This window comes from Xiphias gladius, chromosome 24 (genome assembly GCF_016859285.1).
Source record: "Xiphias gladius isolate SHS-SW01 ecotype Sanya breed wild chromosome 24, ASM1685928v1, whole genome shotgun sequence".
Lineage (NCBI taxonomy): Eukaryota > Metazoa > Chordata > Actinopteri > Istiophoriformes > Xiphiidae > Xiphias > Xiphias gladius.
This window is the reverse complement of record NC_053423.1, coordinates 5,985,703-6,274,060: the sequence shown is the minus strand read 5'-3', so window position 1 is coordinate 6,274,060 and position 288,358 is coordinate 5,985,703. Positions and strand designations below refer to the sequence as shown.

Genomic DNA, 288,358 nt, shown 5'->3' with positions numbered 1-288,358 from the left:
AACAGCTGCCTGTGGTGTCACCATAAGGGTATGTTCAGATCGAAGCACATTTTTATTTCACATTATTCTCATGTATTTAACGGCTGATTGATGTCGTGTACAATCTTACTGCCTATAACATTTGCCTGAAAATAAAAGCTTAAGGCTGCACTAATTGATGTTTTCATGTTAACAGCGGATCAAATGTCCATGTGCAATGTGAAAGGTCTTGCTCGGAGTGACAGATCCACCGAGAAATATCATCCAGTTATGCACTTCCCCCTTAGCTCTATGGAGCATTTTAGTGTCTTTCAGCTCTTTGTTTTCGTGTCCCCGAAGGCTTACTGTTTTGGTTCAGTCTAACAGCTCTCATCTGCATTGTTTCTGTACACAGCAGGCAGCTGTTAACATTGAGGAAGACTACCTGCATAGCCCCAAAGAAAGACAGACAGGTCAGCAACTAGCTGGTGAACATGAAGAAGCATTTAGCTGCTCAAGTGCAAAACAGAACTAAAAGGAGAGTTAATACTGGACTGACAATCATCAGGCGGACTGAAACATGAAAGCTAATAAAGGCTAATGTTGCTGTGTCTGCTTGCTGTGTAAATAAGCCACTGTATGCTAGCAAGAATCAACTTTATAAGGTGACATTATGGCAAAGTTGTGTTTACATTTTGATTGTGCTGCAACCGAGTGTCCAAAAAATCTGTTAATGTGGATTTAAATAAATACCCATGTTAGCCAGATTTACTACGAAGAGATAACAAAGGCGAATGGTGTAATCGTGACTCAAACTCACCTCACCTGCAATATTCCTGCGCAGTTATTACCAACATTATGGGAGCACTCAGTTTTGGTTTTACCTCCAAATCCAGTGCTAGCTATTGTGGCTAAACAGTCAGTGTGTTTACAACCCTTCTGATCGTCCAACCATTTGCCCCGTTAAATCTATTTTTACCTATTTCGGTGTGTTCCAAGATCTCTGCAGTTACTTTGGTGAGTGCAATATTTACAATAGACTTGAAGTTTTCCTTTCCGCCTGCTCTTTCTGCTTTTGGCTTTTGAAGACCTCAGTCGTTATTCACAAGGCCACGAGAGTTTGTTACATAAAGTACATTAAGTGCTCGAACAAGCGACCAGTGCTGTTGTTTTACTGGTGCGGTCTGACGAGTCTCAGGACTGAATGGGAAAATTTGAGTGAGGAAAGTCAATGACTAAAACCCTATGGAGCCTCAGAAAAAAAATTTAACCTAGTGTCCTCAAACAAGGTACACGCTGCGGTGGATTAATCCAGTGGCCACCAGTAAGAAACTGAGGTTGTACTGGACAGATCCCACTGTGAATGTGTTTTTTTTTAAAAAGTGTCAAATAAAGTGTTCTTCTCTGGATAAAATGAAGAAGGTTAAAAATATGTGTGTATCTGTCGTTGGTGTCTTACTTGAACATTTGACAGCTGGGGGTTTGGTATTTTAATAACCAGAGGTTGGATTTCTTTCAACAGGAAAGGCTTTTTTTTTTTTTTTTTGCTGTCTGCAACCCAACTGAGGGGGATGATGATGGAAAGTAAAGAGTAGAGAGGAAAAGTTATGGGGGCCAGAGAGAAAGACAGCGGGAGCGAGAGAGAATGAAAAAGAAAACACATCTAGCTCAGAGGAGAAGCCTCTGAGGAGAGACGAGATATGCTCATTTTATTTGAACCTGCTCGTGTTCATTTGCGAAGTTGTGAGGTGCTGCTGAGAGATGCTCTGAATTATGGGAGGAATAAGGCGGGAAGGAAAAAAAAAAAAAAAAGAGCACGTTGAGATTGCGACAAGTCCTTTGTGGAAATTCTTATCTGACTGGAGGAAGGGGGACCAGGGCCCTGACAGATTCAGGGCACAAAGTGTCAGTGTGTGTGTGTGTGAGTGTGTGAGTGTGTGTGTGAGCAAGGCTCTTGTGCACTGCGCTGCCACGGTGTGTGTGCGTCTGTGTGTTTTGGCGTGTATGTTTGTGCCAGAAAGGAACTGAATTCAGGTTTGTGCATATGAGCATGATTTGAATGCAATTTTGTGGTTAATTTGTGTGTGTGTGTGTGTTTGTGTGTGCGCAGATGTGTAACTACAGTACTAAACCAGAGTAATTAAACCCTCTCTGCTGGTATTACACTGTGGTCTCTCTGGGAACTGGACAGAGAAAAGTCATTCAAATATTAAATAGGAATAAAATATTTTCAAAAGTCATATCTTAAAGGTATAATAACGCCTTCTCTCCGAGAGTAAAATGAGTTGGTCCATACAAAGAGGTAGGCTGTAGACCCGAGCTTTTCAAACTGGAAGGGAGGCGTGGGAGAGTTGCAGGGGAGGCACGGGGGGAGAGACACGAGACTCGATGACCGTGTGTGGTCAAAGGGACAGGTGGCGAGCAGGTGCTCTAAAAACAACAGGCAGTTAAGTATTGCAGTTTGGCTGCTCATCAACGCCAAAATCGGACTCAAGTTAAATCTGAACACACAGACCTGATAGCCTTTTTATAGATTCACTGCGACTTATGCTTCCCAAAAATACAATTATGTCCAATGTCGCTCGCAAAGACATGTCCAAAATTGTCCTAGCAATCGTAGAAAAAAGAAGCTCCTTATTATTCCGGCGCATGCCTGGAAATCCACACGTCTTAAAGGTTTATTTCGTATCAAGCTGGTTTTCTTGGCTCCGATTGGGCTACTCTTTGTCACTCGAATCTGGCTACACTATCAGTCACTGTCAGTTGCTCCATTTTGCCTCAAATACTTGGGGACTGAATCAGTGCCCTTCTTACCAAAGGTCAGGACAAGCTAACATCATACGATTTCATAAATAATCCTGATCTTCAGCTTGACTGCATATGTTCACTTTGCCCTGGCACTTTGTCTGGCATAAAGAAAGAAATACAAGCAAAAAAAGAGGGGAGAATTTAGTGTTCCTTTTTTTATTTTTTGCTTGATTTCAGTGTCAATCAATTTGAATCAAATGATTTCTTGAATCAGAACTTTTCATATTAGTCGTTATTGTGGCCTTGTTAAAGCCACAGTTAACCGTCTACGTGGAAAAAGGCCACAGTTTCACACTTTTTTGGCCCAACAACGGTCCAGTTCAGGTCTTATGACTCTAAGACAATAAACCAGTTTGAGTTGGCGAAAACAAATGTGAGGAGTTCTCTGAAAAACCTTAACTGTAGTTATCAAGTCTGAATAAGTCATTTGTGAACATAAAAAATCTCGTAGGTACATATTTTCATCAAGAATTTATTCTAAAAAAGTGAATTAAAAGTAGGTGCATCAGTTCAACTTTGTTAATGAATGTAAACTGTAGGAACGGCTCCATCTGACTCCACGGCTCAAAAAAGTGAACAATGTCTCCCTCGTGTGGTTTAACGAGGGAACACAGGTAAAGAAGAAGCGGTTCACTCAGGATTTTTGCATTCCATTGGGATACAACCTGTAAAGGGCATGATTAAGCCTGCAAGCATGCATACATATGAACACGCAGCCTACCTCTGCACGTGCACACACAAACACAAACCCACACACAAACACACACATACACAAACACACATACACACAAACACACACATGCACACACAAACACGCACGCGCACACACAAACACACACACACACACACACACACACACACACAAACACACACACACACACACACACACACACACACACACACACACACACACACACACACACACACACACACACACAGATAATTTCATTTAATTAATGGATTCAAAACATTTGGAGTCGCTCCAGACTTCAGCCTCAAGGCCAAACTTTCAGCACATAACAGCTTTCTGAGGGATTTGGGGCACATTGTATCACGTTGCCATTACATTACATCAGTCAATGTGTCCGTGGGCAATAAAGCACTAATGTTTTTCCAAATGCCAATTTCCTGAGACATGTTAATTTCGCCCTTTTGCATCCTGCAAACTCCTTTGCTCCACACACACAGCTCCACTGAAAATCAATTAACGAGTTGGAAAACACAAATATGAGACTATATAATGATCTGGCAACATTTGAGGAAATCTTGTCTCTGGAAATGCTTATACTACATATAGTTTGTATAAAGCTTTAGCTAGTCTCATGAAACACAGGCTGTTCCTTTTTGATACTATGGCATCACCTAGATCAGCTATAAGGCTCCCAATGGTCACACTGCATTTATTCATATTACTCAAAGGTAACACTTTATTATACAACCCGCGATTTACAATGTCATTTTGATGTGGCAATCAGGTACCGATAAAACACTTACCCACTTACCCTACTGATACTTAAATGTAGGTGCAAGGAAGAAAATAAGATTATGGGGAACAAGGGAATAACAACTTGACATTTAAGAGGAAAGGAGGACTAGATTATACTCAAAGCGTTTTTGTAAATAACGGATACCAAGAAGGTACAGAACTGGGATACAAAACTGAAGTTTGGGAAAAAGAGTAGGGGAGAACAGTCAACAATTATATCACAGCCTGCATAATTTGTTCTTTACGTGTGGTTAAAAAATAAAAAGTGAGGATTTTTAATTAGTCTACATATACTTACAGTGTACTTCAAAGAATTAAAATAATACTGACTGGATTCCTGTTTAAACGTCAAAGTTTAGCTATGTTTGATCCACCCACACAACTGCATGCTGCCTGGAGCAAAGGTCAAAAACATTTGTTTTTACTCTACTCCTTCCATTACTGTGAGGAACAGCACCTATGCCCTAGTCAGTCCAAAGAACGTAAGCTGGTAGGCCAAATCGCCTTTGCAGTGGCTTAGCGTTAAACCTGTAGTTATGTTGCTGTACTCCATTAATGATTGACAAGTCCCTCATTATTCCAAAATTTGTACCCTTTTACCCCAAGCTTTCTACCCCAAACTACCCCCTGGACTGTCATTTTGGGACCAAATCCATTTGCAATATTTTACATGTTCTTCAAAAAACCCTTCCACCTGAGTTGGCAGAGATTTTCCAAAAGCTCTTTTCATTACCTTACTGTAACCCAGTAGTTTTGGTGGCATATTGTAACTGGGAAATACATTAAACCCATAATTTCATCATAGATTCTGCAGAATATCCACGCTGTTAACAGAATTTTCCCAAAACTTCACTTTTGTTTCCTAGCATTGTGGCCCACAGGTTGCCAGATTGTTTCTCCCTTCACTCCCCATAGTCTGGTTTTCTTCCACTGTACCTACATTTAAGTACCAGTAGGAACCAGTCAGTATTTTATTGGTATCTGATTCTTACAATGAAATTACACTGTAAATTACAGGCTGTATCCCCGTTGGTTGACACTATTGTAACTAAACATGGGGCACATGGTCAGATGCTAGTTCTGAGCTTTGCTGCACAGTCTTTGACATGTTCTGTCTCTATAGGCTGCCAACAATTCTAAAGAAATGTATATCTCCTAATTGACTGCAGGTTTTTTCCTAAAATTAAGTTGAAATGATCTGTTGCCATGTTCCAGGCAGCAGGTGAAATTTGGTTTTGAAGGATCAAAGTGGTCAAAGTGGGTTTATCAGCCAGTGATCACAATTTTTAACGATGCTGCAGTGAAAACTTCCAAAGTGTCAAAAATCCCCGGAATGTTCTGGAAACTTCAGTGCATGCGAAGAAACTTTGCTTGACTGCAACCAACGTTCAGTTACGAAGTCCGTCAATCTACAGTCACCAAGCACGTTATTAGGGACACCTGTACACCTGCTTATTCGTCCAATTATCCAATCAGCCAATCACGCGGCAGCAGTGCAATGCACGGGGCTTCAGTTAATGTTCACATCAATCATCAGAATGGGGATAAAATGTGATCTCAGTGAATTTGACCGTGCCATGATTGTTTTTTTACCAAACAGGCTGGATTCAGTATTTCTGAAACTGCTGATGTCCTGGGGTTTTCTCACACAGCAGTCTCTAGAGTTTACTTAGAATGGTGTGAAAAGCAAAGCACATCCAGTGGGCAGGAGTTCTGCGGACGGATAAACCTTGTTGATGAAAGAAGTCAGAGGAGAGTGGCCAGACCGGTTGGAGCTGACGGAAAGGCGACGGTATCTCAGAGAACCACTCTTTACAACCGTGCTGAGCAGAAAAGCTAAAGAGGCCGAGTCGGGTTCCACTCCTGTCGGCCAGGAACAGAAATCTGAGACTGCAGAGGGCACAGCTTCACCAATATCATAAATAAATGAAGTTGACTGATGAGGGGTGACTACAATGCAACAGTAAATGTATTATTTTGAAAATGAACAATAAGAACAAGTGAACAATCAAATTGAGGATTAGTCTCTATCTGCGTCTTCAGTTTTTCTGAGCCACCACTGGGCTCCTTGTTGTCAGGTGGGCTCGGATTGCTTATTGAAGTCAGTGCTGGCAGGAGGTTCAGCAGGAGATGGTGCCACAGCAGAGTCTGGTTCTCTGATTGGTTCAGTGTCCCTCCTCCAGACCAGGCCTCTCATTCTGATCTTCAGCAGAGTGGTATTAGCCTCTGCACCATCCACCACGTCCTCTGGCTGGGTGCAAGTCCTTTTCAGCGTTCAAATTTCCAGACACTTTTATGTGAGTCTGAGGCTCAAACTGCACACAGATCTCTCTGGCTGCGACATCAGTGAGACTTCGTGAGAGTAACCCAGGTCTAACCTTTCCCTCGATAGACAGTACCGGGTATGTCCCTGATGCAGCGGGAGAAGGTGACCTGAAGGAGCACGGAGGACAGAGCAGACAACAGCCAACAGCCATTTTACCGAGCTGCTGGGAGGGCATCACAACCTCCCGAGGGCCCGGCAGTTTGGAACTGGGGGGCCTCCTGCTGCTGCTGCTGCTCTGTCAGGCTCCTGGCGTACTTCTGAACCTGGCTGATGATCTCGGGATGTCTGTAGGTTACAGTCATTCAAAGTTTGTTTTAAAACCACTTCATAACAACACAGAGACATTGCAGCCACTGCACTGTAACTGATAATAAATGTGTGTCAAATACGACTCACTGAGACTGAGGAGCGATGGTCTCTGGTGAGTCGAGCAGCCTTCCGGCTTCAAACTCAACGTCCCCTCATCTTCATGCTGGTGTTCACCTCCCACACCTGAAACAAGGAATGAGATATGATGAGCAGATTGGACATATGTACAGAAAAAAATCAAGACTCATGTTCACCCCAAACTACTGTGAAGTCTTCTCGGGATTGTGGTCTTACCAGCTTGAGAAGAGGTCTGGCCTCGTCCTCTTCAAAGTCCTCCAGTTCAAACTCCCAGAGCCTTCAAACAGAAAGAAAAAACAAGCTTCATCTTTACTGTTCCTCTCTCCCTCATTTACACACAGCTTGGTGTGACATGAGCAGGGTTAAGGTCAGTTGTGGTGCTGGACTGTGTGTGTGCGTGTCTCAGTAACTCACTGCACTCTCAGTGGTGTATTTTCTCTGCTCCACCAGCAGCTCGGTCATGTCTTCAGCCGTCACCTCAGATGGGAGCTGGTTTTTCTGCTGCTGAAGCCTCAGACGTTTTATGTCGGTGTAGACATGAAAGCTATAGTGACTCATGAGAGCTGATGTGCCAGCAGATCTGCAGAGCCCACTCATATCTGTGTCAAACACCTGTGATGGAAATAAGATACTGTTGCTCATTACTCTCTTTTTCAGAGTTATAACCACACCTTGACATACCCTGATGGATCTGTACATGCCTCTGCTTCCTTCAGTCGACCCCATGGATATGATGTTGCTGTATGTCTCAATACAGAAAAGGTTTCACTGTCAAAGCGCCAACGTAAAGTTTACAGCAGCTGGAAGTTTCAGCCATAGATCTAAGAGATCCTCCACACACCCACACACACACACACACACACACACACACACACACACACACACACACACACACACACACACACACACACACACCCACACACCCACACACCCACCCACCCACCCACCCACCCACCCACACACACACACACACACACACACACACACACAGCACCACAGGGCCTCTAAAAGCATCTCGGAAACCACAACAACCAACTTGGTGCTATAAAAAATAACGTTCACATTTTTGGCAGTCAGGTCTGAAGGGCATGAGCTAGAAGCAAACATCCTTTTTCTCCGGAATCTGGGGAGGATTTCGATTTGGTGTCCACCCATTTTTACCTCATGATTTTTTTTTTTGTCATTTTGAAAATGTCCAGAACATCTCCAAGTTTCACAGCTTTTAAATTTGATTCAATCTTCAGCAAATGTTTTCAAATTGCGTTGTTAAGGTCCATTTTACGTAAACTCTCATAAACTAAAACTGGTTTAAGCTTCTGTCTGCAGGAAGAGATGAAATGTTGTAAAAGTGTTTTGAAATACTTCAAAAGTTGAGGATGCAAAGTCAATAAATTACTTAGCGTAACATGTAGTGTGCAAACAACATATCCTAAGCTGCCAAACGTTTGATCACATCGAATAAAAATATCAGAAACATTTCTGTGTTGATCACAATCAATGATGATTTATTTCAGGGTTCTGTAAATCTGTACATTTTAGTGAAAAAACAAAACAAACTGATGGCCTGTAGTCTAAGGCACCAGTTTGAACCCAGCGCATATATGTGAAAACATACACGTGGTTGGATCCCGCTTACGGCTACAATTGGACTAATAATTGTACCTTTCACAAACTGCTCGTCTTGCAAAAACGTCGCTTGGATCTCATTTTTGCAGGAACGTCCCTGTAATGTCTTTTTCAGTGGATAGATGGGGACAAGCGTAGGACTGGAACTGATCATACAACATAGCCTGGCGGAGAGACAGCTCATAACATGTCCTTACCTAATCTGCAGTTTACATTCCACGGCACAAGGGGAATACCTTAGCGGCTGATGCATGAGCAAGAAAGCCCACAAAAGGTTTCACAGTGGTAAATGTGGAAAAGAGCCAAAGACACATCCATCAACTGTATTTAGGGCATTTTGAGACAATTCTTTACAGTGATGTAGTGGAAGGAGGAACATAGAAAGAGCTTTACATTTTAGTCAAAGTATAAGGCAAAATATTCAGATAATGTTAATAATTTCATTTTCCTACACTTAGAAAATGATGGAGAAAGGTGAGGGAATGACACTGTCTTCAGAAGTGTTTAAACCCCTTGACCATCTCTTTGTTTTGTGATGTTACACCCTGAAGTAACAATTATTTCACACATTTGGAAATTCAGTGTATAAAATTCATTTTTCCACTCTCAATCCAGCTGCAGCTTTAGCTAACTGTAAATTTTGAAGGTAACCTTACTCTTTTTTATAACATTTCACATTTTTCTGTACTTGGCTTTTGATTTTGTACCTGCAGTCCAACCTCTAATGCTGCCTCCTCCTTCCAGGTCGTTTTCTTTTTTAACATTCAGCCCGGACCAATGAGCCGTGTGTGTACACATATCCGACTCAATCCCGATTCAGACGTGCTCATTGTTTCCATAATGACTTCAACCGTTCCTGGCCGCTTCACTTTTATTCTCGACTTAGCAAACACATCTCTTTGTCATTTATAGAGGGACGATGTTGCCATCTTGTGTCGAGAAGTGAACTACCACCACTTTGTAAAAGTGTAGAATAATACTTGCAGTTTAGCCAAATTACAATGGTCCCACATCACCACGAATGGAAATGAGTTCAACTTTGATCTTATATTTCTATTATGACATAGAAAAATTGAAGGGAAAGGGCACATGCTTCCATGTATATCACATCAGGTAGAATTCAATTCCAACATTCCCTGTGAGCCCATGAGACAGTAATTCAGTCCCATCTATGCAGGATTGTAAGTGTTGGTGGAGCACCTGCACAGACTGAACCATACACAGAGGTCACAGAACTGCTCACCCTGTTGTTCAGCTACCTCGCAGTTTATCAGCTGAGCTTCTGCTCTACCAGATATGATCACACAGCGCTGGCCCTTCGCCTGCAATCATTTTAACAAGTCTAGTATTGAATTAAAAAAGTGATTAAAAAAAAAAAAAAAAAAAAAAATCAATAAAAAAATTGGATATGTAACCGATAATTTAATTGAGTAATTCAGTTCTACCTGGCATCTGCTGACAGGGTGAGGCACTAACTTGTTTCAAAGGTTCCAGGAATTTTCTTGAATCACATTTCATCATCTCGCCACCAGCTGAATGCTCCTTAAATCACTCAAAACAAATCAAGACGTATCTCAGTGATTGCTTACAATTTTATTGTTATTGTTTTCTCATTGTCAGATAAAAGCAGATAGAGGAGCATATTAATCAGAAACAGCGTTCAGCTTTGGGGTTCCCGTCCAAAGCCGGACGAGTGAACTTTCTGAGGTGAGTATACATTAACAATACAGGGCAAATCCCACCGTCATAAATGCTACATAACACCATCCACATCATAAACAGTCACAATAATGGCTGCTGTGCTGTCAATGTTCTAGGACAGTCAGCCTGTAACACATTCATGACACAGTTATTCTGAGGTAAGCTAGAGTTGGCTAGTGTTGTACTGAGCAAATAAACATCTATTACGTCCTGTATACCTATAGTGTTTTGACTGTGTCATATCCTGTTCCTGTGGGCACAGGTTACTATAGCTGATCTCTGCCTTGGCATAGCTTTGGCAATAGGAGGTAACATGGTAGCGCCCTGTTGGGGGCCATTTGAGAACAAGCGTCTTTGTCCATTTCATGAACATTTAGGGAGTAACTCCCAAGGCCTTGGGCCAGTGAATATAAGGGACTACATAAAGCAGAGTTTAAGTCAGCTATTCATAGTTCAAGTTTAACAAATAACAGTTTCTATATACTGCTACTGTAATCTGAAAGAAAGCACCCATTTATATTTTCTGGGTTATGTACATGTTTAGGCCCAAATGCAGGTAGACTCTGCATCGCCCCCCTCTTTCAATTATAGTGAGATCCACTTTGAAGTGCTGCTTTGCAGTCATACAAATTTACATGAGCTTAAGCTTTAGCTTATTCCAATAGGAGAGAAGGTGCTTGTAGCATGTAGGCTAACGCATTATGATTTTTGATCACATTTGTTTTAGCGTTCTTTCAAACGTTAAAAAAAGAAAGGAAACAATCTGAGTAGACCTGTGTAACTAGTCTAGCTTCACTGGCTGAGTTGAGGTTAGAGACAGATTTTGAACTGAGGGTAGACTACAAAAATGATCAAAGAGCAGCATTCAGTATAACAAAGACGACAGATGACAAAGAGATACTATGATATATATTGTCCTAGGCTTGTTCTGCTAATATAAAAAGGTATAAATAACACATCCTGTTTTGGTTAAATACAGTTAAGATGAAGAAAACAAAGCATATGTTAAGACACAAAAGAAACCTGGTGCAATTCTTCACTGTCTTTATCCACCATTTTTGGGATTACCTGAGATTCCAGTTGTCCCTCAGGGCCTTACGGATTTGATAGCAACAGCACTCGTTGATTGATCGACTGATTTAATCAATCGACTGATTGAGGTTAGAGTCTTATGAGCCAGATGGGGTCAAAGACATTCAAGCAAGCAGAGGTCATTCCTGTCACCACAAACCAGATCCTTGATATAGCATACTTTATCCCAACCAAGCACAACCTGACCTGCAGGCTCAGCACGTTCATGTCACCACAGTCCATCAAACAACCACTCTGAAAAAGCTAAAAGAAGGCATGTAGCAAAGACAACGGAAAAGGCTTAGCTTAAAATGGGCGAGGTATCCTTTACATAATTATCCCTCTAAGGAATTTAGGCTTTTTAATACCATCTTGGAATGCACTATATATTGATACATATATATACTGTATATTGCCATTAATATAAGCAGGATTACTGTTGATAAATACAGTGGCCTCCTTACCATCAGAGGCACCTCAGTGAGCTTCAGCACCCTTCTCACTTTGATTTTTGGGTGTCATAGGCCCCAACGGCCCTACTTGGGTGGAGGAGGAGACACTAAATGTTTTCCTATTTCATCTGATTAAAATTCAAATATGGTGATCCAAACTACATTGGCTTTGGTCACTCTTCATCCACAGTCTCCCTTTTTGAATCCTCCTCTTTCTGTTCCAGGACCTGAGGGGTGGGGCTTGGCAGGGCTGCAACCTCTGTAGCAGCCAGTGAGGGGGGGTCTTGCTGGTCAACAATCCTCTGGGAAGATGTGTCTTCCTGTGGAACGACATACAGCAGACATATTAGCAAAACACATGGCTTTTGGTATCCTTTCATTAGATATGACCTGTTGGCATCAATTGGGCTCGTTCTTGCCTATATAGCAGCTTGAATTGTTTAAGGTCTCAAAAGGCTCCAAACAGTCTTAAGGTCCCCACTAGCAGTTTTCGGCCCACTCAGCTTGTAAAGTCAGTGAAGCGGCTAGTGAAGCTTCAGAGACTGTGTTTATGTCCTCCTGCCTGCTGTGTCCAGCTAAAGCTGGCCTGAGTGTCTGCTGTGGCCCTCTGTGACCTCTGGCAATTTCTCAATTTGTACTCAGTCTAGTAAACTCTGGCTGTTAGGACCAACAAAAAAAAAAAAAAAATCATGTATGGAGTAATGCCAATAACTTCATTTGCAGAATATTTTAAACACACCCCCAACAGACTTTCAACAGAAATACAATAGATTTCTACGTGTTAAGGCTACGAACAGTGCTCATGGCAGACATTCCCAGTTACAGGTGATTAAAAAAATGGCGCAACTGCTAACATTTATTATGGCCGCATTGTATTTATGTCTCCCACTGATAGGGTCCTTTCTTGTGCGTGCTGTCTCACTAGCATGGCTTATTACCACACCCAAGTGGAACAAAGCCATCATCATTAGTTAAAGTCTCTACACACCAGAGGGGAATTTCTTGTGTGATTTTTTTGCACATCTTTTTTTTTTTTTCGAACCAAATGAACCCCATCATATCAGAGACAGAATTTCACCGTGAAAAAGCAGACCCCATGGTCTATTTTTCCCCACTTTTCACTGGCGCCAAGAATGCATCTGACCAATCACAACACAACTTGCTGGAATGACTGACAAAAACATTCAACATGGCCGATCATCTGATTGTTTCTCTTTCACAAAATGCTGCACTATGTGAAAAAAAGGACAAAAAATTAAATAGACAATGTATTTTCCTTCTTTTATTCAGCAGAATCAGCACCAACTCCGAATCGCTTGATCTTGACTCAATTTTTTTCAGAGAGCATCTTTTTAGAACCTATACTTGTATAACTGCATCGCATGAATGCAAACGTATGTAGTACGTATTGACAAATTCACCTCTGAAAAACTGGCTCTTTGGTTTGGTTTGTCCACGTCATTCCTCATCAGAGTCAAAATATCCATCGTGACAAAGGCCTATGGAGCATTGGCCCCACCACTTTAGCCATAATGTTTCATATTACATGTTTCTGTTCAAATTATAGAAATTGTCTCTCTGTGCCTAAAATTGTTTGAATTAACAGTTTTAAAGTACCATGATCAGGACTTACGGATCTTACTACTAGTTTTCTGTTTTGTTTTTTCTTCAGTCGTGGTTAAGTGGCTCTATGTCTTACCTGCTCTGAGAATCGGTGATTCATCTGATCTGCAAACTCTTGCATCTCTCCCTCCTCACCATTTGAGTGGCAGCTTGGACTTGGCACCTCAATCCCATGACTTTCCAAAATGGCAGCCTCTGGTTGTGTGAGACAAGAAAGTTGAGATAGGAAACACAGGAAGTATTAATAAACGTGCATGTAATTTGTCCAGTGTCTACAGGTGGAGACAAACATGGTCCAAGGCTTCCTCCTATGAATCCATCTACTGTATGTAAAATAAGTTTTCAGGTCCTCACCAATATTCGCTCTTCTCTTCATTTCCTTCCGGCGGTTGGCAAACCAGTTGTACACCTTCAACGCTGTCACACGCTCAAACTCGGACAGCTTACAACCTGAGTCACGAAACAAAAAATCCACTCATCTGTCACGTCAGCAAACAGAGCAAAACACATTAAACAAAAAAAAAAAATTGCTGTCCTCCCAGTGGTAGTGTCTCTTACCACGTATCATCAAAGCTCTACTTGGCTTAACAAAATAATGGTTCAAGAACTGCAGTATAGTATTTTTAAATCTTTTGTATTTCTTCCACACATACATTAAACCCTGCTGTGCTGGGGTCGCAGTTTAATGGTAACACTACTACTGGTCAACTGTGACCCCGGAACAGTCGTATGTATCAAACAATAAATTTTGCATATCAATGTGAAATAAAATAACATATGACCACTTCCCAGAGTCTAATGCGTATTAATGGTCTGAAAGCACAATATTTACAATGATATGAGGCAAAAAAAAGCAGCAAACTTCTCATTTATGAGCTGGAAAGAGGAAATGTCTGGCATCTTTACTTAAAAAAATGATTGAAATGATCAATCATTAAAATAGTCTTTGATTAATTATCTACTGATTGACTAATCGATGAATCGGAAACCATTCAGATCAAGTCCACACAATGCCATTTTAATTTAAAGTGGGAAAGCAGACTGAGCTATTTTTAGCAGTTGGCCTCGGTCATTTCTGACAGAACAGGCCTTGACACAGTGAAAATGCCTCACAGTACCTGGTTTCTGAATGACAGAGTTACAGGCACTGGCAATCTCCTCTCGCTTCGCTTCATCTGGATACTGGTTCTCCATGAAGAAACTGAAAGAGATGAACAGCTACAGTGTTTGATACAGTTAAATCATATTGCATCACAGGCTTCACATTTATTAAAAGATGGCACCAGTCTGAGCAGTGCTAGTTACGCCCTAATTTTACACCTCATCAATTTTTAGTCTTGGTATTGAACCAGAGGAGAGAAAGGACAATATTTATTCAGTGGAGGAGCATCAGGAGAGGGCCTCACTATAAAGGAATAGATTAATGGATGCATTAAGGGGATACACATTTCTGTCATTCAAGCTTTACACGCTTAAATCTCTTTTCAGGACTATTAATATGAAGATTTTTCAGTAAAAACTCTCCAATTGTTCCCTACTCATGTCTACCTTCTTTATATCCCCCCCATGGCTGAAAAAAAAAACAAAAAAAAAAAAACAAAACAAAAAAAAAACCCCAAAACATTATTTCACATTACAAAACACACAGGGATCAATTTCTTCCAGGCTTCTTATCCTCTCATCCTCTAAGTTGCCCTATCCTGTCCACTCTGTCTCACACACAAACACACACACACACACACACACACTCCACATCATCTTCACCTCTACTGTATCGTCCTTGGGGCTAAACTAGCTCATAAGGATCAGCACTGCAGTAGTATTGCGTAATCCAGGGGCACTGCTGGTGAAAGCTGTCTGAGGGCCTGTGTGGTCTTTTTACTGCGAGTGGCCAGTCTGCACCCTACACTTACAGCAACCACGTAATAGAGAAATCAACTACACACAGCAGGTAGGAAAATGCCTACTCCTCCTTCTCTGCATCCTCCCGAGAAGACTGTCTGGGAGAAATATGTTACAGAGAAGGGGGGACATAATACACCTCATAATAAATAAACGGCATCATAAACCAAATGCTTGTGCACTGCACAAAAAGCAGGAGGTCAAAACCGACACTAAAGGACATTCTCCCTGGGAAGCTTAATAATACTGAATTTTATCTCAAGCCATGCTGCATTCCTATTGTATGGGAATGACAATCATGAGGAACTTCCAAGTGCTGACATGTTCAAACTCACCTGAAGTCATCAAACACATGGAGGTTTTCTGTAAAGCTTGGTTGAACTCAATCAGCTTTTTAAAATTTTTATTTATTTATTTTTTTTATACTTGAGGGCAAAAACAGAAACTCAATTTAAATAAGATATATTTTGCCTTTTACAGCAAACCAATCATTGAACTGTAAACAAAAAATCCCATCTTGCCAAATCAATTTGATCACCTACGTACTGTAATGAAAACCGGAGAAAAATAAATACTTTAAGTCATTGTCAAGCAAAAAATGTCAAACTTTTACTGGTTAAAGTGTCTAAATTGTGAGGATTTGATGCTTTTCTTTATCCTATGTGACTGAAAGCTGTATAATAATGGGTTTATGACCATGGGGTTGAACAAAACAAAGGATGGGAAGGCCTGACATTGGCCTGTCAGACTGTGGGACTTTGAAAAATGTTAACACATTGTTAATGTTGCTAAGATGTCAATGTCAATGTAATTAGGGTTCAAACCATTTTCCCACATGACATGATTGCAACACATACAGCACTTGTCTACTCTTTAAAAGTGAGTCCAGTAAGACTCACTCACCTCTCCATGATTGACTGGCACTCCTTCCTCCAGGTGAACCTGCTTCCTCTACGCAGCCTCAGCTGCCCACCCACCATCCCTGCTCTGTCGCCGGACATGATCCCCGTCCTCCAATCAGGTTCCTCCTTCACCAAAGAACGCATTGATAAGGTGGCACCTGAAGAAGGGAACACATTCAACAATTTAACTGTTGAGAGTTTGTGGAAACAAAGAGGAAAACGATCAGGTTTAGAATCAAGCAGCCTTTACACCAGCTGAACAGAATATGGATCTTAAGTTGGAGTGTAAAGTCAGCACTAACTGCTACATTGTAACCAGTGACTGTATATAAAGATGGACAAAGCATCTCCACTTCCTCCACCTGTACAAAGCCAAATGAAGCCAAAATATTCCGGATACAGGTTCTGCCATCTTGTGCTGCTGACATCTTTTGGTGCCAGAGTCTGTGGAGTAGTGATCGGTGGGTCGGGCCGCTGTATCGACGTGCCGACCCTGCCCATACACCCGCCCGACCCAATCGCGATCGCACACACAGCTGTCAATCATGACATCACACGCCCCCTTTTAGAGCATCAAATAACTAATCAAAACAGAAACTTATCAGAAAAATGAACACTTGAACATCCATCAGCTTGATAAGAACTACCTAAAATGACAGAAACAGTCCTTGGGAAGTATGTATTTGACCTGTACTTTTTTTTTTTGTTTGGTCCATGTCTGATCCCCTAACATGGAGGGGGCGGGGTTTATAACCTATACTGCAGCCAGCCACCAGGGGGCGAGCTGACATGTCATTCATCTTTATGTAAAGTCATTGACTGTAACAAGTTAGTTTCATTCTAAACTCACCGCTTTGTCCCAAAATGACAATTCACCTTGTGTATTATGAAGGTAATGTGGGAGAGAAGGGTACTACTAACTAGTCACAAAGTAAGAGACCTACAACTAGCTATCACATGTGGACTAGCTAACATAAGAGACAACTGGTGTTTGTCCATTGCCTCAATAATAATTTAATAATTAATTTATCATTTATCAATCGCTTCAATTGTACTTTGATGTTCTTTACTGAGGCAAGGATGGCGAGGATGGAATACGGTCATTATAATAAAAATCATTAAAAAACATCTCTGAAAAACTTTCATCTCAGCCAAACATTCTGCTTAAATAAACACTAAAACCATTCGATACCAGGTAGTGCCAGCATGAAATCACACTCATATCCTCACAAGACACAGCCTCATTGTCCATTTCAACGTCAATGTTAACAGCTGTAGTCCGTCACAGGAAATGTGGTCCTGGATTGGTCTGTACCAGCTATTCGTATTCCATTTATAAGTTTATCTGTGAAGTCCTACATTCTCAGCTCTTTTCAAACTAGTGATTTACTTAATTGGATTGCATCATTAAAACTTAAATGTCTTTGCTAGTAAAGACTAGTAATGCATTACTCAGTTGCTAGGAAACATCTGTCCAACCAAAACAATCAATAATATAAAGAAGTAGTCACTGTAGCATCACAAACTGTAATATATTTGTCAGTTAAACGTTAGCAATGCAACACTTACACCAGGTAGTTAGTGGGTGTAAATCTTTAGTGACAAAGACTCTCTATACAAGGACTACTTTGTTAGGTGCAACCACTTTTGATTTAGTGATGCGTAAATCTTCACTTAGTAAACACTTAAGTTATAACTAGGCTAACTTTGAACTTAAGAAGAGCTGGTGCAACTGGCTCCTCTAACATCTATTCCTACCATCATTCTAACCTTTTTGCCATTAACAGTTACACCTGAAATGACTTGTGTAGATTTTAAGTTATATCTTAATTCTTCACTGTCACTATAGCCCAACTGATAAAGGATTTCTGAGACAGATACTGATATGGATGAGATTTTTTTTTAAAGAAAAATCTGATTACCGATAAGAATACACAAACGATAATATAAATAAACATTTTTGATAAGAATCCCTTAATTTTTTTTTCTTTTTTACAACTGAGACTAATAATGTCCTGACAGGACACTAAACTACTGAAAAATAAACTTGTCCAAAGGGTCCGATCTTTTAGTTTATCTCTGATGCGAAAAGAAAAGCAATTTTTCAGCCAGGGAAACCTGTCAGCAGTTTCAGTTTGCTACTGGTTTAATGGCATGCAGGCCGGATAATGTGCATGCGTCCCTTGCTGCAAGCTGCTGAGGCCAGGGCAGGGAGGGACTGGTTACCTGGCTGGGCCTGGGCGGCTGCGGCGGCAGCAGTGTACCATGGCAGCAAGTGCATCAGCAGCTCTCTCTGCCTGCTCCACACAGGGTTGGGACTGAGGTTGGTGTTGGGGTTGGGGAGGATGTTGGGGAGGCTGCCACTTGCCCCTGCTACCGTCCCGTCTCTGTCCCCTCCCCTGGCCTTGGGCATGGGACTCACGCTGTGCTGGCTTTCACTCCACCTCAGCCCTTCAGTCGGGACAAAACCAATGGTCAGGCAGGCCACAGCCATGGATTAGATTACAGACAGGTTTGGCTAATGTCATTGGAGATTGAGCGATAACTGGGTTTACTGACACATTCCTGTAGACCTGTCTGGCAATTTTCTGTCACAATTAATTAAAAAACAAAAGTCTGCTTTATCATGTATTTCACTGCATTTGCCAATTACAATTTTGACTGATAAAACTGCTTCTTTCAAGTGTCATGATGGGCACGTCAATAGGAGCCTGCGTCAGAAGCAAAGCACCGTGACTGCTTTGGTTTTGAAACATTGCAGAGAAACGTAGATAATGTTAGTATCGTTGTTAATAGCCTGTTTGTTAGCCATGTAGGAATGAAAACCAGCACCAGAGTACCTCCAACAGCAGGACTGAGAACTACAGATGAGCTAAGGAAAAGCTTTGGTGGGTGGGGAAAAAAATAAAGGATTACAATGAAGGGAGACAGCAGGGACAGCAGATGGTCCATTGGTGGCTTTGTTTATTTTACAGAAATGGTAACGTAAAATTGTGACTTTTTGACATGATTTATTGTGAATGCACATTGTCTGAACACAAACTAATAAAAGCTGTGAGCATTTTAGTGGCTACTCATTTGGCATTGTACAGCTGTTTAAACCCATACCAGATTTTTTTTTAGGTAGTTGTATCCCTGTATCCTAGGACATGGAAAGGTCAACACCAACCCAAGCTGTTACTCTAGCCTGTACAGACAAACCGCATTCACCCACTAAAGTTTCATCTCCAAACCAGAAGCATTAATAGTATTGATTAGCAACTCCTGTGACAGGACTACCTTTATCATTTGTCTTTCCTCTGAAACTATAGATTTGCCTCATGTCCTTCCTTGACCTCACGGCCCTCAAGAACCAGGACGGAGTTAGCATGAGGAATTAGAGGTGTGTGGGTTTACCATGCAAAAGGATGGCGGTAGAGAGGAGGACAGATGGAAGGGGAAGGTTAGCAAGCAGTGGTTCATTTTCATGAAACACAAGAAATATCTTTTTACATACAATTTTCTTTCCTATATTGTCACTTCTATAATCTATTAACATTAACCTGACATTCAACCTCGAGGCCGTGATCGGCCCTCCCATGATTAGTCTTCCTGTACCTAACACCCATCCTCCCTGTAAAGATCTGTTTTCCACTCATCTGCTCTATAATGATCATATTCTGCAACTCTACAACCCTCATCCTTCGTCTCACCTGGATTATTCCTCTCCAGCAGGTACCAGCGGTAGAAAGCTCTGCGTTTGGAGTCACTCATCTCCAGGCCTTGCTGCAGCAACCACTGGGAGATGTAGCTTTGGCTGATGCCTGCGTGAATGAGGCAATACTCGTTACTTTGGCATATTAAAGACATGGATTTATTTAATGGTGCAACAACAGCACCTGTATTATTGAGATTGGCGAAGTGAAGCACCAAACTACAGCATGGGAATGAAAAGCCGGCAAAACAACACGGACTGCACCACTTCACTGAACTTTTAGCCAACTCAGATCAGGCAAATAACTACGTCCTGTCTGATTTCAAAACAAAGGCCTGTTCAGCGTTGGGCATAACGATGGGTTCCCCTCGTACCAGCATTGCAGCAGAGGGTATTCTCTAGAGCTCAAACAATTAGTCAATTAATCAATTAGCTGATTGACAGAAAAATAATCAGCAACTATTTCCATATTTAATTAATCATTTTAGCCATGTTTAAGCAAAAAGGCTTAACAGTCTCTAGTTTAAGCTTCTCATTTTTCAAGGACTTGCTCCTTCTCTTTCTCTCATGCTATTGGTAGAGGAATATCTGGATGGACAAAACAGGACATTTGTAGTCGTCACTTTGGGCTGTGGGAAACTGTGATGAGTATTTTTCATGACATTTGGACATTTTAAAGGCCATGTGATTAATCAGTTAATAGTAAAAAATAATCTGCAGGTTAATCTTTAATGAAAATAATCATTAGTTGCAGCCCTAGTACTCTCTACTGTAAAGTTACTTAGAGGCCTCTCACACCAGAACATATAGACTTTTGTTTCTACAAAAGAACCTAAATACACAACCGGTATTGGTGGTCAGTAAATTGCACTTCATTTCATTATTTTCATACATGCAGTGGACTGTAACATTTCCAACATGAGATCTGGTGACTGTGAAGACCATAGCATATGATTCAGATAATTTTCATACTGATCAAACAATTTAGTGACCCCTCGTGCTCTATGGATGGGGGGCAGTGTCATCCCGGTTCTCCACGCATTTTTCAGGTTTTTCCTTTAATTTGTCACTCGTCTGTTCATTTTGTCAGGAAAACACACATGAGGTGACTTGGGAAATGACATTATACCATCCACGAGAAAGTTCCAGATATTTGGCGTGCTAGATATCTTTTGAGCATCTGCAATGCATCGACGAGTCTGTCGGATCACATCTTTGAACAGTTCACTAATAGCAATCAAGTGTTGATTTGCCTATGATCTGGGTCTTTTCTCGTCAAACTCCAAAAACTGTCAACAAAGGGGAAATCAGGGCTAAGATCGTGTAGTGTGAACTGAGCATTACTGGCCAGTTGTGTTTCATATTGCTATTCAGTGGACGGTTTGGTGGTTTGGCACACAGTGAACTGGGGTAAGAACCTGGAAATAGTGCCCCCTTTTCTATTTAATGAATCAAGAATCCATTATCTATTTTGTTTGAATCAAAATCAAACTAAAGTACAAGATTCCCACCCTACCATTTCTGCCCACGAGTGACCTTATACATGTACCATCTACTATTGTAGCACTCCAATAAGCTGTAATGACTTTGTAAAAACAACAGAGAAGGCAGAGTACCTGTAACTTGGCCTACAATTGCCTGAGAGATCCTGCGATTGTTGAGGAAGGTTTTGATCTCTTCTTTCACCAGGTTGCTATCTCTCCTGTAAAAGCAACAAAACCCCATCATGGCATAAGAACCATTACACTGTGGTTAAAACACAAGCCTTTGCTCTGACTAACCTTATTCACTGATGCTTCTCTTTTTTCAGCCATCCCTAAACACCTGACCTGAATTAACTCCACTAAAATTCTGGAGAACAAGTCTGCACCTCTGGGGACAGTAGCTGTCATTATCTGATGTTATAATAGTCTCTCTTTGTCTCTACTATTCTTTTGGTCTTTCTTTTCAAATCATCCTCACCCAGCACTAATTCATCTCATGTTCTCTCATAACAATTAACATCACCATCCTCCTCTTTCCCTTCTCACCTCATGTACTCCTCCACCTTCTCCTCCAGGTCCCACTCCTCCTCTCCCATCATGTCATAACTGAACGACCGCTGAACTGCCACACTGGGAGGGTACAGGGGAGGAGGCGAGGCCTCATAGCTATGGCTCGGGGACAGTGCGGCGCCGTCCAGGCCGGAGGTCTGCGTGGTAGCAGAGGCCAGGGAGAGCGAGGAGGAGGAAGAGGATGACGATGAGGATGGGGCTGGAGCGGCTGTGGTGGGGGTGTTGTTGGACGGGGCCGGGTGAGAGTCACAGTGCGACGGGCGGTGGTCTGGGTCGAGCCTATCCAGGGACTCCAAAGCGTGGATGATCTGAGGTTTGGTCATGCCGGACAGACGCAGGCGCTGTAGGAGGTCGATTTGTTCGATGGTGTAGCGTGGCTCCACCTCACAGCACTCCATTCTGGCATCTGCAAACATAATGGGGGGGTGTAAATTTTGCCAAAGTGAACTTGAGACTGGCTCTTTGAATGAAATACAAAACCAGTTTTGTAAGCGAATATGAACCAACTGTGGCTCTATTAATATACCAAAGCTCTGCATGGCTGGGTTGATTTTTCACTAGATAAACAGCACCCAAAGACTTCACAAAGTGTTACCAAGACATATACTGCTATATTTATCTCTACTCAGCATCTTTGATAGACCTTAAATTTAGAGAATATGTTGCAGACTTTTTCAGAACCTGCAGACAAACTGATAAATGATAAAAAGGATTATTAATAGATGAAAAAACAAATAAAAAAAATTAAAAAAAGATATGCAAAGCTGAATTCAAACACTACACTTCCTTTGTTAGGGTTCATTTATCTTGAATACAACTTAAAATAACTAAATTATTTTATCTATGTTTATATCAAATAACTTTGAGTTGACTCAAAACTGGTTTACAAAACTCAACTTATGAAAAGAAACAGACTGCATTCTCCTCCTAAGAACCCTGGGGTCATTCAAAAATTTGGCACCCTATCAAAACATTTGGCACAGACACTTGGTGCTAACCTTGCTCCATTTGTCCAGGGTGGAATTAAAGTAAGATCACCCTGGCATTCATAGCCTAATATCAGGTCCCTTCAGCCTAGTCATATCCATCGATTCTTTTACTTTCTACTTTTTCCCTGCCTATCCTGTGCAGGGCTGTGGGGAGGGTAGCCCTAACATTCTCAGTGCATTGTACAGACTACAGAGTAAATATTGCATTAAACTTACTTTAAAAAAATTTAGCAATTTGACATGACCTTGCTTATTTGAAACGGGAGACACCTGGGACAACATAATTTGATACGTTTTACAAATCTATTAAAACACACTCTTGAATTCGGCATAGGTATACGTGTATTTTCATGATTTTGCACAGCCATGCTTCCACCATAATACACAGCGGTGAGCTACAACAGGCAGAGCCATCTACCTATAAAAAGTTGATCTTGTTAAATGGGATGTGTGCCGAACTTACCAGAAGGACAAGGATTTCTGGCATGCTTCAAGTCCAAAACTGTCCCACATGCAACTTTGCTGATAAGCAGAACAGAGTGAACTTGCCAGATTTTTGCAAAGATTTCTCCTTCAAATTCCGTGTTGACGGGACAGACCCATTCAAGCTAAAGTAATTGAAATCAGCCAATTCTCACATTTATATTCTGGGCTCTTTCTGTGCAAAACCAAAAGAGGCAGAACAAAGCACTAAGTAAGACCGTGTCCCGTCACTGGGGTTATCTTACCTGATGGAGGGGGTGACACAGACAGGCGACCCGGGAGTGGTTCAGTGCGTGGGGTCGCAGCGGGGACACACCACTGTCGCATGGCTCAGCGGAGTTCAGCTCGGCTGGACCTCTACAGAGTGAGACAAGAGACTTGCTGCAGAGTGCTGCGGTTAAGCTCCCCCTGTTAGCATGCTGGCAAACATACAGCGGTGGATAACTCGCTAGCATGCTACGTTGACTAAGCTAACACCATCAACTCTGCTTGTTTCCCTTGAGCACCAGCCGACCATCCACATTTGCTTGCTAGTTTGTTGTGTTAAGTTCACCAATGCGAGACAAATACAACGCGGAAATACTGCAATATAATATTCACAATAAAAGCATCTTGTGGTGTTCCTACAAAACAATGGTTTTGTTTCTCTACATAAATAAATAAATACTCTCTGCGGCGAATGAGGCTCTCAGGAGAGCAGACAGAATGAGTCTTACGACCACAACTTCACTTTAAACAATGAATGAGCATTTACTTGCTACTGTTTTTGGGAAAGAAACCTATGGAAATTTTCCCTTCCATGGCACATTTTTGTAGGTTCCTGACTTAAAATCACTGAAAAGCCCTTTATTTATAGTAGGCGGTACTTCACTGTATACTGTACACATTCGACACAAAAAACAAACACACATATACTGAGCATATACAATACATAGTAGTAAGTTATTAAGATTCTTAGACTCCTTTGTTAGTTGACCATAGATTTAGAAGCATACTAACTAGGGCCTCAACTAACAATTATTTTCATTTATTTTAATCTACTAATTGTTTCATCCAATTTAACTGGGTAACCATTTTCTCTGTAAAATGCTCGGAAGTAGTGAAAAATCCTATTCACAAGTCCAGAAAGCCCTCACATTGCTTGATATGGCCAACACTCAGAAATCCACAGATATTTAATTTACAGTGATATGGAATAGAGCAAGGGAGAAAAGATTGACAATTTTTTACAGGCTGGGACGAGAGCATACGTGGCATATTCGTTTAAATAAATGATCAACTTCACAATTAAGTGTCTCATTGTTTCACCTGTAATTGAACCCTTTGGCAAGGTTAGTAAAAACTATATGTAAAACATTCAGAGACACTTTTCACAACAATTTAACAGTAATTTTAATTTTATCTCAGGATGCTGCTGATTCTATTAGTTTCACTTCTATTGCTTACTCTTAATGAGAAAGAATTGTCCATATAAATAGAGTGCGCTTTTATTTTGAAGGCTATAGGAAACAACTATTGAGTCTGGGCAACTTGACCCTACAGTCTGTCGCGTCTCCGTTATCAACTTACCTAAAACTTGAACCTTGGAGGTTACATTGACAGTATGGCAGTATGACAGTATTTCAGATGGGCTGCTCTGTACGAAACCTTTACGGTTAAACGTGACTGCAAGCAAACACTTGGTGTATTAGGTCGGGGGGCTGGGACTCAGCCAGCTGCTAACGAGTTAGCTCGCTAGCTAGCAAAGTTAGCTGATAGCTAGCACCGGATTGTCCCACCGCGGAGCACCTCTCTTACCTCCCGTTGCTGCGGAGAGATAGCTGCAGCCGGCTGGACGGAGAGGGAAGATAGTGAAAACTGTAGAGGAAGTGGCGGTCCGACCGTCCCCACTAAAGAAAGTAACTCCTCGGTCCGGAGCTGACGCTAAACTAACGACCAGAGGGTGAACGGTCTGGGGTCATATTGTCTTTCAGCTATGCAGTGGGGAAATAGTGTATGCAAATGAGGGGAGTCTGTCTCAATTTATGACCCCTCACACGACACCAGTCAAGCACGCAAGAATTATAATTATGATTTCCGGTTATACTGTACGTACTATAAAATACCATAGCTCAATTTAAACACCCCAGTGTTCCGAAATGAAGGTAAAGTTAACATTTTAACGGAAGGATTTGGAAATTAAAATACCAACAATACTCATACATATATCTAGTTCACGTAGCTTTACTAGCTTTACTATATTTTTAATAGTTCAGTGGTTTATTTTATTTTGCCTGCTAAAGGAAAATATGTCACTAAATCTGTCTGCCTTGACGCAGCACCACCCAACACATAAGTGGGTCTGTCTGATCATATACACTCTATGCCACAGACTGTATATAATGCCCATACCTTATATTGTATGGTCTGTATGCAGATACTAGGTGCCTGTCTCATTTGCACGCATTTATTGAAGAAGTTGCAAAAATAGGAAGTAACACCAATTATCAAAATGAGTGAATAATTATACTATTGATGATGATGATGATGATGCAGCTGTTTGTAGCTTTGGATTCCTTAAAGCGATTTAGGCCCCAGCTAAATTCTGACATGAAGCTAGATGATATAATAGTAGATACCCAAGAAGACCAGCCCTTAAAGTTAAAATTTACTGAATTTGGTGTGTCCCCCTGAGACGCTGAAGTCTACAATGGGATGTGCATTCAGCCTCTTTCTAACAGGTGGATTCAACCTGCAGAACTCACCTGTGTTTGCAGATTTGTGTTTCTGTTGGAAGTGATGTGGTAGTTCTCCACTGTTTGGATAGAATCATGTCAGATGTTTTCTCAATCCTCAAAGCTTGGCAACATTTCTCACATTTGGCTTTCAGGGACCTGGAGGATACCTTGGGCCTCCCCCTCTCCGAGGCTGTTGACATGGATGCCTTAGTTGCGTCCTCATATTTCTGTCCATCACAGACAGCCTGTTCACTGGAGAGAGTGAATATCCATTGCTGAGTAATATAATATACTTTGATTTGATTGTCCAGCTTCATACAGACAACTTAAGACAATTTCCAAACCATGTTATACAATCTATTGTCCAAACCCAAAGGAATACTGGATTCTGGCTGGTGGGGGCTGTATATATTCTCTTACTAGACGTCGTCCAGGACTCCCTCCTCAGTGCTGGACGATGACAAAGAATTTCAGCACTGAGAACCAGCACTTTGAGGGTGCAAAATGGAAGCTGAAGGTATTACAATATTGATCCCCTTTGCCCTATATGGAAATTCTGTTTTCTGATTGGAGAATATTGGTCACAGCCGGCAACAAGCTGGAAGAGCGGCTGTGTTACTTGGGGCTTTTATCGATGACATGGTAAAGGTACATGTTGTTGACTGTACTGTAGAATTCCCCCATTCACGGAGATACTCACACGCTAATGGCAGCAAGCTACCATGCAAGGAGGCTGCTAGCTTTGCTTAGAATAAAAACTGGAAACACCAGGGGAAAAGTCGCCTGGCTCTGTCCAAAGAAAAAAAAAAATCCGCCTAGAAGCACCTCTAAAGCCTGCAGGAAGTCCGATTTTTTAATCTTTGGTTAGGACCACTCTCTTCTCAACTAATCCTCATTAAGAAATGGGGGTATTTACCAAAATGTCAAATTATATCTTTAAATATCTTACATTTAACTTGTAGTACCCTGAACAGCACTGAGCTCCTGTGTGAATTACTGTCTAGCAATCTCTTTGCCTCTCTCTATATCTCTCCTACCTGTTAGTCAAGGTGTTTGCTATTACTTGTTCCACTAGTGACTGTAGCTAAAGAATGAGTCTATGTTTGCTTTGCTTAATATTCCTCCCTCCCGTTCAACCTGTGCCAGGAAGGCAGCACTAATACTAAGTACTATATTAAAGAGCCTTTGTGTCTGACATGCTTAGTTCAGTTTGAGCCCAAGCACTGGCAGAGTGTGTGCCAAAATCTGAGGGATTTCTGAGGGGTTTTTTTTCTTCGTGGGGGTCCAGCCTAATATCTAAGACACCACCATGAACTGGGCCTTCCTCGAGGGCCTCCTTAGCGGAGTGAACAAGTATTCAACGGCTTTCGGTCGCATCTGGCTTGCTATCGTTTTCATTTTCAGGCTTTTGGTTTTCCTGGTGGCTTGTGAGAAGGTATGGGGCGATGAGCAGAAGGACTTTGACTGCAACACCCGCCAGCCCGGTTGCCAGAATGTCTGCTACGACCACTACTTCCCAATCTCCTACACCCGACTCTGGGCTCTCCAGCTGATCTTTGTCACCTGCCCGTCCCTTCTTGTGACTCTCCATGTGGCCTACAGAGAAGACCGGGAGCGCAAGCACCGGCTGAAGTATGGAGAAGACTGCACCCCTCTTTATGATAACACAGGGAAGAAACGAGGGGGTCTCTGGTGGACCTACTTCTTCAGCCTGCTGTTCAAGATAGCAGTGGATTCCGTGTTTGTCTTCCTGCTGTTCTACATCTATGAAGCCACCTTCTTCCCTCCATTGGTCAAATGCACTGAAGAGCCATGTCCAAACGTGGTGGACTGCTACATTGCCAGGTAAGGGCACCTCTGAAGTTCTAAATGATAAAGATCCTGGAATCCCAATGGCTGAACTTGGCCTCTACTAAAAAAGCTAATTACTTTAAAAGAATCTATAAATTTTGGTGCTATACTATCTCTCATCTTTCACCATGTGTTCCCCAGGCCCACAGAGAAGAAAATATTCACCATCTTCATGGTGGTGACCAGTTTTGTGTGCATTTTCCTCACTCTCTGCGAGATCTTCTACCTGTGCGGGAAGAGGTTCTGGGAGTGTTGCAGAAGAGGACCTCGCTCTGTGAGAGAAAACTCCTTCATGATGACCAAAACTCCTCTGAATGGGAAGGAAAACTCAACGTACAAAGAGCTTGTCATGGAGAAGGCAAAGATGGTCGACATGGGCAACACAGACGTGGCCAAAGAGAGTTCAGCCCCAGCATACAGCATAGCAGTCTCCTGAGAGACATCATGAGTTTGAATTAAGAGAATAAAGTATAAATCTTAGATTTGTAAAATTGTAAATTTTGTGCTGTTGGCCGGAATTAAAGGCAGAAAATGACCATGTTTAAAGAATTGTTGTTTACAAAGGTCATATCATTTTTTAAACAATCTTTCATCAAACATATGTAATGTTTTTGTCCTTTAATACTATTGAGCTGAACATATATGTATTACTTTTTTAGACCTCGTGATCAGAAATTACTGATTTATATAGTAGAGGTGATTTATTTTGTCATTTTATACGATGATATCCCATTATTTTGTTATCTGTTTCTAGAATGTCATGGCCACAAAATAAATGTGCTGGACTTGCAGTGTGTACATTAACATTAACTGGAACAGAGGAAAATATCTATGCAAGAGCATTTACACATACCATGTACTTACCCCACAAATAAGAACAGATGCCAATTATATTTTCAAAAATAAATGAACATTCTGTGAAATTTGCTGTTGCCCTTTTTTTTATGCCTGTATAAAAAAGTTTAGGAAATCCTAGATATTAAATTGATGACCTGTGTATCATCCGGGTAATCTTTTGAAAGACACTTTGTCCAATGTGTTTTCAGTAGAAACATCCGTCATTTCGAGACAATATGCAAGGTAGATAAGATGGGTGCAGAAGTATTGAGTTAATTGAACTATCAGAGATTCAGAGTCTGGAGTAAAACCTTTTCAAAAGTAATCAGAAATGAAAAAAGCGAAGTGACGTAACAAAATGACTTGGTTACAAAATGACTGATGTGGTTAGTGATGGGAGTAGCATTATTGACAAAAGTTGATAAAATCACCACTCCTACAGTAAGTTTCAGACCACCTTGATTACACACATCCCGCAGTTCTTCTAGAGCCAAATAACAGACCAAGAGTAGATTTGTAAGGGACAGTATCATAAAATTGTGTGTACCAATAAGGCCGTGACTGCTGTACAATGTTACCTGAGAAAAAGAACAAGCAAAGGCTTGTTGTATCTGATTTTGCGAGATTTGCTCTCCCTATCTCAGGTGTATCTTAAAAGTCCCAGCGTGCCTGCTCAAACAAATGTTAGGTGGTGGCCTTGTTTAATACTGATTAATCAAAGGCAAAAAAGGGGCATATCTCCACATCTCAGTTGCCTAATGGTACGGATATGAAGTCACCTGTCACGAAACGTGGTGACCAGAGTAGACAAAAACACCTAAATAAGGTCTGATAAGGGCTACTTGTTATGTATTATACCATACCACCTTTATTATTTTGCACAAAGTCACACTGTTAAGAAATTCCCTGTGCAGTCAAACCGCTGATGTCTATTTTGGCATTTAGGTGAAATTTATTTTTACTCTTCAACTGCCGTAGTTAAATGCGAGTTTCACATGAGTTGTTCCTGGAGCTCTTGGCTTAGCTGAGTGTCAGTTCTAAGAAAAAGTTGATGCTGACAAGAAGCTTAAAAAGTTTGTCATCAGTAGCTGGAGTTTTAAGGGGAAACTCAGGGTGGATGCCAAAAGTAGGCCACACCTCCAGATTATGGCCAAGAGTTGATCCTCTAACTGCGTCAATATTGGAGACCCACTGTAGGAGAGCAGTTGCCCAAAGCTAGCTGTAGAATCTATTCCCATTGTACGTCTATTTCCAAGACGGGACATGATGGACTGAGTGGAAAAAATTCTTAAGGTAAGCTAAGAAAATTTTGCCAGGTTTTGGGAATGAACATTTTAGGTCAGTCATGCAATTTTAAGACTTTCTGTACAGCAAAGAACGTGAGATTTAAGAGAAGGACGTGATTACGCTAGTCGGAGGCACTGTGAAAGGCAATAAAAGAACTCTACATTCAGACCTCAGCCTAAACTTTCCTAATGGGGTACGAGGCTGAAACCAAACATTCCTGATCACTGTGAAAGTGTTTTATCAATTATTGAAGGCATCTCTCTTCAAAATACTAAACTTTGTAAGTAAGTGAGAACATATAACTGGTGAGTAGTAGGACAGATTTTTGAGGTTTCAGAGTATCAGTGGAAAGTCTTATCAGAAAAGAGAATATCTATGAAAAATGTACAGTGAAATATTTGTAACAGATAACAGAATATTATGCTAAATCAAAGCTTATTTGTATATTTTTCGTATTATTTCACTAACTTAGACTTTGTCTCTTTATTGTGTTGTAGCTCCACAGTTTATAAAGTTTCCCTCCTGCAACATTTAAAGACAGACCTCCAAAGAGTCACAGCTCAAAAGAAGTGAATCAAAGCTGAACTCATGGATTGGAAGTTTCTCCAGGGTCTTCTTAGTGGAGTCAACAAGTACTCCACTGCCTTCGGACGCATCTGGCTATCAGTGGTCTTCGTCTTCCGGGTGATGGTCTTCGTGGTGGCTGCCGAGCGTGTCTGGAGCGACGACCAGGGACAATTTGATTGCAACACCCGCCAACCGGGTTGCACCAACTTGTGCTATGATTACTTCTTCCCCATCTCCCACATTCGCCTGTGGGCCCTCCAGCTCATCTTCGTCACCTGCCCTTCATTCATGGTGGTGTTACACGTGGCCTACCGAGAGGAGCGGGAACGCAAGTACCAAGCCAAGCACGGTGAGAACTCACGGCTGTATGACAACACGGGCCAAAAGCATGGCGGCCTCTGGTGGACTTATCTGATAAGCCTGTTTATCAAAACCACCTTCGAAATCCTGTTCCTCTACTTCCTCCACTACATCTATGACAGCTTCAAGCTGCCCAGGAAGGTCCAGTGTGATATCAGTCCCTGTCCCAATTTGGTGGACTGCTACATTGCCCGGCCCACCGAGAAGACCGTTTTCACCTACTTCATGGTGGGGGCTTCTGTCGTGTGTGTGGTGCTCAACGTCTGTGAGATTTTCTATCTTATTGCGTCCCGGGTGGTGAATCTCAAACATCAAGGGAGCACCCACACTTCATCTAGGAGGATCCATCCTGGCATGAACTGTGGTGGCTGCAAGTCCTCTCTGACATCCTAGCTGGAGACCACGTGTAGAGAATCAAGATGCCTTCTTATGATTCTGTTTGATTAACTATAGGGTGATCTTTTTTTTTTTTCTCCATTATTAAAGTTCACCTTTTTTCAACTTTGACTTAACACAATAGTCCAATGCCTTTATGTACATTGAAAGAGTTGTTTGTCGCAGTATTTGTTCCTCCTGCCCATACTGGCCGTGTAGAGATCCCTCCCTAATGTGATTCAAATGTAAGAGATGGAGGACATCCACTTGCTTTGTCTAACTCAGACTGCTGAAGCCTCAGATGAAATGCAGAATGCATTTTTGCACAGAACAGGGATTGTGGATTTGTCCCACATGTCTTCACTTTAGGAAATAATCTGTTAATGGCCGTCATGGACAGGAGGAATAATTCTAGCAACCAGTAACTCTTGCATTGTACATAAGGGAATGTGTGTATTGTTTTGGGATGTGGAAATGATGAACCTATCCCTTAAGGGAATTTTAATTTTCTATGCCTTTTTCTATATAAAAGTATCTATTTTGACACCAACATTCTATGCTCATTAATGTTATTAGTTATTTTCCACATGTGTAACAAATATTTCTGTACCAGAAGAGAGTTGAATGATACATGATGGACTGAGTGATCATTAAATTAAAAGAGGATGCTCATAGATTTGTGGCCGTTGTCAGCATAACTATGACCAAAACTGACATTATAGGTTGTTTTTTTTTTTTAATTCCGTGAGAAAGATGGTCAAAGCCCTGAGAATAAAGGCTTTTTTTAACCTTGGATTGAATCACAGAAAATGCACGTTCATGGGAAAGATCTGCTTTCTCCTCCTTTAATGGCGCTGTTTCTCCACCTGGTGGCATTGACGGCATACTACATTATCACGGGAAGGTGGTGTAGCTTTCACAAAGCAAGGCAATGGTCCCTTTCACGTAACTGATTGCGCATTATATGTTAGACTAAAGGTCGAGTTTGAATTCCTACAATGTTCATGACCCATAGCTTCTGTGCTACTCATGAATAACTTTATAGTAAGGTTCGCGCACATTAGGATTTTAAAAGTACCTCTTAAATCATATAAACTTTTTTTTTTTTTTTTTTGTACTAACATAACATTTCAATAACATGATCTTAATATTCTAAATTGTATGATCGGCACAGACTGTCATTTTTTCTCCCAGGCTTTGATCCAGGTGTTCACACCGGAACTAGCATAAATGATTAATGTCCTTAACGCGCCACATGCAGCAAAAACAACCTTTAAATGCTAAAAAAAAAAAAAACCCATGTGTGAATAACCTCGATTGACTGTAGCGCAGCACATACTAATTTCAGACGTTTTTTTTTTTTTCTCCATTATTAAAGTTCACCTTTTTCAACTTTGACTTAACACAATAGTCCAATGCCTTTATGTACATTGAAAGAGTTGTTTGTCGCAGTATTTGTTCCTCCTGCCCATACTGGCCGTGTAGAGATCCCTCCTAATGTGATTCAAATGTAAGAGATGGAGGACATCCACTTGCTTTGTCTAACTCAGACTGCTGAAGCCTCAGATGAAATGCAGAATGCATTTTGCACAGAACAGGGATTGTGGATTTGTCCCACATGTCTTCACTTTAGGAAATAATCTGTTAATGGCCGTCATGGACAGGAGGAATAATTCTAGCAACCAGTAACTCTTGCATTGTACATAAGGGAATGTGTGTATTGTTTTGGGATGTGGAAATGATGAACCTATCCCTTAAGGGAATTTTAATTTTCTATGCCTTTTTCTATATAAAAGTATCTATTTTGACACCAACATTCTATGCTCATTAATGTTATTAGTTATTTTCCACATGTGTAACAAATATTTCTGTACCAGAAGAGAGTTGAATGATACATGATGGACTGATTGATCATTAAATTAAAAGAGGATGCTCATAGATTTGTGGCCGTTGTCAGCATAACTATGACCAAAACTGACATTATAGGTTGTTTTTTTTTTAATTCCGTGAGAAAGATGGTCAAAGCCCTGAGAATAAAGGCTTTTTTTAACCTTGGATTGAATCACAGAAAATGCACGTTCATGGGAAAGATCTGCTCTCTCCTCCTTTAATGGCGCTGTTTCTCCACCTGGTGGCATTGACGGCATACTACATTATCACGGGAAGGTGGTGTAGCTTTCACAAAGCAAGGCAATGGTCCCTTTCACGTAACTGAGTTATTTTATGATTGCGCATTATATGTTAGACTAAAGGTCGAGTTTGAATTCCTACAATGTTCATGACCCATAGCTTCTGTGCTACTCATGAATAACTTTATAGTAAGGTTCGCGCACATTAGGATTTTAAAAGTACCTCTTAAATCATATAAACTTTTTTTTTTTTTTTTTACTAACATAACATTTCAATAACATGATCTTAATATTCTAAATTGTATGATCGGCACAGACTGTCATTTTTTCTCCCAGGCTTGGATCCAGGTGTTCACACCGGAACTAGCATAAATGATCAATGTCCTTAACGCGCCACATGCAGCAAAAACAACCTTTAAATGCTAAAAAAAAAAAACCCATGTGTGAATAACCTCGGTTGACTGTAGCGCAGCACATACTAATTTCCAGACTTTTTTTTTTCTGCCACAATAAACACAAGCTGGCCACCAAACGCGCACCTGCGCTCGTCTGCGTCAAAGTTGCCCAAAATTCAACAGGCAACTTGCAATTAGTAACGGTGGTTTCAAAATAAAGGCACAACACGCCCCACCCTGTAAAGAGGAATTGTCTGCTGGAGTCTATGTAACGGAAATTTCCTATTTTTTATAGTATTGATTTACTCCGCACAATTATTTCTTAAACATGTCATTTATTTTGGTATTTTTTATTCAGTTGTTTAAATAAGCGCAATTCTGCTTTTGCTCAGTTCGTGCAGCTTATCCAACGTTCATTTAAGAAAAAAAACAAAAACTAAACGACACGAGTAGTAGTTGGCGAAGTCATCAAACTCTGCTAAACTGACATTGTAACCGCACCGCGACAGGCTCCGAGACCAGGTGAGATTTTATTTTGAAATGTTTGAGCAGAAGCGTCGTTATCTGTGCGTCCTGCTGACTGACTGGGGGGGGGGGGGCGTCATGCTGTGTGGAGAGGAGGCGATACGCCGATGAAGTCAAGACGGAAGACTCCATCGATTTAAACGAGTGGCGACCGGACAGAGATGGCCGGCGCAGGTAATAAATACGCCCGGGAGGTTCACTGGAATGGATGGATGGATGTGTGTGTGTGTGTGTGTGTGTGTCTGTGTCTGTGTGTTTGCAGACAGTGTTTGTTTCAAAGTTTCGGACTGTTTGAACAGGTGCGGTGGTGGCTTGGCGCACCACTCTGGGGGCGATGAACCCGGGTATCCTGTGAGGACAGCTTTGAAATTGCGTTATCATACTAATATTTTTTTTTTTTAACTATTTTGGCCAGGGTCGTTTTAAAGGGGTCACATGGTTTCCTTGCAGCGTGAAAAAGTTTGAACAACACTTGTATCAAAGTGGTGGTGGTGGTGTTGAATAATGTTTTTTTTTGGGTCCTGATATTTTACTACTAATTTGTCCTGTGGCTGTGGCGGATCTGTTTAGCGCCCACACGGGTAGAGTATCAGAGGCTGAGCAGCGTTAATGCTAATGTGAAATGCAAATTGTCCCCTTTTACATGCGGGCTCGTCTCAAAGAATGCAGAGCAGTGTGACAACCGGGGCAGTGGCCAGGTTAAAATGTGTCCTACCTGTGTCACACTCACACACAAATATAAAGACTTTCATTCCAAAACGCCACTTACTTCTAGTTTTCATGATTTTCATGATGTAAGGAAAGTTAATCCTGTGTAGCATTATGTGCATGAACTGAGTTCAAACGACCAGATCAAGTAACCAATGACCACATTTAACAAACTGTTCAAATGTAGATACGCAGCGTTACATGCACTTGTTGTGACAGGGGTTGATTACAGTTAAGCCCAGGCACAAGTTTTCTTCAGTTTGTTACTCTCCACGTAGCATTTTCTTTGCTAGGTTTCAGGGTTTTGTAAAAATTGGGATTTAGTTTAAATTTGATATTTTAGCTGTCATGGACCAGCACAATATCAGTCTTATCTGAATGTTGCTATCCATGTGGTCAGTGTATATAAAAAAAAAAAGAAATGAAAAAAAGTACATTTTACATAATTATCCCCCTATGCTCATACTTTTATAGAAACTGAAAATGTTGCTTAAATATTTGTTACCATTTTATTTCAGTTACTTTTAGAGGCAACAGTTATCGATTTAGCGTATTTATCCTCTTGACTCCAATTGTATTTATGTAAAATGTAGTTGGTTTTTTTTTCTTATTCTTCGGTCAACTCTATACACATGTTTGGGACAGTTCCAGTGTGCGCAGCCTGCACTGTAGTTATGTGCTTAGCAGCTAATCATTAATGCAGGTGACATCTCTGTGGAGATTTTGACCGGGCTCTTGTGTGTCTCTGACCAACACCACATGGACAACGTGGATGATGAAACGCTATCTGAAATCACTGCAACACTCTCTGCCCTCTATTGAGGTTCTTGATGTTTCACTGCCTGGAGCATTAACTTGTTTCTTCTCTTCCCTCCACTCTCCAGGAGGGTGTTGTTCAAGCCTGGAGGAACCCAAGGCCCTGATGAAGATGGGTCTGAGCATGGTTCTCATTGGTCACATTAACTTCCTGTTGGGGGCACTGGTGCATGGTGTGGTGCTCAGACACATCAACCTCCACAAGCAGGCCCGGGCCATGGAGTACGCCATCTCTAACGTAGTGGCTCTCACCTCTGGCCTGGTGGTGAGTGTCTAAAGATCTGGGCCTTGTACTGATCTTATAGCATTTCTGCTATATCAAAAGGGAGTTTCAGAGAAGCAAGAACACATTCTTTCCATTAGATAAGAGAAAAGACTGAAAATGTTCCTAGAATTGATCATTAAGTGCTGTAGAAACGTTCTTGATTTTTTTAAAAAACAATCCATATTACAGCAAATTATCTTTCGGCTTAATGCCACGGAAGCTTCTCTTTAGCTGTATGAAAATACATTTTGTAAAAGTTACATACAGTACATAAAAGTGTGTGTGTGTGTGTGTGTGTGTTAAAATAGCTCCATGTAGTCCCTTAAAAATCACGTAGGACAATGTTCAATCCTGCAAATGGTTTAGAATCTGTCAAACAAATCACTGGATCCTTCTAGTCATTAGGGTTACTTGTAATATTATATATAAATAATCTTGAAAACCCCTCTTTTTATGTATGTAGCAATTTAAAATATAGGTGATTGTACCTTATTTCAAACTGATTAATCAAATTGACAATCTGAATTGAATGTAAAGTTAAAGGGCTCTTGAGTGATGATTTTGTCGGGCCTGACAAAAACAACTTTCAGAACACACAGAAAGGCACTTAAACACACATTTGAAATGCTCGTAATGACAGACTTTGCCTGCGTTGCTAACTTGAGTGTCTTGAGACTGGGTGAGAAATATATGATGTGATTGGAACAATAACTGTCTTGGCTCTGCAGGGAATTGCTGTTGGCGTTCTGGCTATTGTCCTGTCTAAAAACAAGAGGAGTAGAGGCCTGGTTAGTATCACTTGTGTTTTTCCTACAAATTGTTCCTTTTTTCATTTGAAAGTTCTCAGGAAGTGATGACAAAAAGATAAAAAATACACACAGGCAACTATGTACAGTATGTTCTGATGTTTTAACTTTCTCTCTTCCACTTTTAACTGATCCCTCTCTACTTTGCCAGATCAGCATTCTCATGGCACTAGTTTTCATCTTTCTAAATGCACTGCACATACACTTGCACTCTCTCTCTTTTTCACACTTAAATCCCGGCTTTTCTCTCTCTTTGTCTGGTCGGGAGGACATAAAGAAAAGCCCTCTGAGCTCCTGCGTGTTGCTCCAGGTGTCTGAATCCAGCCCTGCAGAGCTGGAGGAGTCTGTTTTGTTTTTTGGGTTTTTTTTTTGTTTTGTTTGTCCTCTCTCCCTCCGGTCGTGCAGCGCAGCTTTTCCTCTCTGTTTATTCAGTCAGCTGCCGGGCTGCTCAGACGGGAACAAGGAGGGAGCGATCTGAACAGGAATGAGTAAGCTCGGACAAACCTGCCATGATAAACCACTCCCAGTTTCCTTTGTTAGTGAGAGCAACTGTGTGCTGGGCAGGGCAGAGCTGACAAGATGCAGGTTACCCCTGCATCCGTCTCATTATCTTAACATGTAATCTCAACACTCCCTTTTTTTGACATTAACATAGGTCTTTATCACATGCGCTGGCCACTACAATTTCTAATCTCCCAGACAGATTGCGTTATTTCTCATTGTTCTTATCAGGTTTTGATTTAACTACTCGGTAATCTTCTGATAGCAATTAGTCTACAGACTTTCTGTACCTATGTCTCACCTTCTGTGAACTTTTTACAGAATGAGTTTCTCTTCCCAGAACATTTTATCATTTCTTATCGTGCGTAGGCAAGAGCGGTGGTTTCCAATGCTGACGCTTTTTACCGAGAGTTTGGGTAAGGCTGGCATTGTGCCATGTTTTTCTTACTATCAACAAATCCCATAAAAGACCAAAACCACCAGCATGTTAGTTGGTCTTTCAGTATCGGAATAATGCCTGAAAACATTAATGGATTATCAGACTAGTTGCTGAATATTTGTATGTAAATCAACTAATTGATTAATCGACCAATCATATCAGCTCATGCGATTTGTTGACAATACGAAAAATATATCGCCAGACTTATTCTTTAAACCCTGTTTAATCATATAGGACATCAACAAGAATCAGAAATCCTTAAGGAAATGAGAAGTTCACAGTAAATTCAATTTTTTAAATGTTCTTTCAGAAAAGGTTATATAGCATGCTTTCTGTCGCACTTCATTGACTTTATTTAGCATAAATTCTTGGATCCTATGTGGATGTTTTCCTAGATAGATTTATCATGGCGTTTGCATGGTGTTCAAAAGGGGGACTCCACTGATTTAGAGTGAAACCGGTCAGAATCGCTGCAGCAGCTGCAAAAAATTCTGACCTAAAGGCCCCGATTAAACCTGGTATTAACATGTGATCCTGGTCTGGTTAGAGTATTCGGATAGTGAGGAACTATTCCACGGGCCTCTGTTAAGTGACCTTTCAACTGGCAGGGCGGATTTTTTTCTGAAGAATGTGGTTACACTGTGCAGACTGTATTGCACATGGTTTCCACATGGTGATATCATCAGGATTATTTTTTTCAAAGTTGACCAAAAGCTCCCTGAAGAGACATGCAGCTGTTTTCACAGGCTGAGTGCTACTCCTTATGACAAGTAAACAGATTTTCATGTATCAAATCAGTGGAGTTGTGTGACACTTGACTATAAAGTATTTGAAACATTTTTAAGTCATATTGCTGTTTTCATTCATTTTCATTCAATTGATCGTCAATTGATTTTTTAAAACTATTTCTTCAGTAACATATTTCAGATTTTTAGTAAACATTCGTTTTCCTACCTTTTTTTTCCATTTGCCTCTGTATGTTATTGCTTATCCTTAAATATTACACTTTCATGTTGCAACAAATGCCTTAAATCTGCTGTATTTGCTCTGGTGGTATTAATATTGTTTATTCTTTGCTGAGCTTTTATCTATTTGCTGCTGCGGACGCCCCAGTTCCCCAACTGGGAGCATTAAAGCTTCATCGTATCTGTCATCGAGTTTTTCTTTCCTAATGATTTTAGTCGTGTGTCTCCCACAGACGTGGTCACTTTTCGCAGTCAGTTTGGCGGCGGCAGCCATGGCGGCAGCTTCAGGCATCGGACTCTTCGTGTCTGTTGTGAGGGCCATCATTCACGGCGGGCGGAGCCTCCTTACTCACTGCCGCTTCCCCGATGCCAGTGGCTACTCCAGCGTTACCAACGAGTGTCCGTTTGACCCCACACGCATCTATGTGAGTGTATTAGTGTGCACTGCAGACGCTGAGATCAAAGCTTGAACCGGGACCTTTTTCTGCTGCAGCTGGCTGTTTGATCAGCTGACTCTTGTCACCGCGGCAGAAACAGAACAGAGGGGTGTTGCTGAGCGTCATGGCGGCTGTGTCCCTTGTGTGTGTGTGCTTTTGTGTTTGTGTGTGAATAGGGTGTGAGCAGGGCCCGCTCTGGCCATTTTGGTGCCCTAGGTGAGATTAGTAGTTGGTGCCCACACACAATGGATTATATAAAAAGCTTTTAAAATACAACATATTGTTAAAGATGAAACCAGTGGTTTCCAACCTTTTTAGCTTCTGACGTCTTACAAAAATTAGCGTGTAGTCGGCGTCTCATTTCAGAAGTCTGAGTTGTTAACAGCTCCACCAAATCGTTACTTTTCCTTCTAAACTTCTCACATGGTTTCATTTCAATAAATGATCAAATGATTCAATATCTCAACAAAAATCAAAGATTAGAGAAAAAGTCCAAAAACTGAAAACAGATTTGTGTATCAGAACTTTGGTTTTTCTTTTTTCTCTCTCATATTAATCATCTCACGACCCCTTGGATTTATCTGGTGACTCGGTGTATAAAACTGTATATAAAGTAGTTCAAACTAGCTCCCCCTCCAACAGCTCCAACAGGAAAATGCTGCTTACACACTGATGCTTCAGTATTCATCATATAATAACCTAGTAATATATTAGTCAGAGGGACCAAACCAGTACTTTTACCTTAGTATTTTAACCACATTTTGCTGCTAATGCTTATTTTCTCACAGGAGTTTTACTTGTAGTGGAGTAATTTTACATTGCTGTCTTGGTACTATTACTGAAGTAAAGGATCTGAATACTTCTTCCACCATTCAGATTCATATCATTCAATCTACCGTAGTATTATTATCTACCTTTAGCTTAATTGCTATTTAGCTAGCTAGCTACTACAAAGGAAACATCTACACACAAAAAAAGCACATTTTAAATTCAACAGAAGATGACACGCCTCTATATTGGGCTTTCTTTCCTCCTCTTCCTTCTGTTTTTATCCTCGTGCACCTGAAGGCTTCGACCTTTCTCCTGTGAAATAATTTGAGCTCATAATAATTGAAAAGTCCCTCCGGATGATCCACTCTAGCATTTGCCGTCAGTCAGTCAGTGTTACGTCACAGACTTGGTGGAGTGATGCACAATTGCGCATCAAATGGTTCCCATCATCCCCCGCTGTCGGTGCGCACTGTACAAGTGCAGTGCAAGGCAGATGAAAAACTGTGAGGAGCAGCAGTGTTCATTCCATCATGTTGTCAACCTGTGACTGGCAGTTCAGGGGGCGCAGTATGTTTAATATGGGAATTAAAAGGCCGTTTTTGATAATGTTGTTACTGTAACCATGAATAATACAATTATGTTAGTGCCTCCCCCGACATTCAGCGCCCTAGACAAATGCCTATGTTGCCTATTCGATGAGCCGGCCCTGGGTCTGAGAGTAGGAGAGAGTGAGACACTGTGTGCCTGTCTTTTCTGTCACTCAGTCAGTCACACTCTGCAGCCCATAAGCTGGTGACAGATATGCTGACCTGACCCTGTTGGTCCACTTCAGGCTCTGTCCTGCTCCAGTGTGCTACAGATGGACTGTCAGGCCGGCTCAGCCTCACAGCTGCATCCACACATCAGCACCACTTTGGCATTTTAGCACGGCTTGTAGTCCACAATTTGTCAGTTAGGTGACCTTTGTCTTAAGCGGGGTTTATACTTGACACTAGAGGTTAATTGCAGCCCTGCCATATATACATACAGCGTAGGTTTAGAGTTATCGTTCCGTGCCGGATTTCACCCAGTAAAAGCACAAACGCAGCAGCAGACAGTCATATAGTCCCCACAGCAGCAGTGTTTTTACATTCTTTCATTTGATTTTGTGACAGAACGAGAGTGGGAAGGCTTGACTTCTGTCATGCCTGTTTACAGAAACAGTGTCACGGAAAGCAGTGATCACGCAGAGCTGAGGGTTGTCTAGCCGGACTGTCAAACACACAGATAAGTAGGAAACACTTTATTGTCTTTCGTAGGGGACTTGATAAATACTCTACATTAATACACACTAAAAATGTCTTTATACCTGCTTACAACTACATTAGAGTGTGTTGTAAACCATCTATTAAATACATGTACACTGCTTATAAATGCTAAATAGGGGGACTTAAAGTAAAGTGTTATGATAAATGCTTTATGTATTTATAGTTACTACAAGCACCTTTTGGCTCACTGGAGGTTTGTTTGCTGTCCTGGACAATTTGTGCAACTTGTTGATCGAGTGAAATTAAAGCCGTGCCTCTGTGTAAGTACACATAGGAGCTATGACAGCGACAGTGATACCAAACACTGTGAGTGTTTTAGCATGGGCTGCTTGCAGCTGAGCCTTTCTACCACCTGCTCAATATTGTCGTCACTATCAACAGTCTCCACCAACGGAAACTTGTAGAAAACACAAGCAGCCCATGCTGATCAGTCACTATCAGACAGGTTTTTTAACAAACCCCCAGGTTAGTTGTACCTATTTGGAAGAGAAAATAAAGGCAAATAGTAAAATTTACACCCAAACTGTTCATTTTGGTGTTACATCATTGGAAAGTGTGTCTTAGGCTTCTGGTTCTGATAGTTGCTTAGAGGCAGTAATGATGGCTATGCAAGGTTTATTTTTGTGTGCTTCCTGCATATTTCATCTTGAATCCCAAAGAAAGTTCCAAACTTCAAACTATAAACTTCCATTCTCTTGGTAGTCTGCAATTCAGCATGCCTAACAAAAGACAGCTTCTTTTCTTTAAATTCCCTCTGTACACTTTTACTTAGAAACATTCTGCTCTGCATATTTTATTCACAGTGCTGACTCTCTTTGTGCAAACTGGAATTCCCAAACAGCAAACACTGCTGCTTTGTTGTTTGCGGTGCTCCACAGCCATCTGATAAAAATATGGTTTTGTATCCGTCATAACCCACACTGTACCTCCATTTATGTTTAGCTGCTGAGCACTCTTGCCTCAAATTGTTCTCTGTATGGTCCGGCTGGTGGTTGCCACTAACTCCACTCCTCCATCCCTTCCCAGAGTACCACTCTGATCCTTTGGGTGCCTCTGATCGTGACTTGTGTCATCCAGATGGTGTTTTCTGCCCAGTGCTTTGCTGTCTGCGTGTCATTCCTGGGTCTTCCTTGCTGCCCTAATAGGAAGACACCCAGAGACTATGGCAGATCGGTGAGACTTGACTCAAATACACATTGTGCTGTTTTTAAGAATTGAATTCTTTAGACATTGCAGAAGTTTTAAATAGGGCAATATATAAAAACTGGATTAAAAAACTGTCATAAAATAATTTCTCTGTGTTTTTGTAGATCAATGTGGTGAGGCCGATGGAGGAAGCTGGTCCATCTCGATATACTGAACCACCAAGAACCTACAATGAACCTCTACCGCGCTATACTGAACCTCCAAGAAGCTCTCAAGAACCTCCAAGACGGAGCAGTGCACCTCCAAGACAGCAGCACCGACTTCTTCCTCCTCCTCCTCCTCCACAGCATCCTCCCCGTCAGCACCAGAGTCTTCCTCCCTCGGAGAGGCGGCCTCTTCGCCAGCCGTACAGGGAAAGGTCAGGCAGAGAGAGGCCAGAAACAAGTGCTGGCAGTCAGCAAAGGGCACCGGAGCAATACCCACTGCTAGAGAGGGGTACGCTGGAAAGGTCCAGCTTCTGGATTTAGCCATATTTGACAGGCTCAACCTCCCCTAAGAACTATGTAATGTAGCTGTAGCTTCAAACATCATACTCACAACCCTGTTTTCCTGTCAGTACTTCTCAACTATGGACTGAGGACGTTTTATTTAGCAGAACAGTGGACTTGACCTCGAACCTGATGCATAGAATTTCTGAAGCTCGAAAGGATCTTTGTACTGCGCGTGGAATCACAGGTGTGTGTGTGTGTGTGTGTGTGTGTGTGTGTGTGTGTGTGTGTGTGTGTGTGTGTGTGTGTGTGTGTGTGTGTGTGTGTGTGTGTGTGTGTGTGAGTGAGAGCTGTGCCAGCTGTTGTTGTTGCTTGTAGAAGGAGTTAGTTAATTCAGAGAAGAGTTCGACACTTTGGGAAATACCCTTATTCTCTGGAGTTAGGACATGGTTAGCTTGACTCAGTCTTCAAGACTTTAAGTTGAACTATTACTTTAATGTTCAGGTTTACCAATACAATGGAGGCAGGAGATGAGGAAATGTCCCCACAAATGAAACCACACGGAATACACAACGTGTTTGGGAGTGCCTTCAGTGTTTTACCTGTTTTTGCCAAGGATGGAACCTCTGGTTTGCATGTCTGAGTAATTGAGAGTACAGTGTGTGTGTCCATTTTTCCTGCAGTTAGGTCAAGAAAAGTTAGTTTCATGAGAAACTTGTACTGCAAGATTTTGTATTTATTGCATAAGTAAATAAAGTTTTTATTCAAAATAATGCAACTGTTCTGTTTGTTTTGTAAGCGAATTCAGTAACCGGAAACATTTCATTTTAAAATGTGGCAATGGCAGCAGCTAAAGTGACCTGACAGGTTTGACTGGTTACACTCAGACACACATGTAGACATGCTGACAGGTACGTGAAAACACATTCACCCATATCCTGTCAGGTGTAAGCTAATAAGGGCCTGCCTTGACATGATAGTAACGTTCAGTTGTGAAACCAGACATTAGCCCTGTCCACGATGAAATACTCTTCTCCTTAATGCATGCCGTACATATCCTAAATGACCAGAAATGAGGAAGCAGTCCACACGTGAAGCTTTGAAACACTTAGGTATATTTCGATTTCAGGTCCAACGGAACAAACGTGACATCCTCACGTGAGGTTTTCATGCAACAGAAAAATAGGGAGGAAGGAAAGAGAGCTTAGGAAGGAAGAAAGAGGCGGGACTATTCATCCAACACAAGGTACCAGTTTATCAGAGGCAGTGAGAATAGAAAAGGGTTGAACTGTAATATATCATGGGGTAGCAATTGTTGTTCCTTATCCTACCAGCAGAAGGCAGTGACACTATAGGATCCCCAAAGCAGAGGTGTGGCTGGTCAGGAAGCTTCTGTGCAAATGTTTGGTACATGTTAACCTTAGCTGGACCAGCACAGCTCTCAGGCTCTGATTGCTAGCTCACTATGCCACCGTTGCACACAATTCACTCGGTGGGGTAGTAAGATGTCGGGCAACGCAATATATAAATCCCCAATTAGACCGACGTTTCAGGCTGATTATGGGCATTTTGAAAAATAAGATGTTTGTCACTTAAGTTTGGTATGAGTGGTGGATGGACGGCAGTCGGAGAAATCATACAAGTGGGATGAAGTTTTTTTTGGTTTTATTCCTCACCTTTCCCACAATGTGTAAACTGAGGCCTATCTAGTCCCCGCTTTATGGCGCTGCTGACCCACCTGAAATATTTGAATTAGTCTGGGTTTTAATGGAGCATAGAGGCAATACCAAACTATAAAATGACCCCATTACATGTAAAAGTCCTGCATTCAAACTGTTTACTTTATTAAAATGTACAGAATTATCAGCAATAAAATCTACTTAAAGTATCAAAAGTAAAAGTACCCATTATGCAGAGTGGTCCTAGTCAGTGTTATGTTATTACATTACTGGATCATTATTCAATCTAAACAAATTAACATGTAAGCAGTACCCTAAAGTTGTAGTTAGTTAAAGTGGAGCTAATTTCAACCGCTTAATTACTTTTACTACTTTTGAGTGCTTCAATCTATAACAACACATATTTCAAAAACTACTCTTACATTTTGTTTGTAAAATCTAAATCTAAAAAAAGTAACTATATAGCTGTCAGATAAATGCAGTAAAGTAAAAAGTACAATATTTGGCTCTGAAATGCAAGGGACTAGAAGTATATAGTAGTATAAATGAAAATATTCAAGTAATGTACTTGAATACTTAATGTACTATTATTGTCCAATACTTGAGAAAATGTACTTTGTTACATTCCACCACTGCTAAATACACATAGTACTGGTTTCAGCCTATGAAAAGAAATATATGCCAGTATAACAATATGTTTTTTGATAAAAGTACCCAATCGTTCTTTTGGAGGGATCTTCAGTTAACAGCCTTGAGTTTGTTGTGCATCATATCAAGAAAAAGTATTTTTTCCCCCCAAACCGTGTCTTCAGTGATAACATCAAGGCAATTTTTCAAGTAGGGCTTACCTCAAATATGCAACTTCACTTCAACTTTAAATATTTTCAGTCTGCCCAGTAGTTAGCTACGTCACAGACCGAATTTGTAGTGTGTGTTTAACCTCCAAAACAGAAGATGGCAACAGTGATCTGGCAATGGGGGCCTTGAACGTGTGATATAGGAGAGTGGTGCTGGCATCGCTGCAACCAGTGGCTCTGTTTACATATGCGCAGTATTTCAGACGGAGGTTTTTATTCTGAAATGTGTTTTATTCATTCAAGACAGTGTTTTAAAACTGTAATATCATATAGTGTAAAGTATTATATTTCATTTCAATCGGAGAGACTGATGTGACGTCATGTCTCAAAGTGTTTCACTTTCTCTGTGCTCCAAATATCAATTAAATATGTTAGAATAGGTATCCCAAATATGAAGGATTTCTATACGTGCTAATATAAACACCGCCACTGGTTTCTGTCGGATTACTATATAAGTCTGGAAAACCCTACAAATCCAAATCAGTATCTGAACTTGCTCCTGTCTCGTGAACAATGTCCCTTCATCTAACTGCTCTGTAAGCAGACTAATCCAGGAGGTTATAAAAGCATTCAGCTAGAGAGTGATGAACGAGCCCTTAGTGAGAATTCCTGTCTGTCAGAGGAAAAGAGAGTGGGGTCAGGGTTTGTCTCAAAGCAAGACAAATATTCAGTCATTTCTGCCTGGTACGGTGCTGAGGAGCCTGCAGAGCTACGAAAAGATACCGCTGTGCGTTAACTGTTTTTAGTGGATTTTGTCGTCATCTGGTTCGTAGGATCATGCAGTATAGTCACAGGTCACGACTACCTTAAGTTTACTGCTCATTGATAAAGAACTTTAAAATACTTACAAATTAAGAAACAACACAACATGGTAACACTGTAAAAGTTAGCCTCAAGCATACAGTGTATATTCACATGCACACACACATTCAGACCAAATGCACAGCCATACTTTATAAACACATGGCGGCTCAAACGATATGTGCTACTGGTGTCATTGATCAAATGCAGTATGGGAACTCCTTATTTCAGCAGAATTTCATATTCTTCCACTTTAACAAAGCCACAAATCCCAAAGAGAACAATCTGAACTCACATTGTCTCTCTCTCTCTGTCACTGTAAACTGCAATATGGTCATCTTAAACAACATATCAAAGTAAAAGCACAATAATAAGAATAAAAATGAATAAATAAAGAACATGAAGGAGGAAAACAATATGTACAAATGAAAACCAAAACACATTTAAAGTTTAAAAATCAACAAAATGCCAGGAAATTTCAATAAAAACGTAATGGGATCTTAGGCCTTCTTTTTCTCAGCGAAACATCATATAGCAGAAAAATCCCAAAAATTCCCCCCAACCCCCGTCCCCCACCCACCTCCACCCCCCCACCACCCATTCAGATCATACCAGGAAGCTACGCTACATAATACTGCCTTTCAATGCCAGAGAGTGTGCACCATACATGAAGACAAATGGACTTCATCTTATGATATTCATAGACGTACAGTATATACATGATATACATGTGTGTTGGAGGAGAAGCTGAGCAATCCCCACCCTGCAAAAAACCTTGTCAAAAGCTCCCTAGAAATCCAATGTTCCAGAGAGAGAGAGATATATTCGGGAACGTTAGCGGACGCATCAGTCGGCTGATCATTAAACGTATGCATGTCCCTTCTTTTTTCCCAAATATAAAAATTAAAGTAAAATGATAGTGATGACTTTCCTTTTCCTCTTTAAAATTCCTCCTCCATCCTTGCACAAAACAACAAAAAATATGATTATATGAGAGATGAGAACCATCATGCATTGATTTGAGTGACTGGTTCAATAGCAACAGAGAGGGTGAGGAAAAAGGGGTCGTAGCGGCGCAGGTGTTCAGAACTGGGAGGCCGAGCTGGGGTCGCACTGGAGTAGCCGGACGATGGAGGGGTCGCTTTTGGCACCTTTGATAAACTCCTCCAGGGATAATTTGCCTGCAGGACACATGGAGAGAGAAAAAATGAGAAAAAATTGCCATTATTTTGTAGGACTATGGCACTGCATCTTTCCTTTCTTAAATGTAGACAACAAAAATGCTTATTTGAAGTTTTCAAACCTAATCCAAAGCTTTGGTGTTTCCTGTGCTTAAATTTTCAGCTAGGGTTCAGGACCTTAAACATTTTTTAAAGTGTGAATCAGTGCAAAACGGTGCTTTTGTAAATTTTTCGATGTGCACAAACATGCATCTAACATCCAAGCAGGAGAATTGGGATGGGAGCTATGTGAGGTTCACTGGAAGATACAGTATGTATAGCTCAGTTATGGAATTGACTACTTGAGATGGAAGAAAAAGGCTGACCAGGAAGATATTTATTTGGGATAAACAACTTTTTGGATCTTGGTCGAGGGACATGTGCACTTTGTTTTACAAATGTGGGTGTGGTTAGGTGTTCTTAGCTATGCTAGTGGCGTGGCTCTATGGATGGTAACATCGGTCTGTCTGTTGGTCAGTTCCTCCAACACTTTGGTCCAGACTGAAATATCTTAACAACTATTGCATGGAGTGTCATTAAGTTCTGTAAGACATTCATGGTCCCAAGAGGGTGAATCCTACTGACTTTGGTAAACCCAACTTTTCATCTAACACCACTACAAGGTTAAAGTTTTTGCTTTTGGAGATGTCTTTGCAACAATTGGGTGGATTGCAGTGACATTTGGTACAGATATTCGTGGTCCCCGGAGGATGTGGCCTAATGACTTTGGTGATTCTCTGACTTTTCCTTTACCACCCCCTTCCAGATTTCCATAACTTTGGTAAATACATTGATGTTCCCCACAGGATGAATTGGTATACCAATCCCTTAGCGAGTGCCATCATCAGATCAAAATTTTTATTTGTCCAAAACTTTATGTATTATACCAAATACTTGCAAAACCTGTGACATTCCCATCAGGTGAACATGGTATATATTAGAACCGCTAACATCAGCATGTTAGCATTGTTACTGTGAACATGTTGCTGTTCTGACTTCAGCATTTAGCTCAAAGCACTGTTGTGCTGAAGTACAGCCTTACAAGCCTTTAGCATGGCTGTAGACTCTTAGTCTTGTTAAATAATGATCATCATCATTACTTTTGAAAATATGGATGATGCACAAAGACTAAGTTGGCTGATCAGAAAAGAAAGATTTAAATTAGCCAGTCACTTGGAGAAAGCCTGGCAGATGGGCAAGAAAAGCAGTTCCTTTTCTTTCTTCTGCTATTCAGTGTACAATTTATTTGATCTTTTCACATAACTAAGCTATTTGAAAGTACTGTATATAGGAAAAATTTTTTACCGTGGGATTGTATATGCATTACTGGAAGGTGCATGTTATATTTTTAATGTTTGATTTGTATCAGTGTAATCCCATGAGGGATGGGCCAAATATTTGGCATGACATGAAGTAAAAAGTACTAAAATATGCAGTCCTAAATTCTCTCAAAAATCCCTGGTTTCCAGTAAAAATGAGCACATTTCAAAAATGATCTTCAATAAATTCTCACAGTCATCTGCAAGTCCTCACTCCCATCCTGTCCTCTCCCTCTCTGCAACATGTTCATCCCTCCATGTTGCCATTTCCTCCACTCACCATCATTATTGAGGTCCATTTGTCTGAAGATCTTATCTGTCCTCTTCTCTGGCGTGGATTCATCCTCTGGCATCTTCATCACAGATGACACCATCTTGTAGATGGCCTGAGAGACAGAGCAGCAGAGCAAGCAAGAGAGAGAAAGAAGGAGAAAGACATTGGGTGAGAGCGAGAGAAAAGAAAGATAAGTGAATTCAAGCCAGCAGGGACCCATTAAGGACACTAAGCAGGAGAGAACTAAAACACAACTGAACTGAAAAATAAAGTCACTGCAGCTTTCAAGATGCTGATATACAGGCTTTGTAGTCCACATGATTCACTGACATTTGTTACTCCTGATGCTAAGAGCTGCTCCCTGGGCAGCTTTTCCACATATACCCACGCAGGGTCTGTATGGCTGTAGAACCAGCAACAAAGACTGCATGTGCCGACAGGGTGGGTGGGGGTGCTTATGAGCAGAGCTTACTGTATTGATCTGATACATCTTTATCTGTTGACTGATACAAGAAACTCCTGTCTCCCGATAGCCTTCAATTAACCTCTGCAAGTGAGCACAGAGAAGCTCTGAGTATCAGTCGACTTCAGGCACAGATCTACAATCAGCTTAAATCTCTCGCATTGGGAATATACTGTAGGTGGTAAAACTGCCGGTAGATCCTGCTCAGAAAGTAAGGTAGCTTGCATGTAATAAGCCCTCCGTGCATTTCAGTAAGACACATCAGCTTTAAAATGTTATCTCTCAAACTATAATACTGAAGTTCATGTCTTCCTACCAAAAAGGAAAAGTTTAACTTTGAAAACAGGACTCACTTATATGACACAAACAAAGTGATTTGTCCTAAGATGCATCAGCCACACATAACAAACACTGGTTTTACAGTCGTTCTTTGGATGGGGCCAAGACAGAACATCTGCAAATGTGTTTTTTAAATATAATCCATTATTTATCATTTAATATTATATTTGATATTAACATTTATCATTAAATATTATTTAAAAGAACATTAATTGAAATACTTTAGAGGACCACAGTTATAATGGCTATAAAGCACTTTTAATTGATATCTAATGGAACAATAAAAATAGGAATTGGGAAAAAGATTTTATAAATGATGACATTAATCTATCAATGCATATGTCAAATTAAAATCTTGATTATTAAAAAAAAGTAATCATAAGCACATCAATTGAAAATAGAGTAAGTAATACCTAAATAAATTATATTTATTCGTAAATTCATTTTTAAAAGAGAAAAACTTAACTTAATTTACAAATTGAATCGACAGTGGGCTACAGATTCATTTCCTCCTTGCGCAGCTCTTGTAGTGAATTGAGGCAAAGTGCTGGGTGCAAGATGAACAAATCTTCAAGCTGCTGCTGACACAACACAACATTAATTTACGTTGTTAACCAAGTTGTTGTTTCTGGTTTTAAAGAGAGTTTCTAGTTGTTAACCAAGTTGTTGTTTCTGGAGAGTTTCTTGGCCAACGGCAGTGGCTTCTTGTAACTATTGTGGTAACACTGTGCCTGGAGTAATACTGCAACACCTCTGTTTTTTTGGGCAAATATTCTCTATTCATATGGCCAATTTTTACAGAACGATTTTATGAATGATTTTATAGGGTAGGTTGAAGGTATGATCTGTTTTCCGATAATGTTGTGTAAAACTAATTTGACTTCCTCTATTATGACAATCTTTCTGTCTCTCTCGGTGTACATTGAGACAATGGGCCCCTCCTCTCTCATACAGCGGTACGTAACCTCAATGAGTTTGAGGATAATCCCAGTATTCTGCACACTCAGGGATAAACGCTGGTTAAATTTAACTCACTAATCCATGAGAACCCAGAAGCGCACACACCATAAACACACATACACAGACAACATTCAGCGAGATCTTCAGTCCAATATCTCAACATATGAGTCTCTCTATTTATTCTCTTCAACATGGAAGGGTTACATGCAGCACTAATGTAACACTGTACTTAACAGCCCTCACAGAAACTGTTGCCTGTGCCGATATTGCAATCAGTACATTAAGTATGTCTATTAGAGTCTTTGTATTTCAGTACTTGAGCCTCCCCATGCGTACTTAAACAAATTGAAGTAAGCACTTATCATAAGCACTCTGTCTATTTCTGTCTGTGCAAGTCTATATAATTGGCTGGTTCCAATAAAATGTACGCGTAGTGGGCTTTTGGGAAATTTTTCTTTATTTTGGGAAGGCACGATGGCAATGTTGCAGCAAAAAAAAAAACCTTCTAAACCAAAACATATTTAACCTCCTTGTGAGGCCATAAACTCCACCACGTGTTTATGAAAAGCTTAGTTAGGTTTGGTGACTAAGAGATTTAAGACATTACTTTGGCATTTCCTTTTATGCTCAAAAACCTTGTGACTAATATTTGGGATTCTCTTGTTCGTCACTTGTGCTTTTTACCTTGATCTTAAAGGAAATCTAATCTGTCTTTAAAGACGAACTCTACCAATTTTAGACAAAAAAGTAAACTAAAGTGTCATTAGGGGTATGACTCAGCATGTGAAAACATTTTTAATTCCTTCTGTGGCTCTGGAGGTGGCCCCTAAAGCCTGAGAAAATAACCACGATGATGTCATTGAGGCTATCTCAGCTTGGGAAGGAAACAATTGTAACTGCAAGTCTGTGTTCCAAACTCGAGACATGGAGTTTGAGAGACATGGGCCTTGAGCGGACAAAAAGAGTTTAACAAAAAGACGTAATGGTTAAATTTTGGGAAACATAGGATCTAGTTCTTTTGGTGCTTGACACATACTAGGGACTAATAGTCAGGATATTTCAGTACTACTAAATATTCTTAAATTTGGCCATTTTTAGTCATTCTAGTGGTGTAGTCAATCAGTTCACCACTTTGCTCCAAACTACAAATATTTCAATAATTACTGGATGAATTTCTAAAATTCAAAAAAAATGTTAAGACATTCATGGTCCTAAGAGGATGAATCCCTATAACTTGGTTTTCCACTGACTTTTCCTAGTTCCATCATAAAGTAAATACTATTGGTTGTGTTAAGGGTGGTGTAGGATCCAGTCTTTTTGACTTTTGAACAAATACCAGGGACTAAAAGTCAAGATATATCAGCCTCTGCAGCACAGATTTTGACCATTCTTCTTTAAATTCTGTCCCATGTGGGTGCACCAAATGCAATACTAAAGGGGTCCTTTAAAAATGTCCTGCTGAGGCTGTTTCCAAAAAGGTTTCCTCTACACTTGAGGATTAACAGATACCACAAACAAACCTGAACAGAAGCACAGCCTTTTCAAAAATGAAAAATACCCTACATACTTTTCATAGTCCAAATGCCTGAACTCATCCTTTGCCCCAAGCCAGACGACATTACCCAATGTCCTTTGCTCACCTGTACAATCTCCAGCATCTCCTCGCGGCTGATGTACCCGTTTCCATCCAGGTCGTACATGCTGAAGGCCCATTTGAGCTTCTGCTCCAACTTCCCCCGTGACGTCACGCTCAAGGCAATGATGAACTCCCGGAAGTCTATCGTCCCATCACCATTGGTGTCAAAAGTACGGAAGACGTGCTCAGCGAACTTGGAGGCATCACCGTAAGGGAAGAAATTGGCATAAATCTTCTTGAACTCCTCCACATTCAGGGTTCCACTGGGGCAGTCCTTCAAGAAGCCCTGAGGAAAAGAAAAGAGACAACATGAGGCAAGATGAGTCAAATTAAGTCCTTTAACCCTCTCTTTCAGTCACCAGGTCAATACAATTCGTCTTTATGATACAATTTTTACATCAGCAGACATTCCTATTATAACTGATAGAAAAAACCATTACAAGGCAGTCAAAAAATCAGGAATCTAATTTCTGTAACAAAACTTTGACCATTAAATGTTTCATTCATGTAATGATCCTTTCAGAACAGATTGAAGAGGTACTTTCTCAAAAGCTTAATCTTGGGCAGTCGAAAGCAGTTCTATCTTCTTTTCAAGGAATCACATTAGATAAAGCAGCATTGTGCCTGAGGAGAAAAGGGAGGTAAAAGTCATGTCAGTCTTGCTCTTTGTTGGGCAGAAATAAAGCTCTTTTTTACAAAGGCCTTTAAGATATAGGCAGTGAGGTGACAAAGTCATTGTACTGATTTGAAGCTGAATTCACTTTTTGATCATCATATTAAATATTCATGGGAAAACCAACATGGCTCTGCTCCTAATAAAAAAATTTTCATGCCAGTGTCTTTGACATTTTCAGCACGTGAGCGTCACAACTTTTAGCGAGGCTTTCTGACCCGAAGCTCTGATTTATTGGTAATATATCACCAAAAATGACAAGCTGGATAAATTCTCCAAGACCTCAGGCACCATAACATCCTGTGAAATAAACTATGGAGTTTATATCAACCTCCGGCATCCAGGAGCTGTTAATCTGCTGAGAGCAAACACCATGACCACTGTCAGTGTGAAGAGACCCCGGGGTCAGTTAGGCCTAAGTGACATGCCAGGGAGGTGAAAGTTTAACATGTACAGCTCTTATTCAGGACAGCTCACACAGCTGTTCCGTAGGTCTAATCCACGCATAAAGCCATATAGCCATTACACAAACACACATCTGAGCACACAAGATGAAATTTATTCATGCGGTCAGTTCACTGTGGCACTACATCATGCCAAGATCTAATCTGGTCTCCCCAGTGGATTAACAGACTGGGAGCAAACGTCACATTCAAGGCAGCTGTCGGTAGTAATAATTACTGATGAAACCCGACTTTACTGAGGAAGGAAGGCTCTGGCAGATTCATTTTTCATTACAGCAGTATATGCCTTATTACAACTGCCAATTTAAGATTATTTTTTGTACTTGCTTTATTACAGACAATGTTTTCAGTTGTTACTCAGTGTCGATCTGTGTTGAGAAGTGTTGACCAAAGTGATAGTTGTCCTAGCTTGACCATAACTGAAATGTTAAAACTCTGACAGGTGTAAATTTGTAACAACACTAGTATGCAGTTGACTTTCAAACTTAAAGTTAACACAGACACCTTGACATTATCCACCAAAAGTTTCAATAACTTAGTTTCTTGTACTGTGAATGATCACCGCAGCCTAATAGAACTGACTGATATACATTGACACATGAAAAGTGCTCAAACCATAGCAGTATCAGAAGTTAATGACAAATTCTGATTTCAGAGCACTGATGTAATTGAAGTTTCCAAACACCTTCAGTGAAAACTGGACAGATTCAGATCCTCTGCTTAAAGCTGCAATAATCAATATTTTTATATTAACAATGTTTCAAATGACTGTGTAATGTGAATAGTGTCAGTCATTGTGACAAATCCATGGAGAATTATTATGACCAGGCGTCAGCAGCGAAAACACAGAGTCAGTGGTGAAGCTGGTCAGTGATTAGCTGGTGAACATCACATAGCATTTAGCAGCTAAAGCATTTTGCAGCTAAAGAGGTGGAGAGCAAAACTGAGCTAAAAGAAAAGGGAATATAGAACTCACATTGACCAGGTGGCCACAAATATAACTCAAAATGAATGACAATGTTGCCATGTGTCTGCCTGATATATAAACAGGCAACTGTTTTCTAACATGCTCACTACAACAAATTTATGGCCAAAAGCATCTGTTAATGCAGGCTTAAGTAATAGTAATAATTCCACAATGAAAAACACACAGTAATAAGTAAAAGTACTCCAAATTCTAAGTTAAAGCATGTAAGCATGATCAGCACAATGTACTTAGGTATTAAAAGTAAAACTAATCATCATTTTATATATATATATATATATATATATATATTATGCTACACTATATAGTGTAGCATAAAATGGAAATACTCAAGTAAAGTACTTGACAGAATGAGTTACTTGCCACTCCTGATTTTGTAGCAGCAGTAGTAGTACCATTACTATGATTTGATTCTACCCAAAAATGACCACACTCTGCGTACAGCGTGCGTTTACATACCTTGTACCACTCCTGCAGCTCATGGTCAGAGAACTCAGTATTCTCCCGGAGGTCCTGCAGCATCTCTGGCCGCAGCTTGCTGTTCTGTTTCCCCATGGTAACGGGATAGGACTCTCGGTTTCCTTGACAACAACAGCAACTATAGCTCTAGCCAGGCCGCTTTTCACACCTGTCAGTCAGAGATAAAGAAACAGGAGGTCAGCAACAATTAAGCAGAGAGGAAGATGAAGTCTGGCGACGGATGAGGACAGAAAACAGGTTGATCAGCACGCCATACAGCAACAGATATAATAATATCTATCTATCTATCTATCTATCTATCTCTATATATATATATATATATATATATATATATATATATATATATGAGGAATTATCAGGCAAGACTAGACACAGTTGACTGTCAGCTACAGTTGAAAATAAAAAACAAAGATGCTTTATGTATTACTTATTAGACAGAACTTAATAGACAGAACTGAGTTTGTGCGATTTAAGTCACCAAACAAACAATGGAAAAGTAACATAAAACTGTTCCATATAAGAAATTCACAAATTGACGTGACTTTTTTCACTCACACAATGACTTTCTGCCAGTTCTTAATGAAATCACAGTGAATCCTGTGACAGTATTGTTATCCAGTCCCCTTGACACGAGATGTTATGCAACTCAGCAAGTCTTTAAAATGCTGCATTACATTAAATAATCCCAAACACACCCCTGTGACGTCAAGTGCTAGCCCACTGATCACATTTATGGTTTATCTGGCCAGCTGTGTGTTTGTGTGTCAAATCAGTAGTGTGGCATGAGTGTGTGTGTGTCCAGATCTCCTAATCTTCATCTCGGCTCAACCTGCCTGACGAAACACGATTTCAGTGATGTACTGAAGACTATGTACTGAAACCGTTACAAGGAAACCAAATTTTTTTGACCTTAATATATTTTTAATGGGATTGTCAGAAAATAATTCTCTGGTAAAGAATTCAATGAGAAGATCGAAAACACTCCGATATCTGCATGGTAAATTCGAGGCTACAGCCAGCACCCAGTTAGTTTAATTTAACATAAAGACTGGAAACAGAGGGAAAGAGCCAGCCTGTCCAACGGTAAACAAAAGCCGGACAGAGCCAGGCTAGAAGTGAGAGAGGCATTCATCTATTCAATCTAAAACGCCACTAGAAGGCACAGCATATTCTGCAAAAAATGTTCCTTTAATGGATCATATGCACATTTTAAACAATGTTTAAGGCGTCAAATCCCTTAAAACTAACCAAAAACTATAATAATAATAATAAAAAAACACCCTCAATTTATATCTTAATTTTTTCAATTAAGGTGAAAATTCAGGGATGGTTTTCATGGTTTAATGGTTACCTGAAAATTATGTAATTGCGGTATTTTTAATGCGATCTTAAGGTGATAATTAATGAATTGTTATACATTATTTTCAAGGGATTATATGCACTGTTTAAGGGGAAGTAAAAACCACTCAAAATTGAAAATCATGAAAACCATCGTTTAATTTAGACCTTAAAAGGCCTTTATTTTTCAGTTAGGGTAAAAATGCAGACATGGCTTTTATTGGTTTTGGTCTGACAGTAGCGGATGGAAACGTGCATTAAATGGCCTTTCCGTTTGCCGATTTTCTCGAAATTGGGTTAAGATCTGCACTACGCTTGGCTGGAAACCTAATTTATGTACATTTTGCTGAACAGTAGTCACTATCGCCACAGTAGGCAATTAGCCCACAGAGTAATGGCACATGTTTCACCACTGAAATGTTTATCTGTGACATGACAAAGTCTAGTGAGATAATTAACAACTAATCAGAGCACAAGCACAAGTAGAGAACTAGGTTCAAAAAGTCAGCAAACTGGCTCACAGTAATGTTAGTTACACAGCAATATCTAGCTTATGTTGCTAACAACATTGGCCAACATTAGCCACCATAAGTTATAATTATAATTAATTATAATTAAGATGACACGATTACTAATATGACACTGTTAATGTGTATCAGAACAGCTTTGTGTACAAAAGAGGAAAAAAAGTTGTGCTTGTTGACTTTTCTCCCTTGTTTTCTTGGCTACCTTGTACTAGACGGCTAATTAGCCGTCTAGTACAAGGTACGTCTAGTTCAGCCATCAGTGTATGCTTCTGTGTGTGTGTGTGTGTGTGTGTGTGTGTGTGTGTGTGTGTGTGAGTGATTTAAATTACAGTATCCCTGTGGCTTGAACGCCTCCGATGAGACATGTCCGACCTTTTTTGACCTCCAATCTCTCCTCAGTCATGCCGGGTAATTACACCAAGAACTTTGTGTGTATACTGTACATGCATGTGTGAGTGAGAACAAGCAGAGGCCTGTTTGTGTTTATTTGAACTCGAGAAAGTCTATGAGTATGTGTGATGCATATGAGGTGGATGGTGTGGGTGTCGCAGGTGTTTATTAACTCCTGGTGAGAGCTTCACTTACACAGAGACAAAACCCATACCCTGATTGTCTCTACTCGGCTAGTAAAATTAGACTTGAGAATATTAAGTCCCCTCATCCTGAAGGCATTAGAGCAAATGATTGTGCCGTGACAGCAATGCTAGCAGCCAATTCCCAGGCTTCTGGAAGGAGAACTGTAGCCATCAATTGTGATTTCCTCGTCTCTGTTTGGGGACTAGTGAATGCTGAACATGCCGAGGATTAGGAAACAATATTATGGTCCTTTGCCACCTGGCATTAAAAAGCCTACTTCCAAACTGTGCCTAGGTATGATTTGCTAGACCGCATTTCTAAACCTGTTGTTAAAAATCTCAAATTTTCTTTTTCCCAAAAACACAAGAAAATGTTATTTCTTATCATTATATTTGTGTCCTTTTAAATTGACAGTATACATCTCATTTCATTTTCTTGAGTAATTTTATGATCATGGTTGACAAATGTGTGGTCTTTTTTGGGGGAAATGTTTACTTTTTCTCCAGTGTCTTAATGTGAAATTTGGACATATTTGCCTTAATATTTCCTGTTGTTACAGCTAAGAAATGGGTTGAGTGTTCACACTTTCAATGCAAAACTTTTTTCTCTGTTTTTCCTGAATTCTAATACCACTAAGCCACTTTGCTTATTGCGTCAGCCATATACACAATCTAAGGACAAAGACAGACACAAATTAATTTCTCCTCGAGGAGTAATTGAGTGTCGTCTGCAGCACTGAAAGCTATATGTGAAATCCGTAGGTTTCGCTATAGATCAGTAGTTTGTGTGTTTTAGTTGAGCAGGCTGAGAATGGACTGAGTGCACCACTTAGATGAGAGCTTGGAAACACACACCCATCATACATGCACTGGCGCACACACTTTTTAGTACCTGCAGAAATTAATAATAGCCGCCAACGCCGTCCAATTGTTTAGGTGGAGAACACAGCCACAAAACAAACAGTGTGTACCTCTCCGTGTGTGTTAGTGTGTGTTGGCGATGTTGGGGGTGTGTGGGAAGAAAAGCTTGGAAGAGAGGACGAGATTTAATTGGAGGGATAAAGATGCTTTAATTACAGCAACTAATGCTTCCTTATGACACACAGACATACAGAACAGAGCAAACCTTCCCCTTAATTGGCATATAGCACAAGTGAATTAAGTAAGTGAATAAAAGAAAAAAGGATTAAGTATTTCATCCACAAGAAATGATACTGTATGTATAGTACTGCTGACACATTTATAGTTTATGCTGAGGGATGGAGACTTCCTCCCATTATTGGGGATGAGATCACATTAAAACAATCAGACCAAGAAACCATTTGAGTCTGGTACATATCCAAAGGACTTAGAGTGTGCTGGTCCAGCTACTGAATCCTTGTGCCTTATTAGTTAACTATGCTTTGAATTATAGGTGGAAGACGAAATTTTATCCTAAAAAACAGAAACGAATGCCTAGGACGTTGGGACATTGGGATCACACACAGAAAATGGAGTCTTTGTAGTAACATCGTAAAACTATTGCAGCGACACCTAACACCATCATCTCTGATTTTATATGCTAGCCACCTGCCCAACGTTGTTCTGTTGTTAATTATAAAAACTATCAAATAGGCATATCAACAGATTGAGCTACATGACAGCTGACCAAATGCCATCCACTGATGAAGACCATTAGATATGGTTGAAAGCTCTCGAAAAACACAATGTCTAACTACTATTTCCGGTGTCAAGAATGTACTGCTTTTCCAATCCAGATTGTGACAGAGCAAGTTCTCTTTATCTTTCGTGATTATAACTATACAGAAATCAAATAGTTCCAACGCTTTTTGCAAAAGCATATTGTTTTGTTATGGTGATGTTACTAAATTTACAGGTTGTTTATTGGTAACTTGGCGAGTGATGCACAGACTTTTTGCCCTGGATTTTCCCTCTCAGGTTACATACAGGCTGCCTTATCTTAAGGGTGAAGCTTTTCGGGTTATTTGGCCAAGAAACTAATGCTGATTTGAACTAAGAGCCACTGCTACTGCAAATTTAGTATATAGCTGCATAACAACATGAAATGGCTTGTTAGTTAACAAACCAACAAGATTAAGATACAGAATTAAGTTTGACTGGAAACACGATTAGCTTCCGTGGGCTACGGACCTCCAACATGGCTGCCAGAGGAGGTGGTAGATTACCTCTACAGGTTTGACAAAGCCCTTGGGTAAAGGAAGTGACATCACAAACTGACAGACAGGCTGCCAGTAGTCTCTACAACCCCACAACAAATCCTATTCTAACACACTGACCTTTACACTTTACTTGCCGTTCTCTCCCCCCTCTCCCCCTTGTTTTTTTTTCCTGTATTTGACCCAGCTGTGACCTATGCGAGCTCCCTGCATTGCCTCCCTGATGGTCTGAGAATCACAGCATTGTAAAAATATTTCTGTTCTCACCAGCCACAGTTATTTTAATCCCCTGTGGCCCCCGAAACCCAAACCCTAGTTCCAATCCCTTCCTCTCCCTTTATCATTCATCCTTCCATCCTGAGGCATAAAACACTAATCCATCTCTCCAGTCGAAGTGCCCAGTGCTTGTTAGTTGTTGTTGTCCAGCCCCATCGTAAGTCGATGCATACACACACACGCCAAACATGCACACTCTCTGACTCAGCCCACTGAACATCTGTTCCAGAGCTACTAAGCTGGTCACCAACCTCTGGGCTGATGATCCTTGCACAGAGGAGGAGAGAGACAAAGACCTGTAGAGAAATGATGTAACACCACAGCGCGCTGATAGAGAAAAAAAGGAGCTAAGATAAGAAAAAAAAATCAGATCCAAGGACGAGAAGAGCTTCCAGTGAAATATGATTATGTGGTAGAAATTCTTTTGGGAAGGTGCGGCCTGGACTCTTACATGGAGAATATCTGCCTGAGTATCTACTAGCTCCAGTTTGTGCCTCTTATGTATTATCGTCCTATTTGAGTCATTGAGCTACTGTAAGAAACTGTTTTTTCTTAAGGATGAATCACAGACAAACTTTCAAAAACTCAGGCCCTGTTTCAAAGTTGCAACTCTATTTGATCCAAAGAAAGATGATACCAGGAGGCAGTGTTGGGGAGTAATGTATTACATAGTGGTGAGCAGTCTCAGTGATCGCAATTTGAAATTCAGCTGTAACATCACAGTTTGCTAATTGCAATGACACTTTGTTACTCTTTGTTACCCTCTGTTACTTACCGAGAGTTTGATTGTGGGTTGATATCAGTTTCATCTCCTGGGGTTAAATTGACTGTTCCGGTACGTGTTAGCTTGGCGCAGGAACCGGAGGTGTGGGGAGGCTTGCCTCTTCCAAAAGGTGTTTCAAAACACCCCTGTTTTCACAACTTTGAACCCGCCCAACCTAATGGAGACTGCTAGGTCTAACTTGTTTAGTGTTTACTGAATGTTTACAGAAGGTTTACTTGGAGTCAGCTCAAAACTAATTGCCACCATGTCAAACCATGTCGGTCTAGCTGCATTTTGTTAAAAATATGACCAAAAAGTCGAGCGTAAACTTTGCAAACAGCAGTTTGCTTTTGGTAGCTCAACAACCAACATGGCATAATCATTTAAAACGCAACTATAACATATGTATAGTTGCTTTTTATGTGTATTTGTAATTTAGGCTAATAAGGCTACCAGGTAGAGGGTACTCAGTGCACTGTGGCTGATTTAGTTTTCCCCGCGACCAATCGATTGGTTGAAGAGTAGGTATGATTTCAGTCAGCCAAGATTTTCTTTGGTTGACTACAGCCCTAGACACAAGAAATATACATCTCATACATCATCAGTGCCTTGCATCATACAGATTAATGTCACTTCTGGCTGCCATGGTTGGATTAGGAATTTTTTTTTTCACCTTCATAGAGTTTTTTATGACTCTAATAATAATACATTTAACAATGATAACTTATTTGTACAGCACTTTTCAAAATAAAAGTTGGAAGTGCTTCACACAGCAATGGAACACTGAAAGCTCGTATTGAATAAAACAAGATAAAAACATTGAAATGGACATAAGATAAAAACACTAAACTACAGGCACAATAAATATAAATTAAAACCAACATAAGAAATCCAAAGCTTCAGTAAAACTTGTGTGTTGTTAAACTTGAGTTTTTGAAAGATTGCCAGTGTTTATCTTTCAGTAAAGAGATGCTTAAGTCTGGGACTTGAATATAATGATAAGAAGTGAGGGCCAAGAATACATGGTGAAACCTTTAAGATAAAACCCTTGAAGGCTAATTCTGAATTTATTTTTTAATTTAAGCTGCCAGTAGCTGATTTTTTGTGCCAACATTATAATTGGATTTTTTATGAGGCTATTTTATTGACCAGAAGCCTCTAAGAAGCACCTTGAAGCACATCAGTGGACACTAAAAGTAATTTAATTGTTTGAGTTGGGTTAGCTTCTCCTTAAGGAGGATTGAAGCAGGTTTCACTGCAGATTTTACAAACGGTTGAGTAAAATCCTCCCAACACCAGGCTGGAATGACTTTTCTGTGCAGCCATGTGAAATAAAAAAATATTAAAAACATATTGACCTGCTGTGGTCAGGGAGGTACCGCCATCATCACAGAGGTAGATGACACTGGCTGGCCAATATCAGGTTTTTAATAAAAGGAATGTTACAGTGCATCAGCCCAACTTTACCAATAAATTGAAGGAGAAAGAAAGTGGTGGAGAATAGATTGAGATGGAGTGAGGGAAATGGGAAAAGAGGCAGGAGGAATGTGAGAAACAGAAAGTCAGAGAGAGTTAGAGAAGAGGTTAGTCCAAAGTCCAGTTTAAGACTTTAGAGAGCCAGACTTTTTGTCTCCACTGTTTAATGTGCTTATAAGATGAGATAATGCCACCTACATATCGCCTCCCAACAGCTCAGTCATTAGGGAAGAGGACAGATGGAGAGAGAGACAGAAAAGAGGGAGAGAGACCTGGAGAGAAGGGAAGATAGACAACAGAGGGAGGGAGTGTTGAAGTGATATGCGGCACTATAATAAATGAGATAGACCTGGTGCCATGTGACAAAGGTGACATATCAAAAAAACTGACAGGCAACATTGATTTATTTTCCTTCACTCAAGTGTTTTCAGTCTCCCTTCTCCTGTTGCGTCTTCTCAAGCACAGCAATCTGGGAGGCCACCTGAGACGCCAGGCAGCTTATACCTTTCATCCATATTTCTTTTCTTTCTTTTTCTTCCCCTCCTGTTGGTCATGTTTTTACCTTCCTCGTAATTTCCCATAATTTCTGCCTAGCAATCCACTTTTCTTCTCTTGGAACTTCCATCCTGATGACCTATCGCTTCTCTCTGTCACACACTGGAGAGAAGTGATAGCCCTGCATTGTCTACCATCTTCCTCTCAAATTGTGCTCGTTGAAGATTTGTAGTTCTTATCTTTTCCTCTTTCTTGTCACTTATGATGATGATGACTGTAAGGGCTCGTGTTGCAGATGCAGTGTGAGGTGTAATATGTTGGTGACAAGTTACAATATGATAATGTGGTAAATTTGGTACTGAAGTTCTGAGAAGTGATGTTTTTGAAAAACTTTCCGTGCTGGTGTATTCAGGGAATAGCAGAAAGCTTTAACAGTGTTAACCTGGGTGTTGTCTGAAGAACCGGCAATCTTTTTAGGGCTTAGTTTTTGGTCCTCTAAGTAATATCCTTCATTGTCATGGTCTCCACTTCCACTACTACGACGATGAGGTTTACCTCTACACATCGACTAAATCCATCTTCACTGGCCCTCACTCCACCCTGGCCAAGTGGATCAATGAAATTAAATCATGGATGCAAGCCAACTAAGGCTATTATTTTCATTATTTCATTATTAACCTTAGAACCAGAAAATTTTAAGTATTTATGTTTAAAAAGTGACTTTTTATAATAAAAAAAAAAAATCAGCGTCAAAATTGATGCTGATTATTGTCGATCAACTAAACGATTAATTGGCTAATTGTTTCAGCTCAAAAGCCAACTCATCACTGGACACAAAGCTCTCCTCCACCTTAGAGTGATTTTTGACTGTGGCCTCTCATTTGAACACCAAGCAGATCTTATTACCAAAAGTGCCTTTTTCAAATTGAAAGACATAGTTTGTCTTTGTCTTTGGCCATCTCGCCCCTTTTCTGCTGCCAAAACCTTGTAAGTATTAATAACAGGCTAAAACAATGGTCTTTAAACCTGCATTAACTGATTTTTCGGCCAGTTGGGGCAAAAACAACACTAACACACAGTATCATCCAGATGGCGTATGAATAACCAAATGCCGTATGACTAACATGCCATTTTCCTTAAGTCATTTCGCATCGTATTATTTTGCACTTTTTGCTTTTCGCATGTCACTTTACGCCACATAATTTCTCTACTTACTAACCCTCACCCACCCCCTCCCACAACAAAAACGTCGTTATATGACACGTGGGACTAAAGGGAGTTAAATGACACATGTAAAGCTTAAAATGCGTAGACATGACATGCGAAATGTCCTGAGAGTGGCATGCTCTTTAAATGCATTCCCGTGAGATCAGGTCGTATTATCTCCTATATGTAGAGTTGGGTTCTACATTGTTTTAGCTCTAATTTGGTTTCCACCAACACCTGAAAAAGAAAATTCTGGCACTTGAGCTGCCAAATGCTAAATGCTGCTACACTATGATCACCATCTAGTTGCTAACTTTGTCTCTCGTTTGTTGCTGGGCAGTGTACAATAGGTTTATCAGAGCCATTCCAGGAAACAAAACCAAAATAATACTTATCTAATCAATCCTGACCTTTCATACCTCACTTGCTCCATTTCTTGCCCTTACGGCCACTGTTAGTCCGTCTGGTGGTGGCTGGTGATCAATGCAAATCAATTCAAGTCTTAAAATTCATTTGTTTCCATCTTAAGAAGCGATGAAAAAAATAGACACTGGGGATCAGAGGAAGGCGAGGGACAACTGTGGAAGTACTGCTGAAGATACAGAGAGTTATTGAAGGAAAAGACATTAATGGAGTGGTTAAAAATAAGAATGAGGACTGGTCCTCAGTGTGGAGCTCTCTCTCCTGCTGCAGAGTTTTCAGAGCATGTCCAAATTCTGATAATAACTCTTTGTCAAAAAGGGAGTACACGCATATACGTGTGCTCACACATGTATGCACACACACGTTATAGAACCGTGTGATCTAAAATCTTCCTTCTTTCATTTAAAATGACTGATGTATAAAGCGTACAGCTGCCAGACATTTGGGAAGGACTGAAAGTGAGGAGGAAAGAGGAGTATGTGATTAAGTAACATTTAGGGTCACATAAGTGTAGATGGCAAAGGCTTAAAAAGCTTATGTGGTATTCACTTCAAAGAGAGAGGATGAGAGACAGAAAAACAGACAGACAGATAGAAGGGAGAGTTTGGGTAAATCAGTCTTTTTTGATGGAACTTTGGAGAAATCACTGCTAATGGAAAAAAAATCATACTCCAGAGATTATTATAATCAAGTTCAGAGAACTGCAAAAGGATTTATTCTTTCCTATACACGTTAATATGCATTTTCCACTGATGAACACAATGATATACTGGATACCCACTTAATGTATTTTGAATGCACAAAGAACGAACATGCTCAACAAGTTAGTCTCATGTACATTTGGGCTGCAACTAATCATTATTTTTATTATGGATTAATCCAAAGATTATTTTCTTGAACAAACGAGTAATTGTTTTGCCTATAAAACATCAGATAAGAGTGAATAATGCCTCTCACAATAAGCTTGAGCCCAAAGTGATGTCATCAAATGGCTTGGTTTATGGCTTGGTTTATGGCTTGGTTTGGACGAACAGTCCAAAACACAAAGATATTCAGTTTAATTATCATGTAAGACTCCTAAATAGAAGCAAATTATTACATTTCACATTTTTGCTTAAAACAATGACTTAAACGATCAAGTGACTATTAAAATTACTATTAAAATAGTTTTTAATTAATTTTATTTCAAATAATGATGGGACCAATCATTATAGCTTTAATGTATATCATTTGCATATTTCTCAAAATAAGTGACCAGTGTGTGACCACAAGCAGGGAGCTAGGGAGATCGCTTCACTAGTAACACAATATATATATAAAAAAAGATAATTACTCTATATCTTCTAAATATATAATATATATTATATAATAAACGTATTTTTAAAATTACATTAACATACATAATGGGATCAAAACAAAGAAGAGAATCCCATTCCCACCTCTTAACATCGCCCTGTTTGCCCGAATGAAAAATCTGATCTGGAGTCTGATTTATGTTAGGAAATCTTACGGCGTGAAAATAAGGACCAAAATACAATCTGTCTCCCAAGCACTAGTGAGCATTCTGTCTCAAGAAAATTGGCCTAATCAGTGTTGGCTAAATGTCTTCACCACTTCCACCCACCAGCCAGACGTTTAGCTAACCAAATTCACCTTACATGACTGGGTGATGCTGGGGAAGAGTCAACTCACGCCATCTGCTGGTTGCAGTCCCAATAATAAATTTGAAGAGTCTTTTAAATGTCACATAAATTACCAACTGAATTACAATTTTGCAGCATTGTATATATAGCACTCTATAGTACCAGCAGCATGCCAAATTTTCTGATAGAGCTTTAACAAGCACTTCCTTCTGGCCCTGCAAAACAACTGAAGTAGACCTCTTTTCAGGAACTCAGACCTCCATCTAGGAGGAGGCTGACCTCATTTTTAATATGTCCATTGGAGGGCAATGCTATTTCCATCTGGGTCACAAAAACAAAAAAATCATGGCTTCCATCCGGGAGTAACAATCTCGATTACGTGACAAAAAACTTCAAGTCGGCTGCCACCACCTATCCATTACTTGGGTCCCAAGCAAGCAGATTAATTCTCTGCGACAAAATCTGGAACTATTTCAGGGCCATCAAGTCATGCAGGTAAATTTATTTCTACATACACCTCCGTGGAGGAAGAGGTGGTTTGATAATTGCAATAATAGCTTTCCTGGCACCACACAACAATTTTCCCAAACCAGAGATACGTCATTCATGATCCTGTTCAACAAAGAGCCATGTTTCTTTCTTGGCCAAATGGTAGCAACAGAATATAGAGACATCTTAAGACTTGGACTCCGTCTTTGGAAGCACGGTATCACTGCTTTCCAATCATCCAAAGCCCACAGTTTTCTTCTTCTGATGATGTCCTCGACTAAAAAATACGCTTAATCCGTTTAATTTTTAATCAGAAAGAAAAAAAAAATCAAACATACATATGCACATATATGTCTGCATGAATGCACAAATACAATATTCTTTACTCTTTCCTTTCAGGGTAGAAACATAAGCCAGTTGATACCACAAGGAAAGAGAAGATATAAGTTTATGTAATATTTACATAATATTTACATACAATATTTTTCAAGAGGAGGGACTTGTAAAAAGCCTCCTCGCAGCATTTTCTTATGAAATATTTACACTGGGAAGCTCATCTTCACAGTCTGAAACACAAAATTCACTGTGTAGCCAGCACATTTATTAAGCTGTTCAATCTTGTACTGTATCTGCTACACTGTTCCCTCTCATTACATGTATGAGACACTTTTGCATATAAATGCAAAATTATACTGGACATTTGCATGTAATAATAGCATATATGTAGCAATATGCAATGTGCAATATGCAAAATCAATGTGATGTAACTACACAATTTTAACACATTTTTGTTCCCTCTTGGAAGCTGGACAAAAAACAGTCAGTTCAATCTTTGAAGGCAATTCCCTGTGTTATAGTTTTGTTGATTTCTGTTGATGGCTAAGACACAGCAGCTTTAGAAGTTAATGTAAACACGTTGAATGGAGGCGGAAAGTCAAGCATTTGGTTGAGTGCTGAGAATACTCGGATCTGTTGCTTTGAGAAAGACTTGTGTTCACTAGACATACGGCTCAGGTCAGTGCTGCATCTGTCTGTGCATTCACAGCAGGGAAGGGTGCTCTGGCTAGCTTCCCGCCTGTAGCGCACCATGTGTTTGTGTGGGAAAGGCCAAGTTCGAGTAGATGACGAGGCGAGTGTCTGCACAGTTGGTGCATCAAAGGGAATCAAGTTATAACATTTGCTGATTACATCATAGGCGAGACTATGAGAGAATACGGGTGGAAAGTGTTTGTTGGATTGGGTTGGATTTGGTAAAGGTGGAGGAAAAAGAGATGGAGAAGGAAGAGGAAGAAAGAGGGGAACGGGGTTAAAAAAAAGATTAATCAAAACAAGGGGAAGACTGATGATAATTAATACCATTTCTTATCTTCCTCCCTCCATCTCCTCCCTCCGTCTGTTTTCGTCACAGTATCTGCTCCTTTGCAGCACTGTGACCTTTAGCAAGTATGTAATTCTAGCACGGGGCCTGAGCATAATAATGTATGAAAATCCATAGTGTCTGCTGCACACTGAGCAAACTGAGGACCTGAGGCTCTGCTGCTGACAGGCCGAATCATGGCCTTCCACCCGGACAGCCTATTATATCAGCAGCAGCCTCGCTCCCACGGGGGGAGATACAGCCACAAGTTAGCTCGTCTTTCTCTCGGCGACAACTTGACCTCAGCAGCTAAGCTAGTCACAGTTCATGAGCCAGGTTCCAGATCTTCAAGAGCGCACTGATATTTTTAGATGCAATTTAAGACATCTGTACTGTTCTGTCTTCTAACATAATTCAACACATCGTCAGGGAGCTATGACAGATATTCGAGCGCTAATAAAAATGGATTTATGTAAAAATTCTATGCATTTTTTTGCAATTTTGCAAATACCTACCACTATCATAGCTGTCAGGCCCCAAACAAGACCAGAAAGTGCTGTAACCTTTCATAATCATTTTCTTTTCAAATAAAATGTGGTCACCTTGTTTTCTGAAAACTAACACGTAAAAAAAAATTGAATCCTCATTCTAGTTAAGTCTGTTCAATGCTAACATCCATTATAGCAGCTAATTTATAGCAGCCATACAGTACAGCTATCAAGGTAATCCTGTGGATGAGCCAAGGATTATAGGGTGATTATTGGAGCAGCTCTCACCAATGACATGGCATGCACAAGCATATTCTGTACATTAAGTAGTGGTGGAAATTATGATTCGGTTTGCTGGTTTTTACTTTCAGTTCACGGTCACTGTCTATACAGCTTTTTCTGTACACCAAGTGATTGCATTACTGTAACCATTGCTCTGTTCTGTTCATAAGTGTTGATATATTCAGCCTGTTTGTTTTGTTCAGTTCAATACAAAAACTTGGCCCATTTAGAACGTTTCAACTAGCTAACAGCTCAGCAACTGCCTATTTACAACCAAGATATCCCTACAAATTGTGGCTGTTGCTGTCTTTCCATAAGGTTTTTACCAGTTAAGTAACATGCTGTATATTACAGCTATGCTCAAAATGGTGTCCGCAGTCATCCGTAACGGATCTACAACAGCTCGGAGAATTTAAAGGTCCTGAAAACCCTTTCTCAATAAGCTTGTCACTATGAGGAATGGAGTCCTATATAAACAGAAATATTAGAAAAGTTCTGTTGATTTCACATGATAAATTTCTGTATTTGTGAGTGTGTGTGGTTTTTTTTTCCTTCTTGGTTTGAACTGGGCAGGGCTGTGATGGGAATTGGCAATGCCACGTAATACTGTGCACAATCAGATTTTAGCAACATTTCAGTCTGAGGATAGTTGAACGGTTGTTCGCTTATGTTGCCAGACCACTATCAGTCAAATCTGATTAAACCACACTCAAATCGTTCTGATGCTTAGTAGATGAGATTCCGTATATGAACATCTTAAGTATTACAGAGGATAGGATGTTTTTTTTTTTTTCCAAAGTTGTACTTTGATTGTTGCTTGTTTAGTTGTGAATATTTTCAGGGGCTTTAATAAGAGGTCAGAAGTCTCCATTTCAGCTGTACAGTGGTTTCTGTTTTCACAAGAAAGTCAATGGGGACATTTTGCTAGTTTGAGATATGTGTGATATATATGTATTTAGTTTGTTCCTAGACCAAAATAATATTCCAAGATTCACATTGAAGATATAACTGACTTTGTGTCTGTGAAACTGACCGCTAAACAAATCTATAGTGTCCGCAGATCCCCTCAGGGGTCACAAGTGCAGCTATTCCTGCTGCTGAGGTGAAGGAGAATCCTGATATAGTTCTATCCTTAGCTGCAATCGATCTGCTGACATACAACACCCGTCTTCCCTATCCTCTCATTTAGCCTCTCCTTTTTCTTTTCCCCCCTCCTCCATCCATCTTCCTTCCCCTCAAACCATCTCCAATGTCAGTTTGTCGTTTTTCAACAGCCCTTGATCTTTGCTAAATGCCCTGGGCCTAGCTTGCTGCCGTCTGAGCTCCCCTGGTATCGTTGCTCTAGATCTCTCTGTACTACGCCTGCCACCGTAAACTGGCAAGAGGACAGCTCGAACCGCCCCTCTGGCCTTTCTCCTTGTTACTAAACTACCCAAAAATGGGTTCAGATGCATCGTGTTGTGCTGGGATTCAAGAGTACAGTCACAGTGTCCTGGTTTGGCTGCCTCGCTGCTTGGACAAGAGGAGTAATGGAGGCTGAGAGCAGTCAGTTTCTAACACCTGACATATTAGCACTCAGGTTTAATGACGTTTTAGCCATTGTTCCCATCGACTAAAGTGCTATCATTCCAAAAGCAGATGGAAGTACAAACCTATCTACATCAGGAAAGAAATCTTATTCTCTAAATTTCAGCATCTTGGACAGTTTGAAGAGCTTGTGGTTAGATTTAGTTGTAGCTCCATTGTACCTGAAATTGTAAGGGCAAGTTAAACAGGACACTGAAACAAACTTCTTTTCTTTCAACTTGCTAACCGTATCACGTTGCCTGGGAAGTGAATCGTCCCACATGCGCTGAATTCTTAACGGGTTACTGCGCTGTTTTCTAAGCTCTCAAAGGGCTCTAAAAAGGGGACATCCCTTACCGAGCGAGGCCTCCAGGGTGAAGGGCTTTCGAGGCACCAAAGTGTATTTTAGCTCACGTCCCAGAGCAGCACGCTGCACCAGCACGGCGGCAAGAGCCCCAAAGACACACTCACAGCCACGTGCAGGAATTGCATGCACCCATCTGCAAGCAGTCACAAAAACACACTACAGGGAGACACACCGCCTAAAATGAAGATGGTAATTATTCTCCCAGCATCAACTTCCTTCCTTTGTTGCTGGGGGCAATTATTCACTCATTCAGGTCAAGGATTCTTCTATTATGAGAAATGAGCAGTAAAAAAAAAAAAAAGGCAGACAGCTACATGGGAATCAGTTGAGTTTAGCGAGCTGTGATACTTCACAGGGTTTAGCTTAAGGGAATCCAATTTTGATATTTAAAGTGCTCATGACTTAAATTAGTTTTGTTTATTATGATCAAGACCAAAGATACGAGGAGCTTCCAGCAACAGCAGCTTGTTGCATCAGCTGTTTGTTAGTTCAAACTTAGCTTAGTTGTAATGCTGTTACTGTGTCACTCTGTTTACTGATTTATGCCTCACTAAATTAAAATGGGTTGCATACAAAGGAGTTCTTACATGAAGGTTAGTTGTTACTAAATATTAACACTCAGTAACTGCCAGGTGTAACTGTTACGTAGCTAACTGACAAAACTACCATTAGCCTACTGTTTAGATTGAAAGGTAAAATAGAGATTATGTGGATAAAAAAATCTGACCTGACACTTTATCAAAATTATTTTTCATAAAGATGTAACTGAAGATTTTAAATTACATTTTACAAAAATAATACAACATACCTAAAATAAAAAAAAATTACACTAATGATGATTGACTTAATGAGGAAATAATGACATTTAAGTTAGTGATATCTCACATTTCACTCTATTTTAAACTGCAAGAATAGTAATAAATCAGAAGAACAAATGAAACAAAGTCATACCTATTTACAATGTATTAGCACTTCAAGGAAAGATTTAGCCAATTTCAGAAATATGCTTCTTCATTTTCTTTGCGAAGAGTGAAATGAAGAGACAACTTATGTAGCTACAGCCAGCAGCCGGATAGCTTATCTTAGCACAAAGACAAGCCTGGTTCTGTCGGAATGTAATGAATGACATGCAAGACATTAGTGAGTCTTAGAGGTCCTTGTATGTGCATTTTGCTACCTTACCGAGGCTAATTGTTTCCCCATTTACATTTTTCGTGCGAAGCTAGGTGGTTTTTAGTTGTAGCTTCATATTAAGTGTATTTCCCAAAACGTTAAACATATAGTTTGGCCCTTTTGGAAGTTATGTTACAACTTATGATGACTTCCTGTTAACATTGTTGCTTTTGATGTAACACAACTCCAGATGTTTTCTTTGCAAATTACGAAAGACATTCCTTTAGTTAAAAAAAGTTTTAACGGTGCGACCCGATTCCATAAGTAACTAGTCTGAAACTAGCTACTTGTTACTAATTGTTACTAAGAACTTAGACATGACTACACAACGTGAAATTAGTAATAGATTTAGGAATGGCTAGTGCAACCAAGTGTCTCCTCTGAGCTGACACTTCGGTGACGTAGGCCGGATATTTCATTACATAGGCCGAATGATATTTCATCAGTAGTCATTCTTTCCTTCACTTTGTTCCCAGAAATGTGGTCAGCATAAGTGGATTTTGCAGTATTTTATAGTAACTGTTAATACTTGTAGGGACTTTGCCAAAGCTCTGGATTTAATGAACTGACGCAGGACAACTATCAGGGTTTTTTAAGAACAAGCAGGACCCAAGAGAGTGTCAGCAATGAGTAAGATCCAGGTGAAAAACAAGGGTGAAAAATCAAAAATACCACAAAAGAAGAAAAAGTATATAGCGAGGAAGAAAGTGATGCTGTGGTGAGAAAAACAAAAGAGAAAGCTCATGTGGAGCCAGGGAGGGGCGGGATGAGAAAGGCAGATGGGAGAGGCAGGAGCATCAGTCTTTTCCAGAAGCTTGCTGGCACACACACTGATGACAAGGTTACGACTGCTCTGGCTCTCACTTTTTGTCTTCCTCTTTCCGTCTTTCCACTTTGTTTTCCGACACCCTCTCTCTCTCTGTATCTTGCTCTCTCCTTTTTCCACTTATCACATCTCTCCTGCAGGCATCCTATGCACTGTGTGGCATTTTCTAATCAGCCGGTGAAAAACACCAGCACAGGCGGCTGTCGATCCCACCCCCCCCATTTACTCCTTGGCTGAAGTTCCACCTCGCATCCAACACACGTTGATCACACATCCTTCGAAATGTGACTCATATAACAAATGGACTGAATGAATCTGTATAAATAACTACAATTCTGGCAGCGTTTGTGTTTATGGATCGTATATGTGAAGGTGAACTGTGTGTGTGTTTGCTATATTGCTTCATTGTCACGCAGCAGTACATTAAATAATGTTATCTTTACATAATGCAAAGTTGTCCTGAGAAGATCCACAAATCCCTTTTGGTGTGTTACACTTGGCGATTACGTCGATTTGGGCCCTGATGTGTTTCTGTCTAGCAGAAGTAGTGTGTGGTTAGAAAAACAGGAAGAGAGGGGGGAGGCCTGGGAGCTCTTAAAAGTCATCACATTAATATAAGGCAAAGGACATTGCTCTCTAATATACTTACATAAAGGGGATTTAGTCTCCTCTTCTCGTTCTCACCACCATAATCTAACTCTCACTCAGCCTTGCTTATTTCGTGTGACTTCTCTCTGTACTAGGAAGATTTGATCTAACATAGTTGATGACACATCTCCGCCTCTGCAGCAAGTTTCAGCTCAAAAGCAGGCTTTACAATGTTCAATCCCGTTCCTTTTGAAGGGAAATGTCAGACACGGTGATGGTATTTAAGCAGTGGAACTGGAGTAATGTTACGTCAGCGTCTAGAACATATGAGAAAAAGGTCCCTGAATTCCCAAATAAGGCAGAGGCATGCGGTGTATGATGTACAGGGAGGTAAAGAAAGCTTGGGAAACAACCTAAATCTCACGCTTCATTGAGGGGTTACGAGGGGTGACTGGGAAAGTATGCCATACCTTCTCACCATATTAGAGCTGTCTCACTTTCACACTCCCTGCGCTGGTAACAGAAAGAAAGAAAGTATCTACATTTACCAACACACTCCGACTTTTCCCAGGGAGGCAAACAGCCAACTCAGAGAGAATTTCCCCTGCGCAAGTGACCATGTTGCACCGACATTAGCCCCCCGAGCTGGGTGATGGGGATATCCCACAATGCATCGCCGTGACTGGTACAGTGCTGGTGTTCAGGGCGTGCTCTGGGCTCAGATGGAAAAGATCAAATGTTCAGACAACTCCTCGTCTCGCTCGCAGACTCTCTTCCGCTCCCGCTCTACATCCTCCCGCCTCGTCTCCTGCAGACTCGGCTGTGAAGTTCACACATCAGTCAGCTGATACCTGATACCGAGCAAAGAATCACATCCTCGCTGGTTAGCGGCTCCCCCGGTTTCGCATTTTTACCACAGAGCTGTGGGTTACAACTAGAAGCGTGATTCTTTACTACACCTGGGTGATAAGAAATTCTGTCACAGCATGATGAAAATCAACTTTGTTTCTTATTTTAGCACTGTATAATTAATCGGTACAACACTGAAATTCTAGAGGGGATCCTTAGGAAAAAATGTGTATAAAGAACAATTCACAAGACCTTCAGAATATTATCAACTGATGTAATGTTTGATCTTCCATTTCACTCAGGTAAGCGTTACATACCTTGAAATATCTGTTAATTGTGTATCATACGCTTTATATTTAATTGCCTACTACTGTGCACATCCTACACACAATATATAGCAACATTTTCAAAAATTCCAATTATATTTTTGTCATTATAAACTATGTGAATCCTGTATAACTCAAGACAGTCCTATTTCTAAACCATGGCAAAATTCAACCTCTACCTTTAGAACACGGGATAAATGAAATATTCGGCCTATAGTGATTCAGTGTATAAGTGTCTCACTTCAGTGGGTGCGGTCCTAACATGCACTGTCCATCTGAGCAACTGTGCCGTATGCCCTGTTGCCTTTTCAGTAAACTAGGCTATTGTTGTTCTCTTTGCTAAAATAAATCACAGACAACTAGCGGGCCGTGCTAAAAGGACAATTATGTTACCAAACCGTAATGAGGAGTAATCTGAGGAAGCATTTTGGACTGGACAGCAAGCTGTTTGAAATCTTTAAGACATTTAGTTGAACATAAATAAACACATCCTGTATTAACAAACAGTTCAGCAGCGGATGAGCTGTTTGATTCAAAAGGGTGTAGAGCTTATGTACATCCTCTGCAGCTGGACCATATATATACATGCAGGACAATAGTCCAGATGTGACACTACCAGTGTAAAACCTGGATTAATGTGCTTGGAGACAGAAATGAGTAAACGCCACACAGTATATCACAGTATCATAACAGTTAAAAGCCCAGGAGAAAACTTAAGCTTTGGGAATAATACAACATCAACACAGGATAAAAGCACAAATTATCTTACAAAATTTTACTTTTGATAAAATCAAACAGCAGGATAACTGTTTAGAGTTATACATTCAAGTATAGGTATTTGTATATGCAATATTCCTCATATGAGTTTAACAACACATGACCCACTGGCAGATGACGGCTTTAGAACCACAGTTCTGTATGAGAAATCAATAAGCTTAACATTACTGTAACCTCTATAGAGAATATTCTCTTTGATTGATTTGTCTTTTCCCTTTCTTCTTTTGTTTTCTTCGCCCCTCTCTTTTTCTCCAGCTGATTTTTTTCCTGTCTCTGGTTAGCGTGTACGCAGCAACATAGGTACAACTCACATCTCAACCATGGAGAGTCACAGCTCACACATTAGCACAGCACTCTGACCAGTGACAACCTGGTACGCTGCAAGGCCGTCGCTGTCACTGCTTCCATTTAAGCCCACATCTACTGCATTGTGATCCACTAAAAGTATTCTGCTAAGGATCTACGGTATGCAAAGGACAGAGGCTGTTTATAGCTGATGAGCAACCTTCTTATCCGAGGCTGTGGGAACCATGGGAATAAAGGAGCTTGGGTTCTTGAGATGAATGCATGATAAACATTTCATCCTATTGAATATTACGTGGTAACCAACTCTTTTAAGTCAAGGTTCTTATATATATATAAGTTATATATATAATACTCTCATACTTGAAGGATTATGAAACTGAACTGTGTTTAATCATGAAAGACAGCATTATTCTCAGCTTTGTGGTTGATAAAAAAAGGGGGAATATATTTTCTTCTGAATACTTAGCAAATCAGGCCATCGCAGACAGTTCTGTAAAGATCTGAAGCAAAGCATCAAAAATGCACAAATGATGAAGATCCTGCCCCTTTCAGCTGAGTAGCTTACTTCTTGATTACGATGGAGTATTCTTATTCATGTAATCATTATGACATGAAAACAGACTCTTAAAGTTGCATATTAGAAGGTAAATAGAATGAATGCCCCTGAAACAATACTAACCGATGAGGGCTGAACCAGAACATGGTACAACTAACAAAGTAATTTACTTTGGCCCGGTCACACCAGCAATTACCGTATAACCTTGACGTTTTGGACCAAAATCAGTGTATTTCCTTGGAATCACTTTGAGCAGCTGACTTGCTGTAGCGTTCAACTTGAATTCTGATCAGGCTCAGATTCACAACATAGACCAACTTGCAAATTGTTTTGACGATGCTGACCTTTGAGGGAACGGAGACCCGGAGAGGTCTGGAGGAAGCTACCATATTAGCTATGTTGAACCATCCAATTATATATAACTGCTCTGCCAGAGTATAAACTGCTCCACAGAAGAGAAGTGGCATGAGTTGCAATTAACTGTGACATGCAGTGGAAAAACTCCATGTTCCCTTGATTTAAACTGATCAACTCCAGTTGAGAGCACATGTAGGCATGACGCACCATTCTTACAGCATGAGCTATTTTGTGGTGATGCGCAAATGATCTAAGCTTTGTCACTTTCCAGGCACCTTCACAGACAAAAATGGTTCTCTGAATTCCCAGATTCTTTCTTTGATTGTTGTTAATTTTGCTGCTTGGTTTCCAATTTAAAGTAACTTTTACTTAAAGTTATCCAGTAGAGTTTTTGGCCACGAGTAGCATTATGAAGCAATGTTTGCCGGTCCCTTTTTTGTTTGCATGCCATAAACACACACGAGGTGCCACATTCATTCATTCACTAAGCCTTTAATTGTACAGGGTGGTCTATCTTTTGCATGGGTGCCCTGTGTACACAGGAATTAAAAAGCAAAGGCAAAAATAACCAGAAAAACAACAACTACAACAACAGATAAACACAAAATTTACATGACTGCACAGAAAGGAAAAGGATAAAATTGAGGGAAGGTTAAAAAAAAAAAAAAAACAGCGTTAAATGAAATTTCAAACACTACAATATGAGATAAGACCAGCTAGAGATTCAATCATTAATCAAATAGTTGATTGACACTAAATTAATCGAATACAGTTTTGCTGATCGATTAATCGTGTTGAGTAATGTTTTCAGAATAAAAAGCCAAAATTCTCTGCTTTTCTCTGGTTTATGTTAAACTGAATATCTTTGGGTTTTGGACTGCTGGTCGGACAAAACAAGACATCGGAAGACGTCACCTTGGACTCTCAGACACTGGGATGATTTCTGATGTTTTATCGACTAAACAATTAATCAGTTAAGGGAGGTGGAAATCCACAGATTAATCAATAATAAAAAAAAGTTGTTAGTTGCAGCCCAAAAACTAGCAAATACAAGTGTATGATGCAACACACATTCACGTTTCACACTATTAGTGCTGGCGGCTGGCAGCGGTAAAAGACGCTTACACACAAAATATAAGGAAGAAGAGGACTGCTAGCGAGAAAACATGGACATAATCAGTGCAGTTAAAAATAGTCTTTAAAAATGGCTTTACAAATGCTTGATGAGGAAGGAAATGCATTAAATATGTTTGTTAGACCACAGATACACACGATGCATCTTGGTCAGAAACTCTGAATGTCAGCGTAACTTTGTTGGTTAACAAGAAAAACTCCACAGAGCACCTTTAAGTACCATTTTTAAGGCAGAACTTTTAATGGAGTTATTTTGTCATCATGTTACTGCTACCCGAATGAGTGCAGCTACAGCACACGTCTGCTGCACAATATCTGGCACGTTCCACAGCACCTGTTCAGCCGGGTTGATCAGTCAGATATGACACCCTTGATGACCCCTCGTTCAAATCAACAGCCAAGAAACAGCAGCTTTAACAATACCTCATCAACACAAGCGCTAATTAGTTTGACTGTCATCTAATCGGTCAGTATCAATGAGACTTCAGACTGAATCAGAGCACATGGGCAAAGTCATATTCACTGTTCACTAGAAAGGTGCTCCCCACAATCAAAAAACGGTCCGTGTCAAATAAGAGAAAAGGTAAAAAAGAAAATATGTAATCATATGAGCATCAGTCTGTGTCCTGTTAACTGAACAGAATCTACAGAATAGTGCTCCTCTTGTGCTCAGAGCTCGACAGAAACAAGGTTGCTATGTGATTGCACCAGCAGCCGGAGAAATGAGTCTGCAGTCATTACAGCTGCTTGTAAATGCATCCGAGCCAGCCGGCGCCAGATCGATTTTTCTACTTCTGATTGGCCCTCCGTTATTGCCCAGAGAACCCGGAGAGAGGCTGGCCAAGGAAAACGCTGAACTTAATTGATGCTGTCATAGTAAAAAAACAGGTTATAATTTTTCACCCGGAACATTTTCTCTTACTCCTCTCACTGTGGCAATACAGTTCAGATCTGAAATTTAAAAAAAAAAATTACAGACACAATATCCCCTTCTCTGTTTATATTTATGCGGCTGACGTAGAGACACAGCTAGTGGCTATTTTTCTATAAAATTCCTCACATTCGGCCCAAGGGTGAGCGGGGTATCTAAATCGAGACAGAAACCCTTAAGGAGTCGAGAGTTAAGGGAGAGCCACAAGAACAGAATTTTTTTTAATGTTATGCCTACTGTACAGCTTCTTAGAGTAAAGAGACTAATTCAACTCTTTTAATTCTCAGGGACCTTTTTAAAATGGACAGAGAGAGACAAATGAACTAAATAATGCGCCCGAAAGAAGATGAAAGGCAACTTGAGGAGGGACAGAAAGACATGTGATGACTGAGTGGGAGAGGAGCGGAGAAAAATCATGTCAAGAAGTGAAAAGGAGGGAAAGAAAGAGTCTTGTGGTCTGCGAGTGAAGTGACAGATGACAGAAGAGGTGGACAGATAGAGGCAGAGAGGAAAAGGTCGCTTTGAGATACGATCTCAACAGAGGTATTGAAGTGTGTTTGGCGAGTCTGTGTTCTCCGCCACGCCTTATCGTTTGAGAGCTGTTGGCCCTTTTATGCTAAAGAACACTCGCACATACACACTCACACGCTTTTCTCCCCCCTGGCTTCATTAGCCAAACCACATGCTGAGCTCTGGGAGTAATTGGCTGCCCTTTCAGTCTCCTAATGGCTAGAGGAGAGGGAAGGAGAGGAGAGAACAGGAGGTGAACTAGCAGAATTACTGTCATTTATTACAAATCTCCACTCTGAAGTCATTTTATTACTTGCTTTCATGTGATTTCTTTTATTCTTTTTTCCGTTGTTTTAACCCACTGCTCTTTTGTGGTTCTTTCCTGTTCCTGCTTAATTTGTTTCATGCTTTTGTTAGAAGACAAGAGGAGGAATCACATACCAGTTCTGTCAAATTATTCCAGACTAGTGTCTTTGTCTTATTGGATTCACTGTAGACAGAGCAGCTATAACTCCCTACAAAGGAGTTATAGCTGCTCATAACAACAACTATTCCCAGGTTAATTCATACAGTATGGATTTTCTAACAGGGATAAAAACTCAACATCCTCACTGACTGAGCTCTAGGCTACATGGTGCATCACCTCAGACGGACTGGTAGAACCTTTGGTTTTTAGGGCCACGCTTTGTTTTGTGTCCAGCCATCTACCTCCAGCAGAGCAGGCTCCCTCAGCCTTATCACAGGCATTATCAGACCGCATGTGTGAGGGGCAGGAGACCCCCTTCCCCAGTCGGATCAGGCCAGATTACAGGGCGGACAGCGTGCATGGTAAACACAGACTTTGTGTCAACCCATGTAGGCCATGTCCTGCTCATCCCACTCCCGTACCCATGAAAACACAGCCACATAGACAGAGGGCTTACCAGGAAACATTACTCTTCCCATCAGATTAGCTCTTTAAGTCCTGATCCTCACTGGTTTTGTGGTTAAGATGTACCATGCGACTATTTGTTAAAGGGAACATCCTCAGGCCATATGTGAATTTCTCTCTTCTGTAAAATAAATAAATCAATCAATCAATTAAAGGAGCACTCCACTGATTTTACAAATGAAGTTCAGTTTACTCGTCATGAGGACTGGTGAAAACAGCTGTAGACGTGGTTCTGGAGGGGCACTGACAAAACTGAGAAATAGCCCTGATCATGTCATAATGATGTCATCAGGGTTATTTTTGGCTCATGCTTGAGACTTAATTTTTTTTTACAGAAAGCCTGTGTTACAAACTGGAGGTGTGGGGTTTGAGAGGTGTAGCCATTAGGAGTCAGGGAGGGTCTAATGAAAGATTTTATTGAGTTGCATTATGGGAATTGCCGGATCCATTGTTTTTTGAGCTTGGTCCATACTGGGGACTAAAAGTCAGACTATCTCATAGACATAGACTATGTCTCTCGTCTCTTGCGAGTCCCCCAAACTTTATGGCAGTGCAAATCACTTGAGCGACCCGTTAAGGTGTTTGCAGTTTTTTGAAAACACCATTAGTGAGAAATGTCAGCTTCAAACGTTGGTGTAATGCCTCATAATGCTCTAAATAAATAAAACTAACATTTCCGCAGGTAGCTGTTGATTTGCTTGGGCAGGCAGTCTGAATGTGATATGACAGTGAAGTGAGTGCTTTTTGCAAATACAGCACTATAAATCGAGAATAAAGGCCCAATATCTGCTTGCACTGCAAAAAGTCTTCATACCCAAACAACCAACATGGTAATTTGGTGCCTTCCAAAACAATCGATATGACTGTTACAGAGAGAGTTTTTCTGCCTCCTATGTCATATAAGTTTAAGCAACTAAAACTACTTGGTTAAGGTTATTGTGGTCATGGTTAAAGGTCCTCAAGACCTATTTTCTCAATCAGATTCCCACTATGAGCAATGCAGTCCCACATGAACACAAAATTGTGTTGATTTTATATGAGAAATTTTAAGATTTTAGCATTTTTTTTTGCCGTTGCTTTTCTCGCTGGTTTGAAGTGGGCAAGTCTCACTTGGAACAAGGGGAAGTCACATTTCTGTGCCCCAATATGAGTTTATAAACATCGGAATCAACGTGTGTCGACAGTTGTGGGGTTGTTTGCCAATCTTGGCAGCCCCACACCCACACAATCTCAATATACAGATTAGCTGAAAGTGTTAGACTCTGTTTTTCAAACTTTAACTTTAATTGTTGCTTATTTTTCCATGACATGCGTGTGCACTCAAACACTGCAAAGTTTTCAGGGGCTTTAAAATAAGCTGGAGTAGGGGCTGGGAGACATAATGTCTCTTCTGTCAAACACTATAACAACTGCAGTATACCAGTGTCACACTACCTTCACTACTGTCATATTTTGTACAAATACAAAAGGTTGCATGTAAGAAAATTGAGAGCATAGGACATTTTGAAGCTTTCGAACATACAACCAATGCTGTGTATTTTCTGGTCAGTAATGTCTCTTGTATTGCGTAAATCGACACCTAATAGCAATTATTATTATCAAAATAATGGTGATAATGGTTCATGGGAAGTGGACGCTCAGTATTTGCTTTTAACAACAGAGTGCTACAGACAAAATGTACCGTAACTCTTATGAAGGATAATCAGAACCATTTCTTCCCCATTACTGCGTTATACCACCAGACCACAGAGCCATTTTACACTGAGCCTTTGAGTCCATCTCTTGCTTTCCTCTTAATGAATATGCTCTTTTCTCCATGAAGCCCTCAGACTTGTCCTCTGAGAAAATACCACTGGCCCTGGAAGATGTAGAATCATCAGGCATCTGCGTGGGGGGGGGGGTTAACCCAAGCCGATGCCCGGAGACCACTCTGGCTCTACCAAGGTTTTCAAGCATCAGGAGTAGTGAAAGATTTTACTTGCCTCTCATTGAAGAAAGGAAGAGCTCCAATACGCTGAGCCTGTGTGTTTGTATCCCATGTATCACATGACGAGGCAGAAACCTTCATTCAAAGTGACTTTCAGGCTGTGTACTTATGTATTCGATGCATACGTGCGGTCGGGGCATCTTGTCAAGAATTTCTAGTAGTGTCACATGAGAGCAAGGTCACCTATATGAGCAACACTGGTCTTGTTCCTATGAAAGGCTGCAGTAGAGAATGCAGGGAGAAATACATTACACAGAGGAGAAACTCATGAAATAGCCATTGAATAGAGCAAGAGAGGATAATGAAACCATTCTTGCTCTCTCTCAGCACTGCAAATCACCTGCCACGCTGAAACACACCTTGACTACGATATCTATCATTTGCAAGGTGCTTAACGCCTCGGGGTTAAAACGTCTACTGATGTGTATACTGTATATACAAGTTATGAGTGTGTGTGTGTGTGTGCGCGCCCAGGCCGGTGGGTTCATGAGCCCGAGTGACTGAGAGAGTAGTGCTCCAGCACACATTTATCTTCTTATGTAACAACTAGACTAGCATTAGCACATGCAGGCTGAACACCGCCTCTACCCACCAAAACATCAGCAGCAGGATTCGGCCCGTTTCACAACCACAGCAAACTGAGTTGAGCAGCTCCTTTCGGACACGATCCCCAAATGCGGATCAATTTGTCAGGGCCGTGCCTCCACAGTGCACCACATTCCCATTAACCCAAGGTCAGACCCAATAATGGCCAAATTATCAGCTCTCTCATCACTCTTTTCATTATTAGCTGCCCTAAATGACAACTAGAGAATGACCACGGTGCCTTCCGACCCTGTAACTGCCGCTCATGTGACTCCTTTGAATATTCCTGAGTGGAGGAGAGGTGACTCTCTGCACAAATTTCACTTCTTGGTGTCTAATGCCAAGCCTGACAGAAACCAGTTAAATCCGGAAGGGCTGCACTGAAGGCGTGTAACGGCTGGTCGGCAGTTAGGAAAGGAAATGTAGAGGCAAGTGTATAATAACAGCGCATGGTACAGCAGGGCCTGAATCAGGCGTAAGCACGCTTGTTGCTCGTTATCTCCAAGAAAAGGAGAGCAGAGGTCCTAAACACCTTACTGACAGGTGGCATGCAGTATACCCTGAGGGCCACTTGGCCCCCGCCTCTTCTTTCCTTTATGTAGTCCCCATCACTACTGTCAGTCAGCAAGAGGAGCTCAACTCTAGCCGTACGGATACAATGATAAATCTCATGTTTTGCATGATACATGAGATGCAGAGATGGCAGCTATAAGAGGGCATGGCCTGCATTATAAGCACACTGGTAGGTTGGGAAGGCTGTTATCAACCTACGACAAAGCAGTGAGATAGTCTAATTTGCCAAGTCCCAAACCTGAGACCTGTAATAGAGAAGAGAACGTAAAGGCGTGGAGCATTTTACTGGTATTACAGTAATCCTACAGTTCTGTAGGTAAATTGCGACATAATATAACAGCAAAGGGCATATGCAGCTGCTGCAAAACAAAATGATTTGATTGAAATTTCTATAAAACAACCACCTGAAAGAGACAGTTCAATAGCTTATTTGGAATATAGGTCTATAATATAGCTGTGGCACAGTCAGTGTAATTCATTAAACACATACTCAGCAGTCTCATCGGGACTATTAGAATCTGGGCAGTTATCAGTAAGGGAGAAATTAGGGAAGCAAATAAGAGGATGCAATCTTTCTTTTTTCCCCCCCTTTTTCTTCTAATCTCCTTCTTCCAGAGAGAGGAGACTGTACAACTGAGGAGGAGACCGGGACGGTCCCTTGCACCGCCATGCGCATCCATCCTTGCATCGTGTCCCGCGTTGGGATCATTCATAAAAAATAGCAGGCCCGCACTGCTATCATCCCATTGGCTGTGTAGAACAGGTTTTTCTGCCTTTAATTTCAGCGAGTTGCTCGATTAAACCACTCATCCGACAGAGCAGCGTGGCACTCGTCCTGGGATCTTCCGCAAAAGAAAAAAAAAACAACAACCCCAGAGCATCTGTCTTAACGCAATGAAACAAAGTGCAGGGGGTTTACGGGAATGTGTTCAGCTGACATACTCTTGGTTGTGCTATAGGCTACTCGGCGGTTTATTGTCACCGCACAGCCGGAATTCGCACCGTTTCCGCGGGTAAAAAAAAGCCATCTGTGCCGCTTTTCCAGAAGCCGAAATGATTACCAGCGATAGCATTACAGAAAACATGACTAGTTTGAGTAGGCTAAACATCTGCGGTGTGTATGAATGTCGACCCCCTTCCTTACCCGTTGAAGCCGAGTGTCGGTGCAGCTGGGGATGGGGATATCCCTGCTCCGGTTCCGCGGGGGGCTGGCGTGCGGGACAGACGGGAAGAGATGCAGGGATGCTGGGCTCTCTCCGGACGCTTCTCCTCCGGAACTCCTGAGCGACGGTGATGCTGGACCGCTCGAGATCCCCGTCTGGTTGCCGCTGTGTCTGCTTCTCGCCGCGCACTCACACACGTCCACACACACACACACACACACACGCGCGCCGACTGACTGGCTGGGTGACTGACTAAGTGGCCCTTGGCTACAGCAGCCGAGCCCTGCAAACCATGTTACTGTGCTGGCGAGAGGCAGCAGTGACGGTGCTGCGGTGCGGAGCTGGTCCTGGCGTTTCCTCTCCTCCAGGGGCCGAGACGGGACAGCAGCGGAGGACAGTGTGTTTCAGTGCTGGGAGCCGGTGGAGTGGATTTAAACTGGGGGATGGTGTCGTTGGGATTACGTGGTAGGGGTTTAATTAGATAGCGGTGCGCCTATTGGCACCGACGTTGCGCACGGCCCTCCTCCTGTTTTCCTCCCCGCTCTCTCTCTCCCTCGCCCTGTAAAACAGATAGCTGTGTGTGTGTGTGTGTGTGTGTGTGTGTGTGTGTGTGTGTGTGTGTGTGTGTGTGTGTGTGTGTGTGTGTGTGTGTGTGTGTTACAACGTAGAATGATGGCCAACCACGCTGTGTCTATAATAATGTAATTCACTGCGCCACATTTTTGTGCAGAGAGCTGCACAGGGGTCACATACAAGCACCTACACATTAAAATGTTATGATATACAATTTATTTTACATTGATATGTATATCAATATACAATAAATCACTGTAATGTTCCTATATAGAGCCAGTGGAGAAAATAGCCTACTGTGCTTATGGTACAGTCACTGCATTTTTAATCATTAGAGTAGCCTGTCCTTTTGGTTATGCTGTGATATAGCATCCTAATCTATAACAGGACTACTGGTCCTGTTAGAAAGCTGGTTTAGCTTTTCTAGCTGATTTGGATGAATGGCACAGAAGTGGAAACATACATAGTTTGTTAAGACATTTAAGCAGCCTATTGTTTTTGTATTGTAACAGAAATCAGCAAAAACGTCACTAGCCAAGTTTCAATCCAAATGTAGCGCAACTTTTAACAGGATTCCCAGGTTGTCTTCAAAGGAACTGCAAATGTGCATTTCCACCCACCACTGTTATGTGAACATTAGGGGGTTGAGTGCATAGAGATAAACAGTCTGTGGCGCTCCAGTCGGGTGCCATCAAACCGTTGAAGAAGAAGAGGCTGCAGCGAGATGGCATTATTAAAAGAGGACCAGTCAAACCTCAAATGATGGAAAGCCATGTGGAAAAACAAAGCCCCCGGGCCTTGAGGTGATTATGGTGTCGTGGCCACACTTGGTATTGCAACGTCTGGCAGCATCACATAACACACACGTTCCAGAAGGCAGTTTTCATGAATACAGTTATTGGGAAAGGAGCAGCTGCTTTAGAGCATCATAAACACCCCAGAAATGACTCTTTGTATTACTGATCAATTTCATCTTTCATAGGAATGAATAGGGAAACATCTTTGGATGTTTTCCTTAATACAGTACATCTATGGTAAAATGTGATGAAAATTTGGCATTTATGATGATTTCACGTATTAATTTGAGAAAGGTTGCGGTCTTCTTCACACAAATTGAAAATGAACGTAAAACAGTTGGATTGAACCCGACTTACTACTCTCTACTTTTATAGTGCAACCTCACTGTTTTTCATATGGAGGCACACACACAAACACACATAGATCAGAAAAAGAGACTTCGGATCTGACGCATTCATTGGATTGTCTGTGGTTATCATTGTTGATGGGACTGGACGAGTACCAGCCCTCACACACACACACGCCGAGGTTTACACACATACTCTGAGGTTTGCCATCCGAGCCAGACCTTTGTCACACTTCACGGAACTTGAGAGAGCTCTGGGAAGGTTGTTTTTTTTTGTTTTTTTTATCAACTCCAAAGGTTGGAGATGACTCAAAGTCAGTGGTCTCTCCAGACTTTGTTTGGCTGTATATTGAAGGGACAGCTGGCCTGTGTAACCAGTGCTACCCAGACAGGAAAATCAAAAAAGACACATACCTAAAGGGAGCATGTAAGCGCTTGGAGCAGCAACAATTTCCTGAGACAATCTCTGCCATGATGTATTTTAGACGAGGAATGTGAGCCAGAGGGGTTTCAAGGATGGCCAGCTTCTTAATTAGCTAATATAGCGTAAGATAACATGTCTCATTACCTCTTAGTCATTTAGGCAACACGTATTCTGTGTTCTGGTCGTTGTGTACTCTCCACTGTTCTAGACAAGAAGGGTAAAATTTAAAAAAAATCAAACAACAACAAAAAGATGAAATATATTTGTGTATTTAAATCTGCTATAATCAGTAATTTTATAGTAACAAAGGGCCACTTGACCACCTGTATGTCAAAGGCATCGCTCATAGTGATGAACCCACACAGAATTATCACCTAATTTTGCAGTTCTCGTCTGCTCTACCAAGCTTTATAGCATCTTTCATCTCATTGTTGTTGCAGCTAAAGAGCCAGATATTTTCTTCAGGAATTGGTGGAGACCAAAACCAGAACCAAAAGAGAGTGAAGATTGGGCTTATATTCACCATGTGGCCAAAAACACAACTCCAAATAAATGTTAATGTTGATGGGTGCCAGCTTGACGTGTGAATAGGCCACTGTTTGCTATCAAGGTCGCAATATCAATTCATAAGGCGATTATATGTCACTACTGGGTTCACATGCTGTTCATGCTGCTGCTGCTGCTGGAAAAAAAACAAACAGTTGCTGCCGGTTTTGTATTGCTCTTTTAGCTGACTTTAAATAAGACATTGTCCCAAAAGCCCAAGACCATTGCAGGCCAGATGTCAAAAGTTAACTCACTGAGGCAAGTTGACCAGAAAGCTAAGAGAGTGAACATGGAGGATGGAAGAGTGTAGACAGTATTAGATTAGATTATTGGAAAGATTACAATTACAGTAAAAAAACAAGCTGTAAAGATGACACTAGAAGAGAACACAGATGGTTATCATAGATAAGGGAGAATCAGTCATGATTACACATAATACACACACTGCTGTCCTGAAAGAATATCATGGGAGCTGTGGTCTTTTGAATGTTAGAAAATTAATTATCAACCACTCAAAGCACTTTACACTACATGCCAAATTCACCCTTTGACACACATTGCATAGCTGCATTAATACAGCGCTTTTCTATTCATACATACGCACACACTCACGCACCAATGAAACATTGGAGGCAATTTGCAATGGGGCAATTATCTTGTCCAAGGATACTTCGACATGCGAGGAGCCGGGGATAGAACCACCAACCTTCCCATTAGTGGACGACCCGCTCTACCCCCTGAGCCACAGCCACCTCCTTATTTATTGTGAAATATGGACAGTAAACCCCAGGAGCATGTTTTACATTTTCAGAAAAGACAGATAAAGGAACCCTGAATGAGAAACCTCATTGAATTACAGGAGCTCATGGAACTGTGGGTATCACAAAGATTATTTTGGGCCTTCGGCTCTCAGAGCCTAATACATGAAATTCTATGACATTTCCATGTTTTTCCATAACTAAGTTGGAGCGTTTCCATATTATTCCCACAGTTTGCTCAACAATACTGCCCTGCTTTTTCAGCTCAAGTACTGTATGTATATAGTGTACCGTATTTGTAGCAAGGCTTGAAAAGTAGGGCTGTGGAGATTGCTTGTTTTTTGTAACTATAACAATCTTTTCTTAACATTAACTATGTTTAGTTACCTAAACCTAACCACAGTTTACTAGCAATAACCACAATCTTTCATGAACCATACACATCGCTGTTGCCATGCACATATACTATAAATAGCGAGAATTCGAAAAACATTAGCATTGAAGGAATTCCAGGATTTTGCAGAATTATCCAGTACTGACATTCATCACGATAGGGTTGCTGGAATACACTTCTCTAGCATTATACTATATATTATGATCAGTTGCCCCCTGTTATATGCTCAAATGGTTGGTGGGTTGATCAAGTCTTGGCAGTAGGTATCCATTACATGTACATTTATCTGATGTGTCAGTGGTTTGTTGGGTGACCATCAGTGCTGCTGTATCTGCAGGAGGAGGGAGGCCTCAGACTGGAGATAAACCAGAAACCTGGGGGAAAATGATCATGGAAGTGTGGATGATCGGGAGAAGTTTGAGGCATGGAGCGTTGTGTGTTTAAAGCCCGATAGTGGGTATGTGTGCGATCATGCATGGATTTACTCTTCAGCTCAGAGGGATTAGGGTGGATGGGAAGTTGCATCAGAGAGTTTTTCTCTTGTCTTTTACTCACGACCTTTTGACCTGAAGGAATGGAGGAGTTACTGTGGCAAAGTTCTGTTCTTGTGTGTCCAGCTATGTTCCTGGTGTTTTCTCTGCCCACAGCCCTTTGTCTCACCTCTCTGTTGTTTCCCTGAAAGTAAGACAGGGACACATATCTGACTCAGCTTTTGCTTATTTCATTAGTTGTTCATAACTCTGGCTCTCTTTCTCTCTGTCCCGTGAATGAGGACGCTGATGTGATTGAATTACCCCCTCCTCCCCTGATTCCCTCTCTTTTCCATCCCTCTCTCTCCTTTGTTTTTGTGTACCGTTGGCACTTTCCCTCCTCTGAGCCAGGGTTCAATGCTGTTGTTGCACTTTCTCTGGTCTTGCGTAACCGTGCAGCGGTCGTGTTGCGTTGCATCCTCCATCTCCTCTTCCCCAGGCGGGATGGTCACTGTGGGGAACAGCGGCCCAGAAAACTGACCTTCATTTCAGTATTCTAGAAAGACTTTCTTCACCGCGCGCAGAGCTCAACTCCCCAAAGGAGAGCGTCATTAGACTTGTTTGACCTTTGCTGAAGTAGGATACAGCATTGGGAGCTTCTTAAGACAAAGACTAGCACTCTTAAATGGCAGAAGCCACAATCAGTTTATTTCATTATTTACTGATGGGAAGGTTTCAGCTTTCTATTCTTCTCAATGTCATTCACCACTCAGGGACAAAAAGGTTTTCAAATACAGGAATTCACAGGACGGCAGCAATGCAATGTTTTTCTACAATTAAAGGAAATTAAGTAACCAGCCCTGACTGAGAAACAAAGCCTTTAAGAATGTAAGTAAACTGCTTTTTACTCATCAATAATATGACAACGTTCACGCTGTGGACTAAATGCTTCTATATAAGGGTAAACCAGGCTTTGATAGACTTGCACACGCCTGGTTTTTATGTGCACAGGTTTTGAGAGGGGCTGAGGACTACAAGTTTGAATATGAAAAAAATCTGGGGGCATGGAGTGAGAAAGACGTGATCATAGCAGACTTCCGGTGGGAACTCCCAAGGAATACGAGCAGTCATCCGAAATGTGGGTTATTAATCTACAGGGAAAATGTGATTGAGAAGAATTTCTAATGGCTTGATTGGGAGGAAGTAGATATTTGTGAAAATGTCATAGTGGGTATGCACTCTGGTCTTCACTTTTATCAATCTGCAGTTCCTCCTGTCGCCTAGGTTCATTGGCATTTTATGGATGTATCTGTTCAGAGGTGACCTTTAAGTTTGACTCTGGCCACAGCACGAATAGTTATTTATTAAAATCATCCACCAGGTTATCACATGACCTGGTGTGGGTAGCGTAATTGGAGGGAGAAACCTCTGTAAAATCAGTGGAACTGTCAGTGCCAAGTCAAGTTTTAGTTAAAAGCAAATCATCCATATTATTACTGAGTAATTAGGTCCCCAATAAGATGAGGAACAGATTGATTTGACTGATTTTCACTGATAATTTTAACAAAATTTGTCACATTTCAAACCTTCTGGATAACCCAAACAATACCGCTGGTCCACTTGTGTTTATTCACCCCAAACAGCAAATGAAGTAACCGTACGTTAGCCGTAAGCTAGCCAGCAGTGGACGCACCGACCATGTCTGTGGGAGCGTGCCTCTTTTTGTTGAGGCATTTTCAACTTGCGTGAATTTGTCTTTGTATCAATTATTAGATGCAAATTTGTATCTAATCAAATCTTTCTATTGACTTTGTATGCAGTTGCACCACATTTAAATTTTACTTCCCATTCTGTCTAGCCCTCTGATTATTATGTGGGTTCTTTCTTTCTCTGTTTTCTCCTGGATATTCATTATTTTATTTTAAGGTTATACAGAAGGGTTCAGGTGATGGTGACAGACATATTGATAAGTGGTTATACTTTACAGTTTCCGTCCACTGCACAGTGTGTATGTTTAAAGAATGTAGTAAAAACAATAAAAATTTGATCACAAAAAGGAGTCATATTTCCTGCTGCAAGAAGACGCAGACACCATAGTTTACAGCCCTTTTGTGAGGAGCAGAGCTAAGAAAATCATCTGGTTTTAGACGAATTATGGGAAAGAAATATTGAATGAGTTGCTTATTGTGCATCAGCCTCTATAAATGAGTAAAGCAAGAAATAAAGTAAAAGAACAATCACTAACTGTGCTGCAGATTATATTTTTGGAATAAGTTTCTCAGACTGATTTTTGTTTCATAGATTTTTTTTTTCAAATATTTAAAATAGAAGATGATAATTATATAAGTAACTAATTCCTGGATTTTATTGACGAAAAAAAAAATAAAATGAGCCTTAGCTAAGGCTTAATCTGGCAGTATTCCTAATGGAACAAGTAGGTGGTCCAAAGCTATGGGAGAAATATTACTGGCATCAGTAGTGGAACAACAATCAGTAGTTATGAGTTTGGACCTGTCAAAGGCTAAATCACCAAAAGCAAAAACAAAGGCAAACACAACAAACACAATACAAAACTGTCACTAGCATGCATGTAATAAATTTATTTTGCTCTTGAGGTAAAGTTTTGCTGACACAAATGTAATATGCCTTCAAACACAATATAAGTTGCATACCGCTCACTGTGCCAAGTCAAAAGATCTTCTAAATTAGCATAAGGATTTTTTTTTACAACCAAAGGAGTGAATCTGATTAATTTGTTAAATTTAACAACTCCCTACACATCTAAACAACACAACATGCATATTTTCAAAACCTAGTATTTCTCCAGTGAATTACCACCAGGTTCTTCAGTACTTTCAGCCCTGCAGACATCACTATCAGGTAAACTTTTATTACCAAACTGAAGTGCTTGGGGTCTGTTCTCCACCTCCCAGTGCGCTGCAACAATCAGCCATAAACCAAAGTTGTACGACACACAAACACAGCTATGGTACATCCAAAGAACTGCATCCAGTACCTTTGACCTAAGCTCCATGGCATATGGAAAATCCATGAATAGAGCTGGACATGTAACTGGATATTTGTCTTTTCAGGAAAACACAATGGCAGCAGCATTGCCCTGAACTTCACCTGCATCTGCAGCAAAGATACTAACTCTGCAGGGGAGCTCTGCCTTTGAGAACTGAGCATTAAGAGCAGATATAATTTCAAGAGAGAGATGATCATCCAAAAATAGCCATTGTGATATAGGTAGGTTTCCATCCAAATGTATCACAACGTTTCCACTGTTTGAGATATTCTTCAAAGGAAAATGCAAATTAATGTATGTTTCCATCTACTGTAAATAGGCTGGTGGTTCTAATTCTCCAGTTGGGTTCCACTGAAAACCATTGTAGAAGAAGAGGATGCAACGAGATGATATAAGGAATATAACAGTCTCCTTATTGTTCCACACAGATCTTTTCGCCTGCCGCTATTTTCAGTCTCTTCAGCAGAGCACTTAAGTCACATGCTTCATTGCATCATGATTTATTCACTAAGTCTGTTTCCATTGCTCTTTGTCGCAGTTTGCTTTATCGATACACCAACCTTTCCACCTCAGCTAAGCGTAAAAAGATTCTGAATTTCTGGCACTTCAACTCAGGGTTTTTTGTACACAAATTGTAAATTCACATAGAAACAGCTGAATGGAAACCCACCTTATATCTTTATATGTGTTTCTTAGCTACTGTGTGATCAGCCTGCCATGTGACCCGAACTTAGACCCTAAATCTGCATATCAGTTATGGCCTAAATGTGCTTGACTGGATCATATATTTTACAAAACGCCATCAACTCTACTCATTTACAAATATATCAATGTATGTTTTTCTTTTTTAGATCACAAATGATCAAAACCACAAATTTTATTAAAAGTTCGAATGCAATACAGTGTTACAGAATATTTCGATATTTAAAAAAATCTAATTTGCACAGGTGTCTGACCCTGCTTGGACTTTGGTGCCTGTTCCTGATCAGTTCAAGCAGGATAAACTAGACTTCAAATCATGATCAAGGTCCACAGAATATATTACAGTGTTCAGATTTTGAGCAAAAGTTCCCAGTTTTAAGGTGATGTGGTAAGAAATCCCTTACTGTTGTCTCTGCTCATGTCATCGTTCATGTCAAAGGACAAGTTCATAAAGCTGCAGAGTTAATTTAGAACTACAAGACCTTCTGCTGATACTCACCTTTGTCCAGTGGGCTTGTTACTTGAAATGTTTCTGGCTTGCTGTACAACATGCTGTAACAGCAGAGACAAATCTGTGTGGGTCAGTGTGGTAGTGGGTGGAAATGAGCAGCCCCACGTGTCCATGCTGACAGTGATGCCCCTGTGAGTCCACCTGAAGGCCAGCGACAAAATAAATTTAAGTGAACATAAAAAAAATACACAGCTTGCTAAACCACATACAGTAGCATGAAAACGTTTGGGCACCCCTGGTCAAAATTTCTGTTACTGTGAATAGTTGAGCAAGTAAAAGATGAAGTGATCTCCAAAAGGCATAAAGTTAAAGGTGAAACATTCTTTTCAAAATTTTAAGCAAGACTAGTGTATTATTTTTGTTATGTACAAACTTAGAGTGAAAAAAAGGAAAGGAGCACCACACAAAAGTTTGGGCACCCGAAGAGCTTTGAGCTCTCAGATAACTTTGACCAAGGTCTCAGAGCTTAATCAGCTTGTTAGGGCTGCAGCTTGTTCATAATCATCGTTAGGAAAGGCCAGGTTATGCCAATTTCAAAGCTTTATAAATACTCTGACTCCCCAAACCTTGTCCCAACAATCAGCAGCCATGGCCTCCTCTAAGCAGCTGCCTAGCAGTCTGAATATTTAAATAATTAATGCCCACAAAGCAGGAGAACGCTATAAAAAGATAGCAAAGCATCATCAGGTAGCCGTTTCCACAGTTTGTAACGTCTTTAAGAAATGGCAGTTAACAGGAACGGTTGAGGTCAAGCTGAGGTCTAACAGACCAAGAAAACTTTCAGAGAGAACTGCTTGTCGGATTGCTATAAAGGCAAATCAAAACCCCGATTTGGCTGCGAAAGACCTTCAGGACGTTTTAGCAGACTCTGGAGTGGTGGTGCACTGTTTTCCTGTGCAGTGACACCTGCACAAATATGACTTTCATGGAGGAACCATCAGAAGAAAACCTTTTCTGCATCCTTACCACAAAATTCAGCGTCAGAAGTTTGCTAGAAACATTTAAGCAAGCCAATGCTTTTGGGAAACAAGTCCTGTGGACTGATGAAGTTAAAATAGAACTTTTTGGCTGCAATTGGCAAAGGTATGTTTGGAGAAAAAGGGGTACAGAATTTCAAAGGGGATGGCTTCTACAACAGGATTATGATTTCAAACACTTCTCAAAATCCACAATGGACTACCTCAAGAGGTGTAAGCTGAAGGTTTTGCAATGGCCCTCACAGTCCCCTGACCTGAGCATCAATGAAAATCTGTGTATAGACCTCAAAAAAGCCGTGCATGCAAGAATCTCACAGAACTAGAAGCCTTCTTCAAGGAAGGAGAATTGGTGAAAATCCCCAAAGAAGAATTAAAAGACTCTTAGCTACTACAAAAAGCATTTGCAAGCTGTGATACTTGCCTAAGTGGGTGTTACTAAGTACCGACCATGCAGGGTGCCCAAATGTTTCAGGCCCTTTACCTTTTTTATTTTTTTTATTTTGAAGCTGTAAAAGATGGGGGGAAAAAGTAATCTTGCTTAGAATATTAGAGAACTTTGTCATCTTTAACTTCATGCCTTTCGGAAATCAGATCATCTTTTACTAGCTTAACTATTCACAGTAACAGAAATTTTGACAAGGGTTTCCCAAACTTTTTCATGCCACTGTAATCACATGTTTCATAAGGTTTTTGGGTGGTGAATACAGTGTAAAATATAAAAAAAATTAATTTTGGAAAATGTATCATCTACAATTCCATCACAACACCTCAACTTTTTAGCCAAAATGAAATCCTAAAAGTTTTCAGAAAAAAATATGATTTTAACACATAGAATTGACCATTTGCTTAGCTAGTCACTGTTGCTAGCTTCAAGCTTTCCATTCTCGTGTGGCAAACATACAGTTTACAATGATAACAGTGGCAGGTTTACCATTGAAATTTTTGGTAAATGTTGTTTACTTAATTTCAGTCAGAAGTAGACAAAAGTAGCTCTTGATTTTTCTGGCAAAAATGACTTCCACTGGCAGATTTTATGTACTGTAGCTGGGATTAGCTCCACAAGTTGGTTGAAAACACTGTCTCAGGCTGACTTTTTAACGCTTCCATCTAACTCGTTTTAAAACTTGTAACAGGGGTCTAAAGCCAAAGGCTTAAGGAAGCTAAAGTTAACATGTCCCAGGCAAAAAGTCAAAATCCACATCAGTTGATGATCCACAGCATTGTTTGCACATTACACATCTTGTTATTCAGTCTGTTGTAAGGAAATACTACACTGCAGTGAGGAAATAATACAGCTGATATCTTAGCTGTGAACAGAGTATTTTATAAAGTAAATCGCAACTCCACAAAATAATGTTTCCTAGCTGGGGGCATATGTCCTCTGTGGCCTTGGAAGTTGGTAGTAAGCTAGTTAGCCACACATGCTAACATTTGCACTTTACATATACATCAATATTGTGACAACAGAGCAAATATAATCTGCTAATGAAGATTAGCAGAGGTGAGATTGACCACCTAGCATATATTTTGAACATGGAAATATTGTACTTTTTGTTCATGAATATACAGTATTACTGAAATAATAATTAGACTGCACATAATGGATGTACTTTATATATCCATATAATTATCTCAGAATATTAAGATACTGTATTTATGGCAAGGACAAATTATACACTTCACATTAAATGTAAAGCCACACTAACAATATTACAATTATATAAGAATTATCTAAGATAGTAGACTATTACTATTGTACAATGACTTTATTCAATATAGAGCACAATATATTGCAGATTTATTTGAAAATGTACTTTAATATACTACAACTATAGAAAATACATTTTTAATTAGGGTATAAGCAAATGCAACATTCCAAAGGCAGTTACAATCTGACAACTTGAATATTTGAAAACTGATCCTAACTAATATTGAATTATGTGTAGTACTGTCTAAATAATGTCAATATGGTATTTTCACCAAAGGATGTTCATGTAATGAGAATGTGGATTTGAAACTTCACTTCACCAGATGCTTTGTCAGGAGGAAACTAGGTTTCCCTGAACATCTGTCCGCTGTGTGACAGTTAATCCTGCAGCAGCTAATATCACCTGTGTTCAGAGGGATTATACTGGATCTATTTCTGAGGGAGGAAGAGAGACTTTCTTTTTTTGTTATCCCAGTGAAAACCATCCCTAGAAGCTATTTCACAGAACTTATTTTAAATTTGCAAGCACTCCCTGTAGCGAGTCGTGACTGTGTGAAACAATACTGCTGTAAAAAAACAGGTCCCAGTCAAAATGTTACAACCAATCAAGAGGAACAGTAAATACATAATGCCCAGTGGAATGAGTCAGAATCTAAAATGGCTTGTGTGGTTCACATTTCAGTGATGCATAATTCTTCTGGCCTTGGTTTCACGGTCTTAAGTCCAGCCAGACTGAGACGGCTAGTTTTAATGCACCTCGCAACTCTCGCTAATGCTTTGACTGCTCACTGTAATGCTTCCACCTAATCTCCTTTGGCTGTGAGGAGAGGATGTTCTCACCTGTAAGATCAACACAGGAGGACTCAATGAATGTGTAAGAGGGCAAGCAGCTGTGACTGAACTGATGATGAATGACTATCCTTAATAAGCTCCTCAGCTACACAATTTGTACTTGAAATTTGTAATCATAAACACATATACACCGTTCAGCTAAAACAATAAAACCCTTAACTGATTTTAATGTTGTGGCTGTTTGGTATATTTAACCTGAAGAAATTACAGGAGTAAAATACTCTCAGTTTCTAAAATGACTGTGGCTCTCCAAGTCATGTTTTACAAGTCATGATACATTGTGCTGAATAAAACTGTGCATGTTTTGCATTCATCAAGCCTGTTTCTTAATTTCAGGGAACTACACTCTCTAAGAAGAAAGACACTCTATAGAAGACTGCTATCCACCCCCACAACAGTCTGTGCACCATAGCATAATCATGAAATTGGCAGATGGTCCAAGGTCTTCTAGAAAAAGGTGGAAAGCTTCTGTTTTTTGCTTACAGCTATTTAAGCGGAGAAGAAGTGTCTTTGGTGCCGAGATGAAGAGTGTCATCTTTCAGATGAAGGCGAGTGACTGTGCATAAAGCTGCAAATAGGACTGCAAGAGCGTTCATTTATGAGTGCATCGCCCATCGCCCCCGTCGTGATGAAAGTTTCCTGTTATAATGAGGCTTTCCATGTGAACGTCTTCGGCATTCTGGCTTTGAAAGCACTCTCCTTGTACTTTAGATGACAAAACTTGTCTCATTGGTTTGCTTTCCAATTTCTCCATTTTTATAATTTGAAATGTGGAGAACTAAATAAAAATGAGGAAATATACAAACAAAGCTACTTCACTATATGAAATATATGTACTGTTTAGCCCAACTGGATCGGACAGTTTTCAAAAATGTATACATATTGAATGCTCAGTGACACTGCTGGATATTCAGCTTGATAAACCTTCCTTTATCCTTGTGTCTCCTATATATATGCATCCTCCAGTGGCTGAAAGAAACTAAGTGCCATTATTCAAGTACAGTTTTGAGGCACTTGCATTTCATTTGAGCATTTATATTTTACGCAACCTATGCAGTATTTCTACTCCAATACATTTTAGCGGGAAATATTGTACTTTTTACACCGTTTATTTGAAGCTGTGGTTATTAGTTACTTTATAAGATTTTACATCCAAAACATATAAATAACTTAACAAAAAGACAATGTTTAAAGCGATGACAAGGTCCACCTCAACCAGCATCAGTAAAATACATCAGTAGGCCTGAACAATATCATTGAAAAGTGTTTTTTCTATATATTTCACGATATTGGAATATGTGCAAAATCACATATGAAATAATCTAATTCACTGTCTTCCACTGTTATGTATTGCATCATATACCAAACAAGTAAATCAAGAATTTTAGAAACTCTTTTAGGTTATTTATGATTAAAATGTGCTCAGAGTCAATGACTTGAAGAGGCGAATTGTGTAAATAGATAACAAAATATGTTTATATCGTCAAAACTGGAGTCTACCAAATAGTGAATTACTGTATCATTGAGCTGTATTCATTACAAAACATATACCAAAAATATAACATATATGATAATTTATTATTCTTATCACTCTTAATGGGACTATTCTAAATGAGTAATTTTGCTTTTAAACCCTTACATACATTTTTCTTATAATAGCTATGTACTCCTACTGCAGTAAAACTACATACTTTAGCAAAGGCAAAGGTATCAAGGGCCAGGACAAACAGCAGTGGGAAAAGAGGGCACCGCTGTCTAATCTCGCTCAAAAATTCACAGTAAAAGTGGGGGATGCCTGGCCATTTGTGATAACTCAGGCACTAGCCACTGTTGTGTGTTGTGTCATAAAGTTATGACACAACCAGTAAGGGAAGAAAAAGGAGCAAAATTGTTGTTCAGAATATTAAACAAAAACCCTCACCCCTCATCCCACTGTGTCAAAAGCATCTAGTATATTTACCAATTAGCCACAAAATTAAAACCAGTTACCAATTTCAATGTTCTGACTGAATGGTTTATATATACAGTATACCTATATATATATATATATATATGTGTGTGTGTGTGTGTGTATGGTGTACTTTACTTTCATTCACTTTTATACATTTGTAATTTATAATGCAGAACTATAACATGATGAGAGTAGCATTTGTTACAGTTGTTGCTCACTCACAAGCTCTGACGGCATCACCAACTGTATGAGCGGATTAGACCTGGCTAAATGCCCAGGGCTCGTTAATAGCATCTAGTGGAGAATACACCAGGGCTACACTGTGGTTACGTAACACACACACACGTTATACACACACACACACACACATGCACATGCACACACACAGTCACATAAACACACACACTGACTTCCACTATCCCTTTGGGGACACCGATTGAATAATGCAATCTCTAGCCCTTTACTCTAACCACTATATGCCTAACCCTTACCCTAAACCTAATTCTAACACTAACCCTAATTTAAAAAGCTCAAAAAGGAGTGGGGACCTCAATTTTTGTCCCCAACGTGACACAGGTCCCCACAGGTTAGTGCGCATTCAGGTTAAAGTCCCCACCGGATATAAGAAAAAGTACACACACACACTTAACATGAGAGTCAGCACCTCCAAGTCTGAGGCCATGGTTTTCTACTGGAAGACAGTGGATTGCTCCCTTGGGGTTTGGGCAATGTTTGTCTCCCAAGTGAAAGTAAAGAAGGTGTTGTACTGGACTGTTGTGATGAGGAGGGAGCTGAGCTGGATGGCAAAGTTTTCAGTTTACCAGTCCATCTACGTTCCGACCCTCACCTACGGTCATGAGCTTTGGGTAGTGACCAAAAGAAAGAGATCGCAGATACAACCAACTGAAATGTGTTTCCTCTGCAGGGTGGCTGGGCTCAGCCTTAGAGATAAAAGTAAGTAGCTCTGAGATCAGGAGGGAAGTTGGAGTAGAGCCGCTGCTCCTTCACATCGAAAGGAGCCAGTTGAGGTGGCTCGGGCATCTGATTAGGATGCCCCCTGGGCGCCCTTCCACTGGAAGTCTTCTGGGCACATCCAGCCGGCAGGAGACGCCATGGTAGACCCAGAACACACTGGAGCTAGAAAACGTTGCTGCAGAGAGGGACATCTGGGTTGCCTTGCTTAACATTCTGCCACTGCTACCCGACTTCAGATAAGTGGGAGAAAATGGTTGGCTGGACAGACTCAGTAATGACTTCCAAAATCTTGCATTTTCTGGCTTTTCAATACAAAAAAAATCACACAACCCAGCTAATCAACACAAACTAGCCACAGTGATCAATATTAATACTTTACTATTGGACTGTAACGGTGGAGTTTTCATCTTCTCAAGGAGTGGCCTTGAAATAAAAGCCCAGCCCTGTACTGGCAATTCAAGGATGCAAAATGCAGGATCAATGTCCAATCATGCCCTAACTGTCAAAACTAGAGGAGACAAATAAGGTGAGGCTGAAGGTGACCTTAGTGGTTGTTTGAGTGATAAATTCAACGACACTGGGGATGCTAATTAAAAACCCCTTTCAAGGCCAGAATTCACACAAATACTCCTGTTAAAAATCTGTCTTGAGTAATTCAGGAATTCAGCTTTTACCTGAATTAAAATGTTCCACGTGTCTCGCATGTGAACTAGCTTTTTTTCGACAGGCAAACAGTATGATTGGTACACTAAATCAATGGCTCCACAACAAGGTTTTGATCTTCCATAGCTAACAGGGACCAGCAGCTCTTCACTATGCTCCTTCTAACCTCCTTGACTCATCTCAGCAGGCAGAGGTGAGGTAGGCAGAGAAAACAGAAAAATAAAAGTTAAATTAGTAATGCGGCCCTAGCCCGCTGGCACGAGGAGGGAGGGTTTTGTAATATTGATGAGTTGAATGCAGTGGGAATGACTCATCTGGAGCTGGGGATGAAGAAGGAGAATGTAAAACCTACAGTACAAGTCATGAATTCATTTTTTAACCCCAAAGCTCCATATCAAGGCACAGACAAAACATGATTTTTTGAATGTCTTGGGATTGCCAAGAATCTCACCCCTTTTCACGCTGCATACAATATGTACAGAAGTATAAACTATACTGATTTGAACATGTCTGTGGAAACAGCGACAGCTTAAAACTGGGTTGGTATTTCCCATGGCAGCAGTGGACTGACATTTACAGGCTAGCGTTGCTAGCGGACACGTTAACTTCTTTGTTTGTGATGGTTTGGCTGTGCCTCTCCCTCATTCCCAGTGTTTTCTGCTGTGTACCCCTCCCTTGTGTCTCTTGTTTGTCTCCACTTTGTCTCTCTCCCTGTCTGTGTTTATGTGTGTGTGTGTCTGTTTGGGCGTGGCTATCCGGTTCCCTCCTGATGCCAATCCACCTGCATACCTGAAACCTATCAGCTAATCAAAACCTGCAGTATACAGACCCTGGTTTCACTGCAGTCTTTGCCAGATTGTTCAGTTTGCTGAGTGGGAATGTATGGCCAAGCTCAAGCTGAAGTCCAAGTCCTTCATTTATTTCTTTTTTGGCAGTTTGCCTGTCTCCTTCCCTAATTCCATGTTTATTTGTGCTTTTGGTACATCCTCCATTGCAACTCCTGTTTGTTGGTCTCACCCAGCTCCCTGTGTGCCTGTTCTGCCGAAGACCTGTTCGTTCCAGCCCTGGTCCAAGGCCTGTCCTGGCTTAACCTACCAAAACCCTCACCACTACAAGTCTACAACAAACCTGCTTTTTAACCTTCGAACATTTACATTTACTCATTTGGCAGTCACTCTTTTTACATAGCAGTACAAGTAAGTTACAAGTAAGGCACTTAGGGTTCAGTGTCTTTCCCAAGGATACTTTGGCACAAGGACCGGATGAGCCCAGGATCAAACGGCCAACCCTGCCAGACAGTAGATAACTCGCTCAACCACCTGAGCCACAGCCTCATCTCTTGCCCAAGTGCTGTTTTTGAGTCCAAACTACAACTAAACCTAACAGTGGTGCGTGACTGGAGAATGTTATAGACTATTATCTGCTTGTATCCTCTGGGCATTGATACTAGACGTTTTCCCCCTCATCCAGCAAGCGTCCATCGTTGGTTATGTACTTTTAACCGCAATTTAAGGCTGTTCTTTTACGACATTCAACATTTGGGAGGACCCTCATGCTGTTAAAGTCACATCTAAATGGATGTTAGAGCATCTTTAGTTTGTTATTTGAATCAAATCCTTCAGATCTAATTGAGATGCTCAAGTGGCCATGGATTAGCAAATATAGCGCAACACAGAGTTGTGGGGAGACATGTAGCTGTAGAACTGTTCACCTCCCTAAACCATGTTAGATGAGGAGGTGGATGATAAGGGTGAAATGAATAAATCAGACCTCAAAAACACTCATTGAAAATTTAAACTTTTTTTTTTTTCTTTTTGGTCCGCTAAAAGCCAAACACACGCTTTTTACTTTTGAGTGGTTTTATCTGATGGACGGGATTAGACAGTCACACCATTGGATTGGATAAATTCATGTCACCCCCTCCAACTTAAAGATGAGTCATCAAAAATATTTTCCCCTGATGTTTTATATCAAGAGAAAAGAGGAAGTTAATTAAGTTAAATTCAACTTGACTGTTTTTTAGTTTTATTTTTTTATTAAAATACATAGTTTGCTACAGTGAGTTCAGTCCAATGTCTGAATCCTCTCTCTTCATGATACTTCCACAGTCTGTACAACAGCTGACATAAAAAGCTTTTCAAACTACAGCTAGATTTAGATGCATGTTTTTAACTTTTTTCAAATTTTAGATATGTAAATAAAGTAGTTGTTATGATGTCATTAATATGCAAATTAGCATGTGACATCAACTAGTGGCATCTACATTACAGCTGGGGAATAGTAACGGCCAGTGTCCATGAATTTTCATTGCAGTTTGACTTTAAAAACAAAGTTTATCAGTCAGTCATCAATAACATATTAATTTACCAAAATCAGCTTGGCACGTGCAGGTGTAAATTTTATTTAGGGAGCTGATTTGTCAAGTCTCACACTTCACAGGATTCACAAAAAGCTGCCAATGTTAACATACTGACATGGTCATACGCATGTAAGACTACACAGGTGTTTAACAGATATCCTTTATGTACAGTGTAATGCACATGTACGAAATATTTTTGATGATGCTTTTGAAAAGTAAAAGAGGAACTCGCTAGTTGATTCTACATAAACATTAGAAGCAAAATTGAAAGTGCTAAAAACATGAATCTCTTCTGGTGATAGTTCATCCTCTACAGAGAATAGGCGACCCAACGGGAAAACTGGTGACTTGAGAATCATTATATTGAAATTCGTTGTCCAGCAGCTGCAGGCCCTGTTTGACAGCTTTCAGAGAAAGGATCAATATCTACATCTACATTGATGATGACAGAGAATGCTTGGAGCAGACATTATTTTGTGGATGCAGAAATGAGCACTTATGACCGAATACATAAGTGCTCATTTCTGACGTCATACATCATACATACTGTATAACTGAGCTAATAAGGCTGTCTGTGAGTCATGCTGAAAATCTGCTGCTGAAACCGTTTATTCAACTGTCCAAGCCAGGGGACCTATTAATAGATAATACTATCACACACTGAATTAAATAAGTTCATTAATGCCAAATTGTGCACACAAATGGCTAAAAAAGATGACTGATTATGTTGCAGACTCATTGTCATACATTTAAAATAACTTGGTTTTGGCCCCCCACTATGACCATAGAGGATAGACTACTGGCCAGATGATAGGCTTTATCTGCTCTGACGTAGCTGCCTCATCACTGTTCTAAATTCATACTCGGACTAATCATTCCAGCTGTCCCTAGGCTACAGCCTCTCTCACGTGTTGTACACAGAGCCAGCACCAAGTTCCTGAGCAGACTGCCCCAAAATGTGAATAGAGAATCATTTTTGATTAACTTGTTGTTAAGTTACTTGTTGTTGAGTTGGATTTGTTGTTTAAAGTTTGTTTAGGCTAATAAATCACTTTGCTAAGGCTAAGGAATGACAGTGTTGGTTAAAATTTTGAGAGAGTCAACACCGTCCTCTACCGTGCTTCAAGTTTATCATTACATTTTCAGTATTTAACCAGGACCATATTCCCTAAACTTAGCAACTTAGTGTGCTTTGAGATGCCCTAAAGGGGACACCACCCATTTTATACATTAAAGTCTGTTTACAGGTCTGGGGGTGTACAGCTGCAAATGTTTAAAAAAAAGTTCCAGTGGGAGCTGCATGAAATCTGATGAACTGCCTCAAGTTATGTCACTTGACTCAGTGTTGGGTGAGGCTGAAGACTGCAACGTTGAAAATGAAGAATATCTGGGGTTGTCAAATTAGAAAGAAGTGGACTGCCCAGACCTCTGTAGCCCACTGCTAATCTTTAATCTCTCTACTCTGCTGCTACCAGCATAACACCCCTGTATCTCAGTCAGAACTGTCGGTGGTCGAGCTGCCTCATGGGTAATGTAGGTGCCAGATTTTGACAAGAAAGAAGAAAGCTTGGATTAAAAAAGATGATCTCTCTGATTCTGCTGCACAGCATTTTTTCTTTAAAAACTGTCCATTGTGAGTCCGACAGTGTGATACAAATGCAGTGGTAAATCGGCTGAGTACTTTTTAAAATAGCCATAAAAAATAATATTGCTTTTGTTAGCATGAGTGGATATTGCAGCAAAAACAATGAAACAAACAATGAAGCTGTTTATACTGACTGTCCATCTGTCTGTGGACAGATACAGTATCCTGACAGTGAATGCTTTGCAGATATGATCAGTATGAACATTTTATATTCGCAGAAAGTAGTTTGAAATTACTATATGTTGCAGATAAAATTTTGTGTTATGTTGATAAACAACATAGCTACTGATTCTGGTCAGGGGTGTTCCTTTTTTAGCCTGACAAGAATCTTTAGACCCTCAATTTATAGACTATTTTTCAGCACATAGCATCAAATACTATTATTTACAATCTGTCTGATCATCTGACTGCTCGTGTGTCTGGGCCCCGTCAGATTCTTTAGAATTCCAACATCTCAGTGAATACTTTGGTTGAGAATAATGTTATCACAACTGACAGAGCAGATGGCAACCACTACGAGGATAAAACCAAGGTTGCGAACCATTGTTCATAGAGTGAAGTGTTATATAGGTCCTTGTGAGGAGAAATTAATTAGGGCTTCTCTAACAATACAAGTGATCATTGACTGATTCACAGTTTTATCCCATATACTGTAGGTATATTGAAAATATAGGAAAACCAGAAGATATATCGCCCCTTGGACCTATAGTACTGATTAATCTCCCTGTGGCTTTGTGTGCCTGCCTACAGTATCATACCCATAATCCCTCATTGCACACACCTATCTCCCGTTTGATGTTCGCGCTCCAAGTTAAAGAGGTGCAACCTCAGGAAGGCCTCAGCAATGGATCCTGAAATGTAGGATTTCCACCTCATTAGCATGCTACTGCACAGCGGAGAGTTGGCAGCTTTCCCCGGGTTATCAGAGCAGCATGGAAACCAATAAGTGAGACAAGACAAATGGATGTTGACAAATTTGATGACTGATGGTAATCATCCCAACAACTCATATTTTACAGTTTGGGCTTTTTCTCCCTCGAGCTGTTTGAATACTTTGCAGCAAAGCATTAACTTTATACTCGAAATAGACACATACACACAAAGGTTAATGTAAGTACTTTGAGCACTAGAGCAAATAAATTACCAACAGAATATAGACGATATTAAAGTTTACTGAGGTAGATCATTCTATTACATTAAAATATATAGAAATCACACCATGTGTTTTTATGTATATTTGTTGGTAACCCCTTCACACAGAGAGAGTAATGGTCAATATAGCCTCAGCTGTGCAACACATGATTCAAACCTCAAAATGGTCACTCGCCAGGGGCTTCAGCCATCGTTGCGTTTACAATACTAGAGATTATAATAAACTCTTCTTCAGGGCAGCCTGGACACTAGGGTGACCCGCTGTTGTCTGACCCATGAGTACTCTCTACTCATGTAGTAATGTAGTGATAACTACTGAGTACTCATGGGTCAGAACGTCAACATATTGACGGGCATCACGACTGGTGTGATCCCATCGCAAGTTGGTAGTTGCAACTCGATTTGTACCTGTGTTGATAGGCACTGATAACTCATATTATCCTGCCGATGGGGGCACCAGATCAACACTTATATGGGAAGGCAATGACTTACGATGTATTTTTGTCATTTAATTTGGAGGACTTATTGGATGAAACATAGGGTTTACATATGCCAAACATGAAATAAAATTTAAAAAAAAAGAATTGCTTACAAACTGACATTTCAAAATCTTAAATGTTAAATATTTCTGAATCAGAAATGACCCCTTACGCTAAGAATTCTCTTCAGATGTCTCTCCCTTGTGTAATACTAATGATAATAATGTAACATTTTATCAAGAATGAGGTTTTAAATAAAGGATTATAAATTGAAAAGTGAAGATGTGACCTATGTGCAAGTTAGCATTTGGAAGTTTTTCAAATTATTACATACTTTGTTGTCTATAGTTTTTCAAAGGAGTTAAGGTAAAAGTGATCATCAGACACAACACAGGAAGTGCATTTAATATTTTTTGGGGTTTTTTTTTGTAATTTATAGAGGATGATTTATTTTCTGTTGGTAGGGGAAGTAAAGTACTATTCATCTGCCAAAAATTAATTATGAGTTTAGGTTTGATTTAAGTTTAAAGTTTAAGTTTGATTACTACAGTGCTGCTCCTGGGGTGGGTAAGATAAGCTCCTGCAGTGAGTCATACCTGCAAAGCTACCTGTAATACGAATAAAGAGAAGCATGCTGATGAAAACCATGTGTAATCCATGAGCACCGAAAGAGCAGCCTGACTCATTTTTCATTAAAATTAATGATTTTTTTTTTTTTTTTTCTTGCATCAGTGTGATTGCACCTCCTTGAGTGAGTAATGAGTCCTTGGATTTTAGGGTGGATGGTTCAAGAAACAGATTACAGGCAGAAAAGACTATTTCTTACCTTTTTTAGCCTTTTTGCCTGAGGCCAAGTGATTTTGGAGTGGATGAGCTCAATTCCATGCTTTCCACATCACACACACACACACACACACACACACAGGACTCATACATACATTTTCAGTACTGTGATTGTACCACATTTTCATTATTCTCCAACCTCTAATCCTAACCTTCCCCACAAGGATATACACTGAGTCTTAACCTTAAATCCAAAATAAAATTTTTAGTAATTCTAATCCCAACCTAAAACCCAAACAAGTTTTCTCATCTTTCTGCCCTTGAGAGGACATCAGGATCTTGAAGTATGAATACACACAAACAAATACACTTAGATAAGACTGTGTCATCGCACAATATCTCTCTATTACTGTTCCCCCTGTCTTTCTCTGTCTTAATTTCATGCTTTTGCCAACTCAATAAAATAAAACCCATATCAGCAACAACCACATCGGGCTATTTTGGCTCAGACTGAGGCGATATAGCCAGCATCAAAAAAGCAGTAACTTTCTCAAATTGATGAATGCATCCTATAATGAAACAAGGTATATTAAAATAACTCACTGTCGTCATATACTTGTTCTAAGTGTGTGCATTAGCATAAGCGGCCTGTGGCTGTGTCATAGGGAGTCAGGGACAGATCGCCCAGCTGCATCTGACAATAGCAACTCATTAGCACTGTTGTGGACAGTTGATCACACATCACACTCCACGCAAGCGATGTCAGCGTGTGTGTGTGTGTGTGTGTGTGTGTGTGTGTGTGTGTGTGTTTGTTTACCATTGTGTTAGGATGAAGGGATTACTTTGTGTTGTTGTGTCAGTGTGTGTTTGTGCATGTGATGAATTTTCCTCATTTATAAAGTATGTGTGTTGTTGGGTGGATGCAGTTGCCGAGCCAACATTTGGCCTCTCCCATAAGCCCCAGCCAAAATATGCCTGTGCTTACAAAGCCAACCAGCCCAGACAGCGTTAGGCCTTTACCCCCACTTTCTGGGATTCTGCTGGATTACAGCAAATGTTCCCAGAAAATTTCGGTGGATCTGTGTGTGTGTGTGGTCCAGAATAAGCAAAAGCTCTTGCAACGATGGAGAGGAGTTAATTTAGGGTCTGAGCTAGGTACGTCATCAGTCTGCAGTTATTTGTAAATGACAGCTACAGTTCTTAACCATTTGTTAACTGCAATATAATAAATGGTGCAAATTGTATTTTCAAAGTCACACGAAATACTAATTATTAACCAACCAGACTACTATACAGTATAAGTTTGCCACCTACTACTACTATTAATGGTATATTCTAGTATAGTCTACTTGTTGCCATATTTAAAAGTATCACAGGAGTCAGCCAGACAAACAGAATTAGAACAACAGGATCCATGTTTAGTAATTTCACATACAGTGGCTTCAAAAAGTATTCAAACCCCTTCACTTTTTGCACACTTTATTGTGTTGTAGATTTCATTTTATGGATAAACTTACAATTTTTCCCATCGATATTCTCCGTAAATGAAAGATTTTCAGTTTTTGATTTTTTAATGAATTTGCAAAAATTTCTAAAAACATTTTTTCACTTTGTCATTATGAGTTATTGTGTGTAGAATGTTTGCCAAAATAATAATTACTATAATTACTAATCAATAATGCAATAAAGGGTGCAAAAGGCTTATGGTCATTAGGTGCTATGGGGTTGTAAAATTCTTTGGACATTTTTTATATCTAAAATTGCTAAAACTTTTAATGAGATTTGGTTAAGAGTTACAATTACGATGATGCAATGAGAAGTGAGAGTTACAGTTGGGCTTAAAAAAAGTAAAGGTAGTGAATGGAAAATATACAGTAGTAACCGGAACATGTGTGTGTAGTGTATCCCTTTACACATTCAACCAAGCCAGAGATCTGTGTGGTGAACGTGACACATCAATTATAGATGGGCAGTAATGCACACTTTGCCTGAGTGCCTGCCCAAGGGGAACCATTAAAGATGAAAATATTCTGGGCTGCACTCACTGAAACATCAATTAATTACGGCGGCGCTCCCTTAAATTCTTGATACCTCTCTTCAAAGTTTCAGTATCCTCCCCGTGAGTTTTTAGGAGGGTTATGAGGAGTGCTGCTCAGAATATGTTAGCGGGAACGTGAGGGCTGAGCTGGATGCTGGAGAGAGTTATCCAATCATTGATTCCTCTGCCGACTTCACACTGAGTGAAGGAGAGACCTGGGGAAGGAGTGAACGCCCGCTTGACCTGCAGCTAATCTGATCACTGATTATGTCTTTTGTCTCCTCATTCCTTATGTCTGTCCTCATGTCTTCCTAAAATGTATTGCTTCCAGTTAAGTTATAGTTTTCCCTTTTCCCTTCTTTCAACGTAGATGTTGTCCCCTTCACTCCTGAGCTGTAGCTCTTGTAATGTTTATGCCTTTATCTCTTTCTCTACACTTGATGCTGAATTGACAGTGTTCCTCAAAATTAAAGGGATAGTTCAGTTTGTTTTTTTTGGGTTTTTTTTAGCATAAACTATTAAATAATGCGGAACATACTTGCATATAGGCAAACGTGCATGAGTTTTCACACATGCATGGTTTCTTTGTAAGACCATGTTGAGATTTGGGTGGTCTGCTCGCTGGCTCCTCTGCAACCTACGACATAACACCCTTTTCTGCTTACATCCACAGACATTTGTTTTCAATTCTAGTGGAGATCCCGATGTATACCAGTGAGAGATACCAATGTGTTTTCAAGGACACCAAGCTGTCGTGCATACTTGCTTGGCAGGACCTACACTGTTATTCACAGCAACTAAGCGTATTTGTCGTGTTTTCTTCTCTGGGGTATCCTAAGGCTCTGTTTTACCTCCGCCAAGGAGGTAATGTTTTCACCTGTGTCTGTTTGGTGGCTTGTTTGTTTGTTTGTTTGTCAGCAGGATTACGCAAAAAGTACTGAACCAATTTGCACAGCACTTGGGGGAGGGATGGGGCATGGACCATGGGAGGACCCATTCCACTGTGGTGCTGATCCGGTTAAAGGGAAGGATCCAGGAATTTTTTATCACTTTCCTTAACAATGCATGGCAGGGCATTTTTCGACATTTTTGTCAATATCTGGCCTTGGTGGAGGTATGCACTCCACTGAGTGCCATTCTAGTTGTATATGATCCCATTTGGCAACATCAAAGTTCATGTAAATGCCTCTTTTGTTTCTCTGATGACACCCAGATTTATATTCCCATCCTGTCTGGACATACTGACTGTGCTTTCAATTTTAAATTACTGCTTAGTGGCTGTTAGGTTTTGGCTTTTTGGCTTCTTCCTCCATCCAAAAAAACAAAACAAAACAGAAATCATGAAAAATAAAAACCTCAGGCTTGATGGCAGTATTATTATCCCAAATTCAAAACTTAAAATTTGTATGTAACTTTCGACCCTTGTCTTTTCTGCAGAATTGTATTATTGCTCTCATTATGGTGTCTATTTCTTATTTCCAAACTTTTAAACAAGCAATAAAAAACTTTTGCACAATAAATTGTTTTAACGTGTATTTTTGGTTTTACATATGCAGTATTTTACATTGTTAGTATATTCTCTTTATGTAATTGTCTTCTTTCTTATTTGTGTGTAAGTGTATTGAGACACTTTGTGATTTTAAACTTACTTATTTACCTATCAAGTATGAGTGAGTGAATTTTGAATATTTCACTCAGTGAAAACATCATATAGCTGCAATGAAGACCTGGAACAGGCTGATACAAACTACATGGAATACCCTTTCATGCCCCTGCCGAGGCACTGAGTTCTCCTTCCTCCTCATCTTCCTCCTCCTCCCTCTCCTCAACTTGGTTTTTTCTCTTCCCCTCATCATCATCCCGTTCTCCCACTGTCATAAACTACCCAGTCAGACATTTTCCCTGTTTCCTCTGTCACGACTCCGTCATATATCTATCCCTCACCCTTTCACTTTTGTTCTTTCCCCATTTATCTACATTTCCTCTGTATTTTCAGCTCCTTTTCAAATGCTCTATTGGGCCATTGATTAGCCATAATTTAATTTTTTTCCACCCTCTTCTTCCATTCTAGTAAATAGCCTTTTCGCCTACAGGTTCAATTATGTATTCTTTGAATGAATGACAAAGAATTTCATAAAGAGAAAAGACATATTGTGACTGATAATGTTCTGCTTTGATAGTTGGTGCTGTCTCTGGATGATTTGTTGATGGCGCTTTATATTCTGTATCTATCCCTTGGTACATATACATAATATGGGTAGGCTGAACGCACACTAGGGATGAAATGGCTGCGGTTTCATGCTAAAACAACCAACCGTTTCAAATTTTTCAAGTTTTATCAATGTTTCAATACAGCACTTTGAAAAACTTGCGGTAAATACTGTCCAGCATCAGCCTAAGTTAGCAACAGTTTACCAGATGCAGACGCAGCATGCAACGTGGGTTTGTTTTGTGTCGTTGAAAACATGGTGGAAGGCAGAGAGAGAGATTAAGTCTGAAGTGTGGTCAAAAGGAAATCGCGTCGAAAGGGGGAACACTTCAAATCTTCCCACCACCCACTAATTTATGGTGAATGCAAGGTAAGTTAACTTTTAGCTCAATGCGTGATGTGGGGACTTCAGAATTGGGAGAAATGTCATGGTTTGTCTGTCTAACTTGAAAATAGCTTGTCAATAATGTAAACTGAAGCCTTCAGTGTTGCCTACTCTTCTACACGTTGTTCTGCTACTGTATGCGTCGTGTGTCTACAGACTCTATTCACTCATTTGAGTTTCATAGTTTTTTTCCCCCAGGCAACACATTTTGTTCATTTAGAATCGTCAATTTGGTTGTAAAAATGTTCCAGGAGAAACACTACAGACTCCTATAAAAGACTATATTTATGTAAATTGTGCATGGGGTCATTGTATATACTCAATTGAGTGAGTGAGGTAAAAATAACAACGAGTGGGCATGCAGCAGGCAAACCCAGTAATGCTACTGGTCCCTTGTCCTTATCTACAGTGACACAGACACTTGAGCAAGGCACGATCAGTGCTGCGGCATCTGTAAAAGACCTCAAAGATCTCATTGCTTGAGCATAGAGTGTAAAGAAATGTCTTTTTGGTGGCTGTTTTTGTATCGGTAATGTGCACAAAGTGCAGTCACCTCTCATGGCTTCATGGTGCCATCTTTAATGCTAATGCACATTTGATATAGTTTTCATATGTTTACATACGGTACTGGCTATGTTATGTTACCTTTATGCAAACAAAAAGTGCATAGTGCTGCTAATTTTATATGTGGCTTTCAATATAAAACGGAGTGAAATTTAAGTGTTTGTATCAGTAGTTTTTGAACATTTTCAGCACATTTTAACAATACCACGGTAATACTGATAATTGAGAATACTGAGAATTTTGGTCACTAAAACTGTGATATGAAATTTTTGAATCATTCCATCTCTAACACACACACAAACACAGATATACACCACAGCCTGCCTCTATTGCAGTCAGCGTTGCTTTGCAGAAGCTCGTTTTGCCCTTCAGCTGATTGCTATCTGATCATTTGGTTCATTTAATGTATAATAAAAGGCTTTCTCAGATGAACAGTTTAAAAGTACACACACACACACATACATACGCACACAAACACACACGCACATACACACAAACACGCAGGATCGAGATCGGACAAAAACCAGAGGATCTCAGTCTTTGCCAGAAGTCAATACTAAGCAGTTTGCTATGGCAACCATTCTCAGTCCAGGCCTCAACAACAGCCCCTATGGGCCCTTGTAGCCTTTAGTTGTGTTTCTCTTACACGCGGGCACACACTCATCCACACATACATTGATCATGACAATGCCTAAGGACCTTTCATCATGTGGACATCAATTGTCAAAGGAGTCTTAATTGCAGGAAGGAATTGAGGGAATAAATAATATCATAAAGATGAGATGTATTTTTCCAAAATGTGCTCTGGGAATTTCCATATCAAGCGCACTTGAAAAGACAGAGGAAGTTGTACAGTAGAAGGCAGCCTTGAATATCTATGCTCGGCGCTGACAGACATCTTGATATCTCTGGATGTTACATGAGAATAATTCTTTTGTAACTCTCTCAGGAACCTGTTAGGACACCTACCCTTCAAACAGATGAGGCCCAGATTTGAAGAGGAGACCAACAGGGAGACATTTTAATGAATTAATATGCATTGGCCCAATTAGCCTCTGCACTGCAGTAATTATCACACACATTTATGCGTTGGAAATCGGGACATCCCATTGCACAGTTCTGACAACCCAAAGGATTGTGGGACTTATTTTTAAGCTGGAGGAGGTCAGATGCTTCAGATTTGTTGTCTCTGCACATTAATTAGCTAGAATTTGCGTGCGTAAAGAATGTGATGTGACAGATGAGTGGTCTGATATCTAATTCCTCCAATCGTACCTCCAGGGATGTGGGGGAGGGGACAGAATGATGTTAGAAAGCAAAACAGTGTGTTTGGCATATGTGATTATCATAATCAGTTTCTGTTCATGCTCTGGGTGTCAATTAAGGGCTTCTTCTTCCTTAAATTTCTGCTTTGTTTTTATTATTCTAACAGGACTGTGGGAAGGGAGTATGCTAAAGTGGCTGCTAGGGAGGGAATGTGACAGAAGAAAAGTACCAGGAGTGCTTCAAATACTATTACTCATTTTACAACAAAATTAGCGCCCTTGCGCAGGTTTTTTTAAACGCGGGTCAAAAAAAAGGCCGCTGACTCTTTTCCCATTGCCAGTAGAAGAGGGACAACCCTGCAGTCTACTACAACAGGAAGAAATGCAATTTGATTACCCCACACGCTGTTGTGGGGTACGGATTCTGGTAAGCCTCCGTGCGAGATGCTTTGGTCGGTAAATGATGGTTTTTAAAACGTACTCCAGGGCTGTGCTCACTGTTTTTCTAAGACAAGGGGACAAAAATGAGCGTGTCCGCCTGGGTGTCATGTTTCCATCACTACCGATTGGAGTTGAAGCCATTAAATACCAGAGACCACTGCAGAGCTCTTTGTCCCGTGAATGAATGTCGATTGTACCCTTTCTCACTGAAGACAAAAGCCAGATGTTAGTGGGTGTTAGTGGGTTTCTGGTCCGCTGTAAAAGGGACTTATGTAAGTCTAGGTATTTATCAGGCTAATATGCAAAACATTTACCAGTTCCACCTTTGCTAACAACAGAATTTGTGCTGCTTTTCTCTGTGTATAATAATTTTATGACTGTTTGTTGGACAAAACAAGACCATTCCAAGGCATCATGATTTTTTTTTACTATTTTTTACATTTCATTTTATATTATATGTGTATATATAGAGAGAGAGAGACAGAGAGAGAGGGAGACAATAGAGAACATGAAGTGAAGGATCTTTTGTTTTTTAATTAAATCTATGTTTGAAGAACACATAAGAGAAGAGGGTGCACAAATATGTGCGTGCATCAGTTTTGTTGATCATTTCTACATAAAGTTTGACTTCAGCATTGAGCTTAAAGTAAAAATAGAAGCAGGTAAAAGTTGTGAAAAAGCAACTTCTGTTGTCAAGCTCTATATCCTTCATCCAGTTTCGAGAAGTTTTCTGCCATTCACGTTTTGCCATGAGTGACTTAATGGCTCGTTATGTGCCACATGCTGCCAAAATATGGGCCGAAGTGTTTCAGTATAGGCTAACCTGTGACGGAGGAGGATAGTGTTAAAAATTGATGATTCAGAGAACAGCGGGGGGCAGGGAGACCGTAGACACGGGGATATGCTGTAAACATACATACAGGAATGATGGAGGGGAAATGTCTGTGTGAGTCAGAGCAAACATGACAGGACAGAGTTGGGAAGGCAACGACTAGACAGTCTAACTGGCCTTTGGCATCTCACACACTTTAATTAAAATAGATTGGAGATGGAGCGAAAGAGGAGGGAGCTGTTACCATGGTAACCAAGTTTAGGTAGATAGAGATCTTGAGTCATCTTAAAGGGGGAGATTTTCCACATTCCCTATAGTGTTTCACACCATTCATTATAGATCTGTTTCGAGTTTCTCATACTGAGATATCTGCTGTATTTTCCCATATTATCATTATGTATTTATTAAAGTGAATGTTTTTGATCATGGGACTGATACCCAGTATAAGGTGTCACACTAAGCTAAAACTGTCTAAAATCAAGCTTGATTTTCCAGAGAATATTATAGTCAGCTATTTATGTGTGTATGAACATCACCTACTTAGAGGGTGTGTGTGTGTGTTTACATGCTCAAGCTATGTGGAGGTTTCAGATGATTTCATTCACAGCTCTGCGGACCTGTGCACGTTTATTTGTGTGATTGCAGATACTAAAGTGAAGGTCTGTGTTACTGTAATGTGCTGGCTCATACAAACCACTGTAGTGTTTGGCAGAGGCTCCTCAGCCCCCCGTTGAGCCTTGGAGGGAAGCTGCGAGCAGTTCATCACTCACACAGGATGAGGGTGATTACTTGGCTACTGTATTCTGGGTCCTGGATCTAAATATAGCAGCACTGTTGCGCTGGGGAAGGACTGGCCTGCCGGGAGGATGGTGATGGAGGCATGTGGTCATCACTGATTTAGCAGCAGGGGCAAGACAGCTTTTTAACATTTATGCAGAGAATGCAGTGCTTTACATTCCCAATACGAAATACATCAACTCAGTGCTGATTAGTAAAACACACTCTCAGTCAGTCACCCAGAAGGTCCAGTGAGGTTAATATGAAGTTTGATTTGACCTTTGACTCCTTTCATGTATATTTTCCACCAACCTTATTAGCCTTTGGAATCTTAGGCTGTTTTCTCTCATATTACACTCATATTAATTCTAGGCTTGTAGATGTCTCAGCAGATATGCCATAAGCTGTTACTTTCAGGCCAGGCTATTCAGAAATGACATTGATTAGAATGTGAGTGATACTAAGAGCACATCATTGTCACAGTCGCATGACTGTCACTTGTCCAGCGGGTTGGTTAGCGAATGTTTGAAACCGGGAAGGAAATTAATATAACCCTCATTACAGAATTAATTTGGTTATGTCAGTGTTTATATGTTAACCTACTGAACCAAACCCAACGCCGTGCTGTGAACTGTCACTACAGAGTTGGCAACACACCAGGACTCGCTTGGGTTCAGGTATGGCCCACATCCTCTCTTCGGCTTTGGCAACCCATGACATAGTGGTATAGCTGCATGGCTTAGTGCTGAATCAATTAATTACCCCTAGACATCACATCATTTGCCCAGTACTGCCTTTGTTGTGACAGTATACTGGTACATTTAGTGCCCGGAGGCTTGTATTTTAGTCAGCAGGCTGGAGATTTGTTTTTATAAAGAGCAGTGTCAAGCCTTCCAGTAAGTAAGCAACAGCACAAAGCAGTTCTTCTTACCTACGGTAGAGCAGCAAGCAGGTGATATTGCATAAGAGTTCGATTGGGTTGAAGACGACGATTACCACGGAAGAACTTCAATCGTACCAACCGAGCTGAGTTTTGTATTGTAGAAATTAGTGTGCTCATGGTCCATGGTGGAGAGTTGTGGTGATCTCAAAGGCTAAACAGACTATAAAACATAGCCTCCTGCCAACAAGAGTGTTGTAAGAAAACACACATTTTCATTACTGATAAGCTGGGTGACATTCTGCTTACTTTGTACAGATCCAATTGACACAGACATTCCTTTTCAATACCTGACTGAACAGCTCCTTCAAACAAGTCATGATGACCACTAACTGTACCGCAAAACAAGCTCTGGTATACAGTTGAGAGCACTACTTCTCTCTATTTGAAGGGCCATCGAGAGAATCGTTCCCACCGGTAGTGGAATGAGTGAGGCTTGCACCGAGGTTTGTGTAATCTGTTGCAAGAAGTGCAGCTGGGAGCAGAAGAGGCTGAATGATCCCGGCTGTTGCCAGGTGGGTCTCGAACAACATGCCTGGTATATTCTCCTGGGGGACTGTCAGTATATCTTGTTTGGATGAGGCTTTGCAAACAAACTCTACAACAACTTTGTGCCGTCTAGGTATGCTGTATATGGTGCACAAGCCTTTTATGCCTCACAAACCTCATTTACTTCAGTTACCCAACTCACTCATGAAAAAACTGTTTATTTCTCCACATGCTGAAGCGCTCTGCATGGAGCCGTAGTAACAGGTATGTTTTCAGTATTCAAAGATTTTTCAAGGCTTGGGTCTTTTTTATTTAGGTTTCCAAAAACAAAAACACGAGCAAAATTGAACGGAGTCAGAGCTACAAAGCTAACTAGCTTTAAAATCTGCCAGCTGGCTAGAAATAAGAAACCTGCTTTTCTGCAATTGAGAACCCATTGTTTCAAAAATAACTATGAATTTCGAGTGGTAAATATTCCACAGTTATCGCTGTGTTGTCCAAGAATGGAAAGTGTGGATAAGTACTGTAACACCTTCAGCATAAATTATTGAATATTCAGTACATATTCACACAGAAACTGTTTTGGCATATTTCTTTGTGGCATTATTACTTATTTTAGTCTGTTCACATCTGGCCAGCGGTAGTGGCTCATTAAAAGTGGGAGTGAGGTGAAGGACAAAAGCTGCTTCATTTTTTCTGTCAGCTGAGTCAGAGCTTGGCGAGTGGAGTGCAGAAGTATTGGAAATAAAAGATTATGTTTCAAAAAATTACAGGTCACTAATGTCAACTGACTGGGGGTGGAGATGCTTTCTCGCCCCCGCTCCACTTTGCAAATGCAGATTAACTTGTTTTATGACTTCAAAAAAAAAAAAATAGTCAGAGCTTTAAACGATGCTAAAACACATAACGAACTAAAAGACCAGTTAACATCCATATTTATGTTGCGGTGTAGCATAGTAAAGCTCTGCAGTGAGATTTAGATTGTACTATAGTGGTATGAGTGAATATACAATAACATAAAACTTTATTGATTTCTGTGGGAAATTTGAGACATTGTAGCAATACAAGTAAAGTCATACAGCAGAAGAAACAATTGTGAATATAACATAACATCAATAAAAACAATAGACATTAATTTGAAACTACTGTGGGTTTATAGACTGGCTGCTTAGTTTAAAAGCTACTTATGTGTTGGCCTGTTTTTGTAAGGCTGTTTTCATTATCACCTCAAATCGAAGAAGTTTGGGAGAGCAGCCAAGCCAGGTCAAGTTTCAAGAAGCAGTTTGACGTTTTGTTAAATATGCTTATTTGCTTTCATGGGGCTGAATATGAAGCTACAGCCAGGAGCTCGTTAGCGGGCGAGAAAGAGGAGGAATAACAGCCAGTGGCAGGACACCGAGGTGTGGTGTGAGGAGAGAGCCAGGAAAGAGCTGGTTCATTTTGTTCATTTCGTCAGACCATTTAGTGATCATAAAATAGTTAGGTTATCTTCAGCGGACCACCTTGGTAATGACTGCTGGTAAACATATAGTCTATTTATGTGCTGTGATCATATGTCACAGTAGTTCTGATATTTAACAGCAGAAACATAAAAAGCACCTCCTTTTTCATTTGCGTTTCTGCTCCTATGGCTAGTAAAAATTGTTCAGCTATATATCAAATTCTCAGAGCATTATTTCCATGAAACTTAAATTTACTTAAGTAGAGAAAGTAGCTGCTCTTTATGAATTACTTACAAAATATGAACTACATACACTATTTAACTACACTGATGCAACACTTGGAAATGCAAGAAGAAAAACATAAAATATGTCAAACACCTGTTTGAAATGCCAGTATTTCTAATTTCGAATGTGTGTCAAACTCAGTTGACAAACGCCTCATCACCTCCTCTCACTAGCAAAACATCTAACCTCCCTCCTTGCTTCCATCCCTCCTCTCCACCCAGGCCTTTATGTAGAACTGTGAGTCTACAAGCCCGTGCACTGCACTTACCACATATTGAACACCCCGCTGATCGATGTGCATGTGGGCCCTTGGTGCAGGCTAGCGATTATCAAGGTGTGCTCCACCGTGTGTTCAACGGCCCGTGTAGAATGATCAGCACACGGCGGGCTGGCTAACGGACACAGGCCGAACACGAACATACGCTCGCTCCCTTCCCCTCACAAGAGGTGTTCAATACTGAAGGCTCATGCCACAAGAGGCGTGGGAGGCACTGCAGTTCATCACTCTCACGTCCTGTTTGGCTTCTCTTTTTTTTTTTTTCTTTTTAACCACGCTGAGGAATACTCAAACCGTTATCAAGGATGTGTAGTGTAACCTATTTTTTCTGCTTTTATGTATGCATTGGGCATTGATGGACTTGACAACCTGAAAATCTCTGACCATTAAAAAATGAGACCTTTTGTAACTCAGCTATTGGTTTTGATTTTTTTCTGTTTTTTTTTTTTTACATCAACAGCTTTGGCATAAAATGTTCAGAACAGCAAAAATGAGAGCATGCCTGAAGGGTCCATCATCATAGTGACTGGCAATTCACTACTGTGACTTTATGATGATGGAATATGACTTTGATCTTTCAAAAACATGACTGTAAGTCAAATGATAGCAACACAAAATGCGAAAACTCCGGCGTAAAACAACTGAGTGTTTGTAGGAAGATCCAGAATGAAACCATCTCCACAACCTGATCACCAGTTCACACCCGCAGACAGTTTCCACCTCGACAAGCACACACTCTCCCGAGACCTCACTGACCTCAATAAGGTGGGGAGTGGGTGCGTTTTCATGTGTGTGCTTACAGCACAGCTGTGTATTTGCTCGTTTGCCATGTGTGTTGTCATGTGTGTGACAGGCCATCAGTCATGATTGGATCCCTGTGCTGCAGCCGGTGAGAGCAGTCTCTGCAAGGTGGCCCTGAGGGAGAGACAGATGCAGAGCGGCAGTGATGGATCTAGGTGTACACGAGGTTGTGTGCACGCGCGCGCGCGTGTGTGTGTAAAGCTTGTAAGTGAATGTTCATGAAAATGAATGAATGCGCACTGGTGGGTTATACTGGTTGTTGTTGGAGTGACATCGGGCTGCTTCATCTGCTTGGTTGGGATAAAACGCCACCCACTTCTGCAGGACAGAGGAAACACACCACCACGGCTTTAATAACCCATCCTCTCTGCTCTCTTTTCGCTCTTCAACTCTTATTTTCTAATTCCCTTAATCTCTAAACCTCCTGTCTTTTTTTGCAAATTTACAGTATCTAAATCTCCATCCTCTTCAATTTCCCTTTTCCTATCCGTCATCTGTATTTTCCAGCTGCTCTGTGACTCATACCACTGACTGTGTAAATGCATATATGTGTATTATATCTTGTACTTTTATCTGTGTGAGGAGCAAATGTCTTAACAGCAATAGAAAATCAGTAAAACACCAAAAACTGAGAATAACTTTGTTGGTCCTAGTGTATCCCTCTGTTATTTCTTTGCTAGGAATTAAGTTTAAGTCTACGGTAACAGATAAAGGTTGTTAGGGTTAAGCCTAGTACTAATAAATGTGCTGATATTCAATATTTTTCTTGTTGACAACTAATCAAATGAGAAGCACAAAACCAACAAGGAACCAATCCTGCTAAGTCTTTGCATTCGCTCTTTACAGCTATTGCAACTGCTGTTTGGTCAATTAAAAGACAGGGCTTAGATATGATGTTTATTTTTAACACTACAACTAAAAGAAAAACTCTCACAAGGTAATTTAAATTCAGCTTGTGTTGTTTTCAGGGATCATGGCATTTGTTTCCTTCTAAAGCAACATAATTAGGCTAATGTAGCAACCATTCTACTTACCTTCATCTAAAGTAACCTAAGTCCATGTCAGCTAAATGTCTACACCGTTGTCTGATGAATTAGTCTCATGTTCCAGAACAAATCCAAAAACCAAATTGTTATGACAGTATTGGCCTTGCTAATATTATCTTATCACAAAGAAAAGGGAACCACCACAGGCTAACATTAAGGTTAAGTTGACACTGTGGCTGAGGAGTTCAACTTATGTTGTAATCGTCTGCCAATTTGTAAGGTTAGTAACGTTAAACGAGTGGTACCAGAGCCCTGACATCAGTAAGGTTATACAAGTGGCATCTGGAACAACGGGTACGCTAGCTAACGCTAGACTCCGTGGAAATAACGTCAAAGCCTAACGTTACATAGATCAAAACAACTCAACCTAATCAGGCTGATTAACAGTCCCAAGCTGGACATTCCGTCATGTAAGCCAGTTAAGGTTGTCATAACGCTACTGTAAGAGATCCTTGCCATGCAGGAAGTCAAAAACTGACCCCCCAGAGACGTCCCTGTCAGTCTTCACCCCTTCTTCGCCCTTCTCTTTTCAGTCCCCGTGACTCTGTCCTCACAGATTCACACAGGTCACCCAAATTGGAAAAAGCGACATTCACCAAAAAGTGAGTTGCTTGCATCCCTGAATGTCGCACAGCAAAAAACAAAAAAGAACACTCCTTCCAATAACTCCACAGCTGTCTTGTTTACACATTGCAACCTGTTTACTGAAAACCTAGCGATAGAAGTGTAAGAATGACATATTTAGATTTTATACGTAGGAAATCTGGATTGATTGGTGGTCACAGACAGAAAAATGTGTGTGTGTGTGTGTCTGATTGTGTGTTTGAGTGTGTACGTGTGTCATGCAGAGATGAATGGCTGTGTCTTCTTACTGCTCAAACATGAAATCCATTCTGTCAGTCTCCTCCCTAATTGTCAGGCCACACACGCACGCACGCACGCATGTGCACGCACACACGAACACCACCGCACGCACACACCGTGGTTTTACATTTATGGGGACCCGTCATTGATATAATGCATTCCCTATCCCTTTACCCGAACCTTAACCATTACAACTGAATACCTATCCTTAACCTAATTCTAACCCGATCCCTGAAACCAAGCCTTATCCCCTAAAACAGCCTTGTGAGATCCAGCATTTTGGTCTCCACAAAGCTGTCGCACCCAAAAGGACAGTGCCCCGGTTTTCAAACCCCACAAACATAATCAAACAGGGCCACACACACACACACACACACACACACACACACACACACACACAAAGACACAGAAGATACTCATAAAATCAAAAAAGTGGCCATGCAAGCCCAACCCCCCAAAAAAAATCAGAGATACATATGATACTATAGATACATAGGCTGTGTACTTCAGACACACACTCATACAGTATACACACAGACACACACGCGCACACACACACACAGATATATAGATTATCGTGGCTAATCTGTGCACATTAAGTCCATTAGTGGAAACATTATCTCTTTGATCAGTGATTATAGTGGCCATATACTGAACCAGCGCTGCGATAAAGCCTTTTTGCAAATTCAGAGTGCTTTAGATCAGAGGGCGGTCGACCCTTTCCTTTACCATTAGAGCAAAAAAAGTCCAGATTCAAATGACGAGACACTGAAGGAGCAAAGAAATTGCTGCTCTCTGAAACCCAGAGCAGATAGTAAAAAGCAAAGTGACACTATCCACTTAAGCCTAATTAGCCTTAGTTATATGCCAGCATTTCAGCAGACAACACCAGATGGTATCTCCCTTTTTTTCACACTTAAAGGACGTGTTGATTGACTCCATACTAGGTTACGCCACTCATTTCAAACACAGAGGTTTTTCTGCATTGCTACAATTTCTGAGATCAAATTTAGCAGATTCTGATTTTGTAGCTTCAATTATAACTATGGGTGCAATCAGCGAGGGAAGCCAGTTCCCATTAGCCGAGGCACTTCAGGTTATCCTGCTTAACCAGATTAGTTTGTGGTGTTCCTATGGTAACGGCAGGAGATACTCTCAATTAAAAGAAAAAGACAAGTAAGAGAAATATAAACATAAGTAAATGAGTACTTTTGCTTTCCGTGCACATTTGGACTTCATGTTAAAGTAGTGTTTTTGAATCAGCATTACAGTGTGTAGCTTTGTCCGTGGTATTCAGAGACACAGTGGAGCCACAGACATTATACCCAATAACAACTGCCTCACATTTAAACATGTACCACTCAGATTTGTAACTGCTGGTTTGTTGTTTTGTTTTGTCTCATTTTTGAACACACTGCTTTTGGAGGCTGGGGACATGTAACTGGATGAGCAATGAGGGTGGGTAACTGGTGACAACTCCTTATTCTGAAATCAAATTAACCACTGAAGATGGACATTTAAAAGAATTCATGAAACATTACTCCAATAAAACTATTAATATGAATGTGAGAATGATGAAAAAACATTTAATAATAATAAACTGAGGTGTGATAATTTCTGACATTTTCCCGGTGCAGTTTTTTAATGAGTGGGTCTCCATGTTTGTCTCATGCGTGGGCACGAGGGTCACACGATAAATAGTCCAGCCAACGGCTTCACAATATTCCACTGACATACAGGTGGCAGTAATGCGCCACGATACATACTAATGCGCCAACAAAGGCAGAGAAGAAGACTGCTAGGAAGAACACATGGACATAAATGATGACTAGTGTCAGATTCCAATACTCGGGAGTAGATTCTGGGGGAAGTGACGGCTGTTTACCCGTCGATGCCTGTTTCCCATTAACTTAACCTGAATCTAACCTAACTCCAACAGGTCATCTTTTATCATGCGTAAACTGATCCCCCCTCAGCTTAACACTAACTAGTTATCTCTGCCTACTCGTGGCACTTGGAATCTAACAGGCGTGGACTGGCGATTGGGAAGTTCATGAATTTTCGCAGGCTGGCGGACGTGTGACGGCCGGTCTTTTTTTCCCCAACCCTGGCATTATATAGCCTATGTACAGATATTCAATAGGTCATCTTAGCTGTAGCGACACATCTGGCAACAATCTGTAATAGCAGGTGGCAGTTGCCATCACAACTGAAAGTATCCAGCACTCTTTAAAATGATCTGGTCTCTTGATGCTGAAAAAAGCGAATGATGGATTTAACGGGAAAACCCGGGGCTGGCGGTGCAGAGAATGTGTGTCAAACAGGGAAAAAAGGCTTCGCTGCCTGGCGCCACAAAGTGTGCTAAGAAAATTGATTTATTTAAGCAGTCTGCAGGTGAGGATGATGATGATGATGATGATGATGCTGCACCCCCTCCTGACAACATTAGAAAGTCAGTATCTGTATGTTTGTGACATAAAACAGTGGCACACTCCAAATGCTAATATTAGTTATTTCTGAATTTTGGGAATTTAAAATCAGGAAATGTCACACAACACTCATTTTATCTAAACAAAACAGTGGAGGTAAACAAGCAGACTGTGTTTTCCTGTTTAACAATTGTTTTTTTCTTTCTTCAGAAAATGGGTATGTATAGGTCTGAGGAGTATGTGTGGCTGTGTTTGTTTGTCACCTAAACCAGGGCAACCAATTAGACAGAGGGAGTCCATCATCCGTGATGAGTAACCAACCAGCTACCTGAACCAAATGCTGGGGAGATCTGTGTGCACCTTTCAAGTATCTCTTCTGACCTGACCAAAGCAGCTGAGTTGTTTGATTTTCATTTCTTCTTTCATGTTCGCATGGCAATTATAATACTTGCTCTGCTTTAAAGAGTATGGAAAAACTAACCATTATATGACAGAGTGAAATTCTAACCTAAAGTCAGTCTCCAAAGAAAATGTTGCTGAGAGTCAATAAAAGATTCGAGTCATCCCTGCTAACAGGAGCAAACTGCTATCGGCTGCAATTATCCAGCTTGTGTCTGTTGTTCTAATCACTATAGCTAATGGGTGCAAAAAGCCTTCTGTCTATGGACTAATGTCACATTTTGCATCAGAGGTTTTGTCACCGTGGTATGAAAAAGACAAATACAGAAATACAATGCTTTGTACTGACGAACTGGGAACTGGAACAAAATGTCAGCTTCTCAAAACAAGTTTGTATCAGTATTGGCCTTGGAAACTAGTCTAAGTCTGTGGTCTCTAGAATCCTGGCTGAGAAAAATGCTACAAAACAATGAGAACAAACAACACACAGCTATAAGTATGATGCATATTCCTATATTAAATCTCATTCTTTTATCTCTTACTCAGAGTTTGGGTCTAGGCTCTGACAAAAAAAGATCACATTACTTTGGCTGTTAGTCATCACTTCACATTATGTCTCCACAGTGGGACAAGAAAGAGACAAAAAAGATGATGTGATGCATGTGGCTGATATCACATTTCGCAAAGTCATTCAAACTTTCAAAGATTCGCATTTTCCCTGTCATTTGAGTTAAAGTCTCGCGACACAGCTACAAATCATGTAATCCGAAAACAATAAAATGTTGTGAAGTGTCTTAAAATTAGTAATTAGGCAAGTGGCACCTGAACAGCACGTGTGCCTCACACTGTCATTTATTCATATTTTCATTTTTCAAAGACATTGAGGCGAACGTTTTTTTTTTTTGCATCTACTTTTTCAGGCTAACTGGCGTGTCACTGCAGTGCTTTAGAAAACTGCAAAACAGAATATAAGTGAAGAAAGACACTGTAGCTCTGACACTGTGCATGCGGCTCCTCGTTCCTTTCTATGAACGGACGTTTGCCAGCACCGCTGTGAGTCAGCTGTACACCGGGGCGCGCACATTAATTAGAGGACGCTCTTTTGAAAGTCTGCTTTGCATAACTGATGCACAGTTGGAAATAAAGCAATAATTAGAAAAACAAATACAAGTTATACTATTTTCACTCCCAGGTGGTCACGTTCAGTTTGCTCTGTGTGCATCAGAGAGGAATAATAAAATAACATTAAATCAATAAATCTGTCATGATTTGCTTTCATGACAGCTGCTTTGATAATAACAATTAGCCTTTATGTTGCTCTACAGTTAAAGCTATGCTGTCCTCTTTGTTATGCAGTCCCTTTATGGTTTAAGGAACTGTTTGACATTTTGGGAAATACACAAATGCACTTTTTTACTGAGAGTTAGATGAGAATAACAACCATAACTCGTAATTCAATAACTCATGTCTGTGTGTTAATTATGACGATTGAGCTGGGAGTCGATTAGCTTAGCTTAGCATAATGACTAGAAGCATACTTCAGTCTGCACACAAACCAAAGGGTTGTTATATGATGGAACTACGGTTTGGCCCAGCTAGTCTTCATGCTAAGCTAAGCTAATCAACTAGGGACAGCTACCACTCTCATGTCTGTAAATATGAAGCTCAGCTGCATATTTTGTCCTCTCTAGGGTGTTTGTGCTCTTTTGCTATTTTTATTTTGAATAAATCTGACCTAAATTCGCCTTAAAGAAATATTGAAATGGATTTCTGGAACCTTGAATGTGAGCTTTTTCCTTCTTTTCCAGTCCAGTTCAGACTCTAGGGCTGATGTAGTGGAGCTGGATATGGTGGAATCAGGCTTGGCTAAGCCCTGTTCAGATGTTGTCCATCCATCCGATGAAGCTCTGTGAAGTAAAACGTCTCCGTTTGCTGTTTCCCTCTCCTTCATCGCTTCATTCCCGTACTTGCCCGCACCTTTATGCCCTCCATCTCTGAGGACATGTCAGTGCCTAGCAACATGCCTCACCGCATCTTCAGTGACTGGATATCCACACACACTTCATGTGACACTTCTGTTGCACAGCCTGTGTTGTATGTTTGAATTGCCTCAGGTGTTTGCAGCCAGTCCTAAAAAATGCCTAAACACTTTGTCTACACCTGTATGGTCTGTACAAATGTAAATCTGCTGTTCTTTACATACTTACATATGTTGACTATAATGTAAATGTATGCCTTTTCCTAAATTTCACTTTTCCCTCCCTGTCTGACTTTGTATCCTCCTTTCATTGCCATTTTCTGGGCTCTCACAAACCTTTTCTTCTTCTTTTTTTGAGGTTTTTCACCTTTATCTTCTTTCATTCTCTTTTTTTCTCCATCCATACTTACAGTATATCTGCTTTTTCTCCTATTTTTTCCTTTCCCTCCTTCCTCTACATTGGATAAGGTAGCCATGGAAACACAGTTGAAGTGTGTTGGTGACAAAATAGATTTTGTAAAGGCCAATCCATGGATTACTACTTACCCGACACAAACGCACACATACACACACACACACACACACACACACACACACACACACACACACACACACACACACACACTAAAACTTTCGTGTTCCCATCTTTCCTCTCATCTCACTTGAAGGCTAGACTTAATCTGTTTCTATGGATACCAACATGGGGGGATGAATCCGTGCATAAGAACTTTGAAGCCCTTAAAACATAAAAGCATGAAAGAGCAAGCGTTTTAAGGAGGTTGTCCTGTTGGTCAACTTGTCATACCCATTCTCTGATAACACTTGTGTCAGGTGAGGTTTTTCTTTTCACTATTATTGCCTACTATAGTCTCCTGTCTATTCTACTGGAGGTTTGTTTTACACCACCTTGAACTCAAGGGTTCCCACTGTTCAACAATTCCATTACACACTGCTCTACGAAACATCATAACCTATCATTTTAAATAGGAAAGTGGGACAGAAAGTGGGCAGAAAAGAGGTCCTTCGGGGGGCCTCATGCATGATTAGCCTATTGAATGAGCTGTTCCTTCAGTTTAACAGTGAGGATTTGGCTATAAATGCTTGATATAAAGTCTGTGGCTAAGACAGTAAAACTGCTTGTTCTGAGAACAGGTAACCTATTTAACCTCCTATTTTTAAATTTAGGAGCTTTTAATTCCTTATTAAAAAGTTACTGGCTCACAGTTTTAGAAAATAATTGACCCTACAGTGGCTTTTGTCATTTAATTACATCATTACAGTTCCTTATAGTCTCTAAACTCTATAATGAAAATGATTTAAATTTGATGACACTGGATTAAATTGCAATTCACTTAATTAGTTTTTTTCCCCCATTGTTATTGTCGCTCTGTGATTGATGAAGAATATTGTATATGTTACAAAATATTCCAAAAAATACTATAAAACCAACTGAGTCTGGTAACTGAGTGATTAAGATGCATACCTACATGTCATGTCCTTCTCTCTCTCCCTGTCTATATCTCTACTATTACTATCAAATAAAGCCAAAAAGCAAATGACAGTAATAATAATAAACAGCTCTTGAATATATAGTTTCATTTTTTAAAAGGTAAAATCTCAGTAATTTGCCAAAACAGCTCGGCAATGTACTTTTTAGCAAACATTACTCAAACAGGAAAAAAATAGGGAACTTTTGAGCACTTCCAACTGCAGATTAATACACATTTGGTGCGTATTTGCTGCAGCAGAACAGTGTATTTGGGACTGACTCAGAATTTCTTTCATGGCACTTGGTTCACAACTTGAAAAATTTAGCAGACTTATCCTTTAATCAACAGCAGTTGTTATTTGTTTCTCGATAGGAATTGTAATTTCAGCTGTTTTTGCACTCTCGACAGGAACAGTTATTTTGCCGTCCAGCAGTTTAGTAATCAATCCTCACAAATATACAAAGACACACACACTAACAACAGGTTGTGTGGTGAGTTTTACTCATTACACCGTGACTGTACAATACCTGATTGCTCCCTCAAGCGCACACTCATTACATTCCTCATCCAGGCAGTTGTAAAATGCAGCCTGCGCTGAGGCCAAAGACACACAAACACATACACACTTTCTGAAGCAGCAGACTATCGATTTCACCAACGATACTGCACATCACAAATCTGGCGGAGACCTCAACAAATTAGCTTAACATCCTCGAGCCACTCCAATGACTACTTTTTCATTTCTAGAGAGTGACACTTCACAAAGAGAAGAGCCTCCTGAAAGGTGTTTTCAGCTCAAATCCTAATTAAAAACTTTGCAGCACTTTCAGAGAAGAGTCTATTTAAAGAGCTCCAAAAGCTACAAACTGCTTGAGCAGAGAAACTGTGTTGGAACAGATCAAAAACATTTTGTGGACTGGTCTCCTGCCGCCGAGTCCCTCTGAGTCTGACCAGCATCGCTGCCAAGACGGAGTGAGTCACCCATCTTTTCCCTCCACGGGTGCCACTCTGCTTTGTAACCGAGCAGAAGGAAAACAACGCTCTGCATATCTGTGTCTTTGGGGCAAGTCCATCTATCTCTCTCTCTCTTTATTTTCTTTTCCTTCTCTCACTGTCATTCTTTATTGTGTTGTTATCTCGCACTGATAAAGCCCCCCCCCCCTGCTCAGCCTGTACTCTGTAGGTCACATCTGGCAGTGAGAAAGCTTATATCTGAGCTTATGGGCTGTTACATAATGTCCCTCATTTGGCCATCAGTTGCAGTCAGTGGAACGTATCCCTAATCTATAAAAAAATCTCCTGTCTTGTATCAGTTCTATATCTTTTCCTTGCACTTGCGAGATTGTCCTCCCAACGCAATGAACAGCTCTCTGATCTCTGCACTCCTGATTTTTGAAGAACAATTATCCCAACACTTTCTTCCTGTACTTCACTTGAGCACCTTCCAGGATTTATCTACTAACTGGGGCATCTGTAAGATGCAGCATTTCGGGTTGTTCTGGCCATTTCTGTCCCCAGGCACTATCTCAGGCTGGCATCCTCTTTCACGATTCTCCATTCACACTGATGGTTAGCGTGAGTTTATGGATGCAGCTGGCAGCCTGCCCATGTGTGTCATTATGGACTGTCCATAGGCTCTGCAGAGTTGGCCAGCTGGCCCTATCTTATCTATCTGCCCCTGCGCTCGACTTTGTGTTGCCAGCAACATCATCTCGCTGCTTGTTTGGAGCTTATAAAATCCGCATGAATGTCAATCCATCAGCCTTTACCAGCAGGGCCCAGTCCCTGTGGTGTTGTTAGCAATAAGGCGCCAGGTAGACCAGCGATGGATGTTGGCGCTTTCTGGCTTTTATCACCCAGACTCTGCCGGGAAGATCCAATTGAGCTGAGAATGATCAGGAATATTAACTCATTTATCACAGATATGTGCATGGGGGAAGCCAAGTATGGATGGTAATATGATTCTGCTCGCTGTGAAGAGTGAAATATTAGAGTAACCGGGGAAAAAAATATGGAAGGATATGTGAGAAAAGGAAGGAGGAGGAAGAAATGTGGATGGTGGGAAAGAGGAAAATATGGAAAGATTAAATTATATCATTAAGGGTAACTTTCATGTGCATGGAGCTGTTAAATCAGTGTCAGTCAGTGATAATATTCTCCACATTTTTCATCCCAAATAAAAACAAGATGTGCTGACTGAAGACCAGTGGCTGCAGCAGATCATTCGTTATTCCAGTGCTGCCACTCCATGGTGGACTGAAGGAGTGCACATCAGTGACTGTGCAGGAGTTATGCGCTCGTCTTGCATGTTTTCTTAAAGAGGTCATTCAATTTTTGGCTATTTTCAGTCATGAGTTAAGCAAGTGCTAAAATGTATATCTTTATTTATTGTTCATTTTCATTTTCACATTTTCTTATTGCAAAGCCATTTTTTTCATAAAGGCTCTGTAGTTGTCATAAACTTGTAGTTGAAATGTTCAAACATTGCTTCATCTGCCTTAATCTACTCCTGAATGTCACCCTAAAGTCCAAACTGCTCATCCTGCTGAAACTTTCCCCTCCGATGACTCAGCCATCATTTTAGAGCAAGCGACTGCCAAAAGACACATCTGTTTAAGTATCTGTTTTGGCTGTGAAAGGAAACCCGTGGATTTCTTGTCGCTTTCCTGAGCTCCGTAGTCCTCAGAGGGCCGGTGGGGTGTAACGAAGCATTGCTAAATATACACTAGGTGGAAGGTTTCCGAGAACGAGGCAGCAGGGACAAAGCGATGTGAAGTGGATTGACATTTTCAAAAGGCCACTGTGGCCATTTTGTCAATGAAAGACTAATCTCAAGTTATTTCAATCAAACATAAGTCATGCTGTAACTGAAATGAGTTATTGATGGCCAATTGGGTATTGATTGCCAGGTGCAGTTAAGCTGGTTACATTTTACAACATCAAACACCACCTAAGCAGAGTGTGACTTTCTATTAACCATGGTGTACAGGAGAGGGCGGTAAAATCAAGATAGCTGCTTTATGCACATATCAACCACAACACTTTTCTCATGGACTTTAATTTACTTGTTCAATACTTGCTACCAGGTTGACTTTTAAACAAGACAAGCCATGCTAGTAGGCCCCCAGACGGTAATAAAACCGTTGTTGGAGGAATTAAACATGGAGATAATGCTTTTCTTACCAGCAGTGGAGCAGAAATGTAGCCTACCATTTGGCCTTAAGCGAGCAAAGTCAAGTTGTTATACATCAAACATTTTAGGAACATATCAGAACAAAACTGTCAGAATTCACTCAACTGTAATCAGTCCACCGTGTCCTCTGTTAGACTAAGGAGTACTTAGGCTCTGATGGGCTTTGAGGACACTAACCTTAGCATGGTAATGGTGATGGAAAGAAACCATGAATTTTGAAGGTTTCATCGTCTGGGCTATTAATGTTTGTACTGAATTTAATGGCAATGCATCCAACAGTTGTCGAGGACTAAAGTGCTGCACCGGCCACACCGCCGGTATGGCTAAAAATAGTGTCTTCGTTGAAACTAAGGCACCAACTGAAACTTCCTATATTTGTTTTGGACTAACACAATAGTAGATGACATTGCTATCTTCAGTAATATACAATACATTTTGTATAGTTGCAAAACAAACAGTTTTAAGTTTTTGTGAAGTCAAACTGTGAAATGACTGACACATAAGCTTTAAATTATGACTCTCATGCTGCAGCACATCACTGTAACTATAAAACCTTAAACTATCTCTGCATCGTGCTTATGGCTCATTTATTGACAGCATAGGTTGTAGCTTTTGTGCTTTACTTAAACATAAGTCAGTGAATCCATTCATTCAGTATCCTCCAGCATTCACTGAAGAGGTTTCTATTTCATCAAGAAAAGTGATAGTGAGAGAAACGGAGTCAGGTCACTGTGGCAATCAAGCACCTTTGAAATTCCTGTATAATGCAAGATTTGACAAAACACTTCAGTATCGAGTAGACTGAGGCTCTGAAATGTCATTTCAAGTTCCAGACCTCTACTTGACCTCTACCCAGACCTGTGTCTAACTCCTAAGATGATAGCAGTTTGCATTGTGATAAAAGAGACGTACAATACAATTGCTACAGTATGGAAATGATGCATTTCCACATACAATACAGTACAAGTTCATCTTTCCAAACTCTCCAAATATTCTCCATCTCATCCTTCTTCCCTTGTTCCGTTTCCAGCTGAATGACTGTTCCATCGGCATCCAAAGCCCTGCTCTCTACTTCCCTGAACTGGTATTCTGTTTGGGGTTCTTTTTCTGTGCAATGCCATAGGGCACATGGGCAGCGATGGTGCCCATCTCTACTGCTCCCTCCACATGAAACATCTGATCATCAAAGTAGATGTGCGGCTTGATCTTCTGCAGCATAGGGCCCTTCGGTGCTCCTGCCAGGAACAAGGCTTCGTCGATCTCCAAGCCCCAGGCCCTGAGTGTCTTCAGCGCCCGAATCCCGGAGCTGGCTGCGCTACGAGCTGTGACCAAGTAGGTCCGGATGGGACACTCCATGCGCTGGCCTTTAGCGTAGAACTTTTTCTGGAGCTTCCCCAGTGCCTCCAGAAAGCCCTTCAGGGGACCCTGCAAGGGAGAGGAACAGATCATGATAAAGCAGAGCTGGTGAGGCTGTGTGTCCTCTTGTGTTTCAGTGTCTCGTTTTGTGTGTATTTTATGCTTTGCATCATTAGTTGTTATTGCACTGCCATGCCCCATCTTTAAGTGCATGAAGCACAAGTAAACTTTTATTGAATTAGCACAATTTTATTTTAATGTCACAGCTAATTTTATAAATTGCTGGTTCTCTGACAGAATGACACACCAACTGGCAGTCTGACTCCCAATGACTTTTGAAAGCATTTATCATATAACTTTGCATAATTTATTCCTAGAATAATCAGTCAATGAAAAGGATTTTATATTGTCAATATTTGCATAATCATTTACAGGTGATTAGGCCTGCATGGAGATGGCAGTCTAAGGCTACAAAGGATTAGGATTTAAAGCTCTCCTACTTTTTGTTGCCTCAGTTTCTTTTATTGGCACATTTTGTTTTGTTTTTTTAATTATAAAGGACAAAAAAACAAACCTCATTAATTCTGGGATATCTGATTATTTAGCCTAAGGTAACATAATATATCCATGGTGTTGGAACATTAGCTACTGTTCAAGAGAAAAATGTCCAAAGAGACGACCAGTAAAAACTACAAACATGATCCAATAGCGTGTCCTCATGTTCCCTCTCGTGTTCGAAGAACTTGTCCAGCCCATGGGCTTTGAAGATTCGTTCTGACTCATCAGAGAAGAGGACGGCATCACCGTCAAACGCCACCCTCAGCTGGGACTCTGATACCTCCGTCACCTTCTCCTGCATGAACATGGTGGCTGCTGCAATGCCTGAACACAAAAACACAGAGTAATGGGTCACAATGAGTTCAGCAACACATTAGTTGAAGGCAGAGAATTGGTGATTATACACACTTTGCTCCACTTGACTTTGCTTTGTTTTACCATTTTACTTCACTTCATGTTTACTTCACATCACTTCACTTTAGTTTAGTTAAACTCAACTCATTTCAGTTCATTTCACTTCACTTTGAATTAAAGCGATAGATTCTTTAATACCTGCAGACAATCCTATGTTGACTGAATCAGAGTCAAGTCAACAGAAACATCACGTGCTCAGGTAAATCCTGGTTTTACGTATCACTTCATTTCGCTTCACTTCACTTCACTAAATCAAACCAGGAGACATTCTGATATCTGCAAACAACAGGAAGGACAATTTTTTTTCTAAATTCAAACTTAAGTCCAAATGTGTAAAAAATTAAATATTCAAACTATAATGACCTTTTTGAACTAAAAATTTAGTTTATAAGCACTGTTTGAAGTAGTTTTCCTTCTTTTGTGACAACAAATCTGCAAACCTTCCTGCTTGCTGCAACCCAAGCGGTTCAAAGTAGTTCGAAAGAATTACACGCTCGTTTGAATTTGTTCGAACCTGAGTGTTTGAAAAAGTGCTGCTGCTGTTGTGTGTGTGCTTCCCACACAGTCTCTGCATTAGTGACATTAAACTTGTAAGTCACATGAGGAGTGCCCCTGAAGTCCCCATGAGAGGCATGCGGTCACGCTGTGATCAGTCAGCACCCCAGTTAGTTCTCCCTCTGTGTGCAGAGACTGTGAGATGGTAGCTCCAGTAGGTTCTTTTCTGGCTCTTACTGCCAGAAAATGGAAATCTATAAAATATCAAACATTCTCGGTCAACTAAGCTAGTTTTTAAATTAGTCTGAATCATCATTTGTGTTTGGGTTTGTTTTTTTTCCAACCCTGTCTCTTTCCCTATTTCTGTATGTGCTATTCATTTTGACAGCAATAATAATGCAGCATGAAATGTGCTGCACCCGGCAAATTTAAGTCTCCCGAAGCGGTTGTCACCGCAAGTCCCATAAATTTCACATCATTACATTCGGTTTCCGGCTCCTTGTCAGCGGAGCATATTAACATCCTGTATTACTTTGGCTGAGAGCAGCCCCACGTATTCAAATACTGATACATATTCAGAGCCACAGCCATAGAAAATGGGATGGTACTGCCAACTGGTATTCCCTTCGGTGTCTGTCTTGATATGTCGTGACATGCAGGAATTCATCAAGCAAAAACAAAGAGAAGAAAAAATTAATGTGCTGATTTAGGGTTATGTCACTGCGGAACTGGAGAAGATGTCAGTCAGTGGTTGTGCAAACAAGGTATACTCCGTGCACAGTGAGCTTTGTGTGTGTGAGAATTTTAGTCGTTTAAAGGCAGTAGCGGAGTTTTTATTTTGAAGTTTTATTCCATTTGACTGAAAACAAATGCATCTGACAAACCTGCCAACCACTTTCTTAGATTAAAATATTCCACACTCATACAATAATAAAATAAATGGAAATCAACATTACTGCAGCTTTGAAAAAGGTCTCCTGCAATGCACAGTCGTATACGTAATAAATTGACTAAAACATGCAACAACAATGAGTGCTGCATGGACACTACTGTCCTGGCTATGATCGGGGGGGGGGTATCCCAGTTTTAAAAAATCTAAATAGTTTCCTCAAAACCTGAATAAAGCTTCATCAAGGTTCCTGAAATCTGATCCCCTTTTGAATGAATTTGCAACTGGGTTACTCCAAAAAACCTGATCAGGACTGGGATATTAATGTGCATAAACACACTTTATGCTCAGATAGAATCTGGGGCATGTATCCAGGGTTCTGATTGCCATCTGCCATGTGCACAGTTGTGTCCTACGATACTGTTAGTCAGTGTTGTAAAGTGTTACCATAGGATACATGCTGAGATGAAATTGAAACTCTGACACTGGTGTTGTCACTCTTGTATCGCATTATCACTGACTTCATGGATACTAAATCCAGCATAGTAGTAAAGACAGCAGTGCCCAGGTAGCCAGAAACCAAACTGGGTAAATCCTGAACACCTGAGGAAGCTTTACTGTATAGCGGCTGGTTGGTAGATCTCTCACTGGTGCCAGGCTAACTGTTATGTTATGGTATGTAATGCTAAGCTAACCAGCTCCTCTCTGGAGCTTCTTATGTAAAACAAATATGAGAGTTGAGTCAATCTTCTAATTTATTCTCAGAAAGAAAGCAAATAACCATATTTCCAAAAGTATTGAGCTATTACTTTAAGGCAATTTTCCATTATTTAATCTCTATTTATTGTTTTTTCTATATCATGAATATAAATAAAATTTATTTAAATTAACTCTTAAAACAAAAGTAACATATGCGTTTACAGAAGACAGAAATGAGCAATCCTGCAGATTAGGTCAATCCTGGCATATAAATTAATCATGAGATCACTTGAGAGCCATTCTTAATGGTTAAAAGTGAGTCTGTTGGTATGTTAATATGTCATAACTTAATCATACTCATCTCTGTGTGTGTGTGTGTGTGTGTGTGTGTGTGTGTGTGTATGTGTGTGATCACCTTCAGCCAGTGCTTCCTGGACCTTGTTGGCGTCAGCAGACAGGTAGAGGTTGGTCTGCCAGGCCTTCAGGTAGCCGGTAGGACTGCTTCCCCCCGTCATGCAGAACCTCTCAATGAACAAGTCTGGGGAGAAGAGAAACAAACAGCAATAAGGTTTTTAGTTTCGGTACATCACTCAGTGTGCATTATTACATTAGCATTACAATAGACCCATTACAATATTGTGATGGGTCTTGTAGTGTTTACTTTTATATTTGCAGACTGTGAGATAAGGCCAACATCAGGTGACAGACAAAAAAAAAAAAAAACATCCTCATTTCTGCTGGAGACTGTAGCTTAAATCTGTCATGGAATTTATGATAAGTAGGTTCAGGAGTCATAGGAGGTGAAGGGGAGGGGCAAAGGGGGTAAAGACGGGCGACAGGATAAATTTACAAGTGGAGAGGGTTCAAAGAGGGGGTGAGCTAGAAGGGGGAACAGGGAGGAGGGGAGAGGTTATACATATGAGAGGCAGAAGGAATTAAGACTGGTGGGAAAGTGTCTGTTTGCATTTTGGCCGAGGGAACCTTGTAATTCTGTGCTGAGAGAATCTATGTGGAGAAGAGTGGGAGACTGACATTAGGTCAACGGGGGAGGGCTGCTAGAAAGGGCAGAGGAGTTAAGGGATAGACTAATGCCTTGATGGAGATGTGCCAGAATGAGTGTGAGTAGGGTTTAAGGTTACAATAGAACGAGAATAGGGGGACGACACCCAAGATAGATGGAGATATAGTAAAAGAGAAGGTTAGTGGGTGGGAGATTGATGTGCTGATGATTAAAAGAGAAACTGAAAGGTTATGGCATTTATGTAAACACTAGTCTGAGCAGAAACTTGTCTTCACACACATGAAAGGGCCATATTTGAATATTGCACTTACATTTAGATCATTTTGATCAAAACAATCATCACAATTGATGCAGCACAAGCTGAGATATCCTGACTTTTCAGTCCGTAGTATGGGTCACACACCAAAACAGCTGGATCCTACATTTCCTGTAATGCAAGCGGTAGCATCTTTTCATTTGACCCTCCCTAAACGCCCAGGTTTTTTAAACTCCACACCCTCAGTCTGGAACGCAGGCGTGTCCATGCCCAAGCCGAGGTAAATCTAATGACATCACTATGACATCAACAGGGCTTATTTTCTCAGGCTTCTACAATATACAACTGTTTTCAGTGGCACAGATTAGTAGCACGCTGCCCGTGAGCTAGCTTTCCTTTTTGTGGCAAATCAGTGGAGGGAGCCTTTAAGCCAACCAAAAGTGACTTCCTCCCACGCTGAGTCAGCATTTTTCATCCGCAGTAACAGAGCGAACGGAGGGAAGTGAAGTAGCTCTCTGGCACCCAACTCTCTCGGTAATCACTTACTTTAAATGTCTGTGGAGCAGTTCCCTTGACACAGCTGTATCTTGTCATTAGGCTGTATTGATCTGTATTTTATCAGGCAACTTTTCATAACGGTGTGATCCGATCAACATATTTGCGTTGTGGTGCAGGAAATAACGTTAACAGGAAGACTCTCCCACTCCTGACCAGATGTTTGTTTGTTTGTTTGTAGTTTTCCAACTGAGAGGGCATGAAGACCAAGGGATTTAGCTGAAAATGCTAATGTGAAGAACAAAAAAAGCTGTCCTGTTTGAAAACTGACTACACTGTACATTAATTTTCCGATTTTTTTCATTTTTGTCTGTGTGTTTGTTTCCAGGTGGATCCTACACAGTAGTGATTTAACCTAGCTTTTACTTTTATAGCTATGGACAGCAGCCATTTAAAATAGCAAAAATACTCAGCCCCCTTAAAAGCACGTGGTGTTGAAATGAAATGAATAATATAATCCACTTCACTGAAATGAAAGAAGCACCCTATGAATACAAGCACAGTTTAAATCCCCCAGCCTCAGTCTACTTGACCAAAACAGACGTGTCTCACAAAACAAAACTAGTTTCAACACTTTCATTCAACCATGAATTATGCATGCCGCTTTTTATCGTGTGGTTAACCTATCTACTACATCTCTAGTCCTGAAGTGCAACACAAAACATATTTTCTATTCTATGAAAATGAACGTAAGCTGCTGTAACTCATGGAAAAAAATCCCTCACATACAATCTTATCCCTAAATGATGTCAAAGAAATAAACAAAACATATTGACAACATACTAATCTGTGTTTTGATGTCAACAATAAATTTCGGCTTCCCAACGAAGAAGGCTCAATGTCAGAAATTCAAACTTTATCGTCAGACGGTCTGAGTACTTACAGTAGAGCAGTTTAGTAGTTTGTCACCAAACACACATAAAAACAACAACAGGGATCTTGTGGATAACCACTTTAGGCACCAAAGACAAACTGTCTCCAAATTAGCATGAGTCAGTAATCCATTCAGACGAATCTGATCTCAGCAGAGCTAAACTCTGGCATCCACCGGTGTAAAGTGACAAGCACGATACAGACGGAAACATAAACAGAAACAGGCTGCAGGCAGATGGAGTTGGAGATAGAAACTAAAAGAAACAGAGGGACAGTGTTGCTTTAAGCCCCCTAAGTGGTCTCTCCATCATTCAAAGAACCGACTGTCCTCCACAGATTCCCCAGATGGTTTATTTAGCTTTGTAGTCAGGCCCTCATCATTTCAAACCTCCCAAGTGTCCCCTGCCTTTAAGACGGGTGCTGGAGCGTGGGAGTCACTTGAGGGAAAATGTCCTCACCATTGATGTCTTTGTATCCCCCCCCAAAAATGTTTTCATATCATCTATCTTTGTGTGATTTATTTGCTTGTTCTGAAGATCTAAAACATGGTTATAGGAAAGCAGGAAATCAGCAGGGCTGTGAACAAACTGCTGTCACATCAAAGTATGAGCAGCTCCATGGTACGGTTACTTTGCTCTCATAGCAGCCAGGTGTGCGTCCGTGTAGGATATCAGGAATATTCATTAGGTCACGGAGCGGCTCCAGTTCTGATTTCCACAGAGAACGATAATGTCATCACATGAAATATCAATTGACTGCGCACGGAGCACATTACAGGACCTGCCAGTCATCTTAGCCCTTGGGTCCTATGATGTGTACATGCTAAACAGATGCATGAAATCACTGGCGGTCACCTTCATTTGTTATCCACAGCTATGCGGGGACAACTGTATAGTTGTCCAAGCGCAAAGGAGGGAAAACTTTACACTCCATCCTGCAGCTGTTAAAAATAGCTAGTGTAAGTAGATCGCTAGTGTAAGTAGATGATGCTCTGTGGTGTTCGTAGCGCAGTTTCAAATGTGAAAAGCTAGAGTAGCAGGTTAATATTTCTGTCAGAAGCATTTCTTATATCCGTGTCACCCGAGGAGTCCTAGTGCAGAATGAAATTCAACACAGTCTTATCTCTGTGACATCAGAGAAACCATGTTTTCCTTTAATGCTGTAGTAAAGGTCAGAGGCCAGGGGACTCTTTGAATGCATCGGCCCCCTCACGCAGAGCGCCACCAGAGACATCTCACACGGAAGCATCTGGAAGGCCCTGTGTGTTGCTTTGTCGGCTCCGCTCAGACCTGTTTTTGTTTCGGGCCTCTTGGATTATTCCTGCATCCCAGAGGACATAATCTTGAGCTCATCCCAGCCTGAAGCTCTGAGGAACAGGAAGTGGTCTGTGAGGAAGATCTCATCACAGGGTCTGAGTTGTCCCTGGGAAGGGTCCTACCAGTCAGCTGTTTATACACTTTGTTGTTTGTCCCTCAGCTGAGTTTGCGTGAGCTGCGGTATCCCGACCAACTTGGATTATACCATTACATCAGTGTATGTGTCTTAACATCTTATAGTGCTGATTTTTTTCCCCGCTTAAAGTTGCACAAGGGAACGGTTAAATAAAAACACAAAGTCACAAAAAAAAGGATGCAGCAAAGTATGCTGAAGAATTCATAATCACAAACCGACTGTGTTTTGTAGATTCCTTTCATGCTTTGGGCTGGAACATCAGTGCACAACCATGTGCTCGCTGGAAGTATAAGTACAAAACATTTCAATTTGCTTGACCAAAATCAGACTCTATGAAATGTACCTAGATAATGACCAGGTCTGTGACCGTTGCCACCTAGCCCCGGCATCTTTGAGTTACATGCTCCTGTCCTGTTCATCTTTGAATAGTTTCTGTTCTGTGATATTCTCGCCTTTATCAGAAACTCTAAAGAAGCAGTGCACATTGACCACAGTCACCGCATTGTTTGAGGACAGAAAGCTGATGATGATGATGATTGATGACTGGTGATTTCTCTTCTAATTGTGGAACGAATTAGGGTGTTTGAGTGATTTTGTGGGGGCGGGGTATGTTCAGTTTGCCCATGGAGCGGGAGATAATGATCTTGTCAGACTGTATTGTAAGTGGTGGTGCATGAAACTTGATATCTTCTTAACCTATCGATGGGCTGGTACCCTATGACAGGAAGCTATTTAAAGGCACTATTGCTGTCTGCCACATTGTATCTTTTGACAGCGGCACTGAGGGTTGCCAACGTCGTAAATTTTAAAATTCTACTTATAGCTTTAACCTGTTGTGTTATTGCCTTTGCTGGATATGAAGCAACTGTTTTCTCTGCTTGGAGACACTGGAGCTCATCTCCTCTTTGTTTGGATCTCTGTTAGACTTACTGTGATGGTTGATTGTGTTGATGAGCCGTATTCCTACGTGTGCATGGTTGTACGTCACCAAAATAATGTCAAACAGTTCTTCACTTTGTGGGTACAGCTCCCGCAGACGATTGTTGACTGCCTCCAGAGCCTGTCAGGACGCAAGAGTCAGGACAGCAAAAAAGAAAAAACATCAGTCTGCAAATCGGTACTGTATGTATTATGTTGGTTTGTGTGACTTTAACCTTGACAAAGGGGAAAGCGGGTCCAGGGGCGAAGGGTTCGTTCTCGTGTTCGATCTGGTATCTTAGATACTCCTCCACTCCTTTCTGCTCAAACACCTTCTGCTCATGCTCAGTCCGAAACAAGACGCGGGACGAAACGGCAATAGTCACTGCGTTCTCTGGCTTTGGCTGCAGAAGAAAACAGAGACAAGACGGATGACTGGAATGATGAAGAGACAGACAGAAAAAAAAGGGAAGATGAAGTATAATGACCCATTAAAAGATGGCTGGAAAACACAGTGGGAGGAGAAGTGAAAGATGATGACCCTATTTTTACCCGTGGTGATCCTTAAACTAAACCCTGCTAATAAAATTTTGAATGTCTCCTTTTTACAAGTGCATGCAAGTGCTTCTGTGACTTTAAAAGAGACCTCATGGACAACATCATTAAAACTTTATTTGGATGCAGTTAGAGGAGTTGTTAGAACTCTTCACAATACATGCACATGCAAAAACATGACACATTTCACTTACTCTCATGCCTATTATCTGCTGTAATGGCATTACAGTATCTTGGAGCAGACACATCCGCTATGAATGGGGATCTACGGTGTCATTAGTAGAATGGCGTTATCTCTAATCATGAGATAAGAAGACTACGTATGTTCAGCCACGTGAGCACCCATGTCCCACTGCAGTTCACTACAGCCGAGTACAATTTACAAACCTTTGTAGGTTCTTGTGGGCTCCTAGGGACGGTGTGAAAATTATTTGGGTGAGGAGGGAGGCTTAACTTCATGGTTCACATTTTCATGAGCAAGACCCTCAACCAAATTATTTTCTTTGGACCGTCCCCTTTGCTAAGGAAAAAACTTAATACAATCATTTTGGAGTTGGTTAAATTACTTATTACAATAAATAACTAAAAGAGAAGAAAAGCATAAAGAATTAAAGATGGGGTACCTTAAGAGAAAACTTTCTTTACAATGTGCGCAACCAGTATACAAGAATAAAACAAGAGTTACCTACTGCTACACTACCACTAAGCTCTTGTTTTGTACTGTATATATTGCTTTGTTTTACATGTAAAGTTAAATATGTAAAGGAAGCTGTACAGAAAGTGTCTTGCGGTTGTGGAAGAATGGACCGTAAAGAGCGTCCAAATCCCCTGTGGACTGAAACTGTGTTTGCAGAACTGCTCATATTAGTTAAATGTTAGCTAAACACGGTTCGTTACTGGCCAGTTGACAACTGTTTTAAGGTGTGTAAAACTTGGTTATTTACACGGCCTACAAATTCTGGTTCTGATAAAATGTAAAACTGACAGTCTTGTTTTGTTCCAATGTTCAAAAGAATTACTGATTACACTCTGATGCTAATTTAGATACATTTAACTAGTTAGCAACCCAACACCCTATTCCCAAAACAAACCCTGTCTTCTGAAAATCATAATATTCAGTGTTTGTTGATGCTGTCAGAAATAATCATGTGAGGATTCAACTCTGTAGTCATTGTGGAGGATGGAGTTGTGTTGTTGAATTATACTTCATAAAACTGAGAGGTGATTGTAATATTTTGCCCATCCCCATGTATGTCAAATGGTCAGCATGCAGTGACTCAACAAAATGGACACACGCAACGTCAGTGCCCTGCCAAGAGCGTGATGATTCTGGAGCTCTGTGGGTATCTAGGATTTTTAACAGTGCTAGATGGCATGGTGTTGCGCTCATGTTGCCTAACGTGTGTGTTTATGCTCGTGTGCCGGTGTCTGGAAGGGGAGGGCAGCATTCCTACGGGGGCAACGGCCATCATACCCCACAGCGGGCAGCTGAACTCAGATGAGGGGGGTGACTAATTTAAAGTACAACAGTGTGCATGTGAGAGTGTGTCTGTTTGAAAGTTGTTCCAGGGCACATAACTTTGCCTAGATGTGTGTGAATGTCTAGGTGGAGTTTGGGTGCAAGTCTCTGTTTGTCCCGGTTAAATTGGTTTTTCAAAAACAGCTTAAATGAATCTAACAATACTCTAACAAATCTAATAGAGATAACATTGATCATTTCATATGCATTATGCGTGTGTTCCCAGTTGGGGCAGACATATTTGTACGAAGACACATGCATGTTTGTGTCCATGTTTGCTGGCAAAAATGCCGCAGGCCGACAGGAGCACTGAGCCGTTGTCCCTCTATTTAGCCCCGTTCCATGGTTCAACAGCCCCAAAAAGCTACATCATCCAAAACGATCATGCAGTTGAATCAACACTTCTCAAACACAGTTTCATCAAAACCTGAATATTGAAACCTTCATGAAGGAGAATTCATCGCAGGATTATTGTGTTAGACTGCATTGGTTTTAGTTAGGTGTACCTAATAAACTGACCACTGAGTGTGTATGAACACAGGTGTGTGTAAAAGTACCACGCACTCATAAGACTAGCTTCATCTTGTCACCAGAGAGAAAAAGAGCTTCTCCCCAGGGCGTATGTGAAGGTTGCAATTTGTCAGGACCAAACTGAATTAACAAAAGTGCGTGAGTCGGGCGAAGGTTAAAAATAATACTTGTGCATAAAAATTGGCTAACTGTGGAGCTATGCCTTCTTTTGCTCATTTTATGACAAGATTTTTACTGGAATCAACTTTTCGGGAAGTAAGACAAAACTGCCTCATTGTTAGCTGGACTGAAATTAAAGTTTACTTTTTCAGTATATATATATATATATATATATATATATATATATATATATATATATATATATATATATATCAGCATATATATTTAGTTTTTCTTTTTATATTGGTGTACTTACTTAGTCAAAAGTGTGATTACCAAAACAAAGATATATATGTTTCCTTTCTGGCCTCTGCAGGAGCTGCTGACGAACCCGCACGTGTTGAAATAACACGAAGGAAAACTAACAGAGAGCGGGAATCATTGATAGCATTAGCAAGATGGGCTAGCTAGCTTCTACTTTCAGAAAGGAAACTACTTAGCCTAAGTTGCTAGCTGACGTGCTCCATTAAGTAGCGCACCATGGTGTCTGTCAAGCGCTGTCGTGGGAAAAGCCCCTTCTAAGTTTAAAGCTTAGACAGTACTTCCACAAGTATGTCCAACAACAGTTATTTCCTCTTTTGAAAAATGGAGAAAAAAAATGCACAATGACAGCAATTGTAGTTTTTATTTCCTTACACAGACTGAGGAGAATTCAAATTTAAGTTCAGCTTTTCTTCATTTCTGACTTGGGCAGAGGTCATTTTTTTCTCCAGCCTATAACAGAGCATGCAATCCATCACGTAATATTAAAATTCAAATATCACAGAAGCACGGGTTCACATACAAACGAGCCAGAGCTCTGTGTAGCTGTCTAGTGATTGGAACACAGCAGGTTGGTTCATTAGCTGAGTGACTATCCGGTACGGCCCAGCACGACAGCACGCGTGACGATGCATCAGGCCGGGCTGTTGGTTAGTAGAGTGAGTGTGTCCGTGACCATGCAGGCAGCCGTCACAGGGGAGGTTGAAACAAGGTGAAAGGGCAGTGGTTGATGGTCATTCAGTAGCCATGGACACAACCTTTGACCTCACATTATGATGGGACATACTTACGAAGAACACGCCTCCTTCCACCTTCCGGGCTCGTCTCCCTGTCACCTTAGCAGAATGACAGTTTGTTTTTATTCATCAGAAAGAATTTTCCACATCTTTACATTTTCCTTAAAGATTATAAATTGACCTGTTGATGAATATCTTTTTGCAGTGTCTGTTACGTACATTTCCTCTTATTCTTTAAAAGCTGTGACGACAGAGAGCTGTATATAACAGAGGTCTGACACAGTTGGGTCAAACTAGTTTTAAAGGTGCTGTGTTTACGGTGGAAAACATGGGTCTCTCTACGAACGCTGCACTGAGATGGCCTTGCGGATGTATGAGACCTTTAGTGCAGCTTACCCATTAGAGTCAGTTTACTCCATGAATAACATGTCACATAGTCTGGGAGTGACCCCAGAGCCCGAGTCCAGATCTTTGCTGTGATTTGACACTGGCAGTGTTAACTGCCTGCCCCCTCGCTCAGTGGGCCTCCCACCCACTGAGAATGCATCGATCACAAGGCTCCCCTTCACAGGAACGTAACAGTAGTCACCTCCTACTCATTCATTTGTATGGTGGCAAAAAGGCAAGTGTATATAATTAAACTTGCTGGGGATGAAAACTAAACATTCACCTATTTATTTGAAGTTGCAGTTAGGAATCACAGCATCCTTTATTGTCAGGTAAAGCACAAGATGGGAAATTGCTGCTGAACCTGTAACCCTCCTCCACTATATATCAATCCTGTCAGAGCTTTGCCAGCTCAGCAGGGTACCTGTGCATAACCAAGATCCATGAGTCATCTGTTATTTATGCATTTTTATACATAAATAAGGCTGTGAGACATCCCCTCATCCTTCCAAGAATGGAGAGACAAGAAGTGCAAGGGATTTCCAGACAGAGGAAGGGGAAAGAACAGAGGGGGGAAGCGGTGAGAGTGCGAGGAGAAAGTGACGTGGTGGGGGGTGAGCACCAGCGGGGGCCTGATATTTATAGATAAGTAAAGGCCAGTGATGGTGCAGTCTGTTCAGTCCTTGGCAGATATGGTAACAGAGGAGTATGACTGAACACACTGCCAGCAACAGCAACGTTAATGTACTGGTTTGTCTGAAATCCAGCAAATATCGCAAATATTACAAATTTCACTTTGATAAAATTGTATTTCTTTTTTTTTTTGTTTGTTTGTTTTACTAAAAACACTGACAAAGTACAGGTGAATTACTGTTGAGTTGATGTACTTAGAGAGAAGGTGATACATGATACATAGATGACAATCAAGTTTTGTCCCAAAAAATGAAAAGAAAACAAAAAAGTTTGTCCTTCCCTGAAATGTCAGCTGCTGCTGGAAGATTTTATGAGCTCTAGATTGCAAGCTACTGAAGCTAACTGTGATCTATTGTGTTGTACGTACAGTATGATACAAAAAATGTAAGATCAGATTTTTATTTTATTCTGACATAACACTGCTTGGCTGCTTAACGTTAGCTTGAATATTGTAGCCACGTTAGCCAACAGTGCTGGACAGAAATGAACAACTGAATATTTTTTTTTGGTGTGTTTTTTGAGCTCGATACGAATCGAGTCTACGCTGGTGCGTACTGCCTCCAGGAAATAGTCGTATGCCCACACTCTATGTCCAACGCTGACGGGACCCCTCCTCCGCGACACCTGCCCCCTGATTTTTAGCCTTTTCGGTATGACTGAGGTGTGCTTGGTGTGTTGTTTTTGTCTGTCTGTCTGTCTGTCCGTTCCCCTTTCCCCCTTCGCCCTCTGTCTCACTCTCTCTGCCAAGCCTGTCTGATAGTCTCGGTCCCTGTCTGCCAGCTCTGCCTTACACCTGCTCCCCTTGTCTCCAGGATCACCTGCCACGCCAGTCTGCCAAGACCACCAGCCAGTTCACATCCTCGGGGTCCCCCTCTGGCAGGCCTCCCCCTGGATATCTCCCCCTCTTCTTGACCCCAAACCCTGAGCCAATCACCATCTTATCATCCCTGCCTGAGACTTGTTTGACACCTTACCTGCTTGTACACTGTCTGCATTTGGGTTCAGCTTTGATTTGTGACAGATACTGACAAATGCTTTTGTCTTCCCACCTACTCGCGTTTTATAAGTAACCAAACTAAACGCCGCCAGCTGCATAAATGAAAGCGTTACAGACTCACCTGAGTACTGTGTGAAAAAAGTTTTGTCTGACTGATATATGTTTCCCCTCAGGTCTGAGGGGTTTCCCCTCAGGTCTTACCAGAGACCTTTCAGAACTACATACCCATATACTTGATACAACTCGACTCAACTCCGCTGCCACTGATCCCCGCTCTTACTCTTACATACTTGCTGTCCCCGACACTTCCTGTATATGCCGAACTGTAGCCAGTACACCGCAGAATGAGGGAGAGTCTGCTCGGGAGCTGCCAGGCTCACTGGATTTGTACCAAAAAATTTACCAAAGTCTTGTTAGCCTGTAGCAAGTGGATATTATTCTTGATTCCTGGTTCCTGTGGACTTTGGAGAGACTCCCTGCTCGAGTTTGATTGACCTACATAACTTTAGCTCCCTGTTAGTTCTAATAATTGTGATAGTTTTATCGCCGCCAGGTTACTTTTTATTTCTGCCACTATGATACAACATACAAGTTGGTAGAGTTTTGTAAGAACACATGCCATCTACACAATTATCAAAGAAAATAACAGTCACACCTCCCGGCACTTTAGCTAATGGTGTTCTTCTTGAAGTAACGATGGGTACGTTTACCACTGGAGGTAGTAAGCTATTTAGTCATTTTAAAGTTTGCAGCAGATATAAACACGCTGCACACGTCTGACTTTCTCTTTCAATTATACATTAAATTATCTGACCTACAGCCCCTGAGTCATTTCACCTTCTTGGTCAGATTCAGTATCATTTAAAGTAGATTAGAAGCAGCTTTAATTTAATATGATAGCTACTCAATGACACTGACCTGGCCATTTAATGTTAATTAAAATTATACTCATACTCAACTACTCATATAAATGAAATGAAAGAAGTAGTGACTTAGTACTGCATTTCTATTTTATTGATGAGGCCTTTGTTGTTGAGTAAAAGGTCTCATTACTGAAAAAATGTGACGCCTTCCATCATCATCCCTTATTTGTCTTTCGCTTTTATTCTCTTGGGCAGCCAGTTACGCGTAACGGGGCCGTCACCCGTGGAAATGTGTCATTAGGGAAAGCACTTCATGAGGTGAATTTGGCCGCTTGATTTTTGAGACAGCGACTGTCTGGGCTCTAGAGTCGACCACACGGTCTAAGATTAAGGAAAAAGTTAGGTTTATATACTGTCGTGTAACCTTCTAATTTCAACCGACATTCGTTATAACGATAGGTCAGTAATCTCTTTGGTCCATTACCTCTGATGAATAGTCACATGCACTATGCCCTAATGCCGTTTTGTGTCTTAAATCTCTAATTATGGATGGTGACTTTACATGTGAGTGCAATTGAACCCTCCCGTGCATAGTTTCAGATGAAGGCAGAGATGTATCTGTGCTGTCCATTAGGCCAGTGCTATATCTCTATTACAGCATTCTAATGCAGTGATATCTGGGTTGATAGTTAAGCGGTATCACTGCTACATGATCATGGATGTTTACAGTCTGAAAATACACTACTGCGGCCGCACTAATCCTCGAGCTTACCCGGCTCTGAGCTACTTTCAGCCCTCATACCGTGCTTTCAGTTAGTTCTCTTCTGTTTTTCTACTTTATCTTTCTCGTTTTCTTTGTTTATTATAATACTATCTTACTCAGATTCCTCTGCGTATCAAATTTGGATCATTCGGTTTCACAGTCACTCAAACTGGCTCAGCGGCCTTTCCACCTGAAATGCTCCTTATGCTACAGTATGTTGATGTCCTGCAGTGCTATAAACGGCACCGAACACTGCCGGTCAACGTGTGCCGTTCTCTTTCAATTGTCAGCTCATGTCATCCTTTTGCCAACTGGAATTTTACTTCCCAGGGTTTTCTTAGACGCAAAGTTGTTAAGATAGTAGCATTTTTCACAGTGCAGACAAAAGTAGGCAAAAATGTTCCGCGTGTCAAAATCATCCACTTCTATACAACACTGTAGCACGCAGTCATCTGAAATTTTTTCATTTATCATTTACCGAATCTTCTCCTATTGATCCGCTGTGAGTTTAGTCTCATACTCGTATTTCGAAATACAGACTATGTCATACATGATATCTTTTGATTTATCGTAATGAAGAGTGAAAAAATGGAATTAATTGTACAAAACCAGATGTAAGTCAAAAACAAAAAAAAGAAGTGATAAATAAAAACATGTAATCCAGACAGTACGTTATGTTGGTTAGCTTATTAGCCTTGCCTCTAAAGTCGTGAATGGCTTGGTCATGAGTGAATACTGAAGAAAGTCAATCACCGTTACTGCTTTGCTTTAACACTTTTTTTTCTGGTTTTTACAAGTCTCATGTATCTCCTATTAAAGTTCCATTCATAATCTTAAAGAAGGACGTATTGGAAGTTTGTGACCAAACTCTGTGGACTCCGAAACACTTGCAGACACACGCTCTGTCTTACCTTGCCCCCCCACCCCCATTTTCGAGCTACGCTTAAAGCTGCACGTGGGCGATGTAAACATCTGACTCAAAAAGGATGAACTGGAGGAGAGGAGTATCATGGCAGAGGAGAGGAGCAGAGGACAGAGGGATGTTTGGGATCAATTTGTCGTCCGGTAACTGTTTTAACAAGAGGCCTTTGCGCCCTGATGATGTGGACAGTGACATATAAACAGACAAAGAGTCAGTGAGACTTACTGGTTTTGGCTTGGTGGTGAGGCCCAGGTGATCTTGATCAAACTCTTCCTTCTCTTCCCATGGTGCTCTGCTGTCCCCATTGGACGAAGGGGCAACTTGGAGCTCCTTGACCTGTCCGCTCATCACCTGTACAGGGTCCAGGCTCATCTTCACCATAGAGAGTCACTCTTCTTGTGCTCCCGCAGGTGCCCTGCAAACTGTCCTGAATGCTCTACCTTTGACACAGTTCTCGTCTTAGGCGAAAAAGGTGCAACCAAAGGAAGAAAATGTCCCGCTACAGTCTGTAGCATTTATCAAGATACGCCTACATTGATAATAGGCTTACTACAGTAGTTTGCTGGGCTTGCACCTGTCCTGAAAGCAGCCGAAGTGTGAAGAGCAAAAGTGTACACTCGTCTGTCTCCTGTTCACTTGTCTGTATCCTATTTTTCCTCAAGAGGATTATTGCATCCAAGTCCAGAGCACATGAAAGACGTTCACTCATTAACAGCCATTATCCTAGACACACACTCCTCTGTTATCCATGCATGCACACACACACACTGTAACACACACAGTCTATCCTTTGTAGGTGTGATGCAGCCTGTGCAGCAGTCCATCTGCCGCTATCTCTCTCTGCCTTTCTCTTTCCCCCACTCAGTGCCCCCTCTCCCTCCCTACGTCCCTCTCTGTCCCATTCAATCACTCTCTCAGCTCCCCAGCTTCGTCCATTCCCCTCTGTCCTCCCGCCGACCAATCACAGCCCCGCTTCCTTATTCAGCATGTCCCCTCCCCCCCAACCACCACCTCCACCCCACCAACCCTCCCCCTGCTGTCCCCTGTTGACGGTGCAATTTGCCGAAGAGGCTCATGGGACATTCAGGCACACGCTAAGTACACAGCAAAAAATAGCCACAATGAGTCATTTCATCGCGGAGCAAATCAAATTTCTTTAAACAAGTGAGGTACTATTATCAACCCCCCAACAAATAAACATCATTCGGTAAAAAAAAGGGATTATCTCACCTCATATTGGCAGACTTTGTCTTTATTTTCACTCTTTATAAATGATTTGTGACATTTTTTGCAGTGTAGTCCCTATTTTTCAAGTAAAGTTATTAGTCACCTATCATGCTTAAAATATACCTAGAAATAATGAATGCATAATTAAGAATAAATAGGTTTCAGTATGAAAAATACGAGGCTGATAACTCGGAGAGGATGAGAATGGGCACGGGGTTGGGTGGGGTGAGGGAAGCGGAGTTAAATTAGCCTAAAGGTGGCAGATAATGGATGTAACCTTCATTTAAAACCAAGGTTGTGCACCGAGTCAAACACAGGGCCATTAGTGTCCTTACTCATTCATGTTGACTACAGCACAGTGTCACCGGGGCTTACAACAGCCAAATGCCTCTTTGGTCTGCTGTCCTGTTCTTACACAGAGGTGGTGTTTTAATCAAAGGAGAAATGGTGCATGCTTTATAGCTTCAAGCCTGTTGTTACGCCAGGAGGATCTATATACAGTGCGGGAGGAGAACGCATGCCACCGTACCCTCTTGTTAACTCCACTCCGCTGCCGTGCGTAGGGAAGGATTCATTTCGAAGTTCTCATTGTGTTTGCAGCACAGTTTGGCCTTGATGCCAACTGTACCTCTGCAGTACCGGAGTCCCAGTGGTTCTCTGTTGAAAAATATATCATAGACATCAGGAAATAAAGAATCAAATGATAAGTTGTGTAAAATGAACCAGTAGACTGTGGAGTTAAAAAATCACTAAAAGTCAACCTCAGTACTATAGAATGTGATTTCATCATTATATTTTAGTGCCCTTAATATTTGAATATATTTAGATTTATTGTTCACTCTTTTATTTATCATATTATTTCTTTATTACTCAAATAGAATGACTACAAGGAGCAGTAGTAACAGCAGTAGCAGTAGTATCATCTGTATCATTATTTGCACTAGTATTATCCAGTATTGGTAGTGATGGCACTACTTTTGAAATGCTCCATTAGATATTTTTATTCTTTCCGTAGCACAGATTAATCTTCAAACATGATCTCAGTATTGCATTGGTATCAATTCTCTGGAAAGAGAAATCTGGGCCAAGTAGAGTCAGAGTTTTTGAATAAAGAAAGCGTTATGACATCAAGTAACTGCTGATATCGCTTAGGAAATGGGGAGTTAGGCAGAAGGAGAAGCACTGACTTGACAGTGCTATAGTACCAGTGCTTGCAGTGGGATTTAGGTGTGCTGGTAGTACTGGGAGTTGTCCTTCATCCTCGATTTATCCATTGCCCTCACAAAGCTGATACCCAGATATTAGCTCCGCTTTATTGCCTACTTATGCAGTTAATGACTGATTTCAAACCTTTACTGAATATTTTCACAAATGAATGTAATCTTAATCTGCCAAGGGAATTTTATATCATTTTGAACTTATTGCCGTAGCTTTAAATCAGATTTTTTGTTCATAGTAAAGGCTGATAACCCACACTGATGAAACTTTTTACATCTAGTTTTATTTGTGTTTTAATTATCACTCTATGTGCACTTGTCGTTTAGTATGAGATTATATTTTCATTTATATAATTAAAATGTATTGTTCTTTTTTTAAAGTTAGTGTAACAGATGATTATTGTAATATAATAATATATAGTTACAGTAGTAGTGCTATTGACACAGCAGCTGCAGCTATTGAATTGCCATGTTAGATAAATTCTTTAAATTCCAAGATAATGCAATATTTTCTGCGGCCTAACTTGATGCTAATTACAAGTCAATGAATATGTAGCAGATGGATTAATAGAGATGTGCATTAATGTTTCTTCAATTTAAGAAAGTTTTGTAGCATTAAATAATTCTTGATAGCCCTAAAACACACTCAGTAGTAGTATTGGTGTAATAGTAGTAGAGGGAGTAGCTGTGCAGGTGGCAGTGGTAGTAGTAGCACTAGTAGTGATAAGAGGTGGAGTTTTCTTCTTCCCTCTGCTCAGTCATTACTCGCTACTTGTCCACACAGGGTTTGTGTGTTTATCAGCTGGACACTAGCCCCCTCAGAGAGGGTTGCTTAGCAGCCACATCCGTCTGACGGGTCACTGATGGTGACTCAGCTCATGCCAGTGTCTGTCGGCCTCTTTTCGCCAGATAATAATGGAGGGTTTTTTTTCTTTTGTGTTTCTGCCCTTTGCTTTTTGTGCTGCTCCATTCAAGAATGAGGCGAGGGAACCGAACAGCCAATCGTCGCATGGTCCCTTGGAAGGCCTTCACAGTTCAAATGTCACTGACATGGTGTCAGGATAGTGGAGCTGAGCGTAACTGAGCTTACAGCCCCATCCTGTGGCCGCTTGGGGACGCGCACCTCTTCGGCGTGACCTCTATTGCTGCAGTGTGATTCAGTTTCTCTGCCGCTTAGCCTCTGCGTGTGCATTTCTGATGTTTGGCTTTCCACTGAAATGAAGCCTGACACATCCAGGCTCAGAATAGATATATATTGATCTGCGATGGATGGCTGGAGAAGGGGCGATGGGAAAAAAAAAAGGCTTTAGTCAACACAGTTTTAACAAAAGAATGAAATGAAACCAGAAAGCTAACAACCAAAGTTGTCATATCGTCACCAGAATGTAAAATCCGGACGTCTTTCTATTGATGTCCAAAAATATTCAGCCCTGGAAAGACACATTAACTAAACTAATTGCGTGGCGTTGTCCTTTAACACTTCATATAAAAACAGGATATTTGCTTGATTTTTCAGCACAAAATGTGTCTCTAAGTCTTTCCGTCTCTCAAGGGAGGACAATGTCTTAAAGTGAATGTTTGTATTGATTCATAAAGTCAAAGCTTAATCTTCATGAGTCATTTCATTGTACTCAGTTATTTCGCTCTTGCTGTCCAGCAGAATAAATGAGTGTCCGCAGATACCAGATACGACAAAAATCAATTTCCGCAGGCATTAAATCCACCATAAATTATGACCGTGCGTGTTTTTGCATCAATATGTGTGAGCGTGTGTTTTGTGTGTTTATGTACTCCCTGCCTTGTGGCCTCAGTATGGTTACCATGAGAACAGCATGAGTGGTGACATCACTGCAGCAGTGTGACATCATTGCCAGATGGTGACTCACACTCTTGGCTGAGTGTAGTGTGTGAGTGAGTGCGTTTCAGTGTGTGAATGTGCTACCTGAGGAAATACATGGGCCAAAGCGAAGCAGTTACTCTTGACATCCATGTGTTTTATTCTATGTAACAAAAATAATTACATTGTCTTTGTTCTAGAAGCCTACAGTAACAATATTGAAAACAAAGAAAACAAAAGCAAAATCATCCGACGGGACAAATAGACATTTACATCAACATCATAGAGAAATGTTGAAGAATAGAATTATATTGCACAACTGAGCACAAATAGTCCCTCCCCCGTCAAAAAAAAAGTACAATATCCATGTTCACATTCATGTCACACAGCTCAGAGTGTCTGTCCAGAGCTTTCGGAGGACTGACAGCCGATGACCTGCGTCGTATGTGGTCAATACAGCATCACCTCATGTTTCTGACTCCACCTGATGCAACTACAGCAATAATATACTTCAGCTTTCTAATGCAACACAGTCCAATCTTTGGCACATAAAATCTGCAGGGTAAATGTTGAATTTTGTCAATGCGGTTTTGAACTGGATACTGCATGAAGAACATCAGATGTGAAAGCAATCGAAACCACAAATCAAAAAGTTGTGTCTGCAGTCTTAGGGAGGAACGTCAAAGTGGCTCCGTCTCTCTGACCTGGTGCTAATTAGGATGGACAGAGGCTCATCAAGGAGGAGAGTGCAGATCAAAACATTGTGAAGCTGCTTTATGAGCCAATCTGTTCTAATCAAACTGTTTTACTGCATACCGCCCAATGGAAAATTGGACTTAACCAGGGCTATGGCAATAATATATTGAGTCAAAACAGGAGGCAACAAAACACACAGGGCTGTATGTATTTCTACACTGCAAACAGTTTGCCAGCCATCCTTAAGACCTACTCTTAATCTTATCTCTTTGTTTTTCTTAACATAAGTGCAAAATATCTGCCAGTGGAGTGAGAATGTCTTACTTGAGCTAAATGACAGTTTCAGTAAAGAACCCATGCACGGAAGTTTATGTGTAACTATATATCGTCTTTCGAATCGAACTGGATCTTTACTTGTACAGGATTGTAAGAGTAAACACAGCCTGATTAAGCTGCTTGCATCATATAATGTTGCTTACTTTGTTCATTACATAATAAGGAACAGAGGGTTGTGTAATAGTTGAGTTGTTGTGAGGCATGACATCATACTTCCATTGACAGGGTGACACTGTGACACAGGACAGTTTTTTTTTTTCATCACTGCCAGACGCCCTTCTCCTCACACCTCAGGCTTCCCTGGCCAACAATTCGTAACCAAGCCCCATTTCAGAAAGACGCCCGCCCCTCACCCCACCCCAACCCCCTGCTGTCTACTGACATGTCAACTCTGCCATTTGGTGAAACATGTCTTCTATATGTGAGTAATACTTGTAGAACTGCAGAACAGTAGGCTACAGCAAACGAAGCGACACGTCCCATATTAGAGACGTATTACGTATTAAGCATACCAGCGGAGCACAAAAGCAAGTGTAGGTGGGTAATAATACTCAGTGCTTCAGTGTGAGGGGTTTACACTCAAGTTTTTACAAAGTTAAACAAGACCGAGGCATCTCTTGTTACACAAATGATACAAATACAAAACACGTGAGCACTCGCAAAAGTGTCACACACACTGAGTTGTCACAAGCACTCACAGTTACTCAGGCACTCACTCTATCACGCTCTCTCACGCACTCTCAGTTTCACACGCACACACACACACACACACACACACACACACACACACACACACACACACACACACACACACACAGTAGCTGTGTCATCATATGAAATTAGGACTAAGCTATGGGTACTTTTACATTTACATATTATATTTGTTTATATTCATAAATACGATTACAGTCGTATTGTAATGTACATGTAGTTTTATCAATATCGCACAAAGGGGGGGGGGGTCATTCCGTAGCTGTAGGGAGGGAACCTGCTGGGTGAGAAGGAGATAAATCTGATTCACTTACAGGAGAGAAGTCAAATGTTTTTGCTGGTTTGCAGAGAGAATGTGGGGGAAACTGATGATCCACATGGTCTGGCCCGATGAGTCAGAATTCCTAATGCAGGACTCAAGATACAGTGAAACATGTTTTCAGAGTAGTGGGGTTCCTAACTGAGGCAACTCACCTGGAAGTATGTGGCAACTTGCTAATTTTTCTGAATGCTACCAGAGGAGCTAAATGCTCCAGCACAGAGAAAATGTTTTTTTTTTACCTTCTTTCCTAAATCCACGGGTACTGTGCAAAGGGCAAATCTTGACCTCACATTTCCTAGCTCTAAAAGATAACGCACAGTTAAAGCTGACTCTGCATGAACATCTAACTTGTACCGTGACATTAGCCAGATTCTCTCATTAGTGTGGTTCTTCTTTTCAGTAGTGGTCTCAGGACTAATCATTTGACATTTTGTAAATACACTTATTGGCTTTCTTACTGAGACTTAGATGAGAAGACTGATACCACTCTCAAAGCTTTATGCTAATTATGAAGCTAGAGCCAGGAGACAGTTAGCTTAGCTTAGCATTAAGACTGAAAAGCAGGAAGAAAGAGCTACCTAGCTTAGCTGTGTCCAAAGGTTAGAAAAAATCTGCCTACCAACACCTCTAAATCACTAATTAACAAGTTATATCTTGTTTGTTCACTCTGTACAAAAACCAAATTCATTAGCTATCTGTTTACCCCTGCTCTCAGTCTTGTGCTACGCTAACCATCTCCTGGCTCTAGCTTCATAGTTAAAATACAGATATGAAAGAGGTATCAATCTTCTTATCTAACTCTTTGTAACTGACATAAAAATTAGATCAGTCTTTTGTTCTAAAATTAAGACAAAAGATAATATTTTATGTGTTAAGTAAAATCCTGTTTTCGAGCTGATCCACTAGACTCCATAGAGGTCGGACTTATAATCTACAAACTGGGAATTTTTGACTCTTCAGTTTAATGTACAGGTAGAATAACATCTTAGTTATCTCCCTTCAATCACATTCACAAAAGGTGAGCTCACATACACACGCACCACACACCAAGCTTCCTCTTCAACCTTTTGCTCTTTTTCGCATTGATTTTAGATCAAAACTGAGATCAGCCAAGTTCCTCTCCCTCCACCTATTATCAAAGCGCTTCCTCTCTGACATTTAGGAAGGAAGACAAAAAGGGGGGACAGCAGGACAGTGGGAGAGGAAGAGGAGGGACGGTTATTTCAGCTTTTCAAGTGAAACAACAGTGAATCATGGAGGCAGGTTTGGCCTTTCTGAGAAATACTGTTTCTGTCATACAGCCTGTAATTACTGTCCCGATTATCCCTACTCCACACTGTTGAAGTTTCTGTTGCTATAATTGCCGTTCTTTTCTGTCTGTTTTATCTCTGGTTCTGAATAAATAATATATATAGGTTAGAACGTCGACACGATTTCCAGGGTTAGTTCAGTTTCACTGCCCAAACACACAGTTTTACTTTAAAATGACAACACAAAGCACTTCAGTTTTTTTGGTTCAGAGAGACAGAACTTATCCGAAGCACAAACACCTACCGCTAATGTGATAACTCATCGAAATGGAACAAGGAGCCTGTTAATGAAATACATATCCAAATGAGTAACAGATTAATTAGCTGTGATCTATCACACCTAAAGAACCTAAATCTAACAATGACTAATGATGAAACAACTGATAAGTAAATGAGTTACTGCACTGTTATATTTGCGATTATTAATTAGGTTACATCTCAGATACATTAAAGATGGAATCAGCTTCTTACTTTGACCAGTGGGGTCATAAATGAAAACATTTTTAGTAAAAGTAAGAAAGGTTTTGGTGATTTAACTGTTAGACTTCTGACTGTGTTGTTTTCTCTCTACTCTTCTCAGGGGTTTGAAGTGGGGGCAGTTCGGTTGGAAAAAGGTGATGTCACTTATTTGGGTCGACCAATCCGAAATTAGCAATATTTGAATCAAAATGTGATGGCAGGTGCAGGGTTATTTGCTCATGTTGCCAGGCCACTGTCGTTCAAATCTGATAAAGCCACACCCTGATGAAGCTGGCAAGAGCCCATAGCTGAGATTTTGAGTGCAAACTTTTAATAAATAATAATAAACAAGTTATTTTCCAACCTTGAACATTGATTGTAGCTTATTTGAAAAGGTTTGAAACCAAGTTTTTAGGGGCTTTAAAGCCACTGTGGGTAGAATTTGAAAATTTCTGACTTTTGTGCCATCCAATGGTTAAAAAAAAAACAAAACTAGAATGACACTGGCAGACAGAAATGCAATAGTAACATGGTGATTAATTTGTTAGATTATATGTTACCTCAGCCTAAAGATGCTGTAGCTGGCATGCAAATATGACCTAAAATAATCACGAGAGCCATGAAGGGAACATGTTAACCTGCTGGAGAGTCCAGATTATATTATGTAGAGGGCATGGCTTGATTCTTACCTAACTACACGTCCTTTTAATGAAACACATGTACTTATTTTGATAATATATTGATTTTGTTAGCATATGTGGAAAAGCTTTAGGCACAGCCAGAAGTCACTGACCAGCACATCAGTATGCTTCAGCATGCTGCTGGGGGCAGCCGTCTGAAACATTCATCACCAGCCTGCCTCATACTTAAAGTATAAAGCATCGGAAACGCTCTTTTCTAGTGCCATTTAACTGGTTGTGGATTTTGCTGTCGAGGAGCTAATGAATGCAGCTGCACAGTGAAAAAACACACACAAACACACATAGGGGGCAGTATGATCTAGGTTTGATCTGGGAACAAGTGTATTTTGCTCATAACATGTCCAGATACATTCTCACACTTACACTCATACACATATGCACACCATGACCGACAAAATCACACACAACTAATGGTATTGTTCATTTACATAATTCTCTGTTTATCAGCATAACATTTGCTTCTCTCTTGTCGCTCTAGATGGACCATATGGACCAAACAACAGGCTCTTAGTTGGTTTGATGCCATTCCTTTTTTCAAGCTATCCCATGGTGCACAGCATCCAAAAAGTGGGTGTGTTTAGAAAATGGCATTCTGGGTGCCAGAATTTAGACTGGTAGCCAATAAGACATTAAAGGAATAGTCTGACATTTTGGGAAATATGTTTATTTGGTTACTAATACCACTATATTACTATTAATACCACTCTAATGTCTGTACAGTAAATATTAATCTGGAGCCATAAAACGATTAGTTTAGTTTAGCCCAAAGACTGAAAGCATGGGGGAAAAGCTAAGTGGTAAAATGAGAAGAATGTGCAAGTAGTGGCTGCAAGATAGCTGACATTTGCACTCATGTCACCTTGGCGCCTTGTAATCTCACATGCTAGGAAGAGAGCCTGACAGTGTGAAAGTGTTTGTGACACTTCTGCATACAGTATTTCCTCTGTAAATCCCTAAATCCCTACTATAGATCTTTGGTCTGTGCCAAAAGGAGCTGGAGGGATTTCCGCTTTTCACAGATCATCAGACTTGATTTATAAAGACACTCATCTAGACTGAAGCAGAAGTGCTGCAGGAGTGTACTGCACAGTGGGATGGGCTGGAAGAAAAAAAATGGCATCAATCAGGGGTCCATTGTGTTCCACATATGGCTCATTTCTAGTCATCATTGCCTCAAAAAAAAAAAAAAGCAAATGCTTCCCTACCTCTCCCCTCCTCCTCCCTCAACTGCATCCCCCCTTTCCTCTCCTCCCTCTGTTCTCATATCCTTCTTCCTTCTCTTGTTTCAGTTCAACTCTTACCTCCCCTCACTCCCTCTGTATCTCTACTAATCCCTCTCTACTTCTGCATGTCACACTGCAGCAGTAGGACAATTGAGGGGTCAGACTTCGCAGCCTCTTTAAACTCTTCCAGGGTGATCTCATCGTTGTGATCCTTGTCCATCTTGGAGAAGATTTTGTCCACGCGCTGCTGAGGGGTCAGCCCGTCCTCATTCATACGCATCATGATCACTGTGCCCACCATCTTATAGATGGCCTGCAGAGAAGGAAAGGAAAAAAAAAAGTTAGATTTTGTCTTCAAATTTTTAATTAACGGCGAGGATTTTTTTCCGTAAAAAAAACACAGTTCTCACAAACAGACCTCTATGATCTCAAGCATTTCCATGCGTGTGATCTTTCCATCCCCATCCAGATCATACATGTTGAAGGCCCAGTTGAGTTTCTGCTCGAAGCTGCCCCTGGAGGTGATGGACAGTGCACAAATGAACTCCCTGAAGTCGATGGTCCCATCACCGTTCTTGTCAAATGTCCGAAACGCATGCTGGGCGAACTTGGAGGCATCACCGTATGGGAAAAACTGAGGTTTTAAAAAATGACAAAAAAAAAGGCAACTTAAGTGATCTGTAAGATTAGTCATGCATCACTTTCTTCTCCTAAATGTTGGTAAAAGAGAATGAAGACTGTTGATCATAATAATCATAACCATAATGATAATAATCCATGTGTCTGCAAAGGCAGCATAATGGAGAGTTTGATCCTATATACCTGTCACTAAGACCTTATGATGTGCAGGAACATTTTTGAATCTCAACCATTTGAAAATGATGAAAATAATGTTTCATTTTATCAACAACGACAAAAGTCTGTTGACCTGACTGGGTTTTGACAGGTTTGATCCTCGAGATCCTTTGACAGTGCCCTTCTGGTGGTTCCAAAATCTTGCCTTTGCCTGCCTTCGCTGTCCAGGCCACTCAACTGAGGATCTTAGACATTCAAAGTATGTATCCTCTTTTAAAAATCCCTCCTCACAACTGATTTGATACCAAGGCTTAACGGATGGTAAATTGTTTTCATTATGATTTTATCTTTCAGGTTTTGGATTTTATTTACTTTTTTATTCCTTGTTTTTGGAAAAGCTACTATACAAAGTTATTATTATCACTGTAGTCACTATCAGTGCAGATTAACAGATACAAGTCACAGGTTTTCTTTGAGCCCTTTAGAACTGAATGAGAGTAAATGAGCCTGAGAGGATATGCAAAACTGACGTCTAAATATCTTTAACCCTTGTGCATTCATGAAAAAGTCAGTCAGCCTCTCTCTGATGCTGTGCCATCTCAAAAGCTTCAGAGTAATCTGAGTCAGCTTCAGCACTCAGCAGAGACGCTGGCAGTATTATAGGCTCCACCTCCTCTCAACACCTCAAAAACAAGACGTTTAGTCAGCCAGAGTAACATAAGCTTTCTAGGTAACAACCTAACAATGTCATGGGTCATTTAAAATGCAAATTTTTTCATTTTATATAACTATGGGGAAAAAAAACAAAGAGCACAATTTTAACCGTAGGCAATTCAGGAAACGGCTATGAAAAACAACAAAGTGTTACCCAACTGTAAAGAAACTTTGTATAACTGTATAATGAACAGCCATGATTTGACTTCCTCTGCTTCCCTTCTCCACGCCCCCCTGCTGCCCTCCACCTCACCCTCACCTTAACATAGAGCTGCTGAAACTCCTCCAGGTTGAGAATGCCAGAGGGACAGTCTTTGAGGAAGCCTTTGTACCACTGCTTCAGCTCTGCCTCGTTGAATTCCGTGTTCTTGGTCAGGTCATCCAGGACCTCTGGAGCCAGCTTGCTGTTGTGTTTCCCCATGATACTTCACCTCTCTGGGAGGGAAACACAGAGAGATAGGGTGAACACACAGGTGAGGGGCTGCTACACAAACAACAGCAACAGCTTTAATGCACCTGTGTTGTTGTAACAGCACAGGTCTCCAAGGATGGAGACAAACAAGGAATTACCTGCACAGAATCACATGCAGAGGAAAGCTGCATTATCTTTATATGGCTTTGTGTGTCAAAATACACAGTAAAATCCATTTCAGCAAGGCATTTCGTCATGTATTTGTTTAAAACATTATTCCACTTAAAATGTAAATGTGCACATATTACTCTGATTCATAAGGGTACTTATGGAAATGCAAAAATTGCCCATATCAATTATTAGTGTTATTGTAAAAGTATTGTTACAGTAGTCTTCTATAGTGCTAATCTCTCATTAGCAATATTTACTGATCTGACTAAGGCATTTGTTCTGCTGTATTACTTTCTTCCTTCAGATAAGGTTCACCACTTGCCTCGTTCAGGTTCAACACGTGCCTTCCTAACAGTATTGTAAGAAGCAGTGTTGTATGAGGATGTCAATTGGAGCCTCACGGTTTTACTTTAGGACCACTTCAGTTTTCTATTTCTATTAATCATCCCATATTAAGTTTTTAGCATTGTTGTGACCAATTATACGCTGATGATTACTTACACATCAAAACCTTATTTATCACAATATCACGAGGCTTTGCAATCTGACTTTTTAACATTTTAAAAACTTGGCTGGTAGTTTACAAAGTATTGCTTAATAACCCAAAGTCTTGGTCCTTGGTACAAGACAGAAACCTCAACTAGTGTTTTACAACAATTATTTCATTTATCGGTTAGTCGATTAAAAGAAAAATAATGAGCAACTATTTTGAAATTTTATACGATTAATAATTGAAGTCATTTTTTAAGCAAAAACGTTACACATTTGATGGTACCAGGTTCTCAAGTGTGAGAATTCGCTGCTGTTCTTGGTCTTACATTATAGTTAATTAAATATTTTTGAGTTTTGGAATTTTGGTCAGACAAAAGTAGACATTTAATGATATCACCTTTGGATCTAGGATATTGTGATCTGCGTTTTTCACTATTTTCTGATGCTTTACAGACCATTTTAGATTAACTGAGAAAATAATTAAAAGATCAAATGATCATGAAAATAATGATTAGTTGCAGCCATACTCAACTCCAGTTGCAAGTTTGTGGTGCAATTCTCCAGAAAGATGATAAATAAATTTTTCACATTTATGGACTGACTCTGAACTTACTTTTAAACCACGTTGGTACCATTGTTTTTTATCACACCAGAAATCGCTTTACATTCACTGTCAGAAAAGTACACAGTTTATATTACCATTACTACGCTGACATTGTTTATCAGAACCAATCTTCTTTCTCTTAGTGTCATAAAGAATAATAGTCTCTCATATTTTTTGACACAGCATTATACAATGCTTGATAAACACCAACAGTTCCCTCTTGATACAAGACAATTTAATGGGTATCAAATCATTTTCAAATTCATTCATCATTATCCATGTTGCTTAAAACGATACTTTTCCCTATACTTCAAATTTCTCACTGAGACGCTCTGATGCGCACCTCTTTGTGGTCCTCTTTGTCTCTAAAGAAACCGGTAGGAATCATTCCAATTAAAACTGGGCTATAAGGCAAGAAATGTGTCTATAACAGTGATGTATACAGTATATTGCCAGTGAGTTGAGATAGTTTCCCTGCATTGTCACACAGCAACAACTATAAAATAATTAAACAACTTCAAGTTGTTAAATGGCTAGAAAGTAATCGTTATTCAAGAAACAAGTACATCTGAATCATCTCTTTAAATGATTGTTTCAAATGGACAGTTTTAGAAGTGGATATTCATTACAGAGAAATTGTCCATTCTACAAAAGGTCTTTCCATTTCCATAATGACTCATATTATTCTACCTCCATAATCACCTTGTGTGAGTAAAGCCCCTGATAGCATTGCTGCTATTCTGGCCATAAAACGGCTTATTACCCTGGCTCCTCACCGCACATATATTCACATGGCTGAGGACCATTGCAGTGCCTTCATGACGCAATCGGTGACTCATATCCCTGTCTGACAGCGTTTGCACTTTGACACCAGGACACAGCCGATGTAGCCGAGCCAGGCAGCCACAAATCCTCCTCTAAATTGCGGAGAGAGTGTGCGGACAGTTTAGTGGCTGAAGTATCTTGTCATGCTTTATGGCAAGTGAGTCATGTAGAGAGAGGCAATAAAACCCCAATTCACTGCAAACTGCACAAATGTTTTGGACTTCCTTTTGACAAGTGGGAGACTCTGTAGGGGACCCAAGAGCTTAGAGGAAGAGCAATAAAGGATATCAATAGGAGAGGGGTCATTCTAGCATTAACTTGTTTTGAAAAGGTCACCTGTGATCTTATCAAGGTGAAACCCAAAAATTCATGTTTCTCTCTTTTCAGTTGTTTGAGAAAAAAGAAAGGATGCAGCTCAGGAAGAAAAAATCAAAGGGGTCAGCTGGGTGTTCATCTGTTCAGTGCAGCCTTGTTACAATTATACAATTCAAGCATTTTGACTTTTTTATGTAGCTGCATGAAAATAGCCTAAACTTTTAGCATGTTTTCATAAAACCATGCATTTGTCATCATTAAAAGAGCAATTATAAGTGTTCCATTTCCAAAAAGGAGTTTTTATTTTAATAGTGCAGCGACAAACAAATTGATTCAAAGGTGACTCTTGATTTTTGATCTCTACTTTTTCTCTTAAATGTGTATGACGCCCTGCCCCAAGCTGCAGACATTTAGAATGAAATTTTAACTATCTCTAAATAATTGAAAGTGTCAACTCAGGTAGCTCTGTAAATCACTGACTGCATCAACAAAGACAAACTACACAAGCGCACCAACTTGTGCCACAAACGGTATGTTTATTTTGACTTGTACCCTCCTGGGCGGGCACTTACACACACACACACACACACACACACACACACACACACACACACACACACACACACACACACACACACACACACACACACACACACACACACACACAATCCACAGAGTTGTAACATTGTTTCTTGCCTCTGACTGCTGCAGATGAGATTTTATCCCTCTATTAGGGAAGCAAATGCAGCAGATAATAGAGTTTCCTGTGGAAGATATCGAGAGGCGTGACTAACCAGGCGAGCCAACACATTGGAAACTTATCCCATCTGAAAGAATCAAAATAAACACCGTTCACTCTGGCAGGACAGGCAACCCGTAGGTTTCTTCTAATCGTTCCCAGGTCAGCGGCTGTCTTACAGTCAAGTGCTCGGGCCTCTCCCAGCTCAGTTTACTAAGGCAGAAATCTGTTGTGGGAGAGTATTTAGGTGTCGGAGGTCATCTGGAGATAACCCTGGCTATTTCTTTTTCTTGGATTAGGCCACCTCTCAGAGCAAATAAATCAAATCTCTTGGAAATCAATCAGGTCCACTCAGGAATGCAGATTAACTGACTACTATGCCATTTTCTCATTTTGGCTGCCTTAGAGTAGGTGATGCTTATCTAAGTGCATGCACAAATTTATATGTGAGGACATATATGTCAAACTAGGGTATACATGTATTGCAATAAAGATGTGTTTGTTGTGGTAAAAGAAACAAAGAATGGATAAAGTATAGACTCCTGATGTACCTGTTTATATAGACTAGTTCCAGACCTCTGAATCTCTGGACACATCTACAGTTTTTTTGGTGATTTAAAAAGGTCACTGATAGCTGATACTAGTTGCAACACATCTGAAGGCCAAAGTTTGGACATCACATTTCCGTGTCTGAGCCAGAAAAATAGCATTTTCCATCAAAAAAATACACACAGAAATTGCCACAAAAATGTTGCCAGGCTTGGATGAGATCAACACAGCTGTACAGGTTAACATAATTTGATTCACAACAGAAATAGTAACTCTTAGGCTGCACTGGTCAATATTTCATAGTAAGAATGGATCAAATGATTATATGCAGTGTGAAACGAGGAACTCATAGTTACAAACCCATAGCGAATTATAACCCAACTCCGCAATTCTCCTCAGGTTTATGTTTTTTAACATTTCGGCTCATTGTTTTGGTTTTGCCACCAGCAACTTTACTGTTTTGGTTCGTTTTAACTGCTCTATTCAACCTCTTTTTTTTTTGACAAATAAGCTATTTTTGACCAATAAGTTCTGATAAACCCATTGTACATTACCTGCCCATCAACAAACAGGGAAGTTAGCGATTAGCTGGTGGAGTATACAGCAGGTAAAAATCTAGATATTTTTCTCAAAAGTTGTTGGAGACCAAAACAGAGCTAAAAGTGAATATTTGTCAGATGGACACAAACATGACTCCAGATGTATGATAATATTGCTCTGTGTCTGCTGGAGGTGAAATAGGCAATACCGCTAACATCTTCAGCATAACAACTTTATACAATAATGATATGTCAGTTTTGTGTTTATAGATTGTTCCACTGCACCCAAGTGGCCAAAAAAATCAATTAATGCAGCTTTAAATTGCCATATTTGCTCAATAGTGATTGTCAAATTGACTGCTCCTAGCAGCCACTCTGTGTTATGTAACTCTGTGAAAAAAAAATAGCAATTTACACTGGTTATCAGGTTATGTTTTTATGTACTGCAGATATCAGTCAAAATTTTTGTGGTGCACTGATATATAATATTGTTTTTCTACAAAAACAATGAGGTTAAGCATTAGCCGCAACATCCAACATGGCTGAACAGATAGAGAAAAGATCGCCACCCACAAAACTGATACTTTACCATAAGAAAATTATTTCACGCCAGCACTGTTTGATTTTCAAAGGGTCTGGAATCCTTCTACCTTTCTGATACTGGATATCCCCATGCAGTCTTGGCTATCTTCAACTTTAACTCAAAAATTCCAACTTGAGTATTGAAATCATAAACCCTTAACAGCCTATCAAAGGATCAAATCCCACGGAAGACCAATTTATGCTCTCTAATGACACTGCATTCAAAGTCACTCCCTCTGGAGCTAATCTAAATAGCTTTATTCCCTAAATGCTGCATTTTCCCTCAAATATACAGCCCTCAACGCCTGCTCTGCACATCCTGCCAAAGGGATCAATTGGCCTGGCAACACGCTGTTGCTGTGCACAATGACATATTTGACAGTCCGTTCACGTCAACACGCGTCAGAGGCCTAAGTACACAATTGCACATACAAACACAAACATGCAAGTTCCAACCAGGGACAACCAGGACACATTAGTTCCATCACACACAGGCTGTCTCTGGCATTCTTACAAATATAGACAATCAAACAGTGATATGAAAATTATGAAGGGGGGGGGAAGACACAACAAGAAAAGATGAAGAAGCTCGGTTTAGAAAAAATGTGAGAGGGAGGATGACTCAATCTGGATTCACACCTCTGAGGGAGAAAGCAAATAGACAGGGAGAGATACAGGGAGTGAAAAGGCGATGAAGACGGAAGGACGGAGAAAGAGGGGGGGCAGATAAGCAGAGCTTATAGAAGATTGTCCCAACAGGTGTTCAATAGAGAAAGACGTATCTTATTGAGTCTGAAGGAGCTTTAATGCATGTTCATCCCAGCTGTCAGACTGTAGTAAACACAAATTCTAATCTGAGTTGTAGATGCGTGGAAAATGTGTGTTTGAGTCACTGTGTGTATGTGTGTGTGTGATTGCCAGTCCAGCCTGAGTTGAATCTAGCTGATTGGATAAGCTAGTTATAGGCTACATGTTTTGCCTGCCACGGTCAGTAGTAATAAAGCTTACATTTTGATGGGAGTTTTCTAAAACTCAAGGCGCTTGATATTAGCCTGATGGATGGCATGAGTGCTATAGTTCAACGGCGTTGACTCAAAACACTAACACTTATCAGTTGTATGGAGTGTCCTCCCATGAAGAACGACAGAATCAGTCATTTGAACAAGTGGCCCAAAACAACATATGTTTATGTTCAAGTGACAAAGCTCAACATGGGACATAGTCATTATGACAGGAGCAAATGAGGAAGTCAGGGGACGTCGTTACAGAGAGAGAAATTCTATTGCCTACGTGAATGAAAATAAGTGCGTGAATCTGAAACATAAATCGTGTCAGAATATGTAGGCTGTATCTGTTATTTCAGTGTGTCAAATGTAATCAACATTTAGGTATATATTAAGTATAAGATCTCATTCAGTACATCAGGATCTCCCTCATTGTCACCATGACGACGAAGGTCTCTGAACCTTAACAAAGTAGTTATTCTAACCCAAACCGCAATTGTTCCCTATCCTAGTCGTTTTTGCGCCTAAACGTAACCAAACCCTAATCATAGTATTATCAAATTATAACCCACATTTATTTTTCAACAAAGATTTTTAACAGCTTTAGAAGGCACAAACAGATATTGTCATCCTGCTTCTATGTGCCGTTCTAGAGGTCATGAACGAAAAAACGCATTCAGGTCATAATGTTTCGAGACAGTCCACAATAATATAATATAATGTGTGTATGTTTAGCTACATCACAGACATATAACGTAGGACAGGTACTCCCCCCCCTTCTTTACTTGGAGCATGTCCTAGCTAATATTTCAATAGTGAGTTCAAAGGATAATGTAAACACAAGTACAGCTAACTTGAACAATGTGATTAAGATTGTTAAACAATCTAGTTGTAGCAAACAGTGATAGCAACTGGCTATGACCTAAACTCAATTCACACCAGAAAAATACTTTATCACTTCGCTACCTTAAAAACATTTCTTCTTTCTGGACACTCACAGCATGAGCATACACAAGGAAGAAAACAAGGCTGGAAAGCAGTGGGCTTACACTGTCATTATTATGAGGCTCAGGCACTCAGGCTGTAACTGAACATGGCCCAGAGGGGAAAATGTGTTGGTGTCCCCGTGACTGAAAATGATTAGCTGGCAAAAGCTGTAATTGAGTTGGAAAGAGAGCAAAAATGGGAAGCTACGCCTCCCATACAGTAGTAATATCCCGTGTGTGTGCGTGGATACGTGTGTGTGTGTGTGTGTGTATGTGCGTGTCGTGTGTTTGCAATGGCAGTAACCTTTGTGAGAGTGGAAATGTACAATGGACTGTCACAGCAATAGGGGAACAATCAATACGATACCAGTCCAATACCACCCACCATGAACTACACTTTGAAGTGTGTGTGAGTGTGTGCTTATGTGTGTGTTACAGAGAGAAAGAATAGAGAATTGGAGGATGGAGAAATCTGATGAGAAGTCGACAGCCATCTCATTGACATGTGAAAGAAAAACCGCAAACTGAATGATCTTCTGAACAGCTCAAAGAAACATCAAAAGTGAAATAGAAAAATACGTCGTCTTGACAACAGTAGCCTGGCTCACTGCCAACAACCATCCAGCAGAGGATAATGCTTTCGGCCAATCGAAACAGTCGCTCTGCCAACTGGACCTGACCAGTTTGCTTGCAGATATACAGGGTTGATTTGGGGGCTTTATTGAAAATCTAAATATTGGGCAGGGTCCTCCTCATCCTACATGATGCCCTTTGTTTAGATATTTATTGTTGAAATGAGCAGTTGGCAGTGGTTGCCTGGTAGAAATGTGCAACCCGCTTTAGCTCTAATGCAATTTCTGTAGTTAAGTATACAGAATTGTTAGTAATTTTTATTGGTAGAAGCAGGACTGAGGAATAATAGAATATCAGCGGTAATAGTATGATTTAATCATATTGTGTGGACATTTCATAAATAATTAATAACATTAATAACATTAAAGGTTTTATTTTACATATTTGAAGAATCTTGAAAAATATAATATATAACAGAGGAAGACATCATTTTACATGTAATTTTGCATACATTTTCCATGGAGCTGCAAACTCGGAGGAGCTATTTCGGGCACCCCTGGTTCCAGCAGTAAAAGATCCAATTCATTAATCTATAGACAGTGTTGCATGAGTCACAGTTGGAGCTACTTCTTCAGCTTGTATTGGCATGAAACTGTTCTGTTTGAATCAATCATTACAAAAGATGAAGAATTTAGAAAATATATGGTTCTTTAATAAAAATGCAATGGTCTGTGTTCAAAAAAAAGTCAGAGGAGAAGTGAACAGCCACTCCCAAGGTGCATTTTGGTAAGAAACATCAAACCACAGAGCATAAAATTCTGTTATGTGTGACACTAACAGTGGGCAGCACCTGAAGATTGTGCTGTTGAAAAAGATGATTTTACAATCTGTAACTTCTATCCATTCACTTTTGGATTCTCTGTCAATTTTGAACAAATTCTGCAATGATGATGTATTCAGGGCCATTTATGCCAAACTGACGTAAAAAACATATAAATAAATATAAGGATTATTTTTAATACTTTGATGAAAATCCTTTGCAGTCAATGACTGCCTAAAGTCTGGAACCCATGGACATCACCAAATGCTGAGGTTCCTCCCTTGAGGTCCTTTGCCAGGCCTTTACTGCATTTGCCTTCAATTATTGCTTGTTTGTGGCCCTCATTTTTGTCTTCAGTTAGTGAAAAGCAGGCTCGGTTGGGTTGAGGTCAGGTGACTGACTTGGCCATTGAAGAATATTCCATTTCTTTGCCTTGAGAAAGCTCTTCGGTTAATTTCACAGTATTTTGGGTCATTATCCATCTGTACTGTGAAGCACTGTCCTATCAGTTTTGCTAAATTTGGCTGAATCTGAGCAGATATTATAGCCCTATACACTTCAGAGTTCATCCAGCCACTTCTATTACCAGTCACATCATCAATAAACAGCAGTGACCCAGTTCCATTGGCAGCCATACATGCCCATGCCATAAAACTGGCTCCATAATGTTTGACAGATGCGGTTTGCTTTGGATCTTGAGCCGTTCCTTTCCTTCTCCATACCCTTCTCTTCTCGTCATTCTGGTACAAGTTAATCTTGGTTTCATGTGTCCAAAGAATCTTGTTCCAGAACTAATCCTTTCTCTTCCTAAGTGTTACCAGTGGTTTGCACCTTGCGGTAAACCTTCTGTATCACATTCATGAAGCCCCCCCCCAAAGTTGACTGAATTTTTGGGCCAAAACAAAGTATCAGCAACAGATGCTTAAATCCAAAAATGTCTGTATGTGCCATAAACAGTGAAAGTCTTGTTAATATAAAGTGAATATGATATGTATGAATATGTAAGTGCATAAAGACTTGAATGAAATGATGTGTTGGAGCTGAAGTGTTGCCTCCTATCAGTACGTTCTACCTATTATTTTAATTATTTTATTTTTTCTCTCTGGCGAGTGGATAAGGAACTGTGTTATAGAAACACAGCTCACCTCAGTGTAGTTCCAACTCTAATTTAAGACCAGGCAGCATGTCAAGCCTGGGGAGAAACTCCTATCTCCTAAATCTCAAAAACATCATTTATTCACCTCAGTATCTTATTTCGTGCCAAAATTATTACATGTATACTCAAGTCTGAGTGACTCGTGTCTGAGTGCTGCACTAATTTTCGACTATTGTCTCCTGTCTGAATCCTATCAAACCTGCACAGCCTTGTAAAATGTGGCTAATATTCCAGCAACACTTTTAAACTCAGGTAGAAGCACGTACACACACACAGACGCTCATATGCACAAAAAACACACTTTCCTATATTATATAACTCCTGGTGGACAGTTGTTTGGTTGTAAGGCTCCGGTGTTTCAGCATCAGACAAAAACAGTCTCTAGAACAAATACACCAATTTCCCGTAAGCACACACTCACACAGACACATACCAAATAGTGTGTTTATTGTCTAGTGCGTTGACAGAAGTGTAAGAGAACAGGGGAAACAGGGAATGGGACAAATGCCTGCAGCACTTAGCCCTGCTCGTGTACTGAAAGCTGTCCTCTCATTACTATCCTTTGATAACACAAACATTTAATGTGTTCTGAAACAAAAACCTGGTGGAGGGTTGCAAATCAGCATCGTACAACCAACAGAATGTTTAAAGTTGCTCTGTACGTCATTTTATGTTAAATTCATCTTGTTAGTAGAATGGTAATCTATTATAAAGATACAGTTGTGCAATGTATATACTGTATTTATGTGTAAAACAAAGCATGTAAAGTAGACAAAATGTATCAGAGCTCCTCTGTAAGCGGATTTATATTGTTTGTTTTCAGTAGGAATGGAAATGGAAAACTGGTTCCACTTGAGAACCGGTTCCAAATTGTCCAAACCATCGGTATCTGGCCCTATATGCTCGCTATGAAAGTTGCGTAGGGCACTGCAAATTATGCAAGGGCCCCGCCTCCCCCTCGTGTCAAAGTAGGTGTCAGTGTTCTTCGATGAGAGGATGAAGCAGAACTATCCTACTGGTCACTAAAAGAGACCAAAAAAAACATAATGAAAGTGAATTGTGGGAACAGCAATCAGGTAATCATCTTTCTACGCATTATGGGCTTAAATTCCAGGAATGCCATGTATATGGCATTCTACGCACAAGTGCCACTGCTTCCCTACCGATCAGCACGTCCGTTACCGGGGGTAAATTACTAGGCAATAATAACACTAGCATGACACAGGCAGGAAGGCTTAGCAGATTTTTTCTTTGACTAAGAAAACCTAAATGAAAATTAATGATGTACCAATATTTCTCATTTCATCCATTTTAGATAATGACAGACTCAGAGATAATAAAACAGTTGCATTGGCACTGAAAACCTGTGAAGGCCTCCTTTTCTTCACACAGAAAAGTCATCAGGAATGGTTAAGGGAATCGATAAAGAATCGGACAAATAAGCAGAATCGATAATGGCATTGGTATCAATAACATTTTATCAATTGTCATCCGTATTCTTTACTTCTAATAGAAAACAGTCATCAAGATGGCAAGAGGAAAAGATCTAAGCACTTTAAAAGAAGGTTCATTGTTGGGGCAGGGATGGCAGGAGCTTCAGTCACAAAGACTGCTCCAATGGCTGGTCTTTCAATAGGAACAATGACATCTACATTTAGATCTATGGGAAAGATGTCAGTAAATAGGGTTGGAAACTGTGGTCAACAGCGCACATTTGATGAATGTGATGCTCATACATTAGTGCGACATGTACGGAAAAACAGAGGAGCAGCTCCTCCTCAGGTGACTGAGAATGTCAACGCAGGACGTGATCAGACTGTGTCAGGAAGAACAGTCCGTCGGCAATTACATAGTAGGGTTGCAGTGCGTGAGCTCCTCATTGCAAAGGTGAATGCACATTTGAGAGTTCAGTGTGGCAAAAACCATACGCACCGGTCTACAGAGATGTGGAAAAAAGTGATACGGTCAGATGAGTCATCCTTTACCATATTATAAGTGTGTGAGTGCACGTGTGGCGTACACCAAAAGAACGGTACAGGCCTGAATGCTGGACGCCTACAGTGAGGGGATCTGGTGGCTCTGTTATTCTGTGGGGGGCATTTTGCTGGCATGGTTTGGGTCCACTTGTCCCCTTAGAGGTAAGGGTCACTGCAAAATCAATACGAAGTTGTTCTCGGTGATCAACTCAAACATATGGTGAAACATTTCTATCCTGATGGGAGTGTTCTCTTCCAGGATGACAACTCCTTTAATTTGTTACCCGTCCGGTGATTTCAGGCATATGAACAAACAATTAATGCTGTCATTCTTCTTGTGAAGACCGACTCTTTCTTGCATCTGCTTTATAGTAAAAAGCAACATTATTATCTTTGCCAGAAGGCTTTAATATGTATCAGCCAAAGGAAAAGATGAGTTTGCATTAACAGTAGACATCAGAAGCTAGTCTGCACGTACAGTACGTGCTTTCTGAAAAACACTACTACTGTCATCATAGTCTTGTCGTCATTTGCCTTGTTTTATTTCACCAAAGTTAAGGCAACCAAAAAATCCACTAAGGCAGTCGTAATAAAAATAATGTACATGATCTATATTACTGGGCCAGAGGCAGGCTATACCTTGACAGGTTGTCAGTCTATCACCTCACCAGGCTGACACATACGATATAGAAAGACGAACGCGTTCGCACTCACATTTAAACCTATGGGCCATTTTAGACTCTAGGCTCACTTAAGCTGCTTTTTTTTTTTAACCTCTGGAGAGCACTTGGAGGAAACTCAGACAAATTCCCACCCATAACCTTCTAGCTGTAAGGCGACAGTACTAACAACTTAACCACTCACTAATGTTATATTTTAAAAATGTGCCGCATGACTCACCTACATACTGTATGTTTCTCCACACAACCTCTTTTCTACATGTCTCTGGCAAACTAAATACTAAATAAAACTTTATTTCTTTGATTCATACTGCACCACAGTTTATGGTGTCTGTTACCTTTCCATTGCACTAAACTGTATCTGTCTAGCCACTGGAAAACACTCGGTCAATGATGTCCATTGATAACTGTGAGTGTTCATTAGTTATCCACCAATTATCCCAAACTCCTTCGCTCAACATTCCTTTGTTGTTGCTCAGACACTATCATCCGGTCCATGAGCTCACAGGAGCTGGCAGTGTGTGTCGAACATACACACACACACATTTTTATATTCTAAACATAAATCTCCCTGGGTAATAAAGCATATGACAGGAATGGATGAATCAATCAGTCAGGAGACACACATCCAGCAACACAAATATACACACACACATATGCAAGCACACACACACAACGAGCCAGTGATGCATGAGACAGATGCGCAGTACACCTGGCCACAGGCTTACAACAAAATGTAAGTGATACAAAGTCAGAGAAAGAAAGAGATACACAAAGTGGTTGTGGGTCTCATAGGATCATTCATCTACTGCTGTCAGAAAAAAGAAAAACGAAGAGACCGGAAAAACAAACAACACACAAACACACACACACACGCACACACAGACAGTAAATTGTAGCGTAACATGTTGCTCCAAGCTGATATTATCGTACTCCACAGCATGTGGATCAATAGGTCTTTCCAGAGTAGAGGAAGTAGCTATAATCATGTGTTTTCCCATTCAGTTATATGTCAGTCTGCTGTTTTGTGTAATTGTAGCTTCGTTCTACCTCCTATTGTGAATAACAGGGAGCTATGTCTATGTCTAACATTACTGCAAAGACCACTTAATCAGATTACTGCATCTGTAGGAAATAGCTTGTGGCTGATCTTGGGTGAAGAGAACATAGAGAACAAAATTGTCAATGTGTCTGTGGTGGATTCCTGTAGAAGCTCTAAAGCTAAACGATATACACGACTCAGTAACAGTTTTGTAAATCCTGTTGAGCTTTATTGAGATAATACAGTACAGTAACAATGCACTATTTTAAAATGCCATAAAGGAGAAAAGAGCAATTGCAGTCTGTGCCAGTGTAAAGTCTTAATGTATACAGTAGGTCAGTGAGTGAACACTAAAACATATTAGTGAAAGTTCTGTCATCTTTATTGGGATTATAACTCAACAGAGTGTACTTAAGAATTTTAGCATGGATCACTGGCACTAAGAATTAGGCCTGATTTTGCAGTCTACACTCTCAACAGTTAGAGGCACAATCCATGAGCCAAATATAAATCAACGATAGTTTCACTGCAAAATTCAAAACACAGGATTGGAGCAGGATATTACTCCCAAAGTTATTTACAGGTCTTTTAATACATGGTCTACTGCTAAAAAAAAACAAAATCAAAGTTCATTTGATGAAAACAAGCAGAATGCATATTTTTTCATCTAATGTAAAAGTCAACCTCAACTATATACAGTATGTGAGTAATCCTGGTGTAAATATGCTGAAAACAACGACTTGTACAGGTATACTTACAGGTATATTATATTAGAAAATAATAGCAGACTTTATTACAATCTAATGGTTTTAGGGAATTTTTGGGAGAGAAGGCGGTATGGAAAGCGATCCTGAGCATCCCTCATCGGATGCTCAGGATCACTTTCCGCACATTCGATGGAGAGTGTAAAAGTGGGTTGCAGTAGAAGTAAAGCAATAACAGATCAACTGTATTTTTGGCATAGTTAAAAGCCAAGACTACAATCAATCACACTGCTACAACACCTAATAATATCTGTATTGATAGACTATCATTTTAAGTCAACATACACTTACTTTCAAATACAACACAGCTTAAAAATGTCACGGAGTACAAAATGTGTACCCTTTGGCTCTGAATCCCCTCGTGCACTTAAGACCTGCCCCTGTTCAGTTAAAGGCTGGTAGCCAAAAGGTTATAGAGCCAAACTGAGCTGTCACAGCCACCAGCTGTTTGTCACGGATGTGCCCATCATGGGTGTGTGTGTGTGCTTGTTTGCATTTGTTTGTGTCTTTCCATTTTCATGGAAGACGGCTTTGCTGACTTTGTTCTATATATGAACACAACCGATTAACAATAACCCCAGCAAAGCATATAAATATGCAGACACACACACAGGGGCAGTTACTATGATGGAATAACTCATCTGGTATGGCCCTTTGATGCACAGCTGCATGAAGGCCGCCGGTGTTGTGAAAAAAGCTGGCACACAGCACACGTTGGAAGCTGGTCCCACTGATCGTGCGAGACCTGGTGTCGTCCACAGAGGACTGGGTTGTACCGATAAAACTAAACCACTCGTTCAAACAGCCGCTTTCTCGTTGCTTGCACACAACAACGAGAAACGACTTTGAAGGCGTAACAGTGAGACCTGCAGCTTTAGGCTCCTTTTGCCACCATGCAAAGAAACTCTTGGTATATATGTACTTGTTAGATTTAGTACAAAGCAGGGCAACTCAGAGCACGTTCAGACCCTGCAGCCGTCTTCATCCATCACAGACGGATACGCAAAAGTAAACACATGCAGTACATAGTTCAATTTACATGCTTATTTATGCCCCGTGTGAGGAAACCCACAACCAGAGTCCAATTGCAGTGGTGCGGCGCACAGGGGGCCTTATTTTGTTCAACCATTAATTGCTCCTGGAGCATGAAGGACGTTCTAACTCCGACTCCCGAAGCCGCATTTTTCGCATCTGTGCAGACTCTAACCGTTTATTCATCCCTCCGTTCACACACACACACACACACACACACAGAGCCTCCTATAAAAACGACCCACCAAAATTGAACTCATACCCGCACAACACAAGCATGGAAATGCCCCCTGCCATCATGGCAGATATGGTCCCCAAAGTGCCTCTTTTCTTTTCAACAGGGAACAACGGTCCCGGGTTCGACTGCCTCTACAGCCCCGAGTGTCCTTGAGCAAGGCACTGGGGCAGCTAACCGCTCACAAACGCAGTTCAGCATAACTGAAATCTGGACTCAACTTACTGGAAGTGCTAAATAGGTGTAACGCACCAGTACTAACAGGGTTAAGGTTTCAGTTCCCCGCTCCTGGTGCAACACCTTGCGTATTAGCCCAGCGAAATAACGTCCATGACTTCCTTTCTCATCACTTATTGCTTTTGCTAGTTAGCAAGTAAAGACGTGTTTGACACATTTTAAACCAAGACTTGCACACATTAACATGACGGTGGAAAGAGACCGTTTACAAGTAAAAAAAAAAAAAATGTCCTACACTTACCTTGTAAGGTTTGGAAGAAAAAATGCGCTCCTTTCCGGCCACAAAACAAGCGCCTCTTCTTTTGCTCTCCAGCTATTCGCACGGTACCGTTTGGCTCCAGCACAGATCCTCCCTCATGTAAAATAACCTTCGCGTTAACTCACCTCTCTGTGGAAGGAGAAGATGAATGAACCGCGGCGTCTCCCTTGCCAACACATTTGCATGAGGGCCGCCTCCCCCGCGCGCCGATTAGCCGGGGCGCGGCTCAGAGGTGGATCCTCCTCATTTGATTCGACGGAGCGGCCTGTCAATTAAAAAAAGAAAAAAGAAAAAAGAAAAAAAGGAAACGAGCTCCGACCGCGCGCCCGCGCCTGTGCCCTCGCAACCGCGCGCGCGAAAGAGAGAGCGAGAGAGGGAGGCTGGCGGTGTTTTAAACAGCTACAGAGGAGAGTCAAACAAGCGCAGTCAAAGCAGGAAGAAACCACTGGTAATTGCTCAGTATAAGAGTAACTTAGTCCACCTAATGTAGAACACTGATCGTTCTCTTGAAACATGAGTTCGGTCTTTGGCTCATGCGCTCTGATGTTGTGGCCCTTCACACGGCGGAAATTGCCAGGAAAAGGGCTTCAGGAGCCCAGAGCAGTGCCGGTCTGTTTGACCAATACAGCAGCACCGTCGCTGGGAAATAAAAAAATTTACGACAAGAGCTCCAAATTGCAAAATGCATGGCCGAATTGGCCGGCTATAGGCGACTGTGGGCAAAAATGACCTGCTGGGCCCCTGCTGGGCCCCTGTTGACCCCCTCCGATCCTTTCTGCACATTCTACACTAATTAAGGAATATGAATTATATTACCACAAAACTGAAATAATGTAGGTCTTGAAATTAGATTTGACAAAGGTACCACCTCCAGATTGGTCCTCACGTTTAGTTAATAAGGTAGTCCCCCTCCATTCAAAAATGTGTTTTGCTTATTGTTACTTCACTTGGATGATTGAACTTCACCGTGCGGCGCGTGACACTAATTTTCAAATGCATCTGCTCAAGGGGGTCAGTTTGCGTCCGCCTTAAATCTGAGGTCGAGGCGTGTATGAGCAGGACTTTGTGAAACTGCCAGTCATTCGGGGTCCAATATGCAACTTACAGAGGTGTGATGTGAAAACCTCACAGTGGAGTAGGAGACACCCTGCATTCAGCGATTGAACTTTTGATATGAACAACATTTGCATATTCACTCAGGTTCTTGATTTTTCAGTGAGGCAGAAGGAGTACATTTTAAGACATTTGAATGTTGAGATTGACACCTTTTTTTTGGCCATAAATCCATATTAGACACAAATTCCTTATCCAAGCAGAGTGTTCTCACATGTACTTCAAGATAAACTCCACCAACTTTGTCAAAGTCGGTTTAAAGGTCTTGGGCAGTACAACTGTATATGTGACAAAAGTTAACTAAAACCGTTTGTGGCTCCAGAGGAAGCCGTCTGAAGTCTGACAAACTGCCTCAAATGAGGTGAAACAACAACTCTGCGCTGCTCAAATCTGAGATTCTGCATTATTATTAAGCTGGATGCACGAATAAACAATAGTAGAAATATTGATTACATCAGTTATTAGCAACATTGTATTATAGCATCTGGACGTGTAAGGAAAAAAACTAATTGTGGGTTATCCGAAAAAAGGAAAAAGGCCGTAATATAGTTAAAGTTTGTGACCATAACCTTTGAAAACACTCCTTCCACTGTAAGTTAAATTCACACAAACTGACATTGTACTATCTTGCACAAGGACGTCAGATATACCTATTATGGTTAACATTTTCATATGTCATCAATGAACTAGGAGAGAAAAGCTCCAGGGGTTACTAGAGACAAAGAACACTGTCATTCATTCTGAACAATTTGTCCCTTAATGGCACGAAAGTAATTTAAAGGAGATATTGTGAGAATTACTTTGTAGATTTTGTCTTGTCATATGAAGGTTGAGTCTCTCATAATATCCTGCATGCTTATATAATGGTTTCAACTCCAGTGCGTGTATTGATTTCTTTTATGCTGGCATGGCTTTACACTCTGTTGTTATTATTAGAAGAATTTATTGATTGTGGCATCCATTATTATTTTATCTGAGTTTATATAAGTCATCTACCATGGCAATAAAGCAGATTTGATTTAAACTAAATTTATGTGAGCTACTTATAACATATCTCAGATTAACAAGTAAGCGCGGCCCGTTAACTGATTTATGCTCAAATTTCAGCCACGATGTGTGTAATGTAACTCTGTGTAAAGTGTACTTGACAGTTACTCTCAGATGGGTATTATTTCACTGTTGCAAAGCCATGAAAATGAATTGTGTGTGTCTGGGTGTGTGAGAGGGCTAGTGGAGGGGAGCATTTTTATTTTTATATTTTATTAACAATCGTAGGATTTTGGTATTTTGTCTCCATTTGTGTGCTGTCAACCTGCCGCTTGTGCTCATAAACAACACTTTAGATAAGAAAGACGGTTTTATTAGTCTTCTTATCTTGAAATTTGAGTAAAACACACACATTCACACTTTTTAATCAGACAGGGAAAAAACAAATCCTGCCCTGTGATTGTATCTGTCTCTGCAGCAGTCGGAAACACAGGTAAACGTGTTAGTGTGTGTGTATGTTTGCCCCACTGTATGGCCTATATGAGAGTATTGGCAGGGGGGCGAAGAAAAACTAGAAAAAGACTGAAAACAGAGACTGAATTATAACCGAGAGGAGGAAAAACATGTTACAGCATGATTAGTTGAGGTCAGCTGGGGCCTCTCGCTGGGAGTGACATGACCTTTAGCACAAGGTAAACGTCCATCACCCTGCAGGACCACTGCGACACACACGTATTGTATTCTAGGGTGCGTGTGTGCGTGCGCTTGTCCTTCAATCCAAGGTAAGCATCATTCACTTGGAAAGAGACTCAGATAATCAGATAATCAGATAAAGCAACCAGTTTCAGCATGGATGTATAGAATTACACAGCAATATGGGAGTTAGGTAGGTTGAAATCTCAGAGGGTACACGCCGCAGGACTCATGTTCTCACTTTAAAGGAACAGTGAGATATTTCAGAAGTTGCACTTGATCGTTTTCTTGAGTTAGGTGAGAGAGATGGATGCCACACTCATATGTGTTGGAGAAATATCGAGCTGGCTAGCGTCCGCTTAGCCTTTTTCAAAGACTGGAAAGAATGGGAAACAGCTAGCCTGGCTCTGTCCAAAGGGAACAAAGTCCAGCTGAAAGCATGACTTAAACTCACTAATGAATATATATATCGTATCAACATCAGAGTGGTATCAATCTTCTCGCTCTAAAGCTCCAACTATTCGAGTAAGTATTATAGCCACATCTCCTCCTCTCCCCAATTTGCCTTTCTCACCCTCTTTCCCCTCTTTTCCCTCTAATTTAAATATGTATTATTGAAATGGCATTAATTGATATCAAATGAATCTCTCGGCTTCTAATTGAAATATGCTTTATTGAAAATGGCATGAATACAGTATGAGCCTCTCTCCCTTTTACTTCTATGAATATTCATGGATGTGTGTGTGTGTGTGTGTGTGTGTGTGTGTGTGTGTGTGTCCATCGGCAATACAGGGTTGCCAAGGGAGACAACCTATGAAGCTTGTCCTCATCCTCTCATCCCTCTCTTCTCTCTTTCATCTCTCCTGTCCTGTGTCACCATCCTATCATTAATCTCCGCACTTTGCACTGTTCAGTATTTGTTATTTTCTCAAGCCCTCTTTTACCCATTTATTCTATTGACAGTGCAAGTTTTTTGCAGTTTTTTCCTGCTTCATATCACCTGGTTTAAGAATATTTTCAGTAAAAAATACAATCTCAGCCACTGGAAACAACTGGAATTATCACTTCACAAGCAGATTATTTGTATCAAGAATGAAGAAAAAATTATTTAAAACTTGTTCATGTTTTTTTTTTCTTTTTTTTTTTTACAATGTATTTTTATTACAATGAGGCGATATAGCTTGTGAGGATCACAGCACATAGCTGGGATTTCAGGCCTATTCCCTCATACAATCTTATCCATGTTAATTGATGGGTAGGTTGCCAGCCTGATATTAAAATTCAAACCTCCATTCATGTCTAAGTGTGAGTCTGAGGTTGCGTGTGTGTGGTGTGTAATTCTTAGCCATGGCGGCCTGTAAACTGTCTAATTGACCTTTCCACACTCCACAAAGGACGGCTCCTCTGCCCGCCTCCTTCCGCCTGCTATTCCTTCTCCTCTTTCCTCCATCGTCCTTTCCGATTCTCCCGACATTTCCATTCCTCCTGTCCTGTAGTTTCTCCTCACCATTTTTACCCCTCTTTATGCAGTCACTCTTTTTTCATTATACACAAAACGCCAGATATCACTAGTCTGATCTGAAATTTAGAAATGTTGCCCCTCCACTCATCGGGTTTTGGTGTAGCTGTGAGGCTTCATGGATTATATCAGGTACAGTATTTTAGCATTTTATGTTATTTGAATTTTATTTTAAATTACTCAGATTGCATACTTGTTTTGTCGAAAAACGAGACAATGCTCCCACATTGTCATGTTTAATACCGTAAGTGGGGGGCGCCATAGTGGGTCATTTTAAAATTCTACATAAGGGCTTTAATTTTTATTAAAATTACATTTATTGGCCCAACTAGATGTGATCGTTACATATACATTTGCGTATTTATTACTGATATGCCCATGACTGTTGTCTCTCTGGATCCAGGGAATAAGTAGAGTGGCGTTGTTATGCAGCCACAAACAAACACTGCAACACTACTGTAAGCTTAACCAAGGCCCATTTTACAATTGGCATTTCAAGTGTCTCGCATCCGGGTAAAATCCAGATGACATTTAATACACTTTGGGTTTACACTTAGCCACATAGATGAGTCTCAACTAGTCACATCACAAATCCGATTACAATTCATTATGATTTTCTCAGGCAACATGCAAATTTGGGTTGGTCCTGCTCCAGTCCAGAAGGAGCTGGTAATGTGCCTCAAGTTGTTTCATAATTGCCAAAAATGTCAGAAAAAGAGAAACTTGTGCACTCAAGCAGTTCAGCTAAACAGCTCGCAATAACCGCTAACTAGCTAACAACTAATTATAACTAACAACTAATTCTGGAAGACAATGAAAAACTCGTTTATGCTGGACTGGAAGGACTGTTGATCCTTGGACTAAAGGGGGAACCGAAACATTCAAAGGAGATAACATACAATTTTCACTATTCATTTGTTCCTTTTAGTCCTTCCGTTTTTAGTCCATAATGTTAACTCATCTTCTCTTTTCTTCTTCTCCACCTTTCCTTCCTGCCTCTCTTCTCTTTATTCCTCTTTTCACTGGCGGACAAGAGCGATGAAGAGTGTGCGTGGGAGTGAGAGAGATGGTGAGTGAGTGTCTAGCAGACAGAAATGTGTCGTAGCAGCTAATTACCATCATCGATAATTAAACGCACAGTGTGAACGCTGCGTGTCTGTGTTTCAGTTTTGTCGATCGATTCCGCAGAAAGTGAAGAGGCTCAGTTAGTGTACGTTACATAAGCCTGTAGTGTACTCCAACTTTTACTGCTACCTTTTCAGGTTTCAAACCTGCCGCTGCGTCTGAAACAGACTCCAGTGGCCTTTCAAAAAAGAGTGATGAGATTCCTCTCATCTTTCCTTTTAATGACCCTTCTCTTCTTTCCCTCACCCGCTCGCCTTTTTACTTCTCCTCCTCTTTCCTGTCTGTAGCAATCTGTAATGAGATTAAGGAAAATGTCTTGTGATGACCTCTCCATCGCAGGTCAACATCTGCCATTTTCTTTGACGGTGAAGATAGAAACCGGGGAGTCAGGCTGCCTCAGTATGTTAATCTATCAAATCTGCTGTGGAATCTGCTTTAAGGAATTCCTAATATTTTAAAGCCCAGTCAGGACTGTTGTGTGCTCAAATAGCATAACAGTTATCTTCTAAACTTGCAATGCAGTGCAAGGTGCACTCTAATATAACCTTAATTTTATACATGCTTTATTTATATAGTATGGCATGAAAACTGTCTCTCATATACCAAGCATGTGAGAGACCAGGTTCTGAATCAGGTTCATTTTTAAAAAACTGTAATGTGTGCCAAGAGGAAGAGCATCTAATAAAGGACACTACCTGGATCCATTGTTATTACAGTCTGACCCACACTAGGGACCACGGGCCTCTTTTGCATACGCACAAAACGGGGGAATGAAAGAGGCATACGACACTTCCTACGCAAAAGGTGGGATCTATAAACTTTAACGGGAGAATGTGCGCACCTGTACAAAAAAATATGACACATGCGTACGAACATTTTGGAGACAGTGTTATCAGAGTGTGGAAAGTCTGGCTTGCCATTTATCGATATTAAGCATGAATATACTGAGTCCTTTTCACCTCAACCACGTTAACTAGGCTAACTGATTGAATTACCACCATGAGTTGTAGAAATCCAAGATAACATCAAACAGCATTAAAGACTTGCAGAACAGAGCATGAATAGTTTTTAATAACATTTTCAAATACTGTGCATATATCAGCAATTACGATTTTAGTTTTCATGTGGCTTTTGTGCGTAAAATCGCTGCAGTGAACACGGCTGTGCTGTCAGGCGCACGGAGCGCAGTGGAGACACTGCAGTGGCTGCCAAACACACTCTGCCTTCTACAGCCACCTCACCTGACACCACCTGTATTTATAATCAATTGTGACAATGAAAGAAACACCTATAAACTGGATTTTATGCTGGAATACAGTAGTTTATTATGTTTTTTTAGATATTTAATCTGTGATTCCATCAGCTTTGTACTTGTCTATAGCCTACAGATGCTTCACAAATACCAAGAGGTGAACTTAGGTGTCAGTGTGCCTCCACTGGTTGGTCCACCTCCATGTTTGATCACTTTGTTTAATCTCGGAAATTGTCCTTGTTTGTTAATTAAATTCTGCAGCAGCCATCAGTTCTCAAACATTGTTGGGTCTGTAACAATGCCTCCATTCTGCACAAGAACAATATGTATATCAATATTCATCAGGGAATTACATTGACCATTTATGGTTAATTGTGCGAGCACATTTTCAAATCGATTGTGATTTATAAAGGGAAATGGTGTGAAGGTTTTTAAGTCTGATTACTTTTTTGCGTAGGCCATTTTTGGCTTTTGTGCACACATACACTTATAGTATGGGTCATATGCACTGTTTTATAAACGAAGTGCCAGGGCTGTCCCAAATACCCTTTTGGGGACTTTGAAGCTTCAATCTGAACGACTGCACTTAGTGCAATTGGTACAAGGACACATTTTCTTCTTAGGACAAGAGCTCAGTGAGGGTCATAAAAGCTTACGGATAGTAGCAGTTTCCTCTGCCATGGCCCACTGGTCTGTTGTTAGGTCCAGTGTTCGGTCAGCCTTTTTAGTAACGTCTGGACCAGACAAACCTGCTGAAATGGGCCACCTCTGCTTGCAAAAAAACTCCAGCATAACGTACGTTGAGTTCCAACGTGTTGGGACATCTTGTGCTCTAGGCCCTGCTGTATTTTCTGTTTTTCTTTTAATGCCACGTTTGCTTTTGTACTTTTCTTGAAGTGCCCCACAAGTTGCCTTCCAGCAGCCACAGTGCGGAATACAGGGTCTTGTTTAAGTGCCGCTGTAATGCAAAGCTGGAGTGTGTGTCCAGCACCGCACACCCCCATGACTCTCCCCCCGCGAGGCCTCTTCTTGTAAAATCTCGTCACGCAGGACCATGTTCACTGCACTGTCGTATACACTCACAAGTCTTTTCTCAGCAGGAACAGAAAAAGCATCTGCCACATCTCCAAGTCTCTGTGTGACATACGATGCTGTGTGACTCTCATCCATTGATTTAGTCACGAGTACAAAGCTCTCCATTTCCCAGTTGCCATTGATCCAATTGGCTGTCACCACCATGTATGGCTCCATTTGTTGATTGGTCCATATGTCCCCTGTGAAGTTGAGGGCAGAGCAACTTGCAGATAAGGCTGTATATTTTTTATGAGGGGCCAGTTGTCAAAATATCAGTTGATGCATCTACGATAACAACAATTAGTCATAGTTGGTAACCTATCGTTGTACTTTGATATCATGCAGGTCGTACTAACATCAGCCATAATACAAAAAAGGACATTTCTAAGCTGCTGCTTTCCGTTTTCAGGTGATTTGCCAAATTCATTGTTAATTTGCGATATGCCAGTTTCCTTCAGTATATCTGGCTATCGACTTTTTTGGCATCATCTCCGCAAAATTTGGAAGTTATTCCAGACGCTTGATTTTTTTCAACATCTTACTAGCATAAGGGTAGCTTGTAAGCCTGCCACTTTGTTGTGTGTTCACTGTCCCAGTGTCAGTGCTGGTAATGTAAGATGAGAGCTCTGGTGCATAAAACTATCACTACGATCATATGTCCTTGTCTGAGAATAACTAATAATAATAAATGTTGATGCGTAATGAATAATGTTGGATTACTGTTTCTTATTTCTTGTGGTATTTGGGATTTTTGTGGTAATGCATATACTGTAAAAAAAACTTTTGAAAAACGCAGTGTTCAAAGACTGATTTGGATGTTGATTACCATAGCAATGGTAGAAGCTTCAAAGCTTCAACGCATTTGAGTCAACCCTACTAGGGACTAAAAGTTGGGATATACTTGCCTCTGCTGCATCGATTTTGACCATTTTTAAAATCTTTTTCTTTTGGGTCGCTCAAATTTTCAGCACAGGACTAAATCACTGGAGCGCCACTTTGACAATCGCACCTACAGTAATACATTTTTTCGATTATTCCTGCTATGCGGTAGTGCTGAGCTGCTGCAAAAGTCTGAGCGACAACAAGCACAGTAACTTAAAAATTACAGGTGCAATAGAATACACCTCTTACCACACCCAGCACAGATGCGGTAAAAGGTTAAATTTCCAACCAGAGAGGGCAGTGAAACACTGCTTTTCAGCTTGGTGTTGAGTTACTCTTTAAGGTATCTTTAACTGTATGTTCTTTAAGCGTTGATCATACTTCAGGACAGACGCAGACATGAAGAGTTGCAGAACTGCACATGGGCACTGGACGTGCGTACTACAATCAGGGGTATGCATACACAGACACTTTCCACACATGCTCACTGGAAAACATGATGGCAACCTCCTGACAGCAAGAAAAGCAGCTCCTTTGTTTGATCTATTGGCTGAACAACAGGAAAAAGTGTCCGAAAGAAAGCAGTGCGTGCGACCACCTAACAAGAATAGAACCAAGGCTGGGGAATACAGTACATACACACAGTGCATGAAACATGCATCCAGTTTAATCTTTTAGCAAGTTTAGTTGGTGTGCTTGTAGTGCAGACTGTCCACGTGGTCACAGATTTTGGGCTGCACATGGACTTGGGCAGATGATGAAATTTAAATCATGCAGGCCCACATGGACTCTTGTGGCCTTGAGCACCAGGAAACCATGAACTAGCCTTAGGTGACCAGTGTACTTTATCAGAACTGATTGTTTAGTGGCCAAATAGCTTCGGAAAATCCCTCTCCACACACCTGTCTGTGCCATTTTGCATAACTAGTTCTGAACAAACATAACATACTAGGAATTCCCATCAGACGACATCAGCAACCTGTAAACACTCCCGAGGAGTCCATCCGTTCAATCTACACCCACTCTGATCTCCGTCACGCCATCTCTGTTCTTTAAACCAGCTGTCCTGTCAGCAGCACAGCTTCTGAACCACTGAGAGGACAGCAGGCAGACAAACCTTCTTCAGGAGGCTGTATTGTATCAAAAATGTGGCCGGTGTGGTTTGCCTTTTCTGACTACTCTAGGTGTAGGCATTTCTGCTGTTTATGATCATTGACCTGATATGCTGAGAACCGTGATTGCTTTTTAAATATGTCCGCCGGGCTGTGTCTGATATCTTCTATAGGCACATTGCTGAACAGAATCCACTGTATCAATACAAACTGTTATCTCTTGTGGCTACCTGTTCACTTGTTGCGTTTCATTTTTGTTGTGAAAACCCCTACCATGCTGCAACTACAACACCTCCTTAAATTGTCCCTCAAAAGGGGTCATATAAAACCAAGAATATTACATCAGCACTGGCCTTAAACATCCAATATTACCATAGGCTTCTTTCATTGGTCATTCATATTACAGTATGAACTTTTTTTTCTTCAGACAGCTAACGACTCACCTCTCTGTAGACGAAGCTCTCTGGTGTTAATGACCCTGTCTTAGCACTGGAGAACAATGGATGTACTACCTTGGGCTCTGAACTGCTTAATCATGTGGGGACAAAAAAGGGAGCAGACAGGGAGAGATGAAGCGAGGGGAAAGCGGGGAGGGGGCTTAGGCAACCATGACGATCACCTCCAATCAGACACTGATTCCACTCCAATGACCTCACAAAGAGAGAGAAGAGAAGAAAGGGGGATGATAAGAAGAAAGAGGGAGAGGAGAGGAAGTTAGTCTGACAGATTCCTAATTAGCTGTGGTAATGAGTAAGAGAGGAGAGGGGGAGGAAGAAATGAGGGAGGAAGTGAGGGTACTCAACACCTTAATGCGTGTGCAAGGTTTTATTATAGACAATTCAAGCAGGCTATGCCCGTCTTTGTTACATTGATGTTGCTTGACAAGCTCCCCATTCACACACAGCATTTATGCAGTTTACAATGACAAAAGTGACAGATTCACCATTAAAATTCTGAGTTATTTATTTCAGAGTGTGGTAGACAAAAGCAAGCTTCCTTTTTCCGTATTCGAAATTACACCTGCTGCTGGCAGATTGTTGATGTTGGTGAAATAAAGAAGATTTTGTTTACAGAAACATTGCAGACTCTTTTACAAGATTCTTATTTCTTATTTTATTTCACAAATGCAGATTTAAAAAAAAACAAACAGCATCCTCACCAACTAATCTACAAAGGAAATATGGAAATAAAGAAACAGCATTGTTCTTGCATTGCAAGGTAGAGCCAGTCACCCAGTATGACAAAAAAAAAGAAAGATTAGACTGTTATTTTCTTCTAATATAACCCTGTTAGCAGGGTTACATGCTTGTACTTGAAACAATAGATTTTTTAGTTTTAACTTTACAAGAGAAGAGGCATTTACGATGGGAACTAACCAATGTGTTTGGGAAATGGAACAATATTTCAGGTTACATTGGTCGGGTTTGCCGGAGCTTATTCTTCCCAGAAATCCAATCAAGAGCAGGAAACAATGGCATCCAGGATGAAATTCCTCACAGAGGAAAAATACAACACAGTGGATGTGATAGTTGTCAAAGGAGCATTTTTAACGTAAGGTGGTTAATGATGTGCCCCTTGGCCTTGGAAGTAACATTTAGTTTCTACTGTGGTTAGGTGGTAAGCTAGGTAGCTGGATACGCTAACAATTGCAGCTCATGTAAGAGCAGATAATCACACTGTTTGATACACTGCGTATATTTTTGAGGGTGTGTTTTTGGTTTTGAAAAGCTAAAAAACTTATGACCATGGTATACAAGGTGCAGGATTATCACACCAGAGACTGCGGTTCACATCGACAGTCCCGTCTGTGGTTTAGGTAACAAAACCACTTTGGTTAAGGTTCAGCAAAGATTGTGGTTTTGCCTAAATGTGAATAAACACATTGTATCTGAAGTCACTGAGAATTTTTTGTGTATTAAACCGGACCAGTATCTTTGACTAACCTTAAAAAGTGCTGTGAGACTCTAAACATGGCCATAAAAAAAGTTTAATAATGCTGGAGTCACTGGATATTGTACTGCAAGAACGGATATTTTGGCCGAAAACAAATATGCTGTCTGTGAACATTCTACTGATATGTTCAGTATCAACATATTTGCAGCTTGCCAAGTACAAAAAATTAGCAAAAAAAACCTCATCATGTTATTCGGAAACGTAATCTGGTCACAATTCCGTTTCCTACAAAATGTATTGCAGTTGCGGTTTAGTTATATAGACACATCATTTGTAGGAGACAGGGTTGTTACAGTTAGAATGCTCTGATTACCACGTGATGTGAATATCCTCGGACATTATTACATTATAGGGCAATATGTTCCTCTCACACAGATCTGCACATGACCACAAAGATGCGCACATGCGCACACGACTGTTCACACACTTCCTTTTCATCTCCCTGACCTGTCTATTTCCAGGCGACCCCCAACCTGCACACACATGTCACCTACTCACACCAAACACATGTGAGCACACACAGATACACACATACCTGTCGCAAGAGAACACATACTTCTCAGTGCCATGGCTACCGTGAAGCTGACCCAGTTTCCATGGCGACAGAGACAGGGTAGGTTGCTGGCTGCCATTACCAGGGACACACCCATGTTTCAGTAATACACAGAGAGAGAGGGATGATGATATAAGGAGTGAGAAAGAAAGATGCAGACAGAGAAATGGAGTGATGACAGAGTTAGAGAGCGGCAGATGGAGGGATGATGACTGATGAGGGATGAAGAAAGAAAAAAGGGAGCTTCATGGATGAGAGGTGGAATAGGAAAGAAGATAAAAAAGAGGGACAGAGGAAGTTTGGTGTGAGGAAAGTGGAGAGAGCTCAGAGCAGGGTTTGAAATAAATAAACATATCTGGAGATACGTTGGAATAAGTAAACTAAAGAGGATTGTAAGTGTCATCAAAGTGCATTCATGTACAGAAAGAAGTAATCAGGCCACGCACAGTGGTAGAAAAAGTACTCAAATCTCTTACTTTAAAAAAGTATGTGTAAAATCATGTGATAATACTCCACTAAAACTGCCTCCTGACAGTCCAGTATAACCGTATGAAAACTCAGTGTCATCAGATATATGAATGGTAATTTGGTGTATCTATGGAGTTTCATCCAAATGGTTGGTAATATACATATACCGACATAGTACTTTTACATTTGCATAGAAAATGCCTCACAAAACAAAAAATTTGTCAAGAATCACTGTGCCACCATATATGTGCCTTAACTCTTCCTCTTCCTCTACAATCTGCATTAACTGCCTACATAAACACAATTCAGCCACAACATTAAACACAAAATTAAAACCAGTTCAGATGTTGTTGGTTTTAATTTTGTGGCTGATTGGTGTATATTTGTGTCTAATCAGCCCATACTGTACATGCCTACGCATGGATATATTGGGAGTTTGCATGCCAATATTTGTGGAATCAGGAGTTTTGAAGCTCTTTAGTTGTTTAGGTTTTTATGCAAATCTTAGTAAGTCCCAAAGTCCCAAAAGTCCCTTTTGACCCCTAAAATAAAGGAATGTCTATATTTATGAACCCACATCACATGTTGCATACGTCAGTGATTTCTGATTAGCTCCACTGGAGAGAGATTTTTCCCTCTCAGATTGTTTCATTTGAATACAAAAAAGAAACAAGCAAAGATTTGAAAAAATGAGGGAAAAATAGATGTTTTGTCGTCTTTCCTGTTCTGTAAATGATCTTGCGACCCCTCAGGGTTTATCCCGTGACCCCTTGGAGGGGTTAGGAACCACTGATCTAGGAGCCGAATGCAAACATTTGGGATGTGGGTGTTTTTATGCAAATGTGAAGTGACTTGGGGTGTTTTTAATACAATGTATGGAGATGAGGTGAGTTCTTATAGAAATTACTGGTTAAATAGGGAGATGTTAGGCAATTGTATGATATCCAAATGTGTGATTATACAGGGAGACTTAATTCAAACTGCTGAAAAAGTTCATTTTGGACATGGATGGTATGTAAATTGTTACTACATGAGTAGGTTTTGTGCAAATATATACAGTGACATTGGATATTTCCATGAAAATTTGAGTGATGTAAGCAATCGTGTAAAATCAATTTTGAAAAATTAAGAAAGAAAGAAACCAAAATAGTGCAATGGTATCACAGTTGTGACGTGGACAAATACTGATGCAATATACTACAGTATACAGTGACAATAAGTAATGGTGATTTTTTCAAGGAAAGTGAATGTTTTCACACTTGTATCGCAGTTTGCATGCACAGTCTAATGTACAAATCAAGCAATACTGACCTATGGTTTTTCATTATCATTACATCAGCAACCAGCCAATATGTAGTCTTTATTTATCAAACCTTCTCCCAGCCTGAGGAGAAAATATCAAGTTATTAACCAGCTTAACATAACACAGTTATCTTATTCACATTAACTCATAATTATCTGTTTTTGCTTGGTTAACATTAACTAAAAAGCCATTCAGCTTTATTGGATTATGTTCACCCAGTTATATCTTCTTGCTAACCTGTTGTCTAGCTAACCTTCTCACTGTGGTGGAAATTAGTGTATAACTTCCTGGTGAGAAATAAAAGTATTAGACTCAACTGAGTTTTAAATAATTTATAAGAAGATAAATCAAACAAAGGGTTAAACAAGCCAACAAACAGAGTCACAGTTATACTATTCAGCTGAGTAGGGACGGAGTTCTCACACTCACCAAACTGTTATTTTTGCTAGTTAGATGGATAGGCAGAAGTATGTTGTAACTGAATAAAGAGGAATTGGCCCTTTATTTTCTTTTTATGAAGTTTTGTTTAAAGAATAAGTTCAATAATTCAGGAAGATACACTTTCTGGCCAAGAGTTAGATGAAAAGAATGATAGCACTCTCATATTAGTATGCCGAATATGAAGCTACTACCAGAAGACGGCTAACCCAGTTTAGCATAAAGACTGGAAACGGGGAAACAGCTAGCCTGGCTCTGTCCAAAGTTAGCAAAATCCAGCTACCAGCACCTTTAAAGATCACTACTTAACACATTGTATTTCAGTTGTTTAATCTGTACAAAAATAAAAGTGTAAAAATTATGATTTACCATTTTACAGGGGGTTAAGTGCTGGACTATTTCTTTGTTCTCATCTAACTTCTGGCAACTAAGCAAATGGGCGTATTTCCCTAAATGCCAAACTATGCCTGTAAGTTTCTTTTTCTTAAGTTTTGTGAGAAATTACTTCCAAATAAATAATATTTCCATCCTGTATGCAAAAAATGAGAGGTAGCAGGGTTAAAAAATGTTTTAAAGAGAATTAATCTATGCTGATTTAAAACCCATCCATTTATTTCCTCCTCTCCTGCAGACCTTTTCTCCTCTGCTCCTTACCCAAACCTCTGTCTCTGTCCTCCAGCCATGAAACGACTGTTGGAAATCGGTTTCTATTCCTGTAGATATAAATGTATTACATTAGACAGAAGGTGATGTATGTTACACAGCCCCCAAAATAACTGCTGGTGTAAATTTAGGCACAGCTTGCCGCCAGTACAGTAGAACAGAATAGAATATATGAATGCGAGCTGGGAGCTCATGCATGAGCTGCGAGTCTGAATTTACTATGACAAAGATAACAGGTGGTGGTCATTTGTAGTTTGTTTGTTTGTGTGTGGAGCGAGAGAGAGTGAATGAGGGAGAGAGAGGTGAAGGTGACAGGGATTTTCACTTCAAAGGCCGTCAAGAGCACAGCCCAGATTAAAGCACATCAGGAATCAAAGAGCCTCAGGTGGTAGGGAACGCACAGGTGTCCCCCATATGTACTTGTGCGTGTTTGTGTGCGCGTATGCATGCGTGCTTGTATGTTATAGGAGAGAGAGCCCGTGTATTTTTACCTCTTATCTCTCCCAGCACCTCTTTTGGTTCTTGTTTTCTGTGCTTTGTCTGCGCAATTCAGGGCTTTCAGTATGGAAGTGTTGTCAGAGATGAAGGGAAATCCCCCACAGATCAGACCTGCTCTCGGTGTGGTTAACCTTGTGGACATCCTGTTGGTGCTCCTGGTGTTACTTCATGCACTACCACTAGGGCTGTAGTGGTAAAAGACATATTCGGACCAATACAAAAGAACCGATACAACAATATACAAATATCCAGTAACACTAATTACTGGATACAGCACACAATTTACAGTGTAATTTCGTTTTATGAATCAGGTACCAATAAAATACTTGCGGGTTCCTACTGGTACTGTGTAGGTACAGTGGAAGAAAACAAGACTATGGGGAACAAGGTAACAATTAGCAAATAGCAACTGGGCATTTTGCAGAAAAGGTGAAATAAATTCTACTCCAGTATACTTGGATACTGGATAACTGCAGGGTTCGGTAGTTTGTAACAAAATGGTGTTAACACCCTCGTTCTTCTTGTGTAATTGAAGAGTAAAAAGGGAGAACAGCCACACATTATATTAAAGCCTGCAAATCTTATTCTTACTGTGTAATGTAAAATAGAAATTGTTGTTTCAATCATTAACCAACATTATTGTGACGTGTACGAGAAAATACAATATAAAAACGGGGACACCCAATTTACAGGTTTGCCTACCTACACCCACTCTCTAGGGGGCTATTCATGTCACATTTATGTCTTCTGCTTATTGTATGATTTGGAATAAAGACGAGACGAGAAATGGGACTATACTTTTGAAAGTTTGCTCCTAACAGGCATGTTCATCCACCATTGCAGCAGCTCATAACAGGTTACACCGGGGTAGAAAACAGACGTACCTTTCTCAAAGGCACAACTATGGAAGGCCTCTGTTATAATCCAAGGAGGAAAAGCTACAGCACGTAAAAGTAATGTAGTAACATCACATAATGTATAGATGTGGGTGGATTAACCATGGCTAATCCTCAATGCTTATTAAGTCACCTTGTAATCATTAACTCGTATGAAGAATAAGTTTTGCGGGCTGTAATATAATGTATGGCTGTTCTCCCCTTTTTATACTTGAATTACACAGGAAGAACAAGGGTCCTACCACAATTTTCCCCAAACGTCGGTTTTAGAAAAATTTACAAAAATACTATAGTATAATCTAGTTCTCTTTTCCTCTAAAACGCCAAACTTTGACCTCCTTGTTCCCTATAGTCTTGTTGTATTACAAAATAATGATAGTGGTACCATAGCAACTGTATAAAATTCACGACTGTGAAAATTCATTACGGCATAGGGCAAATATACGTGCTACAACTTTGAATGTTATGTGTTTTCACAATAATTTAGGCCAAATATTTTTAAAAATCTTTTTTTTTTGTCTGTTTTTTAAAATGTAAAACTACAGAAAAAATATGTTTGGTGAGATTTCACCAAATGGCTGTTGTAAATACAATTTTAACAATACATTTGAGCTCATAACATTTCTTTAATATTTAAGGTAATCTAAGGTACACAGGACATGTTTACCACAGGTCATCTTACCTTTGATTCATTCAGTTTTGATTTTGTGATGAATTTAGATACAATTCCTTCACTTTCTTCATCTCATTTCTTTAGCACAAATTTATTTTACCAAAGATAAAAATGCTCCAGACTTTGCAGAATGGGGTGGTCTCATCTAAAATGATGCAAAATGAGATTGTGTGTGTGTGTGTGTGTGTGTGTGTGTGTGTGTGTGTGTGTGTGTGTGTGTGTGTGTGTGTGTGTGTGTGTTTATACCCTCCTGCATTCAAATGCACACAGAAGCCCCTCTATGCAGAGCACTTTTCCCCATCAGGCAAGATCAGTAATGCCCAACAAATGTATTTAATGGAAAGAGGAAGGTGGAGACAAAAAGAGTGTAGTGACACAGAAAATTTGACAGGAAAAAGTGAGAAGTGTGAAAACATGAAGGAGGGTTGGAGGTTGTACGTGTCTTTATACAACAAATTTCAAATCTATATTTTCCTGACAGAGCTGACGCATTTCCAGCTTCAGTATGTGGATATGCGTTATCACATCAAGAAGGGAAAACCTACACATACTGTATGTAGGCGTTTACCTTTAAACAACAGCCTAAAGATAGATAGATAGATAGATAGACAGATAGATAGATGTAATGTAAATGTAAAATGTAAGTATTACAGCTGCCCACGCTATTATATCTCTTAGACTCTTCTCTTCCATACATTATGGACAACTTTTCTGTGCTGTATTGTCATGAGTTGAATTGAGTATAATTGTTATTAAATGCCTTTTATCATATTGTATTAGATATGATTGTTGATATTTGCATATCACTGTATATTTATTGCAAATCATCTGTCAATGTTAATAATCTTCTGTATTTCTTTGGCACCATAGGCTTCTGATATGTCATGCCAGTGAAGCTTATTTGAATTTGGATACTGTAGATAGTTAGATGGTGCAAGGATCCTTGGATAATGAGCCAAGAGAGGACGCCACTTTAGACTATTGACATTTACTTTGTGTTTCACCTCCTAAGTGAGCAAAAGTAGTGTTAGGGAGAAGGAGAAATAAGGCGGACAAGTGTACACCCACATGCAATCATACAGACACACACACACTCTGAAGTGCTTCCCCCTGTCCAGTGCAGAGTGCTAACCATGCAGACAGCCATTAGAGCCCGTCCGGACCTCCCTCCATCCCAGTGGAGAGCGTGGGCCCACAGGGCCGAACCTCTTAGCCTCCTCTCACCGCCGGCCACGGCTCTCCACACACCCACTCACCACTCAACCTCAAGCAGAAGAGGGTGTGAACTCACACACTACCCAAACTGCTAAAGTAGTATCATGCAATGCTAAAAGTTGTCTCAGTCGCTCACACTCACACTGTGCAAGGAGCAGAACACATCAGCTGAAAACACTTTCATCCCCCTCTCCTCTCTTCCCTGTCTTTGGCTGTCTTAAACATTGCCACACACATGGGTAAACACACACACACACACACACACAATTACACTTACACAAGCTGACAAGTGTCTGCTCCGCCACAGGTTGCCATGGCAACACGTTCTTGCTCTTTGGCTTTGATGAGCATGACAGTGGGGCTAGTGAATATTTGAAGAACACTCATGCACATGCAGATAAGGTGTGTACGCCCTCCCATGCACATGCATTCACATTTACACAGCAGTCATTTCACCTCACACTACTCTTGCACAGAAGAGATGTATGTGTTAGCGTTAGTCGGATTCATTGATAAGATGTCTGGTGGTTTTACAGGTGACATGGTGGCTGTAAATCATCACGAGAAGTGAAAAATATTTCATTGATTAACACTGCCATCTGCAGCACTAATATTGCAAGTGCATCAAGAGCCGGGATCATCTGATGTTATGTACATTATATGACCACAAGTACGTGGACACCTGAACATAAACCCATATGTGATTGTTTATCATCTCATTCCTAAACAATAGGCATTAATATGCTCTTACATCAGCCTTCACTCTTCTGGTTTCAGGCTTTCCACCAGATTTTGGAACCTGGCTGTAAGGATTTGCCCCAGTTTAGACAGATGAGCATTAGAGATATTAACAACTGATAAAGCCTGGCTCGCAGGCCCAAAGATGTCGGACGGGGTTGAGGTCAATGCTCGGTGCAAGTCACTCAAGTCAAACTGGGAAAAAAAATTGCAACAAGAAAGGTCCTTCCCCAAACTGTTACCACAGAGTTAGAGGCACACTATTGTCTAAAGTTGAAACCCCCCGTTATATGTTGTATTATAAAGAGCTCCCTCAATTGGAACTAAGGGGGGAAGGGTGACCAAAATACAGTCCAAATACTTTTGGTCACTGTATAAAATCACTTACTGGTTTTATTGTAATGGATACCACGTTGAACTGAATGGAATTACTGTTAAACTAATTCATAACAATAATAATAACTAATTCATTCATAATAATAATACCCCCCACCCATGAATTCAGCTGTTCAGCTTTTGTTGACATCGTCAGAAATGTGTAAATTCTATGTTTACAACTGAGATCATATTTAAAAGCTGGTGTTGAACTGAACTACAGTATACTGAGAGGTGTTTCTAACTGTTTCTCTTTCCCATTTACATTCATGAAGGGGCATAATATCAGAAACACCTCTGTACATATGCTGGCCAGTGCACCATCTATGACCTCTATGCTGACATATAAATAAATTATCGCCTCTCTAACATTATCGGCATCATGAAAGTAGAATTAATGGCACAACAGTTGTATCGAATTGTATTTGATTGTACAGGCGCACCCGATACAGCGGCAGGTATAAACTGAGCACAGAGAATTTCAGGACCATGGTCAGAGACACACAAACTCACTGTAATGAGCACATGTGACCACTGGAGGGAGATATGTCCTCATATTAGCAGCATTTAGTTCACCACGAGGTCCTCGGTGGATGGATCTGCTGTGCATGACCACACACTGAACCCCAGTTCTCTCCAGGGTTGAGGACCGTGACCTCTGAACTTTCTTAGAAGTGGAGCACTAGAAGAGAAAAGTTGGGCCCAGCTGTGACGATAACTGATAGCTGAGAGATGAATTTCAGCTTTAGTCTCCGAGTCATTAGACAGGCATTCACCTGAGCACTATCTCTGCGGGGTTGCAACAAAAAGAGAGAAATGTTCTCTTCACTAGACCATCTCTTGACCTGCTAACCTTTTGAACTTCCTACCTTCTGAAAGACTGAAAAGTATTAGAACCAGGACAGCCAGGTTCAACAATAGTTGTCATTTTGAAAAATGACAACAAAAATGATTGACAGCATTTTTTTTTTTTTTGGGGGGGGGTGACTGATCACCAGTTTGTGTATAATGTTTTTGTTTCCCCCTGATATTGATAACATAACTGAAAACTCTTAACAGGTATAACAATCTGAACATTTCTCATTCTGTAGTCATCCAAACTAATTTCTATAAGACTGAGGAACCTCTGAATGAGGTCTGACAACGTGATAATATAAGAAAATTGGGAAATCTGACAGTCACTGCCAACACTTCATTTTTTTGGCCCATGGCTGCAGATAATTTCATATACAGCAAAAGGCTATTGTGGCTATCATATTATTAATATGATGAAAGTGATCATTTTGTTTTATTGGCTTTCCACATCCTTTCTTCTGCCATAGGACTGAGGATAGGACAGGCTGTATGAAGGATTATTATGATTAAGATTTATATGGTCTCTAAGTCTCTAGTACACACTGCTGTCACATGTGCAGTTTTTAAATTCTCAATAACAACATATCATCTTGTCTGATGGGTCAAACGGTTTCCACTTTTCACACAGGGCAACAGATGCTGGAGGTGTATGATAATTGAAGCATGAAACCAGGATACACTTAGCATGTAGCAGTTAAATAAGCTCAAGAACAGCCCTAAAAACAGTAACCTTAGGTCTGAACACATAGTTAGTGTAGTTTGACATACCAGGATAACATGTAAATTAAATGAAATAAAATGAAAAAAAAAAAAAAAAAATCCAGTGCAAAAGAAATTCCATAGTACATTTCAAGAAGATGGATTTTAATGGTTCATGAAGCCCCTGAAATTTCTGTGATGGATCATAAGTAATTAATCTGCTTCAAGGTTTCTCAAGAACCATCTCAAGAACTCGACACGGTCTAGAAAAAGTAATAAACTGTTCCCTGATCTTTAACTTATGTAGACAGATTCTAAATGCTTGCTGATGTACGACTTCATTAGTGATAAATAGTCAGCTAGTTTTTTTTAATAAAAACTATTTAAAAAAAAAAAAAAACATTGTTCCTAATGCACCAGTAAGGGGAAAGATGGAAACACCAACACTGTGGGAAACAAAAATATAAGTCAGTAACAATGTAACATACTGTACAAATAACAAAAATAAAGGAATAATCACAATTGGTGCTCTTTGGGAAAAATACAGCTACCCTGAGGGAAAACATTATTCAGAATTTTCAAGAAGCAACAACTGGATGTTCAAAAAAAAAAATCTTTATTTTGCTACTGCATGTTAACTTTGGTGCACAGTGAAAAACAGTAACAGAACTACAGTAAATACTAACCATTAGGTTTATCTGATGGTTAATCTGAGTGCAGCACCATGTGCATTAAACAGTGGTTACACACGTAAGAGGAAAAAGGAGGACACATACAAGATTTAGTATTATGCTCAGGAATAAACTGCATAGATGTGTAATCTCAGTGTAATCTCTCAAATCAAGATAAGATGAAGTCCTCAATAAAACAACAGAACATTACAGTGTATCCTTCAGTCTCTGTTAGCAGTATGTCAACCTATGGGTAATAGACACCAATTCCACCATATAGACTTTTAGGGCCACTTTATAGCTCACTTTAAATTGCATTTTAAACTGTTTTATGGGGACATAATGAAGGAGTAATCACTGATTCACCAACCATCAATTACTGGGGTGCAAATGAAACCGCATTTCTTTGGACAAATACAGTATTTTACAACATTTAGGCAGCAGTTTTAAACAGGACCTTTGGTGCTTTTGGCTGTGCACTAGCTTGTCAAGCAGAGGGAACGGCCTGTTCTGTGAAAATGTTGGATCTTAGCTTTAGACATTTCTAAAAACTGGAATTTTTCCCAGTAGTCATGTCTAATTTTAGATGTCACAGCGTGCATAGTTATGAACGTGTTGTTCTTGATTGACACTACACATGGTTATCTGACAAAAGCAGGGAACAGAGCTTAGCTTAACACAGGCTTTAGAGTGCCGGTGGAGAACAGCTGAAGTCGTTTGCTCAGCTGTCTTCTTAGCTTCGCTGTCAACAGTTGACTGACTGCTCACTTGACACGCAATGCTTTTTCTTTGGTGGTAAGATTTTAATGTCTCCTTCTTCCATGTTTAAGGGGTAGCCTGTTGACCAGTAGAGGCACTTTAGAGCAACACTCTTCTGACAGGCAGGTATGGCATTGTTTGCATCTGTTGCTCTACCAGCATGTGAAAGGGGACACGCATGCACATACACAGAGAGTTGGTGGCAGTGTGCCAGTAAAAGAGGAGAAGACCACAACCTGTAAACAATACAGGCTTCGAGACATTAAAAAAGGTTTTGAAGATATTTTACATGAGGTAGGAAATTCATTCAGTGTGTTAGTTGCACCTTAAGGACAAGAACAAAATTTTTTGGCTACAAAATACTGACTGTAATGAAAACCATGTTTGTTTGCAATAAATCTCTACAGGGTCCATTTACGACTTAAATGTTCCTCCCATTCATGTCTAGGTGGAATGGGGCGAGACACATTCACTTCCTTCACGCCCCCAGAGTTCAATCTGATTGAACTTTGACCTGTGAAATCTCGTCGCTGTCCAGACTGGTTTGAGAGAGGGGGTGGTACCGACCTCTCATTCAGGACATATTGTTTGCTTATATTCTTGTCTTATATCTGCACAGCAAAATAATCAAGTAGCAGATACAAAGGGAAGCTGTTTGGCTGTAGCGAGTGTAAGGGCATGACAGCGGTTATTGACAGAGAATTTTTTTTTTAAATGCTGTACGATTAACAACTTTGTGGAAGCTTGTTATTAGCATACTAGCCATGTTAGCTCCTGCACTTTATGTTATCAACCCCACCCACACTATTAAACGATCTGTTAACATGACGTCCCATGGCTCCTTAGCCCGTGATTAGTGCTGGTACTGAGATACACACAGGCTTTTGTTGGCAGTATTGTAGCACCTAGGAAAACACGGACGTTTGGCTCAAACTTAGACGTGTTGTCAACTGTGGAGGTAAACTGATGTCACCTCACGAGTCCCATTTCAGGATGTTTGATGCAAGTGTAGTGTGAAACTCTACAGTCTCCACTAATGTGATACCACTGCTGGCAAAGCAACAGTTAACCCACAGTGTCTGGATGTCGCATGGAAAAGAGCTCATGTGGCAGAGGAACTGTGGGCCTGCGGTCACTTTGAAATGGCCTGCCCCTCCATGCCAGCTTGTGTCATCAGCTCGGCCACGTTTTTCTCGAGGTCATCGATGCGGGTCCCCATCTCATTAAGTGTGAAAGTGAAGGAAGAGAATCTGCACAAGTCCAGTTAGAGCCAAGACAGCTACAACACAATGCAGCACAATTTTCATTTTGAGGTGCGTCCTCGAAACTAAATGGTTTACATCATATTAATGATTTACAGCCATGTGTATTATACCACATCCAAAGATGCCATACCTGATACTCTTTTTTTTTTTTTTTTTTTAAACAAAAGCGCCAATAGCACTTGTACTGTAAACGTTTAAATGAAATACTCATTAGAGTAATGGGACTGAGCTACAAGGCTAAAGCTAAATTACCTGTTTGACGCTGCTCTAGGCCTTTTTCATGGAAGACATTTTGACATTTCGCAGGTGTAAATAGGTAAAGCTAATGATGACAGAGCCACTAATACCTGTGCTCTTCCGACAACGACAAGTCAAAACGTCTGCTGTAAAAGGTCCTATCTCGAATGCTCTTACCTCTTTTCAGGTTCTGGCACTGTCCAAAAACAATGGCGCCTCACCTCTGCGACGTATATCTACTGTTCACCGTGAATTCTCTCTAAAAGTTGACCCCCATCAAGCTAAGTTTGAACTCCCCCTTCAGTCGCCAAAAAACTTCGACAGAGACTCGTTTCCGATTCAGTCCCAGGTGTGCGTTAGCTCACTGGACGCAGCTCCCCACTTCAGGGCGAAGATTTTTAGCTTCCCGCGTCGTTTCTGAGACAAGTCTCAGATGTCTAACAGTGAAGACTATGTGGTCTGGTTGGAAACTGCTTTGTAAAAGGATATTTTTGGACTCCAGCTGTTCGGAGATGGCCTGGAATCGCCCTTGAAGTCGCTGCATCGTTTCCTCCATCTAAAGGGAAGGAAAAAACGTCAGGAAGTATTCATGCAAATGTTTCCTTACCCAGTTTGGGGTTGTTTTTTTTTTGTCTCAAGACACATAACTAGCTCACACCAAACTTACCGCCTCTGTCATGTCTTTAGCTGCTTTGGAGTCCGTTTTCGACATCGTGTTTTTTTAATAGCACATGTATCTTTCGATAGAAGTTCAGTTTACGCCCCACAGCCTGACTGTGATTTTTTTTTTTTATTTGGCTAAAGCAGGCTGCCACAACGACGTTAAGAACCACAACTCCGTTTGCCCTCGGGAACGTCGGCTCTGACTCCCACAACTTTGCGGCAAACTGAGTCGACGGACTAAAAACACTGTGACTTCCGCTTGTAGTGCTCATCACTTCAAAATATAGGTCATCTGACGGAGGCATTGCTGCCTTTTTTTCTTCTTCAGTGACGTCTCAAAGAGAGACTAACATATATTTGAAGAGTGTTTTGTGTTCAAGTGAGGAGCTGCTACCTCAAACAGTTTTAATTTATATAGTAATATCAACTTATTCAATGTTCATATTCATTCATACATATGCCCTTCACACATGTCGATCGTAGATGAAAGTCAAAGTTGTAATATGCTGTAAAATCTCATTCAAGCAACCGATAGGTTGTATATTTAGAATCTACATTAAATATGCAATGATGTTTTGGTCTTCAAAGGAAGCACAGACAAAAGCCATTCTCAAATATCCCAGAAAACTTTACATTACATTATTATTACAACAGTTTCCAAAAGGATCTAGATCCATGAAATGCAGTTGGGGTGCCAAGATTTATCATTTTAATCTGAATCTGCAGTTACTATTAAGATTTGTTTATCTTGAATTTAATCTTCTGGGAAAAGTGTCTTCAGTGAAAAATGTGAAGTTCCCTTGACGGGACAAAGGCAATAACTATATCAAGTAGTTTGTACCTATTTGATTCATCCTCTGCAGCACCCCAAAACCCATCTCCCACGAGTGACATGTTGTATGCTTTTATTATGAAGGTAAATTTTTGCCACATTTCCGGTTTTTGTTCGCTTACTCTGGCCAACTTGACGTTGACATCCGTATTGATTTGTATGCATACTTGCATATGGGAAGAGCATTTCTGTTAACTCCTTGTAAACTGGTTTTGCTTGTCAGGCTGTGCGTTCTTTGTAATGTAGCTTCGGTTTTTACATAAGAGATTATCCTGCATCACAGTGACAGATGACAGATGAGGGGTTGTCTGCTGTTAGGGTTACATAACTTTCTTTAAACCCTCATAATCTTTATAATCCTGATTTTGTGTGTGTGACAATCTGCATCCACTCCCACTGAATATGTTTTACTTCAGATCGTTCCGGCGGGTGCTACCCAGGCGTGACTTAAAATAGGGCACGTTACATGAAATAGTGGAAGATGAAGATGAAGATGTAGGTCTACGGTCATGGCAGAAAAGATGCGGTTCAATAAGTGTCACTACCTGTTAGCCACACAAGGGCCCCTCCCGAAATGGAAGTTTCTCCTCGATACAAATTTAATTTTCTGCAGCAGGGCCGGATTAACTCACCATGGGGCCCTCTGGGCAACAATGAGTTTAGCATCTCAACTGAGACCCCCCGGTACCAATGGAGATGCTGCACTCGGGAGATGCTAACAGATTAGCCGGCGGACAAGATTACAGACATTATATTTAAACACATATTCAATAATCTGGTGGTGATATAATTAAAACCGCGCACTTAAGAAATAACCATGTATATCCATATACTATCCACACACAGTCAAGCTGCAAGTTAAAACATCTATCTGGAACTGCTAACCAGTAAAACAACAGTATTAGGCAGTGCGTGAACGATCTTGACTGAGTTGGACATCTTTGTATGACTCGTGACGTTTCAGGAAGTTTGGGCTCGACCACAGAATAAAAATACGTTGAGGCTGGGTCAGTAAACGAAAAAACAGTTGTAATAGAGGGACGCTGCGTAAAAAAATATATACATATATATTGCTTCAAATTTCCTGTCAGTTTCAAGGGCTTTTAATAGTTACAGGAACCTTGGGAGTTTCTCCTCTGACTTAAGTGCAGCTTTTCAAACAACGCTAGCTAGCGTCAACACAAGTGTTGATTCAGATTATCCGGCTACAGCCGTCTCATCCGGAGTAAATACTAGCGCTGCCATTAGAGTGTGTTGTGGCTCTATCGGTACAGTAGCTAACATATTCATGTTGTCACTGTTTGGTCAATTCTTCTTAGCTGTTACAGCTACGTTAGCCGCCGGCTCGTAGTTTCTCCTGTGCTTGTGATGGCGTGGCAGTAGCTGCTGCTTTGTCTGTGAGAGCCGTGCAGGGAGTATGCACGCCAAATACTGATGCTACTCTCCTCACCCTCTCAAAGTCACCACAAGGAACCAGAGGGGGGATAAACACCGTGGAACAGTGTCCACAGAGCCAGTGACAGCCAGCTGACATCACTTCACAACTTCTTGCCCGGGTATTGGACTGGTGAGCAGCGGCCGAACATGGAAGATGAACTGTTTGACCAGATTGTGACCGCGTTGAACAAGCTGGTGTCGTGGGTCGCTGCCGGTGCCATGGTGTTCGGTGGCGTGGTGCCCTACATCCCCCAGTACAGAGACATCCGCCGGACGCAGAATGCAGAGGGCTTCTCCACCTATGTGTGCCTGGTCCTCCTGGTGGCTAACATCCTACGAATACTCTTCAGGTAACAACTCAGTCAAATAAGTGTGTTCTCTCACACCAGACCAGCTTCTCTTGTATAGTGACAAAACATCATTCAAAAATCTGCCAGTTTAATGCTCTCCTGCTTATCAAGCATACTATATACTTCGTAGAACAAGTTTTAAGATGGTTAAAGAATCAGTGAGGTATTCTCTGAAATTCGGCATATAAATGATCAATGTAGCAACTTCTAGAGAATTTTAATATCACATTTGGTTCTCATTTCTTGCTGCCACCAGCCATACTAGTGGGAACAAATTACCGGAATTTTAAAGACACTATGTATGCAAAATTAGAGTGGTTGCTAAAGTTTCATAAAAGTCTCAAAGTGATGATTCCATTTTACTTAATAAGTAACGTCTGAGTTTTAACCAGGTATGTAAGGGCACATGGTCTTGGGCTGGGGTCCCTGACCACAGGGGCCTGAAAGACCCGACTGAAGTGTAAATTCTCTAACAACAAACTGCATCCTACCTATCTTTACTGTAGCCCGCCTACTTAAATCCAATTGCTCAGGCAATCGGTGAGTGCACCCTAGTGAGATAATCCTGGCAGGGATTTTTTTTAAAGAGGGATTTGCTATGATATCTTCTTAAATCCAAAAAATCATGGCTTGCACACCCTGTGGTTCAGTACCATCATTTTATTCAGGTTGACTTTACTACAGATACTTTAAGAAAACTGGAAAAGCAAGCAAGTGTAGTGTTCCTGGTGGCAAAGCTTTGCTATGTTAAATATTGTTGTAAGTTAAACATGGTTTTGTTTTTTTCTTTCAGATTTGGCCGCTACTTTGAGACGCTGCTGCTGTGGCAGAGCATCATCATGATCGCCACCATGCTTATCATGCTGAATCTGTGCACCAACGTCCGCATGACCACCGAACTCAACACCAAGAGACGCTCCTTCATAGGTCAGAAACCCTCAGCGGGGCCTTTTTACAGTGCAGATAAAGCTCAGTTGATTCAGCACTGTGTGAGTGAATGAGCTAGTGTATCCTTTAAAGTGTGTGTGCATAAGAGAGAAAATATGTGTGGGAGTGTATGTGAGCGACAGAGAGAGAATGTGTGATCGAGATATGATTGTGTATCAGAGTATAACAGTATCTGAGAACAAGTGAGGGTCAGTGTGCAGAGGCAGGCACATGTATGAGTGTTGAGAGAAATGTAAGAGTGTGTGAGCATGGTATTAACAGGCCAATTTACTGCCCCAGTGTTAGTGCCTTAAGGAGGGCCACTCCCTAAATTGGTCATACTTGAATAATCCAGTTTCAACAAATGCATAAATTCTGCAACTATAATCAGAAGTGGGCAGCGTGGCCACTTAACTACACTGAAGATTGTTGCCCTTCATCATGCTGTGCAGGATGTGTTTGTTAATGCAGTAGATCATTAAAAAACAAAAAACTATGGTTTCATTTTGCACCTCAATGTAAAGCACAAAATACAACAGTTAAATTGTTGTTTTAACATCTTGTTTAATATACATAAGTTGTAAATGATCTGATATTTAGCTATTTAAAATAATCAAATAATTGTGTCCATCTTGTTTTATTTGGGTTTTTTTTGCCATTAACAAATTGGATTTAGTATGATGGTGCCTGTCTAAAAAAGCTGATAGTTGCCTAATTTATTGGCTAAAAAATAACCTCTAGTTATTTTTTACAACTTATAATAACTTCTAGTTATATTTTATATATATGTAAAAAAATATATTTTTATATATAATAAAAAAATAACTTGTAGATTTTTTTGATATGTATTTTATATATAACTTTTAGTTTATATATATATATATAACTTAAACTATAACTATTTATATTTCTAAGTGGCAACTAAAAAATAACTTCTAGTTATTTTAGGAAAAATATAGATTTAGAGTTTTAGATCCGCACTTTTTTTTACTTTCCTGTTAATAGTAATACTAATACGTTACAAATTAGATATCAATAATGGATCAAAATTTGTCTGAATGTTATGCGCCCTTAAGAAAAGAATCCAAAATGTCTACAGTTCAAAGCCCCTCAGTCTCATAACTTTCTCGTAAAGTTATTCAGTAAACTACATGTTGAAACACTATATGCTATTGTTCCACTTAAATAGTTATGTACAAAAACTGGACAAAGAACAGCCCTTCAGTTGTTTTATTAGTCATGCGTTTCAAGGCTGCGTCACATGTTATATGCAGAGCTGGACTTTCGCACGTGTACCATATACTCCAGTACTGGATGTTCAGCTATGCTTCCTGTCCCTGTGGCAGTCTGGAGATAGGGAAGGGCAGGACACTTAGTAGTAATAAGTGGTCAATATGTACAGGCTCAGAGTCATATCACACAATACTCTGTGTATGTGATTGGAAACTCTGGGATCACAGAGAAACTAAACAACTACATGAAGCACAAAAATACAGTTTCTCCATTCAAAGACAGAAACATGCAGCTTTAGGTCATGTAGCCATCTCGACAATAAGCGTGAGTCGAAAATAAGTGTATCATTAAAACATCTGTTTTCCAGGCAACTAGATAAACTTTACAGATCTCTGAATTAACTAAAATGCAGTTGGGGTGCTTTCTTTACATATGTGGCAGTATGCATTTTGTTAAAACCAACTGTTGACTACAGCTGCGTTGTCACGATCGCAGACATTTAAAGAGTGCACGAATCTCACTGTGAAACTTCAAATTTAAAAACTTAGAATTTGAGTTGATAGCATGTTTTAAATTATTATGATTGGGTACTTTTTGACACAGTCCTGGTCAGAAATTTCAAAAATTCCACAAAACTCAAAGCAATAGTTCAACATTTTAAGAAATACGTTTTCTTGCTGAGAGTTAGATGAGAAGATTGATACCACTCTCATGTCTCTATGGAAATATATGGCTACGGCTGATAAGCTTAGGTCAGACTGAAACCAGGTGTAAACATTTAGCCTGGCTCTGTCTGCAAGTAGTCTCGCATAGCCAGACCTACCTCCACAGCGCTGTGTCAGTGCTGGACAATGATCTGGCTGCACCCATTATCATTCTGCTATGGGGGGGAAACGCTCTGGCTTGATTATATTTCTTTAAACCAATCACAATCATCTTGGGCACCACTGAGTCCAGGATGCCGCAACGGTGCCCCTGCAAAATATTGTTTGGGGGGGGGGACTTGTTTTGGTGAAACATTTGCAAATGGGGAGGCCATTGCTGTCAGTAAAATGGCTAATTTCCTGCAAAGAAAACGCAGTTAAAAAAACAGTTAAAGACGTACGTCGAATGTGTGATTGCACAAACTGAATCTTTGTTAAAATTTGGCATTTTCAGCGTGTAGGTTGCTAGCTTGGAGGTTGTTGTGGTTTCCTGTAGCAAAGGGGATTTTGAAAATAGTAACCTGCTGGAAGCGGAAGGGGAGGAGAATGCTGCATGAGACACGTGGCCAATGGCAGGCTTATACCGACAGCCGACATCTAGTGAGTCAGACTAGCAAGTATAAAATCCACCCACATGCACTTCTAAAGCTCACTCACTAACATGTTATATCTTGTTCGTGTAATCCTTACAAAATTGAAGTGAAAAAAAGACAAATTTTAGTTTTGTGGGGGATTATGTGCCAGACTATTTCTTGGCCAAGAGCAGTTACTTCTTGAATTCCCTGTGAAGTTGCCATGCTACCAGAAGGGAATTAGCGTATTTCCCGAAATCTCAAACTATTAGTTTTAAATCCTGTGAAAGCTTAGCTTCAAATCCTAAGCTTTTCATGAGGTGTTTAAGCAGAGTTAAGGTTTTAATTTAATTGTGTAATATTTATTAAGAGTTAACCCTCAACAAAATAAAGTAAATCTGCTTTATCAGAGCTGTGTGGGCGTGGTGTGATCGACAATGGCCTGGCAAAGCAAACAGCCTAAATTCTGATTGGTACACCGAAGCATGTGACAACATCTTGTTCCAACTGAGCCCCACCCATTCAATCCATTACGAATAGCATAGACAGAAACACAAAGAAATCTCTCATGTGCAATAACCCAAACTGCTCTGACTTTGGAAGAAAAAAATTTTTGTCCATGTGCTACCACATCACCAGTAGTAAGATGCTGATTGAAGAAATATGTTTTCAGGGCCTTCAGTGGTGCAACAATACCAAGGATAATTGCAGAAACTCTGCCAGTGGGAACACTGCTGCCTTTTTATGGTCCTTTGTACCAAATGCTCCATCATCAATAATATAACTTATCAGGGAATCGGACAATTAGTAGTTTTCGCAGTGTCACCAATTACTCACGATGACTTAAAATGTCTGAGCAGCTGTCACAAAGTATTACAAAGTCATGCCCACATTCAGTAACCTAGCAGATCAGGATTCAGCTTTGGCTTTGCTGAAAAAAAAATGAAGAAAACCAAGCTCTTTTTTTCTTTCCCTTTCTTTCCCTGTTTTTTTTTTTTTCCTTTTATTTTTTTTGTCTGTAGCCACAGACAGTAAGGACGAGGAGGTCAGAATCCCTAAGAGGCTCTTTCTAGGTATGTACAGAACTTAATGTGTCTGCCATGAAACATCAGTTGTAGTTCATCTGCCTGTCCCTCTCCATCTCTGTGTCTCATGCATGATGACCAGTGTGGCTGTCCCTGCAGCCCAGCCGACACTAACTGATGATGACTAACACCATTTTTACAGCATGTTTGCATGACACATTTAGTCATATTGTTGCATCCAGATTTACCGTCTGACCTTTGTTGCAATTGCTGTGATGATTTCAATGCATGTTACCCTACACACCCTCAGTAAAAATGACTGATACATTTTCATTGAAAAGCCTGTATGGATGTGATTTTTGCATATATTATTTGTGCTTAAACCTGTCATTTATATGAAATGACAGTGCAGGAAGATATCAAAAGCTCATGTATTCTGAACTTACAAAGCCTATTCATTAGTCATCAGTGATTTACAGTAGAATAACCTTTCGATAATGCAGTTACTATCCACTAACCACTTACTGACATCTTTTAGTTCTAATTATTCTAACTTCATGCTTGTGTTTTTGCGGTTTAACATGCAATAATATAAGCTCTCAAACCAAATGTGTTTTATGTGTGTGTTTAATGACCCTTAAACTAGTGCATGCTTACCTCATCCTGCCTTGAAATGTTAATGTAAACTATCTTTTCTAATGGCTAATTTTTGCTAATGACTTTTAATCGGTGTTGCTTTCCAAGTGACTTTTTGAACGCTCTTTGAACTACACTTGGTTTCAAAATAATACCCCTTCAATAATACATATGTCAAGAAATCTGTGGCTTGGGATCTGCTGAGACACTGCAGTGATATCAGTCTTTGCGTTCGACCCTTCTGAGAGGACATTGAACTTTAAAACACAAAATCTGCTGGTGTTTAATTTAAAAATAAGGTTGGTGATATTCTACATTTTTATTGTCAACAAATCCCTTTAAAAAGAACCAAACAAACAATGAATTGTATTGTCTGTGTAGCCAAAGCCTGATATATCATATGCCTACTTGCTATAAGAGCTCCATTGTTGTCTAAAAACTGTAAACTTGCCTAGAGAAAGACCAAGCGTGGTCAAAATGTTGGTAATAAAATCACTGGAACTTAGTGTGTAGTCATCTTCAAAAACTATTAAAAACACATCAGTGAGCCACATTATTACACTGACTGACATGTTTTTCTTCATTACCATAAACTTGGGGACTGTAGCTTAATTTGACTTAATTGCACATAACCATCCTTCTGCTGTGAGCACTCAATACAGCACAAAATGTATATTGATCCACAGCTGAAAACAGTCCCAACCGTATTCACCACTTACTCCTGTCTGAGTAATTTTTGCTAAAAAACGGAGTGCCCAGCTGTTTTGGGAAGTTACTCACTGATTTTCAAAACTATATGTTAAACTATATGTGACCTGTTTTTAAAGAATCAAATTTTCAGTAGGAACAAATGTGATTTGTTCTTTGTGGCACAGCAGACAGGGTAAGGATATCAGACGGTACCTTGAGACGGACTAACACATTGTGGGTTTTGGTCTTTTTAATGGATTTGTTTACCATAAATAAAATAGGGAGTAACACCAGACTTAACCTTTAATGTAACACTACCTTCACATTTAGCTGCCCTGTGACACAGGCTGACCAGGTCAAAAAAGTCTGCTGCTCTGCTCATTATGAGTTCAAACTGTCAAAATGTCGCACTTGGTGGTCCACACCTAAGCAGTGACATCGCAACCTACGTTCTTCTTCAGCTGCATTCGGGGCCTTTTCACAGCAGGTATTTGGACTTGTGACAGTAGGAAAAGCACAGAAGTTACTGATAACATTTACTATGGCTCCGTTCTCTTTTAGCGTTCCAGTGAGGCAGAATGCGCAATACCAGTACCCCGAAGCAGCTAAATTCAGGCATCATTATTTTTCATTATTAACATCTGTGGTTTTCCTGCTGTGACATTAAAAATGTCTCCAGTGAAAAGGGCATGTTGAGTGGTGGTTTTAAGTGCAGCTCACGGTATAGTTTGATCCTGTAGAGAAACTTGAAAGAAAAAAAAAAAAAAAACCTGAAGCCTGAATTCAGTTGTACTGAAAGGAAACCTCAGAAAGACTACATACCCGGCTTAACTACTCCTGTTTTACACAGGCAAGACTTCACATGACTTGGATGAAAACAAAATACAGACATCGAACAAAATTGAAAAAATACTTAATTCACTGGTCCACTCTAACCTGAAATTCTTAAGCTATGCCCAATTCTTTACTTCATAGTTATTACGTCAAGGCAGGTTTTGATTACTTACGTTATTATGTTTACTAAAAACATAATGGGTGTGTTTTTTTGTTTTTTTTGGGTGTGCTATTAATGTAAGCTACTGTACCACAATGCTATGCACAAAGTGAATGAAAGTACTACTCAAAGCTGAAAAAATCATGAAACATTATCCTTCTTTGTTAAGTTTTGTTGACAGTGGCATTCTAAAGTTTGATTTCTGATGATGCATGTGTTGTATTATTTCCTACTTGTATAAAACTGTAAAATATATTTATTTCTTATATTCCATTGGCTAAAACACCCAAAAGATTAGTATGTAGTGTGCACTGTATACAATAAGTATGCATTATGGGATTAGGACACATCATTTGTGAAGAAAAGGCTGTTGTTCCTGATATGGACACTAGATGGCAGTAGGAAACAATATTTGCATTATGTGAAAAGGCACAGTACACTTGACTTTGTGTGTTGTAATATATTACAAATTCTCCTCTTGGGACAAATTAATACACACTGAATGACTTGGTATTGAAGTGCTATTTTGTAGCTATCTGTTGGATGTTTTTAAATCTTTACAAGATGAGCAAGAGTAGAAAGGCAGTTTTCACCAATATTGTGGCTCTCTGGTTCTGCCCGTTTGTCTGTTTCTGGCATCAAAGGAGGAGCAGGATGTTGTTTGCTTCTCTTCAGTGCCCAGGTGTGGTGCTGCCAGCTCAGTTTGCCCACATGTTGAAGCTGGCTCCGGGGCACCAGCGGGTCGAGCTTCTATGAATGGTCATTGATCAGCGTAGTGAGCTCTGCCAAGCATCATTAGAACTGACACAAAGCTCTGTTGTTTGATCACAGCTTTGCTGGTCTGTGCCTGCTCATTGATCTGCTAGTGGAAATATCAAGGGTAAGCATGTTGTACTCCGCCATGGATAGAAATGATGGAAAAACCCAGGTAGAGGGAGGAAGAGAAATTAAGAAGAGCTGTGGATTGGTTAGACACACAGAGCTTCACGCAGAGGTCTGGAGCAATTGTGGTCAGTTTTCAGTGCAGCTGGATGGATATAAAATCAAAGATGATGCAGAGAAAAAGCAAGTTATAGAGATCTCACAGTATGACATAAAGCATCAAACTGGTGTCAGTGTGCAGCCATCAGGCGGATAAGCTTCACATTGTAGCTTTTTGCAGTGACTCACCATAGTGTTGTGTAGTCAGCGGGACAAATTCTCAACCTTTACATTTCCCTGATTGTTCAGCTTGCTCCCTTTTATGTTGGCTAAGCCTTAATCATAGCACGTATTTGTTCTCATAGCAGCACAGAATCATTATCACACCAGGCAATTCCATCAAACAGCTGGACATTTGTACCCAGAAAGAATCACACAATGAATGTTACTTTTAATAGACCTTAATAGGATGCCTAAATAAGAATGTATCATAATAGATATGACTAGCTGTGAGTATTTCAACTAGAGACATTCTACCTTGTAATTTGGTAGACGAGATAACATCCTGTAACTGAGAATCTACATAGGCTCAATGAACGTCTGTGGTGCTGTAACTGCAATCTCACAAATGGCCGAATCTGTGCCGTACAGTATGTCTTTTGTTATAGCATTTGTAGTTTAAGTTCTCAGATGGGATGAATTGTGGTATAATAGCAGCTCAGTGTGATTTATATGGAAGACTGCCTGCTGCAATCCTTTAAGGAGATTAAAAGATCAGATCATTTGGCTGTGTCAGAATCAGAGATGCTGGTGATCACTCAAGTGGAGGTAAAAGGGTTCGGAAGGTAAAAGTAAAATGAAATATTTCTAGAAAAAGTTTTGGCGGTGACAGTGGGGAAAGCTTCTCTTTGTCTAATGTGTGCTTGAGTCAAACTTTACTTTTAGGTTTTTTTTTAAAGGGCCTGAAAGAGGAAAGCCTGATTGGATTTTTTTCAGAATCTCCAGCAGCATAAAATTGAATTTGAGTCAGCAAGCAAACCATCAAAGATGGCTCTTCTCCATGATTGGATATCCTTTATGCACACTTTAGGGCCTCTATGGTCTCAGACTCTGGGCTAGCTTGCCTGTTTGTTCCCAAGAGGTAGTAGCTCTGTCTTTCAAAGCCACACACCCATTCATTTTCAGCTCAGTTCAGTTTTCAAATTAATTTTTTAGATTGCAGCTGTACATAGTCTATGAAGGAAATCTCCAGTCAGCACTTCTGAGGATCCCAGAATGCTACACAGAGGAAACTATTTTTGATGGACAAAAAATAAAAACTTTAGCAGGATCTTGCAAAACCTTTGCATTACTTTTGTTAGAGACATTTTGCAAAGAAATGCAAAGGTTTTTCTCAGAAACCGAGAGAACACAAAAGTTTTGAGGTCAGTGTACTTCCATGTCACTTAGTCACCAGGGATATGACAGTGGAGCGGACACATCAATGGGAGCAGTTCATAAAATTTTATTCTGTAAGATCACCACGTCTGGTTGTTTTACAGGGCTACAAGTGGGAAAGTGATAGCGCTAATGTTTGCTTTATGTACCATAATGTTGTTTTTGTTTTTTTTCAGCGAGTGGAGTTGTGGACAAGCTACTGTAAGTCAATAACCAAGGTTTACTTATCAAATGAATCATTTGCCGTGAAACATGCTCAACATTGGTCACAAAAATGTAGTGGATGTAAGTTCATGAATGAGTTTTCAGCCCACCTTGGCTCTTTGCATGTTGATGATGTCTTCCTCTCCTCTGGGACCTCTCTCAACCTTGAGAAAAAGTCTGTCTCTGTGACACATTTTTTTAGACTGCGATGTTGCTAAACATTAGCATTATATTTGTCATTAAAAACAGTTCCTAAAGATAGCTCAAGCTCAAAACAAAACTCACTTGATGTCTAGGAAACATTAACAATGGAACGTACAAACAAAATTTTACTTTGAGATCATTACGTCTGGTTGTTCTAATGGACTACAGGCAGGAACGTGATAAGCACCAACGTTAGCTATAGCTACCATGATATAACAGTTTTCGTCAGCGTACGCACAGTGCAGCTGTGGACAAACTACACCATTGCACTGTTTCATTGTACTTACTTTGGGCTGCAGCTAAATGTTAGCATTCTGTTCTGTTATTATTAATAGTGTCTAATGATAAAACTATAAACCACTCCTATGGATGTGTCCGCTCCATGGCTAAGCATCCAGTGTAGTTAATTGACCTAAGCATTAAAACTTTCACAAATGTCGCAACACTTTTGTGACAGAGCGCAAAACCTTTTGAGATAGAACATAAGCACCTTTGTGGTAGAATGAAAAGTAGCGAATGGGTTTTTTTTTCATTTTTTTTTTTTTTGTCATCGAAACTTTTACTCCATGTCCAATTCCCACACTCCCCAGCACATCTGAATCACTGACTACAACCTGAAGATATAAAATTCAGATTTAAACATTTGTAAATTAATAAGATAAGATAAGATGAACTTTATTTATCCCACTGAAGGAAATTCACAAGCTGTTACCATTTTTTTTATTTAGAATCACGACCACAATTGGAAAAAGAATATCTTTTATTCTTGAAATACATTATCCTTGCACTGGCTATGACATGCTAAAAAACGAATAAGGAAGAATTTCATAAAATCTGCAGTTATCTTGATTATGTCACTATGCTTGAGTGGTCCCGTACCATAGAAATGTTGGTCTAATGATGTTACAGAGCTACATGGCAGCACAAGAGATTTCCATTTCATTCTGTTGTGTCTGGTAATGACCCATTTCTCATTCTGGTCCCACAGGGGGTCTGTATTTGTAGCTTCATTGGGTCTGGCATCTTAGAATGAATCACATATCCCGTAGGTCCAGTTATCCCCTCCCTAAGGGCAGGTAGGTGCTTAACTTTTAGCCTGAGTCCCTTTTATAGAAGAGACCTAACATTTAGTCTAGGTGGCAGTGCAGATACATTGCAGTGCTTTCGCTTAGCAGTGAAAGCCCATTAGTCATTGTGACAAAGCTCCCTGTCCATATTTCAGAAAATGAAGCTTGTTGAAATCCGAGGTTAAATTTCCCAGGCTGTTATAACTGTCTTTCATAGTAATGTTCCTGCTTCTCCCACGGGTGCTTTTGAGTGACAGCGAGCCATTATTTCAACTACCCCCATAGACTTTTCCAGGGGCTAACTGAAGCTGCCTGAGAACAGCTGGTAAACAAGCAATTGAAATCTCCAACTCTGACCCATGTCTTCCTACACATGTATCACAGCTCTGTGGGACTGAGGTCTGTGCCTGATGTTTGGTCACCACAGGGAGTGTATTGTACGAAGCTCCAGTCTGTTCCCACACAGTGCCACCACTGCTGCCAACAAAATGCAGGGATTAAAGAGGAAGAGGAGAATGCCCCATGGTACACAAGTGGCTCAGCAAGAGATGGTGTATGGCAGGTTGTGGTTGAGGTACAGTGCTGTGATAAACATCCCTAATTGGTCAGTGTGAAATTAAGTGACACACTGCTCTGCCCACAAGATCCTGTTTTTACACAAAAAATTGCCCAGCATTGGAGGCAGATGTGCCCTCTCATATCTTCAAAGTCTGCACATACAAGATTAAGAGGTGATGACAGTACAGCGCTGGCATGAAGGAGTTTAATTACTGAAACATGAGGCTGAGACAAAGATTGCACAAATACTTGAAAAGACTATCATAATCAGAATGTTTCCCTTTTTTTTTTAAAGGCAAAGGTGTTCAGAAGAAAGGTGTTCTGTACATTTCACAGACCCTGGACACCAAATTAAGTTGCAAGATGGAAAAAATACATTTAATTCCACCACAGAGGAAATTTCATGTATTGAGGAGAAGTTAAGAAAAAGTTTTTAATCTTTTTATTTGAAGAACTGAAAAATAAATCCTGTAGATACAGCTGTGCTCATGCATGTGCAGTCTTTGCAATTATGACCCAAATCATTAGTCATTGAGATTAGCTCATTCTTCTGTATTAGCTAACTTTAGAACAGCCAAAAGCTATATCTTAAGAAGTTTAAGGTGTTGTGTTGTAAAATAAAATGCAGGAAGGTAGGAAATTACCTACTTTTCCAAAAGTAATGCAGTACAATTTTGAGGAAGTGGCTGTTTGTAAAGACTTTACTCAAAGGCATCCCAAAGGGAAAATTATATTCAATACACTTTACTTGTATACTTTCTGTCAGTTATAATACACTTTATTTATCTCAGAACCTATAAGCTCAAAACTATGGCACATTATTTGTTTAAACAAGTCGACATTGTATGGAGTACAGCTACATTTTAGAGTTAATAATTTAACACTATAAAAGGGGCCAGTTTAAACATTGTGTACTTTGTAAATGTACAAAATGACGGCTTGTACTATCATTTGAGTAGTTAAGTACATTTTTTTAGCCATTCGAGCCATAAGAACTCTTAAACAAACTAACAGACACACAGTGGAGTTGTTACAGCTAACAGGGTAGCTAACAGGTGCTTATTTACACATTCAGCTGGCACAGAGCAATGTTAGCATTAATTCAGCTGTGTTTTTGGCATCCTGACAAATAAAAGTCCAATCCCCACTCTTCTTTTAGCTCTTTTTGGTGCCTATTTTTAAGAGCTTTAACACCGTTGAGTAAATGTGTTAAAACTCATTTGTTTACACGTGACACTTTTGTTTAATGCCTTGGTCTTTACGCCAAAATTCAGCGTAGTTATTGGAACATACTGTCAATTAGCTACTTGCTAGCTAGCTAGCTACCTAGCCAGCAGACTAGCAAAGCAAAACACTGTAAATATAAATGCTGCCGCCAGATACTACTACTGTGTGCATTTACTAAGCTAATGCCCGGTCATATCTTCAGTAAGTGTGAAGCTGTGCGTGCCGTCAGCAGCTAGGTTGGCCCTGAATGCTGCGCTGTTGCCCATGATTGCTCTCCCCTGTGTTTGAGTGCTATCACACAGCACCAGCCTGGTGCTAGCTGGACCAGATTAACAGTCCTGTGGCTCTACGGCCAGCAAGGCACTCCGATTATACTCAGAACAGAAATAAGCGCCCTGTTATACCTTTTTAAAAACTGCTTGCTTGTCTTTTGTTCAGCGTGTTGCATTATGTTGCCATCTTACATAGCTATAAGATTTTGCCATTGTATATATTGGTGTATGGTGGTGGGTTGACAGACTGCTGTGACCTGGTTTGAACTGCTCTTTAGGATTTATTTGGTTACATTCACTTGTCTGTCGGAAAGGAACAATTGGATTGGCTCAATATTGCAAAGCCAGGTTACCTTGCAAGCATACGTGCCTGCCATTTGTATTCATTTAGAAATGCCATCTAAATGTCAGAATCGGTCACCGTTAATTCTGTAATGAAACATTTCATTCAATCATGAAATCAAATGTCATAAATGCTTGTATTTCACTTCTAAAATTTCACAATTTTATCAAGTCTTGAAAAACAGGAGGTTTGTTCATTTTAGGCAATGTATTAAGCGGTGAAGTTATTCCAAACAATGCTTTTTCTTTTTGTTTTCTCTACTGTATGGGCCTTTTTCTGGAGGCCTACACAGGTCTCTACAGTTGGCCTCACAGAATGCATAGATGTTCCTCTTAGATAAGGAGAGCATCATTTGAACGTGACTGAATGAATCGGCTCTATTTCATTTGAGGCTTGTAGAAATCCCATTTAAGATACAGCTGTGCAGCAACATCTTTCACTCTTAGCCATGATTAGATTTTCATGATTAACTCCTTCAATCTCATCTACTCTCACATTAAACCAGCAGCTAGTTTGTGTACTGGTTTCAAAACCCTCATACCATAAAGATATTTTGAATAATTAAGCATTGTAGAAATTACAAGTAAAGATTTTTTAGTATTGCCTATTGTGCCTATTCTTTTATCAGTTAAAGTTAAAGCAGTACCTGAGGCAATCAACGCTTTGCAGCACTCAGATATTATCACAGTATGATTAGTACTCGCTGTGTTGCTTATTACAGGAAGCCAGTGATGATATGCTCAGAATCCTTATCGGATCATTTGCTTGGAAAAAGAGTTCACGAGAGTTGTCAGGGCATAAAACAGGGTTTAAATTCATTCATCAGTGTCCAGAATTCCATCCAGCCCATTACTACTGTGTGGAAAATACTATAACCTCAACTGACTGTCACCCTCCCTCAGGGCTTTTCACTACCTTCTCTCTTTTTCACAAAGCCTTCTCCCTCAAGACCCTGGATTAACAAGCTCCTGTTTTGCCAGAATATGAACGAGAACATGTCCAAATCTTGCGCCGTTTGAACAGACTATTCGTAGCTGTGACATAGTTTTTTCTGAATACAAGAGGGGAAATATCGGAGTGGTGTGAAAATTCGCAGTGTAAAGTGTAAAGTTAGTTAAAAATTTTGCTTCCTTTTATCAACTAGATACAACTCAAAAAAGAACAGAAAGGATTAGTAGATAATTATTTCCTCCAGTGCTGGAAGACTAGATGTGAGGAGGGGGAGTAGAAAAAGAGCACAGACGTGTCTCACAGCTGACTAACTGACCTGAAATTGCAACCATGGTTAACAGTATATATTATGAAAGTAGAGGAGTTTCTTTTACTATCAAACTTCAACTCTTAACAGGTAGCACCAACATATTTAAATTTAATTCACCCCAGCTCTAAGCCTAACCCCACCCATATCATTATTTTGACAAATTCTAAAAAAGTGGGCACGGGGCTGACGGGGGGCAGGGGGCGTAGATGTGTGAGGTAGGAGTTGTTCACTGACCGCAAGGGGCTCTTTGGAGGTGGAGGGCTTTTCCACTCCGTATCAATTCAAGCTGTTGGCTCCAGCCCCAGTTACGCCCGAAGCCGGAGCTCTCAGACCTGACCATATAGTTAGATTAGCACGCAAATGAATATAGCCTTGTGTTGCTATCGAGGTACCCGCTGCCATCTGCAACCACTGCCGAGCTATATGAGGGGGTGGAGGGAAAGAATGCAGTCTGGTTTTGCTTCAACAGCTGTATAAAGCACACGTCCGAACCACTGGGCCAAAATTGAAAAATGCTAAGTAGAGGGTTAAAAAAACATAGCGTTAACTCCAGTGGCTGATGAGTCTCTGAGTATATATTTGAAAATGAGCGCAGTTTCACAGACTCCAACTCAAGGATGGGTGCTGGGGGAGGGGGGCCACCCACCTCTGATTAGTTTTTTATATAAACTTCATGACATAAAGAAGTCTCAAACAGTTGACTGTATGTCAGCACTGGCCTTGCAAGATTCAGGATGATTTTAAAAAAAAAAGGATTTTTTTTCCAATGTCCTTTTCCATTTTCAAGAGAAACTACTGGTAAGGCTTTAAAGAGGTACTCAATAAATGTAGTTTAGCGCTTCCATAACATTAAGGAAATCATGATCATAACAGACAGATTAAATAACAGTGGTCAAAAGGCCAAGATATCCTGACTTTTTGTCCCCAGTATGGGTTAACTCCAAAAACACTGGATTCTAAGTGTCCCACAATGCACAGGCTGACTATTACTCCTCATGACATGTAAACTTGACTATTTGTAAAGTCAGTGAAATGCCATTTTAAGAAAAGCAAAAACATTGCCATGTTTTATTTTGGGATGTGGTCAACATTGCATCCCTTAGGTGCCACACACTTTTCACTTTTTGCTTTTTTCCTGGATTGAAACTCTTCCACTGTGATGTGTCTGAAAAAGCCCTTCTTTGATTAACTTAGAAGCAACATTACTGTAGTATGTCTCTTAGAATTACTTTTTGCTTTACCGTCTTTATTTTTACAGGAACAGTGCACATCAAGTAATGTTTCTGTTACTGTTACTGTTACTGTTCCTGTTCTGGTCAGCAGGTTAAGTTCTCATCTCTAATCCCTTGAGTGATAGTTTAAAAAAAAAAAAAAAAAAATCATTTCTGTGGACTCATTCCTGGTTTCTCTATGTTGTGCCCCCTATAGACTTCGACTGGAATCACTTCTGGTCATGGAGTCGCTTTGTGGACTACGTCCAGTGTGTGCTGGCCTTCACGCTGGTGGCAGCCTACATCACCTACCTCCTCCTGGACTCGGCGCTGTTTGTGGAGACTCTGGGCTTTTTGGCCGTCTTTGCTGAAGCGATGCTGGGAACACCGCAGCTCTACTGCAATTATCAGAACAAGTCCACTGAGGGCATGAGGTACAGATTCAGTACTGAACATCCTAGCTTTGTTACATTGATATTAACAGAGAATTCAATTTATTTTGGCCTTTAGCCTTTAAGAGCCACACTAGAAACAGATACAGTTTAAGAGCTATGGGTCAGGGTACGGAGAGTCACATTACTTTTGCCGTTACATGGTACACACTGTAGGCAACTTCCAGGATGCTCTGTTTTACTCTCAAAGGCAATGAGATATTTTCCCTATTTTAATTTTGGTTTTCACTATCTGCTCAAACACAGCACTATGCTAATATTTAGATTTCAAGAAAGGCAGAAAAAAGGCAATACTTAACTCTTAGTTATTTTCTTTCACATGTATCAGAAGTGGCCTTCGAAAGCTCAGTCAAAGAGGAGATTGGTTTGGTTATTAATTCCTCTATAGACTCAGTCATACAATATGAAACGTCACACTATGTTTCATATACTCACTTATATGCATTCAGAAAGTCTTAAAAATAATCAACACCGTTGAACTCTAAAAAAACATGTACATACGTCCAAAAGTCTGAGACCACTTTCCCAAGTGGTCTCAGACTTTTGGATCCCACTGTCTGTACATTGCTGCCTAAGCCCCCAAAGAGCTTGTTGTTAAATCTTAGAGTAACACTGTCTAATCAAGTCATTGATCTCACAACTCGGAGACACTGATGTTCACCTCTTCAATATAAAACCAAAAACTAATTTTAACATGATGCAGACACTGTTGGATAAAACATGTGCCTGGCTGGTGATTATCAAACTACACTATGCCCTGTTTTTGACTAGCACATAACACATCTTATCTAGTGATGAATGTAATTACTAGATATCCTTAAATATGTGGCCTCTGCTGTGTGAAGTACCACAACTGCTTGTTTTCCCTAAAGCTGAATATATTTCATAAAAGTTTAACGGCTTGGGCGGCATTATGGTGCAGTGGTTAGCACTGTCGCCTCACAGCAAGAAGGTTCTGGTTTCGGGGCTCGGCTGGGGTCTTTCTGTGTGGAGTTTGCATGTTATCCCTGGGTACTCTGGATTCCTCCCACAGTCCAAAGACATGCAGGTTAGGTTACTTGGTGACTCTGTAGGGGAGAATTTGAGCGTGACTGCTGACCTGTCCAGGATGTACCCCGCCTCTCGCCCAATATCAGCTGGAATTGGCTCCAGCTCCCCCGTGACTCTCAAAAGATAAGCGGCATAGCTGATGGATGGATGGATGAATGGAAAAGTGTAACAATTTCCTCAAAAATTAGCAGAGGCACTGTTTATTTCAGGCAAAGTATGGTGCCACCACTACAGAATGCTGGGGGATACCCTACAGTTTGTTTACAACGGTCTGTTTCTTCACTGAAATACCATGTGACTCACGGTATTTCACTGAGGCTCTGCATTTCTTTTGATAACCTTTTATTCATTTTAGGACTAGCAGATGCATGTAATCATTATGTCTCGTGTCATCAATCCATACGGCAAAAAAATAGAGGTTTTCTTCTTTGCCAGTGCCCCATCAATTTATTTTTTGTTTTGCCTCCAACGTTTGAGTATTTTCGTATGGTTTTTCTATCTAAACTTGATTACACAATGTTTTTTTCAAAATGTCACACCAGCTAGTGTATTCTGCGTCATTTCATGTCTTATTCGGACTTTTTGGTTTGTTGATGTAGGTCATGGCTGCCGTCACAATGTGAGAATTTGCTCCTAAATCTGACACTGCCAGAATTTTGGTGCTAGCTGTCTCCGGTTTCCCAAAGTCCAAATCACCTGTCAGTGGACATGTCTCAAAATGAGATCCAGGACCTACATTTTGGATTGATGACCCAAGATTTTACCAAATTTCTCTCATTACTATCAACTTTTCCACAGACAGCCAGGTTGCAATTGCGAAAAAGTTTGTGACTAAGTAAGTGACTCAGTACTGAGAGTACAAGTGATGGACAGTGTGTGGCATTCTGTGTGCTTTTCGAATCTCAGACAGCCAAAATCTCACAGTGTAAACACCCTATGAATCCAGAGACATTATTTACTGTCTCTATTTTTTTAAATATTTGGGGTTTAAAGGTAATCTACCAAGAGTCATTCAGATGGAAATCAAAAGAAAGCTCCTTGTATAGTGATTAGTGATAATGTCTTAATCCTGATGAGTGCTGTTTTTATTTATGAGTGCCCCCTCGGTCACAGGCAGCATTGAAGGTGTGTTGCACTGTAACACACACTTGTGAGTAATGGCTCCAGATTATATTGTCTCAGATATGATCATTAACACTGACACATGCTTATTAAGTATTTCTGGCACCTGTCAAGCAGAAAGTAAGCACAGGGCTCCCAACATCTATTTATTATGCTAACATGACAACTGGCCCTCTGAAGTTTCTCTGAAATCAATATCGAAATGAGATATTCTGTCTTGCTGTATCTTTTGCTGATGTATTATTTTGGCTCATTATCATTGATTTGCATCAAGTCTCAGTCTGTAATTAGAGGCTTTGATGTAAAATTGATTTTAGAAAGCACATTTTAAAAAATCTATGCTGGTAGCTTTCTGAGCTGTAGCTTATAAAGTAAACTGCTTTTCCTAATGTATACACAACTTTAATTGTATAGCACTGCAGTCAATGAAAAACAATGAGAAATAAATAGATTTAAAAAGAACCCAACAGCACATTAATATGATTTAAGAATAGATACAGGGTAAAAGAAATATGATAAAGAGAAATGTTTAAGTTGTAAAAAAGTAATTGTAAAGATTAAACAGATAACGTATTTATTAAAAGATGTGTATGTTTGAGATTGTCCACATAACAAACAGGCCTGATTGAAAAGCTTTCTCACAATCTGTGTCCTGCCTCAGAGCAGTGCGTGGCCCCCCTCCCTCTCTGTTTTCTGCAGCAGACAGATAACAGAGCTCCAGCAGGGCTGCCTGTCCACTTAACCGGCCATGACAACCCCCACACTGGGCCTTTCCATACCCTCTCTGTACCATGCCTTATTTATATTTTTTGGTTAGTTTTTTTTTGTACATCCTATCCATTGTCCATGAAGCTGTCTACAGGATGTGCTTACGGAAGGAATTCACCTCCCTTATACTAGCTGCAATGCTTTCTTGTCTATTTCAAGTGTGTGTGCCACTTCCATGACGGACTTCTCCCTGTATGACTGTTGAGGCCTCTAGAAAAAGTACTGTTGCTTTTATTCTGAAGGACTGACAACAAAACCGAATGATTGCCAGTGATGTTTCAGAAATAGCCCAACAATTTTCTGCTGTCTAAAATGAGACTAAAATGCACAGCTAACAATACAAATGATTTAGAAATGAAAGGCAATATTGCCAATAACTGTTTTTATTATGTCCCTTGTTTTTATGTGGATTATCTCCTAAATCCCTTATAGTATTTTACAGCTGCTTTATGCAAAACTACAGAGGGAAAGAGCAAAAGTGACTTTTTTAATTCTTCCCTAAAAGTTGTTGATCTAACGATGCTCATGGTTTCTGTTCTAACAGCTGGTGCAGTTCAATACTATAGCAAACCCTTCTTTAGCAGCCACTTTGTCAGAAATACACCAGAAGAGGCCTATCTGTTACCAGCGCAGCCAAACAAAGTCATATTGTTCCAATAAAGAAGTCAGTCAATGTTGAGTTTGCATTAGCAGTAACCTAATACAGCTCTGACACAGTGTAAAGAGAGTGAACAGTAAACGGTGAGGTTGATATCAGTGAGATAAAATTAATGCGTCATTTCCCGTGAATCCCTCGTGCTTAGGTAGGCAATCTGAATCCAGCACAGGAATGGTGGACCCTGCTACTAACAATTAAAACTACTGTATTGAGAGGGAATTACTGAACGTGAAAAATTTAAATGGCTACAAGAGAAAAAATGCAGAATATAAATAGTATCAGAAGCTGGGTTTGATTTCATGAAAATCTTAAGCAATCTAACTTTAAATACAAACTGTAAATAAGCTTAGACACAAGATACTGCCCTTACATACAGAGAGCAAAGCACTAAATCATGTTGTGAGTTCTCAGAATACAGCCTTCTATCCGCTCATTGTTACAGAGCATAGAGACAACTCAATCTATGCCACGTGCTGGAAGGGGCATTTTGTCTGAGTTTAAAAACATGGCCTTGGTGAGGAGCTTTGCAACATAATTGACTTCATCATAGCTGCCATTTATTTCAAATATATGACCATGATTACAGGAAAAAAGGGAAAATGAAATAACATTTCCTTCATTTTGAGTGCTGTCAAAATGTCACAATGTGCTACTTATATTACAGTGGTGTAAATTGTCATACGTTTCCAGCATTACACGCTAATTTGTTCTAGATGGTTAGACTTACAAGTTATTTAAATATCTAAGTTTTTGGTGCCCAGTATGCAATAAAGTACAGTCACAATCATCATTTTGCCTTGTATTGAATGTGGGATTCACTGTAGTGTTAAGTCTAACCTACCGTAATACCCAGACAGTATGAAACATTTCACTTCATTTCAGGTGTTTGTCTGTTCTTACCCTGCAACATATTCTCCCAGCCTTGCCAACAGACTGCCACAGAAGGCAGAGCACATTGTCGTTTCCAGTTCTGTTTATTGTTTGTGTCCTCCCTCTGTGCACAACCTGTTGAGTCTGGCAAGCTGTTGCTAGGTTACTTTACCTCAGGACTTCCTTCAAGGTGTTTGTGTGTTTGTGTGAGTGTATGTGTGTGTGTGTGTGTGTGTGTGTGTGTGTGTGTGTGTGTGTGTGTGTGTGTGTGTGTGTGTGTGTGTGTGTGTGTGTGTGTGTGTGTGTGTGTGTGTGTGTGTGTGTGTGTGTGTGTGTGTGTGTGTGTGTGTGTGTGTGTGTGTGTGTGTGTCTTGTGTGTGTGTGTGTCTTGTGTTAGTGTGTGTGTGGGGGGGTCTAGTGCAAGGATAGGAGGCAAAATCATTTATATATGAGGTTGTTTGTTGCTTTCAAAGTACATTTTTTAAGGTTAGGTCTTGGGTGCATGGTCAGGATTGGGTTAGTTTTTGAGCTGGGGCTATTTTTAGTTATGCAGGAGTGAGAGGTAAGGGAATGAATGAATGGATGTGTGTAGGTGTGAATGAATAATCGCACACGTGCATTTTGCACAGACAAAAACAAACAGACAGGAGAGGTAAAGCAGAGTGCCCTTTCTTCTAAGTGCCTGGAACAAAACACAAAAATAATCAGATCCCATGCAGCACATCTGTGTGGAAAAACATCACACTGACTTCCCTCCAGTTAATGGCCCAGCCGGTGTGCCCCCATTTCAACTAGAGTAACGTTTTAAGTGTTTTACTACTTCCCAGTACTTGCATTTCCAGGCTTGCAGTAGGATGCTTCAGCACCTCATTCACCCAGGGGATGGAGTAAGAGCAAGGTAAAAGTTGACAGTAGAATGAATCATATTTGATGTCCTCAGTGGGTATATAGACCAGAACTGCACCATGACAGACTGTCAGCCAGGCAGCAGCAAAGCAGTTTTTAATTATGAAATACGGATGGAGTTCAGAGAGGGCGGTGAGTCTTGCTTTTGTCCCATTAGGATGTTGTTGAAGGAATTTGGCATTTGTCTGATGTGAATTCACCCCCAGGATTTCTGTTAACCTCAACAATGCAGTTTGACGGCAGTAACTGCCCTGTTCCCATAATGGGTCCTTTGAGGTTTACATTAACGACACCCATAAATTGCTAATGTGATGACAGCGCTATTTTCTGTCCCATCCAATTCCCAACACCGTTTGACCCCTAGTGTCATTTTACCACTCTTCTTCTCCTCTTCTCCGGTTTAACTTGTTGACAAGATTTCCATATATTCACATATGCAGTTTACAGTCATGAAGTAAGTGTACGGCAGATTTACCATTCAAAGATTCATATTAATTTTCGAAACAATAGGTCCATGATTTTAGTCAGAAGCTGACAAAACCAAGCTAGCTAGCTAGTTAACTGGCTAATTAACATTAGCTCTGTGAGTTGTTTGCAAAAGCAGGGTCCTACATATGCAGTTTCTTGGCAACATCATGCTGAAAGACTGTGACTAAAGCTAATGTTGTATGTCCAAGGCAAAACGTCAGCATCCTCGCCAGTCAATTATAATTATGTAGAAGATAGAAATAAAGGAGCAGGTAGAGCCACAGGGTTTTGCCTGGCTCAAAATGAGGCGGAGGTGGTACCATCCTGATCATGTGCGCACACGTGCAAGTGTACCACTCCTTCAGTTGGTTCAGGTTGGTGAGGGTTGATTACGTATTGTGATTGGCCAGTGAGCCCAGTCCCAGAAGAGGCACGCAGCAGACTCTCATCTGCACCCTGAATGACAGGCACACAGAGAAGGCCGGTAAAGAGACAGACGGGGATGGTAAAAACTTTATGGATTTTTTTCGCGGCCCACCAGTCCACTACAATATCTCCCAGGGCTCCCGATGGCCAGTCTGAGTATGGATGATGTCTGCACTGTTTCCCCTGCCCCCCTGATTCTCCTCCTCGCCAACTTGCCTCGTAAAGTAATCGCTGATTCTACAATGCACATCTGCAAAGCTGAAAACATTACACTTATGGGATATAACGTTAATTTAGGAAAACTTTTTAAGAAATTGGACCTGCATGTCAATATTCACCTGTTTGAACAGCCATGAAATATCAGGGCGCTGCCTGACACATTCATTCTGTAGAGGAAAAAAAACAGATGCTCTTAGTTTGGAGAAACTTACTTGAGGAAAACTGCAGCTATTTTCTTCCTCTTTAGCAGTTTTGGGAGCGCCTTTACCAGTGCACTGTGCTGATTACAATACAGCGCCACCACATCGCCGTGATAACGCAACTGCAGTTACTAATGACAGAAATCCACCGAGTCCAGCCCTTGTTAGAAAATAATCTTTTCAATGAACCCATCAGAGTTTTGTCGAGAGCTGGAGGCGGCATGAAATTTAATGGATAAATTCATAATTCTCTATGCAGGAAAAACCCAGAGCTACTCAGCCGTTGTATTATAGTAGCTTGTGATAAGGGAAACATAAGCATTCCCAAATGCAATAAAGAACAAGACACACTAACATGGGCCTAAACTCTGATAGCATCAAAGACCAGTAGGGGCATGTTACACAGTGGCTGTGTCAGCCCTGAGCAGGGCCTTTTCTAACATAACCCGTGACCTCACAAAGGAATGTTTTTAGCTAGTGTTAGCTAACCCTTGGAAGTAAGGCTCAGTTACTACTGCAGGTTGTTAGATTGTTAGCCAGACATGCTAACATTTGCAGCTTTCGTTATAGCAGACAAACACTCTGTTTAATCCATTCTTTACACTTTTGCTCATTTGGTTTTAGTTTTGAAAATGCTTTAAAAGAGAGACCACTCTTCTAACTTTTGAGATAGCAAATACTGCCCTAACTACAGCTCCATGCACAACACTTTAGCATGTGCAGCCTGTCTCCTGCGGCTCTTCATCTAACAGCTCACTGTGGCTGCTCCTTCTTGTTCCATTACTCTCTGCAATATTTCAAACTGATCCACTAGCAAAAAATGCCGAAAATGACTGTTGTCTTGTTTTGTAAATGCATTTTTGATGAACGATGGCAGTAAGTGCTAAGCTCACTGACAAACACATTGAATTTCCTATAACTACTTCATAATGAAAGTCAACGCGTATCGCCAGCTAAAGGCTTTTAATGTGAAGCTGCAGCAGTAAGAAAGGTTTGGGTTGCATTAGCAGTAACTTAATACAGCATTTTTTCTGGGAATGTCGCCACAGACACCCAGTCCGTAATACTGCAAATATATAAATATTGCAGTATTTTCATCAGTGGGCCATAGGCTCAGTCACCATTGTATTATTTCATTCAGTGATAGAGAGTGAATTAATATTAATTTAATTAAATGAAAATCTTCAAGATTTCTGCTTTAAGCTCAGACAACCATTTTTTGTTTGTCTTTTCACTCCTTCCAGTTGTTGTTGTGGTTGTTGGCACAATCTCAAGCCCAAATTTCACCCATATTTGGACAGTTAAAAAAACAACACCCTCTACGTTTTTCATGCTATAAAGCAATCCAGACACTTTGTTTTGGTTGTCATTACATTACAAGACTCAGGAGTAGATTCTGCCGAAAGTGAAGTCTGTTACCTGGCCAATATATGCTTCCGCTTACCTTAACCTGACCCAAACCTTAACCTGACCCTCACCAGTTATCTCTGCCTATTCCGCCACCTTGGAACCTAATGCTCACCATTCTGTTCTACGCATCAACCCATGGGCCCTGCCTTTTTTCAGACTTGGGTTATTGCACTGCACTCTCATGCAGTTATCAATCCCATACAGCTCACATACAGTCACTGAAAGTACAGACCTCTGATTTTACAGCTCTTCCATCCGCGAGAAATAGAGAAAAAGTGGAGTCTTTCAAAAGGAGAAGCGTCATGATTCACTGAATAAACAGATATCAAATAATTATAAGCTTTGGAATGATATAAAATGCTGCACAGAAGCCCGGAGAGGCTGTCTATGTTGTTGGGAATAGGCTTGTTTGCTTACCTTAATTAGTTGTAATTTGCCTCAGACATTAATTTTACTTTTTAATAAGTCTCCTAGCATATAATTAAAGAAAAAAAAAAAGTGAAACAAAACCAAGCGTCTCTAGTGCTCGCTGTGTTATTATGGCCCAATTTTTAAATTTCTATTATTTTTTGTTATTTTTATGTTTTTGTTTTAGGTTTGTTCGTTTGTTTGTTTGTTTGTGTAAGTCGACATAATTTAGAAATTTTCCTGAATCCCTTAACTAGGCGAAACTCGATTTGGAACCAAGAGAAGCATCTCAGCCAGAGCCACCATTAAAAACTTGTGAAGACAGATAATGAATGGAGGACATTAAACCAGATGGAATGTGTGTGTGTGTCTTTGTGTGTGTGTGTAGTGAGAGGGGGATGAGAGGGTGTTGAAGGTTTTGTGTTAATAGTTTTCAGGTTGCTGCTATTATAAGCCGATCCTGAGCCTGAAGAGCCAGAGGTACATACTGATACTGACCAGCCTGCCATAAAACAAATAAAATACAACAACACAGACAGAGCACACACACATGCACACACACAGAAAAACACAAAATAGGCAGATGGGACATCCAGACGCCCAACTGCAGCCTTATAAGGCTTGTCGTCTTGAGCTGTATCGCAGTATGCTAGATAAGAGTGCCAGAGCCTTATTTAGCCTGTCGGCCGCTGTCTCTCACACACACACACACACACACACACACACACACACACACACACACACACACACACACACACACACACTCACACTCACACACACACAGAGCTACGTGCTGGTATAGATGTGTATTGACTACTGATGGTGCTGGGCCGTCACCCCTGTGGCTGGGCTGTGGAACAGAGCAGCTTCAGCTCCTTGCAGCGGATCTCTGCAGCTGGAGAACCTTCAGATCATATGTCCAACCCATCCGCCCACCATCTGCTCACATCACTCAGGGGCCTGCTTTCTCTCTCTTGCAGTAGGTGAAAATGAATCAATTTGTTTCAATTCCTTCACGGTGAAAGTTCTGTTGAGATTTAGGGATGGAAGCGAAGTCTAATTTTGTGAAGGAATGGCTTTGCTTTGTGTATGCTGTGTATTTTTCCCAAAAAACAAATTAAACATAATTCTACAAAGGCAATAGACAATAAGGACCACAGGGAACTGCAAAATAAATTTGAAAAATTGGCACAGACTCATAAAACAGTTGTTGCACAAAAAACTAAAAATTAAAAGATAAATTAGGTTACTTTTTAGGGGAAACTCTAAATTGCAACAAAAGTGCTTCATTCACAAAATAATAAGGCTCCTACAGCCCAGGCTGTCTTTTTTTGAAGAAAATTGATAAGTTGGAGCGAAGGCACAGCAAGAGTTTCAAACCACAGACATCTGCAAATATTACTAGTACAATGATGCACAGTCTTCTATCAATACCCCCAGTACTGTGTAGAATGAAACTACACAAGACTATCAGGGTAACCATTCAAAATCCAGTTTTCCACTTGAACTTCTTCTTAAAGAATAGGTGCGTCATTCTCAAAACAATACCCACATACCCATATGCACATTGAAAGAGTTATTGTTTCTCTTGCCCCTTGTTTGGACACGCAGGGATTCCTTCAAGAAATTTCAATATAGGTGATGGTGGAAGTTGGTGTTATTCAAACCTGAGCTTGTCCTCTGTGGTTGCATCAGTGCATCAAATGGATGTACAAAAGTTTATATACATTATCCCAAAATCCATCCTGGCATATTTGATACATCTTTGGACACTGTGATTTCTCAAAAAAAAAAAGAAAAGTTCTGTGGGAATTTTATATGGGTTTTGAGCCTTCAACGATTGTTTTTTAATAATTTCCCTCTCAACTCCTAATTATTTCCCCTCCCAGTTTCAACGCTTTGTAGAAGGTGCATGGTGATTCAGTGGTGGACTCTCCCTTACTTCCAACATGTACTCACTGCTGTAGTAGAGTAGTTTAGCATCAGAATCACAGCTGAATCCTACAAGAGACATTAACTAAAATGCTTAACAGCTAGAAAGAGACGAGAAGATAAAGAAAATGAATAGCTCTATACTACAGATTGTGCTACATACATGACAACATAGCAAAAAATAACTCCTTATTGAAAAAAATATTTATACGCCAAATGCACTTAGCCTCCTTAAAAGTGGATTTTGGTTCACAGTGGGATTTAGCCCTGTAGTTTTTTTTTTTAATCCAAAATGGCTGAATAGCTTCTGTGTCATATACTACGTGTGTGTGTGTGTGTGTGTGTGTGTGTGTGTGTGTGTGTGTGTGTGTGTGTGTGTGTGTGTGTGTGTGTGTGTGTGTGTGTGTGTGTGTGTGTGTGTGTGTGTGTGTGTGTGTGTGTGTGTGTGTGTGTGTGTGTGTGTGTGTGTTTACCATCTGTAGTAGCTAAGTCATTTCCCAAGTTTTACTGGTGCAACCCATTTCGGTAACTGAACTAGCTAGAAGTTGCTACGATTTTTACATACAAACTTAGTAATGGATTAAAATAGCTGGTACAACCCAGTCCTGTACCACACTTTTACTACTGTAAAAACTGTATCTGTATCACCCACTTCACCACCTACTCTACTTCTCCTCCTGTGTCAATGTTACTTTTTCAGAGTATTTTTATAACCTAAAGCAGTTCTAAACACCTTTAGTTCTTTGCCAGTTTGTTCATCTTAGCATAAAATAGCCTATAAATAAATCCTCTAGTCTGTGATTTAACTTTCAATGTGTCTTTTTCATATTCAAAGCAATACAAGGCCATTACAAAGCCAGTGCTTCTATACAATGCAGCTGCACAGTGCAGTTCTACTTCTCCACCACCATCATTTGCACTCAGAGATCAGTGTGCTTTCTCACTGCTTCCTTCTGTGCCTCAAAGAAGATGATAAATAAGTAGCAAGACATGTCCGTGCCCTGTTCCCCAGTCCTCCCTGTGTTACCTCTTATTAGGGAGCCAGCGGAGGAATTGATCAAACATGAATCCTGCCTCTCTCATCATTACCTGCAGGTACACATCGTCATAACTCACACAGCAGCCGCTGAGGAATGGGGAGGAGGAGAGGAGGGGGGATGGAGGAGGGAGGGTCTCTTTCAGAGCTAACAAGCTCCTTTCTGAGAGAGAGGAGTGTGAGGACAGCAGGCAGGAGGGAGGCAAATGCAAACAGGTATTGAGAGACAAGGAGATGGTGGAAGAACGTGGTGGGAAGATGAATGGACGGAGAAAATGAAAAGTGTTGTGGAGAGTGAGCTTATGAAAAAAGAAAAAGTGTGTGAAAATGGAGGCCAGAAGGGACATTTGGAGAGGCTGCAGGGAAACGGTTGGTAAAAAGTAAGAAGTGAAAATAATGAAAAAGGATTTTTTTTTTTTTTTTTTTTAAAGGGAAAATAAGCAAGTTTTGCACAAATTGGCCTTAGAAATGAAGAAGGCTAAGGTGAAGCTGGAAGCATGAATAATGCAAGAGGAGATTTGGCTGCAAAGCTTTGCCCCGAAGAGGCTAAAAGACAGACAAACAAACAGTTGGGGTTACACTAAGCCCAGTGGAGTGGGTAGGGGCACTAGATTACCTCTCATCCATTCTTTACATCTGTTAAGAAAGCTTATAGAAAGGGAGAGAATCTGCTAACACAAAGATTCGTCCTGCTTCATTTATCATCATACCATCATGTTTCACCTGTTGCAGGTCTCAAATCGTTGTTCTATGAAATTTTTATTTCAGTATGTTCCATCAAAGGATCCACAGGGGTCAGGAATTTACGGGTAACACCTGACCCCACTATGTTTAATGTTTATGAATTTATTTTGAGATTTTGATTGCTTTGATTGATCTGTTTGATATCATTGGAATATTAAATTGAATGTGGTGAGATATGTCATGAACATCAGCCTCTGGTAAAATGTAGAACACACAGCTGTTGAGAATAAAGGTTATGAAACGGACTACATGGATCTCTCCATTACCTTTTCACTCACCTCTAAAGTGTTGCACTTAAAGGGTCAGGAAAAGGCTGACTTGTCCAAGAAGACTTGAAGCTGTAATTGCTGCCAAAGGGGCTTCTACAAAGTACTGCATTAAGGGTCTGAATACTTTGGTAAAAGTGAGATCTCATTTTTGGATTCTTAACAAATCTGCAAAAACCTCTAGAAGCATTTTTTCACTTTGTCATTATGGGTTATTGAATGCAGATTGAGAGTCAAAAATGGCAATTTTATCCATTTAAAATTAAATTTACAACTAATGATCTAAGTGCGCAGAAAATAAAAAGCGTCTAAATACATTCTAAAGCCAGTGTAATTTCAACAGCATCGCGTCTTTCCAGAACAGTTATCATATGTAGCATTTGGCAAGGCCAGAGTAACAGGGACACTAATTTTAGAAAGTGATGAAGATAAATGCTTTAATAAAAACTGATTTTTCCATTGATTGATCCAGTGTTACCCACCTTTGGGTGCCTTGAGGATGGGCCAAAGGAGCCACAATTTAAAAAAAATATTCTGCAGCTAAGGCTAGTGACAATAGTTTGCGATTGCCAGTTGTCATAGTAACACAACACGTTTCCAGCACTCAAGTTTTATTAACCTCTGCTAACCAGTTCCTGGGGGACACCCTGTATTCTCTTGGGTTGGATGCAGAAATCTGGACTCTGGACGTCTCTGGACATCTCTGGACAAATAAAACCAAGGCTATCTTCTATGGATAGATACCACTGAATATAAGCCATTCCCTTAAATTCAGAGTAGCACTTGGCTCAGTGACAAAAACAAGTCCTACAAAGCTTAATGGAATAGTGCTGACTAATCAAACCGACATGCTTGAGTGAAAGGATTTCAAATGTCTCAGCATGTGTTCGTATTGTTGTGGGCCAGTTGCTTTAGAAAGCACATCTGATAAGTCCTGTGTGTGTACGTGTGCACACAGGTGCATCGTAGACACAGTGCTGGCTGAGTCTTTTCTTTGTCCGCATTGCCTACATGTATTCCTCCTCAAGCGAAAAATAAAGGTTTTCGAAAAAAAAGGTCAAACACAAGTGAGATTTGATAGGTGTGTTGAAGCTGTCAGGAACTGGTACAGAAAACACCCATAACCTCTAGCTGCAGCACTTTTAATGGAACTTTTAGAATACTTTTAGAGGTGATGTCCCCATATTTCCTGAGTGCAGTGGTATAATGTGTTTTTAAATATTTTTGGAGAGTATGACATGTACAAAAAGTTGTGTGTTTGGACCCCGGGGCTTGGTTCTTTTCCTGTGTTTCATCTCTCCTTAGACTTCCTCTTGCATCTCATTAGTTGAGCTCACAGTGCTTCTCAGTGCCAGTGAGAGGACAAGGATTATGCCTAACGGAACTTTGCCTTCACAAATCACATGGGCACTCCAGTTGCTTCTAAAACAATAACTCTTTCATGTTACTCTAAAACTCACCCTGGATTGTCTCATGAGTCACCCTATGAACAGCCAGCTCAGTGGTTGCCAGAAACTATCATACAAGTTTTATAGTTAGAAATGGGCCTCAGGATGTAGAGTTGATGAGAAGCCTGCACCCTGAGAGGATTCATTAGTTCAATTTCCCATGGCTGTTATTGTGGCAAATTTCCTATTCCCTTCTTGCCTGAACTGAGATTGCATTTCTCTGACCTCTTTTCCCTACTGTCATTAACATCCACTCTTGGCGACCAAATTGGATTTAGATAAGAATATAGCCCACCAAAACCAGGTAGAAAAGTATCAAAGATGCAGTAAAGGTCTGGTCAAGCAAGGTCTGGTTGCAAGATGCTATAGCTAAATGAACATTTATGGTTGGTGGGTGTTTGATATAAAATAAATAAATAGTTATGAAATTAATAATCACATAAATAAATCCTGTCAAATATATAAATGAAACTGAGAAATGTTTAATATATTAGTACAACTTTTCTCATTACTATAAAATGTTAATTCGTCATTCTTATTATCATAATATCATTTGTTGAGTTTTATTGGAGTTGTTGGAGTTATAAACATTTTTATTTCAACATACCTCTTTTCAAAGGTTTAGCCAGTTAGCTGTTGTTAGCTAGAGCCAACCCCAGTTGGGTTGTGAGGGAGAGGGAGAGAGAGAGAGAGAGAGAGATATGATGATGATATTATTATTATTGTTATTATTATTATTATTATTAAGACTGAAAAAAGAAAAACAACAATAATAATAATTGAAGCATTGGGTGTTGAGCAGGATCATGGGGGCAATACTTGGTTTGCAGTCACAGATCAAGACTGTGCAGCACCAGGGGGAGAAATAAATGCAGAAAGTGACAGGAAGAGAGAGGAGAGAGACAAGAAAGCACAAAACTACGGTATAGACAAAAAGCTGAGTTCTTATCAAGCATTAATGGAATATGAATGCATATGCATGTAGAGGAAGAGGAAGAGGAGGAGAAAGGAGCTTGGTGCATCATGCGAAGTCCCACGGTAGTCTAGGCCTATAGCAGCATAACTAGGGGATGGTTCAAGCCAAGCCTGAGCTGCCCTAAATAAAAGCTTTACCAAAAAGGAAGCTTTTAAGCCTACTCTAATACGTGGAGAGGGTTTCTGCCTTTCGGACCCAAACTGGAAGATGGTTCCACAGGAGAGGAGCCTGACAAATGAAGGCTCTGCCTCCCATCCTACTCTTGAAAACTCTAGGAACCACAAGTGAGCCTGCGTTCTGGGAGTGCAGTGTTCTAATGGGGTAATAGGGTACTATGAGCTCTTTAAGATACGACTGTGCCTGACCATTAAGGGCCTGGTAAATAAGGAGGAGAATTTTAAATTCTGTTCTGGATTTTACAAGGAGCCAATGCAGCGATGCTAATACAGGAGAGATATGATCTCCTTTCCTAGTTCTCAGGACTCGCACTGCGCGATCTGGATCAGCTGGAGTCTATTTAGAGACCTGTTGGGACAGTCTGATGATAAGGAATTGCAATAATCCATCTTAGAAGTAACAAAGCATGGACTAGTTATTCTGCATCTTTTTGAAACATGATGTGCCTGATTTTTGCCATGATGAAGTCATTACTACTGGGAGCTATATCAATGCATGGATCAATAGGGCTATGACTGTCAGCCTGGCTACAGTGCTGACAAGAAACCAAGGGTTGTTTTCATTTTCCTCTATTAAAGATGAGTAATACGCTCCTCTGGCATTACAGAGGTCCTTCCTATATGTTTTAAGACTATTTGCAAGGCTCAGCGGGATTCTTCCAGTGTGGTAGAATGCCATATCCTTTCAAGGTTTCGCGTAGTTTGCTTTAATATGCAGGTTTGGGAGTTAAACCATGGAGCTAACCTCTTTCGTTTTATTATCTTCTTTTTTTAGAGTTAACTCTAGTAAAAAGGTTATGAAAATAGGAATGATAAAATGTTCTTATCAGTAAAATTTTAGTCCTTTCTGTTCTAGCAATGAGTTTTAATCAGTTTTCTTTATTCATCATCCCTTCTTTTACTCTTTCCTCCCAGTATCAAGATGGTGCTGATGTGGGCCAGTGGCGACACCTTTAAAACGGGCTACTTCCTGCTCACCCAGGCTCCCGTGCAGTTCTGGACATGCGGCCTGCTGCAGGTCGGCGTGGACATCGCCATCCTTTTCCAGGTTTACTACTACAGCCGCTACCCACAAAAACCCATCTCCCACACTGTCTCCCACACCACCAGTGCCAAAGCCCTATGAGAGCCTCTGCAAGCTCCCCGAGGACACTCAAAAACAGCAGTGAGGAAAACCCTTTTAGAGGAGCTGTGGACATGTATAAACATACATGAGAACCAAAGTACTTTGAGATGATGCAGGCTGCTCACTGTCATCTCTGAAGATAAATAAAGACACATACACACCCAATAAGTCATGAACATACACAGACACTTGGTGGTTTTGGTGTCTTCGGCAATACCTGGAGTACACTTGTTACACACACACTCAATCTTTTTAGTTTGTTTATTATCCTACTGACTTCCTCTCAATTTGACAGTATGCTTGTGTCTTGGAATGCAGACTTCTCAAAGAATATATCCTTGAATCAGCCTGTGCATGTGGAGAATATTATGCACATACCTGAATAAACTGTAAATGTATGCACTGAAATCTGTGCTCAAGGAAATGTGGACCAGCTTTTTTTGTCCACATACGCTGATGATTGTTGCATGGACCCTCTGCCTTAAAACACACACTTTCAAACATGGCTTGCTGCATTACCAGCAATATAAATGTATAAATCAATCAAAAAAAAATCTTGGTATACAACATTACTGAATGTACAAAATGGCATTTGCTATTTAGTTGTTTTTTCCCCCAACACAGTGGAGAAATGCTGGTCAGTCTACCGCGTGTTGGACAGATGGTCACCATTTGCTGTGACACATGGGCTCAATCCTTGTGAAATGAAACTGTAAGAAACTAGAAGCAATCAAACTACCAAAAGAAGAAAAATCCCAAAGGTGTGGAGTTGCAATACATTGGCTTCTAAAACACAATTTGTCATAAACATTAGAGGCCTTCAGACTAACGGAGAGATGAGAAGAAAGAACTTGTGTTGAGTTGTAGGAAACATCATGAAACATCAACATCATCAGGACCAGTGTTTGACCTGCATGGGCTGTCTAAAAGCTAATGCCAACATTTTTGTACTTAAGCTGTTGATGACATTTTGTTTATAATTTTGATCATTTTCATGCCAGAAATTCCAAAAACCCTGCAGGAATCAATTTAGATCCAAGATCCCAGTATTCCTAAGGTGCATTCAGACTGAAAACAAAGTGAAGTTTAGACAGTGTGCAAACACGCATACACGGTCATTGAAGCAAGTGAACATAAATTTACTCTGGCACAAGGACAAGTCATCGTGAGTTAGAATTTAAGCCAAACATTGCTTTTGCGATGGGTTGATGAATCCACTCCATAAAATTACAGGGATCAGAGGAAAGAAAGGGGAGAGAGACTGGAGTAAATAAAAGAACTGGGGTTCCTGCTGAATTCTGAGATAAGGGTATGAGCTGTCACACAAACACAAAACAGACACACTCTACACACACACACTTGCTGTGTAGGGTGCTAGCTAGTAACAGCTAATTTCTGTACTGTCAGTTTTATAATGTCTGTCTGGGGCAAATAAAGAGCGATTGCAAAAAACACTCAAGTGGTCAAATTACCCCAGGTGAAGTTTAGCTTCTCATTCAGTCTGAACACACCTTTAGGATGAAAACAGCATTTATACCACAGGATCATGATGGAATTGTCACGGAATAGATTTCGATAAATTTGCACCTTCGTGAAAGATAACTCTGGTTCATTACAACTTGGGTCTTGTGCTGCAGTTATGTAATGTTGGCAGAATGAGAAGAACAGACAAACCTAGAGTTATCCAAGTAGGGATTATCCACGCAGTCAGTTAGCTGCTTTTGCTACTTTTGTACTGTGTATAGCTCCTTTCTAAATTAACTGAATCAACTGTGAGATGTGTTAAGTTAATATAGGATTTGATTAGAAAGTAACTTCCAGCATTGTTGCCTTTGCAGCCATTTTGTCACCACTTTGTTGACACCTCTTTAGTTCCTTTTCATCAAGTGGGGATATCATAGCCGTCAAAAAATCCCCAAAACTTCTGACTTGGAATTATCGGAGGAGGCTGACGTTGGCCTTTTTTTCCCCATTTTTCTGCTCGGAATTACAGTCTGAACAGTATGAAGTAGAAGTGGCATTATTTTAGCAATTTTGGCCATTTGTAATAACATTATACCCAGTTATTTGCTAAAACCCAGGAATGCATCAGCGAAAGAAGTCCTAGAGTCTCAGCAATTATGTTGGAGTTGCCTATAAAAATAATGAAATAAGACCCAAGTTGTAATGAACAAGAATTATCCTTTAAGAGAGGTTCAGTTTGAAGACTGATATTTCTGAATATGCTCTCTTTCTTCACCACCATCATATTGCCAGTGGATAACACTGACTGGCCAGTATATTATTTATATTGTAAATCCAATAACATCCCCTGATATCCATGATCATGACTCCATTTCACTGTGTGCTTCTTTGGGCCAGTCGTACTCACCATTTTGTCCTAAGAAATTAATTTCCTGTTCAGAAGGACAAGCAGTCACATAATGCAGCCACAGTGAAGATTTTCCTTGCTATTGTTGTTCTGTAATGTTTCTCTGGGGAGGGAAGAAATGCCAAACCAGGAGGTGTACAACTGTCAGGCCTTCAGTGAACTGTGTACCAGAGCAGACCTGATTCTGTCCTCCTCTTCTAAGCCTCAAGAAATGGAAACTTCCCTTTTGTTCCACTGGGTTGGCAGGAGGTTCTTTCTCCTCTTTTTAATATTAAAAAAGACATTGTGGATGACTCCATGGTATCTTAGTGGTGGAGGTGCACTTTTTATGTTTACACCTATTTAGCAACTATTTATTTTCTGTTTTTGGGTTTTTTTTTTGGTTTTTTTTTTTAATAATCTTCAAATGTCAGTGTAAGGTACACTATGCCTGTTTTTTTATTCAGACTGCAGTTAGGGTGACTGTGTTGTATGGATAATGTGAGATACCTGACATGTTCTAGTTGTGCTCAACAGGATCAAAATGACCTCAGAGATCCACCTATTTCACTGTTTCATCCCATGTACCCGATTTTACTTGTTCTTTTTTACTTTGTTCTGTATCATGTGGTTCATTTATTTTATCATTTGTAGGTATTTTTCCATAGAAAATGGCAACTTTTGAATTGTCCTACCTGTGAAACCCACATCTAGTTTGTTAATGCACCAAAAATATCATTACAATTATGTTTATTATGCTATTTGTACTATGTTACATCTGTTTGTTTGTATTTTGTTTTTTCTATTAAAATGCCAGCAGCCCACCTCATTAAGTAACAACATCCATCAACACTTGATTGAGGCTGTTTGAGTAGTAGTAGTAGTTGTTAGGTTCTCAAGTATTGTTGAGAACCTAACGTGGCATTGTCACCAAGGCTCATGTTTCATGTTTTGTTTGATGGAGATGTCTGAGTCAGTGGTGTAGACATCCACCGTTGGTTTGCCAGTGGTGCAGCTCTGGCAAGCATCAGTTGTCAAAAGAAGAATAAGCCCACCAGCTGTGGTCCTTTGGGCATATGCCATTTGAAGCAATAATAAGCACATAAATTGTACTGGGCTTTTGCATCAAGCTCTCTGATACACAGAGGAGACGGTACATAGATAATAGATGTACTAGCCAAAAAGGCGTAAAAGGATGGATTTGAAAAGGCATTTTCTAAATGTAGATCCAGATTAATAATGTTCTCTTTTTAAGTCTTTCAATATGCCATTTACCAAGACATGCCTGTGTCTTATAGATTAGGCTTGAATGACATTTGTGCATTGGTTTTTCTTTTTTGTTGATTTAAGTTGTTCTACTGTATTAATCTGCTAAACAAAATCATAAGATGAGAAAATCTTCACCAAACAGAAAAAACTATGAATGTCTTATCTTAAATACATACATACTTTATGAACAGAACCTCAATGAAAGAAATGTTTTTAAACTTTATCTGTAATTTAAATTCAACGCCAGGAATTCATAAATACAACCCTCAAAATTCTCAGTTTGGCTCAGCACCTGAGTGGGTGTGAGAGAGCTTCCCTGCATGATAAATACTGTAAAATGTCTGTTACAAACTCTTGCAAATTCCCCAGTGCCTTGGGCTAAGCACATATTAGCATTGTCACCTCAAAAATCTTCAAAAGTGCATCACTGCATCAAATCAGATGTGAGGGTAGGGTATCTCAATGACTCACTTCTCTAAGATAAAATTTAATTGCAAGAGCTTTATACTACATGGAAATTTAAAAATGGCTATAATTGTTTTTGGGGTTTTTTTTTTTGTAAAACCAATGTATTTAATGACTGTGTAATGTGAAAGGGGTCGATGGTAGCCGTGAACCTACAGAGAATTATCACCTGAATTTGCAGCTCCACTCGGCTTTACGGCGCTTTATAGCAGGTTTCAGCTTATTTTTTAGCAGTCGCACTACCTTCAAAGCATTTTTGTTTTTTTTTCAGCAAAAATGCACTGTACACTGCCTGCTCAGCAACAAACATTGGAAAGACACAGTTAGCGACTAGCTGGTGAACATAGTGAATCATTTAAAAACTAAAGAGCAAGATATTTCCCTAAGGAGTTGGTAGAGAATAAAAACTGAGAGTGAATATTGGTGTTACATTCATTAGGCGGCCAGAAACACAACTCTGACTTTATGCTAATGTTACTCTGTAACTCCTGGATGCATAAATTAGCAACTGTTTGTTAAAATGTTTCTGCTGGCCCCCATGTGGCCAAAATGATCAGTTCCTGCAGGTTTAAAGCTGCACTAATTAAAAAACTCGGAAATTAGAAATTACTCATAGATTCATGCTTGCTTAGTTGTTCATATTTTCAAATAGTATGTTGTACTTTTAATGTTATAAGAGATTTTCTGGATGAGGATTATGTGTTTGGAAAAGGGAATGCTATCTCGGACAACAGGCTGGGTTGCCGGTTGTAAACTTTCCCAACAGCTTATGTTTGAGTAGATAAACATTAATCCATTCCATATATTTTTGCTTCTCCAGTTTTGGTTTTGGAAGCGTGAAAAAATAAGAAGCCACCACCCTCCAAACTCTTTGTGCAGTATTCTCTTACTACAGCCCCATGAACACCACTTTTGTCTGTGGAGAAATCCAAAGTTTAAGTAAGCGAAATTAGTGACTAGCTGGAAAACATGGTGCAGCATTCAGCAATTAAAGAGCCTGGTTTGTTTTTGTTTGTTTTTTTCAGGAGTTAGTGGAGATCATAACAAAGCTAAAACAAGAGTGAATACTGAACTTACATCCATGGGGTGGCAAGAAACATGACTATAAATGAATATTGCTTTGTGCCTGCTGGATGTTTAAATAGACAACTTTTAGCTAATACGTCCACGCTAACACCTATATCCTTGGACAGTCACGTTGGAAGAACCTAATGTTTCCTGTCTATACAACCTTAAAAATATTCTCTCACCAACTTGTTATCCATGGTTTTGGCTTTGGAAAATAAACCGTGAAGTGTAGTCTGAAATGAACGGTTGAAGATCACAACCATGAGATGAATTCATTTCAGGGCCTATTTTTCCACTCTGCTGCCTGATCCTTAGCTTGACCTCACAGAGCTAACAGTGTGAACAGGAGGACCCTTTGAATAGAATCAGTCTGAGTTGAACACTTCATTGAAGCACTGTGAGTATTTACAGTGCAATGAGCCAATATCAGTCCAGCAAACAAAATTAGTTTATTATTAATAATGGATATGGGAAAAAAATGAACCAAGCCACAGACAAACCAATTTAAGATGTTCTAATTGCAGAAGTACAGCTCACACAGTCTTGCAAATTTGAGAGCGTCCTTGTCTGTAATAAATTGTTAAATCAAAGCCTCTCCACATGGGACTGTGTTCATTATAATCTTTATTACATTTTTCAAAAGAAGCTGTTCCTTAGGCTATGGATTCATGACGCAAAGCACAATCCATTTAAATTGGGTTTCTATTCATATTATGTGTCATTGCACCATCCGCTCCTCATCAAAACAATATTTCCATTAAAACCTAAATATTGTAGATTTGGTTTTAAGAGTGTTCTGTGTAATATTTTCATGCTCTAAATGGTTCAGTTATTCGAGTGACAGTGATTCAGAGTTGGCAGACTAAACAGATGTGTGGCATATTAAAAATATCTGAGCCTAGATTGCACTCTCAAACACTTACACTGCTTTGAATGGTTCCAACTTGACAATAATTTGGGGAAATGTTTTTTTAATGTGTCACTTGAAAGTACAAGGCCCTCAAGTCAAAGAAAATGAAGTGCTGCATTTGCAATTATATGAGGAAATCAGGTAACACTGTGAAAATTATTTGCGACACATGAAATGGGTTTAGACTCTAGCATTTCAGGTCCGTTGTTTTCACTGCCCTAAGGTGGATGTATAATATTTGCCACAATGAGTCGGCCTCTTTGAAGACAATTTACCCTTTCGGTAAGTGTTTATTTCTCTGACTTGTGTAATGTAGATTAAAGAATTACTTTCAATTTTTCGGCCACCAATATGTGACAAGAGCACTGGCTCCAACATACTGTAATCTATATTTTTGTCGCCATAACGCCACCTGTGCCCATTCTACTATGTTATCATCAAAGACGGTGAGTAATCTCAAGTGATATCGTATCAAAACATTAACGAAATGCGAACTTGCAGTTTACTATGAGGATACATACTGTAAAATATTAAGGGGTCTGCAAAACCCTTAAAATTCATCTTCCATGGATGCTAAATAGCCCAGTAAATAAATAAGAATAGCCAGACTAGATTTCACAACAATTTTGGTAGTTGCTCACCACTTGTGATAGACTAACAGACATATTGACCAACATTGTATCTTTGGCAAGGCAGCAACCAAACCCAACTCTGTTGACAAACACATCTCAAGTAGAGGCCCACAGCTGCAATGTCATACACCATTCTAGTTTTCCTCTTCGGGCGGGTTCTGTCTTAAGTGTATTTACTGAGATCATGTAGTAACAGCGAAGCCAAATCCATGACAACTGAGTAAACTCCATTAGCTGTTGAAGATTGTGAGATGTGGTTGAAAGCTCTGGGAAAAGCAAGTAAGTGGTCTTTGAGCCAGGCCAAGAATGGACTGTCATACTCAAAACTAATTCTATATTCTGACAGGGTTATCCTCACATTTTGAATAATGCTAATTGTTTATGATCGCTTAAAGTGCCCTATTTTATAGTTTGCAATTGCGGGAAATAGGTTTATTTGCATTCTTGCCAAGAATTACACTAGAAGATCAATACCACTCTCAAATCCTTGCATTAAATATATTGTTACAGTCAGCAGCTGGTTAGCTTAGCTTAGAAAGACTTGAAGCAAGGTAAAACAGCTAGCTTGGCTCACTCCAAAGCTAAAAAAGACCAGACTACCTTCACTTCTAAAGCATGTAAAGTGTAAAAACAACAATTTGTGGTTTTACATGCTGGATTATTTCTTGGCTGGGTGTAGTGACACCCTGAACTCCTGACTGTGAGGTTGCCTGGAAACCAGTGGAGACTTTATGCTAAGCTAAGAGCATCTTGGCAGTAGCTTAATTTTTAGCACACAGATAAGAGAATGATATCAACCCTTTTGTAATTTACCAATGAACTAAACACACCGTATAGCCCTTTGACAGATACATTAGTTTTGTGTTATTATATTGGAGATTACTTAGCTCTGCTTTATTGCAAATAAATATGCTGACATCATTGTGTACATATATGACACACACATAACAGAGTCCCACCTACAGTAAGTTATTTGGTTTACCCAAATACAATACAAAGTGAATGGAGAAGATATTCCACATCAATAATAAACTGCATGTCTGACATCTCAGAAAACATCTTTATTTAAGACAGTCCTCTCAAATGCAGCTACATGAGGAACATTAATTATTATTCTGAGGTCTGAATAACAACATGTGATGTTTTGGTATTAGATTTCCCTTTTGCACAGACTTGTCTCAAATCTGAATCACAGTCTGTGAGACTACTGTCTTTGTCAGTTTTTCAGTCATTGTTGTTTCATCATGAATGTTGTACTGTTACCCATCTTTTAAAGTCAAATTTGTGGGAAAAAGACCTCTGCAGCTTCTCTGTAAAACTTAAGAAGCTCAGATAGACTCTGGTGCACAAGCGCTTCACATGATCAAAGCAGAGGCCTCAAACTCCAGTGAAGAAAATCTCCACCCTCTTCACAGTCCTGCTGCTGTCATCTCTGAAGTCCCAGCACTGGGTGTCATGGCCTCCCAGGCTGCCAATTGAACACAGATTGACAGACAGTCAAAGCAGCTAAGTTTGCAAGGATGCTCTAAATTCAGCAGCCCTCTGAGCAGCCAAGGACTTTCTCCGCTGCAGTGATGAGGCCGTGGCCTCCGTGATGCCGTGGTAGCTGTCCGTCTCCTGGGAGTCCTCACTGTTCTGGGACTTGGTGCTGTCCTGCGAGTCCGGCTTCTGCCTCAGCGCCCGGCTCTGCTCCTCCTTCAGCTCCACGTAGGAGCGAGAAAAGGTGTGAAAGATAGACGTGACAGGAAAGGCCATGAGGAGGATGCCGCTCAGGATGCTGCTGAGCGCCACCACCTGGCCAGGGATGCTTCTGGGCACCATGTCTCCGTAGCCCACCGTGGTCATGGAGATGACTGCCCACCAGTAGCTACCGGGGATGCTGGTGAACTCCTGCTTGGCGCCCATTTCGCTCTCAGCTAGAAACACCAGTGGGGAGAAAAGGGCCATGGCCACGCACAGGAACAACAGCAACAGGCCGAACTCGCGTGTACACCTCCTCACTGTCAGACCAAGCGTCTGCAAGCCTAAGGAATGCCGGGCCAACCTCATGACGTAAAAGATCCGTAGAGCTCGCAGGACTCGCAGGACTAACCCTACCTTCTCCAGGTAGTTGTTCCCTGAGCCCACAGGTTTCCCTCCCACCGACAGAGAGTCCACGATGAGGGTGATGTAGTAAGGGAGGATGGCCACTACGTCAATGACGTTTAGAGGCGTACGCAGGAACATACACTTGCTCTGCGTCTGAATGAATCGCAACAGGAACTCCAAGGAGAACCAGGCAACGCAAACGGTCTCCAGCACAAAGATGTTATAACACCTCTGGGAGCACTCACCCTGTAGAGAAAAAAGAAGCAGATAAAGACAGATATTAAGGGTTTTGTTACATTAATCTACAGCAATAACACCCTTCAGCGAGTGACACATGTGAACTCCAAAGCACTTCAGATAAAGGTGACGTGAAGACTTAGCATGGAGTCAGTAATTAATAATTGTGTTTCAAAGCCTGTCTGATTTGTGGGTTCATCAATGATGGAAGAGGTTGGTGCGTTTGATCTCACGGCAAAAAGGTGAGTCTTTACTTTGACAGAACACATAGGGAAGGTTGCTGAAAGACTCATGAAGCGTAAAACAATAGCTTTGATTATCTCATCTAGTAAACCTCACTCATTCGTCAAACCTGAGCGATCAAGAGGTGAAAGCTGTATGAGGTGTACATGTGCAGATGATGTTACGTAAGAAATTAACTGTCTTGCCAGAGTAATTCATAGCTGAGGCAAAGGAAGCTATACTTTGGATTCTTAAAGCTACCAGAGCTGAACTATTATCTCTTTTAATCTCTTTAAGACTGATCAAATAGCCTTCATAAATATTTGAAAATATAATTATAAGAGATTACTTGGTTATTAAGTCAAAGTCACCCCTGGAGGAGACTGAAAAAATTAGTGTGTGATTAGGCTTTTCATTTTTCTACATTTACTTAAGTGTTACTAATGACCAACAAATAATCTTTGCTTTATTTGTGTGGGATAATTATGTGTGGATTAATTAAAATATGTGGAAAGAATCGCGCAATTACGAAAACTTCCTTCTGATACTTTAAAAACTTCTACACCTTTCCTCTTTGTAATGTCTTTTAATGTAGCGAAATACGTTTCCAAGGCGTCTTGCATGCTTTAAGACTCAGTTCCCTGCTGTGTTACGTGGCTCAGATATTCATGAAAAGAGTTTCAAGGTTAAAGCTCAACATGTGATGACTTTAGGAAAATAGGGGATTACCTCTGCAAGCACCGTGGCGGTATCTGCAGGTCTGAGTGTTCACAACTGTGAATGTATAAGCAAACCATGTTCATTACTATTTGCTCACTCAACAGCTCTGCTCAATGGAGACATCATTCCAACTGACTGCCCGCACAGAAAAAAATTCCTCTTGGATTCAGTCTCATGCATTTTTAAGGGTATTCACTTAGATTTGCATATAGCACAGTTTTTGCCCTTAAGACATAAGACTTGCTAAACCCATTTCGGACCATGTAAATCACTGATCGGCAAAGCTGGAGTTGCAGTTTTTCACACTGCAGCAGCAATAAACTGTTAACTGATGGCTCACAAGTAAAATGATAGAAATTAAAAATAATGTTGAGTATAAGTGCTTGAAAAAGTAATTGTCATTGAAGCATGTAGACTAATCTGCCAATCAATTTATGTGTTATGTGTCTTCAGCAGTGCCGCCATTAGTCATTTTCAGTGACAGTAAGAGCACAGATGTTTGGGTTGATCACGGTTGGAAATCACCCTCTCTGACAGATGGACATACTCCTTTCAAGCTTACCCAGCCGATAGGAAATGGGGTGAGCGTTAGTCAGTCTCAAAATACTTCTTTGAAAATGGTTCTGCTGCAGGCTTTCAGAAAAATCATTTCTGTCTCACCTCCACAGGCTGGATGTGAAAGTGCTGTATAGTAACTCCAGTCGGCCTTACTTCTTTTTATAATCTTTTGATCTTTTCAAACTTGCGACACCTAATTCTTCGGGTAGTAATTTGATAAACAGTCAGAAACGCACAAAATTTAAAAGTCGAAATTTGGCCAAGAGACATATCCAGGGACTCCTTAGCTAGCAGGAGACCTGCAGGCCAACACTGCTTCATAGCTCACAATTGGACCTTCTTTAGCTGTGAATTAAAGTAATATTGATTGAATGGACCAGAAGCTTGTGGATTATTTGAGTGTTCTGATGGAGCACAGCCCATTAAGTGCGCTTTTGCTGATTAGTACGTAAACAGTATAGATTGTAACCTTTCTTTGAACTTTGCATTTCAATAACATATTTTTCGGCAAAAGTTTCAAATACTTTACAATGCACTGTACTAATTTCCTCCCACCCACTCTGGAGGTGTTCAGGCACAGTACTGAGTTGTAGTTCATCCATCACTGTTGGAGCATAAAACTACACTTCAGGTCGCGTTTACGCGCATATAGCATCAGTAAAAAGCGTGTGTAGACAGGTGGATTGATTATATATATGAGCGGATTCTGCTCCATCGGATGCACGAGAGACAGACGACTGAAAAAAAGCAGCTGAAACACTTACAGTGTTTTGCTGTCCTCTCGAGCTGAAAGCGTCACGCCTGTCGCAGCGCTGACCCCTGGAGGTCAGCAAAGACAAGATTTTCACGGGGTCATTAAGCCCCTCTTTAGTGACCTGAAGTTTGGTCTTTAACTATGTCGTTTCCTTACCCTTATAATGTTTGACTGACGTAACATTATATGATGTTGACGATGTGATTTACAGTGTTGTACTGGCATTATGAAAGTCTTTTGAACAAAATATACAGAAAGTAAGTGAAACAGTAATGCTAAGGGTTCTTTATTAGTTTAGCAAGAAAATCGTACCAAAAGAATACTGTGAATTTTGCATAAGGATCAAGATGCAACAGGTGTAGCAGCCTCTCACAAAATTCAGATGAACTAATATAATATCCATTATTATTACCAGTTATTGTTTGAATTTGATTAATGAACACTAAAAGAGGGCAAATCAGCTGCCCCTCACTACCTGCCTACTGAAGAGTGAAAATAGAGCACAGACAAATTATTTGTTATTTTCTGTCACACAAAGTCCCATCAGAAAATGTGCATTGGCTCAAATTAAAATAAAAAATAAGGAGCCAGTTCTCTGTCTCAGCACAGCTCCACAGGCCCTGGCCAGCTGCTACCAAGCCTAGTGTTTGGCTTCATCCTCGTATTTTGAGATGTGAAATAAAACAGTAAGTATGAGCTTATGAGCACAGATTGTAAGCTTCAGTGTGAGAGGATTTTCAGCCAATTTGGACCAGAAATTTCAAAGCAAAAATACTTTTTTGTTCATACTCTCTCTTTGTGGAATGCCAAAAACATTTTTATAGATTACATAACACGGCTATTATTCGGAGGAGTCTAGATGTCATGTCATCAGTATAATATTTTCTGTTCCTCTGTCTGACCCTTTTTTCCCCATCTCATATTGTTCAGCTGTAACGGGGTGTGACTCAAAATTGCTCCTGTGAGGTGAAATCCGTCCTCTAACAACATGCTGTCATTTCACATCCAAATTAATAAGATGGGAAAGCCAAAACAAATAAAAGTGCTACTGTCCAAATCCTTAAGGAGTTCACTCGTCTTCAGTCATTCTGCTCCTCAGCATTCACAAGGGAATCCGTCTGCTCGTGACGCAGCTGCAACTGATACCGTGCCTTTCATTGAATTTGAGCCTATTTGTATTGTTCTCTGTCAGAGGCTTTCTGTCTGAGTGCACCACCCCCCCCTTCCCTTCCATCTCCACCCCGAAAAGCCTCTCATGCACACAGAACCTCGCAGGATCAAATTAAAAGCACACAATTATCCGTCTCAACGATCAGGGGACTCTGACCCTGCCACGGCTGAAGACAAGCATATAAACCAAACAATGCAGGAAGCGACGGCTCACCTCTGATCCCTGCAGATAATCTTGGAGTGGGTGTGATTCAGCAAACAGGCGGACTTCAAATACTGAGCTGGGTCTGTCTTCGACACGCCCAGGCTTTAAATGGATTTATTTACCACTCTCATTTGTTCACATCACTGGGCTCTTCTGTGTGTACTCAGTGTTTGTGTTTTTGGTCTGCCAGCCAGATTGAGTTTCAACCGTTTTCCTTCTCTTACAGAACCCATCGTAATATACCTCTTTACTAAACAAGACTCTTATTACAGAACAACAACATAATTGTGTGCGAATCCTCAGGATTTTTAAGGTCCAGCATGGACAGTAGTATTTCCATTCATTAAATGAAATGGCCCATTTATGAGCGTATATACTATAAACACTACGTCTAGGTTTCACTTTTATCACTGGTTGTGTCTTTAATGATTTAACACGATGTCGATTCCAAGGTGAAGAAAGAGACTGAAAACCAGTCGGATAAGTGATGAAATGGACTCCATTACCAACAGCTGGTGCTGTCATCGAAACTGAAGGAGTGTAGAAAGCAAAGGTTTTACCTCGCCTCATTCCTTATTCTTCTATGCTTAGATGCCTAACTCATCCATGCGTGGATCGGTAGCTCTGACACTCTGACACTCGCTAAAACTTTGGAAGACTCTTCTGAGCAATGGTAGGCCGCAGGCTTCTTACCGATATGTCAAATGGAAATTTGTAGCAGTTCGAAAAGAAAATGCTAAAATTCATGTAGACTAACAGCTGGGTTGTACTACAAAAGAAGTGGTTTTGTGCGACATGTTGTCTGACTATGTTGGAAATCAAAAGGGGAAAATCCAGCCATTGCAGAGAGGAGGAAGACGCGATATCGTTGCAGGAATGAAAAAAAGAGCGCTTGAAAGAGAAGTTCAAACCCAGCTTGCTTTCTCAGCTCCGCATAGCTGGCAAACCACAGTGTGGACATGCGTGTGAATGTCGGATTGTTAGGTTTCGTAAAGCTACGGAGGTGGACGGACACAGCCCCCTGAAGCTATCCAACCGTCCGACAAGCACTTTTTAAGAAGCAAAGTGGCCGCTCAAGAGTCTACAAGCACACTAGTCCCACCTCAGTCTGTCTCATCTACTACATGGGAGACATTCCTGCATGCTTCCCATTAAAGAAGCTCGGGGAAGCGGCAGAGCGCTATTCCTTATCAGAGGTAGGGAAGTTAAAAGGATACACACTTAATCCTTGAAGCCTGAATACTGTTTGAAAATATCCCTGAAGAAGCGTAAATTTCAACCCTGGGGAGCTTTTACAAGTAAGGTCCATTGCATGCTTCTCACAGGAGGCTCAGCACACGTGTGTGCACCTGCAAAACCCCCACAGATCCGGTGCGTGCCTCTTGAAATGGAAAAAAAATCGGTCTGAGTTGTCGCGGACAGTGTGCAGCTCCCTGTTGATGACTGGCTCATTGGTCTGTGGTTCCCTTGACCCAGTCACTTCCTTTTCTGCCTCCTTCCAAAACACACATCACACACACGGTAATCAAAGACCCAAAGTATTTATAACGACAAGAAGAACATGGAAACAGGTAAAAATAAAACAATAACAAAAAAAACAACACAAATGATGTACAATTGCAACATGCAGCCACTATAAGTTTTAAGTTCTGTTGTTTGAACAAAGAATTGTGAACTGAAGGGGGTGTGCGCTTGTAGACTGGTCCACCACATCAACGGAGAGCTATGACACCTCCCGCATGGGCGAGAGCACACCTCACACTGACGTGTAGGCAATAACAGTGGCAGACAGTGCGCGCTCACGTGCATAAAGAGACGGCGCACGGTCTCTGCACACAGCACGCGGAGAGCTTAAGTTTTAGGGTACCCCGTCTTCTTTTCCCCATTCTGCTGCGCCAAGCCCTAAATGCCTCGTTATCGTGGTTATCGTACCTGTGGCCGCAGGGTGGAACTATGGCTGATCAGAGCCGCAGTTGTTTTGTTGGGATATTTTACTTTGGATAAAAGTGGTAGACCGGCTGAATACCAGGGACTACATTCCCTGTTGGACGGTTACTATGAGTGTGACTTTCTTTATTCCATATAACATCATCATGGCACGGAAGCCGATAATTGTGCACAGCTAAAAAAATAACTGGAAAGTCAATAAACACATAGTTGCTCAACTCAAATTGATTAAAAAAAAAAAAAAAAAAAACCTAAATAACCACAGACAGAATTCTGGTCATTTATGGGCTGGTTGCACTTTAGGTGATTTGGAAAATTCTAAACAGCCCATAAAAGTGAATGTCTGTTTTTAGCCCGGTGACAGACTGATGACCTGTCCATGGTATACCCTGCTACTCACCCAGTGCATGCTGGGATAGGCTCCTGCTCCCCACAGTTAACAGTATATTCAATAACCATTAGTGCTTATTTAACCTGCTACATTTCACCGTCAGCACAAGGCCTCATGCCTGTCTAATGTATATCGAAACACTGTATATAAGTATATTTTTCTATCCTCTTCTTAATTCTTCTCCCACAACCTTAAACTGACATACACTAAATATAAAATCCGTGGCACCGATTGCTGGGTTTGAGATCAGTGCAAGAAACCAGGAGGCCCGGGAAAGCGAAGACAGCAAATCTGAGGGGCAGGATGGTTCAGAGAAACCTGCCTGAGGGAGAAATGGGAGCAGATAGAAGCAATTTTACTCAAATGATGACAAATAAGATCAATGTTCCCACTAAGCTAATATCTTAGTGACCTGGTGTGAGACTAAACATATCTCAAAAGGAACAAATAATATCGCCTCATCAACCATTCTTCCATTTTGTCCCTAAAATCCAGGATGTCTTATCTTAAGGTTTGGTGAATGTCCTCAGTATCTCTGTGTTTGTGTGTATGATTAGGATGTTGAATCTTGATTAGCACACAAATTATTCCACTCAGACCCAGATTAATGATTACATAATCATGATTCCTTTGTGTGGAACGTTTTAAAGATTTTAATAAACATCATCTTTGCCAAGAAGAAGAGGTCTAATCCACCAGCGTCGTTGATATTGATCAAACTGTTTAATCATTTAATATATATATTTATTTTTCAAAGGACTGAAAACACTGCTATAACTCACACACAGAGCACTGGCCTCAACCCAAGCCGTTCTGCTGCTTGTCAGTATGTATTTATTACAGACGGTTCTTTGGTGAGGGCAAAGGAACTTTATGGCCAGTGTTTTCTGTTCTTTGCTGGACAAAAATATTTGATTTCTTTCAACCTGCAATCCACAATCTGGTTAGGCAGTTGAGCTTTCAGAATACACACATGCCCTTCCGTCTGTAAAATGATACACATTTAGTCCCCTAATGCATCCATGTTACCTGTAACTACTGGCTTGCTAATAGCTTGCACTGTGTATTTGCACTTCTGGACACATAACCGATTGTTCTGTCTGTATGCCTGATAATGGTAATGCTGAATAGCAGGCCATCCACCTCAACCTCGACAATAGGAACAGAGGCTTTACACTGTATGCCCATACACTGTTATTTATATCCTGGTCTCTGCTGCTGAGACAACCCAAATCCCCCATGGGAGTCATTACAGTTTCATCTCATCTAACCTAATCTAAAGTACCATCGATATTACTGGCTTTTGCCTGACAAATGTATGCGCTCACCTTCTCTCTCTGCCCCCCAATGTTAAAATGCTGCACTATGACTGATGGGCGGAAAGCCATGGAAATGAAGACAGCGCAACTAATGACAAACAGTGATCTGGCTTCAACAGCGAGTTTGGGATCTTTATATCTATATAGGTTTGTACAAGGTGTTCTTATATCATTGTCATTTAGCAACTGATTTGTTCCAGGCAACACTTACACCATGGTTTCCGCACAAAGCAATTACAGGGAGATTTAAGTTGCATTAACATTTCTGAGCAAGGCTAATGCAACTCAATTGGGCTGCAAATGATTGCTGTTAAAAAAAAATATATCATTCCATTAGAGCAGAACATTTGGACTTGAGTTGAAGCTCAGCCTCCTGGGAATCAAGCTCCTCACATGTTTTGATTAGATTTTGGAACAACTGTACCCTCATATCCCTGGAGAGTTAGCATTCAATATCCTTCATCTTTTCCACACAGCAAAGTGCTTCCTTTGTGGTTACATTGGAAAAATTATTTTAAAATATTGGGTGTTACTGTGTAATACTGGAAATTGTTTCAGTTAATGGCAGTCTACTCTAACTGAAAATGTTTACTGATGCAAATGCGTCTATGGTAATGGGAGGCGCATTTTCTAACATCTAAGTCAGTCCCTCTTCATGTGTTGAGAGGCTGTTCAGCTGGGTGTGCTTGCAGCTCCGCAGGGAGGAGCAATTAGAGCAGGCACTACCGGAGCATTTTTCTGTTTGCATTAAGTAACCAGTGGGCCGGAGAAATACATTATTTAACCTCTTTTACTCTGAGTTTTTGTAGTTTCTCAATTAATCTTGAATCCAAATGGCAATGCACCAGTCTCCTAACTCATGAGGAGGATGGCTAGATACCTGAGGTAATTACTTACTGCTGAAATATTTTCTGATCGCTAGGGGGCAGAAAGAGTTCAAAACAAACTCAGAAACACAGCTCTGAACAGGTCTAAAACTCTTGAAAGACCGCTACGACCTGGAAGGCAAGGGTAGCATGATCAGCAAAGACAGCCAAAGGCATCAGTATACTACTTATCTGTTGAATTGCTAGCCTTGAACACAACACATCTGTCGTTAAAATGATCTACAGCAAAGGGTAAACAGTAAAGCTCGTTAATCAACCTGCCATGTTTCTTTATTCTTTACCTGTATTTAGTTTTAACAAAGCTGTACCTTATCCCAGTGACCCAAACGTAAAACTGTTCAAATGTTAAAACAATGATGATGAGAGAAACAAATTGGCCTCATATCGAGAACAGACAAGATATTAATTTTTGTGCAATATTAGCACGCAGATGCAGATGCCAGGTTTGTTACATAAACATTGTCAGAGTCTCTGAAACGTAGCAATCTAGTGATCTACTGATGAAAGCCACCGGAAGTTCCAAAGTGGTAAATAGTTCACTGACCAACATGGGTCACACGGCACAAGACCCTTGTTTTTCCTACTGCAATGTGAATGTGGCTAGATACAGGATTTTGTGAGAGCCACTGGACTCAACCCTTCAACAAATGTGTGGGGCAGTAAATCATTAATGTGAGCTAAAAGCTTCATTGTTGGGTATTGAGTTTTGGTGGGTTCACTACTTGATACTCATTCACATTACTCTGAGTGAACTGATTCAGTGTTAATTAAAAAAAAATATTGATAGTGCTAAATACAGTTTTAAAGCATACAGAAAAAACAAATCCCCTCCAAATTGCTGCCCATTGCGGCTTTATGTCAGCTCGGTTGTTTTCAAGCTACTAGCTTAATGTATTTTTTGGTGGATATCAGGGTTTTGTTTTTGTTATAGAGCAAATGGGACAAATTTTACAATCAACATTATGAAACTTCATGAATAAATAAAAAAAACTATGGTAGATTGATGGTACTGTGCAGTTAAGCAATTTTTACTAAGCCTAATTTAATTGACATAGCTTTCTCGCTTGCTTTTTGTAAAGTACTATACTACTATTTGCAGCAATAGCTTAAACAATTTTATACTGTATCAAATTTAGTGTTCATCCTATATTTGTACATTTATCACATTTTGAAGCTGACAGTAGAGAATGTTTGCTAAAGTTCTAGCTTAAAACATGACATATTCCCATGGGGTTTACAGTTTGCACTGTAGGAAAGAAATCACTCCTCAACTTACTGGGAATTATTCGCCAAACACTGGATGAAAAACACAAATTATCACCACCATGATGGATTGCACATTTCTCTGAGCATGAACTGCAGTATGTCTAACCCACAGTCAGGAGGGATGAATGATCCTCATATTTTCTGCATGGACAAAGGCAAAATTCTCTCTATTTTCTTACAGCATTTGCACACATTTCTCTTCCTTCTGTCCACACCCACTGAGCTTTGGCTCCCCATTCCCCTGTGATGATATATGGCTGTGGTAGGGGTATACTTTAAAGTGGCTGGGATTTACATCAGAATGGAGTGTTTGGGGCTGTAAGGCATGAGCAGAGTCACTGAAAGGTTGGATCCATAGCTGGCGCTCCAGCAGGAGATAAATGGGACAAGAACACAGTTTTCAAAGATGCTTATGCAAACAGAGTAAGCAATTCTGAGGGAAGAAATTGACAAAACACTTGAGATGTTTAATCCCCTATTCATCCAGAGAGTGCAGATGCGTGACCATAAAATGTGAAATGCAATATAGTTCCTTTTTATGTGTGTGCGAGAGAGGGGGGGGTGAGAAAGTTCTTTCAGCCACTGAATGCTTCTCTAACAGCCACATTAGATTAGACAGACAGGCTAAGTGCTTGCCATCGCAGGCAGCTCCTTAAACACTTCTGGTTTCTGCCTGGACTCTCTCCTGCAGCTCATGTGACCAAGTGACCAAGTATATATAAGTGGCCACTTCCTAGGTTTAGGTTGCATTGCCCTCATGCCTCACAGAGCAATTTAATCTAGGGTGGAATCCACATTTCTGACAGCTTCATAAAACGACTTCATTTACTGGCAAATAAAAATGTTGAGTTGCTTTGCGCGTCTGGGCCAGGACTCAATTTTGTCAAGTAATCCCAATTGGGCAGGTTGTTCAATCCACTAAAATCAATTTTGTTTTTGTATTAACAGTGTGTCTCATGACTACTTGTTTGTGAAAGGGGCTGCGGTCACGGTTGCTTGTAGCGATGAACCCACAGAGAGAATTATCAACCGACAGTTACCTTCAGCTCTACGGAGCACTTTCGCTTTTTTCGGTGCATTGTTTTGGTTTCCAGGCCCGCAGCTTTACTGTTTAGATTCACTGTTATCAACCTAGTTTTCAGGCACAACAAGCTGTTCTTAGAAAAAAAAAAAAGAAAACTCCTGATGATAAACCCAGTGTTGCTACCTGGTTAACTACTAGTTGGTGAACATAGTGGATTACATTTAGCTGCTTAAGAGCTATATTTCCCTTAGGAGTGGCAAGAGGCCAAAACAGAGCTAAAATGAAAGTGAATATTGCTTCGTATCTGCTGAACAGAGGCAACTGTTTGCTATCAGTCAGTGTTGTGCTCACACCGCTTGTTTGTGTTGGACTCAACTGGCAAAAGAAATTGCAGATTGAAATGAAAATTACATTAATACAATTCACTGTTCTAACTGGCATTCCTGGACCAGTCAGGAACGTCTGAATGGCCAATGTCGTATCATAATGTATAACAGCTAACAAGTCATGGTATGTTTAGGCAGGTTAGCATTATAAAGCAGTATCTAACATCATCTCTTAAACTGCCAACACTGGAGCCATAACTGTAGTCTCAAAAACATTACACGTAACTAATTCATAACATATTACAATCTGGAAATGGGTATCTGAGGAAATGATCATTTCATTAGTTTCATTAGTATAGGGAGGATCTTTGCAGATGTAAATGGTGGGCTATCAAAGCTAATGGAAAGTAGGATGCTCTGCAATAGAGGAGGTTGAGTGGGCGGACTCGACTGAAAAATATGTGGTAATTAGCAAACCCAATTCACCAAGTTGAGCTGGATTCCATCAAAGTGTTCAGCCACCTAAATGCGTTGCTCGATTTTAGCACGATAGAAGACAATGCAGGAAGTAATGCCCATGTATAAGATTTCAGGGCCAGGCCCAACTCCTCTCCTAACATGGCTATGAGGAGAGGAGACGCTCCACAGCCAATTCTGTCTGACACCTGGGTACACACCATGACTGCTGGGAACATAACAGTAAGAAATCATTGGGCATTTATTTCTTAACCATTGTGGGAAAGTTTACGTAGTCTTTTTTGTGCTTGATTTATGTGCACATGGTCCAAATACCATCTATCCAAAAGTTGTAAACAGTCACAATACTTTTAGAGCAAAGTTTTAATAAGTCTCCACACATTAAGAGACTTTGGCATTTAGGGATAGCACTTTATTTTAATTTACCGTCTCTAGTGTTCATAATTTTGTTATGCTAGGTTTTCCAAGAATGACACAGCCACCTCATTATACCCATAAACCCTTGCATTCTGGGGTTTCCTCCACTGGTTGGTTCAGATTGGGTCCTGACTCCTAATGAACCACCACCACCTAATGTTCTCTTGGAGGAGGGGCGCCACTCACTTTTTCAGGCGTCGCTGGGTGGTTAACTGGTGCCCCACAATGACTGTTGCCAGCTCTCCAGAGCTTGAAACATAGTTTGTCATTAATCATATCTGTTGCTCTTCTGATTCAAATAATTAAAGCTGCAGATTCATACAGTCATGTAATGACAGATGACACTTAATTGGAGATAAAATTAGAAAAATATTTAATCTGTTTTTTTTCAGCTTTCAGTCACTTTGCTTTCCTTATAGATTTCCCCTTTGAAGCTTACACACTTCAAACTAGATGAAAGAATTCATAAAGACATATCTTTGACAGAGGGAGAAGCTGCAGAGCTCTTCTGTAATCATACTCTGGTCTGCTGATGTCATTCAAGAGGTGAATTAGCCCGATACAAAGACGCTCTGGATCCTGATCTTTAAGGCTTTCTGAAATCTCCAAGGCAAAGGCAGACATGAAAAGGCCCAGGAGTAAGATATCATAAGCTTTAATATGCTTTTTTGCTCCACTTGTCAGGGAGAAAATAAGCAGGAACAAAAGCCTGAGGTAGCCATATTCCTCTTCCTGCAAGATGAAAGCTAAGCACAGCAACAAGTGGATGTGCTGTCCTCTAACTTTCAGACCTAATTAGAGACCAGAGACTGTAAGTTTAGAGTATCATCATTTTATTAAGAATTTTCACCTAGCAGGTACCAGCTCTGGAATATTATCACCCTTGTTTTGTTTAAATTGTTAATACAGTATTCACTATAATCATATACAAATTCTTTAGGGTACACTGCAGTTAAAAGAATAGTTCAGCATTTTGGGAAATACTCTTGTGGTTTGTTTCTGAGAGTGAAATGAGAAGACTGATACCAATCTCATGTCTGTGTGTTAAGTGCAGACTTGGAATTAGGATATGGTGAGACCATTAGCATAAAAACCAGTAACAGCTAGCCTGCCTCTCTCAAATGTTAAAAAAAAAACATATTCCACCTCTAAAGCTCACTAATTAAAACAATGTACCTTATTTAATTAAATACATACACAAAGAGAAAAGGAAAAACAATAGTTAATAGTTTTAGGGGTAGTTACGTGGTGTAATTCTTTCTTGATCAATAACAGTTTATACATGTTTTGTCATACAGCTTTTGGTTCCTATGAGCACAATGGTACCAAACCTTGAGACCTCACTGTGACAACACAGCTGCAGAAAGCTTCCAGCTGTTTCCAACTTAGCCACTTTTATGCTAGATTTGGCAATATAAAGAGCCTAGCGACTGATCTAGCAACTGTTCAGGCAGACGCTAGAAATAAAACGTACTGTAAATGAGCTGTGAACGTACGTGTTCCTAACAACCAATCATTGATCCCCGTCATCTGCCTGAGAATCTCTTTTACTGTTTAATTTAAGAGTTTAAGAAAGTTAGTTTATTCCTGTGTTCTCTGGCTTACATAAAAGGTTTGTGAATTTTCAAGTACATTTAGATGAATATTGATGGCATGTAATTAAAATTTTTAAATACAGTCTTTTATGGATATGCAGATTCCTTGCTACTGATATTATGCATTTACAAGTTAGCCTCTAGCAACTTTCTGAGCAGGCTATTGCTAATTTTCATTGAAAATAGTTGACAGCACTGGCTGCGCACAGTTGTTAGCATAAAAATTATACCAGCATGAAACTCACCCTAAAACCACAAATTTGATGATTTACACCACTTCATTTACATTTCTATCTACGAACAGATTACAAAACAAACTACAAAATGCTAATTAGTGAGCTTTAAAGTTGTCACAGGGTGGTTTTTTTTTCTGTCTTTCTTTTTTTCTTTTTTTTACTTTATGGAAAAAGACAACTCACAACACTACTTGAGTAAATGGAAACTTTTTCTTTATTTCACAGTTGTGTTTCAGCATAGGAAATTCATCAGGGTGATATGGAAATAAAGAAGATTCTTCCAGTTAGTCATCTGGTGGTGCCGAGTTGTGTTTTTTTGCATTTAGTTCATTGCTACTTGAGCACCTACTTTCCTGGTGAATTTGCAACGGCTCACTCCTCCTCCTTATTTTCACTTTGGACAGATTCAGGCTAGCTGTTTCCACCTGCAATCAGACTATATGCTAAGCTAGGCCAACCATGCCCCAGATCCAGCTTTGTTAAGGCACAGAAAAGAGATCTATGTGGACCTCCTCGTCCTAGAACAATAGTGAATGTGTGTATTTCCCAAAATATTGAACTATTCCCACATCCCTTACAGAAGTACTGCATTTTGTCTTGTTTTTCATGGTAAAATCCATAGTAAATTAAGCATCAAAGGGAACACAACACACAGTGTACTGTAAATGAAAGTATCTTCCATTTACAGCCCCCATTTTGTTTACTGGTCAGCTAGTCTAGATAAGGTTTCGGTATACAAGCCTTGAACTGTACGGATTAAGATTTCATGGCTGCAATTTACATAACCAACATGTTATACAACAATAATGAGCTTATTTTGTATTCATTTGAGCTTATTTCATATTCGTTTTTGGAAGCAGGTCAAGTAAAATCAGCTGCCTTTGGAAAATATCTGTGGGATTTTGCAAATACAGAACTGATGCCAAAATCCAACCACTATTCATTGATTTAAAGGTGTGTGAATGCATAGTCTTTTTTATTATCTCGGTGTTGTGTATGCACGGTCAATTATCACATGCATGGGAAAATATGGATCTCATGTTGCTATGAAGGAATGTACGCTGCAGCACCAGTGAGGGAAGCTCCGCAATAATCTTGTATTCAAGTGAACGGGGAGGTAGCCTCGTTGTCCCTGAGCCTTCGCCTCTGTCACTGTCACAATGGTTTACAATAGAGCTAAGGAAGACTCAGTATGTGGGCTGCTGCATCAACATTATCTGCATTCGACTGTAGCAGCTGTAAAGCACACACATCCCTTAGGCTGTTGTCGAAAAAAAAGGAATCTTGAGACTGGGGTTCCTTCCCTTCATAATTACAGTATTGTGTTACGTAAAGCCATAACTATGGTGTAACTTATGAAAATCTGTTCAGCATGTGATGATTTTCACATTTGTTTTACCATTAGACACTACTGTAAGCATTTATGAGGTGCAATGTTGGATTTCTTACACAAAAATGTAATATTACTAATTTCCTTAGATTTGTTTTGGGATTATTCTAATCCCTGGGAGCCATAATTAATGATGTTACACTACTTCTCTGCTTTATTGTTTTCCTAACAATGGTAGTAATTATACTTCGTCTTATCTTAAAATTCAGAGAAGTCTTGCTTTTATACTTCTTTGTTTAATCATGGCTTCTAAATGATTTTGCTGCCCAATTCTGCTGCTTTTGCTGAATAAAAAATCCAATAACTCGAAAGATATTCCAGTAACTGAATATGGGGCACCAGAAATGAGTCTGGACTTTTTGGATAATTTAAATTCAATCAGCAAATAAGAAATGCACAGAATAAAGATGTTACTGAAGTGACGGAGAAAACTCACCCTCTCCTCCTCCTCTCTGAGGTCAGGCATGGTGCTGACACACAGAGTCACAGCAGTGATGGCTACAAATAGCACTGACAGACAGGCGAAGATCTTCCCTGGTAGGCCGGAGTGGGGGTTCTCCACCATGTCCCTCAGTCTCCGCATGCAGCCCCCCGCACGAGTCTCTTCCTGTACCCCTGCTCCAGGAGGCTGCTGGCTCTCCTCGCAGGACTGCGGCAATGTGAGCTCGGCCTCCTCCTCCTCCAGCCTCTGCTGCTCCTTGTACTCATCCTGCCTGAGACGCAGCTTTCTGAGACAGCACCAGTCCAGGTTGTTCTCCTCCACCCCCCAGTACAGCAGCTCCTCCTGGAAGGACATGGCGCACATCTCCCTCAGGAGCCGCAGCTTACCTGCCGCCAAGAAAGTGACGATTGTGCGGAAAGCCGATGGGCTTCGGTCGAAGAAATACTCATTGCAGCTGCCGTCATAGTCATCACACACGTCCATGATTTCGGCCTCATTGCTGCAGCTGCGCAGTTTGCCCAGCCTTGATAAGGGAAACTCCTCCAGTGTTGACCAGGGGATGCGGTACTTGATACCCCCCACGTTGATAATGGCTGCCCCATCAGCCAGGCCAATCTCATCTCCATCCTGTTGGCGGGGCTGTGGGTGGAGCAGGAGCTGGGCTCGCTTGTAGAACAGACCCTTCTTGGAGCTGACCTCCTTTGGGTTCTCTACACGGTTGAAGTGGAAGGTGGTGAACTGGTGCTCAGTGCTGCCTGCCAGGAAGGCCACCTCCTGGTACATCCTTGCCACTCTGATGGGGGAACCTGTCCTGTACAATGCAATAGGAGGGGGCTTCACAAGGTGTCTGAGGTGACTTGGAGCTTGTCACCCATTCAGCAACACAGCATATCTCTGCAGGACAGAAATGGCATGTCAGTGATTACATTTTTCAGTGTCTTTACACAGTTTTTAGGAGGGCTTAATACTACCAAGCATCTACTGTATCTCTCTGTCTCTGTAAAATCAAACATTCCAGATGAGTCCATTCATGAAAGGCATCAATATGCCGCAAATGAAGTGCTTGTTGGATGGTTGAACAATGTCTGGAACCTGCTCCCTTCACACCTTTCAGGCATTGGAACTGGGGGGGGCTGCTTCCTGTGAAATGCAAAGAAATGTGATTTGCATCTAAAATCACAGATATATTACCTGTCTTTGAGTTTGTATTCCTTATTCATAGTTTATGAGTCATAGAGTTTCCTTTGCGCTTAAGTTTTTCTTAATTCTTTGATATCTTTATATTTTCTTTATATTTTTGAATGATAGAATGATTAACGGACAAATTTAACCCCATGTAAATTCATTCAAACACGGGAAGAACATATAATCCTCACACAGGAAAAAATCCTTTTTACTGTCTTAATGTGATCCACAGAATCCTAAAGTCGTTGGCTTTTAACTACCCCTCTCAGTAAATAGTCTCTAAAAGAAGACCCAGGAGTCAAAACAGGCGAGCCAGTGTCAAGTTGCGGTCTGAACCCCATGCAGAGAAATTAATTAGTTGTTTTTCTATTAACGGGATCCCCAGGCTGTGGATTGAGACAGTTTAAAGCAGTGCTTAACAAACTGTAGGAAATCACAAACTCAGTAACCGACTACAAATCACGCTGAGCCAAATATCAACTAAAGGAAAGTATCAACTGCTATTCAAAACACATGGACTTAACATATCTTCAATGTTTAACCTATGTGGTAATGGTTTGTTCATTTTTCATTTCATATGAACAAACAGCTGCTGTATCAATGTATTATTCAAAGCAGACTGGTCTTGTCAACACGAAAAATATCTTATATTCTGAGGATCAAAAGGGCAGGTACTGTAAACATTTCGGCCTATATGGTGAGCCTGTCCAAATTTTCTTTCTAAGAGAAAAGCCCTAACATGTAAAAAAAGAGGAATATGGTAAAAACACTGATCACACTGTACTGTACATGCTCATATTCATTTTATTCATGGATAACAACTTTATTTCCGGATGGTATACATGTTTCTATAAAGGCTGACGAAACATTACCTTTATGCTTATAAAATGTTTAAAAAGCTAGATAGATAAAAGAATCAATGATAATGAAGCAATAATCATCTACTTTGGAAAGTTTTGGAGTTTTCTAATCCATCGGGGTAGTGTCATCTCACTCTCTACTGTTTTTGCTGAATCAGACCAGTGTCATCACTCCCTGATCAATGGGTACTATGTTTCATTGTGTGTGCACTGGCTATTTTCACTTCTTCAAAAACAAGCTCTTTAGATCCAATTGCACATTTCTGAAGTCATGCTGTCTTCACAAGCTTAAAACATTTTTTGTTTTATTTAACAACGAAATCTGGATACACAATCCAGATAACACGGCCTGTAAGTATAGCAACAGGCCAATGAACCCTTACTCTCTAAGGATGACCGTACTGGGCCTGAGGCAGTGGAACTGAGGTAGGGAGGCTGGGCACATCAGCACAACCAATTAAGAGTGGGACCCCTCCAGCTATCCTCAGAGTTTCCTCTTCTATTTTGAGGCCAATCATTTTGAAACAGGTCACTTTCTCCGGGGTTCAGTGACTCTACAGTGACTTGGCAAAGTACTTCTGACAGGAGTCTATGAGCATGACACTGCACCCAGGGATGACTTCAGGAATTCAAGTCGTACAGGATAAGCTCAAGCCACAGAGGCATAACATGTCAAATAGGCTCGTTGAGTTGTGGAACTCTTGCATTTATGATTAGAGAAATGCAAGATTAAGTCCTGATTAAAGTAGTATTTCAACACTCATTCAAACACGTAATAAGACCAACACCCATCTCATGTCTGTTAAATTAAAAGTTAGCTTAGCCTAGCACAAAGACTAGACTAGACTAGACTATCTCCTGGCTGTAGCTCACAAATGTCTCATGAAAATCCAGCCATCAAAATCAGTGCTTTTTCAGATTTTCTTCAATTTTAGGTCTTGTAGGTTTAGAATTTTGGGGACTTTCATGGGTCCAGAGGATGAATTCTACTAATTTCGGTGATCACCTGACTTTTCCTCGAGCACTACCATGAAATGTAAATTTGGTACACATATTCATGGTGCCCAGTGGATAAATTGTTATAACTTTGGTCCCTGGATATTTCATCTAGTCCCATCAACTGGTTGATTGTTTTGTTTTTTGTTTTTTTGTTCAATACTTTGGTTTACAACCAAGTACCTGCAAAACTCATGACATTCCCATCAGCCTCAGCCGTACCTTCTGTTCAGTGCAAATATTAGCTTGCTAACATGCTACACGAACCTGGTGAACATGGTAAACATTATACCTGCTAAACGTCAACATGCCAGCATTATCATCGTGAGCATGTTAGCATGTTTATGTTAGCATTTACTTCAAATACAGCCTCACAGAGCTGCTAGCCAGGCTGTAGACTCTTAGCTCCTTCTCAGTCTGTTTAATGGAAGGACTTAAAAATATCCACTGTTTCTCAAGAACAAACCAGTGTCATACATGCTAAGTGTCTATGTTGTTTGTGTATTAGTCTTTTATATTAAAGCAGTAAAATCCAAATGCAAACAAGTCTTTGACACAAAAAAGCAAATTTTCTAATTTAATAAAGCAGGCAATCAATGTGACAATTTATCTTTTACCTGTCATTGTGAGTGGAAAAATTGCTTTTGATTCAAGTATTTTACATCCCTCTTATCCTCATTAGGTGAACTGAGTGCAGCTTATGAGATCATATTTTTTCCTTTCATTTCCAGCACATGAAGCTTTTGCCATAGACCTGTGACCCTCAGTACCTGTGTGCTGACCATGGATCTGTGAGAAAACAGTCAATTAAAAACATGTCCTGGACGACAGTTTCTGTTACAAACCTGCAGTTTAAAGATTTTTTGTTTAAGAAATACTTCCAAGGTGGATGAATATTTGCCACCAGGTACTCCAGCTTCTATCCACAGTACAAAGGCATGCAGGTTAGGTTAACTGGCTGCTCTGAATTGCACATAGGTGTGAATGTGATCTTAACTGGTTGTTTATATCTATATGTCAGCCCTTTGGTAGACTGGTGACCTGTCCAGGGCGTACCCTGCCTCTCGCACAATGTCAGCTGGGATTTTCTCCAGCCCCCCCCCCCCCGTGACACTCGAACAATAAGCGGTATAGCTGATGGATGGATGGATGGTTTCGAGACACCTTGCTCTGTCTTTCTTCAGAGATAGCACCTATAGAAGATGCATTACTTTTCAACTCTGCATTATTCTTTTACCACCGGTTGCTCATGCAAATATAATTTACATGACTCTTTGCATAAATCTGCAACCCATGCATCACTGATACATCTGCCTTACCACAGCAAATCAACCTTAATCTTTGCAAAAGGCCTGAAGCAGAAGATTATTTTTGAACACAGAGGTCTTGAATGACACTGAACTGTCACCTGACTGGCTGCTAAATTAGACTGATTGATCTCCTCGGAGCGACTTTTTGACAGCGACAGTCTGTATTCAAAAATATGAGGACAATTAAGTGTCTTGCCTGAAGAGGCACTGCAGCAATCAGTGGAGAGAAAATGATTTCATAATCTAGAATGATGCAAAACGTCTCTCTTGAACTGCAATAACCATGGAAAGAGTGCTTCTCACAACATACTCAAATACATTATAGTCTGAAGGACTGAGATGTAGAGCAACTTTTAGATTATGAGTCACAGGAACTGATGATTTTTTTGCCCAGCAGGGCTTTGACTCACTAAAGAGACACTTTATTATTTAATCAATTCACAATGTCTGTAATCTAAATTGGCAAAACATCCTGCCCTGCTTTCTGCAGTATGAATTACAAACGGGCTAAATAAGTTGCTCTAAGTAGACAATACTTTTCTATACCCTAAAGAGACATAATTGAAAAGGTATTAAAAGCGTAAAAAACTAATTCAGTTTGGAGCTGTATTATTCTGAGTTATTTGTAGATTTGCTTTTGCAGAATACACTGGAGACCAGTAGTGAAGCCAGTAATGGGCTAAACCATCCGGGCAAGTTTTGTAAAAAGACTGTATAAGTTGACATGATCTTTTGTTATTGTTGTTTTTTTTTTCTTCTTCTAATTAAAAATGGTGAAACAAATCATGAGACGCTAGCGTAACATTATCAGCTGCTGTGGATGTGGATACAGCATTAATCTGACTTTCAGTTGGCTGACTTTTGTGTTTGAGTCCAAAAATAAAGAAGTAATGTCTGCAATCCACCATCTAAATCTTCCTCTAAATGTTTACTACAGAAATATCACTGCATTACAAGACATTTTAGCTTCTCCTCTCAAGCCTAACCCTGACAATGAACAGCACTGTAGCGAATCCAGTTTCTGAGAGAGTCGCTGCTCTGCAGGATGCTGCAGTAATGCTAATGCTAATGCTAATGCTAACACTGGGTAATCAGGAGGAAATGGGAGCGGTTCTGTTCAAACGGCCGGAGCTTGGAAATGATAGCAGGATTTACTGAGTGTCAGTCTTTCATGACATGGACACTGTGTGTGTGAACAAGTCAACACTGCCTTTTCCCCTAACGTGACGGAAAAGAACCTGTATACATTATGGTTACAGCTGTAACCATAGTAGCCATATACAACAAAGATGGTTTCTGTTGACTGCAACTGGAGTATACTGATTTTCACCCAAACACTGAGACTGAGACTAAAACTAAATCAAAGTCAGGTACAGGAATTAATACTGTCCAAATACCAATTTATTTGCAAGGGTTGAACCCAACACAACCCAATGTGTAAGTACACCGATTAGCCACAGCATTACACACACACACACACGAACACACACACACACACACACACACATATATATACACGAACACCTTCCATGTTTCCTGTTTATCTGTTTATGTTTAATTCCTGCATTAAGAATAAGTACAATAGATCCAATCTTCCCTCAGTCCAGATTTTGATTTTTAGAGGAATTCTCCACAGGAAATTCACCTGCTCACGGGTTTTTGTCTGCAAACTTATTCACGCCTGCATACCACCGACAGCTTTTCGAGCGTGCAGTACAGGCAGTGTTTTGCTGCTGGGTATTGCCTTTGAAATGCAAAATGTTGCAAAGTAAACTTGTCACTGTTTCTTCTGCTTTTCTATGTTTGTCCATTTCTAGTTCTAAGGAATGCACCGTCAAGTTTTCATAAAATAATTTCCATGGGAAAAGTTGGCTCACTCACTTTTGTAAGGGCCCACCCAAAATACAATGTCTGACTGTGCTATTGCAGGAGACTTTAACGCTGCCTTTTAGAGGTTTCATACGGGCCGTGACGATCTCTAATAGAAAATTAGACCTAAGCTTCAAGCCTGACAGTCATTGTCAATCAGTTCATTCAGAGGGCTTGACTTTAACAAAGTGTGAGACAGGGAGGAGGAGATAATGGGCTGAATAAATTGCTGCAAGGGAAGGGATGCGAAGTTTGTGTGCAAGCACAGTTATTAGGAAAGAGATAGAGTTTAGAGATCACAGCAGAATGCAAAAAAAGAACAGCCGCCTACTTACTAACAAGGGAAGAATGTGGCACATCTCCCCTCTCTTTTCTCTTTTTACATGGCCCAAGAGTGTGCAGGTTCACAGCCCATCCAACACCCTCCTCCCATCAGCTCACCTTCAGCTACAGAGGAGGAGGACTAATGAGTTAACTGAGCTGCCATAGCGATCAGCAGCGTGGCAAACCCGACGCACAGCATGTCAAAAAACCCTCGCGTGTCAGAGCAGATTGCCAAGTCCGCCGCAATCTGTTCTCGATAGTTTGCTTCCTGTGGCTTCAAGGGGCCCACGAGCACGTGTGTTCGTACGTGAATTTACAGCAGGAGAGAAACACGGGCATCCGTCACCGCACATCAACAGGTTAATGATCCCAGCACGGGGAGGCAGTGACATTTATATGGCCAATCCATACAGGAACGGAAGAGAGAGATGCCTCTGAGAAGCATGGTAGCTTTTTTTGAAAGCTTCTCGGCTACTTAGGGTATAACTGCTTTACTCGAACGTTGACAGGCAAATCCAATTATCCGTGGACAAACCTCCAGAAAGGTAGGGTTTGATGTAATGAAAGAGGGAGCTGCACAGTTTGATCACATCTAAAGCAGAGCACTGCTGGGACTCAAAAGCCTACATGTACAGCACAGGCGATGACAGAAGCTCATGTAATTATGCAGAGAAACATCCCCAAATGAAAGGAAACGGCCTATAGTACTCCTCTAACACCCCCCACAGTCCCTCCAGGAACGTTATAGGATTGTTATAGTAATGAATGAAAAAGACCATAAGGACATTAGGAAAGTATTCATTGAGAACCTTTAGCCCCTGTAACCCCTTTACCACCCCCTGTTGGACAACAAGTAGGATAGTACAGTGAAATTGAAGAAGTTTATCACATTTATGTGAAAAAATGATTAAATATACTGTGCTTCTATTGTAAAAGTGTTGAATCTGCTGTGTGTTCAATATGTGACTGTTTTCCTCGTTATGATACCAAACGCATTTTGCAATTTCGACCTCTTTGTGGCAAAAACGGTTCAACGTGGAACGGTTTCAAAAAACCCCAGTTGCCAGACTCACCCAGTGCGTTGTCGGGCTCGTGTCCATCTGTTCCAGCTCGCTCGCGCCTTCGCACCCCTCAACGTGCAGCATGCCGCGAAGTTTTCCGCGCAGATGGCCTGGGACTCGGACGCACGACCAGCGCGCTCACACGCCGCGCAGAGTTCCGAGGCTCCTCAAAGTCGCCGTTCAAGCCTCCGGGAATACGCGCGCGGCGTCCGGCGAGCCCCCGCGGAATCGCTTGGTCCATCGGAGACGCACAAGCGGTGGCAATGTTATTCCAGTTTATCAGAGAGACTCCGTCAGACTCTTCCCTCCTCAATCAGAGGCGGCGTGGCAGATGTTGCAGAGGAGTGTGTGTGTGTGTGTGTGTGTGTGTGTGTGTGTGTGTGTGTGTGTGTGGCTCGGAGCAGGTGGAAGGCTGTCTCCAGCTCACTTTCTGCACGCTCAGGTGCGTCCGGAGCTGCGCGCTCCGCGGTGCGCTCTGCCAAACTGCGTCTCTGGGAAACCGCGACCGCTTCAGTACAATCTCACAGCGTCGAGGGGGAGGGTTTGCCGTGTATTTCTTCTCGCCGTCTATGTGCTAAGCTTGAACTCAAATGGTCTTTCTTGCCTCGTGAAGAATTTGGGCTGCATTTCCTTCATCATTAACCTCATCTGGCACCGAAATCTGCCTCTAAGATTTCTGGCTTGTAGAGTTGATCAGTTACATATATACATATATATGACATGTGACTGAGGCTTATGTGGGTCAACAAACTATCATCTCAGCTCAGTTGACTGTTCATATAATGACCTTTTATTTAGATACGAAACACAAATTAATTTCTTTGCTCGTCGTCTTTGCTCTTTAAAATGCGTTTTTGTTTTTTTTGTGTTTTGTTGGTTTGTTTTTGTTTTTTTTTTTTTTCTGGTGAGATCCACAGCTTCCCAAACCGAAGGCGAACTCAAAGACGGTGGGGCATGCACAGTGTTGACGGCTGAAGCAAACCTTCCCAACCCGCCGCACTGGACACGAGGTCAGAGTCAGGCATCCAGCTGAGACAGTGGGTGTGGCTCCGCGGACCGGCTGAGAGTTTCTCTTTCATTGCGGCCCGGTCTGTCAACACGATTTCGGCGCATCCGAGTGTTTTTCAAAATGAGAGACAGCCGAGAGACAATAATTGCCATGGTCTGCCTGATGCTAAAGTAAACAGCGGTGGTGGCAGCAGAAGCGTCCATTTGCAGGATATCTGGTTTGTTAAATGCCTGCCAACAGCTCAGGTTTAAAGCTGCAAATGCGTTGACATAAAAAATGACTCTGTTCAGATTTTTCAATGGGAGCAATTATCACCGACTAAAAATAGAATCAAAGACAGGTGACTGTTTTTAAAGACTCCTTGTTGGATACAGAAACTACCCTTAGGCCATATGACATGAAGTTAAATTCCCATTCATCATGCTAAAGTGTCCTTGAGCAAAACACTGAACACCCACCAGCTCCTGGGTTGCTGCTCTGTGTGGCTGCGTTGGACCCCTGACCTCCTTGTTAAAAGGCCAGAAAAGGATTTCCCTGAGCGGAAAAAAATCAAACTTTCATCGACTGAACTTCTTCTGTGCAAAAATGAATACGTCGTTTAAAATCCATGGGTTAGACATGCAATCACGTACAAATTTCATCGTGTTAAAGTGACACTCAGCATCGTCTCATGGCGCTTCTGTTTTGACAAACTCAGAAGAGACAGATTAACAAAAAAGAATGTCAAAATCAAAGCAGCAGAGGCCAACATATCTTGACTTTTTAGTCATAGCTGTGGGTTAAGCACCAAAAATACCTACATTTCCCATCATGCAATGCATTGCGATATAATGCAATTGCATTGCACCTGTCATTCAAACTCAATGCAGTTCTAATGTTAGATTAATGTGATAACCTCTAACTACATTATCAGGGGTTATTTTCTCTGATTCACAGTTCATTAGTACATTATGCGAGTACGTTCACGGTTGGAGTAGTGCTCTCAATGACTTTTTGAGCTGATATATAAGTGTCAATAAGGTGGAGGTCCCCGTTAAACTCAATCAAACTCCCGGGCTGTATTTCATATGAGCACATCTGCTTTAATCACGTCCATGCCTCTAGAAGGCAGTCACGTCTATGGGTAGCATGGTTGGACATAATGATACATGGAGTCATTAGGAAAAGTCAGGTAAAGCACCTTCAGCATCCTATCTAATGTGTAAATCAGGTTGTGGGAATTGGCTAACTGCATTACCCATTAGTTTACATTCATCATCATTGAGAAACATTGCCTTTAAAGTCAGCCGGTAGCTTTAGCTACTGCTAAAACGTAGTGTAACGGTAACATAAGTAGAGAAGAGTCATAAAGGCAAAAAACTGACTCAGTAAAGTCCGTTTCACAGCAATATTTATCCACGGTTTGCAAACATTAGCCACCGTAAGCTACTGGTCATACCAGACCAGGTGAGACTGTGTCAACGAAAATCCTCAGTGTACTGAATTGTCAAAGACTGTGTTTCAACATGAATTCCCCTTTTCATTTGTAAGAGGATGATGTTATCTCACCTTTCAAAACTCACATAGTGTAGCTTTAAAGATTACGGCCAACAGTCCCCCCTTGACAATTGACAAGAGTGTTCACACCCCTTCTGAAATAATCTACGGATTTGAAATGGTGGCCCTTTCTCATTTCATTGACTTTTCATCAACATCGCCACTCCTGTCTCGAGTTTGGAGAGCAATTACGGAAAGTATCCAGCTGGGCCTTAAATGCATCTCAAGAAGAATGCTGAATCCTGCACTATCTGCAAGGTAATCCCGACTGGAAAATGTCCTTTCTTGATTCAAAAATTACCCAGTGAGATGACTTTGGAGAGAAAAAAAACATAGAGATCTGATACTATACAACTTTTTCATTTTGGGAAAAGTTAATTGGACTTTTTTATGGAGTGAAATCAGCCAAAAAAGAAACTCTCCAGTTTCCCCCTCTAGGGGTTTTGAACTCTGTAAGTCAATTTTTTTATTTTTTTTTGTGTCTCTGAGTTTCGAAAGTTAATTCTAGCTCACATCATGCTAAAAGGTCCTCCCAGGCCCCTGTTTGTCTGCCAACAAACATTATCAATCTGCCAGCCGTTCCCTTGTACTCATCTCTCTCTCTCTCACACACAAGCCAGACTCCAGACTCTTTGTGTCCTTGGGTAAGAACTTGTTTTTCAAGGTGTTCTCAGTTCATGTCACTTGGCGAAATGAAAATGGAAGTTTGTTGTTGTGTAAAATCATAATTAATTTAACCATTCGGAGTCACGCAGCTATTCTGGGTTTTCACCCATTGCGTGAAAAGCTTACCTATTCACGGTGGCCAAAACAACAAAAACAAAATAAAACAATGAGTTTACAGTGATATACTGATACAGCTATTAGCTGCTCTCCGCAAGCATCTGACATTGATGAATTACCATGCTTCAAATATGCTGCATCAGCAATGTGGGTACATAATAAACTTTGACTACCCTCCACCCACCCCCACCCCGCAGGAGGATGAAGTGACTGGGCCGTGAGTAACAAGCTGCTAATCCTGCTATTATGGTCACAATATGTTTCCAGCCTCGTGTCTTCGCAAGCCTGTACTGTACTGTACTGGAAGAAGAGATGAAAAGAGCCCAGAAAACACGAGGCTTTGTTTGCTCCAGATAAAGCAGGACTAAGAAGTGTTTGCAGTCAGATAAAAATGCTTGTTCCCGCTAATGTGCACAAAACAGTCTTTACTTGGTCTTTAAGGATCATTAGCCATGTTTTTATTTCAGGGCCATAGAGGGTTTTGTTGGGTTGTATCCTTTAAATGGCCTATGTTGGACTTACCCCAACAGCCCTGTCAGATGACTTCGACACCACCTGTCATGTTCCAAATGTGTTCATTTGAAATTTATATTTGTTACTATTATATTATGTATTATGTTGTTCTCATACAACTGAGCTGTCATGTTTAGGTTGGTCTGGTCTTTTTTTCATCTGTACTATGACCACTGAAAGTAGCAGGAGGTATTTCAGTTATTTATCAATTAATTGGGCTATTTAGTTCAAGCTTTAGGCATTACTTTTAACTATATTTGAATTGTTCATCTATTAATGTAGCTATCAACTTCAACTATTTATTCATTACTTTTAGCTAACTATTCCAAACTTTTATTTATCACTTTTAGCTGTATTTGAACAATTGATCCATTAATATAGCTGCAAGTTTCAACCATTTATGCACAACTAATTCAATTATTACTTTAAGCTAACTGTTTCAAGCATTTATCCATTGCTTTTAGTTGTTTCACCATTGATCCATTACAGCCACCCTTTTCTGCACCCATCCATTATCTCTTTCAACCATTTATCTGTTCCTCTTGGCTATTTCAACTGTTTATTCATTTCAGTGTTAGTGTACCTTTTTTGCTTGCTAACGGCTTTTTATACACTACAGCTGACTGTGTGGATATGCTTTAAATCAAAGTTGAGTTGAGTCACCCTACATTTTTTCCCATTGAAAACTTCACAAGTTCCCCTCTATGTAACCCGTCAGTCAGGAATCACTGGCCTTTCTGACCGAGTATGTTTCTAATTAAAACTCATGAAGTTTGTGGTTTCTTGTGGCCATTTGAATGGTTCAAATCAGGTTTTCGAAAGTAGATGTTATTGTTTTTTTGATATTAATGTTTTCCTCATGCGATTGATTTAATATATCTTTGTTTGTAAAGGTTCTGAATCGGCCCTGCTGAGGATATTGATCCATTTTGTTTAGACAATAGCTTCTTTCTCAAGGGCGCAGCAGCGCTACCTGAGTGAACGCACGCGGCCCCCTTGCACGGGATAAATTATGAATCAGCTAATACCAGGTTTTGCCCTCATGATTATAACCTGCTGTTGTAATGAGATGCTCACCTTGTGCATGATCTCGTCATGATTCTAGGTCGGCAGTGATGGCTTTCCATATTAATGACACAGACTGTTGATGTATAGCTGCCAGTCAGTCTCTTGGGGCTCAGCTCACAGCTTATTGATATCAGGCAGAGCAGAGACCTTCTGGTGAAAAAACAAAAATGATAATTGATTAGTAGGAAAATTTTAATGAGTTACTTGGACTTCATCACACGGCTTCAAAGACCCATATTACAGTCATATCGCATAGACATTTCTTCACAGTCTTATTGTTGTGTAGTATGGGTAGGTAGCACCAATTAAAGAAATAAAAATTAAAAAAGTCAAATGTGGATAAAACAACTTTGGGCTGTATTGATTTACTTCAAAATTTACCTTGCACCAAAACTTTCTATTTGAAACCTTTCTCTTAGTCTTAGATTAGTCTTCTCTAACTTATAGAATATTGTCCAATCACTACAAAATTTTGTAATATTTACCTGATATTTTACCTTTCTTGTGAATAAAAATCAAATCCAATCTAGGCTTGAGTTGTAAGCGCAACTTGACAGCAGCTGAAAATGACCTGACCTCCAGACCACCTTGCTGCAGTGATGCAGAAATGTATTCTGGGTTTTGTCAGTACACCCTGACATCACCGCGGGGTGATGTCAAGTTACCATTTAAATCTGCAACATGACCGATTTTAAACTAAAATCAGATTTTATTATTCTAAGCAAGGCTGAACTAAAACATGATAAACCTTCAAGCAATACATTAACATTTTGGGAAATACAGTTAATCACTTTATTGCAGAGAGTTAGATAAGAAGATGAATGATAAATATCAAACTGCGGCCAACAGCTGGCTAGCTTATCTTAGCATAAAGACTGTAAACGTGCTGTATACTGTTTCTTGGTCAGGAGCAGTAACTTCCAACCAAAACACCACGTAAAGCTACAGATTAAACAGGCGAGCTATAACATGTTAATTAGTGAGCTTTAGAGGTGCCGCTGCGCAGATTTTGTTATCTTTGAATGGAGCCGGGCTAGCTGCTTTCCCCTTCGTTCCAGTCTTTGTACTAAGCTAAGCTAACTGGCTACTCGCGGTAACTTCACAGACAGATATAAGAGTTGTGTCTTTTCTATTAACTTAAGCAAAAGAACGAATAAGCCCGTTTCCCAAAGTGTCAAACTATTGCTTACCATCGATAAACTACAGTTTAACTGCTAGTCTAATGCGGCACAGTTAATTAATATAAAGTGACATTACACTGTTACCGTTGGTGCACTTTTGCAGATTTAAGTACAGAGTTGCCACAAGTGGAAAGAAGCAGATTTGTCTGAGTTATTTTCACCTCCTCAATCAAGATTGAATACCTTTAGATGGTACAATGCAGCAGAGCAACAGAAACAGAGATCTAAACCCAAAGAGATATGGAGACATCATTTGTCAAACATAATGGAATAGAGCCGTTCTCATTCTGAAGACCATGGCGAGAAAAGTAGTCATTGGTGCAACAGCTAATAAGGATCTGAGCAGAAAAAGCTGTAAAATAAATGCTTACTCACAGTGGAAAAAAGCCAAATGTCACCTTTGAATGGCATTTATTCCCATATCAGCCTAATGGACATTTACCTTTCTCACTGCATTTTCCTTTAAGCGACAAGATATATTTCTCCTTCTGCAGATGTTTGAAAGGTCTAGGTCTTCAGCATCCTGTAATTATTATGAGATAATGAGCCATAATGTTCAAATCAATTTGGAAAAAAGGCACTTTAAAATTGAAAAAATTACATAAATGCATTTCACTGTGAGCACTTTTTCTCTTTTATAGACTTTTTCATAAATGTCATTCTACTTTGAACAGGAGGTGGGTCAGGAAGTGTCAATCAAAGTCAGACCCTGTAGCTACAGTGTAAGGAATCAAAGAGAGAAGCTGTTTGTTGAGGCTGGCTCTGATTTTACATTTCATGACTATTTGCTAAAAAAGAAATACCTTTAAGCTGTATTTTTAAGGGATGAAGTAAAAGTCAGTATTTTAGGTGCCTGGTGAACTGAAGTGCCTTTATCCTGAAAGACTGAATTAGACCACTTTTGGTAGCTCTCCCTAGTCTCAAACATTTGTATAATAAATTCCTATTACTCAGTGCACACTGAAAAGAAAGTGATGCCAAAGTGACAAAGATGTAGATTTCTGAGAAGCTGTTTGTAGGATTGTTCGACAAGAGAAACATGGATTTGCGGGGGATAGAAGTGTAGTCTAGTTTGCAGTCATCTCAGTGAAGCAGATTGTTTCATGTGTTGCAGAGATGAGTGTGTTGGAGAAAGTAAATAATGTAGAGTCTCTTGGTGAGCTTTCTTCGTGGTATCACATCCCATCAGGCCTTTCCCCCTCGTTGTTGGCTCCATCAGGCTGACAAGTGCTCTGCTGCTGTTTTGCAATATTGAAGAAAGGGGAGAGGAACAGAGGGCAGAAATTCCCACTCCAACCACCATCAAACAATACAGTGACAGTTTGTTCTTTTTTGTCACTATCACATCTTCCTCAGGTGGAAAAATCAAATCTTTACAGAGCCTGTGGTGACAGAGGATGAAACAATTACTCCATCCACAAGACAGATTTGCAGCATTAGAACTTCTCAAAGGCTTCTTAATGATGCCTGAATGTGTATTGGCGTGTATATTGTATACATGTGCATTGACATGCACATGATTTGATTTGCAGAGAAGAAGACAGGAATTTCAATTAGATTCGAACGTGTTTTGATTTAATTTGGGGGAGAAACAGGCAGGAGAGAAAAATGTCTGAAACACAGCACTTACTGCACAGTTTACATCAGCTGTTAAACCAGTACGTCATCCACTTGTAACAGTTCCACAGTCAGAGATGAAAATGTTCAGAATCCGACTTCCCTTGTCAAACAGTGTGCACAAAGAGGAGCCCTGCCAGCATCAGAGAGCAGCCACAGCATCAGCTGGATCTCTGGATGAACCTCTGACCGCTGACTACCTGCACTGCTAGCTTTGACATACTTTACTGGCACACTTTCTTGAAAGCAAAAGTCTAATGAGAAAAACCTCTATACACAACAAAAAAATTCATCTTAACAGCTCTCACATTGAGCTTTGAGGACTTATTTGTCTCGTCTTGGCAGTGTGAAAATACCACTTGCTACCAGTACAGTTTCCCTTGATCTGGCCAATTTGTAGTGTGTTTTTTTTTTTTTATTCTATTATGCACCAGTGTGGTTTAATGGAGCTTTTGCATCAGTTCAGGCACAACACTGAAGTTGTGCTCGGATCAGGTAACTGGCATCAGCTGCTTCATTCATGCGTCACCATCATTGGCTCCTTTATCAGCTGCTTGGCTACCAGCTGACTGGTAACTTCGAGTCACATTCACATCAGTTTACATGTCGACCTTTATACTATAACCTGACATTTCTCTTTGACTGCTCTGCTGGTAGCTTCATGCCAACACTGTTTACTGCCACAGCTCAGTCTAACACTCCAACCTCCACCTCGTGTACTAAGCTTTTGGTACTGTTGTTTCAACAAAGATTTCATGTTCACGTATGTGCCTATTAAGGGGGACTCAGTTCTCTCAGCAGCTCCCTCATTGCAGCCTGGATTCTTTGTTAGCTCCCTCAAAAAGCAAAGATTTTTGTCGCCCAATTTATCTCTTGTATGACCACTCACAATGAATGGTCCATGCCTGACACAAGTATAGCAAACTGAATTTAAATGGTGGCGCAATGATACCACCATCACTTAATTTTCACATATGAGTTTAATATGACTAGGCTCATTAGTTCCCCCTGTCTTTTCTGTAGAGCATATAAACTCTAAGAAAAGTACTGATGTTGTTAATGGTTTACATTTACACCCGCTGTTAAATGACATGGTAATCACAAAAGATATTCTGTTTACATGGAAGTAAAGGTAATTAGTACAATTAGACTGCAAACTAAGGGGACTGTCTTCCTATAAACAACTAGCCCCTGGGGCATCTGTGCAAGCAGCTTATACAGTTTATTTTTAGCCGACATCTAGTGGCCATAATAATTATGACAAGAGCAAAGTAGGAAGTTAGGTGACATAGTATACAGAGCAACAGGAGACCACTGTTTGTTTCCTGCCTGATACCAATTAAATGAATCAAAGTCTTTTTCACAACCTGAACGCCTGCTGCTGCTACGCTCTCATGTGTCGTAACTGAGGATAGGGACAAACGATTACATTATGTGGTCGTTTAGGTTGGAGCCTTGTACTTTTTTAGGTACACTGGTCGCATAGCTCTATTGATGGCATTGTAGGTCGGCCCACCACTTTGATTTACACTGAAATATCTAAACAAAAACAAAAAAAATACGAGGGATTACCTTCAAATTTTGTAGAGATATTTATGATCACCAGAGGATGAATCCTGCTGGGTCTCTGTCTTGCACAATCATGACGTTCACGTTTGTGGTTTTGAGTGAAATGTCTCGCCAACTGGATGGATTCCCATGAAATCTGGTACAGAAATTATTTAAGGTACACAGAGGATGAATTGTAATAACTCTGGTGTCTTTTTTAATCTAGCACCATGATCAGGTCAAATTTTGTCCAATACTTTGTTTTGTAAGCAAATACCTGCCAATCTAATGACATTCCCATCCTGCTCAGCTGTAAGCTGTAAAATGAGGCTGTTTCTCATTTCACTGAGACTGAGTGTAGGTGAGCCAACAACCCACCAGGTACAAAAGAAGGATTTTGGCATCTTCATACCGTCTGTGTTCTATGTGTGTTATTTCAGAACATGCAATGTAGTCTGAAGATCAAATCTGACAAGATTGGGCAATTAATTTAGTGATTTGAAGTCCTAGATTTCTCAAAGTCACATGGAGGGCCGAGTTGTTTTTTTTTCTTACAGGCTGTCAGAGCATCTTTGTTCAATGCCCTTCATTGTCAGCACCCATCCACAGAGGAGCACGTGGGGAGGGTTCATAGGATGGCACTGTCTGCCACATTTGTAACTCCTGTCACCAGCTGCAGGAGACATCTCATAAATGGAGTGGGCCGTGAGTGTCGGAGGACGTTCGTCTTGTCACACAGCGATATTCAGCTTTGTCTCCGCCTACCCCCACCTCCGATCTCCATCCGTCTCCACGCTGTCTCCGTCCCTGCTCATTGGTACCGGATGACATTCAAAGAGGGTCAGATATGCAGAGAATGCAGTGAAGTGATTTACAACGTCTGACAATTCTTAAAGAAGAAGCAAACCGATTTAACTATGATCCACTTAAGGAATCATATTGACTAATTTATTAGGCGGAGAACACCTTATCCGCAGAGGATGAATCCTACTAAATTTAGTGATCCCCTGACTTTTTCTCTTGCGTCACGTGATTTTGATTGAAGTATCGCAACAAATAATGGACGGGTTGCCATGAAATTTGGCACCTCATTCATATTCTCTTCAGGATGAAATGTAGAAACTTTGATGATCTGTTAACTTTTCACCAAGCCCCATCATCAGGTCTAAGTTTTTAATAAAAGGTACAAAAAACTAAGAGTGTGAGCATAGTAAACATCATAGCTGTTAAACATCAGCATGTTAGCATTGTCATTGCGAGCATGTTAGCATGCTGATGTTAGCATCTAACTACTGGCAGTAAACCCTTAGTCTTGTTATTTAAGAGCTGCTTCAGGGTTGATGCCAAGTAGAATGAATGACCTTGAGCCTCCAGTGCTTTCAAGAAAATACTGAGCAATAACTGAAATAGAAAATATGAATTTATTCTCGTTTTCACAAAGCCAGAATTTCCCGTTTTCATCATATTTCCTCTTTCCCTCTGTTTGTGGAGTGTTAAAAATGACCAACAAAAAAAAACGCCTGTGAAGTGACTTTTTCTCATCAGGGTAACTGATAGAAAACTGTGTAATGAACCCAGAGTTAACCAGACGGTTTGCCGCTGTTGCATTTAAAAGACCTAAAGTGTTCTTTCACAGCAAAGCAATAACCCCTGCACACATTAAGGCAATCAGAGCTGAGCAGAGAGCATGACTTACATCGCTGGAGTAATAATAAACTGGAAAAGCCACTTCCTGATTAATTAACCCTGGTCTACACACTTTTAACGCTATATCTGAGACATGAGAGGGCACATGATGGCTTCCACTGAAGCCTGGGGCCACTGGCTTTATGAGGACTGTAAATCAAATGGCACAGATGTGGAATTTTTTACTAAGTCCCCAAGTTTTGTTTTTTATTAGAGAATTGTGAGGATGAATTGTTCTGGTGGTGTACCTACTGCTGTTTTTTGGTGGCAATAGAGTGAATGAAATATAAACTTCTCTATCATTAATGGCGAGGATGATATAATTCCCCTTGTTATCCAGGTTGCCGACCTGCTGCTGCGCAAAGTCAAAATGAGCAATTTACTGCCAATATGATTATCTCATTAAATATCAGCCATCTAATCAAATCGTAGTGCGATTAACTCAAAAAGTGTAAAAAAGAACTCTCCTGATCAAAGAGGCACATGGAAACGCAGATCTGATGAAAATAACATTAAAAAAACAAACATTTCTACTCCCTTTACTGTCAAACTGGTTGTTAGCGGGATCACGAACCGTGTCTTTTTAACTTCGAGGGAAGGGAACAGGAGAGCACAAAGATATCACACAGAGACGCGGGTGTGGACATCATTGGAATATGTATGACCCGCGACATTGCTGATCTCCCTGATACAGATGCTGGATCTAAAGGTCATCTGGAAGCAGCTTGTAAAAGCCAGTGAGGAAGCCATGAGTCAGTGATTCCAGGCCGAGCCTCCTATCGCACAGACAGAGAGGGACAGAAGATACAATTGGCTCATCATAAAGCTGTCAAGTCAGTCATACATATCGGTGAACACAGTTACATATCGCTGCCACAAATAAGACACTTGCTATTAATAAACCCATCGTGCTCGGAAGGAAATACAGTAGCTGGGGACCGGCTTTTCTTTTTGCCTTGGGATGGTGGCAAGAATGTTTTCTCTGGAAACAAGTCTGATCATGTCTTTCAACAGAAGGCTTTCTTTGAGTGGCTCATAGGAAGCATGTACTTGCTGTTGGGAGTGTGTATTTGTCTTGCTTCCTTCATCCTGGTCCTTCAGATCTGTTTATTTGGTTATTAAACATCATGTTCAGCCCCACCTGTTGCCTAAAATGTCATCTTTTGATAAATCTTGATCCAGAAGTCTTCACACAAAGGGAAAAAAGCTTCAGCACAGCAGTTTTCAGTGCAGTTTCATTTCTACAAATACTTATAGTGTATGCCATGACGTCCTCTTCAGCTGCAGTTAAGGAAGGAAATCCTTTGCAATGTGAAGAGCTGAAACAATTGATCAGCTTCTGACCGTCGTTTACATATTTTCAGAAACTATTTTAAGAATCATTACTGGACAAATAGACGTGCCAGGAGGAATATTTTTGCCCCATGAAAAGCTCAGTTGAGCTTTATCTATTTGTAAAACTCCGGTGGTGTTTTGAAAATCCCTGCTACATAAACAGTGAATAATAGCACACAGAGCCAAAAAAAGAATCTGCCAGTATAATATATAATTTACAAAAGCCTCTGATGTTGTCGAGAAAAGAAGCTGGAGAAATCAAGTACAGTACATGGCATCAGACAAAAATGCCCTGGGAGTTAGTGAGTGCTGTATTTCTGGGCGAACGGAAATTAGCTGAGGTGTGAGATTTTGATTAATATTCTCACTCACTAATGACTCAGGAGTAGAGACCTTATAAAAGAGCTGATAAAAGATAGATAAGCCTGGGAGCGGCATATGATCTGGATATGATCTGCACGTATGGAGAACAGTTCAGTCATAACGATTTGTTACAATCTTAAAGAGTGCCTTCCAATTTTATAATACTAATGCTTCTAAGCAGTGAAACACTTAAAGGAATAGTTTGACATCTTGGAAAATCCGCTTTTCTCTTTCTTGCAGAGATTTTGATGAGAAGATTGACACCACTGTAACGTCTGTACATTAAATATAAAGCTAGAGCTGGAAGTTAATTAGCTTAGCTGAGCATAAAGACTGAAAGCAGCCTTGCTTTCTCCAAAGTTTAAAAAATATGCCTACCAGCACCTCCAAAACTAACTAATGAACTTGTGCATCACATCTGTTTATGGTCGATATTTTGGGAAATATGTTTATTTGCTTTCTTGCTGAGCGTGAGAAGATTGATACCATATCTGTGTGGTAAATTGAAGGCTGCAACCAGTAGCCAGTTAGCTTCACCTAGCATAAAAACTGTCAAAATCAATAAAACAAACCATCCAATCAAACAAAAAGCGTTAAAATGTCAACTTGTGGTTTTACAAGACATAATATGTTAATTAGTGAGCTTTTGAGGTGTACTGGTAGTTTTGGTCACTGTACATTTTGACAGGCTAGCTGTTTCCCCCTTGTTTCTGGTCTTTATGCTAAGCTAAGCTAATCATCTCCTGGGTCTGGCTCCATATTTAGCATACAGACATGAGAATAGTGACAACCTTTTAATCTAACTTTTTGCAAAAAAAGTTAGATGTATTTTCCAAAATGTCACACTATTCCTTTAAAGTGTAACACAGTGAAAAATGCTACTTTTAAGATGGCCATTAATAGAGAAATACTGGACACTATTTCCAGATGGATGTGGTAAGCGATGTAACTGAAGTTGGCACATAATGTTGACCTGACCCAGTTATCAGCTCTACATTTCTTAGATTTCCACATTTTATTAAAATAGTGTCCCTCGTTTATTTCTGGAACCTATTAAAACTAACTTTATTAGTAACTTTATTGACCCTGTTTTAAAAGTGGGCTTAAGTCTGTCAGCTTTCTCTGTGCTGATTTACAGTTTCTTTGAAAAGGAACATATCTCTTATTCTGCTCATGCTATCACACGGTCAAATCCCACATTTGAATCGATTTATCATCTTCCATTATGCAGCTTTGAGCTCAGCTCAAGTTGTTATCTATCTTGCCAACTTACACTGGGGATGATTTTTTATTATGTTGGCAGACCTTGTATAAGGACTTTCCAGCAAAACCATTTCATTCCAATTTTGAAGGATTACATGGCTGGAAACATATGCATCATGTAGGGTATGTACAGTAATAATTATAATGATGGAGCGATCTAGTCAAGATGCCACTGCTCAGACAGTTACTGCTGCTGTTCAAGTTTTTGACAAAATTTACCTCATTTCTTTTCATGATAAGTCATGTTTATTTAACAGATTGAAACAATAACTGGATGCTGGGCTATTTTAATGCCTTTCTAAAATCAGAGTAATCAATCCTTTCCATTCACTTACTACCTTTGGAGAGTCACTCACATGACTCAAGATGTAGAAATTCAACATAAAACACATTAATGTTCCACGGTCCGATAACAGATAAATCAAGAGATGGTCACTCCATTGCCGACACACCTTTTGAATTTTGAGAAACGACCTGCCTCTATGGAAGAATAGTTGAACTGCACATTATACCTATTCTAGAAGCGAAGGCATCCTATAACTTTTCATTGGGTGACATCGCCCAAAGGGTACAAAAAGTAGTACAAATGATCTCAAGGTACCCAAATCCATTTTTACCTGCCCGAATACATAAAAAGTAGATTTACTTGGCTCTTAATCTGGCAGCACTAATGGCAGATGGACACAGGGACGTTTTTTTGCATCTACTGGAAACTGTGCAGTCTTGGATGTACCTAAACTGGCAGCGGGAACACATACAATGACATGAGTTTTATCACGACGACAGTCATAATGATAATGATGATCAAGACAATGAATAACATTATTACATGTATATAGGTTCATATTGTTAAGAAATATATGGATGATGATGAAGATGATGATAGTGATTATTATTATACTACATACATACTCCACTACCCATTATTACCACTACTTTATTATTTTTCAAAATATAATAATATAGTAATATTCATTGTTCTCAGTGCAAACTGAGGATAATGGTCAGTTGACATTTGGTACAAACTAAATTATAAACTGTAATTATAAATAAAATAGATAAAGGCTTTTTTGTTATATGATTTAAGTTAGATTGAAGATCATTTCCTGTTTTATTGCTCATTATATGATGATTTAAGGGCTAAACTTTTTAGTAAAAGGACAGGGGACGATTATATTGAACTTAAGTTGTTTTTTACAAAGGGAGCCTTTTTTATGTCAGATTTTATTTGTCGAGCTTACAAAAATTCTTTGCAATGCAATGTTATATTGTAAGAAGTTATATTATTTTCTAACATATTTCTCCCCTGCAACAGTATTTTGGTGTATTATAAGTCTATGTGAGGTGAATTGTTGTACGTGTATGATACCAAGCAACTATTATGATACTACAAACAAAAATAGATTATTAGAGCAACTAAACACATTTGCATATCTTAATGGACAAATAATTTTATTCTATTCACATCTATCCTGTTTTTTAACTAGCTTTGTCTAAGCTTTTCTGGCCTGCCTGACGCCAACAACATGCAGAGTGCAGCCGCAGTACCATTAGCACGTTGCAACTGACACCTCTGTTACGCTGGGATCCAGTAGAAGGTCAGGTAAAAGGCTAACACACCCCGAGGATCCCTTCTATTTCTTGTGTCAAAGAAAGGTAACATCGTCAGCACTGGTGCTCTCCTTCCAGCTCTCCTCTGCAGACTCAATCTCTGAAGCCATCAAGCCCGAGCACAGGTACTTGCAGAGACATTACAGATGGAACACAGATCTGACCTCAAGTGCCAATCAGACCACAGCTTCTCATTGACTTCATGGCTCATCAATCACATCCACAATTTGACACCTTCGGGACGAAGATAAAAGAGAAAAATTAGACTCAGCAGAAGCAAGATCTGACACATGAAGGTGTATCCTTGGGAAGGGGCCAGTGGGAGCAGTTGTCAATCACCAGTGAAGAAAGCATTTTTCCTATTGTTCAACCTTTGGGATAGGACATATGGAGAAAACTCATGAAAAAGTCATGAAATAGGGCGAGAAATACAGCCTCATCTGCTTTCTAAGCAGCAGGGGGTGTGTAGGTTCATCCTAAATAAAGCAAGTCTGACAAAATAAATTTATCTCAGGGTCCACTTATGAGCCTTTCCAGAACTTTCAATCACATCTCAAGCTTCTCATCCTTGAAGATCTGAAAGCCTGGTCACACCAGCGTTTAAAATAGTGAAATTCAGCGACAAAGTCAGCACCAGATTTGCTCGTGGAGGTGAAACATATCCAAATCTTTTGCATCGTGTCAACTTTGACCAACTTTGACACAGAAATGCTCACCAATAGCGATAGTGACTAATAGCAAACCGTCGTGACAGTGCTGACGTCTGACAGAATGGAGAGCTGGAAAGTCTAAAACAGAGAAATTTATCATATTTATTAAATGTGTTCCTCTACACTGTGCAGGAAAATAAATTGCTCCAGAAAAGAGGCATTTCTCTCTTGGTTGTTATGAGACAGTAATTGCTGGTACAAACACGTCTCTTGAAATAAACCGTGTGAACATACTGCATTGCTCTGGTGACAACAGAGCCACCCCTAGCCAGTTTGCTGCTGATGGTTTGCGAGCCTAAGTACGAGAGCTATTGTGACTGACTAGAGCAAGAATGTTCCCTGCTACCCACCATGTTAGGAGTTAACTGACCAGCTACTGTGATTCTCCAAACAGCCCTGCACTACGCCACCGAGCTTGAATTTTGCAAGGATGCTTGGATAAACTTTGCTGTGCCTCTTTCTGGAGTGACCAGGACAACCCCACTACGCTCACTGAGATCGAAACACCTCTGACCAATGACATTGCTCTGCTAGCTCCTACGACCCATGACTCTACCCCCCCATTACAATTAAAAAAACATATTCTGTATATACGCACCTGCATATATACGTGCCTTTTCTCAACTTCAGAGTTTTGTGAGCAGTGTTCAATACTTAAGATAATCTATGGAAATTTAGAGTATTGAAGTGTCTGCAGATGGTGCTTCTCTATTTTCTATTTTGAGTATTCAATACTGATCATAACAACCACCCACATGTCATAGTATTTATTCCCAACTCGCTGCAGTTTCTTCCTCTAATGGTGACCATAAAAATGTTTGTTTGGCTATAAACGTGTTTACCTGGCCACAAACCAGACCGGAAAAATGACATCATTGTGGGTTGTTAAGTTTTTTGATAGAACAGAGGTCACACTTGTTTCCGATTATTTATTAAACCATAAGCGTCCTTTGATTCTACAAAAATGTTACAAAGGTTTTAAATTAGTTTTGGAGATGGCTGAACTTCTTAGACTGTCTGATCTACACTGAAATCACTGTTGCTGATCATCAAACAAGCTACAAGATGGACATTTATTTACATTCAGATGTGCAATCAAACCACTACTGACAACTACGGTCCTGTGAATGTGAGAAAAACTCACCGTGGAGGAAAACACTTGCCTTCATCACAGGATAAACAGCTCTCTATTTATTGCTGTTTGCTTTGGCTTTTAAGGCAGCGGATCATCAGCCGTTCCAGGAAAGAAAGGCACGGAGCACCATAACAGAGCTACCAGAGTCATGCTTGTAAGAGACTTTATGACTGAGATTTATCCCACAGTTTCCTGTGTAATCAGCATCACACCTGAAGACCCATTTCTTTGACCGAATGACAAGATGAGAGTAATATCACAAGTGTCTTTGTTTTCCTGGCCAAACCCCCCAGACATCGCAATGCCCCCAACAGTTTACACCTATCAAATGCATATATTTGGTTTAGGTTATGTCCTGATTTTATATACAGAATCCCATTATATTTATTTCTGATGAAAAGGCAGTTGAGAAGGAAATGCCTCGGTTTTACCCTGCGCAAATGATTCTCTCGATCTTCTCTCTTTTCCCTCCTGGATCAAAAATTGCAAACTGATGTGTCGTGCTGTCGCTTATGATGAGGCTGCTTGTCTCAGTTTAATACCAAGGAAAAAAAACAGGGTTTTTGCAGGTTGCAAGACATTTTCTAACGCAAGCATCAACCCAGGCGGCATGATGGGGCAATGCCTCATGGTTCTGGTATGGTTTTCATGACACAGAACCCGTTAACTGAGGGGTCTGTCCTAATGCGAGTCTCGTATTGCCATACACATTATGATTCTAATGATTAAAATCCAGCACGGAAGAGGCAGCAAAAAGCTATTGGACTTCTTCTGGAGTATGATTTAGTGATGTTCAGGGGACAGAAAATATTTCAAGCACATCATCCTCTTTGGGATACAAAAAAGAAGGCTAAAAATGCTGTTGTGTTACTTAGAAACATCTTTATTTAATGAAAGTATCTTTTCTCTCAGGGTCAAGTAGGAAATTTACAAATACGTTACATGTCAGTTGTTTTGATTGACAGAATGATAGAACCACCATGAACACAAAACAAAATGGGATGACTGTCACTGTAGAAAAAAGTTTGCTACTTGACAGAGATCCAAACAGACATCTACACTCCTGCCTTCGGACAGTAATTACAATTAATTCTATTGCCTAAATGCAAAAGAAAGATGTTTCACTGTTTTGAATGAGGCAAAAACAGACTCAGTGCTATGGGTTTGACTCTAGCTAGATGCCAAACATTAACAGTGCATGTAAGCAACCTTAGTACAACATACGGTATACACTCAATTCAAGTCGCACTAGGCAACTTTGCATGATGGTTTTTTCGAAATGACGAGATGGAAGCTGTTGATCTTCAACACCCAGAAATCCTGTAATGCGAGATGTCAGTAAAGTGCGGTCACACTGTATTGGCTGGTCAGTGATAGGACGCCAAAGGGATGATATGCTGGTGAGTCCTGCTTTCTCTTTAAGTTATACTTCATCACTTTCTGAGGTAAAGTTAAAATGTCATGTTACAACAAAGTGTAAATTGAGCTAATTTTAGACATTTTTATACCGTATGCAAATCTTGCCAGTGCAGATTTAGAGTCTGTTCACCCAAATCACCAAAAACATACTTTCTCACTTACCTGTAGTGGTATCTAGCCATGCAACCAGTTTTGGGATTTATGATATTTGTCTGAGATTTCTGCTGCCACCCAAATAAAGTGAAGGTGACTGGAATTTTTGTTTGGGGCATTTCCATCATTTAAAAAAAAAAAAAAAGCATACTTAAAAAAAAATTCAAGATTCACATCTCTCCAGAATCAGTGTCCCTGTTATTCAGGATAATCCTTATAACTCGCTGTCGAAGATTTTCACCGGAACTACTTTCTGCTGATGAATTGGTTTCTACAAAAACAGCTGACAGCGTTTACTGTCAATTACCCAGATCAACAGGGACAGTCATTTTGGAGAAAGATGTTACTCTTGAATCTATTTAATGCTGTGAGCACCCCAAATGGAAATGTGCGGAGACCCGTACTGGCCTGGAAATCGTTGCGAATGGACCGCAAAAAGAGCAAAGAGTCATAAATAGTGCGTCTGGACTTCTAAACCAAATGTTGAGTTTTAACTCAAGGATCTGAAAATCAACTCAAACACGGCTTGATGAATGAACTGCATTTTCACTGTCTCACTGGTACGTGCAACAGCAAGCCCTCACCAATGCATACTCTTGCATTTTTTAAACAGGGCCGTTTTTCATTCTTAACGCTCACTACAGCTTCCAGAATATACATCTGGCATGTAGAATAAAGACTGGGACTTATACACCTTAAACTGCCAACTGGTGCCCCACCCCTAAAAAAAACCCAAAACTAAACTTAAACCAAAAAAAAAGAAAAAGCTATTCTACTCCATGTACTGTATTTAATAGACTGAAAACATATATATATATAAATGAAAGTGTATGTATATGTATGTGTACACACACACACACACACACACACACACACACACACACACACACAAACACAAACACAAACACACAAACACACACACACAAAATTCGACCTCAAGGTTGATGGTACCACCATTGTACTTGGGTGGAGGCAGAAGCCTAAAAGCCTGGGCAGGAAAAAAACCCCAAAATTCTATGAATAGTTGCATAACACTAAAGGTAAGTGAGAAAGTACATTTTTTTTCCTTATTATGGATGAACTTACCTTTAAAAGGGCTTCACAATAAGCAAAGGCCTAGGGGTGTCCATCCTTCTTAACTGGACAATATTGTACAACAAATGAAAGTGAAAATACAGTGGGAGTATAGTTAAATTCAGTTGACCAAAGGTCTGCTTATCGCAAAGAGAGAAAGTTACCTTACCATTATGTCATCAAATGTACAGTGAGGAGGAAGAAACAACTCGAGAAAACACATTCAAACGTCTAGATTCGCTGGTTGCATTTATGACCCTAGAAAACTACTGAGGAGGCCAAAAGAAAAAACAAAACTGGAAGTCAAGAGTAAAATGTTTAGCTGCACGCCTTGGCAAACCTATTCCGAACTCTTTGGCATGTACAACCAGCAAAATTTATTGTTTATAATTTCATTTATCTTTTTCTCATGAATATAAAAATCGAAATAGAAAACAGTAAAACAAAAAAGTATCAAATTTCATGTCACCTACAGTTTGTTATCTTACAATAAAACGTTAACATCAAAGTGTTTTATGCCAAAAAGGCTATATATCAATACTACGAAAAATCTAAGCCTTTATTTACACAGCAACATGTAATTTCTGTACAGGACATTCATTTTTATTACAGCACACATTCATGGCTCATACATCCTAAGTACTCACTGATACCAAAGCAAAAAAATAATTTTTTAGGTACCACTTTAGGGACGACTGGGGTTTGATTTTTTGTTGTCCTTTTCCTGTGACTGAGTCCCTCCAGGTTCCACATCACATAAAGTCATTGAGCTCTGCCTCCAAGGCTGCGGCCATCTCGTCTGCCTCTGAACTGCTGCCTTCCTCTTCCTCATTGGAGTCTTTGGAGGAGTCGTCAGCAGATTGCTTATTTTCCACCTCATCGTCATCCTCGTCCTCCTTGGCTTCTTCGTGCTTACGTTTGTGGCCCCTAGAGAAACAAAGGGTGATTTAGAAGGGGAACTGGG

At 40.3% G+C, this 288,358-nt stretch overlaps 10 protein-coding genes across 25 annotated transcripts in view; 4 read left to right on the top strand and 6 right to left on the bottom strand.

Moving 5' to 3' along the window:
- Positions 1-10,172: 10,172 nt before the first annotated feature.
- zgc:91944 (uncharacterized protein LOC436941 homolog) lies at positions 10,173-25,475 on the bottom strand. Of its 2 annotated transcripts, XM_040121394.1 has the most exons (11): positions 25,260-25,475; positions 23,708-23,819; positions 21,967-22,396; positions 21,553-21,638; positions 19,935-20,045; positions 18,469-18,693; positions 16,244-16,400; positions 14,557-14,639; positions 13,793-13,888; positions 13,515-13,633; positions 10,173-12,135 (listed from the first exon to the last, which is right to left on the bottom strand). In XM_040121394.1, exons 2-11 carry the CDS (start codon positions 23,787-23,789, stop codon positions 11,989-11,991), a joined length of 1,536 nt encoding a protein of 511 aa, XP_039977328.1. In that variant the 5' UTR covers positions 23,790-23,819; positions 25,260-25,475; the 3' UTR covers positions 10,173-11,988. The 2 variants fall into 2 exon arrangements, with proteins under 2 accessions (XP_039977328.1, XP_039977329.1); XM_040121395.1 differs by lacking the exon at positions 18,469-18,693 and having other exon boundaries at positions 25,260-25,474.
- A 1,242-nt stretch (positions 25,476-26,717) lies between these two features.
- On the top strand, positions 26,718-28,923 carry LOC120786175 (gap junction beta-4 protein-like). Its single transcript, XM_040121396.1, has 2 exons — positions 26,718-28,024; positions 28,172-28,923. The coding sequence occupies exons 1-2, from the start codon at positions 27,489-27,491 to the stop codon at positions 28,464-28,466; spliced, it is 831 nt and encodes a 276-aa protein (XP_039977330.1). The 5' UTR covers positions 26,718-27,488; the 3' UTR covers positions 28,467-28,923.
- An 811-nt stretch (positions 28,924-29,734) lies between these two features.
- On the top strand, positions 29,735-32,233 carry LOC120786176 (gap junction beta-3 protein-like). Its single transcript, XM_040121397.1, has 2 exons — positions 29,735-30,160; positions 30,652-32,233. Exon 2 carries the CDS (start codon positions 30,743-30,745, stop codon positions 31,472-31,474), a length of 732 nt encoding a protein of 243 aa, XP_039977331.1. The 5' UTR covers positions 29,735-30,160; positions 30,652-30,742; the 3' UTR covers positions 31,475-32,233.
- A 2,294-nt stretch (positions 32,234-34,527) lies between these two features.
- LOC120786923 (transmembrane protein 54-like) lies at positions 34,528-43,471 on the top strand. 2 transcript variants are annotated; one of them, XM_040122712.1, is made up of 6 exons: positions 34,528-34,679; positions 36,098-36,294; positions 37,023-37,082; positions 39,239-39,430; positions 42,547-42,693; positions 42,831-43,471. In XM_040122712.1, exons 1-6 carry the CDS (start codon positions 34,667-34,669, stop codon positions 43,191-43,193), a joined length of 972 nt encoding a protein of 323 aa, XP_039978646.1. In that variant the 5' UTR covers positions 34,528-34,666; the 3' UTR covers positions 43,194-43,471. The 2 variants fall into 2 exon arrangements, with proteins under 2 accessions (XP_039978646.1, XP_039978647.1); XM_040122713.1 differs by lacking the exon at positions 34,528-34,679 and adding an exon at positions 34,747-34,856.
- A 4,103-nt stretch (positions 43,472-47,574) lies between these two features.
- On the bottom strand, positions 47,575-55,379 carry LOC120786335 (hippocalcin-like protein 1). Its single transcript, XM_040121755.1, has 4 exons — positions 55,284-55,379; positions 52,707-52,988; positions 49,311-49,416; positions 47,575-47,672 (listed from the first exon to the last, which is right to left on the bottom strand). The coding sequence occupies exons 1-4, from the start codon at positions 55,377-55,379 to the stop codon at positions 47,575-47,577; spliced, it is 582 nt and encodes a 193-aa protein (XP_039977689.1).
- Positions 55,380-131,630: 76,251 nt separating this feature from the next.
- On the bottom strand, positions 131,631-148,816 carry nt5c1aa (5'-nucleotidase, cytosolic IAa). 3 transcript variants are annotated; one of them, XM_040122271.1, is made up of 7 exons: positions 148,657-148,816; positions 143,865-143,902; positions 140,285-140,452; positions 140,061-140,190; positions 135,389-135,511; positions 132,616-132,800; positions 131,631-131,987 (listed from the first exon to the last, which is right to left on the bottom strand). In XM_040122271.1, the coding sequence occupies exons 1-7, from the start codon at positions 148,814-148,816 to the stop codon at positions 131,631-131,633; spliced, it is 1,161 nt and encodes a 386-aa protein (XP_039978205.1). The 3 variants fall into 3 exon arrangements, with proteins under 3 accessions (XP_039978205.1, XP_039978204.1, XP_039978206.1); XM_040122270.1 differs by having other exon boundaries at positions 143,865-143,909; positions 148,661-148,816; XM_040122272.1 differs by lacking the exon at positions 143,865-143,902 and having other exon boundaries at positions 148,661-148,807.
- Positions 148,817-158,514: 9,698 nt separating this feature from the next.
- LOC120786419 (hippocalcin-like protein 4) lies at positions 158,515-176,091 on the bottom strand. 2 transcript variants are annotated; one of them, XM_040121863.1, is made up of 4 exons: positions 175,958-176,091; positions 160,243-160,418; positions 158,893-159,108; positions 158,515-158,787 (listed from the first exon to the last, which is right to left on the bottom strand). In XM_040121863.1, exons 2-4 carry the CDS (start codon positions 160,402-160,404, stop codon positions 158,590-158,592), a joined length of 576 nt encoding a protein of 191 aa, XP_039977797.1. In that variant the 5' UTR covers positions 160,405-160,418; positions 175,958-176,091; the 3' UTR covers positions 158,515-158,589. The 2 variants fall into 2 exon arrangements, with proteins under 2 accessions (XP_039977797.1, XP_039977798.1); XM_040121864.1 differs by lacking the exon at positions 175,958-176,091 and adding an exon at positions 175,507-175,547.
- A 24,015-nt stretch (positions 176,092-200,106) lies between these two features.
- On the top strand, positions 200,107-238,182 carry LOC120786182 (solute carrier family 66 member 2). Of its 7 annotated transcripts, none has more exons than XM_040121408.1 (6): positions 200,107-200,566; positions 202,947-203,273; positions 204,067-204,200; positions 207,732-207,782; positions 218,977-219,193; positions 235,210-238,182. In XM_040121408.1, the coding sequence occupies exons 2-6, from the start codon at positions 203,071-203,073 to the stop codon at positions 235,418-235,420; spliced, it is 816 nt and encodes a 271-aa protein (XP_039977342.1). In that variant the 5' UTR covers positions 200,107-200,566; positions 202,947-203,070; the 3' UTR covers positions 235,421-238,182. The 7 variants fall into 7 exon arrangements, with proteins under 7 accessions (XP_039977342.1, XP_039977348.1, XP_039977346.1 ...); XM_040121414.1 differs by lacking the exon at positions 235,210-238,182 and adding an exon at positions 220,861-222,051; XM_040121410.1 differs by lacking the exon at positions 200,107-200,566 and adding an exon at positions 202,261-202,493.
- Positions 238,183-243,160: 4,978 nt separating this feature from the next.
- Positions 243,161-267,803, bottom strand: kcng2 (potassium voltage-gated channel, subfamily G, member 2). Of its 2 annotated transcripts, none has more exons than XM_040121046.1 (3): positions 267,403-267,803; positions 259,780-260,679; positions 243,161-244,448 (listed from the first exon to the last, which is right to left on the bottom strand). In XM_040121046.1, the coding sequence occupies exons 2-3, from the start codon at positions 260,566-260,568 to the stop codon at positions 243,621-243,623; spliced, it is 1,617 nt and encodes a 538-aa protein (XP_039976980.1). In that variant the 5' UTR covers positions 260,569-260,679; positions 267,403-267,803; the 3' UTR covers positions 243,161-243,620. The 2 variants fall into 2 exon arrangements, with proteins under 2 accessions (XP_039976980.1, XP_039976981.1); XM_040121047.1 differs by lacking the exon at positions 267,403-267,803 and adding an exon at positions 260,757-260,803.
- A 19,410-nt stretch (positions 267,804-287,213) lies between these two features.
- ctdp1 (CTD (carboxy-terminal domain, RNA polymerase II, polypeptide A) phosphatase, subunit 1) overlaps positions 287,214-288,358 on the bottom strand; it is a 69,138-nt gene continuing 67,993 nt past the window's right edge. For all 4 annotated transcript variants that reach the window (XM_040122563.1, XM_040122564.1, XM_040122565.1 and 1 more), the window contains exon 13: positions 287,214-288,321. In XM_040122563.1, coding sequence (XP_039978497.1) covers positions 288,147-288,321 — 175 coding nt within the window. In that variant the 3' untranslated portion in view covers positions 287,214-288,146. The remainder of the gene's footprint in view (positions 288,322-288,358) is intronic.

Bases quoted from the DNA above. Each gene is read 5' to 3' on its own strand.
- zgc:91944 (XM_040121394.1), bottom strand. From the start codon at position 23,789: ATGCGACAGTGGTGTGTCCCCGCTGCGACCCCACGCACTGAACCACTC. The intron at 18,694-19,934 runs GTGAGACGAAGG...TCCCGACTGAAG, and splicing joins GCTGGAGAGGAATAATCCAG to GGCTGAGGTGGAGTGAAAGC. The intron at 13,634-13,792 runs GTGAGGACCTGA...TCACACAACCAG, and splicing joins GAAGAGAAGAGCGAATATTG to AGGCTGCCATTTTGGAAAGT.
- LOC120786175 (XM_040121396.1), top strand. From the start codon at position 27,489: ATGAACTGGGCCTTCCTCGAGGGCCTCCTTAGCGGAGTGAACAAGTAT. The intron at 28,025-28,171 runs GTAAGGGCACCT...TGTGTTCCCCAG, and splicing joins GTGGACTGCTACATTGCCAG to GCCCACAGAGAAGAAAATAT.
- LOC120786176 (XM_040121397.1), top strand. From the start codon at position 30,743: ATGGATTGGAAGTTTCTCCAGGGTCTTCTTAGTGGAGTCAACAAGTAC.
- LOC120786923 (XM_040122712.1), top strand. The intron at 37,083-39,238 runs GTTAGTATCACT...TGTCTCCCACAG, and splicing joins ACAAGAGGAGTAGAGGCCTG to ACGTGGTCACTTTTCGCAGT. The intron at 39,431-42,546 runs GTGAGTGTATTA...ATCCCTTCCCAG, and splicing joins TTGACCCCACACGCATCTAT to AGTACCACTCTGATCCTTTG.
- LOC120786335 (XM_040121755.1), bottom strand. From the start codon at position 55,379: ATGGGGAAACAGAACAGCAAGCTGCGGCCAGAGATGCTGCAGGACCTC. The intron at 52,989-55,283 runs GTATGTAAACGC...TCTTTTCCTCAG, and splicing joins AGCTGCAGGAGTGGTACAAG to GGCTTCTTGAAGGACTGCCC. The intron at 47,673-49,310 runs GTGAGTGGAGGA...TGTGTCCTGCAG, and splicing joins AATGGACCTCAATAATGATG to GCAAATTATCCCTGGAGGAG.
- nt5c1aa (XM_040122270.1), bottom strand. From the start codon at position 148,816: ATGGTGAAGATGAGCCTGGACCCTGTACAGGTGATGAGCGGACAGGTC. The intron at 140,453-143,864 runs GTAAGTATGTCC...TTTCTTCTGCAG, and splicing joins TGGAAGGAGGCGTGTTCTTC to CCAAAGCCAGAGAACGCAGT. The intron at 135,512-140,060 runs GTAAGTCTAACA...TCTTCTCCCCAG, and splicing joins CAACACAATCAACCATCACA to ACTTGTTCATTGAGAGGTTC.
- LOC120786419 (XM_040121863.1), bottom strand. From the start codon at position 160,404: ATGGGGAAACACAACAGCAAGCTGGCTCCAGAGGTCCTGGATGACCTG. The intron at 159,109-160,242 runs GTGAGGGTGAGG...TTAAAACCTCAG, and splicing joins TTCAGCAGCTCTATGTTAAG to TTTTTCCCATACGGTGATGC. The intron at 158,788-158,892 runs GTCTGTTTGTGA...CCTTCTCTGCAG, and splicing joins AAATGCTTGAGATCATAGAG to GCCATCTATAAGATGGTGGG.
- LOC120786182 (XM_040121408.1), top strand. From the start codon at position 203,071: ATGGAAGATGAACTGTTTGACCAGATTGTGACCGCGTTGAACAAGCTG. The intron at 203,274-204,066 runs GTAACAACTCAG...TTTTTCTTTCAG, and splicing joins ATCCTACGAATACTCTTCAG to ATTTGGCCGCTACTTTGAGA. The intron at 207,783-218,976 runs GTATGTACAGAA...TGCCCCCTATAG, and splicing joins CCCTAAGAGGCTCTTTCTAG to ACTTCGACTGGAATCACTTC.
- kcng2 (XM_040121046.1), bottom strand. From the start codon at position 260,568: ATGTACCAGGAGGTGGCCTTCCTGGCAGGCAGCACTGAGCACCAGTTC. The intron at 244,449-259,779 runs GTGAGTTTTCTC...TTTTCTCTACAG, and splicing joins TCAGAGAGGAGGAGGAGAGG to GGTGAGTGCTCCCAGAGGTG.